Source organism: Athalia rosae, chromosome 6 (assembly GCF_917208135.1).
Source record: "Athalia rosae chromosome 6, iyAthRosa1.1, whole genome shotgun sequence".
NCBI classification, from domain to species: domain Eukaryota; kingdom Metazoa; phylum Arthropoda; class Insecta; order Hymenoptera; family Athaliidae; genus Athalia; species Athalia rosae.
The window spans coordinates 5287339-5575696 of NC_064031.1; the positions used below are offsets into that span (position 1 = coordinate 5287339).

A 288358-nucleotide genomic window follows, 5' to 3' on the forward strand; every position below is an offset into this window, starting at 1 on the left:
ATTAAATTACGCCGCCGTTTTTTTTTGGGTGACATGGTATTCGGGGGGTAACCGAAAGAAAGACGAGAGAAAATGTCGTCGCGTTGTTGTGATCTCTCTCTCTCCCTCGAACGAGAAAAAAAAAAACAAGAAGAAATGACATCGCGATAGTTGGTATTTTGAATACGTAATTGGACGCTGAATCCAGTAAAAACTGTTTTAATTTATTTATTCATTCACTACTTTCTCCGTCCGCGCGTACTCCTTGACTCGAGATAATTGCTTATTCATACCGCATCGCGGGTACACCAGGAATAGAATGAAAAACAAGAGAGAGAAGAAAAAAAAAAAAAAAAAAAAGAAATGAAAAAAACTGGAGGTTGGATGTAAAAAAAAAAAAAGGTGAGAAAGAAAAACGTAATGTGCTATGAAACGAAGAGACTACGTACCCGACTCGTCGTTCTTGTTAAATTCTAATGAAAACTTACTACCATTATATTCCCTGTTATACGCGCCCAGGTAAAGATACACGCGTATATACCTACGTATTTCTTTTTTTTTTTTTTAACCCTTTTCCATAACCCCCTTTCGCAGGCATTTCGTTTAATTATTCGTCCGGTCTACCGCCCCTCTCTACCTCCGCACATACCCACCTTCCGTTTCGTTCGAGTAATCAACCTGGAGACCATACTCGATCCTCATTTTGAAACCGCAACACCAACTCCGTTTCGCATCAGCTACCCGGTGAATTTTTTATGGACCACGTAGCCGAAGTGGCCGTACGGATACCGAGCCAGTGATTTTTGCTTGACCAACACCATCTGCAAAAGTAGGGTGTTTATCGGGTGGGTAAGAGAAAAAGAAGGAGGCGGGCGGCACGCGGTCGAGAATTCTTTGGAGTCTGGAGGGTGTCGCTGTAGGGGCGTCTGAGAATTTGCCGGTGGGTATAGGTGGCTGTATGGGTGTATCCTATGTACACGGCGCGTAGGTATACGTGAGAGTAGCTACGTACCAAGTTCTGGATATCCGTAGCCTGGTACGACTGCATCGCCCATTGGGTGCTGCAGCAATGGCCTATTTCGCTGGAGAGTATGGCCCATTCCAAGCGGAGGGGTATTTTCTTCGTTCTAAGGGGTATAAGCGGCCTTTCGTGTCTTTTGGCTCCGTACGGATTCCAGCGGTGGCGCGTTACGAGAACTCTTTACGACGACTTGAATTAAACGGCGGATGATGGCACACTTATGGAACCACCCTTAGATAATTTTTTACGACGGACACATTCGATACCGTGTTAAACAAACGTTACTTTCTGCACACGTGGAACGATGAATTTATTTCCGTTTGAGAATCGCACAACATTTTTCGTAGGACTCGATCCCGAGATGAAACAGGTGTATTTCGAGTCTTGAATCGAAAGTGAAAAGGGGTTCACAATAGAGTGGTCTTTAACAGGGTTATTTTCGAATTTTGATGCTTCCAGGGTTTGAACGCTTCCAAATAAATTCGAAGAAATTCCCTGAAAATCTGAGCTTTTAATATCAACTCTAAGATAGTCCGCGTTGCCACCGAAGGTTCTTATAGAAATAACATGAAAATAACATGTTTGTTCGTTGAAATTTTATAGGTCGTTGACGAATATATAGAGAATTATGGAAATAACATAAGGATAACATGTTTGTTCTTTGAAATATTATGGGTCGTCGACGAATACATAGAGAATTATGGAAATAACATGAGAATAACATGTTTGCTCTTTCAAATACTCGACGAATACATAGAGAATTATGAAAATTCTCATGTTATTTCCATAATTCTCTATGTATTCGTCGACGACCCATAGTATTTCAAAGAACAAACATGATATCCTTATGTTATTTCCAGAATTGTCTATATATTTGTCCACGACCTATGATATTTCAAAAAGCAGACATGTTATTTTCATGTTATTTCCATGATTCTCTATATATTCGTCAACGAGTCGAATATTTTAAAGAACAAACATGTTATTCTCATGTTATTTCTATGATTCTCTATATATTCGTCAACGAGCCAAATATTTTAAAGAACAAACATGTTATTCTCATGTTATTTCTATGATTCTCTATATATTCGTCAACGAGCCGAATATTTCAAAGAACAAACATGCTATCCTTATGTTATTTCCAGAATTGTTTATATATTCGTCAACGACCTATGAAATTTCAACCAATAAACATTTTGTTTTCATGTTATTTCCATAAGAAACTTCGGTGGCAATGCGGACTATCTTAGAGTTCATAATGAAAGCTCAGATTTTCGGGGAATTTCTTTGAATTCTTTTCGAAGCGTTTGAACCCCTGGGAGCATCGAAATTCGAAAACCACCCCGTTGAGGACCTCCCTAGTTTACAATTTCGATAAATCGTTTTTGACTCTGATTCATTCACGATTCTCGGAGTGATCCTCAATTCGTTTTTACAGCCGCCACGTAGCCACGTACAGATCTTACAATTATAGCAGTTTCTCGTAGTTCGTCGGACGATAAATTAGAAACACCCATGGGGTACACCCGTACTGCCCACCACGTGAAACTTTGTAGTTTCAAAGTCACATTAGCGAATAGACCCCGGGGAAAGCTAGTCGCCGAACTAATCAACGTTAATTGACTAAATTCATCTCTCTTGAAGTGCAGCAATCAATTTTACGGACCACACTTTAACGAAACGGTACTTTTTGCATCCGAAAAATTTGGTAAACCATTAACGGTTACCTCGCAATATCTCGACGCTGGAAAGTAAATCTGGTATCAAAAAAAAGCTCAAGCAAAGTAACCTCGATTCGTGGAGCGGATAAAATTTTATCTACGTTTCAGACAGAGCCGGTGGACGTTAGATCGGTGAACTTTTCATCGCTGACACAGGTTCTGAATTTTAACCGAGTATAAATATCTAACCGTACTAGCTATACGCTGCATGTACGTCATATACATCAGGCAAAATAACCTCCCCGGAAGTCTGCTGTCCATCGAAGCTCCGAATATCGGCGATAATAACGGGGGAGATACAACGCGATCGTTATTTATTTACCCCGCGTTTTTATTGAAAAAAAAACAAAAAAAACAAACAAACAAACAAACAAACATTGTCCCCGATGGAATCGGTGCCGAAGTTATAAAAAACGGTATACACCCCTCTGTCATTGTTTTTTCTCTTCTCTTCTATCTCGGAATCGCGAGTCTACCTCACCGATCAATTTCGAATAAAGGGTGGAAATGTTTAGGGTTCATGCGTAGTTTCTACATTATACCGCGCGTACACCCACCCCCATTATCCCCGGTACGGCACTGTTCGGTATTGTTTGTTCACCGGCGCGTAGCGTAATGATTAATTACTCAAGCGTTGAGGGTACGCCGGCAGCTGACTCTGTGTAAGTTAATTAATCAGATATCACCGAAATTAGCAGTGACGTGGAGTACCTACGATCGATCGTAAATTACACATCGTACCCTTCGTGTACCTAAAATAAATTGCGTCATACACGAACGGGATTAGCTCGTCGTCCTCTAGAAAAAAAAAATTTGAAAAAAATTGACGCGACAATATTAGGTGTCCAATACGATCGCTCCGCGATAATTGCAGTGATCGAGAGAACGTCGATAATCAATCGGAGTAAGTGACCCCGTTGTGGAATAAGGAAGGGGTTTAACGGTGGGGGTGCGGCGCAAAGGGCATCGTAGTCGCGATTAAATCATACTCATTTCCAGCACTCGGTGGGTAGCACTACGGCGTACGGCTCAACGATTGAACAAGACCGCAACAGGGGCGCGATGAATACTTTATTACACATAAAACTCGCGTCTAGTGGTACTATAAAACCACCGCCCGTACGTATATATAAACCAGATCCTCGCCGCTAGAACTCGGAGGCGCGCGTGCCAGACTAAATCGCGAGATCGTCGTCACCGCGCGTACCCATTTTCACGCGGAATGAATATATACTTATACGTATAGGTATATACGTAGCCAAGGTATGTGTTTTACGTTTTCCTTGAGGCGACGGAAATTGCGCTTTCAAACTGTTTCGAACGCGTAGCAGCTAAACTCGGCGAGACAATATGATCTCGGTTCGAAGTAAAGCCGGATCGGCGGTAAAGTTACGTCAATGAAAATAATTTCGGTGTACTTTGAGTCACGGTGATCATAATTCTAGGGTCGGTACTCGAGTAAGTTAATTGCGCGGTGAGCGTCGATATCGTTTCACTATAATGAACTGTGCGCTATTTATTGTACGTAAGCGTTATTTCTATATACCTATACACTTATACCTACCTACGATAGCGGGTTAGCTTTCGGTGGCATTTTCGGTGTAGAGATGTCTGCCGGGGGGAAGTCGGAGTGCGATCGGGGCGGGGGTTGAACGGGTGGTTTCGAGAGGGTGGTAGTTGAGGCGCATGAGCACCACTTTTATTGATTCCGAAAGTGCCGCCATGACTGCTGCGTGCGTGAGGGAAGGGGGGTACGATGGTTTGGGGTTTTGGGGTGGCGGTAGCGGGACCCGTGGGAGGGGTGTGGGGTGAGGCTGATGGGGTGGAAACTCTGCGGAGATAAAAACGAACGAGGGCCGGTAGCGAGGGGATGCGAGAGGGGCGCGGGCGGAGGGAATAGAGTAAAGAGGAAAGAGGTAGAAGAGAGGAGGACCGCGAGGAGTCGTATCAACATATCTTATTGCAAATAAAAATACAGCAGAAGTATGAATATATTTACGGCCTTCCTCCTCTAACCGTGCTGTAAATAGAAAAACATTGTTGTACCCACCTTCTATTACAGTTTGGATTTTAGACGAGTTTCCTGCAATAAATCTTACGCTTAGCTTAGGCACCTTACATTTTTTTCCACTTTCCGTCGCCCCTCTCTCTCTCTCTCTCTCTCTCTCTCTCGGTTTTATTGACCCTCCTTTTTTATATTTTTACGATCGATCAAATTTACTCTTTATCTTGATTTTTACTACGTACATATATCGTTGGTGATCCAACTTTTTACCTAGCCGTTTACATCGATACAAAAAATCAGAAGCGATTCGATGATTCTTTTTTCGTTTCTATTACCCCCCCCCCCCCCCCCCCTCCCCGTTTTACCCACCGCTCGCGTGATTTTATTATTTGTTGATCCGTCGTTATTATTTACAGCCGAAATTCCCGTTACTGCCGTTAGCTATAGGCAGGAACGGGGGGTAGAAAAATTTTTCGCAGTCTGGCACGGACCCAATCACACGGGTCTGTGTTGTTAACGGTAAATAAGATAAACATCGGGGCCATTTTATAGCAATAAAAACTTTTCCACCTCTTGGAAATTGCTCGGAAGTAATTTAGGCAATGCAATTCAACTTTGGTGATACTTTCTACTTCTTTAAACAGCCTCTCAGATTTCTTACGGCTCGCAGTTCTGTCTCGCTTCACGTTACATTTATATATATACATATATATACGTGTATACGTTTATACACCAACGTATGCCAATAAAAATTGTGAGCCACCGTCACCTTCACCGAGGCAATTCAAAGAAAAATCCCTCCGCGTTTCTTTACCCTTACCAACAATGAGATGGTTGCAAAGAGACGAATTTTTCTGTGACGATGTTTTTACCGCGTTGCCGCACGGATCTTCATCGTACAACACTCGGTATGAATTTATACGTTCTTCTTATTCCGACTTATTACAATCTTTACCAATCCCTTTTCAATATTATTCATTTTCTCCTCGTTGATATTGTATCTATTATTACATCAAAGGGTGGGAAATGGAGTTTCAATTTTTTCAGGGAAACATTTACGGTCCAGAAATTCCCGAGATTTGTATTTTCCGACATCATAGACCGTCTTGTGAAGTACGCACTTGCGATACGCATCTCCCCCGCAAAGTCGTGCCATGAAACTTTCGAGAGATAGACTCCCAAATCACCTCAATCCCCCTCCCCTGAGATAGCCTCTCCGTCTGATTATTTCTTGTTTTTGTCAAGCTTTGTCTTTTCCTTCCATCCAGACTTATTTTTTCACCCTCGCCTTTTCTCTCCTTTCCTTTTTGTTTCTGTATCTCGCTTTCACCGTAACTCATTCGCCATTCGAATTTAGGTAGAAAGGTCTTGTAGATATATCAATATATCTACGGTCTTACCATATTATCTCAAACCATTCCTCTATTCATTTATACCAAGGAGAAATGAAATTAAAAAAAAAGTAAAAAATGATATCCATTTAAACGAATAAACCCCCATTCCGATCCCCGTCATCGGTCTAATGGAGTCTCTCTTAAACACGTGATTAGAAAGAGTGAGGCTACGTGCATTATCAAAGAGGCAAATAGAGAGAGAAAAAAAAAAAGAGGAAAAAATATATGGTAGTTCTCATAAACTTGAGCTCACCCATTTTCGGGACCCCAATACATTTCACCGTTCGTTCATCCCTCGGTCTAGTAACCGTATGAGAAAAAAAAAAAAGAATAATAAATAACAAAATGACCCGATCGAAAGAAACGAGGTGCTCCGACAAGGGATGGTATAACGCGTTTTGAAAAATGTATTTTTATCTTGCGAGCCATTTCAGGCGGTCCCGGTGCGAAATTTACACAGTTAGTTCATCTTGTGGTCGCGAGTTATGGTAAAATTTGAGGGGAACGAGGTACAATCTGAATCGTCGGAATTTCGTAGCGCCGATATATTATATTCAATGGAATAATAGGAAGTCCGAAGCGGGCGGAATTCACCCATTTTTTTTTCTACTTCTTCTGTTTTTTTTTTCTGCCCAAATGGTATTCGTTCGCTGATATAATAAACTGCAGTTTCGTACACGGTGTCCCGCGCGTATACGAGCTTCTCAATTACTTGATAAAATATATAGCAACGAAAGAAAATAAAAAATAATGTATTCGACACGTACGCAATCTCTCTGGAAGTTTTTATTTTTATTTTTTTTCATTTTTCATCGTTCTTTTTCTCTCTCCTCCGGTCGGGTACGGCAATACCTACGAAGCGGGGAGATCCCATACAGCGCGCATACCTACAGCATATCTAGTTATACGTGCTTTGGCAATCAAAGGGTGAAACGGCTTAGACTGCTAGCTGCCGTCGGGTGTGGGTGTAATACCTACGGGTGGTCGGCAGCGATGCGTGGAGATAATTAAGCGGGGTGATGTATGGCCGTTTCGCGAGTTCGCTCGTTATCTCCTCGGCTCCCTCCCCCCCCCGCCGCCCCCGACCCGACCCTTTCGCCCACCCTTTTCTCGCCCCCCTTGCATCCCAGTTTCGGATGTACAGAGACGGAAACCAACGCGGCGGATACCAACCTCCTCCGCGTCCTCCTCCGCCTCCGAACCGCCGCAACGCCCGGAGGTCGCAGCGCGCTCAATGGTCCGGCACTTTCCGTCTCCATCCCCGATCTCCCTTTATCGCGAACCCTCTTCCACTTCCTCTTTGCCGCCGCTCCCTTTGCCGTATCCCTTGATCTCTTCCCCTCTTCGACGGCTCTTCCTCTTTCCCGCCGAATGTTCCTCTTTTTTTTTGTTTTCCTCCGTTCTCCTCTCTTCTCTCTCTTCTCCCTCCCTCCCTCCCTCCCTCCCGCCCCTCTCTTCCGTCGCAGTTTTCTTCGTACCTCGGATCCGCTAGCGTTTTCCTTCTCTCCGCGTTCGCCGACTCTCTCGCCACTGCTTTATTGTCCGAGGCCGCTCCATCGAGGGTGCATCCCATTCGACGCTTTAATTGAGACATAAATAAGGTTTGTTTGGCTTTGCTATCCTACTAGCCGATTCCCCGGTCCCTGGGAATTGGGGATCGAGGCATTGCCGATACAACTCGTTTCTGCATAATGGCGGCGTTAAATTCCGCTAGGCGCGTATATACGCCGCGCGGCTACCGCGCGTATCTACCTTGTTCTCTATCTCTGCTCATGCCTATCCTATACCATATCTCCGCTCGCACGCTCAGGTAATAACCCCGCAACGAGAAACAAAAAAAAAAATAATCCACATGCGATGTTTTTTGCTTTTTTTTCTTTTTTCTCCTCCTCTTCTCTAGAAAACCGGCCATTCAAGTGCAGTCGACTCTTCGAACCCACGGGAAGGTAACGGGGACGTTATTTTAATTGGATTTCAAAAATATCACCCTCCAATCGGAAATTTCAATCCAACGGTGTAGTTTCGCTAGAAGATATTCTTTCGTCGGTTTCAACGTATGCGTATAGTTTCGTAAATTGTCGGGACGTGAAAAAAAACAAAAAACTAACGGCACTTCAATCCCGCGGAGGATAATGCGACGGAATCCCTTCGTTTGTGAAAGGTACGAGCGCGATCGGCCTACGATCTTCATTCGTCCGTGATATTTTGTTGATATATTGTAAGGAGCTGGTAAAATTATAATGGCGTTTTCGACAAAGGAGAAACTGGCAATAAGTAACACCCCCCCTCACCCCCGCGTGGGCGAGGGCTGCGGGCGTTTGAAAAATAATGGTCACGTTGCGGGTCCCGTGCTAGTAAGATCGTAACTCTACACGGTCCAGGTATCTCTCTCTCTTTCGGAGAGTTACGACGCAACTTCCCTTTGTACGGTGCGGCGTAGCGGCTTTGCACCGTACAAGTTAATCCCACGAGCTGTTGCTCTCTCTCCCTCTCTCTCTCTCTCTCCCTCTCTCTCTCTCTCTCTCTCTCTCTCTGTGGGATTTCACGTAGTCAGATACGTATACGCGTGTGGAAAATAATATTCGTTTTGTACGTGTGTGTCGTACGGTTGGACACTCTCGCCTCGACTTCTCCTCCGAACCTCCTTCACCCTTTTCGACCTCGAAACCCGCGGAAAACCTGCCCACGTCTTGTGTAACCTGGACGCGCGCGGCAGCTATTGTAGGATATGGGAAGATTTCGTGTCCGAACACTCGACTCCGCCATGCAGCTTCGTTTCATCCCGGTCCATTTTGAAGTCGCTTCTGCTCCTCCCTCGGTCTCCCTCCTTCTCCTCCTCCTCCTACGTTCCCTACCGATCGTAAAAAATTTCAGTTTCTGAAAAAGGGCGCGCTCATGGAGAGCGGCAACGCGACGGATCTGGTCGCTCATTCGCGTTACTGCGAAAATATTGAACGGCACGATTTTTCTTATTGTCTAATTCTCATCCCCTTCACCTTCGTGAGGTGCGAAAACACGTTCTTCTGACGTCTCTGTACCCCGTTAGGTCCCTTTTCGTCCTTAGCAACTGGATTATAAAAGCTGCCCTCTGGTTCCTTTCAGCCCCCATTCCCACTCTTTCTCTCTCTCTCACTTTTTTTGCTATGTGCAGTAAATAGCGGCTTAATTTTCACCCCTATTCCCCCATCGCTATATGTATAGCTATTCCAGAGGAAGAGTTACATTCGCCTATTCCCTCGGGGGTACTTAGCATCCATATTGTAAACGGTTATGCACGCGGAATACAAGAAACGTCTTTCTTGGGAAGTAGGGTAAAAAAGTGACCCTTTTTTTTCCGAACCGTATCACCGACCCTCCCCACCTACCTCCCTCCGATAATTGCCATTGGATTTTCCCCGTTCGCGATAATTTTGCGGAATTTTAACAAGCCGTTTCTACATCTGCGCGCCGGCTCGCAAAAGTTTAGCCGCTCACTTTCCGCGAGTATCTGATTTATAATTAGATCAGGCGTTATCGCCGGTTTTCAGCCGGGTATACGGCGACTGAAATTGTCCATAAAGTCACGGCTAATGGGAGAGACACGGTATTAGGTGCGAGGCTATTGATCGATATAGACCGTTCTCCCTACCCAATACATATACGCCCTCAACTTTACCCCCGACGGCACCGCTTTCTCCCTTCTTCCCTTCGTTCGTACCCGGGGCGGCTAAACTCCTCGGGCCTCCACCGCGCCATCCCTTACTCTACACCTTGAATTCTCCCCTCTTATACCACCCCTCCTCCCCGCCCCCCGTTACCTCCGAGGGGAGCATCTTCCGCTAATGAAACGTCCGTGAGCTACTGCCGCCGCGTGCCTCCGGCCTTTGTTATATCCAGAACCACCCTCACGACTTCGAATTTCTCCGTCTCTATGGCTTTTATTTTTCTCCCCTTTTTTTTTTTTTTTTACCTACCATACCTGAATATCTATAGATATGATTCGCGTAGACGTAGCCGCCGCCGTTACGCCCGCGCTCCGTAGATATTAGAGCTTTATACGTACGTCTCTTACGTGAGCCGAGAAACAAGATTTGTACTGAATATTTAGTAATTCGACGTAGCTCGTGCAGATTAGGTTGAATCTCTTCGAAGAATACTAAACATCCCTTCGCCGTGGGAACGCCGCGGATAAAATATCCGCCGAGAGAATGATTTTTTTTTCTCTCGCGAAACCAAAAAAAAAAGAAGAAGAATAAACCGAAAATTTGGTATCGTTTTTTCTTAGGTTTTTTAAATAATCGTTTTTGTTTCATTTTTCGTTCGCTCTGTAGAGATATAAATATATTTCGATCGTCAGCGATGGGGTGGTTCGGTGATGTATCGGTTCGTCGTTGGGCCCGCGTTCGGGAGACCCATGGGGTAGGTGTATCGAGGCCCCGTAAGGGAGTATCGCCGATACATCAGTGTTAGATAGCGGGAAGCTTCGGTCGTAGTATAAATACGGGACTGGATTTTCATTAGGTCGGAGAGAGGGCGTACTTCCCTCGGCGCTGGAACGAAGTGACGTAGGTGACAGGAGGTAGGCAATAACCGTGTCGTTTTGCGAGAACTTACCACCGCGCAATAACTATGGATCTGCCTAACGCCTGTTTAAGATGCCCTTTCCAGTGAGGTTGGGCGGCATCGGCTATATCCTGGGCCGGGATGGAGAAATATATAATTTTGGAGGGGCGCGAAGGGAGGAGTGAGAAACGGAGGCGAGACTCGAGCGGGAGAATCTTACCCCAGCTATACAGTTACCTACCCTTCCGCCCAAGATCTTGCCAAACTTTCCTCATTTCCGATTAACTCGCATCTCAGATGCGAGGAGGTTATACGATTCCAAGATTCCTGTCTCCGAGCAGCTAGCTACCGCGTAGCTCCATTCGAGATCGTTTCATTCCCCAAGATTGCATCGACGCTCCAAACTTTGAAACTTATTGTTAATCGTCCGAGGGATTGATTGAAGGTATAGAGGTATTACAGTTGAAAATGTGGACGAGAGAACATTTTCAACATCTATCCGACCTTTTTTTATTCTCGGATCATTGAACCCTAATTCCCATAGTTGTCATATACGTACGCATGCATTATTTATGAAATGTATAATCAATTGTCAGAAATTTTCGTTACACCGCCAAGTATATTTGATTTATTTTCATTAGATTGAAAGGGTCGGCTTTTGTTTTCAGGGGATACGCGGTATACGAGAATATCGCGACGTACGGCAATGGCTGCCGGTTTCCACTCTCAATATACATATTCCCGAGGTTATATTTACGTTCGAAAAACACATCTCGTCGTCGTTGGTTTTTATTTTTTTATGCTACATATACAATGCATACATATTCTCCTTTTCTACATTATTATCGTTATTATTATTTTATTTCACGCAAAGCTGCATATTCGGCACCGCGTCGTTTTTACTGCCGTGAAAAACAAGTCGGCGTTCCCCTTTGTTAATTATTAATCGTTTAAACGTTCGCTTTCATGGTTGGAAAAAAGTCGAATGGCCGCAGGTACCGCCGACATTAGTAACTCCCGGCACGGTTCGCTCTTACATTTTCTCGCTGAAAAAGAATAAAGAAAAGGAAAAGGGAAAGGGAAACGGGAACGGAGGAAAGGCAGGGAAAATAGAGGAAACGAAGAAACGGCGGGAAAGGGGGGGGCGGGGGGGGGGGGGGGGGAAGGAGCCGCCGCCGCCGGACGGGGGTGGAAAAGCGGCAGCGGTGGCCCTGGCGTCGGCGGCACGGAGGCGGATGTATGTCGGGCACGTAGCTACGGGGATTGCCTGGATGTGCCATAGAGGCAATCATGCCAGCAATGCGGAGGCCCATCTTACCACCTTACCACCCTCCAGATGCCTCGGCTACGCCACTCCATATATACTTATATATACTGTCTTCGCGGTTCTTCGCGCAGCCTGTAAAGAGCTTTGCAAAAAAAAAAAAAAACGAAACAAAAAAAAAACAAACTGGAGAGAAATGGAAAAAAAAATGGAGAGAAATCCCTGCTAGATTTAAATATAGAGCGAGCCCCTTTTTTTTCACTTTTATAGATAGTTTCAGTTTACACCGATCCCCGAATTTAGATCTTCCGGATTCTTCGCGGCTTAAGAAGACTCGGCTCACATCTGTATGTATACGTGTAACTTTTCTGAAATTCCCTTTTTCTGTTGTACGTCTACAGAGTCGCGTTATACACTTTCCCTATCCCTCTTGGAAATCCTAGCCGAACATTCGAATCAAAAATGCCGTGCAAACGGTTCTCTCAACGGATTTTGAAAAGCCGGTAGAGGCTCGAGAGTAGGCGGTTCACGGACGACGGTAGAAGGATCGTGTAACTCCGTGGGGCATCAGCATTCAAAGTGCTCGGGGTTTTGGCGGACCGACGGATGAAGTGTAAGGGGATAGAGAGGAAGAGCAAGAGGAGGCGGAGGCGGAGGCGGAGGGAGATAAAGGAGGAACAAAAAACCCCCGAGAGGAGGATGTTGCATTAATATTTATAACCGGGGTAAAAGGGGAGGGGAGACGAGAGGAATGAAATGCAAATGCCTTAACGAGCCACTGAGGGACTGCCGAAGCAGTACCCACTCTCTTTGCCGCTCTTCACCTCGCCGGAGAAAAGGTACCGTCCGCGGATGAACTTCCCTCCGCTCATACGCGTATACACGTATACCTATGTATGCGATGCACTACCCGTGTGTACTTTTGTCTCCACAGCTGCCATTTTACCCGCTTTTTACTCAGCCCTAAACTTCAGAGTTTGCCACGCTTTCGTTGCAGGATGTGAACGATGTATTTTCTAATTTCGGTAATAATCGTTCGGAGATCTTAATTTCTCAAGAGCGAAGTCCGCAGGTATTCCAATGATTTATAGAACAGTTGCCCCGTCGACTGAATTAACTCTCAACTCCGCCGTATCGAACGTTGCTCCGACAGCCGGCCGACGGTCTCATTTACGTTGGTAACGAACTAATTTCAGAGGTAGCATCTGAGGTCGAAGGATAGCGCGCATCTTTCGAAGCGGGGAAGGTAGAAGGCCCCGGATCCGGCTCCCGTTGCCCCAGGGCTACCAAAGCGTTTGTTATTTCCTATTTTACCCGAGGGATAGCGGCGCGCGGCCCGGAGGTTTAGCGCAGCCATTATACAGATCACGTGGCGATTGGATTCCTCCTTGGCTCCGTAGCGGAGGGCGCGCGGAAGGCTCCTCTTTCCCGTAAAGGTTTCCCGTCCGCAGGGACGGGTAAGCGGGACCCGGGAGGGCGAAGCTGGATGCGGAGAGACTCGGTCGGTCGGTTCGGGAACCGTGAGGGTTGCGAATACCCTCACAAATCCAGCTCCAACTCTACAGCTTTCATTATAAATCCACCCACACCCCCGAGATGCCCGCACTCCGTATAGTCCCGCGCCGTTGTGTATATATATCTGTACGTATATAGCTAGCTACCTATGCCCACGGGGTCCCCTCGAACCCCTAACTTTCAACCGGGCACCATCCTTCTATTTCCCTTCCACTTTCCCCCCCCTCCCCCTCCCCCTCCCCCCGATCACCCTTTCTCATCTTCACCCCGCCCTCACCTCGCGATCTATTACATCATTCGGATCTCCTTCTCGCCATCTCTCTCTCTCTCCGTCTACCCGCCCCTCCCTCTTTTTCTCTCTCTCTTCTCTCTCTCTCTCTCTCTCTCTCTCTAATCTCTTTCAACCCTCCGGAGGTCCGCGGCCAAAGAAAACATCACGAATGTGTATTTCAATTTGGATCTTTGCCAATCGAACCTTGCCTATCCCGCCAAATCGACCAGCAGCCACCCCCTCCCTGCGATCTTATTCCGTCCCCGATCTTCGTTTTTGATGGAAATTACGATCGCGATATGGAGTGCGCGTATAGTTTCCTCGGAACTTTTAATCCCCGGAGTATCAGCCTCGATTCTCCGGTGTTCAAAATTTGAAATTACAACAACGGCGTGTGTTTCCTAAGTTTCTTTTTTTTTTTTTCTTATTTCGACCCACAGCGGTGTACATTGTAAACGATATCCGAAGTCGAGGTCGTGATCGCTTTCCGTCTCGCGAGTGTGTAGCAGCATCTGGGACCATATCCATAGTATTTTCAAATAGCTAGAACTTGAAGAGAGGGTACGGTGGAAGAGGGCGGGGGGGGGGAGGGATGAGATTAGTGGAGGTGAAACACGTGTTCAATGCTTCTGCCGAGCTCGATGGGGGGGAGGGGGGCAGGGGGGCAGGGGGGACGGGGTTCCAGACTGAGAGGGTGGCAGAAAAATAACGCGGAGCCGATGGAGTACGTAAGACGTCGTTACGCACATCCGGTGCTCCCCAAAATTCGAAGTCACGGTCCCGAAACGGTGGCCCCGTGTAACGTAGAAATGCTTATCCGGCAGTAACAGCAGCGGTGAGGGGGGGGGGGGGGGGGGGGGGAGGGGCTTATATAAGCCTAAGTCATACGCGCCCGAGTCGTCGTTATCCCTGAGTTACGATCGGAGCTTTTCATTTATTCGTTTGCATAGTTTCCAACTGGCAGCGAACCAAATCGAAGATATCGTTCTAAAAAGTTTTCATTCCGGTACGAAACTCCGATCGTTATATGCCCCTGAAACCTTGCGATTAAATACCATCGATTTCGCAAATCGAATATTCGAACGCTCTCCGCTTTCGGGTTTTCTTCGGTTATTGGGTAAGGTTAAGAGCCGAACGAGTCCGAAAGAAAATTTACTCGAAGGCGATGAATTAAATCAAAGCGCGTATAATAGTTGACGCGGTTTCTTTCTTTCCCACCCCTGTTTCTCATTGGGTCGTCGAAGGATTCTCTCCAGTTCTCCAACATATAATCCTTTGGCGATCTTTATTGATCATAGTTGAATGGAGACACGTCCGAACAGTATTATACCGTACAGTAGTACTATACGGGGCTATGGTTTACGTACGACCAATAAAGGGTTGTTGGTCGGTTATATGGAATGCCCATTGACGGGACTTTCGATGCGCACGGTTTCGCGGAGTTCCCCTACAGCCGCGCGGTATAGCCGGCAGGCATACGAACGTCGCGCGAATGGCCCCCGTACTAAAACCGAATGGGTCATTTGATTCGGAAGCGATATCACCTCCCTTATGAGGGATCTGTACGAGCTCGCCCGCGAGGCACAACGCCACCACCCCCCGCCAACCCAACCGGGGGCACACCGGCTATTTCCAAAATATGCAATGTCCGATAACTCGAGATACCCCGTACGAACGCGACCCTTTGATTCCACCGAAATATCTCATACGCACCCCGAACGCGACGTGACAATACCGCGAGGTAATTCATCTCTTCATTTCCTTCGTGTTCCTTTTTATTGTTCGACTCTCCTCGTCGGAAATTGGAATGTCTACCAGCTGCAGCTGGAAGGGTTAGAATTATATTTTGTTTGCGATCGCGTAGGTATGTACATATATACACATACACGACGCGAAGGGGGTAGGTCGGTATGCGTTCTCTGATTCGGATTAACCTGCGCCTCCCGTAATGGCTGACGGGATTAACTCGGTGTGTGCAGTACGCGTTAGCTCCCGTATATATACATATATATATATATTATAGGTATCGATGTGCACGTCGTTCGGTATATACCTATACAGGGGAGCCGGAGAGCTACCCATCCCTGTGAAATGCCATTGGAGCGAAGTAACGCGGTGTTTATCGGAGCGTATCCCTCTACCCATCCCCATCCCCCCCCCATCCCCCCGCCCCCGCCCCCGCATCCACGACCACCCACATCCCGCTCTCTCCCCTTCCACCGAACTCCGGACCAATGCTGCTGGGTTTACCCGCTTAGACCAAGGGGTTAGACGTAATCCTACCCGCTTCAACTATCATGGCTACTGTTTGGTAGCGCGTTATCATATAGAACCCCCGCAGCGGTAGGTTAGGTATGTACACGCGAGGATCGAGGGGTGCTTTTTTAAAAAAAAAAAAATACATAAATAAAAAAAAGAAATAAATTGGAAGACTTTTGATCGTCAGTCGTACAACCAGAACTGTGCGATTCGGTAACGAAGTGTCGCCGTCGTTCGAAGAATGAAGGAGGATAGGAAAGATGAAGTTACGGGTGATTTCGGAACGCCCAGTGTGTCGGGGAATCCATATATTACGTATACATATATTTGAAATTCAGGTTCGAACGATTCGGGCCTCGCCATCTTGTTGAGATAAAAGGTACCGGCTACCGCTCGAACCAGCCCGCGTAATTAATTAACTTTGTTTTCCAGAATGGAGTCGGCCCTATAAAATCGGCTCATTAGGGACCGCCTAAGTGCCAATCGGCAGCGCTCGTTAAAATACTCTCGCGCCGAACTTCTGGAATATGGGCGAACCGTTCGGTAGACGGCGGTATATACCGTCTCGCTTATCGCCTTCAATCTGTCGTTTCAGCTCGTTTATTGGATAATGCCAGACACAAAGCGGCCAGATTTTCTTTCCCTCTCTTTATTCACCATCTTTATTGAAATGTTGAAATAATACTCGGCTCGCTAATCCACAACTGCATAGCTTCACCCTCTTCGCCACCCTTCGTTTTACTCATTTCATTCGATCTTCGAACGTACCTACTGTACGATCCTGATGGCAAAACACAAAGTGTGACCAAAGTAATATTTCCGTAACCCCCGTTGATTTTTGGTATAAGAAAATTCAAATCGGCGAAGTAATCAGATATTTTTACGATCTCGGCGATTTTGGTATTTCCGTTCGTCATTATAATTTCAACCCCTTTCGCTGTAAACTGAGAAACTACGTTCGAAAATATTCGCGAGATGTCGTCGGAGTATATTAAAAAATTATCGCATCGCTAACGTGCCCCGTATAGTTTTCAGGATTACGGTAAGCAAACGGCGGAAATATAATTGGCTAATAAATAGAATTTAATCGGCGCACGTAATTATTTGCTCTCGCGTACTCAATTTCGTACAATACGCGAGCGTGTATCGTGCGCGCGCGCGCGCGTATACCTATACACATACACACGTTGACATGTTTATTGTAATTATTCAGGGAAATCGTAGTCGACGCTTCGCACGGTGGAAACTGGAAACCCCCCGCTACCGTACCGTAGATAGAACAAATAGAATAATATAATTACATTTACATTTTGGTAAACGTACCCCGGCCGTTCGCCGTCGAAACAACACGCGTGTTACACGCGTATCCCTATACGTAATCGAGTTACACGGGGCGTTCATCTACACCACGCCGTAAACTAGCTAACATACTGTACCTATATACGCGCCCGTATTACCAACCCCTTCTACTCCGTTCCACCTCCACCCCCTTACGCACTACTTCCCTTACACCCTGAAACAACGACGCGACCCAACCCGACTTGATTGATGCCTATAATTACGTTACACGAAAATTTCGATGCTTTGGTCTATACTCGGACGCTCTACTTCGAATAAACAAATGAATAGATAAATAAATAAGAGAATAAATATATCAGGGGTGGTTCTCGCGTGTTTACGTAGGTGCGAATGTAGGATGAAAATATCGTGGTGAGATAGCGTCGAGTATCTCCGATACGCGCCGGAGTATCGGGCGAACGAACACGGAGAGTCCGGGTAGGGAGGGGGGGGAGGGAGCAGAGCGAAAATTCTCGTGATCTGCTCGCGTACGACTCCCATGGCGGCCTTTCGCCGCTACGGTGGATCTGGCCTGGAACGCGTAACACGCATTTTTATGAAACGTTATGGCCACCGGAACGACCAGGCTGAAAACCAATATCTTACCGCCGCATGGGAATACCACCTCCCTTCACTCTTTCGCTAGCTTCGCCCTCCGCGCTTTTCCCCTCGCGCACTCCACCTCCGCGGAACCCTTCTCCCTTTCGCCGTACCTATACGCGCGCACACCCCCGCTCTCTATACTCACCTCTTTTCACGGACTCCGCGTATCATCTCCGATACAGGCGACGCGACTCGTCTTAGACGATAGTTTCCGAAAAAACTTTCGACTCTTTATCTAACTACACTCCTCGGATCGTACCAGATATTTACACGAGTCGCTTCCAACCCTCGATTCACCCATCTCCAGATTTGTAGCGGAGATAAGGTGTTGAAAATTAGCGACGCCTTTCAGCAGCTGCGTCAAAGGAGGTTCAGATCCGCGTTTCAGAGAATTTCGTAGCTCGACGCCAATGAAATCGGAAGAGGGCGAATCGACTCTGTTTAACAATAAGACGGCAGTCAGATCGGTCGGGTCGTATAACAATTCCGTTGATATCTCGCAACCTCCGCGGAGGTCACGGGGGTTCCCGAGATGAGGTCGGAGGTGAAACCTATGCGAACAGGAGTAAAAAAGGAAAGGGTGTGGGTGCAGCGCTTATAAGAAGTCTCTAATCTCGGAGACCCGCGGGCAACGGAAGAGCCTTGCCGAAATAGGGAAGAGGGCGGCGAAGAGGGTCGTAACGCGCCCTCCAAGTACGGCAGTTAGCCTTAGCCCGGCGCACGGGGGAAATAGGGCAGTCCGCATAGCGATGCACGGGTTATGCAAATCTATAACGCGCCAAAAATACTACGAGACAGAGGGTCCCGTTTCACACGGAGTAGGTAGTAAGGAGCCTCGTATTCACGAGTGTGACGAGGATCCAGAAATCAAAGGGATGCTCGAGAGTCTCTAGTTTCCGCCGCTCTCTTTTTCTCTTCCATTTCATCCCTCGTCCGAAGCTCGCGCGCGTTTTCCCTCGGGCTAATCCTTTATTCCGACGAAAACTTTTACCTACGCGGTATACAGAGAATGAGTATGATGAAAACTTTTCGGCGAAAACTTTCTAATTCGCGTAGTTTAAAATCATCCCGTGCAGATGTAGGGTATATAGGTACGTAATACGTAAAGGTATACTATGGAGTATCCCCGCGCAAAGTTGATGTTTCGCGAGTTTGCCGAGGCAAACGTAGGCGCGTTACGTGGAAGGTAGGTAGGTAGGTATACCTCAGCCGTTTCTACCCTTCCGAAGCGGCCGCGTACGTTTCACGTGGTAGGTGGTGGGTTACCAACACACCCTCGGTATATCTGGCGGTTCCATACACGCCGACGCCTGAACCCCCCATCCCTCCCCCCTCCACCCTCCGCCCAACTTTGGGATTTAAACTCGAGCGCGGAAAGCTTATACAAAGCTTTGAATTTATTGGATGGAAATCCTCTCGGCGCGCTATAAGTGCGCAAGTTCTCTCTCTAGACCGGGAAAGTTGCTCTACGGGATTAACACTTTCGTATCTCGGGTAGACGGAGCTCGGGCCCATTCCTAGTTTCCCTTCGGCTGCCGACTCCTCAAACTCCGACGGTACAACTTCCAGATACTACCGAGCGTCTCTATGCTCTACTCCCATAGTCCGGGACAACGGTCCACCCCGTACACAAGTTTTACTCGTCGACAAACCGACGTACGCTCGCTAGCTCTGCTACGCTATAACTGGGCGCCCCTTACTTATAATTGGCCAACGCGCGAAGTTGGCCGAAACACCCTGCACGGATGCCGCGAAATTTCATCAAGGAGTTCAACCGTTGTATTATAATTTCACGCGGAGCGGGACGTCCCGGTAATTGTTTTTTTTTTTCCTTTTGTCGTCTACTCGATAATTCTCCGTATGCTTGCGAACGAAAAGTTGGCGAGAAAGGAATTTATCGCGAACGCGGCAATAAATGAGAGAGGCAACGACACGGGGATAAACAACGGTGAGTTACGCGGCTATTTCGCCCGGCGCTTCCGCCGGGATATTTGCGTCCCCGAGACTCCACCCCCTGTCGTCCGTGCGAATGCGAGAGCGTAGAATGAACACATGGAAAATAGAGGGAAGCGCGGCGTCGGTGGCCAACGGCAGTCACCGCGGGTATAAGGTGCACTAGGTAGCACAACGGGGAATAAACGGGATATAGTGTGCACTCCGCACGTACAATTATCGTTATAATCGTATTTTTCGAAAAGCTTGCTACTATACCGTAGCACCAAGCCTGGAAACTTTCCTAGCGGGATTTGGGAAGTGAAGCGAAAACGCGAGCTCGCGCGAGAATTACGGCTCCGAAGGGGCTCCCGCAGGAACGAAAGAAACAGGAGCGGAAGCTTCTCAGGCGCTTTCATATCTCCGAAAAGTATACGAAGAAAATTGTTCAAATGCTTCCACATCCTATTTCGCCCTTGTCAAAACCATACAGATCGAAGAATTCGGTAAAAAATAGCGAACGAGGAAATTAAACACAACATCTTTGTTTTTACAATTCCAGCGACCCCTTTGTATTCTCCAGCGGAGTTTTGACCCGAGGATTCTTTTGCGAAGAAACGCAAAATTCGAGGTCGTCGACTGAATTTCATCAAAGCAAGATCAACCGAATTTTCGCTCCTCCTCGCAGGGGTGGGAATGATTAATGTGGAGAGGTATAAAGAAATGATTACAAAAGCCGTGTAAAATTTAATGGAATTCTCGTTTTCCTTTTTTTCTTTTTCGTTTCGTTCCGTTCTGTTTTTTTTTTTTTTTTTCCCTATTCAGATGCGGCGACGGCCGGAGAGTCGGCGGGCGGTTATACCGTAGGTTCGGAAGCTGAACGCCGCCCCTGGGCGCCGGGGAAGAAGCCAGAAGCAAAAAAGATAGAAGCGGCGGAGCGAGATAGTGGTCGGGGGTAATGGCAGTCTTGGAATTGCGTTATCAATCTCCGGACCCCTCGGCCTCGCAGCGCTCGACTCCATTCCATTCCATTCCGCGCCACCCCAACCCCGGTACCTTCTCCGCGTCCCGCCGTTCCGCGCCACCCCCTTCCATCGTCGGGTGTTTCCCGTCAAACAGGACGCTTCCGGAAAGACCAACGCGCAGAATCGCTCCCCGCCCCCCGATTCTGAGATGTATGCTTATACCAGCCACCCTTGCTCGCTTCACCTCCCCCCCCCCCCCCGACTTCTCGCGATATCCTCTTTCCACCACCCCCCCAACCTCCGACGGTGTTGCCCTTTTCCATCTCCGTTCCCCTGCGCTCTATCCGTCCCTCGCTCTTGTACACTTGAATTTTGCATCGCATCCGTCCTTCCCACGCGGGCGTTGCGAAATGAAAACTCGTTCCATCATCTCTTCTCAATCAAGTTCCAGACCCTATTCCGTAGCGGAAAGGGTTCGAGAATTGTGTGTTATTTGTTGAAAAAATTGAAAAATGATGTTTCGAATTAATTTTTGACTACGTTGATTAACAGCGGCGCCGTTACTCGATTTTGTTGCATGAAACGTGTGCGATGACATTGAACTTAATTTCCACAGGGTATAAGTGCTCGAGTTCATACAACAGCGGAACCTTTGCTTCGCGAATTGCATATTCATGCGGGACCTTTCGAGCCCAAAAGATCGGGGTGCAGATAAGCCGGTCGAGATGTTTCAGGTGTTAGCAGCTACCGTATTGCCGGACTCGTAATAAACGTGTATCCGGTGGTAGGAAAAACCGTGGTGGTAAAAAGAGAGGGGGGAAAAAAAAGGGAAAACCGAAAATATCGAGACGTCGGTGCAGCGAGGAAGAGTAAAAAAGATAAGAATAATAATAATAATAATAAGAAGGGAAAAGTAGAAAAATAGAACACTCCGCGGGGCAAGAAAGATGAAGCGGAAAAACCGAGACGAAGAATACGTATAGCAAGGGTGGCGGCGAAAGGGCGCGTTGCGACGCCCCGTTGGCCCCGTAGTCGATAGCGTATCGCTTTCACAAGCCCAAAGGTTACCGAATCGTTTCGAGACTATCTTAATGGTCGGATAGCTCGTTTGATACTATGGCCGAGTCGTAAAGGCTATTGCTTCGCCCTCTTTCCTTCCCTCGCGCGCCGCTGCAGCGGCACAACCCTTCGCTCGGGAGGACCGCGTCGGCTTAGCGGAAACCCCGCATCAACACCCCCCGCGTACCACCTGATTTCTTCGACGGCACTCCACTCGATCGCCGATAGACTACCACCCCCCCCCCCCAGCTTCGTTAATTATTACCGATGGCCACCGATCTCGCAACCCGCATATTCGGAATAACTCGCTACATAAGCAGATCCGAAACGCGTCCCGTTCGACGTGAATCGTACGGTTTTTTTTTTTTTTTTCACGTCCAACGAGGTGGTAATTACGGGATTCGAATGATCGCGATCGGGTTTGAATTCCGTTCTAGGATTTCTCGGTTTATGAGGATTCGGTTCGGACCACCGAGCTCTTCGGAAATGTTAATGCATTTTTTCTCCGGTATATATTAATGCGCGCTAACCCGTCAGATCGACGATAAGAAAAATTGAATGGAAAAGGAGCGGTTGTAGAAAAAAAAATGGTGGTACGTTTCGTTTAATTTACGCCGGCCGTCCGCCTTTTTTTTAATTATTTTTCTCTTTCGTAGTACGCCGCGAACATAATACGCGTCGTGAAGCCTTTGAATAATACGTATGCATATAATGTACACTCGAGTTGTTATACAAAGGGAATTATATAACTTACCCGAGTATTGTGAGCGTGGCATAAATTAGCAGGAAGATACCTCATATCCAAGGAATGTATAATTAATAAGAAGCGCTCTGTTGTACAATTCAAAATACGAGCCAACTTTTAACTTTACCTACGCGATCGCTTCGATGTATAGACGACGCGACGGCCGCAACGCCGAGATTCGTACAGCCGTACGGTTATAAAACCGACGTGTTAACGGCAAATTTCATTTCAGGTGAAAATTTTTCGGTACACAAAAACTCGTTTACTTGTAAAACGTTGCTGAATTATTTACGTCGGACCACCTCCTCCCCCCCCCCCCCCCCATCGTCCTCTACAATCATTTCTTATTCTCTCTCTCTCCCCCGCTTTATTTTTCATCAAAAGTACAGCGTAACTATACTTCATTCTTTCGATCTAGATTATTTTTATTTATCTTCAAAACGTACGTTAAAATCACTGGGAATAAGACAAATATGAGAACGTAGTCTACGCGTATTGTAATCGGAACAGATAAATCTAAAGAGTGGTTCTCACGTATCTTTACCCAGTCGACAAATTTTTTTTTACCCCGTTGAACTACGATCAACTCCTTTCGCAATAAATTCGACTGATTCACTCCACCAAGCCGTATGTCCTGGCAGAGTTTTCGAGCTAAAGGATTAAAATGGGCGGTTTCACGTGATGTCCGAGGTAATTAATAAAGTACATCTCTCCCCCCCCCCACCCCACCCTCCTTTTCTATGTACATATTTATCACATTTATATTTCTTTTTTTTTTTCTTTCGTTACAGTGACATTTATGGCCGACGAGCAATGTGCCCGCACCGAAGTATATATACCTGACCTAACTTAATTAACGCAACGACGCGAAGCCGACCGCGGTTTTGCGGCTACATTCCCGCTTGTGTATATGTTGCCGAAGGTGTGCCTTTATATAACCGTGTATATGGACAGAAATTAACGGATACAACTATGCCAGGGTACCACCTAGTCCGCAATATTATCTGGTCCGCTCTTCGTAAACATCGGGACTCGCAATGGCCGACGGTACACAGGACACCGCAACCTGCGCTAAACTTCGCGCTACACAATTATTGCTAAGTAGAAAACACGTAGCTGAATCATCCAGCGTAATTGTGATTAATAACTACGCTGCGAAGTTGGAATCGAATTGTCACGCTATACTTCGTCGAACTTTTCGTTGCGAATGAGAATTTTTCGCTCGTGACTCGACGAAGCAGGGCGTCGATCGCTTCTTTCTCCCGGATGGCTGACGAGTCCGGATCGAGGCAAAGGTGAATTATTATGCAACGAGGAGGAGATGAAGAAGAAGAAGAAGAGCGCTAGGAGTCCGTGGGGTAGAAAGAGTATAGAGTTGGCGTTGGTTCAGCGACTGCAGAAGCCGCAAAATGTGAAAAGCCGGAACATTACCCGTCCGGCAAAGCACATAACTGCCTGATTAAAAGTAACGACCTTTGGTATAAACAAAATTTATGGGCAATGGGCGTTGGGCGCCCGCGCCCGTCCCGCCGTTACCCCGCGGGTTTGTCGCTAAAAGTAAGCTTTCTTCGGACGTTGTCGAGCAACGCGAGTGTTACATCTTCTGTTCCTATACCCATACACATCCTGTCCACGCAATACGTCGGTTATACGGCCGGTGCGGAATGTCGCCGCGCGGTAAGCAGCCACCCAACGGCTAATCTCGCTCACCCCATCGTCGCTGTACAACTGTCGTTCGACGAGGTGTCAATGGCAATTGCTTTTACGAGATACTTATTAATTGTTACGACGGTTTTACGTCACCGTAAAAGTGCAACAGCTACGCGTAACCGTCGACGGGACTCCCTATCCCACGGCGATCGCGAGGTTGCGAAGGAAAGAGAGGGCGAGGGCGGACGGAGTGCCGATGGATTATTATTGTCCCAACGGCTTTGGGTCCGGCGACACCGGCGGGGGAGGATAGCGGCGTGCCAAAAAAGGCACAGGATACCGAAACGCGAAGAGGGCTGCATACCGCCCAGGCGTGGGCGAGGGAAGAATGCCGTGCGATAACGAGGTGAATATTTAGTTGATTTATTCCGATTAAGACGTTGCACTAGATACTTGAAATTGAGAGATTTTGCAAATGCAAATTTAGCGTATCGTTTTTCACGGTAATTCGACGGGACGCGTCACGCGGGGGATTGAACGAGGCGACGTGACAGCATAACGTATATATAATATATTTGTCGAAAAAAAAAATCGTAATTACGTAGTCGATTGCGTAGAGTCCGTGCGGTTGTAGTTACCGTATATACCTACCAACGTGTACAACGGGGGATACGAGAGTTTTCGGATAATTGAACGTTGACGTATAATATTCTATTTACCTTAAAGCGCAGTTATGCAAAGTGCAGAACGGCGGCTCCGAGGGCGAAAGAGCGACGGGGGGGTCGATAGGAGGTCTCTCCCCCCGAAAGCGAGCCGGGGGTAGGATAGGAGGAGCGGTAGAAACGAGTCGGAAGTGTGGGTGGCAATTTATACGATCCGGAGACTGAGGTTGGCTTTGGATAACGGGCGCGGAACGGCGACGGTAATGCGCCGCGCAAGTAAAAGAGAGTTTTTCTTTTCCCTCGACTGCGCCCGGAGGTTTTCCATCCCTTCCCGCTGCACTCCCCCCTCGCCTCCCGCTCGCCCCCTCGCCTCCCCCTCGTACCCCCGGGCGACTTCAACCCCCTCCGACGACCCACTCCAGCTTCCCACTCGGCGGGCTTATCTCCCCACTAAATCCCGCGATTTTAATACGCGTTTTCTTGGCAATTTCCGCGCTACACATTCCTCCGCTCCTCTCTCCTTATGTATATATAACTCCCGCACCTCGCCCGGCTTCGGTCCTGTCCTCCGCGTCCTCGGAACTCGGCAGCCGCACGCCGCCGGGGCTCCCCTTTTTAAATGGACTTTATTTTTACGTCCCTATTTAAAGCAATTTCTGATTTCCCCTTAATTCATTGCCCGACCGTTACGTACAGCCGCGTAATGCCTCCGAAGAAATCACACTCACTTTTCATTAGACTCGGCCGACTCCCGTACACCCCCGTGACTCGAATAAATTATAAAATCACGTAGCGCGAGCTACGTACACGAGCCGCTATACGTAATAACCGAAGAAATATAACGATCAAATTCTCTCCCCCCCCCCGAACTTTTCCTCAGACGATCTATTTTTCCGTGAAATAAAAAGTATCGTTATACGCGACCAGCGAATTTATCGATGAATCTCCATTTCACGCTGTCGCACCTGTTTATCTATTTATTTATTTATTGTTATTTTTGTGGTCGCCGGTAAAGCGCGAGCGCTCTTTCAACGGGATTATGAAGTTCTAGGGTGTACCTAATACAGACGACAGCTATATTCTTCTACCGGTGGCAGGGGTTGGTACGTGTAACGCGGGGACACAATAATCGACCATAAACAAGAGGGATAATAAACCGGTAGCCGGGGCGCGGGTGAGGCTGCTGCGCAAACTTTCTTCCTCGGGAAATTGAGTCGGATTTGAGTTATTGAATGGCGTCCATCCCTCGCGTTCCACGCTCCCGAACCCGCCGATCGTATACCGCCCGGCTTTTTCCCTCCCGCCGCTCCGCTACGGACTTCGCTCCGGATGAAAACTACATATTCCTTCGCCGACTCTCTTGCCATTGCGGTGGTCACCCTCATCCTCCGCCAGACTTCAAACTCTCCTCCCGCGTATAGGTTCGGTCCGTTGCCACGCCGGGCTTGGAAATGTGCGAGGGAACAAAAAAAAAAAAAGAAAACAACTTGTAAATAAAAAGGAGTAACGCGACGCTAGTGTCATTTTAGGGGAGTCCTGCAGGCGCCACGCCACGCCACCCCCCGCGGCAGCGTCAATCTAGACGGTGGCTATACCGAAAATCGATCGTTTGTTTTGCTGTCTTTTTTAGATTTTTCCCGAGGGAGCTATTACGCTTGGGCAATAATTTTTCAAATTTACATCCGTCCCTATTGTCTCTCCGCGAGAATTGTCGTATTCGAAGGTAGAGCGGAATTATTTTTAATTGTACTTGAAGGAAATGTAGGTCGTACACGGGTTTCCTCGAGCGAATCGTCGCTCCGAGTTACGCATGTGTTACGAACGTCCGTTTCTGAGTGGTACAAATAGCCCCGTCTATGATAATGTGTATATTAAAGAAAAAAAAAAACGAATTTGTATAGGGCCAGATTTGCGTCCCTTTTAGCTATAAATTGACTAGGTGAAACGACGTTCTTGTAATTCTCCTAATCTCTACATTCGTCCCTCGTACATATGTATGTATACAATCGTATACCCGGCAATCATACTATTTCATGACACATTTTTGAGTCCCTCACCCTCCTGATGGGGTACCGGTCCTGTCCTCAATAAATTCGCCCCAGGAACGCAATTACTTAGACAGGTTATAATGGCCAGTATAAGCGAAGATTAAAAGAGGGAGATCTTTTCATAAAAACTTTAAAATTTACCTCCGCGAGTATATTTCAACCATCGTAATTCACATGGGGCTACAACAGCAGTTCAGGTAAGCAACGGGACGATAAAAATGATTTTCGTCTACCAAGGACCGCTCAAACTCTGTATACTCACTTATAAAGCGGGACTGGCTCGTTCGTATATTTCCTTCCTTCTTTCTTTCTTTCTTTCTTTCTTTCTCTCGATCTTCAAGGGTGGTCTCTGTCCTCGTACGTCATTTCGAACGCGAGCTTTTCGCCCCGTGCACGCTCGCCCCTCCCCCTTTATATATATATATGTATATACGTATATTTGTTTTTTTTGTTTTTTTTCTAGTCATTTTTCTCGAGGAGTCGAGAAGGTCACGATTACCTGGGATAGGTAGCAGCCATGCAGTCGGCGGCGGGACGTTCTTTTCCAGCGGGATACTATACGTCAGCGGCGGTCGTTCGTCACCGGTTAGAAAAAGGGCGCCGCTTCGCTCGACGCGTCTTAATCTGGATGTTCCCATCCGCCGAACTAACTGATCTCACCTCGTACAGCGACCATCTTGACTTTCGTCCTTTGTCTCTCTTTTTTCTCCCCTTTTCAGTTTCTCGGTTCTCTTTTTTTTTTGTTATTTTTTTCTTTCCTACATCGGCCGACAACTAGATCTCAGTCAGTTATTCTATCTACTTATTTCAGAGAAATCCCACGTTTCGATCCGGCAGTCGGAGGAATTAACGCAGCCGGAGACAAAGATCTTAACGACGACTCCTCCCTTTCGTCGCGAGACTTGTATAGGTGTTGGCCGAAGGCACTAAAACTACTCGTCAAGGTTGTATAACGACCGCCAGCTACTCCCGCGATCGGGACTGTCAGCTAAATTAGTTTAATTGTTCGAATTCCTACCTGCGCGACACGTTCATTCGAATTTTCTTCGAATTTAAAAGGCAATCTCGAATTCCCATGGGCGATTTTAAAGGCCTGCTAAGTAGCTGTGATCTTTCGGACAATAAATATCGTGGATATAAAATTAAAAAAAATAATTACCCTTCCATTCATTCGGTAGACCACAGAAGAACGGTCGAACCAGTCGTTATTGCAATCATTTAAATACATATATATATATTTTTTGTTCTCGGAAGGATCGCCATGTTGAAGAAAAAAAAGGAAAAGAAAAAGAAACTACCTATGCGATATACGCGACGGGGTGACGTATCCCCGTGCCTAAGTCATAGCTCGTGTGTGGGGTGTAACCACTTCATTACCATCTCGGTGACGATGGACTAAACAGTCGACGTTTTCGAGCGAGTTGAAACGCGTTACTTACATATGTATATCTATTATATCCCGTATCCTATAATATAATATATAACCTGAGAATTGTTTTATGCGTTCAACGGAGTGAGCGGGAAATATTTCGCGTGACAAAGGAGATTCGGTGTGTATATACCCTACCCTGGAGATTACCACTATCTGTTGTTGCTCTCGGCAGAGACCTTCCCACTTCCCAAGATTTACAAGATTTACGAAGCCAGTATAAACACCGAAGAGATTACGGGAGAGCTTGTTTTAAGTTTTAACGAGATCCCCTCAGCGCCGCGTCGGCGGCATTATCAAATAATTGAGAGGTGTAACTCACCGCTATCTGGGTCCTCGGCCCGGCGCGGGCGCTCCTCTTGACTTAGCTCGGTCGCCTCAATCCCATCCCCCCTCGGTTCTCTCCCGATTTTCTCTACCTTCCGTACAGAAATCATGGAGGTACGTCTCCGAACTCCGTTATACTGGAAAGAAAAATAGTCATTCGGTGTCCTCGGTCTCGAGTTTTTATTTCTTTGTATTTTTTTTCTCCTAGTGTCCCGCGAGGCCCGGAATCATACGAAAAATCGATTCGGAGAAATGGGTGGAAATCGAGTGAGACGTGTGTACTAGAAAATGTGCAAGTTAGCGAAATAGATTCTCCGATGTTACGGTCGGGTTCCTCCGATCGTCCGGTTCGCCGGGACTCCGACGTCTCGACTCCGGGATTTTTCAAACCCCCTCAGTAACGTCGACTGACTCCGCAGCCGAACGGTCAAAATAAACAGCTCCGTCGAAATGGCGGTCGTACGTCTTCGGGAAAGATTAAACAGTTAATAAGAATAAGAGTCTCGGCCGTTTCCCTCGCGCGCTCTCTCCGGGTACCGAGCGAGTAGCTTTCGCGAGGGGGGGGGGGGGGTCGAAGAGGGGGTTTTGCGGGGAGTCCCCCGGGTGGTTCGCGGGTGGTTCTCCGGGTGGTTGGAGGGAAATGGCGGCCATCTTTCCCGCGAGCTCCTCTCGCGAACCAATCGGCTCTCTCCTTGGGGCATTAAGGCGGCAACTACCGCTGAAGAATTGCCCGGTACCACGTTAGACACATTTTTCTCGCTTTCCTTTATTCTCCGGTCGACCCGGACCCACCCGTAGCGACCTGGAGCGGATACCGAGCGACCCCGGCGTCGCGACGCTCCGAGGTCTTCTCTCCTCTCTCTTCGCTCTCTTCGCTCTCTTCGCTCTTCTTTCACCGATCCTCTCTCCGCGGAGAATCTAGAAAGGTCCTTTCTCCGGGAGTTCCGACCATCTCCGCCCTCCGAAAAACCTTCTCTCCTCAGTCTCCTCGGATCTCTTATTTCTTTTCTTTGTTCGCCAGACAACCACCCCTACGACGTATAATAGTGTTCATCCTTGAAGTGGGCTTCATCGAGCGGCAGGTGGCTGACCTTAATAACGCGCCGCATCGCGCACCGTAACCAACCCCCGAAAAACGTATCGCTTCTCGTTTCACGTATACATACACCACCCGTGTATACATATATATATATGTATGTATACGTACGTAGAGACGTACAATAATGGCTTCGACTTTAGATGGATCTTGAGATTTACGCGGGCAGAAATTCTCCTACCGCGTCGGGAAGGGAGAGGGTTCGGTTTCTAACGCTGTGGGAAACTTCGCTCTTGCGCTCCACCGATATAACGCGGTTCTTATACCTTTACATCATTCTCAACGCCATTCATATAGCAGCCAGCTACCCTACATAGGTATGCATAAGTGCTACACGCGGAGATACGGATCATTCGTACAAAGCAACGCACACTTCAAAATAGCTTCTATTATTTATTTATACCCCATTTCTATGCGAGTAGATAATATAATACCTACTTATGTGTAACTCAACGATCATCAGGTACTCTCTCTACCCGTATACATTCGTTACGGTTTATAAGTGTATATTCACGATGAGGTAATAACCGACTATATGAACTCCACCGTTACGAAATTAAGTGTCACTTACGATCTTCGTAGTTATAAATAATAGACGTAAGTCATGAAATTTTTTAGGGGAAGAGAAACCATTTTGTTCTTCGATATTACTGAAAGGTGCAGCTGAATTAAATAAGAAAAAAACACACAGGTAGCGAATTCACATCCGTTAATTATTAAAAAATTTTCCATAACGGCAACATCTATTCTCTTTTTTGTTGTTGTTTTTTTTTTTTTTTCAGCAGTCGATCACTCGCAAAGAGTCGGTGGTTTTTCTCCGTTATATTTTTCGTTTAAATTCAAGTAGCAATGCGAAAGCCCGTTCGTTCTCTATGCTCGAGCGAAAGGTGGGTGGGTTACATTGAGAGAGAACTGGAACCGCCGATGTAGGTACTGCCAAACGACTACCGTGTCTCATTCAATGATATTTCAATGTGGCGGCTTTATTCGTTTTATGGGTTGTTAGGTTCGTTCCCGTCGATATTTCCAATTCATGAACGGCCGCGAAGCTCGTTGCGTCGATGCTTATTCGACCTGGAGGACCTTCGAAGTGAGGACGACTTCGCTTATACTCGTCGCGTAGAACCCGTAGGAGGTACCGTAAAATGACAATAATAGTTTCGCATTATTTTTGTCCTGAAAATTCTGCAGAAAAAATAAAAAAATTTTCAAAATTATTTACGCGACAAATAGATCACAAGCGACGATTCGACGATCGCGGGCATTCACTAAGAAAATGCTAAACAGTAGTCTTCTCAAAGTGCGTAATTGTTCTTCCTACTTTTACGTACTTTTTCCCTCGGAGCGCACTAACAGGGTCTGACGTAATTTCCCATTTAATTTTTTCACTCTCGAGTTCATCGTCCCCTCGGGAAGTTTCGATCAGCGATAGGGGCCGCTGCAGTGTACATCCTACACATCGCGGCTCGCGGGGTGGTAAAAAAAAAAACTTTTAATCTCGAAGACGCATCTTTAATTAAGAACTTGTTTAATTTGCAACAACCGTCGAGCGTTCCACTGCGAGTAGGGCGCGGATGCGAGTGCCGCTGTTCACATTCAAAAATTGGAAACGAAAAGAAGGAAAAATTTGGAAGACCCGTCGGTCACTCGCTGCCTCCGTATAATCTGCGGCACAGTCGGTTAAAACGCATAAAGGACCTGTCAAAATCATACCACAGGGTGTTGTTTCCGTTTCATTCTCCGGGGGTGGGGGGGGGGACTCCCCCAGCCCTGAATCAAGTTTACGGCTGGCAGCCGTTCGGTCGTTCGTTCGTTCGCCCGTGCCAAGCGTTGTACGGTTCCTACACCCGCCGAGGACCGGGACGAAGACGAAGTCGTCAAAGTCTTTTACGAGCGCGTAACGGGATTTAAAGTGACGATGATGCAACCTCAAGGTGCTCACTTTATCCTTCATGGCCTCGTAAATGTAACTGATGACATTGTCGGATACGTTTGACTGCGCTGGCCCGCGCTTGTCCGTTTGTTGTCTTATAAGCCGCGCCGACTTCCATCCTTTTCACCCTTAGACGGCGTCGCACCCTCTACCACGCGTTCGACCTTGTTCCACCGGAACGGCGGTTGTGCAGGGTGTTATTCTGACGTAGCTGACACCGGACGCCACTCAACGCGCTCATAAACGGTCAACGCTATTACCTACGCTACGTCTAGAGTCCCATTCAAAGCCGTCGCCTTTCCTCTGAGATCCTCGCTTCGCGGGGATACCCACTGAAAACGTTTTGACAAATTGAGGCGCTCACTTGAACCTCGCGTGGACCGGTCACGTGACCACCTTCAAATCTGTCATCCCCTACTTTTGGTAGACAGATCGAAGATTGACGAAATCAGTTGAATTGGTCTTGACCTTCTTCGAAATAAGATAAAATATGTTTCACAATCGGTGCTATCGACAATTTTTCTCCATTTTTTTTGATGCGTTAGATTTCAGCGCGGATTAATGATACGGGCTTTTGTATTAGGAAATTGAATAACTCTGATGACTTGTGGAGCTTGAAATGCCGCAATGTGCACAACACCGGTAATTTAGCGGACGATGAATAATGCATGTGCACATAATAAAATATAGCCTTTGTCGCTCGGTTAAATTAAGCTCAAAATTCGAAACACGTTTAATTTTGGTACAGGAGTATGCATTGTAATTTGTCGCAACGATTACGCGGATATACAGTAGCTACGATTCGCTATAGCTTTTGCACTCTACGAATCAATACCCTATCTATCGAAATTTCACATGCGACGGATAATCTTTACCGATCTTTCCCGTTTCGAAAAATCGCAATTCTAATAACCACGCCGCCGAGCCCTACTAAATCATCCTTTCATCCATCCAATTTCATATTTTGGGAAGTGTAAATGATCAAGTCCACGAATATGGTGGAACGCAATCGTCGCACAACTTAATGCCGAGTACACATCACTCCATTTTATTCGCTACTCCGCGCTTCGATTTCAACACATTGCAGCGATCGCGCCCTCCACTAAAGATTCTCATTACAAAAACCATTCCCGCTGGCTTCGGGACTCCTCTTTCTTATCTCTCATGAAAATGAAGACGCCAATAATTTTTCTCGACAGTTCCAAGCTCTCGTTATCCGAGGTTTTTGGGTCACCGATAAGAAGCACTGAACGAAGAAAGGATTCCTTATGTCGTACCGAATTAACCATCGTAGCGGGTGTACAACACGACCAAGTGCCGAGAAAGGAATGCAATCGTAGCGTTCGGAGCATTCGAAGCGACCAGACAAAATGCGGATAAGCAACCATGGATAGAAAATGAAAGCCAACTGCATCAATGGCAATCATTGTTTGTATTCCAAGTACATTGAACATACGTTGCGTACATCGGTCGAAGGCCATAGTATATCCTCTAGATAACGGGTCGGATTAATTCGTACAATAAATCGCGAAGAGATCGACCGAATACCTGGTCTTGAAATTAAGTCAACCGTGTGAAAATGTTCTTATCGTGATGCTTGGATGGCTCGTTTAATAACCCACGTCCGGCGGAGTGATGTATTTTAGTAGGGAGCAAATAGAGATACGACGATGATATTTTGCGCGGATATGAACTCGTGATTTAACAGATTGCTCGGTACATCAAAATCGCTCGTCTCTTCTGAATTCTTACGCTGAATTATTCACACTTAATTCATTTTAACGGGAAAGTCAACGGAGTGTCTAACTTTTCCAGTTTCTCTTCTGCTCGCTGGTAGTTTTACTGCCTTCGGTAATGTTTACTTTGCTCTAGTTTTTGGAATCTGTATGCCCGGGACTTGCTCGTACGGCTAATATCGCTAGTTGTTGGAAAATTTAACTCGGTATACGTGGGGATAGCTCTGTACACGTATGTGAGCGCACGCGGATAATATCTTGCTACGCCGTTCGAGAAATTCCAAAAACCAATTCGAATCGATTCCAGTGTCTGTTCGGGTTGACAAAAATTGGATTGCTCGAATTCTCTGTCTCAGATTCCAGAAATTTTATGGCCTCGATGGTTTGGATGAAACAATTTTCGTAATATTCTTTTCAATTTGAGAAAACATCTCTAAACACGGAATCGCAACGTGGCGCCATCCCTTAAAAAATCCTCAACCTTTTGCAACGACTAGACAACTCCGCGCGTAGGTAGATTTACATTGATTAACCACAGTCGGAAAGGTGGTTCCGATTTTGCGGAAAAAAAAACAGATTTCACAAACAAATATAATTTTCTTCATTTCGCCTGAATCGCCTCAACTCTCTACGATGACATGATAATTGATAAAAGTGATAATTCATTTATAGAATTTATGATATCATATTGTTTAACCTGAATTCATCGACCTCCGGAAGGTATCGAGGTTCTTGCTTGAATTACGAGTCAACTAAAATAATGTCATGAGATTATAATTGGGAGTGATTAGAAGCAAATACGATTAAGGTCCGTGGATATGACACGGATTTTTTTCTGTACACGTACGTTCAAAGGTGGCAAAAATTTCACGTATCGCAGGTAGGAGTAGTGATCGATAGCTCCATCATCAAACGGTAACACATGTTAGAAGCGTGGCAAGCAGACGTATAGAATTTTGTCCCGTCGTATCCCTAAGCTGAGTTGCACGCGCAGGGGTTGAAAGACAGAACGAAATGAAATCGCTACGTGACAAGCATTGTCGAAAAAGTAATTCCGAACAATGATGCGCCATTAGCCGAAAAAAATCACATCTAGGTGAGTAGAAGGAGAATAAGAAAAAGAAAGGATACTCTGTTTCCAATATTACCCGAGAATATCCTAGATAAACAATCTGCAGTGAATTTCACGTGCGCTCGTCGCAATAGCACGTCGTGAGTGATTTTTTGTAACTTCCACATTCCTTATTGTGATCATGTGTGTTGTCCATGAAAATATTCCGTGTCAATTGCGCGAGTATCCGATTGATAACCTGAGGTGCGTGATTGAACGAGAGAAGAGCTTCATCTCCTCGAATGAAACAATGCATTTTTAGATCAAATCGAACTTGATAATTGTGTTCTCGAAGATGACAAAAGAAATTATCAGGGTGTCAGAGATTTTAGAGCCATGAGTTGAATATTTTTGAAAACATTCAAACAATTGTTTTCTTTCGGTATATCGTGACCTGGAAAACGAAAATCCGTCGCATGAATTATGCTGAGATGAAAACTGATCGAGATATCTCAGTTTATTTACTCACCAAAGTAATAAAATGGCGATAACTGCATTAATTTTATAGATAAAATCATTTGGGCTGCAGAATTGTATTCTTGAAATCAAAATTCACGAAGAGACGGGATCAGAAACGATAAAACACTTTTTGGGATCTTATCTCAAATTGTAAAAAATATCTAAGGCTATAGGCTGAGTGTTTTTTTGGAGCGAAATTTGAAGTATTCAGAAAAACAATCACAAAACGCTTTCCTTACATATATTTGCGTTACGAACACGCGAACGTGATTCAATTAATCTAGGAATGAATCCCATCAAAATATTCGCGATTTTTCACTTTTGACATAAATGACAGGCGATAACTCGATCAATTTGAGACATAAAATTATTGAAGCTACAAATTTGTACTACTGGAATCAGAATACATAGGAATACCGTATCAGAATCCGTTCGAAAACAGCTAGTGATTCTCGCGTTTTGAATGTCAAACTCTCATAATTATGCTCATTATGAATAGTGCCAGTATATCGTCTAGCGAAAACGACGGATACGTTATCGAAATCGAACTTGAACCAATGCTCATTAAGATCTCATTTTTTTTCAGACTTTTTACAAAGTGAACAGGAGAGCGGACTCGCTGAGAGGACCAGTACCAAGATGATAACATTGCGCTTGCTGTTGAAAATCTCTACATCTACAACAGAGAATGCATTTGGGGCCGCTAGTTTTCAATTCAGAAATTATTGACATTGACGTATATGAATAAGTTATTATGTCTCCAGGCTTGTAATGATTGCAATTACTAGGAAAATGCCATAATATCGGAAAAGCCATGAACATTCTGAGTAATATAAAAATGTGTGTAATTTGTTGATAACTATTTTAATGAAGCGATTGTTTGATGACTTCTATCTGCATGATTTATCAATAAATGGAAATTGATGCTCAAATTATTGACTTGATTCATATTAAAACTCCCGCACGTATCTCCCATTAATAACCCTTCATGAGCAAATAATCTTGAGATCAATCTTGAAGCGGCCTATAATGATGCATACGCATAATGAGGCATGTAAGATCTTCAGGGTTCGGTACAACTCCTCGGGTTTCCTGTTCTCCTAATACAAATACCTACTTTTCGGCAAACTTTCAATTTTCAGGGCCGGTATTCTAGAATTCTACATTATCGGTTCCGCTTTGTGTGAAAGGCTGAGTAAATGATTGAATGCACAAGCAGGCATTTAATTGGTCCTGCGAAGCGCCAGTTGCTCTCTCTATCATACGGAGATTGAATAGGAAGGATTGAAGGCATGCACATGATGAGGCACCAGGTCTCGGAATACCTCCTCGGGTTTTCTGTTCTCCTGATACGAATACCTACTTTTCGGCAAACTTTCAATTTTCGGGGCCGGTATTCTAGAAATCTACATTATCGGTTCCGCTTTGTGTGAAAGGCTGAGTAAATGATTAAACGCACAAGCAGGCATTCAATTGGTCCTGCAAAGCGCCAGTTGCTCTCTCTATCATACGGAGATTGAATAGGAAGGATTGAAGGCATGCACATGATGAGGCACCAGGTCTCGGAATACCTCCTCGGGTTTTCTGTTCTCCTGATACGAATACCTACTTTTCGGCAAACTTTCAATTTTCAGGGCCGGTATTCTAGAATTCTACATTATCGGTTCCGCTTTGTGTAGAAGGCTGAGTAAGAGATTGAATGCACAAGCAGGCATTTAATTGGTCCTGCAAAGCGCCAGTTGCTCTCTCTATCATACGGAGATTAAATAGGGAGGATTGAAGGCATGCACATGATGAGGCACCAGGTCTCGGAATACCTCCTCGGGTTTTCTGTTCTCCTGATACAAATACCTACTTTTCGGCAAACTTTCAATTTTCAGGGCCGGTATTCTAGAATTCTACATTATCGGTTCCGCTTTGTGTGAAAGGCTGAGTAAATGATTGAATGCACAAGCAGGCATTTAATTGGTCCTGCAAAGCGCCAGTTGCTCTCTGTATCATACGGAGATTAAATAGGAAGGATTGAAGGCATGCACATGATGAGGCACCAGGTCTCGGAATACCTCCTCGGGTTTTCTGTTCTCCTGATACGAATACCTACTTTTCGGCAAACTTTCAATTTTCAGGGCCGGTATTCTAGAATTCTACATTATCGGTTCCGCTTTGTGTAAAAGGCTGAGTGAGAGATTGAATGCACAAGCAGGCATTTAATTGGTCCTGCAAAGCGCCAGTTGCTCTCTGTATCATACGGAGATTAAATAGGAAGGATTGAAGGCATGCACATGATGAGGCACCAGGTCTCGGAATACCTCCTCGGGTTTTCTGTTCTCCTGATACGAATACCTACTTTTCGGCAAACTTTCAATTTTCAGGGCCGGTATTCTAGAATTCTACATTATCGGTTCCGCTTTGTGTGAAAGGATGATTGAATAATTAAATCCACAGGCAGGCATAGCGTGAGTCCTGCAAGTCACTACGGAATTTCTCGATCACGGCAAAGGAGTATGATCCGGCTCTTGATATTAACGAATTTGTCCATCTTGAATGCCCGTTCTCAAGGGCTTCACGACATTTCGTATGGTTCGGAAATTTTCTGATCATGGTATCAGGAGATTACAACAGACGAGAAATTGTTTCGAGTTTAAGTATGATGATAACTATGCATGTGATGACGTATGATATCATCAAATCATGAGGCATGAATGTAGCTAACAATGAATATTACCGATCGCGGCGTGCGGAGATGTGAATCATAATAATCAAACAATCGTGTAATTATAGTATCCAATGTTTATTGGTGAATCAACAGCCAGAAATACATATGTTCAAGGAAATCTTAATGATCAACGTGAATTAATTTTTACGGATAGATCGATAGTTCTTAATAATAAGTAACATATACATTCTTTGTCGATTTTCATTGAATTGATAATTCAATTGTTTTCAAGAAAAAAAATTCCATAAAAGTTCATAATTCGTTTATATATGTATTGTAACATATTTATACAAATTATTCATTTCACAAGATGTTGTGATTGGCACGTAGATGCACCGAGGATCGTGATGCTTAGCTGACGTTGGACAACACTACCGTGTGGACTGCCCGTTTGTCTTCTGGAAAAAAAAATGAAACAGCGGTAAGAATACATGCAGAAAGCTAATTTTCACAGCTAACAAATTGAGTTATCTCGTAGAATATGGTTCCTCATTGGAACTACTCGAGATATTCACGTTTCTGTGGTCGTCATGCATTCGAAAAGCGTCCAGCAATAGATTCTGAAAACTCTTTCACCTATAGCTGCAAAAACCGGTAAGCCTGTAGCCTTCGATTTTTCCTAATTTTTCACGAAAAATTCAAATCGTTCGTGAAGTTTGCTAAAACGCCGCTTCGCGCCCACGGCTATTCATATGCATATCCACTTGTTATTTGAACAATGTTGTAGTAACGTGCGTTACATCGAAAATAAATATCGGAAAAGCTGTTACCATGGTATGCGTGTAACATGCTACTATTATGTCCTCGTACGCGGACCATGCACAAGCTGACGAAATTTTATGAATTCAATACCGGATTCCGGATTCTCTTTCGTCCGGGTGGCTAGTAAATCGATTTTATGAGCCAGAAGTCGTGCGAAAAATTAAAATAATTACCAGATTGCGCCTGCGAATATACGTTAAACTTGGACCACAGCTTTCGCAAAACTTAGCAAGATATAATTCACGAGCTTCTCGAATTTAATCGTAAAACAATAATAACACTTACCCAAAGTTTAGATTTACAATTAGAGCCCTTAAGCCGACCGTTTGTTGGTCGCACCATCTGTGATTTTCCACGTGGACTTGTTAGCCAGTCTCACTCGGTTGGATGGTATTCGACTTCGAGCCGGTTTGAGCAGACGATGATACTGGAGCCGCTGAGAGGATGAGGATCGCCTTCTCATGCACCATTGCACCCGGTGGAGTTGAAAATTTCTTTACCAACCAGCAGAGGATAGATTTACGAGGAAATTAGAAGTGACAATTATTATTGTTATACTGGCATATAAGGAGGTAACAGATAATAAATTTGACCGTAAAACATTAAACTAGTGGCTCGCATTTTGTAGGGTTGGTTTAGTGCTGGGTCGCGTGCTACGTCGATCGTTAAAACGACCATAAACTGACGTAACCACCAACGGCAGACAACACAGCTAGACCGCTGCTCGAGCTTGCCCACAATTGCTCGGGGGGGTTTCCGCTAAAACTTCCCTTATCTTGATCAGAAAGAGTCGAAAATTACTCTGCAAACTCCCCCACTTTTTCTACGGTCAATTATGAACCTCAAAATGGTTCTCAACTTGGTAAAACCAATTAATTTCCGTTCGAAAAATGGTTTGTGGGATCTTCACACCCTTTTGTAGAACCGACTCATCAAGGGTGTCGATTCTTTAGGGATACGGAAAATCGAAGTTCCAGAATTCCTGAGAATTTGAATTCTGCGGATACCTCGAACGACAAGTACACGCTACGATATTACCATCAATGTAAGTCCGGAATCGTGAATCTAGTTTATAGTACGACCGATAGAGTGTATTAGTTTCTCAGTCCACTACCCTGTGGAATATGAACGAGGGATCTTGTTGGGCCTATTCGAGGTTTTTTTTTTATTTAGTTTTTCTCAGGAACTTTGATTTCAATTGAAAATGCTAAATTTCTCAAATTATTCCGACGAAGTTGCCAAAGATGAACTGAATCAAGTTTATGGAAATGAAACGATTCGAAATGAATCCCATAGCTAAAGACAGGACTATTTTATTGTCATACGAATGAGAACAGCATCTCAAGAACTGGAAACTCGGAAGATTTTTGACATTCATGTGAACAGGTGATGAGCGGATGAATATCTGGAGGAATATCCAGTGCGGAATCAAGAAAGATCGCTTCTCTCTTAGTATCTCTCTTCGATTAGCTGAATATAGATTTACCACTCTAGTCATGACCCCATCATTGACAAAAGAAGTTGGACGCAAATCGATCACCTTTTCGTGGCAATTAAAAAAAGTGTAAATTTTTCGAATCTTCGACTCACCATCCCTCAAAATTGTGAGGAAATCATTTAAATAAAATTAAAAAATTCACTTGATCGTCGTAGTATAACAATCCGAACCAATCATAGCAGTGTAATGGCCTCCGAGTGACTTTGAAAAGTTCCGCAGATCCCAACTAGATGGCAAAGTCATCGGCGGTCATAAATCCTTACGAACTTCCCGCCCATTGTATAGCGGGAGGCGGTCCTTCGGCGCTAAATGACGTCAGAGTACCCCTACCGCGCTCAAGTTATCCCCACTACCTCGACATTCGAATCCCTCCGTCCCTCCCGGCCCTCCTGGTCGGAGGAAACCAACTTTTCCTCCCACCCGTTCGGGCCCTCCCGGAGACCTGGAGGAGAGCCGCCGACGACCCTCCTACTATAATACCGAGATAAGTTCGCTGCCCACCATCTGCACGGCCATCTTCATGAATGCAAGCAGGCAGGTCTTCCGAGAAGACCGTTTCAAATGGTATTGAGGCTAATTTAAGTGCCGTTTAAGCGATATAGTGTTTGTTTATTGCTTGTTAAAGTGTTCTGGATTAAATATAAAATGTTGACAGACAGCGTCGCTAGACGGAGTGGCGCGCGGTCGACACACGAGATGACTTTCCTGACGTAGCTACGTCGACGCCGCTATACAACACGCTGTACGAATATCTTCGTGAAAAAGAAAGAAAAAAAGTACCGTCCAAACCTCGAGCCGAGTAACTCGACTGCCGTCGGCCTCGCGGCATCCGGCGGCAGTGCTCGACAGAAACCGAAATCAAAATAAAAATCCCTCCGCATTTATTGGTTTCGGATCCCCAAATCCGATTTGCGGTAACGATTCCGATTTATCGAACGACACGTATAGTAATTAATATATCACTTTTCGAAGACGGGAAAACCGTCGGCAGGATTTTCCGTCTCACAAGTTATACGAGCCGAATTTCACCTACACTTATACCATTTCTTCACGTAGCTGTAGGTCGAACATTCCTGGACTGCAGCGGCATCGGCAGCGTCTTTGCGCGAGATTATCACGGATGTGGTGACATTACGCGGAAGATCAAAAGCGTTTAATTTTAGTTCTGCACCACCTATTCATACGCGATACGTTTCAGATGACCCAAATCATCGCAATAACGCGTATATTAGTCCGTTGACAAATGTAGATTTCATAGGCATATTATAACAGCGATATTAAGCGGCGTGTACATCGCAACGGTGCAGCAATACGCGCTGTGTATATCGCGTACCCTACATCACCTATAAATGCAGGAAGCGCAAATTTAGCATAACTTGATCATCACCGATGTACTGCAAAGATCAGCGGATCTGAAGCGCGTGCACGGCGTCCCCGTTGCACTCGATCAATCAATCGTCACTCGGTATAATTTTAAATATTCGGACGAACGAACACATCCGTACAACTCGAATATCGCAATTCTAACCGACCTTCCAATACCCACTCATTGTAACAAAAACTTTGCGACATTACGCGCGAATTCTTTCGACAACCTTCGCTCTCGTTTCAGTTGTACCTAATTGACAAGGATATAATACAATAATTGGCAGCATTTTCAATCTTCAAAGCGCGGGCGTCATACCACCGCCGACGTAGCGAACTGATTTGTTATTAGTTTATTAAACTGCATACACGATATGGGTACACGTAGGAGGGAGACATTTATAATTTGAAACAACTGAGCTGGATATAAATAATTATGCGATCGTACGAATCCCTACCAGGGTCGTCCGGACCTTGAGAGTGTAATAAACTATAAGCGGAAAAATTGTTTCCAATTAAAATTCGACGGACGGATCTATTAGATCGACATTGTACGCGTGTACGTATAACACACGGACGCTCGCGGAAGCATCGCGTTCGATCAGCGATCGTAATCTGGAGTGAATCTGGCGTGACTACTAATTATTGTACGTACAGCCGCGATGTTGGTATACCGCGTATACGGCGGTGCTTCATTTCTATTTTACCTTCAACTATTCGGCGGCCATTACCACCGATATGCCCGCGGGGTACGTAATGAGGCTTATATTCGCGAAATTTGCCGCTGCAACGCGGTGGCCAACGGGGACAGCATCATATACGTAGGAACGCGTAATATCGTTCGAATATAAATTCGGATCACAATGGGCCCGGGCAAATTGTGTTTATAGGAAATAGTGAAATATATTTGTCCCACGGGAAATATAGACCTTCAAGTCTGCAGCAGCACCGGTTGGATTGCGCGCGTACGTCTGCGAAGATACCTTATACCCCTGCACCGCCCTAGGTACTAAAAAGATCAATACGCCATACCAGCGCGCCATTTCTACCGTATACATACATATATATATATACTCGTACATATACGTAACCATATACACACGTACGTATACTGCAGTTATGTGTACACCTTCGCACTCCACGGTATGCACCTCCGCGTATCAACGTGCATATATATATATATATACAGTAAATACCGTCTACACATAGAGCTCATATTATTTGCACTTCAAGTACATATACGTAGTACATATAGGTATATAATAAGTTGCACTTGGTTTATACATATATCTTCATAAGTGCAGGGGATATGTGCACCGCGTATATAAATGTGCATATATATACAATATACACGGTATATATATTGATTTATTTGCTTGCATGCGCGCTTGCAGCTAAACTCTGCAGCGGAATTTTCGTAACACTTTTTTCAACCCCTGTAACCGTACACAAGTATACGGGTGCGAAGTGAAAAAGAAAGGGAGAAAAAAAATTTTAGATTCGATCCAATTGAAAAAGCGCACGAGTCTAAATTTATGTACCATATCGTGCCTCCGGTATGTACGTACATGTAAAACACAACTCATCCGAATCGCGGTTTATGTTCTCTACGTATATGTATGCGACAATGAGAAAAAAAAATAAAAATATTTCGACTGCCGCTGCAGTAATATCCTCGCATGTGTACCAAGGTGCGTCGGGGGGTGTGCATATATATATATGTATTCTCACTTTTGTGCATCGTTAAATTTATCGTACGCTATAATACCATTCGGAGATGTTGTTAATATTGTACACTGTGTTCAAACACGATTCAGAAATTAGAAAGCTATACAGCGGATATGTATGTTGAGGTAGGTCGTATGGTTAGTACATGCAGCTGCAATGGATGTATACACATCATATTATTTATCCGTATTCCTGATACGTGAGCTATTGGATGAGGAAAGTTTGCACCGCGTTGCCATCGTTCACGCAGATGCCAAAAGTACGTGTATAAGTCAGAGAGAACCGGTCGTACCGATGATATACGAGTGTGTGAAAATATAAATTCAGTGCAATTAGAAGGGAATATGCGGGGAATTATTGATGAAAAGAAAAAAAATTAAGTTCCCCACTGAAATTCACGTCGGTCATTTTACGCTCTGATAAACAGCTTCGTAGACAAACTCACCGTTCAAATTCATTGCGTAATAATATGTTAATCGTGGACCGTCAAATGTTGTGCATAGTTGTTTAAAGGATATCATTACATAATGAAGTTGTAACTGGTTAAGTGAGCCTGTAGGTACGCACGCACATAATGAAATGACGACGCCACAATGTGATTAATAACGTTTGTCGGTCGAGGGCAGCGATACGATACGAGGAATGATAATTCATCGATTTAACGCCCGTCCGTTTCGATATTAATCGGATATAATTAAAACGGATTAATTTACAGACCGATCGTTGGTATGATCTTATTGGAAGTATGCGGAAAAAAATATTTCTACTCGTGATGCGAAATTGTTAATATTCATCCAACCCACGGTTGATATCGTATTATATACATACGCTACACGTACATGTATATATATACATTGCAAATAGAAAAGAGCGCATGTGTTGTATACCTACGTAAATCGGTATTCGTCATAACAGCTTGTATACGGCGCCCGCTGCGAGTAATTTTGGGATCTAAATTAACAAAAAAAACTGGGGAAATTAAATTTATGAGTAATTAAATCAGACCGGGGCGTGGGTCGGTGGTAATTGCATCCACGGAGCGATCACACGCAGGTTAATCTCATCTAGGAGGCTTTTATTTTAAAACTAGCCTAAAGCTGAATTATACAGTCGAAACGTTCCTATACGATTACGGCGGACATCGTCCTCGGGGATTTTCATTTCGACACGTTAGCGTTGACTCTAAGAAGATTTCGGATTTTAGTTCTTCTTCTTTTTTGTCTTTCAACAGCATTAGTTCTGCACTTTTTATGGCTGATTATCCGAGCCCGTGTACCATGAATGCGGACGGTGCTGATATACCCATATTCCTATGTATTTATTTCGTTTTAGAATTATACGTCAGGCGATTCACCGCGTCAGATAACTGCAGCTACACGTACGTAGGCCTCGTGTAGCTGGTTTTCCAGGTACCCACACAACCCCCGTACAGCCGATACCACGAACTTGACTCGTAGTGCTTTTAATTGATCCTATCCTTATGAGCTTCTTGCCATAGGCTTATCGCGCAAATCAAACTAAACTCAACGGTTATATATACATATATACCTACCCCGCTGCTCCGAAGCGGCAAATTAACGAGGAGAGTAACTCAGTGTCAATTAAAAGTTAGAGCCAACCACCGCAAGCCAGTTGAGAAATGTAAGATTTTCAAATTAATTTCACGCGGGCAAAAATTTGCGATAGTTTTCCGAAATAATTCAGTCTACCGAACTTCGTCAAACCTATGCACTTGACACACATCGCCGATGAAACGATGAAAAGCTCACGCGAAGATTCTTCACCCGCGCGATCAAATTTTCCAGAAAAGAAAACCATCGAAAAATGCGGAGCTTTTCTCGAAAGCTCACCCTTCCCTCGCGACGCGTGCGAGACGCGTTAACGAAAATTCAAAAAGCGCATAAAAAGCGAACCTACGGAAATATTAAACAACGTCATGTGTGCATGGGTATTTGGTTTTCGAGCGCGCGCGCGCGCGTATAATACCTACGTATGTATAATTATACACTCGTTTGGCTAGTGCAACAGCAACATCATGACCGGCGAGAATAACGCGCGGTGCACACGAAACACGTTTACGTACCGTACTTTTCCTTTGCATTATAATTTACAGCTTTACAGTAGCCGCGTTATAACATTTTTGGCCCAGACATTCTTGAGTGAGGTGCGTTAAACCGAACAGTAAGTAAAATACGGGGGGCGCGGGGGGGGGTTCGATGTAACTTCATACATTCGTTATTAATATAGACTCGGATAACTGGAGTCACGAGTATTGAAAAATCGTTCTTAAAACGCGATCGTTGAATAATTAGTCCCCAGAAGATCAAGGCCGTGCGTTGTACGATTTTTTTTTTTTTTTTTTATAATTTTCTTGGGGTCGGTATAGGAGTTCCGGGTACATAATAACGCGAATGAAATGAACAGAAAATCGCGTACATGTGTACATTGTATTATATCTCTTTACCCATCCGAAGTAATTTTGATTGTAAAACACAAAACTTGAACAATGGAAGAAAAAGAATCATCGCAGAAGACGAGCTTGTATAAGCTGTGCGAATCTATATGTGAGAATATAATTTTCATAATGACAGATAATTACGTCTAGGTCAGTGAAAAATCTACATTCAATAGTTTACTCAATTGGTTACATAGCCAAGGTTGACGAGTAGCAATTTTACTTTTCTGATATTATGTATAACTACCTCGTCTCATATGTACGCGCCTGGTGTGGGACGTGGAGATGACCATATAGATGCACAATACCTACCTCGACACGTACGAAACTAGCTCGCGGGGAATGAAAGGATCATTTTATTACACGCGAACGAGAAATGAATAAAAACTGTTGTTACTACACTGAAACGCTCGGAAATACATCTACCGTGAATTACAACCGTGTATAGCTACGCTAGCTATGAATGAATATATCGCGCGTTGCATTTACGATGGCCGATACATTTACGGGTGTATAGGTTGTATATACCATAACTATAGGCGTAGGTTTACCCATACGTGGAAAACGTACGCGGGCACGATATAGGTACCGTACCATAGGTGGATATTTATTCATCGATCAACGATCGTTTAGTATACGCGGTGACTCGATTAATTGAGACGTTTATAATGTTGAAAAATACAAAAATATATTTCAACTCTAACGTATAGAACGCGTGTAATAATAAACGTAAAATATATATATTTCACGCGATACGCGTGCAGGTGATGCCAACATTTATGAATATATACACCCATAACTATATACCTTATATTCTTACCTTAATAGCTGCGCTTCAGCCGCTACTGTTTATAAACAAGACATTATTATACGCGGCTTATATATATTTAACGAGCGATATATACGCACTCACATTTTTCTTTTTTTCTCATTTCATCTTATTTACACACATTTAAACGGTCGTTAGACGGAAACGATCGGCGGACGAAAAGTTTAGCCAGAAAAATTAGTCCCAATCGATCATCGTTCTCCCCTGCAAAAAAGCACCACCGCACAAAATTCACGTTGTACGCGCGTCGAAGACAATTTACACGTACAAACAAGAACGATATCGTCCCATCGTGCTTTCAACCTCGCATATTTTCACTCGCGTAAATTGTGTTCCGATGAGTGACAAAGATTTACCGGACATAGATAGATAAATGTGAGCTTTAGGATAAACCGGAGACAGTCGGCCGTCGTTTTACGATCGGTGTACTCTGCACCGTACTCGTTTGTAATTATTGGGAAAAAATTGCGATCGGTTGTAAAAAGGTAAAGTGATCGAATGTGCGAGAAACGATGATTGTTATTATTATTCGGTGTGCGGAAAACCAACAGCCATGCGAGCATCGTACGAACACCGCGGGGTACACTGGTGTACCACCTGTTTGTAAATCTACTGCAAAAACGTATACGTACGGGAATAGTGTATACGTGGGGAGGCGAGATGTAAAATACCCGGTAATAGCCCGTTCGTATACATTGACCGGTAAAATGAAAAACGTTGAGAGATATCCTAATCACGGTTAAAATCTCTTTGCCAAATGACGAGGAAAAGGAACTGTCCCGTGGTATACGTGTAGGTATATGGGAAAGTAGCGGTGAACGACGAGAAACTAGGTGCACTTTGGCGATACAGATAAGCGGGCTGAAAATGCACGCGTCGTAGATGTATACGCTAAATTACAAATCGATTTTTCCCCTCCTCCTCGACTATACTCGGCAATAGGCAGATAGCTTCGCTTTAATATATATACACGTGTACGAGCGCGCACATACCTATACGAAGCCGTTTAAGTGTTTCGCCTGCCGGGAAACGAACGAATAAATGAGAGCACTTTTTTTAAGGGAGGAACCCCCTCTCTGTGTTCTGGTGACGAGAGAACGAAGCGTTTTTTCACTCTAAAACCATCGGTCGAAACAAAAAAAAATGAAAATCGGTTTTTCCAAAATTGCAACGCACATATTTTTCACATATCACCGTTACAGCTACACGTCGTTTAGCACAAACAATTTACTCGACTTGCTTCGCAGAGCACGTTCGAAGAATATACTGCGAACTCTGCGTTGGTCACTCGAAAAGTGTGGGGGGGGGGGGGGAGGGAAAAATAGATTGCGGTGGTAAAAAGTGAAAATGCAACTGACAGCCCTTTTGAAGGGGCTGCTGCATGCCTCCGAGGTACGGAACGACGGTAGCCGGGTAGGAAGTACACGCCGCGTATACGCCGTACGATATTTTCGGTAAACTTTCTACTTTCACGTTCGATTGTTCTCGAGGCAAAAAAAAAACACGAAGGGTTTATAAGTCAAGGATATTCTTTGAACCGTTCGTCGGCGGGCACGAAACGAAATTGCAAAGAAAAAAAAAAAAAAAAGAAGAGAAATAGAAGAAAAAAAGGAGGAGAGCTTACCTGTTGTGCGACGCGAGCGACGGTATAATTTTATAAGAATCAGCACTCGTCGGCAGTTTACCCGATGATATATTTTTATCGTAATGATTATTATTTCAGTTGAGTGCAACGGCGGTAATTAGAATCGGTATAATACAGCGTATACAGCGGCTATACACTTGTGCTTGGTTCTTATCTTAATTTCAGCGTTGAGTGGAAATCGCGCCATATTTAATTGCAAGAATTTGACTCGAGCTGCCCGCATATCAGATTATGAGTAAACGACGCAGAGAGGTAACTCAGCGGTAGTGTCAGCGGCGTTGTTTTCTCTCCATTTTATTTATTTATTATTTTTATCCCGCGCAAAGATCACTCCGGATGTTTAAAATAACTACCTAAGTGAAACCGTATATACTTACAATTTATCATTCTCAACCCCTTGTCTTAAAATAAAGAGGCAAACGAAAAAAAAAAAAACAAAATGAAGAAATTAGTGTGGCAGGTATATTAAAAAAAAAAAAAACAAAAACAAAAACAAAAAACAAGAGAAAAAAAGAAACGAAAAAATGGAAGCATTACGTGATTAAACAATTAAGGATAAAGGATAAGCAAATAAAGATGTACACCGACCGTAATAAGTAAGCGCAGTTATCCGCGGGGCATCTCGAGACGCGTCTACAACGCAACATCCTGTCCCTCCCGCAGCTCTTGTACGGCGAACAAAACCGACTGCATCACGATATGCGCGCCATGTAATGCACTTCGCGGCAAACGCAGGGATCCGTCCGACGACAAATTCGTTTCCCAACCGGACGAAATTTTCGTAGCGTTGTTTCGAAGGTGTGGGGTTTTTTTTTTCGAAAATAAAGAGAAAAACGAGGTAAAAGAATACCTTTAACTAGGTATACGTACAATTACCGTAACTTGATATTTATCGAAACACAACTGACGCGTTTTCGGTGACGATTTTTACGGGCTGTCCGACACGTTTGTCACTCTCGGGGCTCCGTGGCGATTGTCATCTAGGATGAGAGAGATTCCGGTGTATTCGTTAGGTGTGTATACGGATACAAACCTATCGAGGGTATTTTTCATTCTTCTTTGTTTAATTTTTATTGAAAGCTCATTGTGTACGGGTGTAACTTTTGCTGCACAAATAAATAGATTATGGTAAAGTTGATATCCTCATTTGCTTCCCATTACCATTTTTTTTTTTTTTTCCACATTCGACGGCACCGGTTTACAGTTAACTATTTCTGACTGTAATTAAGCCGGCTTGTCTTCATTAAGAGATATCTATAGAGCTTATTTTCAAACCGACAAAGACTCGTATTTACAATGAATCAGAGTGCATAAAAGTTTCGGATAATAAGCCACGCTATTATCCCCATTGGCCGATCGTCCACTCGCCCGTACGTATACCCATACGTCTGTACCACACATTACATTATCTATGAGGAAATGTGAGCGAGGGAGAACGAACGAACGAACGTGGTTGAGTAGGTGAAACCCTCGTCGCCGTACACCTTATACATAGATATACCTATGCATGTATCCGTATACTACTTCGAGAATAAATTAAAATAAATAAAATTTAAAAAAGTTGAAAAAAAAAAAAAAAACGCCCAAGAAAGAGAGTTTTGATACCACATGGATAATTATAACCATAAAGAAAGTTTCAGCTCGTGCGTCGAGGTAAAAGATCTGATAAAATTTAAATCGATATATATATATTACGTACGTATATATGTATATGTAATTCAACGATGATAATAATTATAACGAGCGAATCTTTATTGTAACGCCGACAATGTGAATGTTGTCGCGATCCGAGAATTAAAATAAAAACTAATATCAGAGTACGTTGTGTATATTTGTACGCGTTAATCGTATGTGTGTTACACATGCTTTTTTAAATAGTTAATAAACATGCGATTATACAATTTCACACGATGAACTTGAGAGATAAGAACTTATTTCGAACGGTTGGAACAACTGTATCTGAAGATCGACAAAATTCCATGAAAAATAGACCGAATGATACATTAACCCAATAATACATGCGTATATCGTTACAATTATAACGTTACGAACAATCACCTCGCAGAGCGTACTTATAATTCCTAAATAATTAACTTGTAAACGAGCGTATGACAATGAAAAAACAGGAACAAAAAAAAAAAAGAAAAAAGAGCGTCTCTTCCTTCCTTCCTCGTCTCGAGACGACGATCCGTCAACGAGATTGTCGGAGGTCACGGTGCAATAAAATCTGCTGCAAACGACTCTCTAGGTCGCTCTATATACCGCACCGCGCTCTTCGGCTATGTAGGTATGTACGTACGTATATGTACATAATCTAATCGAGCGTGAGATTTATCCCCAATTCTCGATACATAATACGCTATGCAACCGCGATTTCGCACGGGATCAAAATAGAGGGTAAGGAGGGGGAGGGGCGAGCGCGGGAGGGACGCGTCCGGGGCCCTCGTCGGAAGGGGGAGCAGCGTGTCGCGGGACAGTTATCTCGGACGATAAAAAAAAAAAAAGAAAAAAAAAAAAAAAGAAAGCAACAAGACAGACGCCCCTCGTCAAGAGTGTCAACGGCGCTCGTCGACGGTCGACTGCGACGCGTAACGTCGTACAATCACGAGCTTAGGCCCCGCTCGGTTGCGTGCCAAGAGCTTTGTCAAGCCAACTCCCGGTATTATATACCTCGCGGGAAGCTTTCGGCCCACGCTTGTGTGTATATATATATATAGGTAGGTAGGTAGGTAGCCGCCCCGCGAAGACCCCGGAGACCTCGCAAGCACCGAAAACCCAACCGAGCCGTAGGCCTATACGCGCGCGTATCCCTTATCTCCAGCTCGTTACATAATCGTTCTTGTATACACTCGTTGTCATTGTATCGTACCCTCGGTCCCGCTTTTGACTAGGGTAAGCAAATTGTCTAGGGCGGTTCACCCGCACCACCCGCACCACCCGCACCACCACCCCCCTTCAAAAATTTCACAACCGAAGACGCGCGTATCATACACACGGGGTCAAAAAACACCGACGAATACCTCGGTGTAGTTCGAACCTAGGAATACTACGAACTCCGAACCTACCACGAGATTCTCAGCGATAATATTTAAATTTTTCTTACCGACTAGCGGCAACGACGAAATTTCATTTTTTCTCTTTAGACGTATAAATATAGAAAAAAAAACGTAACAGCCGGCTCGATGTCTGTACACCGTCGGGATATACAAAAGAAACGTGCAGTTTCCTTATCAATTTCGCTCGGGAGCAGCTAAAAAACGGGGATCTTGTGCGTGCATTTTTCACCGCACAGATATACTATTGGATATATATATTTTCGTTTTTTTCTTTTCTTTATATTCCACTTTTCCAAGGTTCGTTTGATATTTGCATAAAAATTTTCATCACAGCAGCCCGAAGATACGAAATACGTCGGGGCTAGCCCCTCCCCCCCAAGTTTGTTCGCGTATGACGGGCTCAGATACGTGTAATATAGATATGATCGCAACAAGACCGAATGAATGATTATGTCGGCATTTCTATTCCGGAATGCCATACGGATCTCGTAAGCGAAGTCCACGCGGCGGAGCTATAAGAGAACAAGGGAAAGGGGAGCCGAAAAAAAGGGAGAAAAAAGGGCGAAAAACCCGTAAAGAAATGTCGGCGAAAAAAGGGAAAAAAACAAGGGCGGAAAAAGAGGGAAAAAGAAAGAAAGTTCCCGCGCGCCCTTCAACTCCCGTGGAGAATAAGGGAAGTATATATGGGATTCTGGCAAAAAGCCCCGGCCAGCTCTCACCCTATCCGCAGGGCTACGCAGAGGTGTCCAGGGCTACCGGGGTGCCGGCAGGGGTTGTGATGTAGTGCGGGGGTGGGGTCCGAGCATCCTGAATAAATTGCGGATCCTCCTACCCCTTTGCCAACGTTCGAACCCACCCTAGCCGACTTTCACCTTTCCACCCCCCCCCCCCCCCCCCCCTGCTCGCCGAAACATCCCTTTACCGCGATCCGACTCGTGCTGCAGGGCCGCCAACGACTGCGATAGCACCCGAGAACCTCGAGTATCGAGCGATTCGACGATATCTTGTTCGCAATCGTGATTATGAATTACGCGGAACTCGATAGCTTTTTTTTTACCCGCGACGTCTCGTTTTTCTATCAATCGCGATATTTCGCTGCATCTCGATCGATATACACGCTGCACCCTGAACGCGTGTATCGGCCATTTCTTTCACTGTAGATATATGTAAAGTTATTTATTATTTTACACGTAAACATCTGTGTGTGTGTGTGTGTATCGTGAGGGGAGTTAAGAATCTTTGTTCGACGTCTAGGCGCCGCGGCGTTTCCGTCCAGCCCTGAAGCTCTCAGAAAAAAACCGATAAATAAGGAAAGAAGATCGTGCAGGAGGATACATCGTCGGCGTTGCTTACCTCGTTACTATCTTATAGCGCGCGGCGTTCGCCGTGCGTTAATATTTTACGCGCATCGCTTACCGCGGGGTCCTTCGGATTCCCTTCACTGTTCGGTTAAGCTATTATATTACCGTATGTATATATGTATGTATATATATAAGCTCGCGTCGCGGGGCGTCCTGCTGCACACGAGCGACGGCTTTTCAAAAATTCGAATGAGGAGTAGAAACACGAAGCGGCGAACGAAGGGAATAACAAAAGGATCCGAAGAACGGTGCGCTTATATATATATCAGAGGTAGGATTCGTGAATTTGGAAAATCTCGTACAAAGTCAAAAAAACAAAGAAAAAATAAATCGCTGCGATCGCGAACGTAATTCGACGTATGGCATTCTTTTATTTTTCCGCTAGGTGTAAACGGACAAACGAAGGGGGTGGCGGTGGAAAAACTTCGGGAAAACGGTCGGAGCAAAGCCCCGATATATCGCGGTAGTGTTATATAGGTGAGACGATCATTATCTTCGGTCTGTTGTCGAGCTTTCTCGAGGCACCGAACCGCTCGTCGCGTCCGTTGGATTTCCAGCGAGGTTTTCCACCGTGCGGTACCTATACCACGCGGCCGCAGCAGCCGCCACCTCATCCCTCGGAACGTAGATTAGAAATGTCCGAGGGACAAAACCCGATCTCTGATGTAAGATCGTTTATTTTTCACTACGTATATTACAGTCACGGTGTGTCTGTCCTACCTGACAGACGGGTATTTCTTAAATGGAATCGTTAATTTACATAAACGTAGTGCCTCTATGGCGTCGGTATTTCGGAACGCGGACGGGCTTAATTTCTCTCCTCGTATAAAAGTGGTTAGAATACAGAGACCCGGCCCACATATATATATATGTATATACGTATATATAAGCCGCCGCCGTTGCTGCTACTGGCTGCCCCGTTTGCTCCGATGTAAAGTTGGGGAAAAGATCGGTACCGGGGTACCTACGGCACACTACGCCGTCTTGCCCAACTGTACAGGACGGGATACGTGCATGTACGCCGGTACACCGTACCGTGTACGTACCTTCAATTTTACCTACACACGTATAGACGGGCAATGCTGCAGCGTAACCATGACTACCGATGGCTGAGGCCACGAGGTGGTAGCCCTGGAACGGTAGCGGTATACGCGGTACGCGGGTGTCGTTCAATTCCGTCGTAAAAAAGTAGAAAAGTTGAAAACTGGCGGTAGAGAGAAGTGCAGGAAGTTGTAGGGTAATGGTATATCTGAGCGAGCGGAAAGTATAGGAAAAGTACAACGTTCGAACGGTAGCGCCCACCTTCGATCTGTAATATTCGCCCAGCCGAATCAGCACAACCGGTTTAAAGCTCTGCCAAAGTTTGACCTCGCGTATAATGATCAGACTTCGGCTACGTACGTAGGTATACGTAGGTACGTACGTACCTAACTCTATGGGGTTTTGACGTCGGAACGTCCCACTTTCCGACCTGACCACCGTATATATTCGCAATTCATCTCTACCGCTTGTTTTCGCCTCGTTGTATACATATATACGTCGCACTGTTTTCCGCTGTTCGGTATACAGTACAAACGAGTTTTCTACAAACGGCTAACTTCGACGATGACCCGAATTTTACAAAAATTCGGGTTTTTAGGAAAAATTTCAAATCCTAACGCGTGCAGATATACCGGTACACGGCGACGAATGAGAGAATTTGGATAGAGATAAATAAAGAGAAAGATCGATATATATATAGAGCGTAAATATGGTGGACGGTCAGCTCTCACGTTGACATAAAAAAGCTCCACATTTAATCCCTCCGCAAATAAACCACACCGTGACAATACCGCGTGATAAATAAAAACCCGTCGCGTCGTGTAGCGCCTGCAGCCAATAAATAACCGTATACAAGCGTGTTTCGGATTATTCTAATCTACCTTCTTTAAATAACGAAATTAAACAAGAGGAATTTTCAACCCGTACGAAATAACCTTCGTATATGAAAAAAAAAAGAAACAACAGCGCCAAAGAGTTACGCCCTTCCGTACCTTATATATACACCCTTTAAAAGGTCGATCTTCGGTCATCCGCGAGAGCTGGATATAAAAGAGAGTAGAAAAGCTGGCTTTCGCACACCTATACATGTACATACAGTCGTGTTTGATATATTTCAGAAAGCATCGCGGCGCTGGATGGAAAAAGAAAACAGAAAAAACAAAAAAAAAAAAAAAACCAAGCAAGCATCGGTAGAACGCTCGCGTTGTTCAAGGGTGGGCGATGAGGCGGGCCGTTCTTCTTTCTCCATGGGAAAGGTGCGGCGAGGCCCTCGATAGGGCAACTAAGAAATAAGGGGCCCCCGAAAGGGAGAGAAGGATCTCCGAGGGGGCAGGTCGGCGGAGAACGAGGAGGACGATAGAGTATGGGGTCTCGAAACACCGTGAGACTCGAGAGGTTCACCGTGGGTCGGTCGACCGCTATCGGCCCCCTCGCACCACGCGGAGTGCCGTGTGGCCATTCTTGTAACATTAAATACATATATTACCTGTACGAACTCGATCTCCTTCTTTATTCCCCTTTCGTTTCGTTTTCTTTTTTCTTCTTTTCTTCTTTCTTTTCTTTTTTCCCCGTTATCCCCTCCACTCGCTCCGCGGCCCTTGTGTATACTATAGCTCTCCATCGAGATCAGGTTATTCGACGAATATATATATAGTATGTTACATTTTCTTTTATTTTTAACGACGCACCGTCACACGCAGGGGTCGTATGTCCGAATAATTTTTACGGTATACGTAATAACGAAGGGTGGATGCACAAAAGCCAGTTAAACTAGCCCAGATATTAACTTGATTGGTTTTATTTTTCTATTTGCACACAAAGACGTTTTATCACCTAACCAAATTGCTTGGAGAATGAGGAGTGAAACGTACCGTGTGTCATCGTCCTCGATTCGAAGTAGGTATATGTATACAGTATATTTCAATTACCGGTATACAATGGTACACGGAAAGCCGCGCACCGAGGTTTACGCAAAACTACACCTGCCGTGAACTAGTTCGAGAATTTTAGCGAACTCCAATTATCGTACATATGGATATATCCGTGCCGAACGCTAATCCGGTGATTATAACGACACACGTGACGTATAATTAAAAATTTAACGGTCTACTTATCTTTGCAGCTTTGAGTCAAACGTTCACTCCGCTTACAGAGGAAACGGTACGGGTATCCGATTTACGCAAAATACATCACTTCGCACTGGTTTGTTTGAGAATTGAGGCATTATATGTCTACGTTAAGTGGTGGTACACCGTATAAGTAAGACTCCAATAATAATTTGCATATATACACAAATATGGATAGTTTATGGTAAAAGCGTAGGTATATAACGTACGCGATTCGTATATGTGTAGGGAGCAGCGTCTGCTTATTCGGTATACAGAACTACAGGTATGTGTATGGATACTAAATCAAAATTTTTCAAACACACGGGAACATTATCATGGAAATCGGTGTATCGACGGTAAACCGATTGATTCATAGCATTATCCAAATGAAAATTTACCGCATCATACGACCGTTAATTTATCATATAAATGCGCTTATCCGAGTGTATAATAATTTTCGTAATGCTGTCCGGAAAGTATCACTCCATAAATCCTGACGTGTATATATATACGTGATTCCGGATTATATGTATACTCTTTTTCGGTAGACATTCGTTAAAAATCGACCAAAAATTGGAGTACAGCTATCGGCCCTCGGCGCGAGATACGATTTTTCTTATTTTTTTTTTTTTTTTTTTCTTCAATAACGCTTAACGGTTCATAGAAACGTATATCCTCGGAATTTTAACGACGAGAAACAGACGCGGACGAAAACGCTGTCGAAAAGTCCGGTATAACTCCCTATACATACGTTATATACGTATACGTGTGTATTACCTATAGACGTGGGTATAAGTGGATAGAAAAAAAAAGAAGAACCGAACAGGGTGGGAATAACACGAGCGATGCGTTAAATCGTGAAAGTATTTCCTTGAGAAAATCAGAAAATTTACGGTGCACCGTGTAAATGACCAGAGCGAAATGATCGACTCCGGCGAACGTACGTTGGATTCGAACCCGATGACCGCAATAGTCCGAACGTTTCGTGGCTCTTTTTGGATTTTCGGATACCAACTCGTCGTGAACGAAAAAAAAAATAAAAAAAAAAAAAAGAACACCGATCGGTTTCTTTCCCGACAATGTATCCCGACCCACTATTACCGCTGTCTATCGTGACAGCAATACGAGGCAGTTATGTTCCCTTCATGTTCCTATACTGTGCACACCGGCGTATAACCACCGAATAGAAAAGTTCAAATAGCACACGAAGGGATATACATAACAATAAGATATACCTAAGAAAACATTTACCAGATACGCGAGGAGTTTCTACAAAAATAAAAAAAAAAGAGAGAGAGAGCTGGGTTGGGATAATTTCTCGTGCGCTTCTTGCTCTACATTATCACGATTTGGGCTCACCTTTTGATCGTGGTACACACGAGGTACCTCCCAACACGCCACATCCGCCTCTGTGTTGTTTTCTTTTTCGCAATCATTTTTATTTATTTATTTATTTGTTTTTTTCCCCACTCAAGTTTCTCTCTTCCTTTTTTCTACCTCGTCCTTGTTTTTTTATCGACGATGCCATCGCCGTGTTAATTATTGCAATGTCTCAGCCGCACGGTAGCCCGAAATAATAATTGTGCACAAAAATGGGATATATATCTATATACATAGTTATTGTACAGGTGATTCGCGAACAGATATGCGTCATCAGAAAGAGGAAGAAGAATTTGTTTTTTTATAAAAAAACTCCAAAAAATCACGAAAATTTTTCACACGGTGTGAAGAAAACAATCAAGGGAGGCGCGTTTCAAAGGTGTTGTTCTTGCGTTGTTGTTCATTTAATAATAACTGTTCCAAAATATCGTGTTACTGGCTCGTTCTCACTTATTTTATCGTTTCCATCCACGTACCTTTTAACCATCAACTACATACAGGTGTAAAGCGAATTTGTATTTCTATATGCCTATACATATGTATAATATGTATATATATATATATATATATTAATTCCGGCTATATAAATGCCTTGGTACCCGACCCGTGCCGCGGCCACGTGGCGAATGATAGTTATGGGATGTTTCGTCGACATTTGACTCGGTGACTCGATTTAATATTTGTTTTGATTGGCGAGTCAACGGCACCTCGTTTACACCTACCATTGGTGTGTATATATACACACGGTATAATAATAAGTATATATATTCTTTTTCATCTATATATATATTTGAATATTAAATTCACGGCAGCCACCATCGTACTGACACTTTAATGGGAGTTTGTGATGCTAATGTCAATTGAATGTCTTTCTTTATTTCGGTTCCATTTTCTTTTTTCCTTCGTTTTTTTTTTTATTTATTTATTTATTTATTTTTTGTTTTTTTCTCAACTCGCGCGGACGCTACCGTTTGCACTTGTAATTCATATCGAACGGTATAGTCGGTCGTTCGTTCGTCCAGCCGCACATGTGCAGATACACCGGAATCAATAATGTCATCGACACTGGCGTCGTGTAATTTATAAATACTCGCATAGGACGATAACGTCGTAACGAGTGCGGTAGGTCGGAAACAGACTTTCGTGTTCTCCGCACCGATGACAACTATATGGGTCCTGCATATCTGTACACGCATATCTCAACGTTCGCCGAAGTTTAATATTCCTATATATGTATGTATACAGATACCGAAGTCATAATAAAGTCGAAGAACGGTGCGCCCGAAATATGGATTAAATTCAATATTGATACAGAGCGGCTACACCCGCGCGACCGGAATTAACGAGTGCCGTTACGATTATTATATGTTATTGTAAATTTGACGGATGGGGAATCCGGTAGGAACTGTTTACTCCGAAACGTTTGCGAGTGGTTTGAATTTATTTATTTTTTTTTTTTCTTCTTTTTTTTTCAAGTCACCGGGTTATCTCCCCCATTGACATATATATGCAGTTTCACACCCCCGGCTCCGATACCAAGTGGTAGCGCTCCTATCTTCTCTCTCTCTCTCTAATGGATTTACGAGTTCTTCGAGAATTTTTTTTTCATCGCGCACGAGCCAAGATATTTCGAAGACTTTTCCGCCTTCACCTCCCGATAGCCTGTACCACCGAGTTATGCGGCCGTATATACACCCACCTATATCACACCGAAATATACGTATATACGTAGACTATTTTCAAGGTGTGGATAAATTTAGATAAGTTCAGAGATAATACGCTCGCTGTCTATCTATAGAATATATCTAATGCGGCGCGGATTTTTGAAAACGTTCCCGTACGACTACGTAAGACGTGAATATTTTCACGAAGCGAAAGAGAAAAACGGAAGAAAAAATTTTCCCCGCAGATCGAGAAGCGAGTATAAGTACACGGTACATATACCCAGGTTCTTCGGGTCCTGCGGAGGGAAATGGACGAACCCTCCGCTCTAGGGGGTGGGGGGGGGACAGAAAATGGAGGAGAGATGGTATAACCCGAAACGGTTATTTGGAAATATCTGCAGCAATACGCGGCCGTTCAATGTTTCCATTTCAATTTTCCGCCCCTCGAAGCGTAAAAGTGGCGAAAACGCCGGTATAGACCGCGAGCTATAGGGGTGGACGAGAGCGAAACAGCGGCGGCTCGTAGCCGATACCGGTGGACTATGCGGGTGTGAAAAAGCTAAGAAAAGGGGTGAACATACAGAGGCGACAACCTACAAGAATGTTACCGCTCTCTGCGATCAACGGCGACTATTTTCCGAACACACCTACCATCACCGGGGTGTATCCGCGCACACGACGCTTTCTTTTCTTCTCTTTTCGTTTTATTTATTTTTTTTTTTTTCTATTTTTTTTCTTTGTATTTTTCTTTTGGTTCTTTTCCCCATTTCACCATCTTCTATATGGTATTATTATACCTCGTGTCCACGATCGGAGTACGAGATCGAAAAAAGACAGCTGCGGGTGGTATAAAAATATGAATTTCGCGATCGATCCGGTACAGGGTGAACGCAATTTGCTTTTAAATCAAGGGCAAATCGACTCCGTGTGCATCGCGAAGCGGGTGTATTCCGTCTACGAATTACTCATTGTGGATGGTAATCGGTGGTAAATGGTTTGAAAAAATTCAAAGAGGAGAAAAAAAAATGAGTAAAAATTCTATGGTTTTTATTGACCTACCTATACAGCAGCAGCAGCAGCAGCAGCAGCGTCAACGGTAGAAGAAACGCACCACCACAGCTGGTCGACTCTCGGTACTGGTCGGCAAAACTATAACAACGATGAATCGGTTCGGCTGGAAATAAATCACTGACACTTCGCTGAAAAATGTGAGGCGCGTACGGATCGCCTTTGGATCAGCGAGAGGAATATATTATGAAGAAAACAAACCGTTCGATAGTCGCACTAATTTTTCATTCGGCGTTTTAACGATCGGTTGATCTTATTTACAGCGAGGTCGAATTGGAGCAAAAAAAAAATGAAAATAATACGGCTAGGCTTGTGGATGAAGCAAAAATAGATGTATTTTCAAAAAACCGCAAGATTCTTTTCAGTGACGTTTATTCCTAGGATTACAATAAATCACCGTTCCGGTCGCATGAGATGTACGAATCGGCGGTATAATGGTGATGCAATTTTTACTCCTACGATGTTCGTCTTCTTTTTATCTTCTCGACGTTATGGGAGATAGTGAATGTTTGAGAACGGGGTTAGGAGCAGACACCCATTTGGCACGTGAAAATCTCGTGAAGTAGAATATATGTATATACATATATACCAGTCCCTATAGGGATGTAAAAGTATGCCCATTATTTTTGATTGGAGTGAAAACTTTTAGATGGCGAATATATAGTTTCTCTCCACAGTCCGTTTGTCAACGTCATCCCGTATCCTTCCTACTGTTATATTATAGACCGCGCGCTTATCCTTTTCACTTTATTTTCAAGGGGCTCATCCGATCGTAATGACCCCGTTTCGTTCCTCATTTATTTATTCATTTATATTATATAGTTTTGTATTTTTTGCAAATCATACAACCGGAATTATCCGTTTGAAGTTTGTACAAAACTGAGGAATATCGTATAACTCGAGAACATAAACTTGAGAAACATGAAAAAATTACCAACACGTTGCCATGCTCACGCGAGTTAATGACGCGTCCGTTTGAAGTTTCTCATTAAAACCGTACGCGGTCGAATTTAATGGACAATTGACGATCGGGAATATCGTACACGCGATATTTTAACACGAGGTACACATAAGAGCTTGAGAAATGCTTTGAAAACGGTGTTTGAAACTCCGGCGGAGCATGAGCATTGTAATTTAGAAGAAGCAATTACAAGTTTCTAAATACCATCGCTTTTTCAGTTTCGCGTGCGGAATCGACTTGCCCGACGTACGGAGTAACTAACTGGCGCGTTGAAACTAAAGAGATTTCACACACGTCAACCACCGATAAAAATTATCACCATACAATTATGGGATATGATTATATAACTAAAAAAACAAAAATAAGAGCAATCCCGAACAACGTCGGCACACTCCGGGTTAAATACGAAAGTTTCTCGCCCTCGGCGTTGTTCAATTTTTCCATAGAGACGAACGATTACAGAAATCCTCTTTCGTACGGTAGATCGAAACCCAGATGTGAGTTAAATTTGCAAACAATTAGCGAAGATCGATTTGAGACCGGCATATATGTGTGGGGTAGTGAGAAAACGAGGTTGTGATTATTTTTTCACTATATTATGTTTTTATTTTCTTTTGTATATTAATATTATTACTATTATTATTATTAATATTAATATTATTATTATAGATATAGCTTATGAGTATAATTCTACATCAAGTTTCGAAAATGGATACATTTACATTCATTGTCAACGGATTATTCATCGCTATCACCGTTATCGTCATATTATTATCATCATCATCATCATCATCATCGTCGTCGTCGTCATCGTCGGCTTTATAATCAAACGATTGTTACATCATTATCAATTATTCATCATCGTTATCATCATTCCTTCGTCAGCATAATAATATAATACTAGTATTTTTTTTTTTTGTTACTTTTTTGATTCCTTTTTTTCTTTCTTACAATTCGTTCTTTCGCTCTCCTTTTTCATCTGTTTTCAATAATCTATAGTCGCTAGTAGACATGAGATTTATGCTTTCTTAATTGGATTTCGTTCGATTTTATTTTTCTTTATTCTTTTTCATTACTTAATATGGTATGTAGGTATTTATTATTATAGTTTTATTTTATTTATTTATTTTCCTTTTGCATAATCCTTCGATTATCATTATTATTACAATTATAATTATTTTAGGACAGCTATGCGCATTCTTATCATCGTACAATATAATAATTATTATTTATTGTTAATAATAATTAGGTATATATTTATAGTTTGCGATAACCCTTTGCGGTACAGTTTTCTCGTTTGTTTTGTAATGTTTTTTTTTCCTTTTTTCTTTTTCTTCTCTCGTTTATCGTGTGAAATGTCCTTACTGCTAAATACATATCTATATATATGAGAGGCTTAATTTCTGCACTTACATGTAATGGGCACGTTAATATTAGTTTAGTAATTATAATTTACGTTGATATTTACACCGAGAATTAGGAAGTAGTACACGGAAATATCCATTTAGTACAGCAAGACGACACATAAGGTAAGTTTTATTTTATTTTATTCTTTTTCATTCAGTTAAACTTATGAATTTCAGTTAATTGCCGTTACGATGATTTTCTCCAATTTTATTATTTATAGGATTCCTCCTTCTTATTTTTTGTTTCTATTTACCAGCGAATATGGGTATGCACGTAAAAGAGTATTTCATGAGATATATCAATATGGATATTATGTAATGTATTACGTAAAGAAATATTTTTTATACGTTTTATTATGTTAAATTTGATGTTGTTGTTGTCTTTTTTTTTTTCTTTTTAATTGCGATCCTGCGGATCGCAACTTGCAGCTATGATAAATTGCGGTGTATAAAACGTCCATTTGTCCGTCTACAGTTAATTTAGGAATTAACGTGAAACGTATATATGTATGTATAAATATATGTATATATTTTGCCGTAAAATTCACTATTGTACAGTATTATTCGACGGAGATTTCAACGAATGGGTGAGAAACATTTTTTGCTTATCGTTTTGACCGCTCAATAAAATAATGAAGTTTTGGAATTGAATCGTGTTCTAGAGTAGAATTCGCAAACATTTTCACGTGTGGCTTTCAGCCATGTACATTCAATTTAGGTGGATGAAAATGAAAAACTTGAAAGTGAGGGGTTCGTATGCACGTGGTATTCATGAATTAGTACCAACGTTCCGATGAAGAAAAACAAAATACGTAAACCAACGGCCAAATTATAGCTACTTTATATAGGCATACACGAGTTTTGTAGACAAAACTGCAAACCAATTTCGTTTTGTTACAGTTGAACCTATAATTAGTGGCAGCTGTATTTGTGCGTCTACATTTTAGTTTGTTAGCCAGCAGCTATAGCATGGGTATGCCAAGAAACTCAATTACGTTACAAACTGCGGTAGTTTATTGTAGTAAAATTACTGAATATATGGAACAGCTGCGGTATACGAAGAGAAACGAAAACGAAAAAAAGAAAAGAAGATGAAATGAAAAACAAAACGAAGTGCACGGCACTATATTTAATGACAAACGACTGCATTCAGATCAGACGTCAATAATATAAAGTAGGTATTCACATATCACCAAAAATTATTCTTCGTGATTTTACGTAATTAAATTTTTCCAATTATGCGTATAAGTATCTATAACAACGAAAATGATAGAAACGTTTGAAACGTATAGTTCTTCTTTTTTTTCGGTACCAATAAAAAATCAAATATAGTATACGTACGTACATGTATTATTTATAAAACAATTATTTTCATCTTTTTTTTTTTTTTTTCCTCTTTCTCTTTAATTTTATCTACCATCTTACAGTTTATTTTCCGAACAACAGCTAAACGATTATCATTAATATAATAATTGTCAGTGTACCTCCTGACATCAACAGAATAAGGAAAAGAAAAAATGAATAAACAAACAATACGAATGATTATGATATATACGTAAAACAAACAGTTCATAAATAAACAATTGACATCTAGTATAAAGAAAATATAACAAACAATTTCAACTTGAACCTGTGTGTTCCGTGAGACGGATTCGGCTACTATATTCATTAATACAATTAGAAGGTCCTACTTAGGGAATATACTAAATTTAGCGTTTATTTATTTTTTTTTTAATTTTACTTCATTTTTATTATTTATTCGTAATAATATTTACTCATTTGTTTATACCTATTCAGTTAGGTAATTTGTTGTTTATTTCATTTCATTTATTTATAGTACGTGTTGACAGCTACACGTTCATCTACGCATTCATTCATATTACAGTACCATTCTTTCGTTTACTAAACCAATCATCACAAATTGTTAATTCTTTTTTTTTTTTTTTTTTTTTCTTTTGTTTTTGTTGTTTTATCTCCAATTTTTTGTCACAATCACTCGAATATATAGTTGCAAACACGTGCGTTGCTTGAGCCCCACTATTACCTATTTTTATTTCTCTCTCTTCATTTTTCTCCCGCGCGCATTCAACTTTTCTCCGGTATTACGTTACAATTCCCCTTCATAATTCGGTTACGAGAAGTATATTAATTAATCGTACGCAAAGACTCGCTATCCTGAGGCTAGCTTCAAATAAAAATTCTTTTACATCACCGCGAGTTTGGCAAGTTGGGCAAATTGTACTACTACGATACACGTATAAATATATTGTATGTATAGTAGGTATGTAGTGCTGTTATCGTGCTACGTTATCTAATTGGTATGTCAATTTCAATTATAATAAATATATATCTATCATATAATACATAAGATCGGTGTTCGAAGTATGCGTAAGTATGCCGTGAATAACGAATTGATTAGGAGTTAATTAGTCGTACTTTCTCGTGTCTCCGTACGACCGTCAAAATATGGCAAAAAGAAAACCTTGTGCATGATATGAGTATGAGGGTAATATCGATTATCAATAAGAATAATGGTAAAAAATTTGCCCGATAAATTTTTTGTCAATTTTAAAGCCGCAAGAGGAATATTTCTCACTTGAAGCTGGTGGACGGCGTCCGAATTGTTGTAACAATTAATAAAAATAATCTTAAAGACAGAAAAAAACACTGCGATCATCAGCCTTCGAAATAATCGTCGCCAATCAAATTATCAACCGATCTAATGATGAATAGGTGTCACATGTGAATAGGTGATTTGAAAAAATTTGTACGTTTTTCCTATAATGCGTGAATAAATTAGTTTTGCAACACAATACAGGTTATAATTATGTAATTATATGAGTGTTCGTTTTTTTGTATCCCAATTATTCGTTCGGTATTGTGGAATTTTTATTTTCTAATTTATTGATATCAGTTGGTTTTTTTTTCATTCATTCAAATTTACGTATATCTCGTCTATTCGTATTCCTATTCGTTATGATAATGATAATCATAATAATGGTAATAATAATAATAATAATAATAATAATAATAATAATAATAATAATAATAATAATAATAATAATAATAATATCTACTCACTGTATCTGGATTGCGCGGCGTACATAATCATTACAATAATTTGATGCATAATTAACAGTTCTCTGCATTGTCGCATCACGTCGTTATATAATAACTACTACCATGATAATTACACGCGCCACTGATTAACACGACATAACATCAAACGTAACTAGTAACAATAATTATCCGTCATAATTATAGTTATGAAGCTTTCTACAAATACTCGATCTGATCACCTCGAATTTTTTAATTTATTTTAAATTTTTCCTCTCTTCCGTCGATTTTCTTGTCCACTTTTTTTGTTCCTTTTCTTTCCTTCTTTTTAATATAGATATACATGTATACTATGTAAGATTACTTAACTCGTAACGCATCAATTGCCGTATACATATCTGCCGCGGGTTGATTAATAATTATGTTATTATTAATATTACGTTATATAATAATAATTGTTATTATTATTACATGCGTGATCACACTTTTTGACGTTTAACAGCGTTCCGCACGTACAATTTGTTGTTGTTGTTTTTCTTGCTTTCTGTATTTTTTTTTTTTTTTTTTCATTAATACCAACTCAATTCTTCTCTTTCATTTTTTTTTTCTTTTTCTTTTTCTTCAACTTTATTAATTAATTCAAAATTATATATGAAGTTACACGCAGTATATATTGTATATATAACTGAGAATACTCGGAACGGAACTGATATAGGTACAATATACGCACATAGGTATCGTTATTATTAATATTATTATTCTCATTATTATTACGATTATAATGATCACTATGATTAATTATTATTGTTATGGTTGCCATTATTAATATCATTAATTTATCAATATTATTATCGTTATTGTTGTTATTATCGTTATTATTATTATTATTATTATTATTATACACGTGCATAATGTAGGTATATATGTATATATAGATCAAGTATATATAGTTTTGAACTTATTATGATATTATTATATATATTATGTATGCACATTATATGCAGATTTGTAGTTAATTGAATAAATTTGAATTTAATTATTATCATCATTATCATTGTTGTTATTATTAGACTTTTAATCCAATTTTGGAAATAGGCTTTGCGTTTATAAATCTTGGTAATATATTTTTCAGCTTGATTTTAATCAGATTCTATAAGTATTCCCAGAATTACGTTATGATACCTTGAAGCAATCATGTTGTGTTTAATGGGTGTATCGTTTATACGGTTTAACTGTTCCATTGTATATTATCCTGCGGATGAAAGTTTTCTTCCAGCCTGCGCGGAGTTTCTTCAACTCCTTAATTATCATTCGTTAATTATACATATGAGATTGAGTAGATCGGGTGTACGTGGGTAACCTCGTGAGTAACGCGGTAGCAATGCGATGATAAACGGGGGCTTCTTCATATTGTAACGCGGGAGCGTTTCTCGTTTTTTTTTTCGTCATTTCATCGAAATCTCGTGTTCATCAATTACGTACGGATATTCGTGTGTATATATGTATATATAGCGTAACCAAATGCTTTGATTAATTTACGTAATCGCTATTATTATCATTATCATATATTTATATACACATACAATGTAATTACCTCTAGGTATATAATATAGTTACGGTTTAGTTGCGTTGAGTTGGGACGTCTATTTAGAGCTGCACTGCGTACGTTATATGGTATATACCTATATATAATATATGATTCTTCAACTATGTGTACAGTCCGTAAATACATACTAGGTAGGTACGTATATATTTATATACACAATATCATTACGTAACAGTAACTATCTCTCCACCTGTATTTTATGTATGTATGTATGTAATATGTATACCTTAACTTACGCTAACTTCAGAGCACGATACAACAAATTTTTTATCATCCATATATATATATGCATGTATAATAATAATAATATTTATATATATATATATGTATATATATGCAGTACTTATCAATTTTAATAATATATACCTATATATATGCTTCAATACGGTATAATAATTTTATTATTCACTAATTATCAGCATAATTTAGATTCCATATGTATATCATGTCAAAGAAACATCCGTCAGTAAATTTAACGTCTTTAGAATCATAAATATAGGGGGACGCCGGGCAATATGGGGTACGCGAGGAATCTGTGAGAAAGAACGTGGAAAAAATGTTGAATTCAAAATGATGTTTGAGGTCTTTCTCGATCAATGTAAAAAAATGTTTACGAAATTTTTTAGGTACCCCATTCCGCCCCGCTGTCTCAATATATATGTGTGTTAATTAAGTACCTCATTATTTGTTTTTTTCAAGTAGAAACAAGAAAATTACTACTCAGTTTTGTCTGAGTGGGAAATTTAGTTTTTTTCATTGATTTGTGTTTTTCCTCAATTGACTTTCGATTAATCAATACGTATTTAACGATTCATTCGACTGAAGTAGATCACAGTGACATTGACACGACATATATATTATGAATGTCCTTTGTACGAACGTTATAGAATCCAAAGTAATCTGCTTTGATGAACGAACAAAAATGATAGTAATAATTTATAATATATGTAATATACAATATAATTCGAAATGTATAATTTACTTTTTTTTTCTGCATTTCAAAAGATTACTATATTTAATGATTACGAACAATAGACTTCGTCATATCTATAATGGAAATGTCTACCCTGACACCAAATTACGTATTTAATGAACTAAGAGTGATATACTCGTCCAGTTATTATTTTTTCTTCTTTTTTCTTTCGTTCTTCGTTCGTTTTGTTTTTCTATTTCTCACCAGCACGTCGATGTCTGACATTGAGATTTCAGTATTACGGAACATGTGAGTCGAAGAATTGTAACCTTTTTTCGTTTTTTTTTTGTATTATTACTGCTCAACTTGCAAGGTGCAAGATGGAGACAATCGATCGATTTTAAAAGTGTTCGTATCAAGGGATGCGTGTCATTTTTTAAATTTGTTCCTTCGGATCTGTCGAGGGTATAAAAAAGTGTATGACATCGTATTAAATGTACACGTACGTATAATATATGTTAAAAGTACGAGACGAGGATAGGGCTAGATTATAAATAAAGAAAACTATAAAGTTTTAACGTAACTTGAACACAATAAAATTCTCGATAATTTATCATACAAAAAATCAACACAGTGTATCTACGAACGCGATGCGACAACCGCGGCAGGTGAATCCAAGTACTACAGAGAGAAACGGAAAAAGAGGAATAGAGAAACGTTTTTTTTTTTTTTTAAATGATTTTGTGGAAATTAAGTTATTTTGTTTAACGGTTTTCGTGGTATCGCGGGGAAGAGTACCTATTTAGGGTCGTCGAGGAGATTTCTTTCTTATTTTTTGTTTTTCTATTCGTTTTTTGGTTACTAGCACGCGATGTGCGGTGGAGGGACTCGTAAACGTTGCATATAATTAATTGCGACGTTAAATTGAGAAATCGTAACACGTGATTATAAATAATCGTTGAAAAAAACTTCGATCATTTTTTTCTTTTTTTCTCTCACAACCTCAAAATTCCCGGAGACAACGCGCGTTCATTTCCTCCCTTTCAAAATTTGAACGAGAAATACAAAGAGAAGAGTAGCTACAACTAATATTACATACAGGCTGTAAACAGCCGTACAGCGTATGCCTGTTTTTTTTATTTTTTGTTACATTTTTTTAATTGCACGTTTACGTCATAATCGTTTTTAATCTAATAACGTATAAAATTATCAAACAGAACTGCCGTAAAAAAAAAAAAAGAAAAAAACAGCGAATCAGATTCAAAGAAAAAAAAAATATAAAGGTAAAAACAACAACAGGGAACAAACGTAATAATGTTTAAAAAGAAAAATTTCAATCAATCGAAGAAGTAGACGAAGTTTTCTTTCTCTTTTTTCTTCAAATCCTGTTGAAAGTTTTTCTTCTTTTTTTTCTTTAACATTTAGTTATACTCGATATAGTCGGTTTTTCTTCGGCTGGACACGTGGGGAAGAAATGTGAATTATACAAATACATATAGTTGGACATTTCGAGGCGTACCTATAAGCCACTTGATCCATACTCACTTGGGTTAGTGTGTGTGTGGGTGTACGCTGCACGCACGTAGTTGTCGGTTTATATATATATGTATATAATTTTATACAATATAGGTACACCACCATGTACGTTTGCATTAATACACGCTATACGAGAACGAGACAAGACCTTACGCACTTAGGCAACACTTATATTACACATACCTAGTTAATTCTCAAGTCGTCGAAGCGTTAAAACGTTCTCGTATATTCAACATGTAACGTATTTAGGTATGTATTGTGTGAGTATGAACAATTTCTTCAGTTTTTCCTTTTCTTATCATATATCTTTTTTTTGTTGTTTTTTTTTTCTTTTCACATACATCGCGAAGAATACGTCGAACAACCGGCTGCGTATCGTACGTTATTATATAGTGTTAAATAAAGTCTGCAGCACAATTATTATAGCGGTAGCAATTAGAGCTTTTGGTCAGCTAAATATTACGTCGAACTTTTTAAATTCTTCGTTAGAATATTATTATTCGGTGGCTGATAGTATCGTGACGTATCCGATTTACAAAATACATTCTAGGGGATCAGTCAGACACCGGACCTTTAAATATTATAATTGTTATTTATTTGGACCGGCCAGGTAAGTACGTAGTTGTGGGTGTAAATTTGTTTTTTTTTTCTGTTTTCTGTTTTTTTTTTTTTAGTTTTTTCGCTTTTTTTTTAAGCCTTCCTTTTCCTTTCCTTTTCTTCCACTCGTCGGTAACGCGCGTGTCTACAATATCAAATCATTTTCATAATCATAATCTCCGAAATTTCTCTTCATCCTCGACATCGTCGCGGTCGTCATCGTCGTCGTATTCGTGTCCTATGAAAACGAAATGAATAAATCTCGCTGACTCGCGGTCATTTCGGCAACCGCGTCGCGGTACTCCAGCTTCTATGTCGGAACCTTACTAACCGCCTTTAGTAGATCGCTCTGAGCTTTGTCGAGACCGCTGACGTGATGCTGTTGATGTTGAAGGGCGTTCTGTTGCTCCTGTTGCATTTTCGCCTGTTTCTCTTGCTGTTGTTGTTTCATCCTGTCCTGTTCCTCTCTCTCGCGTCTCGCCTGTTCGTTTATCTCTTTGACGGCCCTCAACTCCTTTTTCAATTTCATCCGCCGATTTTGAAACCATATTTTTATCTGTCTTTCCGTAAGACACAACGCGTGAGCGATTTCGATTCGTCGCCTCCTCGTGAGGTAATGGTTAAAGTGAAATTCCTTCTCGAGTTCCAATGTCTGGAACCGCGTGTAGGTCTGTCTACCTCTGCGTCGCGGGCAACCGTTCGGACCTGAAAGAAACCGTGGAAAAGAACATTGAACATTTTTTACGGAATTTTTACCGCTCGTGGAAGTGGGGAAAAATTGAACCAAGCGCTGCGAGACATTCGATCGATCGAATCACATCAATTTCTCCGATGTAATTCTCAGTTCTACGGAGGATCGGAATTTCGCAATTTCTCGATCATGTGTTTCGATTTTTCCCTATTCGTTCCTCTTTATTCGTTTTTACGATAAAGCGAATCGAGGCGCGTTTTGCCCGGCCGTGGATATAGCCACCGGGGTTCTTTTTACCTGCGATGCCAGACGGAAACCGGTGCGTGGTTCGTTCGTGGTGTATATAAGTATGTATATAGCCACTGCGGCAATGCGTTATACGGTTAGACATGTTTACGAGCTAGGACGTAATTTTTCAACTGTATTCGAATCAATTCTCAAGATCTAACCGTGTGGCGACGTATCGAGCGCGCGGGAAAGCGGATACGAAAAAAAGAGCGTACCTACCAACCTATACACCGCGCGCCGTACTTTTTTCGGTCGCAGCAAACTTAATTCATTAAAATTTTATTTCGTGCGGGGTGTACACGTGGGTATATACATACACAACAGCCGAACAATTACCTCCGTCGTCTATAGAAATAAGCTAGAAAATAGTAATCAAATTACATATGTACACCTATATGCGCCCACTGTATATGTACACACGTTATATATTTCGGTACGAACACGAATGGTATTTCATGTCGTATATACACGCTAATTACTTTCTCAGAGATACTTGAAATTTACGACTTTCATTTATCAAATAACAAATCTTTGGATACGCTTGGCTCGTATATAGCTCGACTCTCCTGCAGAGATCTGTATCGAATACGTTTCTTTCATTTTCATTTTTTCTTCCGTTTTTTTTTGTTTTTTTTGTTTCTTATTTTTTATTCTTCCAAAAAATAATATTACGCCACAGAATCAAGCTGCCTCTGTAACGGCGATGTAACTAGGTAGAACAAAAGAGACTGAAAAGGAAAAAAAAAAAATAATAACGTTCGTAGACGTAAACTGCAGAAAAATGAGAGAGAGAGAGAGAGCGAGAGAGAGTTGAAAAGTTCCGAAGAAAGACGCTTTGTCGTCAAGCTTTAGCCATGCGGTTCGGATTTCCACTTACGCGGTACAGCGCCTCAACTTTTTCCATTTCTCAACCGGTGTCCACCATTCTCGTGGAGACGAAAAAAAAATTTCTTTTCGTTTTTTCGTTTTCTTTTTTTTTTTTCCACCATTTTTTAGCTCTCCTTTCGTTTTGCTCTCTCTCGCCCCCTCACTTTCTATACGTCTTCTAACAAAAGGGTAATTTCGGATGGTCGCTTTATTGCAGGGGTTGAGGAGCAGTAAAAAAAATATAAAAAAAGTAGAGAAAAAAAAGATCGGAAAAAAAGAAAGGAATAGGAAAGGGCAAAAAGAAAGTTTTCCCAAAATTCGTTGCGAAAGTTATCCCTTATTATACGACGACTGTCCTGCGGGACAACTATAAGAATAAGAACCCTTTCCGAAAATACACCATAAGGATCTACGGTACGTGTATATATATCTCAGGGTAAGTACCGACAAAAAACTCGACTCGCTGCAGACTTTCTCCGCAGGAGTTAAAGTCATAAATGCCATCGTGGCATGCGCCTCTACAGACTGACCGGCTAGAAATTTTTTTTCAATCCCCACTCCCACCTCCGCCCTTTTTTCTTGTACTTTTTTTCTTACGATGTCGGGTATAGGTACCCAAAATTTATCCGCTTTTCGTCGAATTGTATTATAAAATCAAGTGTGAGGTAAACACTTGCCTCCGAAAAATTTTGACTGGTATAAGATGAGATTGATAAGAGAAAAAATTGCGAAAAAAGTGGGCAAAGCGAAGGGCACCTTTCAAAGTAAACGCGATTTGCATGAATGCTACAGACGCGGTAAACGGCGAGGGATGAGCCCTTAGCTCCTAGACTTCAAAATTGAAAAATGGATTCCAGGACAATATTGTTAGCTTTTGAGACGGTGTGATTTGAATCTATCCTATGAAACCGAATCAGCCCTACGTAGAAATTAGTAGGAATAGTAAGTAATGGAATTCATAAAAATGTATCGTACGAAGGTACAGGAAAAGGTAACTTTGGCACAAGGATACGAATTAGATATGGTCGCGTCGACGCGCCAGCCTGGCGGCGCCGTGACAAGCATGCGGCACAATCCTATTTTTTCTTCTTCTTCTTCTTCTTCTTCTTCTTCTTTGCCTCGAGTTTCGTTCGCATGCGTAATTCTCGTACGTTCGTACATCGCAATGTTTGTACTATTGGGGCTGGAAATACGTCGATGGTACACCAGAGACGCGACTCTCACCCGATTTTATACACCTGGCAAAACGTGTGCGTATCTACGCACGTGTACGTACGTACGGTGTGTTCCGTGTGCGTGCACACGTTAATACCGTAATCGTAAATACCCGTGTACACATGGGGGTATATAGGTAGGTACCCTGCAGCCTATAACTCGCTTGGCGCTAACTCAACCGATGCGGAGACGTTGCCTAGCAGGTCTTTTCTATAACTTATCGCGTAGTCGCGTACCTATTCGCGAGAGTCGCTATATATTTGCAGGGTTCGCGGTACGTTTAAATATTTCCACGCTATTCAACTATGAGCGTGGAGGGTGAAAAGGAAATGCAAAATACTAGTTTGCGAAACGGTTTTTATTATACCCTATATATATATATATATACCGATAACCCACGGCGGTCGATTTTTTTTTTTCTATTCTATATACCGTGCAGATATTTCTTATATAGTCTCCTTAATGGGTATGTTAATTGGAATACCTGTGTGTTCGAGTCGACGGATAGCGGTGTACAAAAAATGAATGCACCGTATAAATGTGCCTCGCAATAATTTTCTACGATATTAACGATTATTTAGCGAAGCGCGGCTTCGTGTATCAATTCAGACCGCGGCGATTTTCGAGGAAGTTATGATTACCGTATTCAAGCGATAATCAGTTTTGTATAGAAAATATGGACAAATTATTAGAATCTATCCGTACATGTACTTTGCATTGAAATAATCGACGATCGGTATCCCAAGTTGACGAAATACGTTTACTAAAATCTCCTATAACTATCGACTTTACGTCTACGTAATATAAATGTGACGCTAATGGGGCATAAACTTCCGGTATCTAACCGCTTGTGTGCAGTTGTAGTGAATATACATGTATAGTATAAGTTGGTGCATTACTACCTCTGAAATCGATGTAAAAAAAAGGTTATTTCACAGAACACGACGTACCCCAAGACGTCTTATTTTATACCTGCGGAAGAACGCTACCACTTTTCTGATCGAATGGATACGAATAGATAATTCTCGGCTCGCGAACATTCCCTCTTTTTTAGCGACCGGTGTTCGATCATCGAGCGCGGATCCCGCGTCATTTTTTTTTCTCCCCAGTTCTCTCAACGATCGTAACACACACGTGTATACCGAGATGCGAGTGAACTGGAATCAGGAGAACTCTGTACGGTTCCCAAAAAAAAAAAAAAAAAAAATAGAAATAAAAAGAAAATAGAGTCCTGCCGCAGAGTTTTGTTTTCGACACTTCGAGCATGCGGAAACTCGAACGGCAGACGTATAGCTTCGAAAATCGAGGGAAATCATGCGAGGAGGAAGAAGACAACAAGGAAACGCGAAAGCGGAGGAGAACTGTCTGCTCTCTCCTTATTCAGCTACTACGGAATGCGAAGAACGCCGATATTGAATTCAACATGGCCGTTCTCGTGGTCCTCAACGTGGCGTTCGTCGGGCTCCTCGGAGTACCGTGTGCGTGCGGTAAAGGTGATATGGTACGATGTGGAATGGGGTGGAATGGGGTGGTATTTCCCCCCCCCCCCCCTCCCACCCTCGAGTTTCCACGTGTATATATAGGTATGCCGCACGTACATACGTACGTACGTACGTACGTACAGCCCTCGTCGAACGAACGAAACCAAACCAAACCTCGCAGTAGGGTGGCGAGGGGCGGGTGCGGCGGTCGGTAGTCGGCCGGCAAAACTCCGAAGGGAGGAGAGAACGAACCCGGAGCAACGGTTACCAAGGCAACTACCGGGAGGGGGCGACCATTTCATCCTGCTGACGGCAGGCGTCAGAGGGGTGGCCGCTATACGTTAGCTCCCGAGCCACCCGGGGTATACGGCCGAGACCTGCACGCCACCCACGCCAGGACCCATAAATATATCCGAAGATATCAAGGTGCGCGCTGCGCCCGCTATCAAAAATAAATTCGACGAAATTAGCCTAATGCGAGATTTATTTAGATATCTGCTCTCTCTCCCCTCCCCCTCACCGTCACCCTCCCGCCGCTTCGTCGCTCGGTTTCTCTTCCCTCGCGCCTCGACCGAGTCGATTTTCCAGGGGATGATCGCGACGCTCCCTTTGCCGGAGCTGTTGACCCTGTGCGCTAAGCGAACGAGTGGGGGTTTCGCAGTGCCACGAGGTGTACGCCGTTGCAAGTCTCTCTCTGTGCAGGCAAAATTCACGTGCTGCAGATGCCCGCGTATACATACGTATATGTATATAGTTATACTATACACGTAACGTTATAAGAGCTCGGCGAGTTTAGTTATGGGTTTAGTTATTGGGCTTATATATTACGCGAACGCGGTACGAGATGATCCACCCCGAAGAAATATATTGTTATGTATATACACATATATATACATACATACGTATGTATATTTCAAGTGTAATCGGCGACGAGGAAAATTGCCTTTTAGGTATACCTTATGTGGTTGGGGAGAAAATTACGCTAGCAATCATCTCACAGTTTCACATACGCGCGACGTACGAATGTTTGCCGAATATTCCTTTCGGAACATATATACAGATACAACCTGTACAAGTGTACTCGGGTATACGATACGATACGATATGGTACAGTGTCGCGCTACGGTCGTTCGTCTCATCCCCCCGGCGCTCGCTGTACGGTTATCGTTGTGATTTTCTTTAACCGAGCGTTAAAAGTCGAGACACGTAAATCGGCCTCCGGAGTTTCCAAGGAGATGGTTGATCGAGCTGAAGATATTACACGAAATTTGGGGAAGAGTAAGATTCGCGTCAAGGGAGCGAAGCGGACGAATGGAGAGAGAGAGAGAAAATCATCCAGAGTTTCAACCGTCATTTATTCATCCCTTGTATATTCTTATACGGTATTTTTTTTAGTTGGCAAAAATTTTTCTGACCACGTCGCCGTCACCCTATTCCGCAGTACATGATAACATACAGCGTGCAGACGCGTCGTCCCGCGGTAATTCGCGCTCGGGACTATTTAGCATTTTGCCTCCGGAGATTTAAGCTCGTCGGAGTTACGGTTGACAGAGGGGCTGCGGGGGGGGGGTGTCGGAATCGGCGAGCGGCAGGGGATATGAACGTCGGCGGGAAGCTCGCGGAGAGGGGCGAACGGTGGCGGAGGGAAAATAGCGTCGAACGGGGGCGGACGCGGCGCGCTGCGGAGGCATGTAGCGGTGGAGTGGTGTGGCCTGCGCCTAATTGCGGCCATATATTAAGTTTAATATCTGCTTTCCGTTCTCGCGCGAACGCTGCGGCGGCGGTGGTGGTGGTGGTGGTGGTACGGCTGCCGCGGCGGGGGTTGCGAAAGAGGCGCACCCCCCCGATATTGGGGAAGTTTGCCAGGCTGCGTGCCTCTCTGGCGCGAATCTCCCCGTTTCCACCGACCCCGGCCCTCCCCCCCTCACCCTTCGATCGGCCGGTCCTCCGACCCTTTCCGAGGGAACCCCTCCGCGAGTTCGGGAGGCTCGGGCGAGCCAAGATATCTCGAACCGGCAATAAATCGCGACGCTACGGTTAACGTCGGAGTCAGCCCTCCTATCTCTCCTCCTCCACCCTCCCGTCCGTACCTCCGCTACTTCCCTCTTCACTTTTCGCTCTTCACTCTCCGTATCCCGCACCCCTCGTTCTTCTCTCTACCCCCTTGAAAAACCCCTCGCCTATGTATATAGCTGTACTCACGTTCGCAGACATAAAGGCACTCTCAATGCCGCATTGAAAACAGCTTTTCTTCGCTCATCCCCCGAACACCCACCCACCCCCCTCCTTCGGTTTCACCCCGACAAGACGCCGCCGCACCCCCCCGTCGGCTCTCGACTCGATACTTTCGATTCTAAAACGCCCCAATCTCCGATACAACTATACACGTAAGATTTGCTCGGATGTTCGAACAGCTGGGATCATCCGTAGGTATACACCGAGTTTCACACCCCTCGGAATTAAGTCACATCGCGTGCCTCGCGTCTACGGATTTTGAGAAGATTCTGGAATTATTCAGTTAAATTAGATTGTAAGGAAAGTCTGAGTCTCGGTCTCTTCGAGATTCAGACATTTTTACCCCATTCGTTATATTTACCAACTTCCGTTTCTGCAGTTTCGGTTTATTTTCAAGACCGGTCGTTCGACTGTATAGGTGGTGCAAAATATCGGGAGTTGATCCGCAGTTGGGATTGATGGAAAAACTTGTCACATTTTGTGCGATCGATTTTACCGTCACGCCTTATGATCCACATAAGGAACAATAATTGAGTCTAGGAGTATTTTAATTCGGATCTAACAATCCGTCGAGATTATACCGGGTGTGTAATAAAACACGACTGTCCAGCTACCCTTCGATCGGAGCACGGTTACACGTAGGCATCGGTCACATATGAACCGCTGGGTATATCTATGTATATATATACAGAGTTCGGATAACATCAACCCGGATATAAAGTTGAATAGCGTACGGAATATGAGAATGAAATAAATCTATATGGTCCTAAATAGTTTCCGATTGGCTGTAAATCGAATCCCGTTGACCTATTTATTGAGCGAAAATAAGAGAGGGGTATAAGAAGGAGAAAAATTAGACGGAAGGTATATCCGGGGGCGACAGATTGTCTCCGGGAAATTGAATTCCTCGTTTTCTCCCGCAGTGTAATGGATATCGGGGAAAAATCTTCTCTGCGGTTTCAACACAGGGAAGAAAAGAACCTCCGGTATTGCACGGACGATATGATAATCGGGAAATGGCACGCGATCCGAATTGACGCTAGCGCGACGTCAACTCGGCGACTAAATTTCAACGATCGCCCCCGGCGTGTATGGAGTACCACGGCGCGGTGCAGTTGACTATAAAGTACACGTTACCCACTCGCCGACCTAAAACTGAAACCGAAAAGGAAACGTAAGCGGTGGCAAAGGTATGTATAAAGGTAGTAGGTTATAACAGGCGATGCGAAAGGACACTCGTAAATCTTTACCGCTGCGATTAAATGTCAACTACGCGCCTTCCGCTCTGCCTGTACACTTTTCTCATATCGGAGTCTATCTATCTACACAGAAACTACGAGTCGATGCACGAGAAAAAAACCAACAGATCAACCAACGTTCAATGTCACATTCGAACTAATGGAATCGATGATATACATGAAGGATTCATTCAATACCGAAGAGTGTTTCTTGGTTTTTTGTTGTTGTTTTTTTTTTCTCATTTCTTAACACTCTAAAACGGAGAATGGTAACCCTGCGACCCGATTCGTCTTCAATGTTCTCAAGTGCGGCCCCCGAAAAAAAAAAAAAATCTCGCTGCAGTTTCCAACATGGAAGTTTGAGTCGGCGTAAAATTCTATCAGATTTGCTCGTCGTCCGGAGCTCGGTGTTTCGTATCGGCGTAGGATTTCAGTATTTCAAATCACATCTTCGTTCTGCGAGAGCGTGTCGCTAAATTGAGCCGTTACATGCGCAGGATATTTATAACTATTGTAGACGCGATGATGCGGCTGCAGCAGTTCCAGCGTCACCGTCCGCGTACGGAAGAAGGGGATATTTCTGAATAAGCTGGAATTTATTCAAATTGCGAAAGTCTTGCCGAGACGCCGGGACAGCGACGAGAACAACAAAGGGTTCAGTGTAAAAAGAGATGAGACGAAAGGGAAGGGAATAGATAACGGAAAATGTGTATATATATATAGGTATATATAACACTGTAGAACTAGGAAGTGCAGTCTTACCGATGTTACAGCGATGTCGTAGAAGTTATCGGCCTCGCGGCACCGCCTCTTCTTACCGTTTTACCTACTAGCCAACCTCCCCAACAGCCTCCCCTTCCATCAGCGGTGCGTAAAGAGCGAGATACCGAAGAGCGAAGCTCACGTATAATCGGCCGTGTAGGCGTGCGCGAACGTTTCACCTTCCATTATAGAGTAGGAAAGAGATTAGCGGGGACTGACTGACTGACTGTGAGTGTGTTCGGTGTACGGTTCACCTTTCACGGTTTACGGTTCAACGGCGAATGAACTTGTCGACGACCTTTCGCTCCCTACACATTTTCGGTTTGTACGAGCGTGAATTGGCCATTTTTCCTTACGATTTTACTCACTCTCTCCGTCTATCTATCTATCTCCTCATCTCGCTTAACGTTAATTAGACGTCAACATTCGCCAATTATTTCTTATTGTTTTTAAGGCGATCTATAAACCCTTCGTCGAATGTACCATGGAATGATATTTGTCCACTTCGAACGAACTCGTTAATGGGAGAATCATACCGTCGGTCGTACGATCGTTCGAACGACTCGAATGCGTTTGTTTTATCCACACGTACCTATTTGGATCAATGATCGTTTTGATCGGGATCAACTGCAGATACACTAAACAAATCAATCGACGACGGTCGCTTATATGCATCCACCGAACCGTCGAACATATTTCTATTCAATTGATCCCGATTACGTCCGCCAAGTGACTTACAATGTCACCATTTCTGTTTTTTTTTCTTCTCTCTTCTTCTTCTTCTTCTTCTTCTTTTTACGTGCTTTATGTAGATAGATCGATGCGTTCGACGTTTTACGGGCGATAGATAACGGTTTTATTATACAGCTAATTGAATGAGATATATTACACGTCTCGCCGCGCCGCGCACTGCACCGTGTGTGTGTGTGTGACTAAAAGCTGATGTTGCGGTGCTTTAGCGGTGGCAAGAATTTTATCTCTGAGATTAAACCAAGTTTAATGTTCTCCTCGAGCCCTCTCTTGGCTAAGAGCTAAGTACCCGTATACATACGACTTCGCCGGAATGGATTTATCAAATTCTTCTTCTCTCTAGCGCCCGCCTCGCTTCGATTTATCCGTTCCTCGATATTGTCGTCGATTTTTCATCGATATATACATTTCACGACTCAGCCAACGGTACAAAAGTCTGTAGCGGAAATTGGGTTTTACCTGAAGTGTATGAAGCTTTTCGATGAACGTTTTTGAATCGAAAAAAAAAAAGAACGGTCAATCCGTACGTGAATTCGTTAAAATCCGAACTACCGAAAAAACAAAAAGTTTATCGGTGGAGATTTTGAAAAACTGTAACCCAATGTCCCGAATGACGACGTCGCCGGGCTTGACGGCGTAAAATGGTTCGAAAAAACGTGATAAAAAAAAAATTGAAAAATATTCGGTCTCCCCATTTAACGGAGGATTTTATTTGTTTCCGTTCGGAAACATCCACCAGTATAATTTCTCCGCGAGTAAAACACGATTCGATGGCAGTATATGTGCGCGAGGGGTGGTTCGCAGGTGTATATATAGAAATATACGTACATACCTATCTATGTATCGGACCCATATATATTTGTCACCCGCGTTTCTGCCCACCGGTAACGTCGAGTGGGCTTATGTGGGCTCTAAGGATCTAGACTTTAGTACGAGAAAGAGAGAGAATAGAAAAAAGAAAAAAAAACAAAAAAAATAAAAAGCACCGTTGTTGTCAGAGGGGGCTGAAGACGGTGAAGAAGAAGAGTAAAAAAATAAAAAATCGAGAGAGAAAGAAAGAACTCGAAAGAGAGAGAGAGAGAGAGAGAGAGAGAGAGAGGGAGAGAGAAGGTGCAGAGGGTGAACGGAGAGCCGAGCGTCCATCACGCCTCGCAATAGACTTAAATCCTGATTGGTTGGACAGCTCATTCCCCGCCCGTGTTGTCCGGGTACGCGGTGGTGTGCGTACCCTATACCACGGAATAAAAGGATACCGACGAGGATGGATAGCGCGGGCGAAAGAAAAAAGAGAGAGAGGAGGGGCACGCGGGCTCTGGGGTACGAGGATAGCTTAAAGGGGGGGATGGATACCCGGAGACCGGGAAGCTAGGAGAACGAGAAAGCCTTCCATTGTTCCCAGCGGTATCCGACGCCATCCAACGCCATCCATAAGGGTGCGTCCTATTATCCGGCGTGTATCTCACGGCGATACGGAGACGCGAGAGAAAATGAATCGCCGTCCATGAATGTAATACCGACACACTCGCGCATTAGGTAGGTACTACCGACACGTAGACGTAGAACCACGTTATCCGCATATATATGTATGTGTACGGAGAACATTATCTATTCGCATTCTTTCGATCCGTAGACCAGAATCAATGATGGCTAATCAACTCAATTGTTCCGCCCCCCACCCCCTCCGAAATATGCAGTTGTCCGTAAGTTTCCATCTCCGAGAGACGTGTTTTAATTACTCGGTCTGCATTTTTGTGAAAAATGAAGGGGTAAAATATATTCCATTCTTACGAAAGAAAAAGAAAAAGAAAAAAAGCACGATTCCAGAGCTTGTGTATCCTGAAAATTATAATGAGAATTCGAGTGCCGCTAGTCTTCTTAATTAGTATATAATATTCTATACACATAATTAGACTCCTCGTACATACTGCGCTTGTGTCTCAAATTTCTCTGTAATAAATTGTAGCACATGTATAATAAATAGTAAAAAGAAACTGCGGCGCGGCAAGATTGATCCAGCCAAGACGGTCACGTGTTATACCTATATATACGTATTTAACTTACGGCGGGGATTGAACGAAGGAATGAATGAATGCGTTCTTTGTTCCTCCTCCGCACCGATGCATCGAGGTATGTATATATATTATATATATATGGATATATACTATAGGTGAATCGACGTACACGAACGAGTTCGTCATAATTGCTCAATAGCATGAGAGCGCGGGGGTGTATGAAACCGGGCGTAGAACGAAGAGAGAAAAAAGTTGAAAGAAAAAAATAGAAAAAAAAAACAGGAAAATGACGGACGACGAGGATGTAACGAGGGCTCAACTGACTCGAGAAATAAACAGAGAGGTGGTGGTGGTGGTGGGGGGATATTAATGATATCACGACGGGGGATCTTCGAAGCCTCTGCGAGAAAGTATAGGTATCGTGTGTATACTGTACGCGATGCCGCGAGCGAAAAGAGAAAAAAAAAAAAAAAACAAATTTATCGTGTACGTCTATATAAAGCGAAAAGCAATCTGTAAAAGTGGAGTTCTGTATACCTTCACTTACGAATACATATGTATATACATATATGTATGTAGATATTATGTGTGTTTCGAAAGATATAGTTTATACGCGGGTATACGCATACCTATATTAAGGAAAATGGGCCTGTTGCAACAAAGTTCATAAATCGCGAGACTCTAGACGAGGGAAGAGGGGGGGGGGGGGGGGGGGGTTGAAGAAAATTGTTCAGCATCACGTGTCCATTGTCGGTCGACGAACAATCCCGATACAGACGTCGAGTATGTATTACATATGTATTCGGGTTATTGTGTGTATATAATATAGGTACGACTCGCGGCAGGATGCGAGATAATAATTTTTGAAGTAAATGTAATCTCGGAATAAAGGAGGGTGAGGGTGGGTGGGGGGGGGGGGGGGGTGGAGGGTGGCGCGTACGATTCGCCGGGGATTAGATTTTAATTTTAAAATAAAGGATGACATATTGAAATGACGACGGCGTTATCCAAACTTTAGTTATCCCTTCGCGGGGGGTTCGCACCCTTAATGTTTGCTTGTTATACATTAGAGTGGGTAGGCGGGGGGCGGCCTAGGTGTGTATAAAGTGTATTTTATAGAAGAACAACGGGAACGTATAACGAACCCCCCCGCCCCTGTTACGTACTCTCCCTCTTTTCTCACCGTCTGCTCGGGGGCAGCCCCCGGAGGGGAGAACGTAGTGGAAACACCGACGTCGGTAGCACCACCTTCTAATTACGGCCCTGCGCAACATTTTCCTCTCGGTCCCCCATATTGCCCGTCACCCTCCGCGTATCGTTACGTACAAATGCCACCATGCTGTTTTTCCTAATAAAAATCCTACGAGAATATGTAAAATACAGACAAAATGTCTCAATTCCAACACACCTAGGTTAATATCATATTGTAGCTACTGTATATAACAGGCAGGCCGTCGTTTGTATATATAAACTTAATAATTTATCGACGATTGCAATTTACGACTCACATTTTTCCATTATATGGTATAACTCGATTCGAAAAGAATTGTTGTCAAATTTCTTTTACTCTACTTCGTGAAACTACGTAAAAATACGAATGATCGTCGAAACTGAAATTCAAGAGCTAATAGTTCGTTATAATTGCTGCAACAAGATTGGACGCGATTTGGCCAAAAATTGATGACCGTGACGGAGAACGAAGGAGGCACAAAAAAGAGAAAAAAAAATGTTCAACGAACGTGGTATATATAATCAATGGGTCCGACAGATGCGGGGGCAGAGTTATACACCGCGGTGGCTGCCGCCGCAGCGGTAGGAGCCCGCAGCGGCAATTTGAGAATAAAAATACGAGAGAAAAAAAAACCGTGTAGATCGACTGCTGTTTCTCCGTAACAAGTTGGCAGTCCTTTACGGAGAGAATCCCGCTGTTCCTTCAGACAAATCAAGAACTGCGGCCGAGGTACCCCACGTACCCACCTCCTCCTCGACCCCCCCCCCTCCCCCGTCGCGGTAGTCGTGGTTGGCCTTATATTTCTTACCGGTCGTAATATCGCTATAGATATGCAGATGTGCAGATATATAACTTGACCTACCCCGCCCCTGACGAGTCACAACACACCTACGCGTGTGTAATTTTATACGGATATCCACCTCACATCGCAATCTGCGTATGGGGCATTCCACGTCAAAAAGAGGCGACTTTTTATACTGAAAATATGGTTCGGAATCGATGAAAATTTTTCGACGTAAATTTTACAGATGGATCAATTTGGTTCGAAGATTCAAATTTTCAAAATCAAAATATGCGAGAATTGGTATCCATAGACAAGCTTATTCAAGGACACTTTTCTCACGTATTTCGACCTCGGGAAATCCCATCAAAATATCTCTGATTTTTCACGAGACTCGTCAATGCGTCGAAAAAGTTTCATAGAGTTCGAAAAATATTTAGGAAAAAATGGGCGGAGTGGTCCACATCTGGGAGTTACAGAAATGAGAAATAGTGTGTTGAAAAAATGAAATTCGGCGCACCGGCGTATTTTCTCGTAAAGAAAACAACCGTTCCCTTATCTTCGTTCTGCTTTCTCCATCTTTTTGCTTTTCGTATTTTTTCTTTGATTTTTTTTCTTTTCTCTTTTGTTTCAGTTCTTATCTCGTTCAATGTCCATACACCTAAATTTTTTTCACCTCCTGGCGCGTTATTTGGCAAGCGATTTCCGCGAGCTATTGAAAGAAATATGTGGACTCTGGCAAGCAACCGCCAGAGGTGTACCGGAGGGGTACATACACGGGGTGAAGGAGAGTGTGCGGGGAACGGGGAAACGTACCGGGGTATCAACGGTGAGAAATGCCGCGACCCAACGTAACGTTTAATCAGGCCACGTTGCGGCTTTACGATATTGGTCGTCTCCGCACGCACCCAACCCAACCTCTACCGACTCCGCAGCTGTACCCTTCTTCCCTTCCCCTTCCCCTTTCACACCCCGCCGCCCTCTTTTTCAGGCAACCTTCCAGTCGAAAGCCCGTTTTATCCCAAAGACCCGCGTGCAGGACCCCCGATCCTCGAGGTCGAGGTGCCGGATCGCTAAGTGTATTTGCCGCCTATACCTTCCTATACATACGTACGTATCTATATGTAACGTACGTATGTATGTACATATGTACATCGATGTATACATATATATAGGTTATACATACGCGAACTCACTGCCATCCCGGAAGCAGAAAGTAACCCTTGAAGTACATATTGGCCGTACTATTACTGCGACCCATCAAAATGTCGCCGCTAATAACGTATGCGATATAGCGCAGTTACTCGAGGCGTTATATATATTCAATGATTCCGTGTGTATTCAGCGTTCAATTATTATTGTCAGGTCGCGAAAGTTTTTTGTCAGGGAGAAGCCGAAACAGCGAAAATGAAAAAAAAAAAGAAAAAAGCCAAAAAAGAACGACGGCGTTAAAAAAAAATGTAAACCGCGTCAGGATATATTTGCGTGTGTACGTATAATGTACCTGTACACGATGTTTTTTTTAACGAAGGGACGCGGGTCTTTTGTCTTTGTCACGTTTCCGCGCGCTAAAAGAAATAATTTGTTCGGTACACGGTGAACCGGGTTTCTTGTAAACATCACCGTTCACGTTAGTTTCCCTTTTCTGTACGGTTTTGGAAATTTGATCTCTGCGGAGAAATTGGCGTTCGAAGAAAGGAGGAAGAAAAAAAAATAAATAAAAAACAGAAATCAGAAACACTGGGATTTTCTCAACGTAGATACGACAATTAGAAATCGCTGGACGGTATGCGCGAATGGTTATCCGCAGAAAATGGTTCAAGTTCAGAGACACTTGTCACGAGAGGAAGTTTCTTTCGAGGCACGCGTTTAATCGGTAGCTGTACACGTGCCTCACAACGATCCGAAATGTGATCCGTGGTAGAAAATCAAGCAATTTATCAACGCTCGACTATACATCGGACGTAGTTATATGCCTTGTATAACCGATTAAATCGTCGTAATTAGGGAATAAAGAGTAGAGAAGGAGAAGGAATAGAAAATGGGGTATAAGTGGTTGAGGATTACAAGTCGACAACACGTTAGGGAAATAACGAAGAGGTGTAATTATGTTTGCTCGGGGTGACGGAGGACGGGGACGGGGCAGCTGTTTGATCGATATCAACTTTTTATATCCCGATAGAACGAATCGCTTTACTGGCGTTAGATGAATATGTCTATATACGTTCTCATACATCATCACAGAACGATTACGACGTACCCCAGACGCGTTGTTACATTTTTTTTTATTCCAATTTTTATTTTTCATTCTCTAGACACGAAATTTTACAACAGGAATTCAAAAATCACCTGCGCATCGTAATTGAGAAACGGACAGTTTTCTCATATGTTCTACTCTCCCTGCGTATTGTACATGTCGTTGAATCGACGATTTATCATACCCATGATAATATCCGCGGGGATTTATTAACGGAAAACGTGCGGCTGACGGCTGCACACTATCGCATCGAACCACAAGAATGTAATAATAAGATGTCGGTAATAAGGCGAAACTGTACTTTGTCGGTCGAACATATAATAAAAGTAGAAAGATAGAAAGGGGGCGGTGGCGGCGGCTATACGTAGGAACGAGTGAAAAAGAGGGAGGAAGAAAACTTGCGAGGGGGGGGGGGGGGGGGGGAGGAAATCGAGAAATAAATAAAGAAAAAGAAAAGAAAAGAAATGAAAAAAAAAAAAGAAATGGGCACGCGGTGGGGAAACTCCTTGCGGGAAACACCAGAAGCCCGCGCGGGGTGGAAAACCCGTCCGCGCGAGGGTCGCGTATATATATATATATATGTATAACGGACAAAGAGATTCTCCCCCTAACCACCCCTTGTACGCGGAGCGCCAGCAGCTTCTTCCTCAACGCATGCGCCGAACTACTTTGAGCTCGTAACGATTTGACTCCCGTTTCAACCAACCCCTCCCCCCACCCCCTTTCCCCCCCCCCCCCCGTCACCCACCACACGTAGCTTTACTATTATATCCCTCCGGTAGCCGTACGTATTATATACCTATATACGTATATGGGAATGTCGGTACTCGGCCACACGTAAGCCTCCCTCGCAAGACCTCCGTACGTCCTCGCGTACGTACGAATATACTCGAGTGTATACGTGTACACGTACACGTAGACGTACACGTATACGGAATCACCTCAGTTCGCTTCCCGCAGGAGCCCCCCGAGGATAGGAAAGGCAGGTGCAACTCGATGTGTGTATATAGGTATGATATAACCGGGTATACATCGCAGGAGGAGAAAGCTCCGAGTTTAAGGAGAAAAGCTGGGAATTGAGCCTTTACTTTTTATCGTCGGATAGAGTCGTGATAACCTATATGGAGAGGAGAAATACCACGAGGGTGGTTAAAGGATGTGAACGAGTTGCGATTTTTCGGTATATGCGAAACATGCACACGCGCCCTGCACTTTCGGGACGTATAAACTTCCCAATGTATAGAAGTTCATAAACGCGGGCTTCGTGGATTAGGTATTACCTACCACCGTTCGGGAATTATTTAAAATATTTTCGCAATATTTATTGCAACGCGTAGTTAACGCGCTATCGAATCGCGGGATGAGGTCATTCCGCGCCGTTAGTATCCACCCACCGGTATATGTATGTGCCCGCCGAACTTCGAAGACCGTAATAATATCGTGTGCAGTACGGGCGCAACAAAATTGCAACGGCGATACTCATTTGGCTCAATAAAAGATCACCGAAATAAAATTAAAAAAAAGACGACCGTATAAAACAAAGAAAGCGAAGAGACGATCCTCGTTTGTCCATGCGGTCGGTATCGCGAAATACCCGTATAGAGGTAATTTATCGACAACCAATTCTGCAGTCTCATGCATAATTTTTTTTGTTTTTTTTTTTTTGTTTTTCTACATCAGTTAACCTGTTATATTAGTCTCTCTTATTTTCGTTTACCCGAGAGAATTTCGTCGGTTGAGTTGCATAAATTTTTGGTCAATGGGGTTCGCGAGGTGGGTTGAAAATATCGGAAGTCGTTGGTGGCGGCGGCGGCGGTGTTGAAGGGGGGCGGGAGGGGGGGGGGGGGGGGGGGGGTGGCGTTATTTTCACCCAGTATATTACATGGAATTTCTTTCGTCACCGCAAGCGCAGCACGGAAGAGATAAGGGGTGGAAAATTGTACAGGTATACGCTGGTGTATATGTACTAATGCTTTCATTGCGGCCTTGGCAAACTCACGGTATCCCCATTAAAAGCTCGTGGCTCTTTGGGGAGACATCGAGAACTGGTTGGCAAACGTTAGCGCCGTTGTTTCGAAGCTACCGGGCGACGCCGCCTCGGTCCATGGGGGGTATAACAGAAACCACCACCACCACCATCACCGGCCGCAACCGTACCAATAGAGACCGGCTGTGTATCGAAGGAATGATATTACACGTACGTACGTACACGACGTATACAAATATAGGTATATACCCTGAGACGGTAGTAGCGCGCCGGATATTCCAACGCCCTGCGAAGCGCCCCTCTTAGCTACCGCAAGCCCCGACCCGCCAACCCATTCCGTATTGGCTATCTCGCGCCCGTAGATTACACGGATACCCCTGGGAGGCTGCGGACGTCGGGGGGGGGGGGGGGGGGGGGGGGGGAATTCGGGGGCTGGAAGAGGGTGAGAGAAAGGAGCACCGTTCACCCCGTACACGCTCTCCGATGCCCGTTCTACGTATAGCTAAAGGTCTATATCGCGCGCCGTCAAGCTCGCCGGAATTGCTCGTCGCCGTGTTATGCAAACGGCCGCATTTGTTACGATAGTGCTCGCCGGGGGGGCTGTAGCCTCCGCTACGCCACCTCCGACTCCCCCCCCTCTTCCAGCCCCTACCTAGCGCGAACTTAGACCCCGGCTATACGCGGTTGTACGCAAGAGTCGTCTCGCTCCGCGCTCCGATCGCGCTCGTCGTCACCTCCACCCTCCTCCACCACCCTCGCGAGAAAAAACAAAAAAACGAACCACGAAGCGAACGGACTGCACCTAACCAAGCTTGTTATTACGTCGCGTTCTACGGGACTCATTTATTCGACAACCGTGGGCGTTACAATGTACATGAGCCGATAAGATTTTTAGCCTCCTTTATCTCGATACGTCGCAAGATGTTCGATCAAGAGTAAAATCTGTATCGAATGGGGTGGTGAGCCGAGATCCAGATATTTAACGACCAGGACTTGCGATGGATTTTTCTTTTTTTTTGTCTCCTTTCGCTCCGCGGATAAGGGAGGGTGGGCGTCAGCAGGTATACGTACGAGGATGAGAAAAGTTTTGGGAATACTGTTTTGGAGGCGAACTGATTCGGTTAATTGGGTTCGAGTGGGACCCGCGCGAGGCAGAGGAAAGAGAAGGAAGAAAGAAAAAAAAAAAATGGAATCCGAGAAAGGAGGTGTTCGTTTTACTCGTCGATAGTTCAGGCGAATGAAATTCGTTCACCTTTTTTTCACAGGAAGATGGGGTTGCACGGGATCCGTGTGTGCGGTATATCCGACTGACGCGATATACCGCGGGCAACTCGAATTCATCCGTTCCAGACTAACAGGCTGTAGACACACCACGTACCGAGGAACAGCTGATATTAATTTCAGAGGTCGTCAACATCCCGCGATAAGGGGCAAAACAAACTTTGTTTGAAATAGTTCGGCGTGGATTAAAGCGACCGAGATGAGAATTAGAGAAAAGGAGAAGAGGAACACGACTTCGTCTGTACGGTAGTTGTATATACAGTATAGGTATACGGGCGTGTATGGTTTATCGCTGCAGCTACGGTATATGTATATAGCGATTCCTTTGACTCGAGCAGCTCCACGTGTCGCGCACTTCTAGTTACCTTATGGTATCGCGTTACGCGAATATCGCATTCAATAATATACCCACATCGTATATACATATATATATATCCAGTCGCCAAATATTCCGCTCACATTTCTCTCGTACGAATGGATCACCATTTTTCACACGGGGTGTATAGCGCGCGTCCCTGTCGCGGCTGCTGCACGAATAAAAGAAAAAAAAAAAAACGAATTTCGATCGGCCTATATGAATTAAACTATGTACATCATATCCGATGTGAATAACTAAAGATCGGATCCAGAGTAGGATACCAACGATATAAGCGAGGCACTCCGCAGTCTAAAGAGATTCGAGAAATAATTTCGATCTGTTTCAGTGGCACGAGGAGGACAACTCTATTTCCGAGTACCGCGCTACACATCCGTTCCAAGTTATGAAAAGTGGCCGATAAATCAAGTATATAAATTTTAGAATTAGCATAAAAACTATGTACGTATAGGTATACACAGTTCTCTGCATCAGCTGACGTTGATACGACGCTTCCGGTGCGTTTGATAAAAATAACAAAAAAAACAAAACTGAAATAAAGAGAATAAATAGAAAAAATTGTACCTACGCTTTTAAACGATCGGGAAGATTTATTCGTGGCCAGAATAAGAACGCGTAAGTCGCGTTTTCGAAACGACGACGCCGACCAGAACTATACGGGATTTATATTTCTATGGCTGAACTCGATAAGTTCCCTCTAATCGAAAGGAATATATGTATATATATCCTAACGGTATACCGAACGGATTTGAATTTATTACCTATTTTTTTTTTATTTTCATGTCTCAGGGACGATTCGGAACTCGTCAAATTTCTCAAGATCGCGAATCGAAGAGAGAGAGAGAGAGAGAGAGAGAGAGAGAGAGAGAGAAAGAAAAAGACAAATCAAGTAAATGGAGAAATTTGTCCGGCCGTCGAAGTTATATACACACTAAAAATTATCAGCGAATGGCAAATTATTGTTGTCAAACCGCTCACGGAGGCATAAAATCTACGATAAATCATGCGCGTATATTTTCACGACAGACTCGCGTAACCGTATCCACAATTTGTGCAGGCAATATCCACTTTACAAACGGTTGGAATAAGTTGTTGAATTACCATAATTAGGACAGTTGCTCTTGGGGAATAAGGCATTCTTCAAATTCACGTTGCAATTTCGCGGCGTGCGGTGAAAATTCTACTATAGTATACGATAGTATGTACTAACATTTACCGTCTATGTATATATAATATACTGTTACTACGTAGGACGAACTGCGGTGCGCGAGTATCTGCGTAATAATTCCCGTGGATTTTCACCGCGTATAATACGATAGTTCGAATATTAGCGAAGGCAAGTGCAGCGGCAACATCAGCAGCAGCAGCAGCAAAGTCTCAGTGGGTAGAAGAAGCTTAATATCTCCGCGTTTATCCTTACGTGTAGGTATATGTATAATGTATGTACGCTTGTACGGGGCAGACCGCGAGATCTTTGCCCTCCCTTCCTCGTTCTGTGTAGTTAGATAAACTTGACGGAATAATTGCGGTAAATTTTCACGAGACCGATATAATTACATTATATATATATATATATATTGCAAAAGTTTAGTACGTGCAATCTTAACTTATCTCTCTGTACCGATACTTTTACTCGTTGTTATTGTAATAATAAAATTATTATTTTCACATTGTTATTGTTATTGTTATTGTTATTGTCGTTATCATTATTATCGCGTAAGATAGGTTCTCAGTTTGACCGCGCGTATGATTTACCTTTTAAAGAATATAAACGAGTTTCCGATATACCTACATATAACGCTCGAACGAAAAATAAAATTCCAACAGCTTCGGAATCGTTGAAATAAAATTTCAACGAGAGTTAAACTTAGCGGCGTGGTCGCGCGCGGGTTCGTTGAACGGTTTGAATTCATTTTCAAACAACCGTAATTCAGCGTTGGGGGTTGAAGGTTTTTCTGCGCGGGGGTTAAATTTTTTTTTTTCTTCTCTCTCGTCCGTCAGCAAATTTAAACGATGTTTGGAGTTTACGGGGTGAAAGCTGGGCGCCGGTAAAGCGAATACTGAAGCTTGGAATTTTGAAGAAAAACCGAATTCCGTTTCTGACTTCTTTACGATCGGTTCTGGAATCTCATGCGGCAACGAACGCGGGGCGACTGACCAAGCCTTTACTTTCTCTGTACGCGTGTTGTTCGTGGCCCACTCGGTGATTTAGAGACTCACGAAATGTTGGCGGACTTTTTTCACGTGCCTTTTCTCAGTTGTTTTTTTTTCATCTTTTTTTCTTCAACCTCTCGTTCATTTTCTCTTTCTTTCTCCACTTCTTTTTTTTTTTTCTCGGTACCTCTCCCTTTTTTTCCCTTTACAGCGCGGATCAGGTAAATTTTATTGGGGGGGTCATTGCGCGTCCAGGCATTAACAAAGGGTGCGGAGAAAGTTACGAGTAAAGAACGATGAGAAGAGAAAAAAAACGGAAAAAGAAAGAGCGGAGAACGAGAAAGAAAAAATTCTCCCAACGAAAGGGGAACCTGAAACGAAGCTAGTAGAACCACGGGGAAAGCGGACGGACGGACGGACAGAGCGGGTTGTAAATGCCACGCAAGCTTTCTAATGTCACAGTCTCATCGGTAGACTAACGCAAAGGGCGAAATAGCCACGTATTACAGAGCTCAACCGTCTACATCGCACCTTTCACGCCGAGTAAAACCGGGACGACTTTTCATCCTGTGTACGTTCGTATAGGTATAGGTATATACATGTAGGTATACAAGTGTTTTGAAATTCGAGAGGAAAACTCGCACCTTTTCGAACAAATTTCGAACTTCGCGGAAATGGCGAACGTGCGGTGTATAATCTGCATCGCGAAATGGAATCTGCCGGTAACTAATTTATTTTTATTTTTTTCTTTGTTTTTTGGATTTCGTCAAGTTTGGCACGCGACCGAATGTGCAGCGGTGATGTAGGGGGATGCGCACGCATCGTCGTGCGATCATAAAATGGAACGTTCGGGGCAAAGCGGGGCGGAGGAAGAATCGGAGGCAGAAGAGGTGGCCTGGGCATAGGCGGCAGAAGCAGCACCGGCGGCACATAAACACTTATATAACGGCAATTAAACTGCTTTTAAGACCCATAAAACTGCAGTTTCAATAATCTCTGTGACAACACGATTCCTGACCTGCCCACCGTTACGGCCCTTCTTCTTTTCCCACGCGACAGATAGCGGACGGGAAAAAAAGCAGACCTGTCGCACGATGATGTCCTATAGATATATACCTATATAACGTATATATATATATATATGTAACGTTTTATACCGGCCACCTATGACTCCCCACGGTGCTCCGTAAAGCCCGCAATACGTCAGATTACGGCATATCGCACGTGTACGTAACAATACACGTACACGTATTTATATTTATGTGTGCGCGTGTGTGTCTGCGTATGTAACGAAACTCCGAGACGACGACTTGTCACGTCTTAAAAAATTAAAACAAATCGGATATCTCAACATATCGTATTACTTATACCCAAATACGCGATAAGTTTTACGACTAACGAATTATTATCAAACTCGGTGTGTAAAATTAACATAACAGAACCGTCCGTTCGCAATTAACGGTTAATTAATTGATCGGAATAAAAAAAAAAATCGATTCGCCGTCAACCGCATCTAGATCGGATCATACGATATTCGACATTTTTTCTTTGTTATAAATATAGCGAACGGTATATAACCCTCGTCTGCGAAAATATGAATTAGTAAAAACGACTGGTGAAAAAAAAAAGAAGAAATAAACTCTCGGTCACCCTGGGATTTTTTCCTCTCCAGGGGTCGGATTAGGATCCGAGAGATTCATTTTTTGCGAGAAATTTTGCATACGCGCGACAACTAAAATCGTGGAAATGGCGAAAGGCGAAGCAAAATGGTATCAAACCGCGGATCGCGCGCGGTCAAGTTCAACCCTGTGATCGAAGCAAAAATTAGACACGATATCAACCCTACACACCGTATCGCAGTACGTATAATACAATAATACCTGTATAGGTACGTATATGTATAGAATATCCTCGGGAATAGCCGATTCGTACGCGTTTGCACGTACTCAAACGACGGTATACGTTATTGACTCCGTGTAACTACAGACGTGCGTAGATATAGGTGAAAGGTACCCCACACCTACTCCGTACGCGAGGTATCGAGAGTATTGGTGCCACGAAACGCGTCTCGTTCGATTCTCATCGACTGGTATTCCCATCCTATATACATATACATACGTATGTGATACGGCGGTCCTCGTGCAGCGGCAGCGGCAGCATGAGCAGCGTTCGTTCGTTCGTTAGTTTCGTTGGCCGGCGGGTGAATCGCGCCGCGCGGGGGTGGAATAAAATGGGAGGAGGGGTGACGAGGATTGGGGGAAGGGGGGGGGAGTAAAAGGACGACGAGGGGACGGGTTGCGGAGAGGGACCGGGACGACGACGGGGGGTTTCTGATCCCCAGGCGAGTCGGGATAATACCTACAGACTCTGCAGCACGAAGCACGGCGGCCATCATCGAATGCTAATGAGGGGTGGGTTGGTTTCGTTGGAGCCGGTGTTCCGTCCGTGCAGCAGCCGGAGGAGAAGAGCAGAGGACCGGAGGAGGAACGCCGGTGGCTGCGACGCCGGATCGGCCTGATTATAAATTATACATTATCTCGACTCCGGGGCCCCCCCTCCCCCTCCCCCTGCCCCCCGTACTCCTCCCACATCCCGCGACCGTTGTCCCTGGACCCGAACCCGAAAACGTGGAATGCTCTCCGAGTACATGGAATAGATTAAAACCGCATCTCGTCTATATGTGCAGCGGCACTCCGTGCGCGTATATCGTATACATGTATATACCTATGTATATACCTATATATATATATACCGCGTGTGTACATGGGTCGGCCGAGGGGGTTGGGGGATGTATACGCGAACGCTGATACGGCACATCGCAAAAATCGAGCGAACGTATCCGACTGCACCGGCACCCTTGCAACCTCGATACTGCCTCCGCTTCGTTTTATCCCCCGGTATATTACTACTTCCTGCGTTACTCGAACCGTGAAGGGATGAAGACGGGAAAAAGATAGAATAGAAGAAAAAAAACAGAAAAAAAAGAAAGAAGGGACTAGGGAGGGAAAAACTAATTGCTGGCGCCTGCACAGAAGCGCATTGCTCAGATCTAATGCACGTTGTATGTATACCTACACGTACGAGTTTGTGATGTTGAGACGTGTAGTGAAGCTTTTTCGTTAAATGAAGTAAACGGAAATAGACCGGTGTTGTAACTAAAAACGAAGAAAAAAAAAAAAAAAAAAAAAAAACAAATGGAACGAAAATTCTTCTGGTTTACTCGGGAGTTTATTTCGTAGCCGGAAAAAAATTAGAGAAAGAGAAAAGAAAAATGGAGTCGTAATCACGCGCGGTTTTGGTCATATTTTCGTTTAAAAGAAAATTAGTCTTGACTCCGTAATACGTGTAATAAAGGAACGCGAACTCTCGTTATATTCTCATTTTTTTTCTGTTTTTTTTTTCTTCATTCATTTTCTTTGACTCCACTTCTCGCTGTTCTTTCATTGAGTCGCGCAGGCTCGCGTGTAGATCTATCCACAGGTTTATCGGTGGCCGGAATTTTTCCCGTGAGATTTTCCCTGTCCCGTCTAGACGTCAAGACGGTTATAATAGCGTCGAGTGTGAGTTAAGAGCGTACACGAGGAGTGAGGAACGGTAAAAATAATCGGCCTACATCCCGCTGTACAACGTGCTTTATACTCATCACGCGAACAGAATTATTGTTCTTGTTGTTCGATCGGTTCGGCGATTGATATATATTCGCGGTGTTTAACCAGAAACAACCAATTAGCGGCTGTCACTGGATGTCTGATGATAATGACGGTAGACGGAAAAGAGAACGTTCGAATTATCAGATTTGGGTTGTTAAAATTCACTCTGTGGGATTAATTTGGGTGTCATACCGGGGAGAACATATACCTATAAGAAAACTGCGTATATAGTCATCGGTCAAGCGATTCTTGATGAATTTTTGGCTATGCGAGTGGCTAATATGAGAGGCGGAGCCCGAGGAGCCGGAATGATTAATTAATTATTCGAGCGAAATAAAGGAATATAGTATATTCTCGTTTTAATCGAGTCGCGAAAAAATTAATCTCACAAGTTTAAATTACTCGGAGCAGAGTCTCGATTATTATACGCGGAGCTGAGAACATCGGCGATATATGCAAATTGAGCGCATTCTGAAAATTCTCGAATATTCTAACCCTTGCGGTGTATATATACATGTATAAGTAGACTGAATTAAAGTGCAGGACTCGCGCGAACGGAATTTCTATCTTTATTTTTTTCAGCGTTTCGCGTTAAACGCAACCGCCTCTTTGATTAGATATGGAGCCCATGGGTAAATATTTCCACCGATATATCGGAGGTAATAGAAAAAGCGAAAGAAGGAAGATGGTTAGGGTTTTTCGACCTGAGAACGGAAAATACAATCGTAGAAGAAAAAAAGCCAGCCGCGGAGCTCCCGATTACGAATAAGAGCGAGGTTGAAATGGAGATACGGCGAACTGCTGCAGTGATTGCTGAAGGGGTGTTAACGGATTAAGTTCAATTGGCGAACGAGGTCTATGATCCCGGGGTAGCGGCACTTCAATTATCGCGCTCTACATTCGACTACGTGTACGCTGCTATGGGTGTGTAGCCGTGCGTATATACATATATATGTATATGTATATAAAAGTTTTTAGTCAAGGTGTCATTTCCCGGTGACACGCACCGGGTGAAATTTCGCAGCTCGTATAGCTCGTTTTACAAGGAACGTTCGGAACCGTAAACACATAAAGTCAGTTATGGGGTGAGTGTAATGATTTTATGAGTTTATGGTATCTGAGGGGCGACCCTCTATCAATCCCACTCGTTTACTCGTCACCGAATATCCTCCGAATATACCAGTCATTCGTAAAATAGAAGATCTCGCTCGCGTCGACCCACGTGTGTAGAAAATTTTCGAATCGACCTTATAATTCCGTCGGTAATTTTCGCCGCTTGTACCTGCATATATATATATTTTTTTTCACTCGCTATTATTTATTGCGGCAGAATATGATCGTTCGGTAATTCAACTTTCGCCCCGGAAAACCAACGAACTCGTAAAAACGTTCGACGTCATTCTAGCGCCGCCGCGGGGCCGGAGCTCCGGTACTCACGTTGTATCCCAGCTTCTCGACGTTTAGCGTATATTATTTTCGGAAAAAGTTTTAGCTGCCGTTGACCGAGAGATAAAATAATTCGATTCGGTGTACGCTGCAACACCGAGCGTCATCGGCATCGGCAGCGGCACGTAGAAGAGAGAAAAAAAACAAAAAGAGCATATCCCCCGACTGCAGTCGCAGACATCCTGAATAATGATTCTGAGTCATCGACTCGAGAATACTCGTTGATACAGACGTACAACGCTGAATAAAACTGCTCGACGATATTTATATATATATATTTATATATATACGGCTTTGTATAATATAGATATATATACCACATAAGAAACTTACAACAAAGCTTCACGCGTCGTGGATAAATTTTTAAAAAGGTTTCATACCACCGGGGAATACTACGTTACAGCTTGAATATAATCGAAAGTTGTCGATGCGCCGGGGGTACCCGAGAGCGAGCCTTTAGCTACACTTACAAGGAATACCAAAATGATTCTTTGAAAATATTTCTCTAACAGGTGTATTTCGAGGGTTGTGTACATCGACGAAGATCGATTGACTCCAACGCATCCAACGCGATGGGAAAGCGGGGCTAAAAGTTTGGTGAACCTTTTTTTTCTGGTACTCGTTTTTCTTTATCTTCCTTTTTTACGCTTTGTGTGCGGTCTACATCATACGTCGTAATACCGCGTGTTAATCACATGCGTAACGATAAAATAAAAACATGTATCCGATTCGTTGTGTATACGTAATATTTTCTTATCGCGCGTATTTTATAGCCTTGCCAAAATTTATTCTCGCGTATGTTGTATCAACAGCGATCTGTAAGAATTTTCTTGAAACTGTCTCGAAACGATCGACGCGAATAAAATATACTTCAATACCGCGATCTATTGTAGAGAAAAAAAAAAAGACAAAAATGAAAAATGGATGATTTTGATGTACCCGTGCAATTCCTACGATTGTGTTCGGTTCGGCGAGGCGTAATTTTGATTCGATCAATTGTCTGGCGAAGCGCAGCTTCCTCAAAGAATTTACATGTCGTTATACTCGCCACACACCAGATACGATAACGGTAGGAGAGGACTTTTCCCTATCATCGACATTGCACGCGGTGCAGAATTTACGAGCTATATGTACGTACGTACGAACTAGTCAATCGTTATTCAGACGTCGTGAAATCATTTTTCATAGGAGAGAGAATGAGATAAGGGATACGTTCGCTTGTATGCGTATATCGAGAATATATAGGAACGGATGAAAGAAAAAACAAAAAAAAAAAAAAAAACAAAAAGGAAACGATGACGATAATAAGGGGGAACTGAGAAATTATGTATCGAATATAGAATTTGAACTCCCTATAAGAAATCGTATTGGTCAAATCCCACGCATCGCATGATATCCCGGCTCTGGTATATAAGCGCTATGGTATTATAGCAACAGATTATAAATTTTATTGGGTATATAAATAATTCAGTACGTGATTACGATACTTGGATCACTTATAATTAGACCTTAATTGATAATTGGCTACTCGAATGGCCATAATTTGAAATTCATTGCCTTGTAAATCGGTGGCAAAGGTTACACACCGAATAAACTACCCAATATTTGTGTATCGGTGTTTATGTAGAAGTCGCGCAATGATTAGTTGAATATTTTAAGGCGCCCGCTGATCACGATGACGATCATTTCGAATCGTTAAATTCGCCGTTCGTGGATCTCCAGGTATTCACGTATCTGACTCAACACGAGTTACACAACACCGAGGACGCGTATGGGGAACCTAATTGTTCCGCGATCCGACCGCTCGGTTTCCTCGTTATTCGTCAAATGCGAACATGGAGAAAAAAAAAAACAAGACACCAATCACATCTCGCAGCGCAGGTATCGATGTATACAGGGGTGTAAATAAGTGGCGTAATAAAAGAAGTATATATGTACCTATATACTCACCACACACGACTCTGTCATAGGGGTTCATCCAGTCTGAAAAGAGTAAGAGAAACAAATCGAGTCAAAATCAAGTTTCGATATTATTAAAAATCATTATTACAATCGCATGCATGTCGCGTACAAAGTTCCCATCTGCGTTTATACATAGACACCGCTTACAATTAGATCTCGGCAAACTAAACGAAACGTATGCCGTACTAGCTACGTACGTTACAACTATACTTACAATCTACGAAACGAGTATAACGTACTACACCGTTCTAAGTATTTCGGGTAAAGTTAACAACCGGAAACACACGCTTTAGGACATGAGACGACTACGTTACGCCAACAAGATGCAATTAGAAAGCGGAGGGTTGGCGGTGTCCTAATGAGATACGCAAAGGCTTATAGGGTAGCTCAGGTGGGGGATTAAAGGGACGTATACACCGTCGCGACGACCATCGCCGTCGTCTTTCCTCGTCCGAACGCCGCCGTCGCGACGCGCGACGCGTAATCCTCGGGGCTTGCAGCCGACGGTTGCACAACTGAATTTAACCGTACGTACGTACATATGTACGTATGTATTATAGATATTTAGAAGCGCAACAGCTTACCCTTCGACTTTAGCGCGAATACGATTCTATCTAGCGGAGGTTATGGTATTCAGTCGGATTAATCCCGGCGTATTAATTGACGGGAATTGAGTCGAGACGGAGTCGAGCGAAATTCCGCTCAACGACGAGTGTCGGTCCGCGTCTTCAACGTGTACGCGTGAGCGACGGACAAACAAACCGATGCTTTATCATTGTATACATCGCTGTACAGCGTAGTTGAAAAATAGCATACACGCGGTAAATTTATACCAAACATACACAGGTACGAGTAATTCGCATCTGTGAGTATCTCTACGATCTATACATCCATTAAAAGTTATAAAGCATATAAATAAAGCAATAACCATAAAAGCGTTGTGTAATAATTCTGGTAGCACGCGGACGCGTATTTGCGGTATGCCGAAGCTGCGTGTCGGCGTTCATTCGCTTCCGCAAAGAAAAAAAGGATATTCCCTCCGACGTTCGCCGAGTCAGCGACGGCCGATCGAAAATTATTTTTCCACCCGAGATTTTCCCCAAACGAACGCAGCTCGACCCCGATAGAAATCAACGTGAGAAACGTGCGTCTCACGTTCCGAAGACTCCTCCGAGATTCGTGCGTCCTACCTTATCTATACGCATATACTCCAAAGTTGAAAAATACTCATACACGTATAATAAATTCAGTCATAACTCACCGGTAATAGACATCCATGGATATCGAGGAATGTCCGGTATGCCCGGCTGTCCGGTGGTCGGTTGTTGGCAGGAGTTTAGGGGGTCGACAACCGCCGAGGCGGCGGCGGCTTGATGGTAAAATTGCGCGGCAGCGGCCATGGAGGCGGAGGCCGCTGACACGGCCGAGGACGCGGACGCCGAGGATACCAGGCTCCCGGGTGTTCCGCCGTTCTGATGGTGATGTCCGAGGGTGTAGTTGACCATCGGGTCGGAGGCCGACGGCGCTACGTTTCCGGCCAGGCTGGCCGTGTACCTGCACGACTTGTCGCCGGTGGCCGCATCGACGGCCGCCGCGGCCGCCAGGGCGGCACTGGACGCGGCCGAGGAACCGAATCCCGGCACCATGGAGGATGTTGCCCCGAATGCGGCGGCGGCCACCGCCTGCTGTTGCTGGTGGTGATGGTGGGCCGCGGCAACGCTTACGAAGGGATACATTGCTGAACTGCTTCTTGCCGCGGGCGACGTTGACGCGGAACTCCCCGAGTGTTGAGGACTCGAACCCGTCGGCGACGGTGAATTGTGCTGAGCGTAATTGACGGCCGCTGCCGCTGCCGCAGACAGTGTTGATTCTAGACTCGATGAAGCGGGACTCGCGGTGCAGGCTTGAACCGACGTCGGATTTGTCGAACTGAACAATTGCTGATGGTGAAACTGTTGGTGGTACTTGGGTAGCATACTATCGATTATGAATTTCGAACTCATAGCTGCTCAATAGCAGACCTCGAAAGCTCAACACTGGTAGAAGCTGCAATCCTGCACGCCCTTGATCAGGTCGCACCGGCAGCTTGCCCCAAGGAGCCACATCATATTTATCTTCGATTTTTCGTTTCCTTTACTCTCCGGTTCGTCTTCGAAGCACTTTTCTTATATCGCGTCGTGCAGGTCAACGTGTCGGTTACTCGAAGTACGAGAGCTTAACGATAACGAGAATGACATATACGTATCTAGGTGTGTATCGGATGAGCGAACGGTATATGTCCGTTCGAACGCACTACTCAAATTTACCTTTTCCCAGGTAGTTGTACGTTTACGTTCTTCCGATCTTCGATTTTGGCGCGCGCGCGCGCTCGTTCACTGCTGCGTAAACCCTGACCCCAGTCTCGGCTGAAGGTCCGCTGTCGTTCCTCTCCGTCGGTACTTCATATGATAATATCCACTTTGATATCCCAACGATATATTCTTTCGTATATCATACGCTGCACCTCTGATGCACTTTAATATTAATACGCCGCCAGCTGCAACTGTCACAACCACGCACGATACGAGAACCGCTGATTTTCGCGCGCTTTATACGTTACATTATACATCTATTCGTTCCAACTATTGCGACAAATATTTCTTCGTTTGTTTTTTCTTTTTCTCTTTGTTTCTTTCAACAGTTGAAATGCTGCACTCGAACGCTCGTTTATATATATACCGTTGAAAACAAAACACGGCAGTGTGATTTGTATATATTTTCCTCGTCGAAAAACAGCTCTCACTGATGCGAACGAGCGAGCGATTCCGCTCGAGTTATCGCCGGAGTGGCGAAATCGAACGAACGTATTAAGGGTAGTTTTTGACAACCGACCCCCGACGAACCGCACCTGCACTGTCTCAAGGGTCGCGAGTGTCGCGGATTATCGCGTCAGTTTTACGATGAAAATTTTTGTCAAATACAATAATGGGCAATGAGAGGATGCGACGGTGGGTTCGGTTTAATATGTTGGCACGCGAGCCAGGTGATCGTTGGTGAACGACGTTAGGTATTGTTGATCCGGGGGGCCGAATAGCGCGTATAATACAAGATCACGAAACGAGAGCGTGGCCTGTCAGATAGTTGGAAGCAGTTTCTTGCGTTCTTCTCGGATAGTCGACGAATCCTTTATGGGCCATGCATGAAGGTACTATAGCCCCCTATCCCGAACCCGGCGTACTACGCCACGGCCAACTAAATGTAACCCCTTACAATAATGGCGCCGCTTGTCTCACGTTCCCCCCTCTCTCCCGTAGCCCAGGAACGGCACAGCTGGTAAACAGAGGTGGCCAATCAGCGGGCGTCCTTACCCAGCGGGGGCCAATGGAAGCCGAGCTAGGCGCGCCAAGATGAATGGGTCTCGGGCTCTCGCCTCTTTCCCTCTCGCTCCCTCTCCCTCGGTCCCCCCCTCGCTGTCGCGCGCGCTCCTTCTCTCGGCCCTCTCGCTCCGCGGCACTCCTCCTCTCGCTCCCTCCCGTCCGAAGAACGCGCGTACGTCCCCGTCCCTCCTTCCGTGCCCTCTTCGTTCCGCTTCGAGCTTCCCGCGATGTACCCACTTCTCTCTACCGCCTCTTTCCACGGAGCTAACCGTCCTCGTCGTCGTTGACGTCGTCTTCGTTCCTTCCTCGTGTATTCCTCCTCGTTTCTCCGACATACCCACCAGCTAAGAGCGCGCGAACCGACAGTACCACGCCGCCTGTCAGCCAAGCCCACTCACACCGCTCTCTCCATATACCTACTTCTCTCCGTCGTCCTCGCTATATCGTTCTCGTTATCGTCAAAAAATTCGTCAAGTGTTCGTCCCTCGACGCCCGTCACTTGCGTAACGTTATTTCGCGTTGAGAGTAGATCACGATGCGACGCGCGATGCAACGCCGTATAAAATATTCAAATTTTACACATCCCCGCACGACTAATGAAGGAGGAACGAGAACGGTTGGCAGAGGATATTAAAATGCCGATGGTCAGTTACTGCGGTCGCACTGGTCGCTGGCTCGTTAATGAAACTTTTTCACCGTCACTCCCGGTATTTCGTATATACAGCGGTGCCGCGGGATACCTGCGGGTACTCGTGATTCTTGGAAACCACCGAAGCGAATCTTCTGTAACGCTGTACAACTCCGGTATTATCTGCGGTACTTGGACAGAAGCGCGCGCCCCAGGGTAGAGTACAGGGTGATCCGGAGTTTGTAGTACAAGGGAATGGCTGCAGTGCGCTTTGTAGGGGCGCGAACTGCTCTCGATACATAGAAATCATACCTATGAGCTATTTTCCGTACAGTGTACACATTGGCGCACATATATGTACACGTGTCATTCGATGCCTTGGCGTAAACGCCTCGATGCGACGACGATGTTTCCCCTCTTTTCAGCTTCTATTGGTACGGCTTGGGAATGTGCGCGTAAATAGACATCATGAAAATGAAGGTGAACGGATGGGAGCAAAGATCTTAGCTTTCCACCATACGTGGATTATGAGTACCTTATGACATGAGTAACTTCAGGCGAGTATAGGAGGCAAGACCTTGCGTTATACCTAAGCCCTTTCAAAGTTGAGGTAGGTTCTTATTAGACACTAGCACGCCGCGAACTGTTACCAGGGATTACAAGGATTCTCCAAGTCGTACGCATCAACTTAAGGAGCGTTACATGAGGTAAGTATGAAACTGAGGTATGTATATTAAATTACGTTATAACTACTCACCACTCGCGATCAGGTGGGATCATATGGTTTCTGAGGTACCTGAAACAGTAAAAATAATGGCGTGTTAACGGTTTTCGCCGACTGCTCGGATATAGCCGAATGAAGAAAACCAGACAAAGGACTCGTATACAGACGAATTCACACTTGGGCAATTCAGAACCATCGGCTGAATTACAACGCGCTAATTATATCCAGAGCGTTGTGATGGCCCATCAAAATAATGAGCTAGCTTGAATTTCGATTTAGATTTGGTGTGTTTTTTTTTTCGTTTTTTTTTTCTCTCGTCTATACAAGGATCGAGGAGGAGTCAGATCCTTTAGGATCCTTTACAGGGCATATCCCATCAGTTATTGATATTATGATGATTCAACCTTCGAGCGAAAAACTCCGTTCGAGATCCCTTTCACCCCTTCGCCCCCGCTGGGCACCTGTTCCATATGTAAGGGACAGAAGACGAAGCGTTGTGCTGCACGAGCCGCAAAGCTGCTGCAAAGGGCAGGCGTGGCTCAGGTAGATATACCGCGACCCACGGGACCCCAGAATCGCCCCTGCAGGACTCGGACGTCTCGCGGAAGAGGTCTTGGACTCTTCGAGGTGCGTGTGGAAAAAAGTGTGGGCCGCCGCTAGGGTACCACCCAAGTCTAATCTATGGAGATGAATGTCGGACCCTGCCGTATCCCACCCACTTGAAACCACCTGATCTTTTTGAAAGGCCGCCCGTTAGATGATATTCAATATGGCCACAAATAGAACGTGGTAAAAAAAAAGAAACACAAAGGAATATAAGAGAGCGGGAAAAAATGGAAGGAAAAAAAAAAATAAAATAAATGAATAAATGAAAATAAATAAAAAAAAAAAAGGCGAAGAACGGAGAAAAATGTCTGCATCCCTTTGTCGACTCCGCAAGAGTTAATCTTATTCTCGGACGTGCACAGTTCATCCTCTCTCTCTCTCTCTCTCTCTCTCGCTCTGTATTTTTTTCTCTCCGTTCCATAGCGGTACGATGAAAAAATTCAAATGCGATCTTTCAAGATTTGTGGTCAAGTAAATGGGCTTCGATAAGAATTAAGAGCCTCCTTTTTCACCTGAATTATCTACCTCTGGCCCTCCTACCGTCACAGGTACACCGGATTAGGAAAGCTGATGCTGCTCTGCCAGCGCAACGGCATCCCAAAATTTAGGTCCACGATTTCTTGCGAAATTTTGTTATTTCTCGACGGCAAAGCCATTGTGATTTTACAAGATCCCTGCACGTCTCGAAATCAAAAACCACGAACTGATTTTTTCCTGTAACACACCCATCTATCTAATATCCGGATGAATTTTTCGTACATTAAATAATAATATATCTTCAGTGCAAAATATAGAAAATTCGACGAGCGAACGATTAATTATTCATTCGTCATTTCTTCACAGTTATATTATCGATCTTTCAACGGTCTGTGGCAATTTATCAAAGGCCGAATCTATGGGAAAAATGTTGGCTCGTGTCAAACGGCTCCTCTAACCAGATATACGAAATTCCAATACTTCGGGTCTATGGAGATAAGAGTTGAAATGAATTTTTGACGGTTCCATCGAATATCAATTCGAATCGAACAAGCTGCGACTAACAATAAATATAAGAATTTTTTTCATACACTCAGAGATTTCGGAAGGAAATTTTTTCCAGCCCTCCGTGACTCGATTTCAAAAAATAAAATTATCCCCGCAGGTTTATTCTCTATGAAATTTCTCGGATAATATAATAACAGAGACAAAATCGTTACACCTCGACTTCGTCGGGAACGTCGAGATTTCGTCTGTGAGAGGGAAATAAAAAGTGACAACTCGAGGTGCTTCGAAAAAGGGGGAAAAAACAAACGAATGAAAATTGTGTGCAGCGAAATGGAAATCACCGCGATCTACGAGAGAGTGCATTGGCCTCGGATATCTCTCGGCTGCAGGTACGCATCCGCGGTACCTAGAGGCTCGGCACGGGCGAGCGAGAACCTTGAGAGAGCATTTATTGCTACGTTGAATATTCTCAACTGTTGAGCCGCCACCCATGTCGACTGTCACCGCCGAGTAGAGGATCGCCAACCGTACGTGACACGTCGCCACCAGCTGATCAATAGCCCATACGTCGTCCGACCGCAGATTCCTGACACGTACGTACGTATAAGAAATCCACCACATGTGGCCACTATCACTTACAAATTGTCTATACCTGTATACATACATAACAGGTATAACGCTGTATACCTCCGCACACCATTGTAACAACAGGTAAAACGATCGACCATGCAGCCTTACGGTCTTGGAGAATATCGCCTCCGGGCGATCAGCCTATAACATAAGAAATACATTCCGCGTTCTTCTCGATTACTCTATAACGTTGAAATTTATGTATAGACAGACGATATCTCCGTCTATTCCGTGTGTGTAATCTCGGCGATTTTTTTAATCGATTAATCAGCGATTGAATTATTTATTTCTTGCTTTCGTTCGCGAATCATCGAAGATAACTCTGAACGAATTCGATCCTATATACATAGATATTTATACGAATAATTATAACACGCGGATCGTTTTCACTACGCCCGTTAAAAAAACGTACCTCTGTACATATATGTATACAGCCGAATTCCACGTCCAATGTAAAGATTGTACGAAACACATAGCTCCTCCGTGGATATACCTGTACTTATATACGGACGCGGATAGGTTAAGCACCGTAGGGCGTAAATTGTAAGCGGTGCGCTAACAAAGCGGGTCGCGTCCAGATACACGGCGATAAGGATGATCCTGGACGTGTCCTACGGTGGAGAATTCCGATCTATAAGGGGGTTCGTCCGAAGTATCCCGGGTAACGAAAAGTACGTTACCTTATAGCTGTATACGTGTACCTAAACTGAGGTGGGTACGTATATACATACATATATATCTAGGTAAGTAGTGAAAGGATATGGGCGGCGTCATTGTCAGCCTAGCCGATGGTGGTTTAGAGATTCGAATCCAATCGGTGGACCATCACCGCGCGGAGAGAAGACGCCCCAGAGATCGTACGAGGCACCTAGCGCACCATCTACGGGGAGATAAAGCTAAACCTAAGAACCGTAACGCAACCCTCGACGCCCTACGGCCTGAAAGAAGCTCTTTGCTTCGCGGAGCGGAAAAACTACCGGAGAATAAGAAGAAGGAAGGAAGGAAGGAAGGAAGGAAGGAAAAAAAGGCTCGCGAAAAATCTCGAGAGTCGCTCTATATACGTCTAACCTCGACTCGAATAAATGCCTAATAAAGTTAGTTCCGGAAGAAGAGAAAAAGGGGGCGAATACTGGGAAGGTAAGTTTTTCATATATTTTTGAAAAACTTTGATAATATATTACCGATTTTCAATTAGTTGGAAAAAGAAATTTACTTTACTTTTGATCATCTATAACTATACCCGAACTACCTAATTTAGACGAAACTTTGGGAGTCGGTGAGGTTTTTTGTTACAGACAAATTCTTCTTCTTTTTTTTTCTTTTTTTTTTCTCTCTTTCTCTCTCGGTAGGGCGGAAGGGTACGTACACGTACTCGAGGACTTCGTAAATTATTTTACTTGCTATTGCTTTCTTACGTCCCATTTCAGACACCTACTTTCATTTGAGTTGTAACAGACCCGCGCGCGTAGTGGTTCAAGTGTTTCTGACGGAATAATTTAAGATTCTAATCATGTTCCAGTATCATATTTTACTCGACCAGGTCGCTAGGAATAAATATTGATTCAAAGTGAAACACCGACGAAAATCGGCTTCTCTGTTTATTTCTCTTATCAAAATCTGTGTAAATGGAATTCGATAAAGCTTTTTTTTTTTTTTCTCGCTTTTTCTTCATATGTGATCGGAAAAATTGAATCGACACAAGAATATTGTGGCAAAAAATTTTGTTCAAATGAGAAAAAAAAAAAAAGGCTCTGCAGGATATCTCCTTACCTACAGAATCCTGCGTGAGAATTTGAGAAACCTCATTGTATACCGAAGGAAGTTTCCCAATTTTTTTTAGGTGGTGGATATCTTACCGACAGTGCAGTTCGCTGCAGAAACTGTGAATCGGAATCACGACGTGTATTCGTGAATAATTCAGCGAATGCATTTCCACAAAAGAATCAACTCGCTCAAATCCAACGAGACAATTTAAGAGCGCACACATTTTATAACTGCAACCAAAATTGTTTTCAAAAAGAATTTTGGAATTCATACACACAGCAAACTGGGTGGATATGATCGTCCGAATAAAAACCATCGACTCTATATTCGTACGGAGCTGCGGAGTCTCCGGGGGGAAAAACGAGCGGAGAAATTGGAAGTTCATCTAAAAACGATGAACGTTACTAATTGGGACGTCGACGAGTGAATTTTCCTCGTTGATCAGGTATAATACCGATTATGCTCATTATGCTGCTCGTGGTCTTCTATTGAATGACGTCTTTCCTAATTAACGTGCCAATCAATCTAACATCAAAAATATTTGCCGTAATCGATAACCCAATGAAAATGGTTGTGTAGAAATAATATCGCGTCCCCCGCAACGCTGGGCATTCTAAATGTGCGATACGAGTGTATACATATAGCGCCGCTGCAGGATTAATTTTTGCCACGGAGACGATATTGGGGTTGTGTTTTAAATCGATACTCGTCGATCTCGACTTACCTTCAATAATTCAGAGGTGAAACTGTACAAAAATCTTACTCTTTATAAACGGAACTGCTAGAAATATTAGAAAATAAGATGACGTTCGAAGGCAATACAAAGAAAATTGGGCGTGAAAGGGTAGTAATTTGATTATAACGTCTTCCTCGAAAAGTCGAGAAATGGAAGTTTACGCAGGTTTTCTTAATAGAGAAAGTTTTGAGAGCGTAGAAATTTCTGAAGGGGGTTCGGATGTGTTTTAAATCTGACGCAGTATAACCGGCTCCAGTGTCGTAGCGGCGTATGTCGAATACCGCCAAATCCACCTGATCGCGAACAAAAATTTTTCACGACCATATACTCGTGAAACGCACGTTTCGTTAATCGTGGCGCGATAGCCGTAAATCGATCAAAAGATCGTCGAAGAAGGAGGATGGAAAAATTTCGAATGAAAAAAATGGAGAGCAAAAAAATCGGTACGAATGGGGCGACAACCCGATGGAAGGGTAATAAAAATTGATTTCCTCGAGGACGGGTAGTCGGAGGCAGAACCAGTTGACATCACGGCCCCGGAGATGGCCTCTCGAGGACGGCGCGGCAGTAGTAGGAAGGAGGGATGCGAAAAGCTGGGGTCGGTGTGTAGCGGTTCTGCTGGTGTAGGCGATCCGTCGTCGGACGTCGACGTAGCACAGATAAGCTCTGATATTTCGGTGACATTTTCGCACTCGGCAGCTGACGTTTCCTCTCCACTCCCGATCTCTCTACAATTCCCAGATCTCCCATTATTTTCTCCTACCTACCTACCTTACTTCCTTCCTTCCTACGCTTCGCGAGTTACGTATATCGTGTGTTTCGTCAGAGTAGCTGATGGTGCTGCAATAACAGCGCGGGAGTAGCAACGGCTGCAGCTGGTAGGGGAACAACATTTTCGCGATGTTATTTATTCATTCGTTTATTTTTCCCTCCGCTCATCGACGGACTGCGTCGCGAAGTGCACCGAGCTCTTCCGGAACAAACGAAACCGGCCACCTTTCTTCTTCAGGTATGTACCGTACTCTAAACCTTACCAAAGTCGTCCCCATGGACGATTCCAAGTCCGTGCCACCCTGGCAGACCCCTGACGTCATCGCCGACCAACCGGCGTCGCGGTCGCCAACGAAATGCGCGCGAACGAGTCACGGCTATCGAATAGTCGCCTCGCCTGCCATGTTGTAAAAACACCCCCCCTGTATTCGTACATACATAACGTACGTGTATACCTATGCGCAAACATGCCTTTCATCTCGTACAGTGTTATATATCGAATGATATGACATTTCTACCCCCTCCCCCAGTCCCCGACTTGCATTCATGTGATTCGAGCAGATGCGTTTTCATTTATCAAAGATGTGAGATAATTATAGAAATACACTGTACAGACGCATCTGAAAGATATTTCGACAGCTCATTTTTGCAAATGTGCGTATTTTCGTTTTTTTCCTCTCGTACATACGTTCGCAAAGTGCAGAACTGAGGGCGTGTGCGCATATTTGTAAACCGTTTGTTTGTTTTTTTTTTTTCGGTTGGGACTATGAAATATTTCGAGGCGAATGTGGAGGAGACGCGCTGTGCAAAGACACGTGTCGACGACGGGCACGTGACACGGTGTGACGTAACCGAGCAACTGACAGTCCTGCGAACCACTTAACGACATCAGCTGAGCGGACTTGTGACTCAATGCGTTTTACTGCTACTTTACGACGCTTTACTGCGCCATCAAAACATAAAATACCGGCATGGAGCGCGCACGCGCTCTTCTCTCCCACTTCTATCTCGCCCTCGGTCCCACAATGCCGCTCTTCCTCGATTTTTCATTTATCTCTTTTCTTCTTTCTCTCGCACACGCGGAGATACCGCGCGCCCCTGTACACCACCAGTTCACGACACGTCCGAATAATTCCGGGCCCATAGAACCCGCGGAGTTTCATACGCATACGTTTTTACGTACGGATGTTGTACACCTGCAACGGGCGATTTTTCGATCCAGCTAAAACGGCACCGGCTGCTTTCGAAATTTCTCATTTCGGTATTCAATAGATCCGGATTACATTCCGAAGACGTGTCATTCGGATTTACCGTATGCATCAGATAAACCGGAACAACCGGATAGACGAAGCCGAGACATTGAAGAGGAAACGGAAAAAAGAGAGATGATATCGATGAATCTACGGCCCTCGTGTGATCGGAATTTTCGGCAAAAAGGAGTTGATTCGAAAATCTCGAGGCATTCGGCGTATCGAATATGGCATTAAACTTGAAACAAAATCACGTACGCGAAAGAGCCGAGGGAAAAAGGGCTGGTCGGAAATTCGGCGCGTTGGGAAAAAAAAAGGGGGTGGTTCTTGTCGGAGGGCGTACATGGGGTTGAAACGTCGAGGTAGAAACGTAGCTGGAAGCGGAGCTGGTGGTGGTTGTGGTGGTGGTGGCGGCGGTGGTGGAAGGGAGGAAATCGGGCGACTCAGCGGAGGGCGGGAAGCTGCGCTTTCCCGCGCGTAAAATCAATAAACCCCGTTGCCAGAAACGGTCCCTCATTCGCCGCTACTATATACCGAATTGCCGAGAGTGTAGTTTCGGAATTAAATAATTACATGGCGAACGGGAAGTAAATCTCACCCGCAACTCCTGATTGGAACCCTCTAGCTCTGTATCTGTATACCGAGGGGTCGTAAATTTTTCTAGATTCTGATTAGAAGATCGTTCGTTTTTCACCTCGGAATCTCCCCTCCGAATTCCAACCATTCTGCTCGTCGATCTCGTTCTTCTTTTTGAACACGATAACGGCCTCATTGTCGCCGGTGAGACCGTATGGGACACAATTTTACGTCACGGGGCCATCCCGTCAATCGTCAAACGCCAGAAATTTCTGACGAAGAAAAAGTTTTTTGGGGTACGTCGAGCACAGTGTGGGTCGCATGAAAATTAAGTTATACATTCGTCACGTTATACACTCGACATTGGAATTCACAAAGTTTTCAGACATTTACGGTACAATGTAACTGCCTAATCAGAGCCACAATCGTCGGTGTGTAAATTACACGCACGATAACCTCGACACGCAGAGAAGGTAGATACGAACGTGAGTATTATTATTATACTATAGGTACCCCTTGATACAGCCGTTAATTAGAGTCGCGACGAATTTCCCTCGCACATACGTCGAGTAGAAATTATTTGACGGTATACAAAAATCGGAGATGGTAGATAGATATCGGTGCGGATAAAAATCGTTGGGATGGGGGGGGGGGGGGGGGATTCGGTTAGCGAGGTGTTAAATTTTCCAGGGGTCAATCGAGGGCAGGGCGAAAATTTGGTTTTCGGAATATACCTACGGTGGCGTCATCCCTCCGAGGGTGGTCCAACGACTTTCGTCGCGTGTCTGTCGGGTGGTGGCGTACGATTTCCTGCAACACCGACCGGCCTAGGGACCAAAAGTTAGCCGAAGATTGGCAAAACCCTCCCTTACCTCGCACCCCGGCGGGGGGAATGCGACCCGGCGCGTAAACAGGGTGCGAGGCAAAACCAAGGGAGCATCATCGAATGCATCTAGTTCCCAAAAATCACACCAGGGCAGCGCCATGGAGTGTTGGAAAAATAATTTTTGACTTTTTCGCTTGACCAGAAAATAAAACCAAAAAAAAAAAAAAAAGGGAAAACCGCTGATTATAGGAAACATCAGTGTTCCTTGTATTTGTTCAGATTTCGCCGAAGATCTTTGACTCCCAATCGTGATGCGAAATCGTGTCGCGTGCCGTAATTTCGCATGCGGCCGCTTTCGGTGGCTCGAATCGATGATTTTATCTAAATAAATTTGTATCCGCTGCGTATCAGATTTACCCCGAGCCACGGGTGTACGCATGAATATATGTATAACATAGAAGGCGTCATGAACAAACTTGGTAGCGCACGGTGATCGGATCGAAAGTTCGAACCATTCGCCGACATCTCCTGTTGGGTGGCCGAAACGTGGAGTGGCGGACACCTCCTCTGCTTAGTCAACAATACAGAGCGCGTGCGGTAGCCGCCGACACATTCATAAAACTGTAATTGCCTAATAAAAACGTTATGACCCATTATCACACAGACGAAACACCACGAAGAACCGACTCTGCTTCTGCAGAGGTGCTATTTTATTTTACCGAGATATACGTGTATATATGTATACCTAAATACACAGCGTTGCGCGTTTATACCCGCTGCGGTATAAGTATGACAGCGTATTAAAATTATCCTTCTCTCTTTGTTTCTTTTTTTCTTTTTTTGTTTTTTTCTCCTCAATATTCGGCTTCGATTCTTTTTTTTTTTTTTCTCCTCTCCGCTCGTCAACTTTTCTTCCGTCTCCCGTATAATCAGGTGGTGTCGCACCTGGAGCATAAATTTTACCTTCTTAGCGACTAATGTTCACGGATTTTTAATCTTTCGAAACGCCAACTGATGACGACGACGACGAGCTCTGCAGCGTTTCGAGGGATGATTTATTACCGACGAAAAGTGGTGCTCTGGACCGCCGCTTGACTTTCTCGACGATTCCGCGGTGTTTTCGGCTCGCTTCTCCGTATCACATTTTTCACCCACAACGAACGCATGTCCTCATGTATCGACGGCGTGCGCGTACGGTTATCAAAAAATGATAGGCCCGACGTGCTCGTAACATTACTCCGGAGAAAGGTCTTCGACCTATAATCTTGACGGATGCGTGTTTTCAATCATTTACCGACCAGGTTACACGGTCGTTGTTAGAAGACAAAAGAAATTTGATGCCCGAAATTTCAGTTTGCTCTCAATGACTCAACCTGCACTCCGTCTACTCCGACGTCTTCGTTATACCTATGGACTGAAAGAATTTTTTTTCAAGAGCGAAAAAAGATTTTTGGAATCGGCGCAATGAATCACGGCGCGTTAGCAATAAAGGCGGTATTTCGATCACCGATCGACCGCGAGAGTTCTTAAATTATTTTATTTAATTTGCCTACCGAACCCTGACCGCAAAAATAAGCGTGCGGGACCTTCGAGTTAACCCGGCTCACGAACGACCTGGGTGACTACCAGACATTATTGCGTACATACAGCTCGTTTGTATATCTGCAGCTGTACGCTGAAACTCTTATCTCTGACACGAGCTATTAAAGCGTCGTAAAGTGACGAAATTTCCAAGTTTTATAGCCTACGGCTAACCAACGGCATTCACAAAGTTGGACGTTAGATTTTGTTCCTAAAAGTTGCTCGGATAACCGACCGTGTCGTCGATTTGAACCGAAGTCAACTCCGTTAATGATTCCGAGATATTTTCGAGACCGGAGATTTCCTGAAATTCGGTCTCATCGTTTTGGAATTAAAAAGTCGACGGTCGAATCTTCACCGGTATTTCTGAAAAGTAATTCACTATAGATTTCTGACTTTTTATTGCGCGGCGATCGAGGATACGGAAATTGATCAATTTGTCTAGACGATATCTTTGATCGATGTCTTGACATTTAGGTTTCGATGAAAATAATTGGATTGCGTATTTTTCAGTTAAGTGGGCGACAAATATCTCTCATCCAATCAAGAACATGACAAAATGGCTCACTGAAATATATATGAAAAAAAATCTTAATCGATCAGCAGAATTCAGCTGCCCGTCGAGCCCGTACAAAAAAAGAAGCAAATAACGAAAAGACGAGCGTCGAGAGATCGAGGTTCTCTCTCCTTATTTATTTATTTATTTTTTTTTCACATTTTGCTCCACGACGGAGGCAGCTGATACTAAAAAGATAAGTCTGAAAATGTGCGAGTTGGAAAGGGTTGGGTGGTCGGGGGATGGCCTTGGAGGGCCATTTGCACCAGAGCTGCTCGTTTCTTCGTTTCTTTCATAGTCCTTCTGCAGCGGCGCTACCTCCTCTTGTACGACTGGTCCGCTTCTTTGTGGAATGCAGGACAAGCAGAGGTTACGTGCACACGTACGTATCGCACACATACCTATGAATACACTCGGAACTCAACGACGAACGAGTGAACAAAAGCGTATCTGGCTACGATCTTGGGACTTTGGGATTTCGTAGCTATCGGGCTGCACTGCGAGTTCGACGTGATATTCCAACATGGCGGCGTCGAAGGGTCGCAACTCCTGCATCATATCGCATGCTCCGTTCGATTCAACTTGCAATTAAACGCGAACCGCATGGCATTATGTACAACGAACCGTGTTCGGACTGCGGAGTTCCACCTATACGTTGCTTCTACTTCGAACGAAACGACTACTATCAACCCGATATACGCATAGGAGAGGGTGGGCGGTAGCAGGATCTCTGAGATGACGATCGCGAGGAACCGGGGATCGTCGGTTAAAAGATTTATTAACGTACCCTGCTGCAATTCTAATCGTACATCGTAGTAGGTTATGGCCGCACGACAAACGAATGCGTATCTCGGTAGGTGAGAGAGACTTTTCGATCGATCTGACTTCGAAAAAAACATCTGTACAGACACGTTGAATCACAAGCGTGGGTCAATTCCGTCGATTAGTCAGACGAATCAGAATGACCGCTTCGTGGTTTTTCTCCCGAATTAATTTCAGGGGTAAGTAAACCGACTCGATAAATCGGTCTGTCGGACTCGCCCGCGCTCATCCGCGGTGCAAATAACGTCGGATCGAGCCACTCGACGCTTCTGCGGGAACTCCGGGAGTTGAGAGCCCCGGAAATTTACGAGGCAGGGTGGAGGATGATTGCTCGTGATTGGCGCATAATGCACGGCCTTGCATCGTAAACTCCCGATCCCGTGGTTCGGTGACGTAGTGGCTCACCCGCACGCATATCCGGCTCAACTCGCCCTGTAAACAGACGGAACGTTCATGCGTCCCCGCCGCGTAAAGCGGGTTGACGATGTACACACGAGAAAAACATCGCTATCCAGATACGGAGAGCGCGCGCTCTTCCTACGACGAGTTACGCGAAGCGACGCGATGTCGAAGACGGAGGTATGGCGACGTTCGAACCCAAAAGTACACGCGAACCAACGCCGAGACACACACCACGCGCGCGATCTTAGGCGATACACTAAACGCAACGACGAAGAGGGGGCCGGAAAACAGATTCCTTGTTTACAGTCCATCAAACTGAAAGTACGTCACACGAACGTCGCGGTGCCGAGGGTAAACCGCCGAGTTAACTTGGAGGTCCTTTTAACACCCGTGTATATATATATTATTACGAGCTAGCGTAGATATATGTATATAACGGACGAGTTGTATATTACCATATTTTGTTGCCGCATAGTCGACGGTTCCAAACCATTATAATATCGGTGAACTTATCAGTACATTACTCGCGCGCACTTGTCTTCCGCTGATCAATTTTATAATACAAACGCTCTTTGCCGTACGCCCATAAAATCGTCGAGATACGCGAGTCATGCAAAGTACCTCGATAAACGTACGCTAACAAAGCCATTTCTACTTTATTCAATTTTCACTTTTAATATTACCGATTTGAGGTCACCGCTTATATTTCCCGAACGATGAGGTTTCATAGGGTAATTACTGTTCAGGCTTGATTAACGACGACCGATTTTCAGACTTTGCCGAGCCTCAGCCGCCGAGAGTCGAAAAAAATGAGATTGAGGTAAAGTTTACGAGGCTTGCGGTATGAGTAGTCCGTGTCTAATTCCAAGTTCTTTGCGTCTACGATATTCAGGGAATTTCCGTATATTGCACACGCGGAGAACAAATTGAACGGTGTTTCGCGTCGCGTCTAGACGCGCTTATAACTTGGCAAGCTATAGGCGAAAGGAAGAAAAAAAAAAAACAAAAAAAAGCGTGCGGGGCACGATTGATCGTATTATATTAGGAAGGATATGGAAAAGGCGGAGGGGGATACGTACAGCGAGGAAGGAAGAGGAGATCCGAGATCGTATTGGCTTAATTCCTGCCGGATATTGCCAACGACGAAGAAGAGGAAAAAGAAGAAAATTAAGAAAAATGAAGAAAAACGAGGAAGAATTTTTGGCCGCGCCGCCTCGGTCTGGACCAGCTTTCCTACGTTCCTATCCTATCATATTCTCTCGTCTCTCACGCTCACCGGCCCCCCAACCCCTAACCCCCCCACCCAGAAAACCATGCAGTTCGAAAAGGGGACGTAAAAAAGTAATATATGATAATGTTTGGGGGTTTCGGGGGGAGGGGGGAGGGGGGGAAATGGGGGTGGCTCTGTTCAGGGGTTGCGATCGCTAGCCGGGGGTTGGGCGTGGTGCGAACCCCGACCGTTGGTCGATATCCTGAGGCCGCGTGCCTGACAGCGACGCGACGCTTCGTGACCGTCATGGCCGCCTCCTAGTGTTTCGCCAAGCCGTCTGCCAAAACTTTATAACATTTTATTCCACCTGAGGTGAGTACTCGTTACTTTTTTATATTATTACTCGCGTACACAGTTCAGCCGATAAGTGCCGCGTCAATTTCTTCCCCAAACATGGTTAAAAAAAAATATATATATGTCTAAGGACGAACGTGTACTATACTTGATCGTGATATTGTTCGAAGTGCAGATGTAATTTTTAAGTCAGCGAGCCAGTTTTTCTTTGATCTTCTCATATCGAAAATGTGTAGCGCAGACGACGGTCGAACGAAAAATCGAACGAAATGAAAAATGTGAAGAAAAAGCGCATAAATCGCTGTTCGGAATTAGGTAGAATATAATATATCGGTTTCGGCATCGACTTCGTTAATTTTATAGAGCAACAATAACGGTCAATTAGAAAGTCCTCGCAAAGATTTCGCAAGTCGAATCGGGCGCGGGGTGAGAATATCGGGAGCACCGCGATCGGTAATACAAGTCAAGTCGGTGGAGGGCACGCGGATAAGAAAGCGACTCGCGAAAGACGAAGGAGTCAAGTTGTTTATTTGATGGGATCATAAAAGCCCTCTTTATGTTTATCTCCCATTTAAAACGTTCACATAAAACTCGCGACTGCACACACAAACCATCAAACGGACGTAAATCATCCCGTGAAACGGACTCGGCTTGCGTCGGGTCGCGCGAACGTCGCGACGCCGCCGCCGGCACAAAAAACCGCCCGGTGTTTCCCACATTTTTAACAATTTCACCGCGGCTACGCGGCTGTAACGCAACGCACAAGTACCTCCTCCCCCCCCCCCCCCCCCGTTTCGCGCACGCGACGTCACTCGATCGCTTGAACATCGACGATCTGCGAGACGTAAAAATTTGTCATTCGACGAATCGAAACTGGACCGCATGTTCGATTAAAAAAAAAAAAAAAACAGAAAAAAAAGGACGGGAGGAGCACGGGATGTGGTGTTCGCGCGGTACGGAGTAAAAAACGCAGGACTACGTGATCCAGGTAAAGCCGGGACGAAACTGACGCTCCGCTGTCCGCGTGAATGACAGTCATGTCCGACTGACCTTGTCGAAATGACAACCCTTTCAAGGGACACCGTTACCGAAACCGAGGGGCATGTACAGTATAGTGTAGACCCGCTCTTAAAATTTACTCGTTTCACGCTGAAACCTTCGGACCCAAGAAACAACCGTAAGCCTGAATTTATTTTTTCATCACCCTCGACGGCTTTTTTCAACTAGGCTAGATGAAAAATTCTTGAAGAATGATTTAAATGACGCGATTAGTTATCTTCAGTTATAGCGTTATGTACATTCGATTCCTAATGGGTATCAAGGTCGAAATTCTCTTATCAGACCGAGACGTTCCACAGCGATTCCGCATGTCCCGTTCCGTCCCCTTCTTTCTCTTTCTCGCCGTCTTTGAATTTGGAACGGCTTGCACCGCGTTAACCGCATTTTAAAACCCGAAAAAAAAGTACCTCGGGTTACGCCAAGGTCGTCCAACCCTACCCGCCGGGGGTATCGGCCATGAAGAAAAAAGGGTTGTTTTGTAAGTTTTACGACAGGGTCTTACGGCGTCACTCCTACACTATAGAGTAAAAAAAACAACCCTTGCTTCCTTCCGGGTATACGTCCGTAAACCGCGACGGCCTTCGGACTAAAAACCTGCAGCAATACGGAAAAACGACGTCCGCCGCAAAACACCGTCGTGCAGTCCGCGTCAAGGGTTAACTGCGCGTTCCGCTCCTACGGGACAGTTTTTTTTCTAAAATTTTCTTTCCCCGTTCCCACTTTTTTTTATTTATTTTTTTTCCTCGCTCTTCAGGTAGTCAAAGAACGACGAGCTCTTTCTCCCAGTTATTTTATGGGGGTGCAGCTGAGCCGATGCAGCGTAAAGACCTCTCGAAGGCCTTGGCTCGTCGTAAAGGGGTAATCAGTGTCCTCCCTCCTTTCCTTCCGAGATACCAAGACCTTGGGCTATAATGTCACCCCTGCTGCATCGACGGAAATCTTTTTTTCCTCCTTTCATTTTTTATTCTTTCTCAGCTATTACCACGCACCGGACTCAGCTGCACTACCTATAGATTCCTTCATTTCCCGACCAAAGTTTGTACGCGATGCAACGACTCCCTCCTACGTTCCCGTACGTGTTTTTTGTTTTTTTTTTCTCTTTCACCTTTGTTTCTCGTGGTTTTATTAGTGTCGTTTTTTTTTCTTTTTTGTCTCTCGTTATCGTGTCGTGGGCGACGTTACGCTGTTACGTATCGGAGTGGTGTACGGTGGAGGTGGATTTTTTTTTTTTGAATAAATTTTTATATCCCAAGTTTTATGAGCGTGTAATCAGTGAGTGTGTAATGTTTTATATACAAAGTGGTCGATGTTTTTCCCCGCACTTGACGTCGGTCAGGACCGCCGCATCACGCCGCCGCTTCTTCTGCCGCCGGGTACGACGAGTAAGAAGAATCGAGTCCGCGCGGGGTTCTGCGATGCGGTGCGGTGCGGAGCAACGAGGTTCGAACCGCGTGAAATCGGCCCCTCTTGATACATCCGTAGCATTACAATATTACCAGAGATTGTAACCCACCTATAAAAACCCCTAGCTCCATCGTATGGCGAGCTTATGGTAGCTGTCGGTATGTGTCTACAGATTTAGTACAGTTTTAGTGCAGTTTTACTGCCTTAACTATCTGTCCATTATGCGCGCGTGATACAGCGAGTAAAAATAATAGTTACGACTTCTAATTATAGTGCTTTGACCTCAGTTATAAGCGCGCGTATGCGCGTCGTACGGCGTTTTCATATATCGCGAGATTTTTTTTTTTTCCCAAAGCAGGAAGGCGAAGAATATCGAGCGAACGGGATGAGAAAGAAAATAACCCAACGCCTGTATTCGAATTGCCTGCAATCGAATTCGTCAAATTTCGTCCCTTCTACGTAGATTTTCACGCGCGTAATGCTCCCTACGTCTTATCCGCAGTATACTCGGGGTGTCGAAGAATTTATCTACGAAGTATAGCGAAATTTATCGTGCATATAATTTACGGCTGTGTACCGAAGCGGTCTAGTTAGTGTACACATATATACGTATACATAACCATGATTAAGAGAATAATTGAATACCTGTTGACTAGGTAATTGCATAAATAATTATCGTATAAGTAACGGCAGACAACCCGTTTTGCTTATAATTTGCGATAAACAATTTCATCTGTATTACCATTATAATAATTACGTCTTGAGTCCGTAGCGATTGGTATAGATAGCTGCAACAATCGATATACGTCCGATTCATACCATATCACCTATATATACTATAAATTGTGTTGTATATTATACACAAATACGTCCGACAACAATATCCCGAATATCCGATTTAGTTTCATGCAACGATACAACGTTTATAAATAAATTGTTACAGCCACTCTCTGTACACGGCTGTACATAAATTTCATAACAATGGATAATTTATAGTAAGTATATTATACATACGATCGTTTTACAGGTCGCAGGCGCCTGCACGGTGATCGGCTACTTTCGGTTTATAATAAAGGGAAGTCGATCACGTCTACGGATTGATACGTTGGCAGCTATAACGTTGAAAACTTGGCTACGGAATCACCTCTGAAAACAACTATGTAGACGAAAATTTCAAAAGCGTCGTACACACCGATGCAGTTTCGAAGAGGGAAATATTTTCATCGCGTGCTCAATCTGGAAGTTCGCGAACGGTGAGCGAATATACACTACGCTGCTTTCGTAACGACTTACTCTGATTTGATTTCGAACTCTTTCGAGCACACATCTCACGCCGAACGCGGTTCGAACGACGCGAACGTAGTTATAACGTACGACAAGGTCAATGGCACCCACGACACCGATCGTATGTTTTGCCTTTGGTTAGCGAGAAGGGAATTAATAAAAGAAGAAAACAAAAATAGATCAAAATAAACTCGGCTCGATGAAGCCATAAGTAACCATATCCGACCGCGTCAACGTTCAGATGTATACGACGATGTCAGGCACACCGACGGGTTAAATAGTTTTAATATATAGTCGCGGGTAGATCGCTGTATGAAATAATAATAATAATAAAATCAACATTGACGATGAGTTGGAGAAGGAAAGTGAACTGTAACAGCCGAACGAGTGTGAAAAATAAAAGAAGAGAAAGAAAGAAAAAGGATTCCGCGATGTGAAATATATACCATATGCAGTAGTGTGTCATTCGCATAAGTTCTATACGTGATTCACGCAGTAAGCGCGATATCGTCCGTAGAATAAAGGGGGTGAAGAAAAAAAAAAGAAAGAAAGAAAGAAAAATCGGGGGAAACAATCACTTAACATCGAGTATTTTTCCGCGCGTATATACCTACCCGGGTATATATACCGTAATCTCCGAGACAACGATCTCCCATGTCTCACTTTTTTTCCTACTTACTCGCGGTTACACAGTAGGTACGCGTACGTCTATACCACCCCCCATATATATACATGCCCGAAGCGTTAACCCAGGCTCTGTATAAATCGTCACTTGTTGGACGCCATGCTATACCACCGCCGTCGCCGCCTCGAGGCTTATACCCACATGGGCATGGCCGGCGTCGTACGGTAGGTATACACCACCTCGGCATCGCCGATAAAATGCCCGCCGTGTATAAACGAAACCCGGGGACTACACGCTCGCGAGTGCGTGTAGTCCTAGGGAGGGGAGTGATGGAACGGACCTTCATTTTCGGTATACAATTTCCACGCGTGTATATACGTATACATATGTATATGTGTATGTAAGCTGTACTTGTGGACATTTGTCTCGCGACAATTCATCCCGAGTTTCATATACGCGATTGTGACGCGGAGGCTTCGCGCCAAGGCCGACTTATTCGGTATACGTGTATACGTGTATATATACATATACTATACGGTGCACCGCGGTATAACTGGGATCTGAGATATCACCGAGTTAACCCAGGCTCTGTATAGACTAGATCGTTTTCACTTGTTGGACGCCATGTTATATCTCTGAGGCTTCTCACATGGCGCCGATGAAATGCCTCCGACGTATACCTACGCACACGCATGCGTATACGCAACGCTACCGTACGCACTGTATATATATATTTATACACGCAGGAATGGGAATATATAGGTATACCTATATATTATATACACATACGGCGATAATACAAACCCGCGGTGTGTACGGCATAACGATTCACGCGCAAACTTAGCGCGTGTTTAGACTAACAAAGTTAACGGAATGTTGAGGGATGCGTACGGCGGCCGAAAGGGGATGTGAGATTTTTTCTCGAACGGAGGTCTAGCTTTTCAACCCGTTCACGGTGGATGTATCGTGATCGGTCGCAAACTTAGAGGACGTACGCGGGGAGCGAGCGATCCTCTGCGGATCGGATCGCGATTATATCTTATACCCTGTATAAAAATTCCCTACGACATTCCGGTTCATTCCCAGCTGCGGTGTAGGTATACACGCGGCACGTATAGAACCGCGCGACATCCTCATTTATTGCGGCAAATGAAATGAAAATACAACTGTACGGACGAAGGCAGATATTCGGTCGATTTGAATAATCGTTAAACTCCGTAACGTTAACCATTAATTCAAGGGTGGCTAACGCGACTACTTCCTCTAATTGGTATAAATGAACGAAGCGAAAAAAAAAAAAAAAATTTGGCGGCGGCTCAGCGATTTACGTCTAATAGCGCGAATTATTATTATTATTATTGAAAAAAATTTTGTTTCTCCCTTTCTTTTGAGAAGGGAGATATTCGTTATGGCGCGGGATCATCAATCGTTGGCTAACAGCCGCGGGATTCCTATGTAGAAAAATTCTCTAGGTGGGTACCGGCGATGGTCCGCCGCGGTTGTTATTCGCCTTCGCTATAAGGTATCCGCATTATTATACGACAACGGCTCGCGAGCGTAGCTTATACACAAAGGTTAACCACGTCCGCGAGTAGACTCCTCCTATAGGAAGGGACTATACGGAGGCGTCGCGGTGTTCAACGTCGTAAATAACGGGGTAGCAATTAGCACCGGTACAGGGTGTGTACGCGGTACCAAGGCGCGGTTGCGACCCGCAATTTATCCCTTATTCGAAGGAACTACTTATGTATGCCTACGTCGTACCAACCTACACGTTATACGCGATAGGCTATAGTATACCAGTTATATATATGTATCCGTATAGCTTATATTATTTACACCTACGCGGGCACATGCGCGACGATAATAACCGGCATTGCAGTCTTCCAATTTTTACCCTATCGCGGTAAATATCGTATTCAAATTACCCCGTCGATAATTCTCTCTCCTTTTTAGAGTATACACACTGTGCACCACTCTCTGTGTACGATACCTAATCTAAATCTTTAGCTTCTAATCAATTTTTCCGAGTGAATAAAAAGTCGTTCTTTATTTCAGAAGCGATATTAAGTTGAAGAAAAAGTTAAGAGTGAAAAAAAAAAAAATACGTCACATTTGAATATCGCGATGCAGTTATTCCGCTTTTGAATATATGCACCGCGGATTAGCGTGTGTGTGTTTAGGAAAAGTGTTATATATTCCCGCAGGTCTAATCTAAGGTTGTATACATATGTATACATTTCCATGTGGGATATGGTTGGTCGGTCGGTTGGCTAGCGCAGCTACTTTGGTACGGCGCTGTGTTATTTTCGTACCGACTGCTATATACGGGTGTAGATTATACGTATGTATACGTACCTACAGCAATGAGGTAACATGTTTCGTAGCATTGCTCAATTAAGTATGGCATAATTAAGGCACGCGTCCGGAATAGAGTGTGGAGTTGTAGTTGCCGAGTTACTCGTAGGTATATACATGTACAATAATACTGTTAAATTGCGAAGCACGGAGCGTTGGAGTATCTCTGTATAGTAGAGAGAGAGAGAGAGAGAGAGAGAGAGAGTTGGGTTAGGTGGAGGAACAATTTAAGGCAATAAAAAAGGAAGGCGCGAGAGTATAACAAGAAAGGGTCTTCTCCAAACCCCCTTCACGGTACATTCTATTTACTTACGTATAGAAACAAATTATTCTAACACCAACTTTTCTGCAACCTGCACAAATATCATCGCGTGTCTTCGCACGCACGCACGCACGTACGTACGTACGTATTTTATAAACACGCGCGTAACACTGCAGCAGACCTCTCCGACTATAGGTACACGTAACCCGTATTATCGTACACGCGATGAAAAATGGAATAGTACCGCGATAAGTGTAAACACGCATAAGAAATAAAGTGTAATTTTAGGTATACATGTAATGAAGAAATAAAGAGGGAAAGTAGTGTACACGGATAGATAGAATGCTGAATCTAAGCGTTAGCTGCTGAGAGCCGAAGATAATTTCGCCAGAGTTTTATTAAACCTTTCAATAAATTTACGACAATCGAGTTTGCCAAATATTTAAAATGTCCGATATACGCGAGTGCACGTATCACGTCGGTTATGTAACATATATTTTTTCATTATATCTCATTATCGCACCTCGTGTATATACTACAAATTGCTCGTATACCAGATACGATAAACACATACATGTGTATGTATAGCTGTAAGTCAATGCGAAATGCTATTTCAGTGGTTCCGTATAATAAGAAAAAACAAAAAAAAAAAAAAAAAAAAGAATTCTTATCGCGATTCAATTGCTGAAATTGAAACACATATTTGCGTATAAATAACGATCATAATGAAATTTCGCGATATAGGGCGTTACCGTCTGAAAAGAGAAAAGTACTTTATTCCCGATGCCTCGTTCTTTTTCTCTCCCTTTTTTTTTTCTTTTTTCCTTTTGCTTTTTCTTTTTCACGAAAGGGAAGGCCGAAACAAGTTTTAATAAAAATATATACAAAATTTGTGACTTCCTGGAAGTTGTACGGGGCCAAAGGGAGGTTACTCTTCCACGGTAGGCACACGGTATACATACCGCGTGTAACATAGTATACGTCCTATGTACTCGTTTATACCTTAGGTATAAGTACGTTTAACTAGACCCTAGACAGTGTCGCGCGGTTGAGTTGACTTATACAACCCTCTCAGGTAATGACGAGCCTAATTTGAATAAAGAACCCTAATCTCCACCTGAGATTACTTCCGGAACAAGCTCCCATATAATTCTACCGCCACCACCACCACCACCGCCACCGCCACCGCCACTACTGTATTAGTGACACTTTGTCATCTTTTCTGGGTAATCTACCCGGCCTTAGCTATCTCCTTCGTTATTTTATTTTTTTCTCCTCGCTTTTCCTCTTTCGCGAATCTCAACGTCGTTTCAACCCTCGCGAGTATCTAGGCGTACGTATCACCCCTTCAGATTTCTACTCCTTCTACTTCGGATGACGGAATAAGTTGACTCGAAGGGCGCGCGCGAGCTACGCTAGAGAACGATGAAATTATATCAGCGGCGTACGCGCAAAATTTGGTTTACTCGGGGGTAGGGTAGGAGAGAAAAAAAGAATAATAACATCGCCTTATATTCGAAAAGTTCCCTGAGAGGACGTTCGGTTTTTTCTTTAGTTTTGGAAAAATATTCAGTTCGAGGTCGGAGGCATCGGAAAATGGAAGATTCCGGTATTACGCGTACACGTGTGTAGTATAAGCGTAGCGCGCGGAGCGGAGGTGTAAGTTTTCCGATACTTTTGCTAAATTAGTCCGAGTTACCTCCGCGGAGGACGGAATATACGTACGGTATAAGGGGTACCACGCAAGGTGCGCCAATACCTGCGAGGTGGGGGTAGCGCCTCGAGGAAATTTAGAGTTCAACAGAGCGCAAAATCGTAAGATATGCGACGCGAGGAAACGGTGCGGGAACGACGTCGTCCTCGTCCTCCTCCTCGTCGTCGTCGTCGCCGCCGTTCTCAAGAGCCGGCAAAAGAGGAAAGCGAAAAGAGAAGTCCGGCGAAGAAAAGCCGGCAGCCGCGTTACCGTATAGCACTGCAGACTATACCTCCTACTCTATATATATAAGAGCGAGAGCAAAGTTTTAAGTCGTAAACCGAATGGGAGCAAAAAAGGAAAATTACATTAAGAAACTCAGGAGCGGCACCGCGCGACGGCAGGCTAGGCAGGCGCAACGTGGTATGCTCCGCAGGCAACGTTTTCTTATATATACACACGTACATAATACATAACATCACGTCTACGTATACATACAAAGTATGTATATAAGTTCCTCTAGACCGGAGTGGATTCTATGTGGTATATAATATACGTATATATAATATAATATACAATATACACAGATATAGTAGAGAAGACCAAAGTTGGAGCGCACCTCTGCAGCGGGCACGCCACCGTCTCAAAGTTTAGCGTATAATATAATATAGATATGGAGAGAGAAAGAAAACGAGAGAGAGAGAGAGAGAGAGAGAGAGAGGGGCGGTGGTTCGGAGACTGGTTATACGTGAGATTAAACAAAGGAACAAAATCCTGTCAGTTGAGAGCTGAGAGAGAGAGAGAGGGATAAAAATGGGGTGGCGGGTGAAGGTGTTCGAGGTGCGCGAGCGTGAAACCCTCAAAGAACAAACTCCTCGCCTTTTTCCTTCTAGTTGTACACTTGGAAGTACATAGGTATCCCCTCCCTTTATCGCCGTTTCCCACCCCCCTCGGCGATGCAAAGATTCCGCGAATTAAGAGCGAGTATATGGAACTGGGCGAAAATTGGAGTCCTTTGCACACAGAGACAGAGACGTGTTATACACGCGCGCAAGTATTACTTCGTACGAAGGGTGCAGGACCGGCATATAAAGTGGATCTGAAATGAACCGACGAAGCCAAAGGGGTGTGTGTATCACTTGCTGATATACGCGTGTACCGCGTATACGGACCTAATGAAAAGGTCATTTTTGTCCAACGTTTCCCTTTTCCACCTAATCCTCCATTTTCTTGTTTCGCTTAATGCGCGCGCGACGAGAGCTCGAACTCGTCTCCTCCGCTATACATTTACACGGTGTAACGTAGCCGCTGCGCCGTGTATAACGCATGATATATTTCATAGACAAAAGGCGGAATATGGGGTGCCATATTGTTGCAACGATCCCGCCGGTCTTGTTAATATTATAATAGGGTATACCCACGTATACCTATACACCTACCGAACGAAAGTTGATGCAGTTTGAACGGAGCTGTACACCAACGGGGTGTGGGGCAACGGTTAGAATTCTAAACTTTAGCCATTGGCTACCGAGACGCGCGTGTGTATAGAAAACGAGGAGTTTTCAGTCGCTTTGAGATAGTTGTCGGTTTTCGAAACCCGTTTATATACCGTAGCCGTATCCACGGACGCTGTAGACGCGAAGCGGTTTCGTCGTTCCTTCGCAGCTTATACAGTATACCTATATACGTTACACGTTGTATAGCTATACCTATAAGGTTGCGGGGTGCGTCGACACCGGGTAAACCAACCCAGGATAACCGCCAGACCCTCTGCAGCAGGCCGCGCCCTTCGCTCATCCGCCGAGGATATCGTTCCTCTCCCCCGCCCCCCACGTGGCTCACGATATCTAACCTTCGGAAATAAAGAACCCGGTTCTTCTGCTCCGGTGGTGCAGCGCCTCGGCTTTCATTTCTTTGTTTTTTTTTTTTGTTTTGTTTTGTTTTTTTTCTACAAAAATTATCATATTCGGACTTAGCATCCGTGTAATTTCAACGCTAAAGTGTCGACCGGTCGGTGTAATTTAATGCGTAATTATACGATGCGTTATTTTCTTATTTCTCTTATTATTCCATCTTCCGCCGCGCCGCGGAGGAAAAATAAAAAAACACGATCGAATAATAATGTAAAGAATAGCCGAACGAAGGGGCCGATATCTGTGTCCGGAGTTTATAATATATATACCTATACCCACCGTGTACGTATACCTAGTTCCAAATGTTCTCGATACCGTGCGTACGTGCGTCGTCCTTCCATATAACCATAAGCGATATGTTTATGAAGGTTATGCAGCGGTGGAGGGGCATAAGGAAGTCGGGACGAAATTTTCTCGTTTATTTCTTCTCCTCAGAGTCTCTCTCGACCGACCACCCGGCGGCTTCCTTTGTGAGAATTTCAATTAAAATGTTAAGATATTGAAAATGGGATATGCGCGTTCCATTTTACGACTCGAGTTGAAACGGATCACCGGAAGCTCTCGCGAAATCGAATCAGAGTACAAGCGACACCGAGTACAGAGCCAACGCATCCACAAAATTATCACTTCCAATTGTAAGCGATTGTAACGAACGTGTATATAACGAGTTCGATGATTCTCATCCGATTTCGTTAACGCGTCACACATTTGCGGAATTCGATCGGTGAAATCGGACGCTGCAGGGCGACGAACGATGCGAAGTTTACACTACGCTGTAATCAATACGAGCAACAGATTTCCGTACATGCATATCCGTATATTTATTGCTTCGGGGACTCACGAATGAAATCTGAGAATTCAGAGGGATGGTTACCGCGCGACTTTTGTACGGTAGATATTTTTTTATTTTCCGATCTATGTAAAGTCCGAGTTGTCAGGCGATACACCTATCCTCGATATACCATACCTACCACGCGCTCGCGATATTCGCATATGTAACGCCGTTACAACTGCAGGTAGCAAATTCAACGGTTTATAAGACGTTTCGCAAATATATTATTCTCAGGTCGCACCTCGAGATCACCTCTTATTCGTTCCAGGATCACGTTATTCAGACTCGTAAGCTCATTTGTTTTTATTCCGTGTAAGTCAGCGTTTCTCTCGCTCCTTATTATTATTTTTATTTTTTTTTCTTTTTTCTCTCTCGTTCCCTTTCTTCTTGTTTTTGTTTTTTTTCCTCTCTTCTTTTTCCTTCGCTCCGAGAGCCCGTGTGCAACTACCTATTCACCTTCGTTTTTTTTTCGTACCTCCCGCGCACGTACCGACAAACCGAAGGATATATCCACCTATATATTATAGAAGCTGGAAGGTATATAGGTATATGTATACCAAGGTAGAAAAGCGCAAGGCACTGAAACGGAGAAAAGACGAGAGGGATATGGAGAGAAGAGTGCGGAGAAAGAGAGAGAAAAAGGGGATGCGAGACGGCGTGCCGAGGTACAGGCTGAGAAAATTCAACGCGTGGTCCGGGAGACACGGAGAGGAGATACGGTAAAGTGGTCGTAAAAATGCCTATCACAGCCAACGCGATAACGCGGATATCCCAGACGACGACGACGACGACGACGACGACAACGACGACGTAGAGACAACGTGTAGTACGATGACGAGGTTTGGATGACGAAATTGAATCGGCGAAAATGCATTTAGTTTTTTGCAAAGGCGATATATACCCCGACGATAATATCTATAAATTTAATTTTCAAGAGAAAATAAATTCCACTACGAGTAGATCCTGGAAACGTGTCGAAAAATTTCTCAATTACACGGGACGAGGGAAGAACGTGCAGTAGACGGCTATCCTGAAAAACAAAAAGGAAGAAAATAATTTCGAATTAGGTACACGTCGTTCGCGTAGCTACTTCTTCCTAATTTCCAGTGGGTAATTAACACCGTCTCAGAATTATTCTAGCGAATTTAGCCAAGCTCTGTACGTACTTACACACTTGTACGTAGGTATATTTGTACTTTCGCTCCCATCCGAACGGTACACGTGGATCCCGAAGGATCTTCCGCAGCATTTAGTCTGGATTAATTCAAGGAACGGTTGAGTGAAAACGTTAGGGAAGGTACGACACTGCTAATGAACCGACGATTTATATTTACTCTAAACTCGTACAACCGTATACATAGGTTCTACGTATCCCGAGCGAAGCCAATCAACCAGTAGATAGCCTCGTTCGATCGAAATTTTAATTATTTATTTGTTTCATCGGAACCTGATCGGATTCGGTACGAAGAAAATTTAGAACAAGGTTAAAATAATAGAGAGATAGAGAGATATTGAATTGAATATTGAATTAGAAAGGATAAAACTATCCAGGATTAGCCTGTTCGTGGATCGTCAAGTGCCCGAGAGATATGTGTCAGAAAAATTGACGAGGATAATAACAATTCGATCGAGGCAGTCCCCGGATAAATATCACCCTGTTTCAGTTTTATTTGTGTATCTCTTCCGCGAATACATATATACATTATCTCGATACAGATATTCGGTATAATGTAGTTTATGAGCTCAATAATGATAAAAATATCGATAACCATTTACGGAATTGACTGTAATACGACGTATACCTGTCGCAATTTCAAATAGCAAAATTAAAACTGCAAAGTATAAGTCGTTGTGGCGATTTTGATAAGGATGAACATAATAACAGGGTTAAATGAAGGAAGATACGAGTACGATGGATACGATTAAAACTTCGTAAGCTCGTTGACTCGAGTCAACCGACGACCGTTTTAATTGGGGAAACGTTACCCGGCTGCCCGCTACGTAATACATACACGGTATACATACATATATATGTATATATCTTGTAATTGCAATTTTACGAAGAATATTTTGAATATGCAAGTCAGCTCGTGAACTCATTTCGCGTTTCTCCTCGTCTCCCTCTGATCCCGGCGGTATGGCTGGTATCCGGATAATGTGTTTTTTTTTTTTTTTTGCTTTTTGTTCCTTTTGCTTTTCAGATTTTACCTAACAAAATATGCAAATTACCGTTCACCGGGAAAACACACACACACACACACACCGACAGAAAATTACCAAACGAGAAACTGAGACGCGATGAAACGAGAAAAAAAAAAAAAAAAAAAAAAAGAAGGAAACGGAAAAGAGGGAAGAGCTCGGAAACGTATAGTATAGTACGATTGCACTGTATACGCAGGATAAAATAAACTCTGCTAAAGACGAAAAACAAATTACACCCCAAAAGCGGAAAATCGTTCGCCTTTCGGTCTACATTACGGAATTTTATTAATTTTTCCTATAGTCGATGATTTTTCAGGACAACCGATTGAACCGATTTTCGTTGTATAATAATGGAACATCCCCCTGTAGTGGGTATATACGTATAATATTTCTTTCCGCATAAGCTATGGTTTACTCGGATCTTTAAAAGCGAAGGGAAAAGTTTTCTTTCATTTTTTTTTTGTTCGCCGGGGGTTTTACTAGCTACTTTGAAGAGCGGTTGGCAAAGGTGAAGAATATGTAAATTGGGTAAATTCGAGGGGTATTTTGCGGTGCGAAAATATTGAGGAAAATTTGTATAAGCCTTATGAAACTGGTGTCGGCTATTCGCGATGAGTTTCGTGAAGTTGAACTTGAACTATGGGGGGGGGGGAGCCGCGGCTGTTTATCTCGAAAATTTGTAAGTCCGGCGCGATGTTCGGAGATCGACTGCAATATAACACCGCGCATAATACATATACAACCATCGGTCAAACCCTCGTCATTCAAATTGAATGCGGAGCAAGCGCAAAAATGTCGAAAATAGTTATCCTATAAAAAAAATCGAGGATACACGAGGAAGAATTTTAATGCGGAGATATTTAGATTAAATGAGTTAATGAAGCAGAACTAATTATATACGGATGATAGGTGTATCGGCGAGGGGATTTTGCGCGATCGATCCGATTATATATATTTATATATATACATATACCGCATGCTCGAAACGGTGATGGGCTCCGAATTCCGATCGTCTTTTGTTTTCGGTTTTAATTAAACGCGAACGATGAACCATCACGATCGGACGAACGCGCTCTCGGGTCGTACGTTTCGTAGCAGTTAATCAGCTCATTATACTGACTTTCTCGGTAAGAGGCCTCTCTCGTTATTCCGTAGGCCAATGCGAAGGCGGCTCGTCTACTCCGCGGAGTTCGTAGTTTGAATTAAATGGTCACCAAAAACGAAAGACAAACGTTACCGGAATACGAGACGAAGTCGTTCTTAACGATCTTGAAAGAGCTCCAGCGGCACTTTATACCTCCCAGTTACGAACGTTCGTCTTATTCGGAATGTTGGTATACTTTTATTTTATTTTATTTTATTTTATTTTCTCCGGATACAATTTTAAGGAGGGTGTTCTCTAATTGTTGCCATCAAACAAAACTTGGATCTCGTCATTTGAATGCCGAACAAAGGAATTTAAGACCGAGTCTACAACGAAATAAAGACAGGAAGAAAAAAAGAAATTATGGAAATCATTGACGAAAACCCTCATAAGAACGACGAAATTAAATTTTCATGACCGAAAAAGAAATACCGTAAAATCCAGTCTTTGAAAGATTCTAACGGCAGATCAAGTAATACGAGTAAAGTTGACGTCACCTTTGTAAAATATAAAATTTTTAACCTGTTTTTTGGTAACAGCGACTAGTTCGTCGTTTCAGAGACCAAATATTTCAAATCAAAAGCAGATTGTGAGAAAATTTTGGTGTACGTCTAACGCAAAAAATACCTAAAAGCTATCAACATACCGATAATCGATGAATGCGAAGTATAACATAGAATGTCAAAACATAAAATACGACCAAGATTTTGTATTCGTTAATTTGAAAAGGAGAAATATTCTCCCAAGTGCTCTACACCGCGAGCACTCGAGTATATGTATAGAAATTAAACGTTCCTCCGATACTTCGTTGGATATTCAATTTCTGCAATAAAATCGGCGAAAATACTATCGCGAATCGGTAGAATAACGACTCATAACTAAATCACGAATTGCGCCGTGATCGTGGAATCTTGTCGAGCGTGGGTCGACCGGTGCGGTTTATTATTAGAACTGCACCTCGAGCAAGGAAAACGCATGATACAACGCTTACTATTCCGAATAGAAGTTTAATTGCTCGGTGTTCCGATCCGCGCTACCAAATAAGCGTACAAACGAATCTCGACAAAAAATTCTCAAAGCAGCTATTCGAAAAAAGTAATCCACATATACGTCAAGTACCTATATACTCGTGCGGCAATGGCTGCAGGTACGTCCCGAACAAAAGATAAAAATCCAAAGAGGAAAAAGAAAAAAATCAAGAACGTACACTTCGGGGCGTCAAAAATAAATGGAGCGAGTGAAATGAGCGCGTATACGGTGAAAGAGCGAGAAGGTCGTCGGGGTACGTGTATAGATGTACGGGGTGTAGACATAGCATGGATCGTTTGACGTGACCATCGTATGAAACGGAGTGCAGTCCAGGGTATACTAGACATCTAGAGGAGCGGCGCGGAGGAGCTAGCTAAAGGTTGAGGAGGTGGACATCGGGGGGTCGGAGGAGAGAGAGAGAGAGAGAGGGGTCCGAATAAGTGAGTGGGTGCAGAAGGAACGTTCGTTCGGCCGGTTGGTCGGTCGGTGGCCGCTCCGGGTGGGTGGGTGGGTGGTTGGGAATCATGGGGGTTTTCTAAGTGGAAGAGCGTGTGAAGATGGGCGACAGGGTATACCGGGGGATGGAGGATAAAGTTGGGCGGTGTGTGTATAGCGATGCTAAAGGGGGGGGGGTAGGGAGGAAGAATACAGGAACGAAAACTGGAACGGGTAAGGTGGAATAAAGCGGGAAGGAAGATTGGTTAGGGGATTAAAGGACGAGCGAGGCGACGCGGGAATGAAAATAAGAAAACTTTCTGCAACTCGCTTGCCCCGACGCTATGGAGCGTACGTGTGGGTCGTAGCATATTGCAAAAGCTCGTGGCAATAATGTATGAATTTTTGTTTTCATCCTCGCGCTGTACGTAGGTATATAGGTACCTATAACACGGGATAGTAATCTTGAATTAAAACGAACGGTCGATGCACATAATTAAGGATCCGCGAGATCGGTGCAATAATGATTAACCCACTCCGTTCGACTAATCGAAGTAATTGACGAAAATAAGTTCAATATCCAACGCGCACGATCGTCGCCGGTGATTAATTAATTGATCGGTAATTCATCGATCCTAATTGCGATTGGTGGTTCGAATCTATCCAATAACAAAATAGAAAAACAGTTTTCGATCAATTTTCGGTCGGTACAATAATTCGTCGACAACAATTTATCGCTTTTATTCGAAGAGGACGTCGAATCATCGGCTACCGATCTCAAATAAATTTCGAACACGTATACCGCAAGAATATATGATCCTATTAGAATATTATCGCCCGTTCCCGGGCACGCCGCTTCGTTTCATCTCTTTTTTTTTTTTTTTTCTACATTTTTTTCGATTTTTCTATCGCAATTTTCGAGGAGACCGAGTCTTCTTTTTCTGGCTTTTGGAGTGGGGTATTTTTTTTTGTTTTTTTTTCTCTTCTTCGCGAAGTGAATATTCTTTCCCGCAATCTCGGCGGATCAATGTTAATAAATATCATTGCGCGACGGCCACGGTGCACGGCAACGATCGCGTGGAGGCAGTAAAAGACGCTGATCGTAACCGAGTTGTAAAATCATAGACGGATCGGTATGGCGCGATGATCGCCTTGCGGAATTGAACGTTAAAAGCTGTACGCGCATACACGTATACGCGTATGTATACAGGGAAAATTCAAGGCAAATTTAACTCTCGCTTCTCGCTCGCCGCGGGGTAGCCACGTATCGCTACACACGTATCATACCTACGTCGTTGTAACGCTTACTAGGTATAATTTCGTATTTTCTAAGTCCGTGCAACGGTCACGATACACCACCGCCATCGTGTCCTACCGTCGCTGCCGCTTATCTCTCCCTATAAATATTATGTTGATTTCACGATTACGCGGGGCCGTTTCTAATTAAGGCATTACCCGATTAAACCTGAGAGACTACCGAGCGCCACGCGCTTATAATATGGATTAATTTATTTATACCATAAAGCTTAGCACAATTAGGTGGTGAATTACCACCTAAGGTCATACTTTATACACATCCAGACGTTCCGCGGGTATAATGTATAAACGTGTACACGCTGCACACCCTCGAATCGTAGTATTTAAATTTGGAAGAGTACGTAAAATTTTACTTATTTATATATATGTATGTACACATTGTGTGCGAATGATAAAAATTACACGAGCAAATGTTATACCTATACATTTCGACAACCATCGTGTCATTCTCAAAGCGCTGTGCAACGCTCTTTCTTTTTTTTTTATTTTTTCTTTCTTTCCTTTACGTTTTCCATCTCATTCAAACGATAACGGTAGTTATAGTAAATGCGGCTCGCATATACAGAATGAAATATTTACCTTACATCGCGTACATATATGTAAATATATTTATATACACGCTAATAAAATTTTTGCTCTCATGCACATACGTAGACAGATAAGAAACAAATTTATATATAACCGCATATGTGTATCTGTATATTATTCTTCTCTGCCTGAAGTAAAAGGTAATACAAAATATATAGTTTGACTTGAATTCAGGTAAATCCGGTTCAAGTACTTAAATCCGTTTTTTTTTTTTTTTTTTTTTTTTTTATCTCGTACGAAAAGTATCGCGAGAGGTATATAGGTATAGGCACCGTACACTTACGTATTCCCTACGTTAAAACACACCCGTGATTTTGACGCCGGAACGTCGAATTATACATGCAAACCCCTGGCGTGGAATCGACACCAAACGTATATATACGTATACATATATACATACATACGGTATAGGTAAAAAGGTACATATTCGCGGACGTACGCTAGAATATTGCATGCCGTTTCATTTGAGCTGCAGCAGGATGCAGCACGTACGTTATAGTCATAGAGACCCGGTTATTGCGGATTACAATCTATATTCATGCGCGCGAGAGCTGCATGCAGGCGGATAAAACGCGCGTATATAAACTAGGTATCAAAGTGAAGGAGTAAAACAGTGCAACGAAATACAAAATAAAGGTGAAAAAAAAAAACAACAAAATACGACAAAAAACACAAGAAAAACAGAAAAAAAAAAAAAAGAAAAAGCAGACGAAGGAGAGAAAAAAAGTGGAGATACGTCGAACCCCCGTCCCTTCGGCGATGTGCATGCATATTACATATATACGTACATGATATATATCGCACACGTATATATATACACACGTATACGCGATGAGGATCCTCGTGTAAAACGTGCACATTTCGAGGATATATATAGGGAAGTGGTCATCTCTATTCTACGTGTAGGAAGAGTTCAATAGCACATTTTTGCCTATCTCCCCGTGAAATGAAACTACGGCTAGCTGCTGCTGGTGGCACATCGGAGGGGGGGGGGGGGGGGGGTGCCCCGCTCTCGGCCCTTTCCTCTTTTTCGCCCCCGCCCCTCTTTTTTCGTTCATCTCGTTTTCAGGGCGTCTCTTTTTCCCTCTCTCGTATATACTATATACACACACGGTGCAGCTCGACTGTCTGCTTTTTTCTCTTCTGCGGCCGCATGTATGTATATATATAGTACACGTATACGCGTTCACGGATTTTCCTTCTCCTTTTAGGCGGGGAGTAACGAAGAGCGGCAACGGCAGCAACCCCCTACGCCGCCCCTCCACTGCTTCCTCGGGGCAGAATACATATTTTACAGGCATTCATGATGGCCGCCGTAGACTTCCCCGACGCCGGTTCGACCGCGTGGCCCGTGGTGGTGGTGGTGGTGGTGGTGCCCGCTTACGCGTTGGGTGCCTCGTGCCGCTGCGCCGGGTGGCGGCCATGGCCATCGTCCGACTAGAGCGAGCGAGACGGGAAAGAAATTATAAGAGAAAAATAAGGGCGAAGGGAGAAGGGGGGCCGTTTATACCGGCGTATAATGCGACCGAAATTACACGCGTAATTGCATAATAAGCCCTCTTGTACTCGCAACCTATCGCCTCGGTTAGTCTTGTCCCCCGTCTTCGCGGCATCGCCGTTTCCCCCGCAGGATATTCCCCCCCACCCCCCACCCCCCGTTTTTATCCTCGTCCTCGCTTCCCTCCCGTCTTAAGATATATATTTATACGTCGCGTGTATATAGGTATCTCGTGAACCACCGTGAAGATGGGGACCTTCTATACTTTTGTGTACTCTCCTTTTTTTCTTCTCGATCCTCCCCCCCCCCCTCCTCGTCCCCGTGGAACTGTATATATGCAATATCTCCTGACACACGACACACTTATTCGCTTTGCGGGGGCTTCTAACGGACGAACCGAGTTCAACCGTTGAGCTGTATTCGATGTATGGCTATTACGAGAATATATGCAACTTTGACTGCACCTCATTGGATACATATTCGCGGCGGAGTGACTAGATTCGTTGTATTATTGCAATGAGCGTACGAAAGACAAAATGCTGATGCCCCTGATATTGTTGTGTCTTCGGATGTGCACGTGGAAAACCTGTTGTGCGAACTGGACCACCTAAGATACCATCCACCACTTCGACGCGACGTCGTCGAATTTGTTTTTGCCCTTTGTTTTCTTATTCGATCATTTATTTATTCTATTTATTTATTTATTTATTCATTCGCCATGTTCCTTGGAAATCCGTATACGAAAGCTGTATACAATAAGCGTAACCGCATGTATATAGATATACATAAATATATCAGGTATATAGGTACCCATTTTACGTGAATCGCCCACTTAACTATAATGGAATTGAAGATAGTAATGTCCTCTTATACCCGCTACGATGCACGTACGTATTACTCACGCCGCCTTATGTGTATTCATGTACTATACAATATACGTACGTATTGTATATACACATCGGACAAATATGCACATAGAACCACAGAAGATGATCTCGTATTGATAGAATTTTCTCATACACAGCGATACGGATGTACGCGTATAGGTATATAGTTCACCTCCTCGTCGATGGGGAAGAGGTAGATATAATAATTCTCGAAGAGCGCCCGGTGTAACGTCGAGTCCTGCAGCCATCGTACATCCAAGAGGGGGATGATATCGATTAAGCGATATACCGACCATATCTAAGTACGAAAATCCACCCCCTGAATAACGATGACTAATATCCGGTTTTACTCGACTTATCATTATTATTATTATTATTAATAGGAAACGTGCTCGGCGGCTGGAGTTAGTCGGGAAGTTTGTGACTTCTCGATTCTCTGTGCGGCCGTTATCATTAGCTCGTGTATAAGTAGGTATATTGCAACGATGGAAAATTGGAAAAATAATAGCTATACTGTTTCTTTTATTAGGCGTAACGAGCGAGCACCCGGTATATACGACAAAATGATCATGAGCCGCAACCACCATTTTATTCAAACTACGTCCCCAGCTGCGGATCGAATGGGGTGGTGGGAACATTTTCCGACCCCGCGGAACATCATCGAGTGCAGCACGCGTAGTCCATATTTTTTCGAAACCGATACTCGACAAAACGGGAACTCGATATATGCGATGGAATATTTTACGACAGCTCCTACACTGCGGAGGTGCAAAAAACGTGTGAAATCCCTCAACGACGCGTCGTACCGGAGGTTCGCTAATAACAACGGCGTTTGTTCGCTGAAAGTCCGGAACTGCATCGCCGTTTCGCGCGAAGAATCGGCAAAAAAAAACTTCATCGCGTGTTATTACAGGTGAGTTATTTCTTCTTAACATTCAAGAAATTGCTGTGATTTTTTTTTTTTTTTTTTTTTGCTTCCTTCTTTGCATCATCGATCGCGTACCTGTACAGCGTAACGAGACGGGTGTACGTGTCGTAAAAAGTATTTCAGGTGAAAGGAAAAGAAAAAAAACTGTTTTTTTTTACATTTCTAACTTTGCCGCAGGTATAGGGTTATAAAATGCAAGGGCGAGCGTTTCGTTGTAGTCTTATGCGGGGTGTTCGAGCGAGCCGTAAGGGTACGAAGGTCATTCTTCCTTCTTTTTCAGAAATTTCATATTTCAACCGATATAGGGTGTGAGGTATTCGGGTACGATTGCCGTCGTCGGTGTTTATAGTAAGTAGCATAGAGGTCATAAGGTATAAATAATAGTAAATCGGGCATTGCCTCGTAAAAAAAAACACCATTAGAAAATCGTTACGAGTCGAGTTGACTTTTTATTGGATACCCAATAAAAAAATCGCTTCATTTGAAAATCTACTCGTGCAAACCTTTCGAACGGAAAACAAATCTGTCCATACCAGATTAGAAGAAAGAAAAATAGAAAAAAGGGGGAAAAAAATTAGAATAAGTTCGATAAATCGTCGAGATTAGAGAAACTTAACGAGGTAACGTGTAACGTGCGCGTTGAATAAGTTGGAAATAATTATTCAGTGAGTTTGTAGGAGTGGAAGAATTTCAGGAATTTCTTTATCCGTCGAACAGGCGTTAGTAATAATGAGAGTGGGCTCGTAAAAATAACCATTTACAAAACATTAGCGGCACACTTTTTGGTCAAGCGTCGGGAGCTGTGTGTTTCGAATGAGGAGGGGAGAAACAATCTTGTGCATGTAGACTCGGCTTGTACAGCGTAAAATTTAACGACTGTCTTGATTTTAAATTTCAGCGGCGGTTCAACGGAGCGGGAGGAAGTAAAAGAAAAAAGAGCAATTTCCACTTCGAAAATTACCCCTCGACCATCAACGAACGACAGAAGGAACGAGTGTACTCTCTACACTATATCCCAGCGGATCGCAATAGTAGTCACTTTACGCTTTTTCTTCAAAGTGCAGTTGAAACTACTCAGTTTCTTAACTTCGGCGTTAGGTGGCAGCATAAAACGAACGGAGCTTTTCATGCTTTTTCGTCTGAAAGGCAACGACGATCGTCGGAGTGGGGGATCAACTGTGAAAGATGAAGAAAAGGAAGGAAGCGGACGGATGGATGGATTCGAAAAAATATTTAGGTGAGGGTCGATTCGCCGTTGATGTTACGATCACAGATCCGCGTTTCTTTTTCCTTTTTTCTTTTCTTTGATTCTTTTTCTTTTCTGTTTTTTCTATTTTTTTGTTTTTTTAATGCACGTCGGACGGTAAAAGCGGAGGTGGGAGAAACTCCAGAGTTTATATAAAATCGATTCGAGTCTACGTAAACAGAAATTCTTCATTGCTACCGTATAAACAATCGAGTCACCCTATATATATACACGTTATAGGTGACTGCTATGAAAGGGCGGAAATGAACGTCCAATGAACGAATTAATGACAAGGACGAACGCGATTCGCTGCCCCGATTAGTCGCGAGGGAAACGGGAAGAAAAAATTTCTCATTATACTTTGACGTCTGACCTGCTTCGCGAAAAGCGTAACGCAGATTTCGAGCAATTTATGGAAAATTTCACGCGGTGCGGAAAGTTTAATTTTTCAAACTCCACTTAATTTGGCACCTGTCTCTGATTTTTCTTTCGAACCCCTCGAGTAGAAAGTTTAAGCGCAGCGGTGTACGGTATGAGCTGGCCAATCAATACCGAACGACAGTATACACCCGCGACTTTATCCCCGGTAGGAAATTTATTATTAAACCAAAGATATCCCGTACAGCGAGCAAACGCGAGAGGTGGCGGCCGTTCTGAAAAGAAAAAAAAAAAATAGGAAAAAAAAGTGAAGCAAAGAAAACGACAAAAACCAGCAACCGCGGGGGAAAAATCTGAAGCGAAAACTCGGAGTGGGGATTAAAAATTCATTCCAATCTTGCCGCCTGAATTTTTACCTCTACACTTCTTCGCACCCTCCTCGAACAATGACTAACTTAGGGTAAACCAACCCGCCCACCCTCGCTACCCTCCGTGTACACCTAGACCAAAGACATCCGGCGTACATCCCTTAGGTACCTAATTTACAACCAAATATCTGACGAAGTTCAATCGCTCGTTGGGGGTTGCGAGCCGGATCTCCGATATTGGGCGATCATCTTTTTTTTTCTTTCTTCTCCTGACAAAAATTTCCAAATGCAAATGATCGTGGTCGGGGGAAAGGGGAGGGGGGGGGGAGGGTGATTCCGGATGCGAATTTTGCCATCCGCGTTGCACCTGACTTCCTAGATTCCGGAATCTTATCCCACCGCTCCTCGCCGTAATCGACTTGAGCATTCGTTCACCGGATGGCGCCACGGATCGCATCTCAACGCGGCCACACGCCAGGGGGTTCGGCGTAGGGGTTGAATCAACTCCCGGGGCACACGAACGACGCGGAGATACGTACGCGTCTCCCACGTAAGTGTGTGTACGGCGCGGCGAACCGCGCGCGCGCGCGCGCAGAACGAAACCCTCCTTAGCTGCGCGTTCAACCCCCGCGTCATCTCTCGCTTTATTCACCTACGCGGCTATCATCCCTCTCCCCCGGCGGCGGTCCATATGCGTTGAGACGGGTGGCCGCAGTTACGTAAGCTCGGCGGTGCGGAAGGGGCGCGAGCGTCGCGTATAGGAAAGCCCCGTTGGTCGTGGGTAGGGGTTGGTCGACCCTGCGCGTTATCAACTCTACCCTACGTAGCTTCCACCACTTCTCCCTTTCCGTTCCGCGGTACGTGAGAGCGATACGCACGTAAAGGACGAGTCATCCCCTCCCCCCCGAAAAACGGCGCCCCCGTTCGACGTAACCGAGTCGCCCCGCACTATCCTCCCTGCGTCCGCGCGCGAGTCACCCTCTCATTTTACCGTCAGCTACCCGCAACATCGGCACAAGAGGACCAGAAGCGATGTACACGCGAAAGAGAGAAAACCGCGCGTACCATTTTCCGCTCTATGTGACGTTTCGAGTTTCACTGGCTGCACAGTTCGACGTTCTCTCGAGTTTGACGAAAAAAAACAAAAACAAAAAAAACAATCGACTGCACCCCTTCCGCATTCCGCCGCCTCGACGAAGAAGTAACTAAAAAAAAGAAACAAAAGCGGTCGCTGACGTTACCGCCGCGTCCGTCGTCGGCGGCGTCGGTTTCCGAGACGTCAAGGATCATCATCGTCATCGTCATCGTCATCTTCTTCTTCTTCTTCTTCTCGATATCTCCTCGTCGACTCCACATGAGCAATCGCGTACCGCGCGCTGCACTACGCGAGTTTATAACAACGACGGGATATACCGGGGACGACGAGAACGTAGACGTCTTGCGCTGAGCAGCGCCGCGGCGGAGGCGGAGGACGTCGCCAGTTTGATGCGGGACGCGCACCAGGAACGTCGTTTACGAACAGCTGGCCAGCCTTTGGCTGTCGATACGCAACCCTTTCGCCGTAGCCGAAGACATCCGGCCGGATGGATTCCGTCTCACCTGGTCCACCCCCCGTGTTCGGGATCACCTACGCGTCCGCTGTCAACCGGCATTTCTCTCCTACTCCTCCTATCGGAGTTCCAACGCTTTTTCTGTCTCGCTCTATCTACTTTCTGCACTTGGGCACTCGATATATACGCGCGCCCACGAATTATAAAAAATACAAAAAGGATATCAGGGAGTCCGCAACGAATACATATTATTTCACAAGTGACATACGTCGCGTGTCGAAGTGTCGCGATGATAAAAAGAAAAAAAAAAACAAAAAAACAAAACGAAAAGAATAAGAAAATACAATTCTTGAAATCAGAAATAAGTTAAGAACCAACAGATACAATGTACCGCCTAAACTAATGCATATAACGTATTTTCAGAACGTGTTTCGCAATCGCCGATGACGAGAGAGACGGCCCCCGCAGCTATTCGAGAAGTGATTCCGATGACGGGGATTCCCTCGTTTGAAAATCCCGAGTTGAGATCGAGAGTAAGGAACGGGTGAGTTGCCAATAATTTCTTTATCGGTTATTTTTCGTTCTCTCATCAGCTCGTTTTTCTTTTTCGAATAACGCATCATCAGGAAGGCAAATCTGCGGTCGATATTCACGTTCTACTCTAGTATTTCGTTTCTTTTTTACACGATTAAATTCGTCGAAAACAAGAGAGGAGAGTAAAAAAACACGGGGGTTGCGGAGAGGAGACTAACCCCGAGGGACAGGCAACCGGTCAAACTTCAAAGTATAACTTACACACGGTCTCTCGGGGCAGGGTGTAATAATAAAGCCGAACGTGCGGTCAAAGTCCCACGGTGGTATATAAACGCACGTACACCGTACCGTACCGCGATATGGACCAATGTGTATTAGGAGTTGTTGAGTTGTTTTTTTTTTTTTTCTTTCATTCACTTTATAACCCTCCTCGACGATCGCGAATCTCCGATCTCCCCCACTCGGTACTTGTTATTATTATACGCTCGAATTATCCTCCGCTCGTCTCCCCTTCCATCCCCGCCCCTATCTTTGCACATAGAGTATAATATACACGCGCACATGTAACGCGAATACACGTACGACAGAGTTATATAGGGTACGTAAGTGCGGATATATCTGGCGCCGTAACGCGTGAACCATTGATAATTCAAATATGATTTGTGTTCGCAGGCAGACGCCGTTCGTCTATCACCGCTCGGCTACCCACCCTCTCGGCATCTCGATATCGCCACGGTTTTTTTTTTTCATCCACGAGAAGAAATTACCTTGTAAAAGTATATGATACCGAAGGGGGGGGTGAAAAAACAAGGAGCGGAGTCAACGTCGCGGCGTCGTGGGCTCGCATAAATGAATACGGAAGAAGGTCGTCGCCGAACAAAGCGAGGCGGAAGGCCGGACACGCGAGTCCGCACGGATCGCGTATCTCCTTTCGATTCTCAACGTTGCAGGGGCGAAACGGCCTGCCCAGGATATCGAAGAGGAGAGATGGGAAAGAAATAACACGATGGACGAACGAGATGAAACTCAACGACGAAACGAGAGCGGGTTGTCCGCGGCACGGTGACGGTAGTCCTCGTTCGATCGATCGAATTTTTAAAGGGACTTCTGCACGCGGTGCTAGACAACCTTTGGATCTCCAAAGTCTACGGGGGAAGATTTGTTCGTGGGGGATGCGAAAACCTTCGACGTCCGGACATCTCGTTGAAAAATGTGAAACCCCCTGTACGTATACTGAATGTATCCTGAGTGTATTCCTGTCCGGTATACCTTCAGTATACGTAACAGGAGGCCACACCGATCTACGTTGACGAGCTCCTTCTTCTTCGGTATCCAGCGTCGATGTCTCCCTCCTTCGATCCATGATCGCTACGTGTATCGTTTGGATGCTATTCGAGAAATTTAATTATTATGTATAAGTATGCTAATTCTGTACTGTATCGTAGAATATTGTAGCTTTAATTTGGTGTAATATTTCACTCTTACGGGGTTGTTGTCGATATTGTTGTTAATCGAAAATCGTCGAGGGTATAGATCGATGAAAATTGTTGCTCTGTATCTTGTCAACTATATTCGATATACGGTGAAGATGAAAAAAATATATCCCATATGAAAAGAAATTCAATAAACTCAGTGTTGAAAAAATATCTATGTCAAAATAAGTTCTGATATATATACATACATTTATAAATTTATGCATAAACACACGAATCCACGATTAGACCGCACGCGGTATTCATAAACGTTAAAATCGTTCGATCGTAAATCTCGATCCTTTTAACGTTGAGTTAAAATTACAAGTTGGAAAATTACCGCATCTTACAATTCAGGTTTCTTCATTCTCGTTCCTCTTGGGAAACTTATGAATCTGTGATGAGCGTTTGTGATGGAAAATTTCGGTAACAACGCGATCGTAAAATCTCGTTGGAACGTAGCCAGAAGGAATGTTCGTAAAACTTTCTTTTAGGGGGAGGGGTTGAGGCTCGTAAAAAGGGTTAAAAAGGAAAAGCCCGAGATGGCGAAGACTAAAAAATACGGGGGGGTGGGGGAGGGGAAGGGAAAGGCTGCGGAAAGTTGACGGGCTGAGGTAGCTATCTCGGTAAGAAAGGGTTGGAGAAAGCAAAGGCCGGACAATAAAAGTATAAAAATTAGAAAGCGGTCAAAAAAGGGTTTTTCACTGGAGTCGAGTGGGGGGAGGGGTTGAGCAAATAGAAATTTTCACTTCTCGTTGGAAACTCGAAAAAATGATTCAGTTTTTTTTCAACTCTCAAACGCACGGCAGCTACCGGTCGAAACTGTCCCATTTCTATTTTACGTTGTACGTTCAAGTGCTTCGAAGACCGTATAGTTAATTTGTTATATATAAGGTAAGATAATTCAATTATATTTTATGACATGATATCGTAAAATCATTTTACGATACAGTTAATCCCAACGATTATCACGACGTTCTTATATAACGTCCGTTTATAATGTCGCTACAGACACCATGAAATAATAATAATTTATACAACTTTGCGGAGGACTTTTATTTATCAAAAACTCGTTCGTAATTGATCTTTCCTCGGTAATGAGATAATGTTGAAGAAATTTTGTCATTCGTTTCATTCGAAATTAAATCGTCGTTATAAGCTGTACGATTTCCACCTGCAGCTTCGACGCTGCAGGTGTCTGATCGATCGGATGTTAAAATTTTATTACGAGGATCTCGTCGTTTAATTTATTTTATACATGCATAGATCTTCTGAAGATATATATCTGCGTACTATACTTCCTCAATCCTACAACGAAATGGCGTAATTAAAAATTAGGTGATTCATATCAATTAGCTGCACGCAATCAATTCATGTTCCTGCTACATACTCTGATTGAATTATTTAAGCTAATTAAAGTTATTTTAAATTTTTTACTGTACATCATTCGTCTGTATAAAAGTGGAAGTTATCAATGGGCGTTGATCAAGGGCATAAATTTTATAAAAACGTGTAATTAGAAATAGAATTATCACTCAAAAATGAGATAAAAAAAAAAACTAAGTAATAATATTTAATGCGAGTACCGATGATAAAAGATCTATATAAGTTGACTTTTCCTAGTACTTTTGTGTACCAGGGTATAGTGTAGATACATCGGTCATGTCCTACCGGCTAACTCAATTACACCATGGCACCGATAGTAAAATCGGAAATTCGCGATTAGCCTCAAGCCAATTAGGTCTCGACGTTCGATTATTAGATTTTGCGGTCATAAAAGTCCACGTGACTCGAGGAAAGAGTTAGATAAGGTAAAGTTCGATCTTTGACCATTTCATCTTTTACGGAGAGAAAGAAATCAGAAGTCCGAATCATGGGGTTGCGGAGAGCGCAGCGGCGATGGAACGGTACGGCGAGCAACTTTTCGAAGCCAGGAAAACATGAGCTTCGAAAAGAAAAAACGGAAAAAGGATAAGCGCGCTGCGGCGTTATCGCGACATAGCTAGTCCCGTAGATGGCTCTGTGGCACCGCGTCAACCAAATAAGTAAGAGAGAGACGCGAGCAAAAACGAGAGAACAGAAGATAGGGAGAGAGCGAAGCAGATGCGATACCGCCGAGCACGAAAAGAGAGAGGATTTCCGTCCAATGAGTCGAGAGATCCCTTGCGGTGGCCCAGCCCTCGGCAAATATGGCCGTCGCAGCAAAAGGGAGCTTAAATAGGGGTTAGGGCGAAAGCGTTAGGTAGGGTGAAGCTGGGTAACTCCCAGAGGAGCGACGCCGCCGAGCTTCGGAGAGAGGTGAAGAGAGAGAGAGAGAGGGAGAGAGAGGGAGTTATATAGAGCGGAAAAAAGACGGCCGTATAAACGCCGGGAGAAAAGGGAGGGAGAACCGTCGAGACGGCGGCCATCATGGGATGCTGCGGGAAAATGCAGAGCGATGAAAGCGACCGACTATGGCGTCTCTTACCGAGGAGATAAGGAGGAACCGAGAGCAGCGTGAGCTCCGCTCTAGACGTAGGTATGCCAGCACGGAGCTACATAGCTACGGCTAAAAACTCTACTCATGAGATTAACGTAGAGAATTATTACGCCGTCGTATATAGTTGCAGTGGAATCATATTAATAAGTCACCGCAGCGCTAGTAATATAAGTCTGAAAAACGATATATATTGGGTACGTGCAGTGCTTTTCTCTCGCCATCGCCGCGGACTATACGTGAAAGGATCAAAGTTTTGGTTGGAAAGAATGAGGTAATTAATTCTTTTCTTAACGAAGTTTTGACGGGACATGTCTACGTATTGTTTCTCGAAGAACCAGTCCGCCACGGATGTGTACGGGGTAAAAAAACTATACGGAGGTTTTTTGGGAAAAATTCTCGAGGGTATTTTCTGTACCCCAATAAATTTATAATATGTAAAAGAATACCGGGGTTATGTGTAGTTTATTTTTTATATAGGTTTATAACTCGTACAGGAAGAATGTTGGGCGTATATTACCGCACGAACGTCTCACATCTGGTCCACGGTTCATTCACAAAGTAAAAATATATGTAACAACATATTCGTTGAAACTATAGACCGCATCTAAAATCTGCAACGTTTCATGCGAACGATTCCGGACCACCAACGTAGGTACGTTTTACTTCCTGCGTTAAATTTATAGGATTTTTCTTTTTTTTTTTCTCTCTCTCTCTCTTGTAAAAATACAGAAACGGTGATAATTTTCGAGAAACCTCGTCCCAATGGTTAGCGTACACGAATTTCTGACATAACCAACGTATTTTGGTATTTCTGTTATTTTCAATTTTTTCTTTTTCTCTCGTCTTGAAATTTTAATACCCCGCGTTAATATGTTACAATATTTGTCGCTCGTTTCCTCGTCATCGTGTATGTTTCTGAACAATTTTTATCGCTTCAAGTTCCCTCCGATTTTTTGCTCATTTTTTCCCCTCGAACGGCTGCTTTTTTGCATGTATAATATAAAGGAACCGAGTGACGTTCTGTGTATATGTATATATATTTTTTCTGAAATTAAAGGGGAGCTGCGTTTGCCGGTATTCGTTATTACTTCAATATCAACTTCTTGATACGCTGAAATCCTGCGAATTTTTAATTAAACAAAAGCCAGGCTCATTTATTCCGAACATAACGCGCCAGGTGTGGATAAAAATACGTTTAATTATGTACGATCAATTAAATGAAAAAATAAAAGAAAATGGAAAAAAATGCCGGCAATTCTTGCATATATATATATCCCTGTATACCTACGTATATTACAGTCCGCAGACGGAACTGCCGGTGAACTCTATACAAGGGAATTTATATATTCGTTGCAACATTCAAGGATTTTCAGACGATATCATGTTCGGCAAATCTTTGAATCTGCAGCAGAAGAAACTTCGCTCAAACAATCAAAATTTATATACGTACCAGACATCCGATATCTTCATCTTTTTATGGAATGCGATCCTAACTATACGCTCGTCGTCCGATTATTTTCATTCATTTATTTATTTATTGATTTTTTCTTTTATTTTATCGTTATTCGGAATGTATTTCGCTCGGCCATTTATTCTGACTGACAAAAGTACAAAGTAGAACCACAAGGTTAGAGTATAAGTTTTATAAATTTATCGAGCTGCTCGCCCGTACCGGGGTGAACAATTTGTATTTTTCTCCCTAATGTACGGGCTGTAGTTACTAACCACCTGTTGCATGAAACGAAAACAAAAAAAAAAAAAACAAACAAACAAGAAAACAAAAACAATTTCGCATACCAGTATCGGTTTTAATGACCGTTCTCTACCTTAATACCGATTTTAAGTAAGAAATTTTCCTCGATTAGATTCTATATCCAGTGGGTCGGAATTTCACCGCATGCGATTGATCGCTGAGAATGCCATATAGAAGCAGCTACTGTGACATTTCGTGTAGTTCGTCGGATTGGGAAATTCTTTGATCCTTCGAAGATATTTTCTACCGAGATAAATCCTGAAACTTCGTCCGCTGCGTACGGAGTGAGAATTCAATTTCACTCGACGAATCAGATTTTATAGAATTATATTGATTCGACTCACCTCTGCAAGGGATTGCGGAAATGGCGGCTGGCGCTCGTGCAAATAATCTGCAACAAAAATGTAATGGAAACAAATTAGTCCATTTGATCGCAAGAACGCACACACTTCGGTTGCGTGTAATTCGATTTCAAAATGACGGCTACGCCGCAACGCGCGGTTTCAAAGTTTTTGCGGAATTCTTCAGGTATGCCGCGTTGCGGAAACGAGTCAGGCTTTTTCTCTTCTTGAAAGTAGAAAAATGTAACAAACGGTGAAAAAAATGAAAGGGCTAAAATACCGGACAAATGAGGAGGGAATATATCTTTATACTGCGCACCGACTCAAACACCGAGATAGAACTTTCTACGTTTTCATAGATGTGTAACACGTAGGTGTGCACGGAGGTACCGCAACACGGTATTCCATGGGGTACGGGTTGTAAAAGGGTTGGGAGAAAGTCGCTTATTTATTGCCGGTCATAAAAGAAACTAGAAGAGGTTCGCAGCGTCGCTGCTTTTATAAACTCTTTTTAAATTTCCAATCTCGTCGTGCACTTCGCTTCTTTCGTCAAAAAAAATGAGAAAAAAAAACGGAATAATCAAGTTACTATATAATAGGGGTGAATTCTACGGTTTCTTTTTTCCGCATACGCTCAACATTCTTCATGGCAATCGAACCATCGATTCGCAATTCTTTTTGTTTCCGTCAATTTTTCAAATAAACGTTAATCATGAGTTTAAATACGTATCGCGCAGTATCGATACAATATAGACTCCAGATATTGTACAATTTTCTATATAGTCGTGCGGAGTATAGAAAACCAACAGAACGAAATTATAAATTTTACGGACCAATCGGTCGTCGATGATCACGTCACGAAAAACGATGCCAGGGGTGGGCGCGGCAAGTGGTCCGTGCAGAGGGATGAAAATATAGTTACATCGAACATTAGCTGTGAGACCGACCGTCGCGTTCTCGTTCCGCGTCGGGATGACGACACTGCGATATTATGTATCTACCTATGTGTATATTATTTAACTACTTGGACACGTATATCAAACTGCGATGATCTGGGTATATAAAAAGTATACAGCTCGATACACACACGCCTATACGGTGTATGATACCGATAATTTTATAGGAAAAACTTTTTCAACCGTCGTTGGAACTCGATAGGAATTTTTACGCCTGTTCAATCACGATCGCTGATAGTTTTCAGACGAGGTCAATGGAATTTACATATTTACATGGGTGAGGGCAGACAGCTGCACCGTCAACCACAGATTAGTATAGGAGGCTCAGGAGGCGCGTCTCGTCGCGTCGCGGCTCCTGATTCATTAATGTCAAGTATTCTACCGGGGACACGTACAGTCGATTAAATACTCTGCCGTGATCTTTCATCAATTTCTTTTTTTTTTTTGTTCTTCGGATATATCAGGATGTTTTTTTTTTCAGGAGGAAACGAAGCTGCGCGATTTTCCAGCTTCGTTTGATCCTCTAGATTGAGGTTAAAGTTTCAGGTGTCGCTAATTATGACCATGGTGATTTCGATTTTTCTTGATTAGGGTGTATATGAGATGGACCGCGGTTCGCGAAAAGAGGCGACTATCGAAGAAAGGATACTTTTCAACTACTACGCGTAGTACCTACTATTTTTATAAACTCGGCAGCGATTCCACGTCGTGGTGTAGAGGAATAAAAAAAAAAAAGGAAAGATGGATCTAAAATTATTTCGAGTACCCAATTAGCTGAACGAAATTAAATCGGAGAGGCGAGACGAGGGGGTTGAAGGGAGTCGGTACCGTCGATGAGAGCCGTCAAGTGTACGGCGAAGTTCTAATTCTTATTTGCGGTAATAACAGTCCAAGTAAAAAGCGATGAATATAAATAAAAGGATAATAATAAAAAGACTTTTCAAATGTAAGAAATCCAGAAATAAACACTCCAGCTAATTATACCTACGTACAAAATGATATTTATATCAAAATCAGCACTCTCTGGAAAGATGAAAATTAAACTGAAAGGTTACCGACGGTTATTCGACACTCCGTTAGAAAATTGTATCGAACCAGTTTCGCGAGGAAATTATATGAAATTGCATGAAATTAGAGTGCACAGATAAAGAAATTGAGAAGGCATCTATTCCGCAGTTCTCTGCCACTTCCCTCTAGAGCTCGGCTCGGTTCCGCAGTAAATCTAAAGCTTGATTACTGTAAGAGCACATCTAAAACGCCATAACGATTGAAGTGGTCGGTTGCTGTGCAGCAAATAAAAAAAAAAAAAAAAAAAACAGAGCAATGAAGGCAAGTAAGTTTTATACAGATGGAGTTTAGTTTTTCGTCTGTTTTTTTTTTTTTTTTTTTTTTCTCACCGGTAATTAGGTGGGGTCTAAAGCCCGGAGGTCGAAAGAACTTCTCGGCTCTGTATACCGCCGCGCGCGCGCAAAAAAAAAAAAAAAGAAGGTACACAGCGACCGGAGATCTTCGGCGTCCAGTTTAGAACTTTATAGGAGCATCGTCTCAGCTTTGCTCCACATTCGAACGAGGATTATAATCCCGCAGGCCCCGCGCGGTCCTAGCTCGCGTTTCTTCGGACCCCGTAATCGGTACGTGAGGCTGATTTCTCCCCGTGTGTACACAGGATACAACAAAGCCGAAGTATCTGTATATACGAGTATATCTTACGCGCGCATCTATATATATATACAGACAAACTCGGTGAAATTTATGCGGCCAGATTATACGAGGCAGTTAAAATAAATTAAACTCGTTTTATCGCGGTTCGTATAATTTATGTAAGTGCCACGCAGTGTTCGGCCGTTGCGTATACGTACGTACGTACGTATACAGAAATATATACTTGAAAACGCGGCGAAGCCACTGACCACCCCGTATCGCAATACCGAACCTATAACGTCGTATACTCACAGCCTATTATACCTCATCATCGTCGGTGTTGAAAACCACCGACGAAATTCGTTCGTTAATCCCCTTTTAAACGAGTCAGTGATATACGCACACCGACCTAACAAACTCTGTGCGCGCTTACTTGTTAGCTAAATCTCTACTTCGTTTCGTTCGTTGCGAGGGTCAAGAATATATCAGAGTTCTTTTTTATTTCCCTCTATATACGCGGTGGACGGATGTTTATCCGCACGACTCTGTCTCTAGGTCACCCCGATTCTGCTCTCGATTAATAGGTGGGCGTAGACGTGCGTATGTACCGCACGCGTGTTCGACGTACCGAACAAAAGGGAGAATAGGAATGTGTAAGAGATTTTCGTTTTTTTCGTTTTTTTTTCTTTCCTTTACCGCGGGGTAGGAAGAACCTCGTGCCGCGACGGTGTCGGAGACATATGCGTGCGGACGAGGTATGTACGTACGTAAGTACATATTGTGTAAGGCAGCGAGTAGCGAGTTAGACGGGTGCGTAGGTATAATATAAGTGAAGGTAATGGTGCTTATCAGGGTGGGGTTATGTTAGGTAAAACGATGGTAAGCGGCTGTAACCGACCATTTCCTAGCCAGTCTACCGCCCCGCGGCTACGGAGAGCCGCTACTACGCCGCCGTCTGTACACGTCTACGTGTGCGCGTACCCCCATGTATACATATATGAATACCTACCTACGACGTGAATGTACTCGGTAGAGCGTCGGACGGAATAGATACGGAAAAGAACACGAATACTTTCGCCACGAGAGACTTGTACTGTGCGTGGGTGAATTCGTGTCTCTTGGTTTTTCGTTCGAATGACCGATCGCGACGCGTCTACGCAGCGTCGCGACGCCTCGCGTCGCCATTGTTTATACGTCTCACGGCGAAAGTGACGTATAGTAGGTACATGTGTACGGTTACAACCCTCTTATACCCTCGTTCGTAGGTCATATGCCCCGGTTCAATCACTGCTCTGCTATCTTAGAGAGAGAGAAACTAGACCTAAAGCGGTGTCCTCTTTCGGATATATTTATTCGTCTATACTTGCATACGTTTTTGCGCAAAGAATCAGGATCACGCTGCGGAGATTTCACATTCGCGACGACGACGTCGCTCTGATTTAAAATCGCCGAAAGGGTTTCTCCCTTCCTCGCGATCGGCGAAGTGAAAAATCTTTTTAACGCACGTTCGTGCACGCGACGTGTTCTTCGCGCGGAAAAAGAGAAACAACGAGTCGAAATATCTTTAGCGTCTCTAGAGGCGTAAATCTTTTCTCGGATTATCGTTCGAGGTTCGACAGTCGAAACATACACTAACGTGTTGAAAAAAGAGAAAAAAAAAAAAAAAAAAAAAACCCAGAAAACTCCGAGTATTGCTGCATAACTCGCTTGCGTGCGCGACGTACGTGTAATTTACGCGGCGATAAATTTTCCTCGTCGTCGTCGTCGTCGTCGTCGTCATTGTAGGTCTTTTGTTCGTTCCATCGTTGAATGTTTCTTTATTTTTTTTAAGCCCCGTTTCTTTCCCTCCTGTATATTTCTCGTAGCTCGCGCGTACGCGAGAACGACGTGCGTCCACGGAGGCTTGGTAACCGTAAGAACACGTCGACCCAAAATTTGAACCAGCGCCTTCATCTTTTCTCCATGTCACGTAATAGCGCAGGATGCTCTTCCCGATGACGGCTGGGCGCCGGCGCCCCGACGCCGTCGATACCTACTCCTTTCGTTTCCTTCCTGTAACCGACGATTAATAACCCTTCACGGTTCATGCCTCGCTAGAGTAGAGAAAATTTCTCGGTGCCAACGGACTGCTGGACTGAGTCCAATTTTTTTTTCTTTTCTTTTTTTTTTTTAGAAAAAAAAAATGCAGACGTCAATATTAGACTGCAGTATGGATACATTGTATCCGTGGCTATTTATGTACTCTATTTTAGAGCATCACTCAACGCCAAATATTCCTCGAATATCAAGACCCTATACTGTATTTCTTTCGACGCCATTCCTAATCAGGCTCCACGTACATATACCGCCATCGTCGGGTTTTTGTTTTTTGTTTTTTTTTTGTTTTTCCTTTCACAACTAGCGTAGATTTATGCATGGTGGTTCAAACTTGGTTCACAAAATGAAATAGAAAAGAAAAAAAATGCATTTAGCAACGTTGATTGTACACAAGCAACGCGTTCATCCCGTACTATATACATATAGTACGAGTCCCTACAGAGAAGCGTGAGTTGCATCGTCGGGGTAAAGTTGGTGTATACGAGGAATATAAAGACCGCAAGAAGGAAGGGAAAGTAATATCGTAGCCGGTTCGGACTAGAGGTGGAATAGGTTAGCCGGAGTACGATATACATATACGGAGGAGTAGTGTGGGTCGGTGTATCTCGAGGGCCAAGCGGCGGCACGACCCGATCGGCCATGTTCCCTTGCGGCTCCTACGCGTAGCGTCCAGATCTGAGCCCTCTTCGTTTCAGCGTCGTCGTCCCGCTACCCCCCGAAACTCACTCGCGTTGGCGCGAGGGCGACACGCAACCCCCGGGACCCGACATCCCTCGAATAATCCCCCCGCGTATAAATTGGATTGTGTCGGAGGGACGTGGACATGGTCGAACTGCAGCTATACGAGAAGAAGACGACGACGACGACGACGACGACGACTACGGGGAGAGCGCGATACAAAGAGAGGAGTTCGGGCTCGGATGCGGAGAAAAAGGGAAGAAAATTTTTCGGGGGGGGGGGGGGGGGGGGGCGAAGAGAGAGGGATGAAAATAAAACACGTGTTCCCCGCACGGCAGCGGCCGCACGTGAATATAGGTGTTCGTATAAAATTGCAGCTTCTATCCGACAAAACTTTGCGGTAGTGCACTTCGACCACCTTCTCGACCGAACGTCCTGCGAAGACTTCTTTTCGGTGAGAGAAAAAGAGGAGTTAAAAAATAAGGATACGTCGTCCTTCTCTATAAAGTGCGTTCACCGCGGTGTACATCGGTTAGATCGGTTCGAGGAAGCTGATGTGTCTGTCACTCCCGAAACCCTTTTAGGGGTCAGGATCGTTGGCGCTCTAATCGTGATCGTTGTAATTCGGAAGAATGTTCACCCCAATGTAAACCACATCTCGTTGTCGCTAAGAATCGCGTAGGAATTCGTACGATAAAATTGCGGTGTAGTCGATACAGGGGGAGACAACGGAGACCCCGCAATCATGATCGCGTCCATTAGGTCAAGCGCAGTACGTACGTACGTGCCGATGTTACGGTACAATACCAAAATGTTCATTCAATCAAGACGACGCTGTGTAACGTCGATTCCTCCCCGAGATGAAAATTTCACGCAAAAAAGTACAATATGGACGCTCACGTAGGGGGGGGGGGATAGAAGTCCGAGGCGAGTACACGTACGCGTGCGGTCGAGGGGCGAGGGTCAGGTTTTTCCCGCTACGCGGGGTAACGCGAGGATCGGGAATGGGACACCGATCCCGTGAGAGGGTAGCCGCGGAGCGTCGTTCCCGCTCTCCTCGCTCGAACGTAAGACGCGGCAGCGATGGCTCCACGGCCACGAACGGCTCAAATCTCATTACTACGGAACAAACATGCAATATGTGACAATCGACGCGTAAACATGCTAGTCTATTGGTCCCGCGAATACACCTCCCCGTGTCTCTCTCGCGCGCGCGTTTACTCTCCTCGCACGATTGTAACTTGTCTCCGTGTACCATGGTAGCGGACGTACACACGTCCGGGGGTTCGCCCGGATATACTACATCGTACCCTTGGTATTATTTTCTCGACGGTTCAAGGCCCGGATTAGGGCTGCTTTCTCAGGGGGATCGGGTATTTGCCCACGCCTGCGTGCGGTCGTTTTCTCAATTTCTTACCCGCACACTTCTCCTTTTTGTTTTTCTTGTTTTTTTTCTGCCCATTTTGTTGCTTTTTCTTTTTCTCTCATACTTCCATATATATATATATGTATATATACGACACGGCGAAGGCCACACCTTCGAGCGTACGAGGAAGAGAGTTGGATATTTGCCCCCGCAAATTCGCGATACCTAGCTCTAGAACGCTCTGCCCCCGTTGCACGCACACTCCTCTATATTTAGGCAGATATCGTTCTTTATTCACGAGCAAAAAAAAAAACGTCAACTTCTTTTATTCATGCGTCAATGTCGCTCCCTTTTCCCCCGAAACTCGTTCGACCATCTTTTCCTTGCTTTTTCTATTTTTTATTTATTTATTTCCGCCCCCATTTTTTTTTTTTCTCCTTATATATAAAGTAGGAGTAGGTATGTATGGCACGAGCAATTTTGCACAGGTCGAGCTTCCGCGAGCGAGAACTTATGTTGGAAAATCATACGCGAGACGTAGGCAAATACGACGGGGGGTTGGGGATACGGGATTTGAAAAAATTTTCATTCTTCCCAAGGGATATTATATACATGTGAGGGATAGGTCCGAGCGAAATGAGGAAGAATTCGGATAAAGTAATATATAAGTCGGAATCCTTGAAGATGAAATATTCTTAATAACGTCGGAAAAAATTGCTTCGATTGCGATAACCTCGTATAAAAACGGTTTCTGGAATCTGATTTCATGTTCGCTGAAGTAATTCGAAGGTAAGAAGTAAAAAACAAAAAAAATGAAAAACCAAGCTTTGGAGTATTTTTCGTGCGCGGAGACCTCTGTATAAATATATATGTATTCGATATCGGATATTTTTAGTGGGCATATCTGATATACGTATATCGATATTATTATAAAAGCTGGTACTACCTGCTGAATTGATGTAATATATACCGTACAGGCCCTAGAAAGAATGTAATAAAAAATTTTCTTTTATTTCTCCTCCCTTTTCTTTCCTCCACGGTTTTCGCGCTATTAAATGATTATAAATTTGCTTCGTGTATACCTCAGAATATACCGAAAATTTTCATAGGCTTCAAACCTACACCCTCATAATCTACATTATGTATATATAATACGTATAGCTGAAACGCGATAACGGTCCACAAATAGACGGTAGCGAGAGTTATTTTCACCGAATCGTTGATTTTCATAGATACGGAGGGTAGCCAGTTTATCGTTATACGCATCGATACGGAAAGACAAAGAGCGGAAGCGGAACCTATAATTCCGTTTGCTTCCTCCTACCGTCTGCACCTCCCACACTTCGATCGAAATTTATATATTTCAGTATTTGAATGGCGATGAAATTACGTAGACGGTACATTTATCGTACGATATGATATAAAACAAACCGTCAAAATGTTCGTTCCATTGCAAGGGTAACTTTTCATCCAATCTACCACTGCCCGATTAAATATGGTAATTGTACTATACGCTTTACACCAGATGGTTTCCGTCCAGATTTTTCCCAAACTTATATATTCGCCATGATTTTATCTAGGATCTCGTCGCGCGACTGCAGGTGTGCAGCGAAACTCTATAAGAATACAAACGACGTCTCAAAGAATTCTAAGATACCATTCCACAAGGAATAGAAAACTGGGGTAGGTATACCTACGTACGCTCAAATGGCGTAAAAAAAGGAACAAACAAAAACGAAAGAAAGAAAGAAAGAAAGAAAGAAAGAAACTAAAAAGAGAAACTGCACGGTGTCGGATGCGAAGGGCGCAACAAACTCCATCCTATCGCAGAAACTGAACGCGTTGCATCAGAATGTAGAAAGCTGCAGGCGAACCGGGTGTACCTATACATATATATATATATATATATATATATATATATATATATATATATATATCGCTAGGGAGCCGGAAGATTGCCTCGCGCCAGACGGCGAAATGGTAAAAGTTCGGAAAGGGGTAGTGCGGAATGAACGAACGCGAAGAAAGGAATACGAACGAGAGAGACCGAGACGTCGTCGGCACGGGTCGCCGTGTACGCGACCCCCCAGTTTCCCGATGCAGCCACAGCTGTGCCTCAATCGCGCGCCCTTCAACCCCCCCGCCCCGCCCGCGTTCGCCGCCCCTGCCGAACTCCTCAACCCCCAATTCAACGTAACGCCGAACCACCCTTGCCTGCTTGCATTTCCATTTCGCGGTAAACTATAGCGTATACAGATACGCGTGCACGTATATGTCTGTAAATTTTTGCACATATGTATACATATATACAGCGGAGTAAATAGAGCCGTGTACGTATGTACGAATATATATATATATATATATACGCGTGGTGTGGAGCGAAGGGCGGAGGAATCGGCACCGTCGTGCCACCGAAATGGCATCAAAATGGCAAGGCCGCGGCGTCGGGTAGCTTGGCAAAGGGCATGTGTGGGTGTTTGGCTTTACGTACGCTATAACGGTGTGTACCCGATTCGGTCCTGAAATTCGCCGACTGCCCGGTTCGCCTCCGCAGCATCGCGGCGGCGGCAGCAGCTCGTATAGGTATAGGTATATATGCATGGGATCGATATCACCGAGCTGCCGCTGTGTGGTCGACACTCCCTTTACGGTATATCCCTGCACTTCTGTATGGTAAAATCCGAGGCTGCTATACCTGGGGGTGTTGCGTTAGTTTTTTTAAAAATGGCCGAAATCAAGTTCGCGTTCGTTGCTTTCCAATTTTTCTTTCCATACATACATACCTCACGTAGAAACTCTTCGGATATGGTTGGGCCGGGGTTAAGAAGTTGGGGTAAATAATTAGTCGGTTTAATTAGTCGAAGCTTCAATTTCTAGGAGTTCGCGCTTCCGGAATAAAGGACCGCGAATCGAGATATTGTAGAAGGTGTGGGATAGAGGCGCGTAAGACATTCGGTACAGTTAGATCGTTGAGGGCGGTAGCGCGTGTTCTCAACTAATTAGAGTTCTCGAAAGGACCGAGGGAGTTCGAGTCTTCGAGCTGTATAACACTCGCCTATCCTGCGGGAGGAACGGCCGTTACCCTCCCCGGTATAGGTATGCCTATACTATACAGTAGACACGCCCGTACAACGTCGCGGGGGTTCCTTCCCCGCGAAAAGGCGCGGGGATTTCGCGCGAGCTTGCGACGATATCCGACAGCCAATTTTATAATACTAGCTGCTATGTGTACACGAGGACAAAGGCCGGGTATAACCCCGCAGTTTCCGAGGATCTTTTAATAAAAATATCCGACCATTCCGACGGAGAAATTCTCCCCGTCGTCTTTATCAACGCTTCCGTTATATCGTCTCAACCCTTGTACTACCAGAGGCTGCGAAAATATAAAACAAAAAAAAAAAAAACCACGACATCTTCCCTCATCTGTTTTCTTATCGCACCGCACGGTATAGGAACAATTATTACGTGGAATCATCACCCTCGAGATAAATTCTTCAATTATTATTGTAGTTTTCAGGGAGGAATTCGGATCTCCACAGTTTCGGTTCAATATAGCCCCCCCCCCCCCTTCGTATTCTCGATCAGATATAGGGACGAGCGTGCAGAGTCGAATGAGACTTGTATATATAAATTTGCGGGATGGTAAAATGGAGGCTCGTCAGGGGGGGTGTTATGGGGTTGCAGGTGCGTGTGCTCCGTTCGTTCGATTCTTCGCCTTATGTACGTGCGGGCGTAGGTATATATATATATATATATTTATATAGGGAGAAACTTACGAAGCTGCATGGGCTCGCTTATTCACCTGAAAATACGAGCGCTTTTGTGGGGTAGACATACGCCAAGCAAACACAGTTTCTCTTACCAGTTTCCGTACACACACGCCTATCGCTTGATAACGTGTACGCGTAGCGCGGCGTAATACGACTTTTATACTCAACACTTTACGAAAGCGTTCTCCACGCGTACTCGCATGTATTTTACCCAACGTATGTACCTATGTATATAGCTGCATGGCGGATGAATTCACTCGACGAAAATAAAGATCCGTTTGTTTATATATATTCCCAAAAAAAAAAAAAAAAAAAAAGTCGAGATCGTTGGTACGGATATCGCGTGGGTAGATATATATATGAATGAATATTTGGATCTGGCTGAGCTCCGTCGTTAATTAAATTCATCGAGATTTCTGGGGTCGTTATCACTGTCCCGTAAGAGTACGGCGTGCGGAACGAAGTACCGAGAGATCGCGTGGCCGGCGAACCCTCGACACCGTTTCTACCTAATAATCCTAAACGGTTGTTTGACAATTATGTCCACTCGTCCCGCACGAGGAGCGCGCCACCACCGCGCGTATCCAGCAAGCTCACATATTGTTAGGGTGGTTATACTCTCGAAATACGACTAGACCGTATCCTACCGTTGACCGAACTAGAGATCGGGCCTCGGGGTGTATCCCCGGACTGTATTATTTTTTGAAATTTGAATAATTTTTATTTTTTTAAATCAATGAGACAGCTATTCAAATAATGCTCGATTCGATTGTTTAGTTTGCTCTGGGACACGTGCAGCAATCAACGGCGAATAGTGGAAAAAAAAAAAAATAAAGTAAAAAAATGAAAAATCTTTGATAAAAGAAAAGTACGAAGCATCAGATACCTGATATGATAACGTTGAATTCTTTGTGATTGTATAGACGATTTGAACTCGAATGTACGTGTAACATAGATACCGTTTAACCGTGTAATAGCGGAAGTCTTCGACCGATGAATTCTCGCCTTTTATGAGAAAGGGATATCCACGCAGGTATAACTGTCAAAAATGTTAGACAACGAGTGCCTTTTATACGAAAAGGTGCGCGTTTGATTTATGCCATTTTAATAGTATCGGTATAAGTTCTAGTTATCTTTACGGCCTCGTAAAAGAAAGACCTTGTCCTGCGGCACACGATCGTTCCACCGGGTTATGCGTCGCTACTCCGGGGAAGCTTGAATTCCCGTTTCAGCCAAATGTACACCTATACTATCGAGACTCGGAACGATAATAAGGGTCATCATTTTTCATCTTACATACATACATATACAATACACACATCCAAAATTTTTCTCCAGGTCAACCTAAAGAAAAAACGATTCATTCCTTTTTTTTTTTTTTGGTTTCATCCGCAGATCGGCATCCCGGGTGCACCGAAAACAAACGAGGAGATAAACGGAAAAGCGTCGTTAGCGAGACTCCGAGAACGATGACAACTCATTCGACGAATTTAGTAGCGGCTCTAATACCATCGCCGCTACAACTGTATACATATACTGTACATCCTACTACAACTTGAAGCAGGGGCCGTGATCTCAAACTGGGCGTGGGCGTCTCTCGGAACGTCGCATCGGGGAATGCTGCCGCTGATACAGAGAGAATTTTCCTCCTGGCAGCCCGGATCTCGTTTCTCTTACAAGCGGAGAGAATAAAAGGGCGAACCACTCTGGTAGCTGGCTCGTAGAATTATATAAATGCCCATGGTATTTGCCAACCACGCCTCAAAAAGTCGTTGCCGTCTATCTCCGAATTCCTTCTATTGGAGTAACTTTTATCGTGGGCCACCTTGTTACATATCGCATCTGTTGCGATTATTCGAGTAGCGAAAAAAAAAGAAAAAAAAGTTCTTTCGCCGAGGTTGATAATTATACGCAGCGTGAAATCCAACCAGGTGTAATAATTTTATTCCACAATCGTGTACGCTCAGTCGATTGACATCAGTTTTAACGGATTATATATATGTTTATTGATTCGAAAGGTAAAAAGTTTCATTTTCACAATAATCGAGTGTAACGTGTCGCGATAGTTCGAGATATTTTTGCGTTATAATACGAGCGGATCGCGCGAGATAAGAATAATAATATAATATCACGTACGATCGTACGTAACGTATACGCACATCGGTAAATATAAATGCCGTGATATATACGCGTGTAGCGGTATACGTAATTGTAATCGAAAGTGTGTATATGTATATATAAGAGTTTGGAAATCCGTTGGATGAAATAATGCACCGCAACGTAAGGACTCGCGTAAACATTCGTGTTTACGGTCAATTAAATTTGCCCACATTTGGCCGCGAGCCGATGCCGCCGCATTTTGCTACGGGCAAAAATATTTTTTTTTTATGAAAAAAAGAAAGAAACTGATCAACTGTAAAAATAAAATAAAATTGCGACGTCGAAGGTATCACTTTACTTCCAACTTCAAACAAGTATCAACTGTCCACTCGTCCTGTGTACGTAATATAAACGAAATGCAAAAATTACGCGACATTGCAGAACCCCCAAGCCGATATAATCGCGATGGGCGTTACGATTTATTAAAACTTTAATTCATGTATACGGGGGGTTAAACGTCAAACGGGTCACTTTTTCCAAAATAGTTTTTCAACGTCGTGAGAGGTCTCATGAAAAATCAAAGATATCTCGAGGGCATTGACTCGTAGCTCAATTTATTTGATTGTATTCGCGTTCCTGAGGTCGAAATAGGTTGAATACGTGTCCTACGATCGATTTTAAAAATACTTCAATTTTTACCCAAAGAACAACATTTTTTTTATCGGGGTTTCTATGCTATCCTCATGTATTTTGATCTCAGGAATCCGAATCCGCAATCCAAAGCGATCCATCTATAAAATTGATCCATTTATCGCCAATTTATCGATGAAAAAAGTGACAAATCAAGGATATCTCGATGGGATTTATTAAATGGTCTGAGCATGGTTTGTGAGACCCGTCGAAACGTCGAAAAAATTTTATCGAGTTCAGAAAATAGTTTTGGACAAAGTGGCCTATTTGACGGGGAATGCCCCATACATGGCTGTAGTGATTTCTAATACGTTGAAGTTGTCCATACTTAAATGGTTTCACGTATCGCATATGTATATAACTGCTGCGTTATATACACATGTATATAGTATAGCTGAATTTATAGGGTAAGCGAGTATATATGAGGAATAATATCTGACGATCGTATCAATGGCAGGTGTAATCACCGTATAATTAGATATGCGTCGTTTAAATCATTCGAAACTGGCTTATCGTAAAATTTAATCAACAAAATTTAGCCGGTTACATTAGAACGATAGTTATTATTTTGTCCTTGCGTCTGTCAGAGCGTCGAGTAAAATATCGAACCTGTAATTTCTAGCGATATTTCATTTGACGTATAACTAACAAGCTGCGCACGCCGTACACGATTCATCAGGTAGTACCTGTACCTAACCGTCCAGCTGTATACCACTCGTCCATCAGATATGTATATACAGGTACATAAACCGACCGATGTATTGTACTTATTCAGCAATATAATAAGCCTCGTCAATTTTGAAAGCGGCAATATAGATTCATGACGGTGTTAGTCAAACATTCATGTTCTTCGCTCCGAGATACCTGATACAACAAAAAACTTCAAAAATATGTCGAAAAAAATTAATATACAAAAAAGAAAACATCATTATTGTATTTTGAATATACATATGGGTAGCATATTGTGAACTTTATAATATGATGCCAAAGAATAAAAATCCATTACCTACATGTTCCCTTTAAGAAATTTTTACAAATTTTCATTTCAGACCATAGTACGTTCTTATAGAATGAAAAATCTTGCAACTGTTCTTCCTGTCTTCCCTCGTCACATGCCGTAATAAAAAGGTTGCACCTCATTTTAATGAGAAGAAAAAAAAAATCACAAACCATTTCGACAAAGGAATTGGACACAGAAGAGCTGATACAAAAAAATATTGTATCGCAATTATCGTTGTAATGCAGTCGGTGCGTATATGCCTATGTAACACAGCTGCGAAGGCCCACGTGATTTAATTCTATTATACCTATATATATATATATATATATGAAGAGCGGCGTGTAGATCTAATCCGAGTAACATTGCGGTGGGTCAGTATCCGCAGGCATTCGTCGCGTGACGTAGAAATATGTGGAGTACATGCGTATACACATATATATATATATATATATATATATATATATACCTATGGGCGAATGAGTAAAAAATCTCGTGACTTTCAGTTATACGCAGAACGATCACGTACCGTGTATAAATAAATGGATGCACATGTTGTTATAATGTACACACTTGATTAGCGGAGACCCCGAGCGCGATCGACCGCCGCCACATTTATCATCGTTTTAAAAAAGAGCGTAGGTTCAACGCCCCCGACCCTGTGTAACAACGAAGATTGTATCGCGTCCGAGCTAATAAATTTCATCATCACGATCGCATTAGAAAGAAAGGAATTTGAGATGAAGAAATAAGCCAAAAAAAAGTATTTTTTGCAATAATCCGAATAAATCACCGCGCATATATGCTTCTGGTGTAATTTACAGCATCCCGCGGAATTTAAAGGAGATAATATGCATAGAATTCCATAAAACTACAAGCCTTTGTTCGCGCGATTGATCCGACCGAGTATTACTTGCGCACATCTACAGCTACGTGCAATAGATGCACATGGAGTACGTTTACGTAAACGTATCAGATGTGTAGAAGATAAACGTATATATAAACGTACGTACATGAAAACGACGTAGGTATATATATGTATACGTGTACTTGGAGTAGCGAACTGCAAGTGGGCGGTGCAAAACGCGAACGTTATAATCTAGACCTGCGGTAAACGCGATCTGTGCACTACAGCGATATACAGGCGCACCTACGAGTTCCGTCGACTAAATTACTGCAGTTAGAGTTTCGGGCTGCAGGCGTTCCGCATGAACGTACCTACCATCGGGCTCGGACGTCCTCTCATCTCCCGTGGGGTTGTTGGACCGGTCCCCGCTGATTTAGCGGCGAATAAAAAGAGAGAGAATACGCGATCGTCGGAGGTAAGGTAGTAGATATACAGTCGAACGAGAAAAGGACACGTGAAATTTCTCTATCGGAGAAACAAAGGTAGGTAGGAGCGGGTTTCAACGCGGCGGCACAACAACCGCCGGCCATCGCGCATTCCGAAGAGGATTTCTTCGCCACCTGCGTTATGCGCGTATATTTCGTTTTTTTTTTTTGTCTTTTTCATTTCATTTCATTTTTGCAACGGCAGAGCGACGGCACGATAGGTTGGCGTGTTTTATACACCTACTGCCGCGGAATAAAATTGCGCTGCGGGTTGTACGGCGCGTCGGGTGTAATAAACTTACGGAAGTAATTACCCCTGCGTATGCGTACGAGAGGAGGAGCGTCGCGCGTCGCGCGGCGACGGCTGCCTGCAACTTGCGAAAGTCATAGGCGTCCGCGTCCGCTCGATTCCGACTGTGAGCGGTGGATTCACGGATCCGCCGAGGGTTCCCCGGTGAGGGGCAAAGTTCGTTGCACATCGTGCACTCGCCCCGACCCCGGTTCAACTCGTCCTACCGCGTCATCTAGCGGCTACCCGGAGAATTTCAGAGTTGAAAATGCAACCGCGAGATCGCTCTGAAATTGCACGGGAATATGGCCGCCGTACAGCGAACTCCGATTGGTCGGTTTCATAGCGGCCATCACGAATTCCTAGCATAGTTTGCATAATGAGCGCCCACCATGCCCGGCGCTGCGACCAATGACGTCACCGAGGAGGAGTTCGACCCTCCGGATAACTACCGAGAGATACGCCCCCTTTTCCAGCTATAGGAACCTCCGTAGCAACCTAAACCTTCCCACGTAGAGTAAATACAGCAGCGGTGGCTGCGACCATAAGTCCAAAATACTAGATTTCATTCGAAAAGTTTCCATTTCAGAAGCGGTAAAACTCTCAAAAGCCCGGCATCGATTTTGACTTTTCGAATTTCATTTGAATATTCTCGAACACTCGATTGCGATCGTCGGATTTTTTTTACGCGGAATTACGCGAGACGGCGTTTAATTGAGTGGCGGGAACGAAAAAAAAAAATAATCGCACACCGAGCGCCTGAACTGATTTGTCCAGTCCGATGGAAAGACCGATATACATGTATAGTACAACAGTCTAGACAGCGCGGTCGTAATACTATACGACGCGCATTCATTCATTTCTCCAAATATTTTGACGGGAATTTTGACACTGTAAAACCGCGAAAGTGGGGGGAAGAATTTAAATGAACGCGACGCGTTAAACCCCACGACTTCTGCACCGTGTGTATAATAAAAGTAAATGAATCACATCAATGCGTGGAATTCGCATCGCAGCGGCTGCTACATGCACCGGATTATACAGCTCACATTTTTACTACTAGTAAAAACTCAAAATCAACGTTCAAGAATTCAAATCAGTCTCATTCTTTTTTTTTTCAGCTATCTCAAACATGAAGAAGAAAATTGATGAAAAATAAGAAAACATTCACCGACCGTCGAATGATCGTTAGATTGTCAGTATAGATATATAATGTCCTATACATAGGTATGTGCGGTCGTTACCCAATCAACTACCTGCAAAAAAATCACGTTCCACGAGACGTAACATAGTCAGTATACACACAAAAATATGTGTGTGTGTGTAAATTATAACGTAGATACGCGAATTTACCGTGAACAGAAGCGTGCGTAGAATTTTCTCGTAAGAGATTTTATGATTCGAGTGCTAATAAATGACGTAATTCGAGTGGCCTGCGGTAAGCTCGCGGAAACCCATCCGCGCACGCACATACGCACGTAAAATATGTGCGTATATTTATATATTCATATATGCGTATATGGACCACCACGACGCGGTGAGATGTATAAATCTTTTTTTTTTCTCTACAATTCGAAGTCGCGCGTATAGGCATACGAGTTTCCTTCTGTCCGATATTATATACGCACGGGCACGCGTTGCGTAACTGCCAATGGACGCAAGGGAGACTGCAGACGAAACGAATACGATTGTACATGGCGAAGCGGTATAGTATGGTGTACGGTAGTATAGCAGTAAATAGAAGACCTTGAGAAGTAAAAAATGATGTATGTTTTACGACGATCTTGATGGCCACTGTATAAGTATATATATGTATATATGTAAGTCAGTGCGGCGAAACCGCAACGCAGGTGTATACGTATACTATAGGTATATAGGTATGCATGGATGGACGTTCTCTCCACAGCGTATAAGAATGCTAAAGCAAAAGACAAACCTGTGCACAAACACACGGATCATCGACTTGGTGTAAACTTTGACGGTAGAAACATATATGCATTTGTACACCTATACGTATATTAGGCATATAAAACACACACGCATATTTATATATGTATACGCAGGAACGTACGAGTGTAGGTATATAATAAACGCGTAGGTAGCTCAGTGGCGTTGTGCTCATAAAAATGTAACGAGCCTGTAAACGGTCGTTTATATTGCCTCGCTTTTACACCCGTTGCCCGCGGTATATATATTGGGACAGGTCGTGGTCCCCGTGGACCCTGTCGCGCGCATTACGTCACGCAATATTATACTGTCACAAGTTGCTCGGTTGTATATAGCCGCGCGGTCCGCGCTATACGTGTAACGTATACCCACCCCGAATGAATATATCATGTAATTACACAGGCATACGTAAACGACGCGACAAAATTATTAAAACATTACGATACAAACGGTCGACGTTATATATGCAAACGACGATGTAAATAGTTGCGACGATTGGGTATCCGAACTTCGATATTACATGTGACGTCTTCCGTCGTATAACGGGTGTAATATACCCAACGGGGTCAAGGGCCGGGGACCGCGTGACCTATAGTGAGTTGGCGCAGCGCTAATGAGTACGTAAGATTATCTAAAACTACATCCGGTGCGAGATTTGTTAATGAGCCAATTAGATGAAGTGAGATGTGCCAACTAACATGCATACCTATATGTATACAACGAAAGGGATATTCCTAACGGTAGCGGGCGTAGCAAGGTTATATTATTAAGTGGAGCTACTGTACGGTGACCTTGGCACTGACCTACCATACGCGAATAAGTACCATGGCGAAGCTTTATGTGCTTTTATAGATGTATGCGTGTACGCGGACGTGGTGCAGGTGAGAAAAAGGTATACGTATATAATACCGATATATATATACCTATACATACGCGCGGGTGCGGCAGCCGGAAAAACCTGTAAGAGTGAAGAGGAGTAGGTATAGCGCGGGAGAACGCGATTCTACGTCGACGTTCCTCTATACCTACGTAGTAACGTCGCGTAACCGAAACGACCAGTCGGCTACTATACCGCAGCTCGTTTCATTCACTCTAAAAAGTTTATTGGCGGTCATAAAGGCGAGCGTTTAGCTTTACTTAAAGAGTCCTGTATATATACACCGAGGGTATAATAAATATACCACTCAAATAGCGGCGTGTATACACTCCTCGCCACCGTTTTTACCTATACGTGTGCTACTTGTTACATACATACATATACATCGCTAACTAAATCGTAATGCACGCGCCTCGTATAAACTGGTACAAAAAACGGGGGTGGCCAACCGAGACGTCCGAACGTTAAACTTATACAGGTACGATATACGGTGGTCTCGTATTCCTAAAGATATGGTAATTGCCTAAAAACGGACCGGTATGTTGTCTACATCCTTGTCAAACGCACAGAGTTGTAGGAATTTGAAAAAAAAAAAAAATGAAAGTCCTTGATCTAAAATCTTTATCACGGCGTTGTGTATTTTCTCCGTATTTCCGTATAACCTGAGATTCGTAAAAGACGTACGTCTGGGAAACGAAGGGATGAGAATAATAAATCGAAAATTTATACGTGCCTTTCGTCGGTCGAATAACACGAGACACTACAATTCCGTACGTCGTTCCCGATGTATAATCCATTCGAATCACAATGTTTTCAATCAATCAAGCCTCGAATTAAACACGTTGTGAAAACTACAGATTTCCTCAGCTGCCAAAGAAGAGAATTATACTTAGATGTGGTTTAGATATATGTATATATATATATATAACATGAATTTTGTGAAAACCATATTTGGACAGACGCCATTCGTCAAGTCGACGCCACTCCCACTAGGTACCGCGGCACCGGTTTGAACGAGAGTCACGTTTTCATCGAAATCGTCGTCTGCAGCAGCGGCAGCAGCAGCATCAACGAAACTCTCACTGTCACTTATTGTATACCTATAGGCTGCACCGCTTCCTCTCGCTCGTTTAAATATTTACTCCTTGTCATTTCAAACAAACATCCCTTACACAGCCAACGTGAGAACTTTGCCCTGCCGAGTATAAAACACCCGTGTACTTACGTGTATATACTCTATACCCATATACCAACGGGCAACGACGCAGAGCCATAGGGCACTTACCAAGTGTTCAAACGTGCCCAACATCATGGCCGTTCAACGAAATACCGAAACGTCTCGCCTCAAAACGTGTCCAACGTTTAATCGTCGCACGTAACCGCGTAAGAATATATCTCGGCACTCCGTACGGCCCGATGGAATAATACTCGCGTAATTTTCTTCTCTTTTTTTTTTTGATTCGCAATTACGTTATTGCACGTACTGCAAAGACATAAATAATAATTTGTCCGGTATTATACCTCGCGTTGTACATAATTGTTTGTTTTTTTTGTTGTTTTTTTTTTTTGCACAGTTCATATCCTGGAAATGATTAACTGCCATCGGTTGAAATTGCGCGCAATCGTACACATCGGTATCGCATCGTTACACTGTAGCATTTCCAGAAAATGAATCGAAAAAACAATTTATTACCGTAAACACCGCGGTCCCTGCAATCATTCGCAACTTTGTACGTTACTGCGTGTACATACATAATACAGCGCGACTAATTGTTACGTATACGTACAGACGAATCACAAAGAGACTAATCGACGTTCGTCTGAATTAATTACCGTGCAAAAGTACACACGATTCAACGATAATTTATGCAACCTGTAGCGCGTCGCACGTTTCGACCGTGAACCTATATACCGCACGTGGAACGCAGCGAATTTATTGTGCGTAATAAATCAACGATTTTTTATTATAACTGCATGATCGATAGCTCCTAGACTTGTGATTAAAAGAATATAATCGCGAAACCTCCCGTGTTATATATATTTAATATGACTGAAGACGACGTACCTACATCGTATATTATAGAGGCAAACTCTTATACCGGAGGGTCGGTCGGTCTTCCAGCTTATACATATATACAACGTGAACATAAATATTCTCCGAAGTTAAACCCGTAAAGAAGCCGCGCCCGTAGGTCCGAAGGGTTAATTCTCCTTTTCGGGAAGATACGAGGTATAGAAATGTATATAAGAGTAGAAAAAAAAACAGAAAGCCACTAATAAAATTTTGCCCGATGCAGCCGAGTTGGAGAATACTGCCTGCTGCAAGCGAACGACAAAGGGACACGTTGTTCGGTGAAATTATAATTTTACGTCACACGTCGCAGCCGCCCGAATTTTAGAATCAAATTAGGTATAACGTGGAAAGAACATTTCTTACGAAGTAATTCAAGTCGGGGAACAAAAAAAAAAAGAAAAAAAAATTGAAGAAGAAGAGAGCGTCATATTTTGTGAATTTTTGGCACTGATCCGGAGCTGAAGATATCAAGATGAAACGGAAGACTGTACAGAGTTTGCTTACAAACTGACGGTACTGATACCTGCAGTAGCCAAGGGTGTGGTGTAGGTAGGTGTACCTAGAAGTAAAACCGCAAGATATGTACGCGCGGATGTTAAATATATACGCAAAGGGGTTAAGTTTCGCCACACGCCGTCGTTTTTACGATCATTTAAGCGAGTCTTTTACGGCTATAACCGGAGCAGGGGTTGTTTTGTAGCCAGCTCGTTTTTCGGCAGACGCGAAGAATTCGAAAAAACACGTGACACGAGCTGCTTCCGCGGATCACGTTGACCAACCTCCGGATTACGTTATGTATCGTTCATAGTTGACCAAATATATCGCTTTGCCGAATTCGATTCCGAGTTCATCTGGCGTAAACAATATCACTGTACCGAACTATAACCCTGACGACAACGCGGCGCAATCGACGCGCGGTACGACAATCGAGAGAGATTTTGTGCGAGGAATTTTAATTTCATCGATGCTACGGAGGAAAAAAATCGTATAGAAAAAAATCGTCGCGACAAAAGAGTTTTTCGGCCTCGCATTGTATCCCAGCAGAAGCAATCGCTGCTAAGAATTTGAACTTTTGGAACACCGCGGCGATACATGAGACGGAAGAAATATAAGGGTGACTGCGTGGTCACCGCGAGTATAGCGAATGAGGTGGATGAAATTTTTGGCGAAGCACGCCTTTCGCTACACAGACGTAAAGATGGAATGACTAGGGATGAGAATTTTTCTCGTCTTTTCTATCTTTTTTTCTAAAAAAAAAAAAAAAAAAAAAAAAAAAAAACTTGGAAGATATTGGAAACGCGTTACGCTAAAGGGTTAAAAACTCTGAGGGCAGGGCGCAGGTATGAGCGTAAAGGGTTAAAGAATCCCTGCAGTGACTTGAGGTCACGTCATCCCTCGTATCGACCTTGAAATATAATCGAGCGTAGTCCGTTTCCTTCAACAAAAGAATATATCGTTCTTTACGGAATTTGGGTAAGACGACGGTCTCAACAGGCGTCAAAAAAAGGGTTGAAAGAAGAGGAAGCGCTCAAATTTTTGTCTTGAAAATAGTTCCACGGTTGGGATACTTTTCGGACACCGGTTTACGGATGCGACTAGTTTTGAGTGGCTAGGAACGAGTCATTCGATGTGGATGATACATAGGTATATAGGTACCATATACATATAATAAATCGAAACCCTCAGATTTATAGGAATAAATTCAATCAATGACGTTGATCAGAAGGTATAGAATGTATATTACTGCTTCTCCTCACGAGAAATCAAAGTTCCGTATATATTTCGGAAGCTATGAAATTGATTTAAACATGCTCTCAGAACGTTGATGTCGTGACTTCTCTGCACACGGAAGTTCAGCCTATCTAGGAAATCTGCGCCCAAATATATATTTGTATTATATAGGTATACCTGTACATATGTATATACAGGGCTGTAACAGGTTCGATCTGTTTCCGTAACCTCGACGTCGAAAATTACCCTACAAAGTGTAACAACACCACGTGTGCGACAAGCGCGTATGACATTTCTCGATAAACCGTTTCGAACTCCCCAACTCCTTTTTGTTCGATGGAAGTTTTTCTCGGGCGATGGCGTAACGCCCGGAAAGGAGGGCGACGTACCCGAGTTTTAGTCGAGGAGCAGCGGCGGCTACGATGGCGGTCGGTGTATCGCGCGGCGCGGTTGTGGGGGCGTCGGGTAGCCTAATTATACCGTCGGGACGCCGAATGAGAGGGAGAGTCGAGCGGGCAGACGCGAGCCTCAGACGAAGCCTATGTAAGCGCGTTAGAGACGCTCGCACACACGCGTCGTCTCCGGTTTGTCCTTTGTTCGCCATTGTCGCAGGGCGATTCTAGAATTAGAAATTTTGCAGGTTCCCCATTGCCAAGTAGTATATAAACGGCGTAATAGGTCCCGCTCCAGAGACCCCCCCCCCCCCTGCCTGTTACGGGAGAAGGAGGAGAAAGAGAAGTTTCAACCCCCTTTTCAAGTTCCGTAAGCGTTATATTCATAAAATTATTATTACACGTACCGCGAATCGTGCATATAACCGGGCATACGTATATTTCCGCACTTCCACGAAAATAAATTTACGCACATGTCGGCGGCTCGAGAAGCGACTCGTGTATATAAATATCGTTAGAATTTTCGCTAGAACACCAGAAGCCAAGCGCTAGGTGATTCAATTTTGGGCATCTGTTATATTCGGCGAACCGCCACTCGACGTCGCGCTACCGGAGGCCGAAAAAACGAGTCCGCTGATTATGCATTTGCTGAGAGACCGCGTGTCCTCTCTTTGTAAGTTCGGTGACAATTTTTTCGTCTTTTTAATTGCGATTCTTCTTTAATGAAAATTTATTGAGAAATATCCGATTATCCCTAATAAAGATCGGCGGGGGCCAATTTAAATTCCAGAATCCACGTGACCGAGCCTCAGGGATTTAAAGTATGTATAATGTATATAATATACATGCGTTCTTAATTCTTTAAGATAGCCACATGGCGCTTGTATGTACATATAATATATCAGGTATATACGTACACGTATATGTATAATAAAACTGTTATGCTCAATTTTGAAGAGAAGAATTTCCTCGAATATATATAACAACAATAATGATAACAATTACGATAACCGGGGAGGATTTTTATATAAATATTTTTGCAATAAAGACCGCGAAATATTTCTTTCAAACTATATATACTTATACTTATAAATGTATAATGTGTATATTACAAGAGAGTTGAATTAAATCGTTCCGCTGTTTTTTTGTAACGCGTCAAGTGCTGATACATTTAAATATATATATTATATTGATTATCGCCAAATAAGAGATATCTTTTTCAGATAACGAGTCCGTATGGTTTTTATAATCTTTCGCGACTCGATTCTCGCGAGCAGCTGCTGTCGCGTGTCCAACTCGTTAGCGACTTTAGGACTATGTTATAATACCTACGTACGGATCGCCGTGCACGTGGCGTCGTTACATTTTAAACTGTTAGAAAAAAGGAAAGAAACCGATTCATGTAACACGTACACGTTCAAAATATTCTCATTGAGGTCTGCACAATCGTTATAGATGTTTGATTTTCTACCAGCTAGTAAAAAGCGAAGCAGATCGCGTTATGAAGTATAGTATATATATAGATTGATTCGCGGCTAACCATAAATCAAAAAGATTATCGATAACTTTATGATAAAAGAATTTAAGAATTTTAATGTTATAAGCTAGACAAATATTTTCATTACGGACTGATGCGTGAAATGTTTATTAATAAACGTTTATCTTTGTCGATAATTTTCTCGAACATCTAAATATATAAGTGTTTAATGTTTTCACACACCGTGACGATGATATTAAGATATGTATCGCCGGCGCTGTTATTCCTTTCAATAAACGATCGGAACACGGTATAAATATTGATGTATATATGGCGGTGATTTTTATTACTCAATTATTATAACGAACGTGATTTGCGAGGATATACCATCTTCGAGAATCTCATCTCGTATCGTAAGTCACACCACGTACTGTACGTAAACGTAGGCGTATTACACCACGCTGCTACAGGGAGGAATAAGAAGAAAAAAAATGTCCGAAAAATTCTCAACGTATTTTTTCCCTTCACTTGTACATATTACAATCTTTGAAACAAGAAGTTATCTCATTCAATCGGGGTTAAAAGACTTGACTCGGCGCAAGATACGCCGGTATATACACGTACTTTAGTTTGAAATTGTCCTGAAATTGATCAAACGAAACCGTCCCGAGATCTGGGCGCTCTTCCGCGAAACGTATAAATGTGCGAAGACGTGAGTCTGCCTATGGATGGCTGCATTGGGAGCGAATTCTTTTTCTTCTCATTTCATATATGTATATACATCGGATACATCTACCGTCCGTAAACACGTAGTTTTCGAGTGAGACGAACGAATTGAAAAAGACAAGATGTTCCGACAAGAATTTTTTTTATTAAATCTGTTCGCACCGTCTCCACGGTATCCCCGCGCGATATAAATATAACTGTGTAGCAAATGGACGAACAGTTTTCACCCACTTTCGTAGATAGATAGGTATATAGAATATATTTGTATTTCGAGGACGTACCCGCACGCAGACCCGGTGCAAAGAGACTCGAAAAATAAATGGATCCCGACGTTATTCTGACACCGTAGTGAAAACTGAACTGGAAAATTGTGTACCAATGCTCAGCTGTTTATACGTACGAATTCGATGTTTATACCGTACACTTTATCTTCATACGATTCGACTCGTGAATTATATATACCACCAATTGCCAACTGGGCGTACAACGATAATGAAAATGAAAAAAAAAAAAATTATCGACTCGTTAGTACCTGACCCAGTAGTACCGAAGAACGATGCGAATGTATAATTACTGAACAATTTCTCAATTTTCGCATTAAAAAATTCAATAAAATGCAAATAAAAATAATTTATCTAACCTGTTTGTTTGTTTTTCCACGTGCCATGTGTATATAGACAATAGGGGAAATAATTTTTGAGACAAGGTGTGTACATCGATAGTTTATGGGTACAACGAATTTCTGAGAGGAGAAAATTTAATCGAATCAACCTGCAAAGAGAGTGCCGCGAATTACGGAAGTATACCGTACCCACCTCGGCGGTTTTAAAGTGGATTAGTTCACGCCTGTATTATGAAAGAGTCTTATATTTCTCAACGGTCGCTCTGCAGCCACGGTGGAGTAGGTAAGATATAACAAGGGTTGCTTCATTTTCACACCTAGCAGTTTCCTCCTCAAATTTTCTCATCTCTTTTCACCACTCTACTGCGGTTATTTGATAATTATAGGTTTTATACAAATTTAATTACGTACAAATAGCTTCCACCAAATTAACCAAGTTTTCTGAATAAGCTACGCTATACCTGTATACATATTAGATCGCCGGCGATATCTTCTCAACCCAACGAAGTAAAACTTCTCTCCGGTTCGGCAAACCACGGCGAGGTAGCCTCGAAAAAAAAAAAAAAGAAAGAAAAAAAAACTGTTGAAAAAACAAAAAGGGAAAGGGTTAAGCCTCGAAGCAGGCGATACACCGCGACCTATAGAGCCCACCTCCTCAGCTGTAAACCAGCAGCAGCGCACAAAAATTTTTACGTACATTGCACCCATGTAGGTATATATGTATATATGTGTATATATATAGGTATACGCTCGCCACATGGAGAAGCGCACGTTTGTAGGTAACACCGGCGTTGTCCAGGGAGGCCGCAGGTATTACCGGCGTTTAAGTGCGCGGCGCGGTCGGGTTGGCAAATTCTAGGCATGAGCCGCGGCTCGGCTAATTAGGGCTTGATTGGTCTCCCCCACTTTTCGCATCGCGAGCTCGCCCTTACCGAGGCAATTTACACGGACGCGTTACGGTCCGCCGCCGCTACCACCACCACCACCATCACCATCACCACGTACAGCTTCCGTTATATATATGTATATATATATAAGGTGTAGCGCACGCTGCACTCTTGTAACGGTATAATTTTACCTACCCGTCAATTTATTCCACGGGTTAATTTCCTTAATTTTCCTACGTAGCTTCCATAACGCGTAGCCCAGCGGTGGAGAAACGAGAGAAAAAAATATTCGCCAAAACTTGACTCTGTCGTATTGTATGTATAGGTATGTATATAACTTTAGGAGGGGATACGGGTTGGTTCGAATAAACCATCGCTGGTAATAAGTCACGTTTCCGTTATAAGGGGATTAAAAAGAACCCCAATTTCGATGAAAACTTGACGAAAATCTGCAGGATTCTTCTCATCATTTACTATGTACTTTTTTCTCATCGGAGTAGGATAAGAATTACACGTGGTTTCGCGGTTGAATGTTATTCATGCTTCTATACCTGTATAATAGTTGTAATAAGCCGTGTCCTCTTGACCAGAAGTACACGCATATAATATAGTGACGGAAGTTTGAGGAGGAGTTAAACTCCGTCCTATTAGTTATAAGTACTTTAGGTGTAGGTATATACATATAGTATAAGGTATTCGCGCGAAGGCTTTTAAGGACGTCGGTTGGTACACCAACCTTACCTTATATGTATGTATATTATACTCGCGTGTTATATTACGGGGACGATGACGTCGAGCTAATCCTTGGGGTAACTGGCTATTACCCTCGTATACGTATACGTATGTATATCTATGTACACGCGAAACAAGAAGACACCTAAAACAAGCTTGTGTACATAAACTCGCCGCATTCGACCCCTGCTGCTTATATGATTATTAATGTGATTACGATTATTATTATGATTATTCTGGTAATTATCGCTATCGTTATCGCGATCTCTTTATTTCCAGACGATAACCGTATAGCGAGGGCTATACATTTGACAAAATTAAGTGAGGCGTTTCACACGACTTATTCTCCAAAAAGTTCGACATGATTTCAAAGAATTATTGTCAAGTGATTTATAATTACCGTCGAGGGTAATATTTATGCGATACGAATGCTGTGTCGGAATCGATTATAATATAATCAGATGTACGATGGACGATTATAGGTTTTAATAATAATTAATAAACCAAAGTGCGGATAAGATTTACGAGATTATGATACTTGAACGCGTAATATACAAACACGGGGTTTTAGATTCGTTTATACGTCGATTAAATTTACTTGTAGATATTACGTCGATCGACTGGTATAAGGAACGAAAGGACGTCTTTTCGTTCTCGCAGACGATGGTCTCTGAGTTCGCTGCAACGCACGCAAAATTCTCAAGCTTAATGTGATGACATTATAATACGAGGACGTAATCTCCGAGACACGCTATACCTACACATATAATTTTTCGCTAATTAAATCTGCGAACTCTCGTTAAACTTTTTCTATACACACACACATGTATATAAATTAACAAAGGTTATAGTAACGCGGTCGATCGAATAGCGTGTGAAACTTCGACGTATAGAAAAATCGGTGAATTCGTGATCGGTAGCAATTAATCAAAACCGTCGATGAGAACGTACAGTCGCATGCTTCGAAGAGAAATAAAAAAGCTCACCGTACTTAATTCGGGGTATAAAATGGACAATCTAATATCCCATTACACAACAAAACGTCATGAGAAATTTTTTTTTTTTTTTCTCGCCCTGCAGGTAAAAGTCCATATATACATCAATATTGGAAGATATCTCGTCGATGATATGTGTATGTCGTAAGAGCTACACACGGCTGAGAATTACGTAATGCATATATGTATATGTATACAATAATATACCGTCTGTATGCACGGAAAGATACTAAGGTGTATATATATACGTCTAAAAGCGCAGGTACGAGAAGTGTGGGGCGTGTACGCGACGAGTGAGAAGGTGAAGCTGGTTACCGATGGTGTCTACGTACACCATATATATATACACGTATGTATATGAATAAAGGGATGGGAGATGCGGGGAGCCGCCTGCGCGATTGCATTAAAACTTTTCTCATCTCTCGCTAATCTTGAAAAATGTTCTCTCATCTTCGCGACGGAGAAATGGAAGGGCTGGTATATGTATACGAAGAGTATACGGTAGTCGCAGTATGGTGCAAAAGCGAAATAAAAAAAAATTGAAAAATATGACGAAAAAGAAGAAGAGTATTAAGGTGTATATAAGGAGAAGAGCTCGAACGAGTGAAGCGAAATAAGAAAAAAAAAAAAAAAAAAAAAAATGAAGAATATGAGTCGAAACTCTGAGAGCCACGCGGCACTAGGTGAAGCCGGGAATCGGGAAGGGGTAATTACCCTCCCGGGTGTTCCACGGGACTCCTTTGCACCCGTACGGAATTCTCGAGATATGTATTTCGCAACTGCTACATTTATACCTCGTATACTCGCTACGCTGCATATAATATATGTATACTATATTTACCCACCCCGACACGTATGCGCTCCCAGGTCTTTAATCCCAAGATGGGGCAGTGCGCTCTTTTACTTTCTTTATTTCCCCATCAAATCAGCCGAAGAAATACGTATATACACCTACAGAGGCAGCCGTATAGTTAAATCACTACTCCCGAGCGAATAATATTTTTCACAAACTAAGTCGACCTACTTTTCGTTCTGATACCGTAACATGTTCAACGCGTAAAATCTACCGTATGAGATAGCCAACGAATCGAACTTCCTATATCTACTATTCGGAAAATTTGGAACTTCAACTCCTTCAAGAGGTATGCGAACGAACTTCGTTCCCTTACTTTGTAACGAGTCTGGACCGGATTTATTCGAGGTTTACTATACACATTCCCAGGTTTACTATACACATTCCCAGGTTTCGTTGCAGCAGCGCAGAGGCGATAAAGGTACATAGGTATAGCGTAGCGGTAACGAAGGTGACCGGGGTCCTGAAGGACTGCAGCACGGGAATAGGATGAAGAGGAGGAGGAGGAGGAGGTAGGTAGGGAGGATCGTCTACCGGAGTAGCCCGCTCCTAGCCCCGGTATTGAACAGATGCGCGCGCATTTATTTCCACTGCATGGCAGTTCTGTTTCCTGGGCTGTGATCGTAATGGCCGCATTTCTCGTTGCCATGGCGATCTACGCGCTCCAGCTGCAGCGGGATGCATTATGTACCGCCTTACCCAAGGTCAGACGATACGAAGTACCCGATAATTTCGACTACCGGGCTTCCCCGGCCCCGGAGAGCTAGACACCCTTGATTTCGTCTAACGTAACGTAACGTAAAATGTAAGACGATCGAAGATACGACGACGACGACGACGACGACGACGACGACGAAGATGCGTAATAATAATACCGTAACGATGGGAGCGGCACCCCGTCGTCGTCGTCGTCGTTAGCTACCGGAGATTAAACAGGTGCATGAATATTTTATACCGGATATCCAACGAGCGTATATGTATACGAGAACCTAAATGAAGTGCTTTTTTATTTTTTTATTTTTTTTTTTTCATTCTCTTTAAAAGATTTATCAACTATCGAAATTGAAACTCAACCTTGGAATGAGATGTTCGGGTTAACAACGCGACGTCGTAGAAATAGTATATACCTGTATCTACTTTTGTTTCCCACGCGGAAGGAGACGACGCTTATCCCGAGACGATCTCTTTACGTGGACGGTAATTTTTACGGTATAACTTTCACGGTGTCGCGCGGATATTGTATATCCCTCGGTCACGATAGCGTCGCTAGATACATGCGAGTAGAAAATATTCGTGAATTGTCGTCAATTCGAATGTGTAACAGATACCGTGTACGGCGCGCTAATATGTATATGTATACGAACAAGAGCGCGGTGCGCGGATTGTCGCACGGCCGACGTTGACTTCTGGTTAAACCGGTGGTACTCGGTGTAAGATATGCAAATTGAATATACGGAGGTTGTCCGGCCCCCGAGTTCCTTAAAAATTTGCATTTGAAATTTTGAGCGCCAACCGTCCGACGTCGTGCGACAGCGGTGGCGAAACGCGGCAAAACCCGGTTCACTTTGTTATTGGCGTACGTGCGCCGTGTCCATGGCAAATATCCCATCCCCCATATATCCACCCTGCAACGTTTCAGGTACCGGAGTTTTATTTACAAATATCTCGTCTCCGGAACAACAAATTGATATTCTTATTTGTTTGCTCACTCAAAGCCCCGCTAGCTCGTTTCATTATTATTATTCAATTTCGTCTGCTCCGTATATACGTCTACGTCTACGTCTACGCAGGAGCTCGGCTCAGAGGTAAGCCGTCCTGTTTACAAGAAAATATTGCACATCCCTACCCCCCCCCCCCCCCCCCCCCCTCAAAATGGGAAAAATAGAAGACACGAAAGAACAAAAAAAAAAAAAAACAACAACATATTTATACATATAAAATAAAAATTCAGGACTAAAAAGGTCCCGAAATAACGTATAAAAAAACCCTAGTCACGTATCTCGCGAAAATGAGAGAACGTAAGAAATGATTGTATACGTGGAAAAACTGGTAGGTACGTAATATCTACGCTAGAGCTATAGAGCGAGTTATATAAGGTAGATGGTGTATATATATACACGATCTTAAACTTGCTTCTCCTCGGAAGCATGCAGCAAGACTGTAGAGTGACTACTAGCTTCGTGGAACGAAAAGAAAAAAAAAAAAGAACAGAAATGAAAAAAAAAAATAAAAAGAGGAAGAGGGTTTGTCAAACGGTCAAGTTATTCGAGAACCGAATAGTCCCCGGTCATATAACTCCGAGTAGATCTGAACCCTTTTTTATAACCCTTTACCGAAGCGAGTCGTATAGTCGTCGTCGTCTCTGCACCGACTCCGTACCTCGAGTAATTATGTTTACCTGAATTCTTTCACTCGGCATTCGCTTACCTCGGTATACATAATAAAAGCTGTGCGGATAGAAGAGGTAAAAAAAAAAAAGGCTTAACAGACGCGTTCCCGGTGCAGTGTCATAAAGCGATTGGATTCCTTTAAACGCGAAGAAGGAGAGAAAAAAAAAAGATACAACATAAAATAAAATAAAGGATCTATCGTTCACCTTCAGGGACGTTCGGTCGGGACATTACAAGAAGAAGAAGAAGAAGAAGGAAAAAAAGGGTTCTCGCCCGGTCGCGGTAGTCCGGTAAGTCGGAAAGGGGTAAAGACCGCTATCTTCTCGGCAAATAGGAAAATTTTGAGGAAAAATCATGGGAAAGAAGAAAAAAAAAAAAAACGAACGCGACATTTTTAGGCAGGTGAGAAAAACCGATGTCCTCGAACGATCGTTCAGTCGAGGTCAGTGCGCGGTTCCTCAAGGATACATTCGTCGTCCACGAAAAGTAGATTTTCTCAAGGATAAAGTACATCATCTCAACCCTTTGCTTCTAAAACTTCTCAAGGACCAAACGAAACCTGACGTGTCTGCGAAGGATCCGACCGAGTTCTCACAAAAATTTTTCCCCATACGTCGAACGTTCGAGGTGAGGTTGATAAAAAGAGTATATACTATGAAAATTGATTGCGAAATCTGATCGAATTTAAAATTTTGTCAACGAACGAATTACACATATGAGAAGGATGCGGGATTGAAAATAGCGCGATTGTAACATACCGGTGCGCAGTGGGTATTTCATGTATGTATACACAGAAGAAACGGATCAACAAAATAAGGGGGGCGCAAGGTCGTGTCATTGACATCAGCCATCCGGGTATACGCGGAGCCCGAGACTCGAGGTGGTATATTCGCGACGCGATCGTATTCAGCGTTTGACAATACGTGGCGGTTGGTCCAAGTAAAAATGGCGTTCAGACTACATTTTGGAACAATATAACGAGCGCGAGTTAAGTGCAAATATGAGTACGCTTATTGTATCGTAATATATATATATATATATATATATATATCCCCTGAAATATAATGTACGTAATAAGAACATTTTTACTCACCGGTCGTACGGACGGCGTCCGCGCCTTGGGGAGTCTGAATTATCCTCCGCAATGATGATCTTACACAGCGAAACGTATAGCGATACGGCGTTAATACAGGCTTTTTGCGTGGGAGCCGGAGCGGAACGGACATATTTACGTTGGCAGGCATCGCTTCGTCGTAAAATCTTTGTAAACGGTCGAACGATATCGGTGGCGGGTCTGATTTTTTTTTTTTTGTTTTTTTTTTCGCGTCCCTCGAATCCGTAGTATCGCATATCGAGAGTAAGGACACTCCCGATTTCTATTAATGTAAACGCGCTCGTCTTTACGGTGAATGTAATTTTCGAAATCTTCGGTGTAACGTATAAAAAGTTCGTGGGTTGTCGAAAAATTTTCGCACACGGTATGGTACGTGGGTTAAGAACGGTTCCATTAGGGAAGCTCGAATCCCCGTGTTCTTGTTATTCGACGGTCCGGTGCCGCTGTATAGGTGTACAGGGCCCGGCGGATATATAACTTGATTTCGCGGGCATAAATTTATAACCTCTGCAACATTCCGAGCGGGCGGCATTTTTTGGAATATTTTTTCCCGGGGAACGCGAAAGAGAGAGAAAACAATTCGCCGCCGATATATGCCGTAGGTAGAGGTGTACACCGTTCGCCTCTCCCCCATCGAGTATATTATATTTGTACCGCACACACACATGCATGTGTACCCGCTATAAGTACGATACCGTGTGTCTGTACGGTCATACATAATACACAACCAGGTGGGGATCCCTATTATCCACGTGAGACAAAAATTGCCAAAGTTACAAGTTTGTGTTGGTGTATATTCCCTCCCCCCCCCCCCCACTTCCTCTCTCCCCCCCCCCATGAGAGATGAAATAAAATAAGAGAAGTATATCCGGTAGATATAATACCGCGGCACGGAGGGAAAAATCGGGCGAGGGTGAAAGAGAGAAGTGGTAGAAGCAGAAGAAGTAGAAGAAGAAGGAGGACTTATACTCGCACTCGAGGTGGGTTGAGGGGTCGAACAACAAAAGTTCAATTTCGAGAAATGACGAAAGAAAATCTTTGCCTGCACGGCGCACCGTTACACGTATTTCCTTTTTCCCCTTGTTCGTATGTGCAGTGTGTGTGTGTATATGAAAATACAGGTGTAAGTACGTCCACGTATCGTACGCATACGTCATACGATATACGGGCGTTTATGTATATTAGTTTCCCCGCCAAAAGATCGAAAAATGCATTTCAATGTTCCTCGTAAAAATGGAGAGGGTGCAGCAGGGTAGGTGTACACCGTATGTACGCAGGTAAATGGAAGACGTATGTAGGTACCCCCACGGAGGGGAATAGACAACGAGAAACTTGGCGCGCGTAGCTGTTTATCGAATCGCGAGTCCCACGGGGGGTTCGTCCGAGGTCAAACGGGGAGGAGGAGGTCGAAAAGGGGTTTCCGTACAGCGGGATGGCCACCACCTAGCTCGTTCCCTTCGCGCTCCTTCGCTCCGGAAGGACATATAACACGGACGAGGACACACTAGCGAATTTTGAACATGTAGCGCGGATATGGTAGTAGTAGTAGCGGAGGAGCGAGCGCGATATCCCCAAGAGTCTCGCATAGCCGGGAAGAGACACGCCGGCGGGTCGTAGGAAGACCGTAGTAGAAAACGGGAGGCCGAGAGGCGTCGGAGAATGGAGAAGACGGGCCGTTCTTCGTCTTCTTCATCTTACTCCGAAGGGCGTTGCAGCAGCAGCAGCGGCGGCAGCAGCAGCAGCAACATCGGTAGCGCAAAAATACTCCAGAGACTAATTTGGTATCCCGGGATCCGAGCCAAGATGTAGTATACCAGCGATCTTTCCATCCCGGTGCAAAGTATACTGCGATATGACTGCACACCGTGTTATCCGAACGTGTGTACGTCAGCGTATGTACGTACCTACATATACCCGGGGGTACATACTTGTATGTAATGTAATATAAAGCTACCTGTTTCTTGTAGCTTTCAGAGGAACGCCGAGCCGGAAAGTCGAAATGATTTTAGCATGCACGAGTGAGGGTGAGAAGGAGGTTGGATGGTTGTAGAGAGACCTCATCTCACGGGCAAAGTTATCCCCATAGATACAGACATATATATATATATATATTTGGAGAAAATCCTTCCTGGCTTGAGGTGGCTTGTTGAAAAGACCCTGACTCGGGTGAAAATTGCTAACTTAACATCCCCCGTTCGGATAGCGAGCGAAAAATAATGATTCGTCCAACCGCGGAACTTAAGATGAGATGCACGAAATGACCGCGCGCGATAATTACCAAGGGGAAACTAGATTGTATTGAAAAAAAAAAAAAAAACTTCAATCTATATTATAACGGAGACACGTGTTTTGCGGACGATAACGAGGCTATCAAAATTTGTGGGGGAAGAAAGATTTTAGCTAAAGAGAGGAAAAAAAAAAACAAAAAAAAAATTGGATGGGTGTATAAAGAAATTGAGCGCGTGCCGCGAATGAAATAATAATTCCAGGGGTTTTGAATTTAGTTTTACCTTTAGGTTCCCGCTCACGTATAACGATTTAAGGTATATCTATACGTAAGCTCGCGTAGATATAAAAATCAGGTGAAATGACGGATATATCTCGGTCGCAGGTGTGATCTATGCGCCAACAGCCGCGTCCGCTTATAGGTGTATGTATCTAGGTACACGCATATTTGAGGCGTTGAAAATTTTTCCATGAAAATCTTTCGGATCTCCATGCCGCCAACGCGAGGGTAGATATACATCCGCACAGCGAGCGAACATCGCCTATACAGATATCTTACACGGTTTTCAACCTTCCGCAGCTGGGGCACCTTGGCAAACTAGATGGAGAAACATCAGCTATGCGCAACTCGTTTCCAGCGACATGTATAGGAGACTCCGGGAATTTCTTCGTCTTCTTTTTTAGTTTGCAGTTTTTTTTTTTTCCTCATTTTTTTTCCCCTCATTTTTTTATTTTTTTGCCGAAATAGGAGCGTCGTACCGAAAACTTTTCCAACAATTTTTAACACCGGCCAAAATCTTACGAGTTTTTCAACGGCGGCTTCCACAGCGCCGCTTGCATTTATAATCTAGGGATTTTGGAATTCGGACTAAATTGGTTTTTCTACGCGACGTTCCGACGCCAGACCTTTCTCATCTCGTGTCCCTTCGCCTTTCTACCTCTATTTTTCTTATACTCCTCTCTCTCGCTCTCTTTTTTCCCTTATACGACGCGTACGTAAAGCGAACAGCGAATTTATCCAGGATATGATTAATTTTTGAGTCACAAATTTTTTTACAATAAATACGTTCTGCGATTCGAGTTACGTGTACCGTGCGGCTTTTTGGAAGCAAAGCCATACAACTATTTCTACCGTTAAGTCACAAAGTAAACTTGTACTTTCAAAGAGGTAATAAAGCTCCGAAGTTATCGTACTTCTAATATGCGTTCGCGATGTCCCGAAGTCGTAAATATTATCCAGCTGACTAAAACCCAGCCCTGTTTTGTTCACGCACCGCCGTCTCGAGTAGAGGAGCAGTCCGCGGCGACGACGACTCCCGTATCTTTCGAGTTCGAAGGGACGACGAAACTTGCGGTAGAACGGTACATTATAATCCATTCGGACCGTACGTAGTTACCTCGCACACCTCGTACCCTATACAACGATTTCAGAACCTCCGTGCGTTTTAGCTTATAGCATCGCGTGAGTCGTCGCGATACCGGAATGCACCGGCTAGGGTATATAATCTGCCTTTATCGACTCAGAGATACGGTCACCGTGCAGCGTTTGCCTATAGACCAGCCAGCTAGCTAGCGTGGGGTGCTTAACTCAACAGCTTCAATATAAATAAGGAAACATATTTTCAACGTAACGACATGGAAATGTAGATACGTGTGTAACAATAATTCTCAATGTTTTTGCCGCATGATTCACATGTGCAAAACTTATATGTATATATATAATATACGTATACACGTTCGATTAAAACCACATGCGCGATCGTCCATGAAAGAGAACCAGTGTTCACATTTCGGTCGATGTGTTTCAATTATTTTATTTTTCTATTTTTTTTGTTTCTTTCCCCTTCGAGCAAAGATTGAACCTCGGTGCTTTGATAAGCTTCCGTTTGCGGTACGTGAGATATAAGAGGAGCGTATACGGCGTAGTAACGGTCGATGTCATTATAAGCACTCGGCACGTTTAACCAGACGTCGTTGTTTAAACTATGGCGCGTATAAATACGTCTTCTTACCAGTTAAAATAAACGTTAGAATATCCGGAATGAGAAAAAACAAAAAAAGGAAAATCTCTACGAGTTTAACTACGGCTCGAAAATTCTTCAGCCATTCTGTATTTTTGCCGACGGTAGACGAAGTATCTTGATTCGAGAAGGGAACGAGCCATTCACGACCTGAGTCTGCCCCTGGCGCCATCTGTGGCAAGAGTGAAAAACTGATCGCTGAAATCCGTGCTACAGGATGCTGATGCGTTTCGTACACCGGTTTCATACACATCCCCTTCCCGTTAACGCGCGTCCCACGCGTATGTTGAACACGTCGTCTTCGCTGTACGTTCGAATAAAGACACACACACGTATTTACGCAATTCGATGCTGCACTCGTTACAGACGCGTTGACGACGACGACGACAACAATTACGATTTCACTATTTTACGACGTCCTTGGTCTGATTTTCTGCAACCGCAGTTCGTTGAAAAGCCGCGGTAGCAAAATACGGATCAAGTGCCCGCTATTGTCTCGTTACGCATACGCATCCCGTATGCTCCGATTGACGAGATGTGCGATACACATACGCAACTTTCAAGGCGAACGAATTCGAAAAAAGAAATCAATCGACGGATATATTTTTTTTTTTTTGTTGGCCTTAATTTCAGATTCTGAGGATAATTTTGTAATAGCTGTTTCTTATGTAATATGTGGCGGTCCGGAGGTTTGCCACATTCTCGAGATGTTCGCATAATATCATCGCGTCACCGTGTATAACGATCCGGATCGAGAGGTAGTTTCTTAAGTATAACCAAATTTATTCACTGTTATACTTGCTCGGACATTGACCCAACTACCCAAGGTCCCGATTACCCATCTGCAGCGGGTTATCGGAGGTTAATCGATCCTTCGATTCACCTGACGTCCAATTAGCGTTCACCTGAAAATACCGGCTTCGATCCGCAGATTCAATTCGATTAAAAGCCGCGGTGTGATTATAAAATGGAGTTCGGCAAGCCGAAAACTACCTGATAATTGAAAAATTAAAGTACGCCCCGTGCTCTCGAAATTTAATTGAAAAATGATCAGCCATTTTTCAAGTGTGAGAATAACAGACACCCAACGATGGATTTTACTAACTTCGTTTGTCTAATTTAAAAAAAATTAGTTTCAATAGAAATTCGAATTCAAAAAGTTGTCCTAAAATTTGTTCCCGGCAATCGCATTTATACGGTCAATTCGGGAAGTTGAAAGTGTAAGAAAGTTTCTAATTTAAAGTTTTACCCGTTGGTATTACATGCCCAATTCTGATCGTTCCGTGGTAACTGGAACATTCTGACCCGAACACAGCGGGCACATCCTTTAGGCTGGTATGCCTGTCTACCCATACCAGTTCGTCCTTTTGTCCGTAAGGTACGGAGTGTATCCACTTCGTGAACTGCAGGGTATGTATACAAGAGGGGTGGGGGGTACTAAATTTTCTCTACCTTTTACACAGCCCCCTCAGCTATTGTACACCCTTCGAGGGGACGCCTATCTCTCTCCCTTTGACTAAGGTCGGTTCGCGGACAAAAAGACGGAGAGAGACGGAAGAGAATTAAGGGGACGAGGGGGTGTGCGCAGCATCGCGTAACGTTGACTTTGGGTCGATACCGTGAAACGACCCCCAATGGACAACCCCTGGCGGGCGGTAGGGTTTTAGGGGTGGTTAAAGTCTCGGGGGTTGGGCGGGACGAGTCGTCGTCGCCTGGCCCTGGACCACCCACGATACCCTCCCATCCCCCAATTTCCTAAGATGAACGAAATTGAGTTGAACGACTCCTGAGAGATGGCGCCACGGAATCCTCGACTCTAATACCGGAATCAATAGCTTTTTTTCTCCTTATCGAATCTATACATCGATGATGAGATAGATTCGACTTCAATTTTCTCTCTCGAAGATTACGATTGAGAATCGAAAAAATAGGGTGCTCCGAAAGAGAGATTTCATTATTTGTTATTTCTCGTCTACTCCTTCGAATATATATGGTCTTTCGAGTTCGTTCGTTCTTCTTTTTCATCCCAAGGAACGAACCGACGACCTCCTGGCCTTTGAAATTTTCAAAACTTTTCCAAGACTCTTTATTTTCTACAAAATTTGAATCACAAGCTCACGAATGCAAACACACGTCTGAGTGGAACGCGCTTAGCGTGTAAGAAAAGTAACCACTTAACGGGTTGTGTATAAAAAGAAAAAACGAAACGTTCGCTCTTTCATTTTTTCAAGAGCACCGTCAAAACAACGTCGAAACCACCGTGGGATTAAAAAAATACAGATACCGGCGGCCCTCGACATATGCCGCGGAAAATAGAATCTTCAGTCGAGACGGCGATATTTTCTACCGATCTTGACGTTACATGTTCGTTAATTTGATGTTGAGATAAAATATACGGAAATATGTGCGGAGAGAAGAATTAAAAAAGAGAAAAAAAAAAAAAAACACTCGAAAAAAAAAATCGCAGAAATATTATCTATAATCGTACGAACTATAGGTGGAAATGGCGCATAAAGATTGAAGTACGAAGTCTATAACCGTACGCGGAAGATACTCATCGATTGCAATATCGCCGGTCAGCAGAAATAGGTTGCATGCTGCTGCTGCTGCTGCTGCTGCTGCCGCACCGAGAAATATACTTATACCTATAAGGTATGCATAACGAGTGAGATAAAATGCGGTGATTACAGAAGAAACAAAGGACGCCGACCAACGTTCCTGATTAGCATATGCCTTAGGTAATACTTAAAGTTCACGTAAACGTTGGTAATGTAGCGTGTATAGGTTTCGGTGTATATATGTATATAATACGCATATATACATACATATGTATCCGCGATAGAGCCCCAAGGAGTCGAGCAATATTACATAGGGACGACTGGAAGCAGAGAGAAAAAAAAAAAAAGGAAATAAGTACAAGGAGGAGGTATAGCGGGCTAAAGGAATGGCCGATACTCGGAGTGAACGTTCAACCATTTAATCGTTCCTCGTTCAAGAAAACTCTCTCCCTCGTTCCTCGCGGATCTCGAATCGGGCGAAGGGCGAGAAAAACGGAGATTAGCGATGAAAATGTAGATGAAATGAATGGAAAATAAAGAGCAAATGAAAATGAAAAAAAAAGAACCTTACTGCAGCAGAATCCGGTCTAATAAACCCGGTCGTGCGCCGGTATATAGAACGCTTCTAATCCAGAGTAAACGACGTACATCAGAAACGAAAGAAAGCGTGACGATTGAAAGGATTCATTTGTAATCCCCCTCGTCCTGAAAAAAAAAACAAAAAAAAAAAACCATCCCGCGACCAGCCGATGAAACAAGTTTGTGTTCACCGATTTTGTGCGGCTGGTGTGTATTCCCGTCTCTTTTCCGCTCCTTCTCCGGGCTCATCTACTCCTCTCTCGTCGTCCCTGCTCTCTTTTTCATCTTTTCTTTTCCCGCACCGCAGGCTGCGGCTCTTTTGCCCCGCGTGGCGGAGACGAGAGAGCGAGCTAGCGGAGAGCGAGGGAGACGGAAGAAAAAAAAATAAACACAGAACGAGGACCCCCCGTACGAGGGGGCCAATCAGAGAAGAGCTTTTCTCCGCGTTGGTCGATCAATGTGAACCTCTCTGTACCGACATGCACACGGCATACGAACGTTTCAACCAACCCACACGAGTTTTCCCCGTCAGCGAACGCGTCTCGCCCGGCTCTCGCGGAGGGTTCCCATATTCTCTACCTATGTTTCTTGATTGGTTCATTTCTTTACTTTTTTCGCCATTTCTTATTTAGTCTGAAAATAAAAAAAAAAAAGACAAGCTTCGTCAGTAAAAACGAGAGCGAATCACTGTACCACTCGGTATGTTACCGTAACTGTCCCCCCATGTACAAGAAATCGAAAAACTAAAATCGAAATTCTCGAATAAGCTGCAGAGTAAACGGACGAACTTTTATCGACTTTCGTAAACTCTCACGTGCATATCTTACGCCTGTAATTGAAAAAAAATTAACTACGCGATTAGAATTAATAAAAGGCGCATTGAAATAACAAGATTACAATAAAACCCACGTCGAATGAAGTAGTTGTAAGATATAATTTTCAAATATAAATAATTATCAATTAACCATCGATCGTAAAAAATAATTGAAACGGCCGATAGTCTATGTAAACTATAAAATCACACGTAATTCCGTTCACGAATCCCATAAACACCGTCGTGTAGCTATATAGGTATACGTATCTGTACGACTTTTGACTTTCATCGAGCTTTCAAAATTAATCTCAAGTCGCAAAATAGTTGGAATCCCAATTTTGAAGGAGGCGCGTATAGTTTTTATACAACTCGCACGTACACGCACACACACACATACACACACACGCAAGTACATCCAGGCGTGCCCTTTCGAGTCGCAAAAGGAGAAAGGTCGGCGGGGGTGGTATAAGAATTACGGCGAGGGAAGCGCGATGTCTCTAGACGCGCGCTGTACTATACGGGAGTTTCATTCTTCATTTTGTGAACTCCATCTATCGAGAAGAGTGGCTCTTTCCATTTCGCTTTCTGAAGGGTTCTTCGCTTCCTTTTGATTGTCCCTAAGGTTGAGTATAAGGTGTATATATATATATATATATATACGATGGGACGTTCCCCGGGAACCGGTAGGTGTACTTTTAAGGGATGGTTTCCTCGCGTATACGGTACAGTAGCTGTACGACCAGATTCGTTGTAGTTACAGTTTCGCCTTCGGTGCGCGCCGATTACGATAATCGGATTAATTAATCCGAACGGAATGACACCGGTGCACGGTACACCACCCGTCCCCGTGGCCCCGGCAATCTCATCCCCGATTCCGGACGCCTTTTATGTTAAGATCTTCGAATCAGCGTCGCGACGCCTTTCGTCTTCTACCTATATTGTATACCCTTTCTTATAGGTGTATAATACGGTTGTCTTTTCATCCCGTCCGCGCAAGAAGGTTATTCAAGGACTATAGGTATACATACACTTTACATGTATTACACAGGTGAACACAGCTCGTATATATACCTACGTACCTCGGGTATACGTACGTACAGTTACATTAGTTTGCGAGATTATTCACACAACGCGAGGAAGCAATGTTTGAAAATTTACTCAGCAGGCCGGATAGTCGGAGAGCGTTAAAAGTAAATTAAATTAAGATACGGATCTATGTCGGTCGTCTTCCAGACGTTTTGCGTAAGCCGTGTTTTCCCACCCTCTTTTTCCTAGGTAAGAATATACCGTTCTCCCTTTTTACTTTATTACCTTCTCTTCCTTCTTATACCTATGTAGATATATATATATATATGTATGTATACCACTTCTTGTTCTACTTCTTACCTAGCTTTTTTTCCTAAGGGATACATTCCCTCGTAGCGATGTATATTATACTACATCAGAGTTTGCTTCTCTTCATTTCTCACCGCGAATCTGCAGCCCGAAGTACGGCGGGTATAATATGTACAGTGGCCCTGTGCAAAGTATATATCCGTAATACGCCTATCCACACGAATAATCAAGACGGCAAAGTGCCCTTCGCTCGTTCATTCGGGTTGCTTTAATTTGCCCGGTATTATAGTTTTCACCTACCTAATAAAACTGCGAACGATGCGCGAGCGGTATATTTCTATTTCTATTTAATTCCCCGACTGTAATAATCGTCGCGAAATTTTCCTCGACGAAAATCTGAAATTGGTAAAGTTGGAAACGAACGAATAAGAGCGAAAAATACGAGTCGGTCGAGCGAGCTGACCAAGATATTATGCGATCTACGAGTGGAAATCGCCAAAACTCCGTCGAGCTGTGCAACCGTCAAAAGCGATGAAAATCTGATATCACGTATCGATTCATTTTTCGTAAGATATTTATTCCGGTGTCCCACGTGGAAAGCAAACAAGAAAAATGGCAAATTTCGAATCTACAAAACAGTCGAATTGCATATCGGAGCTTCCGAAATTAATTATGGAATTTAATTAATTAAGCTTGATCGAGACAAGCGCGTATAGTCGAGGAGTCGCGTTATCCCGGTTCAACGTTGTAAATTGCAAGCGATCTAATTTGGGCAAACTTGCCTAGAAAATAGTTCAATTGAACCCAGGTATGTACGAGTACGTATATACAACGTCATAGGTATACATACCTCGGTATATATTCTTGGAAAGTAATACCGTTGCCGAGTTCCTCTTAATATATAAGATACCATCGGCGAGCTCCTTGTGTAAGGAGTCGCTATGGAGATCCGAGGAGTCTGGTGGGGATGAGGGTGTAGAGCGCGCGGCGAAAGGTAAAAGGTAAAAGGGCAAAGGGCGCGGAGTGCTTGAAAAGGCTAAAGTTTAGCGAATAAGGCGCGGCCGGGTTGGTACGGCGAATACGAATTGGCTGAAATCTAAACGATACAACGGTACACTACTCAGAAATTAAAGCAGATAATTGTCACTCACCCGGTGAGCGCCGTGCCGCCATTGTTCCTCTTTCCGCATCTGTAAAACGAACAAGAGAAGGATGAGAAAAAAATTAGTTGTATATTCGAATTACGGACGAAACAATGATGATGAATAAGAAAGTTGGAAATCTGCAGTAATTGCATAACCGCATATAACGTTATCCCCGCATAACGAAGAGTTAATTAAACGTCGGGCAACGATCGCGCGGCAGTGCAGAAAGCCAATTATATCGCTGGTATGATTTATAATTATTTCGCATGGGACGATCAGAGTTCGAGAAAAAAAATCTTTCGATAATCGTCCTCGCGATACAAAAGAGAGAGAAAAAAAAAAAAAAAACAAAACACCATTTCTTATCACTCGATTACGATAAGCGGTATATCGAACCTACGTGCACGGTATACATATATATTACGGAGCGGAGGAAAATTCACTCTCCATTTTAAAAGAACAAAAAAAAAAAAAAAAAACGAAACAAGTCGAGCGTTAAATTTGATTCCGATCAATCTACACGGGGGTCGGGTGCGTGGATGACATGATTTCGATGATTGACGTCGAAACTTTGAATCGCTCCAGAAAATACATGTAACAGCGAGTAATGTAGTAATACAACCGCTAGATCCCATGGTAAATTTACCGCTTGTAGAGGTGCAGAAATTGTAAAACAATTGCCGCTTTTAGATCGACCCACGTACGTACGTACATACGTTTGGAGGTAGGGTATATCGTAAAGCCGACGCAAACTCATTTGCGCGAACAAAATTGAACTCGTTTCAACCACGATAAGAACTGTACTGAGCGACCGGCGGTCGCGTCCCATTAATTTTTTTCATACCTATACCGAAGATAAACGCTATAACCGTCGCGACGCCACGCGTCGCTGTACAGCTCGTACACGCTACACACGACGGCATCTACATAGTTCTGCAGGGGGAAAATTCGCATTCACATGTCGCGAATGGAAAAAAAAAAAAAAATTAATAGAAATAAAAAAAACGAACGAATCGGTAAATTTGAACGAGTACATAGGTATAAAATCACCATCGGAATTCGAAAAACGAGGATAAAAACTGCAGAGCGTATGGTACAATATGAAATGAAACTCCGCGCGACGTTGTGTAATGAGAAAACGGCCTTAGTTGGCAGATTGTAATTCTGAATAAATTTCACACGTTGATAAGAACATCGCGATTCACTCGGTGAAATATATGAGGGCGCGTTGCGCATATTGCAGTGATATAACTATGCCAATATCATACAGCAAGGACGGCAAGATTTTACTCGTTTCGTTGTGGATATCTGCAGGCGGTCGGAACGAAAGCAGGTCCTAAATGTATTTACCGGAACGATTTGATTCTCGCGATTTGCAATCTAATCCAACTATTCCCATCCCGCGCCTACAGAATTTTGCTGAGGCTCCGGACGAGGAGAGTTCGAATATAGTACATATATACCGATGTATAGCTACGCGGCCAAAATCTCCTTACATATTTACATATAGATATACCTGTATATATATACCTGAAACTCGCATAAACGGCTCCGCGCGATAAACGACGATTTTTCACGGACTGTACGGGAAACGAGAGAGATAATTTCGCATCGTTTTCTTTTCCGCACTCAATATATATTTTTTTTTTCACTGACAATTATATCGTTTTTATTTATTTATTTTTTTTTTTGTCCGGCTGTTCCAGATACACGCCGATACATAGAAAGTAGATCGATTCGCGTCTATATTCCGGTTTGAAATTCAACCCCCCGACCCGATTTTCTCCTTTCTCAATTTCGCATTTACTTTTTTTTCCCTCCGCTTCCTTCGCGGAGGTTTCGTCGACCTGGGCGTCCCGATTGCCTCCTCCTCCCATCGGCTCCACCTGCACCCGCCTTAAAAATCTGATCTCACAAAAGCGAACGGTTTCCAAGTTGAAGCGAAACGTTGGAAAAGTAGGAAAAGAAAATAGCGCGGCGGCTACCTACACCTACCTACTCCGCAGCGTACCCTGCGGGATTCGTTGCACCGGGCGCCATTATTTCACTTCGGTATATATATACCTATGTATACGTTTGCTGTATACCATTCGCATACCGCCGTTGCCGTATATCGATGCATGCGCTACTACTATAGGGATCCCGTCCGAATTCAACAATGTGCGGAGAAAAATACCCGTTTGGATTTTCGCTTGTCGGAGCTGCTCTCGTTTCTCCGGCTCTTTTATATTCGATTTTTTACACTTATTTAAAAAAAAAAAAAAAAAAGATTCGAAATAACGCGAACGCGAAGTGAATATGTTGCGCGCTCGCGGTATAGCGCAGCCGGTATAAGGAGTGTGGGGTACACACCGTGTATAGGAAAAGGTGGCGTTTAGTGAAATAAAAGTTCCGAGTGCACAGCCGTGAACCTTTATCAAAAGTTCTTTCGTTTAACTGCAGCTGTAATAAAAATGAGTAGCGGCTGTACATATATATATATACATATAACGATATACCTACGCGAGTTTGAATTCGTTCGAACGTGTTGAAAACTCTCACGATTTTATTTCCCTCCGGAATTTATATATATACAACTCACTGTACCAACGTTGATACGAGAATTGTAAATTAACAATGAACAAATTACGCGATGATATGTGTCCTGAAAATTTTCAGCTCTAGATATTTCCGAAATTCCAACGGATGATACGCTGATCGGATACCTACGTACGTACCATATCGACTGGGAAGATGAAAAAATTATTGATCGAAATATTAAGCTGCCATTCCTAGTCGGTTCGCCGTTCTCAACGCCGCGATCGTTTGTCGTTGACATAACTGACATAAGCAAAGTTTGCGGTAAGCTTTCGGTTGATTGATTTATTGGAAACCTGGTTAAGTTATATTTGAATAAGGCCAAGAGTTACGTTCGCATGATCGAAATATATACGCGACGCTCGAGTTCGTGTCGTCAGCCCTCTGACATCCGGAATGTATACATATATATTCCTTCACATCGTGAAAAATAAAAAAAACTGATCTCATTTTTTCAAATCATCAGATAAATATCAGAAATGTTTTTTCACGTTGAAGAATCGAAGAAAAATAGGAAAAAAAAGAAAACGAATAACGGATAACAGCTGTGCAGCGGAATCTTCGGGGCAACGGTGATTTTTCGTTATAAATGTTAACCTTCGCGAAAGTAGCGAGGTATAGGTGTACACCTAGTCGAATGCAATAGGTGCATATAATACGTGTACGTTTGTTGGGCTCAGGGGGGTATTAAGTATAGGTCTCTGTATTATATATCGTTCGCGCGTATATTCTACCTGGTGGAGAACCGGCGCGTAGTTGCCCTAGGTAATATCGCATGAAGGTAAATAGGTGGATACGTATGTACATATATACCTGTATACATATGCCCTGCGGCGTTAGGTGAGGCATGAAAATAAATTGGTATAATCAAGTCAGCTGAGATGGATGGGGGATGCATGCAATCTCGTTGAACTGCGGCGTATGCATACATTTATAAACGGATTGCATCGTACGGTATAGACGTACATACGTATACCACTAAACGTGTACGTGTTCGCGAAGGCTTCTTCCGCTGCACTCCGTATACATATAATATCCGCGCAGGTAAATTTTACTCTCAAATTTCACTATATATTCGCGAATCCAATCGTCTAGAATGCTATTGTATACGTGTACACGTATAATAAAACGATGCACCCCGATTGAATGTTATATATATATAGAATTCATACGAAATATCAAAAAGACATTACACGTGAAATATATATATATTTTTCTCTCTTTTTTACAACGGTATATAAATGTGGTTTCGCAGGGCGAGGGCCGAAAACAGTGGAAAAAAAAAATCATAATCGGGAATGAGGAGATGAGCGAATGGAGCGAGTAAATATTTTCTATATATACCTACTACAAACATGTACGCGAAAACTGCAAGAACGTACGACGTCGTATATGGCGGTATACCTTCGGGGTGTATTATTATCCGTATCCTATGTATACCTCTATGCCACCGGAATTCGTATCATCTGTATAAAGGAATGTCGCACGTAAGAGTTGTTGTCTGTCCCCAAGATGAAATCACATCCCGTGAGATGAACGGCCTAACCTAGGATCAAAACCCTGCAGTATCCGCGGTAGGCTCTAACCCAGTGTAAGCAGGAAGCTTTTTCTCTCCTCTCTTCATCTCCTCGGTGTGGGTAGAGATGAAACTAGGAGAGACGGAGGCGAGGGTAGAGAGAAGGGGTCGTCGGCAAAGGGGCAGGGAGAAGGAGGGAAGGGGGAAGGGGGTGTGTAGTTCGCTGCGGCCGTGTCATCCCTGCAGTATCACCTTCATTACACACCTTATGACATCGGCCGAAGCTTCGCGCGCAACCCCCCTTCCCTCCCCCCCCCCATCTTCTTTGGTATATAGAAAACAAGATAGACCTACACGTGTTTCATCTACGTCGAACAACCATCCGCGCCCGTCATAATACCGAGCACCGTACCTCCGTGTATCTCTACTCCTCGCCTCGCTTCTCCGTCCCGCGGAACGAACGGGAATAAAAACAAAATCAAAAAAAAAAAAAAAAAACGAATGCAATAAAATGAAACAAAATATCCAAAAACAGCGCTCTATACCGTAAAAACAGAAGGTATAAGGTATACATATGCGTGTATACCTACACACAAGTTTCACCGCCTGATGGATTCGCCACCTGGATGCTGCGACGGATTATTTTCCCAGCTTCCAGCGATACGGAGGGGGGAAAAATGGCAAATTGGTTCCGACTTCGCGGTACAGTTTTATAATTTTTTTGTTTTCTTTTATTTTTTTTATTTTTTTTTGTTTCGGACACGGTTATACTTGTTCGCGGATGACCGCCGTTTCGGTCCATTTCTATACTTTTTCTCATTTATCTTTTATTTTTCGCTTCGTTTTAGACGGATTTCTATTTTTATTACCGCGGGTATAAGATAAGAGCTACCGTTACATACTGCTGTGTGTATAGGTAAAATTCACCTGACCGACAGTCCAGAAAAATAGATATGAAGTAAAAAACGGAATACTCCACCGGGACACGCGTATACTAAAGTTCCATACGATCCGCTCAAATATTTCGTCAGCTTTTATATAAATTTCTTACGAAAACCTATACTGCACCCCTCAATTTTCTTCCGCAGTTTCCGTTAATTTTTTTTTCCTCAATTACGAAACAACCTTCCTCGCTTCGCGATGATAAAATTCCGAATATTTTTCCAAACTCTCGACGCTGCGAGCTTTTTACCTGCGTAAAACCGCAAGATAAACTCCAGACATGAGAATTATATTATTGGTCAATAATTTGCTGTATTATGTTATCGTATACGCCAGCGAAAAAAAAATCCTCCTTCGAAATAAATGTAAGTATCGCGAGTACGGGTTGCTAATTAAGCCGATGATTTAATCCACGTTCCCTGCAGAAATTCTCTGAGCAGAGTCGACGACATGACGAGAAAAAATGAAAAAAAAAAAAAAAACCGAGGACATCCAACCATATTTATATTATTTGCAACGAAGTGTACTCGATTTTTTCAACATTTTTGATTTTTTCTCTTACTTTCGAAAAGTGAGTTTTACGTGTAATAAATTCCAGAGCAATGGTTATCCTTTTCGAGGATGCACCCTTTCAAAAAGAATTTTACCATTCGAAGCGACTCTAAGGAGCGTAAAAAATGGAGCAAAAACTTTCGGAAACCCAACCGCGTCAACGGCGAAAAGCCACAAAACTTATGGAACAAGAGGAATAGGCGTCCTTTTTTTGTCCAATTTTTTTTTTTTTTTTTTTCTGCTTTCCTGTTTCTCCCGAGCTATAGATGCACGAGTTCCGTTAGGTCCGGTCGACCCAAAACTGACCGGTCCGTTAATTGTGCGAATGCCAAACGTGACAAAAGCTGGTTGGCTCCGACTAAGTAAAGGGCGTAAACGAAGGGTGCGTATATCTGTAGTGTGCATATATATATATAGGAAGACTCGGAGGGAAGAGATTTTTTAAATTTAAGGTCTGATCTCTGTTTGCTTACCCCTGCAGCGGTAAGACAGCAACGTCTGGTCAACTTTTGAAATTTTTATTCGATTTCCTTCGGCGATCATGTCGCGATAATCGAAGAGATGGAAGTTCTCGCCGCTCACGGTTCTCCGAATCCTTATAGGCGATAATACGGTCAACTCTCCGAATCCGTCTGATTATATCGAAGCTCTTTGGACCAGGCGGAAGTCTTCGAGTAACTGCGAGTTCTCTTGGTTGAGTCAAGTTCTTATATGCAGGTAGTTAACCACCTGGTTTATACTATTCGATTTGTGTGACTCTTATTGGTAACTCGGCTATACCGTAGCGCCATTTATAGACTCTTAGCTTCTTATCGGATGTGGAAGGAAATGTTTTTTTTTTTCTTCTCATCATCCGTTTTTTGTTTTTTTCTCTCTCTTACGCATTTATTATTTCACCTTTTCTTTTTCGTTTTTTTTTTCGTTCGATTCCCCCTTTCTTCTCTCCGTTTCGAAACGTCGCCCTCCTACCGCCGCTCCGGTACGGTACACGTTGGAATAAAAATTTCGCATCGCCGACGTCGTGTGCACCACGAGTTATAAACACCGCTATTCACCGACGGCAAACACACCATGAAAAAGTGTCCATTGTGAGCAAAGTATATTAAAATAAACAATTCAATAGCCGTTCGATATCCGCGCGACAATTAATCCCCGCTCTCGTATTGGTCCTCGCTCGTTACCTCGACAAAGACCGAGAAGAAAAACGACGGTTTAAAACCTCTCGACTATGTATAGGTGTTCTTTCTTTAGTAATTATACACTCAGCGTCGCGACGCTTGTATCAAAGTACGCATGGTACACCAAACGGGGAGCGATCTATACTTCGTCCCTCGAAGTTGTTTCTTATCTAATCTCAATTATACATCGGTACCGAGTAGGTGTATACGTCTACGTAGCGTGTGAGAAGAAAAGCGAATAAAATGGGATAGCTCCGGATCAACGACTCTACGTTATGCATGAACGTAAAAATTTAAGAGAAAAAAAAAAGAAAAGAAAATTTACTCCATCCGATCGAACGGAGTCGAATACTCGGGCCCCCGAAGCAGCTCGACGTGAACTTGGCACTTTTTTTTTCTCAGAACGCAGGATTTCTTTGTAATATCTAACAGTGCCAAAGAAGAACAGTGACCGATGCGGCTGTTCGGGTGGCGTCGATAAGAGCGTCGTCAGGTGTGCCTCGGATCAGTATTGGAGCTAGATAACGAGTGGCTTGTACCGATACTCGTTGGTAGCACGTAATATTGCATAAAAGGTATAGCCGTGGCTTCGGTATCGCGACAGCAGCAGCAGCAAACGGGGATTGAAAAGTAATTTCTTATCGTATCAAAGTGGCAATTTAATTAAATTCGATTGACTGCTCCGCTCGTAAACCTAGTTGAGGATTTGTTCCTGTTCACGATGCAGTTGCCGATTTATGTATGTATATAGTAGCCGCTGCAGCGTTAGAATTATAATAGTAATACCGTACGACTCGCATGCACCGCTAGACGCAGGTATATAGAGGGGTTTTTTGTTTTTTTTTCACCTCTCCATAGGCGTCCAACGCTCAACTTTTATCCCCGTGCCCTACTGACCCATCCGATTGTTTCCGAGATTACGTCACCCCAACCTCACCTCGCGGTAACCCGATCATTTTTGTTCTTCTGTTTTCTTTTTGTTTTTGTTTTTTTTGCATCAACTTCCGATCCGGAATTCCTATACCCCGACAGAAATTGGTGTAACGAAAACTGGAAACTTTAGCCATTAGGGTTTCGCACGAAGGGGTCGTCGAAAATGGCGATGGTGGGTGGACAAATGAGTGCGCGAAGTGACGCGCTTCTTTCTTCTTCACTACCCATTCCGACGGTATAAGTTTCATTGATAACGTGTCTAGTTTTGAGATCTGAGGAACGCGACTGTGCTATTCGATCAGAGGTCATGTTTCGTTGTATTATACATGAAAGGAAGAATTCGAAATGGCCGTAAATCGGGCGGTGAATTGAACAAAGTTGAAGAACATAATTGGAAAAGTCGAGTGCGATTATCGAGCGATCATCCCTCCTACACGCCGACATCCGATCGTCTATTGTCGGGTAATTTCGACGCCCGTTTCATCGGCACAATATCGTCGAAACAATAAATTATTTATCCACCGTGATAATGTAACCGCATTGTTATCGAACAGACATCGTACCCGATCGCCTAATGACATCCGGATTATTTCGTAATATTAATTTCACCGAAACAAACGATCGCCAAATGATGCGATCACTCGTGTGTATCAATCGATAAAATTTAAGCACCCGTCGCGGTAACGCAGACGACATAAAATCCGATGTAGGTATATGATATTCGACGAATCACCGGTGAAAAGTGATAAATTTTGACTATCCGTTAAAATAAACAAAATTCATAGATACAACACGTTATTTATTTGTACGAGACCATCCGAACGTAAACATTGTTCGTGCGGTTGAAATTAATCGAGGATAAAAGAAAAATCTTCATTCCAGATCCGAATAATCTCGATGTACCGTGCGCGGGGTGCAGCTGACAATGAGAGAGAAGGACGGAACGTGGTCAACGCCGTCGAGGGGACCGAAATGCAGCGAGTCCTACCCCTCGCAGCCAATGAAATTCACGAGATTCGTGCGGGATGGGCGGAGAGACGAGATACACCGCACCGAGCTAATATTGGATATTAGGAAGCCTCCGGAGTAGCGGCAGCACGTTTCCGTCCACCGATATACGACGTACACATCCGATCGCCTCGATGATACTTACAAATGTTCGTACGAGACTCCGCGCAACGTATAAGAAATCGCCGATCGTCCGATCATATCGGACGAAAAATCGCCACCCGGATAGTGCGGTAATTGGAGGTAACCTGCGCATCCTGTCCAACATTAGTCCGTTACACCGATACCCTAAAATGTGTGTCCGTTTTACGGCTCGCAGTCGTCACAATGATCGGAGAGGAACGGTGGAACGCGGCACGGGCAAATGCAATGTGCAAATATATATACGCGAGTCGCGGCCATTTATGTCTACTCGTAATTCGTGATTACCGTACAGCGTATAGGTGATACGGAAACTACGGCGGTCCATCTCGCGTGTCGCTCTAATAATATCCGCGTCCGGAGATCCGCGTATATGTATATACAGTGGTGTAGTACCTACAAGAATATACGCCGAGCGCGGATATTCGAGCTAGCGGGGTCGGTTAATGGGGCTGTTTGAATATATATGCGAACTGTGGCTACGTTGCACATAGTTACGTATTTACGTATGCGCGCGTTACACCTGCGTAGGTAGATACGTCTGCGGTCCGCGTCCGCGTCAACGAGTGCCCATCTCCCGCACTCGCGGATAACGTGTATAGGATACACGTCCCAGGCTCTTCCAAGTCCCAACGTACCTAAATGGAGTACAGACCGTATATCCCACACGTATCCGGGTCGGAGTTCTTTTATCCCGAGGGAAATATGGAGCGATATTGGTAGCAAAGCGTAGTGGCCACGTCCGCGGTGACGCGATACATGCACCCGTCTCTGTACCTTCCATACTTTTTTTTTTCCTTTTTTTTTTTCTTTTCCTTCTTTTCTCCCTTTTCCTTCTCTCTTCATATTTTTGTCAGGAATGTATCCTACTGTACAGGGTGAACCGTTAACGAATTCCGAGTTGGCGGGCAGTTCACCTTTGGAACACCTGTATTGACACGAGAAATCTGCGTCTATATAACGGAAACAAGTTTGTCGTTTTTTTTCAACAGATTTTTTTGACCCTTAGAAATAAAAATCGGAGCTTCCGTTTGAGGAGACAAAATTGACTTAATTGTCAACCTGAATGAAAAATGACGATGGTATCATGAAACCTTTGTCCCAAAAATTTTCGAACGGAAATTCGCTGTTCTCGAGACGTTTCGTTGACTCACGTCAACAGTGGTCCACCCTGTATACAGCTTGTCATTCCCCGCAGCGAGAAGATCGCTGGAACTTTTCACTTTTTCATTTTCGTTATACCTGGTGTATATGTATAGGTATACCTACGGGTTTCTATATGGCTTTTGGAAAACAAATTCAGCACGTGTATATATATATCCTACCTACCGAGTTTCTCATGTTTGAGGTATGAGAAGCGGTCCAATTTACATGGTCGCCTTTTACCTAGGTATACTCATTGTGTATCTCATCGGAAAATAATCTACCCCAACGTTAGACACGAAGGTATAAGTTCGGGTTCAAACGGAGATACGAAAATACCTTTAGCCTTATTCCTTTCATATCGCCTCGCACGGGAAATAGGGACCACCGTATAGTTTCAGTATTTTTTAACTTTTCTTCCTTTCCAATCGTTATCTAGAATATGTGCGGATGAGTCGAAGTCCGTGGGAATCACAGACGATGAAGTTCATACGTAAGTCAATGTACGATAAAACGAGATCATGCATAGGAAAACGTACAGTTGGCGAGCAGGTGGACATTTCTATTCTTTTTATTTATTTTTTTGTTTTTTTTTGTTTCTCGTTTTCGGCTGATTCTTTTTCGGCGAACGCACACACACACGCGCGCGCGCGCCTATACATATATATATATATATACACGCATCGTGCATGTGCACGTGGACTGGCTACCTTTATTTTAGTTTCGTCCCCGCTAAACGTGACCGAAAAACCCAGAAGTCGAATGAAAAAAGGGGGAGGGGGGGAGGGGGGGGGGGGGAGAACCGTGGCTCGGTGATACAGAATAGGAGGCTGGAGGTGGTTTCTGGTCTTCGAGTCTCTCAGGGAGGATATCGGAGTCAGCAGGGGTTTCGTGACGCCATTTTATCCATACGTGATCTCTACGAAATACGAAAATTTCTACGTGACTGCTGGTAAGGTGGGTACTGTATACATAGGTGCCCATTTACCCGTACACATGCCCGTGTCATACTCGAAATGGACTCTTCCACGTTTCGACCTATACGTTGCGTGTAAGCCGACTAAAAGAAAGCCGATATGTTTCTTCTAGTTTTTTTTTTTTTTTTTCAATACTTTTTCTCTACACTCGTTGGTTATACAATTTCAAAGATGACTTTTGGTAAATTGCCGGAAACTGAATCAGGAATAAATGACAAACGACGAGGGTTTGGAATTTATTCGGTGACGTGTGGCTACAATGTCTGTAACGAGAGTTTTAAGTTTTTCGGGCAATGTATGGGGTTGTTTCTTTCCCGAGAAAATTCAATGAATCGTATCGTCTCATTTTGAGAATGATGAATTTATAGTTTTGTAACTAAACGATGACGGTTTCTGGTAAAACGTGTCCAACGAAACTAAGAAAGAAAGAAAGAAAGAAAGTATAAGTCGGCGATGACGTTCCCAACGTGACATAACCGAACCGAAATAAGTTACGGGGTTTCTCGTGAAGTTAACAAGTTGTTTTTTTTTTTTTTCCTCTTCCCAAACTAATAGTTCCGAAATTAATGCGCCGCGACTCCGACGCTCGTAAAACTCAACGGAGAACGTGAACTCGAGAACGTGAACAACCCCCGGAGGATTGAAAGAATGTGTGTATAAAAAAAAAAAAATTTTCCCCCAAAACTCAATTCACGTCTCCGAATAATCGATCGATATTTTTCCCCATCGTTTTACAGATGCGGTCGACAAAAACCATCTCAGCTGGATCCGGTAATTATCCTCGAGGAATCATAAGACGTTCGAAACTCTGCACCGACGTCTGACACATTCCTCGACAAGATCGAAGCTACCGCGTTACATTGAGACACAAAATTGTTTAACATGTACAATAAAAATTTTTACAGCCCGAACAATTTGCATAAAGCCTGTACAGATGATCGGTTCATTCGAATACCCACGTTATACTTCCTATTCAATATTCTATGACATTCGCTCTTACTTTTTATACGATTTTTTGTCCGTTTGGCAGGAATCGCATACGACTACAGGTGTATAATAGCGTTTAGCGTCGCGAGTGTTGAATGGCTCATCGTATATGTAACGATGAATAATTTGCTAAGCCAGACATGTTATCATAATAAACGATAAAATTTTTTAACACATACGACCCTGAATGTTAGACTACCGCATTTAATGTAATAATAACATTTATAAGTTGAGAACAAGCGGACGAGTAAACGATCGGTAAGTATTTTCACGCCAAACAATTATTAGTACATGACAGGTGAGTTGTAATAAAGCAATGATCGTGTTTAACGACCCACTATATTACACACGTCGTCTCCTCGCACCTTGATAATTATTCTTATTATTTTTTTTGTTTTTTTTTTGCCGCCTTCAATTTATTGCAACGCGTGATATTTCATTCAAAGAATGAAAACATAACGTATAAAAAAGTCTGCACGAGCGCGCATCAACCGCGTATACCGCGTATTTGATCGATGCGATATCAATTTATAATACGTCGTGTTCAATTATATTTTACTTTTATAATTCTTACGTGCGACGAATTAATTACAGCGTATAAAAGGTATACAGAGACGAACCATACGTGTTATAAATCGAAATGTGAGTGAATTGGTCGAGCGTGGTGGGGACGCGCTTCATAGGTTGGTGGTATACATGTATACATATACAATATACCGAGGATCAAAGATGGGTGTTTCGTTTCAGAACCAGTCGGTTCGGTCGGCCGTGATGGCTTCCCATGTTTAGATTAGTCGGGTTAATGGAGTAGCCGAGGTTTGAGCGGCCAATGGTGTTTGACACCTGACACGTTTTTTTTTCCCTTCTCCAGAAAACCTCCCAAAGCCCTGCCCAGCGACCGGTATTATGGCCACCGTGTCGCGTACGGCTGGAAATGAGAGAAGAACGGGGAAGAAGAAGAAGAAAGAAAAAAAAAAAAATATCGGACAACGAACCCCCGTGGGTACCGTAACTCCCCCCCCCCCCCCCCCCCCCTTACCCCGGCGTTACGTCCCCGTCCCGCCATCGCTCCCGCTCACCGATACCTCGGAAGCCATTCCGATTCTACCCTACTCACAATTTCATATACCGTCAGAACTCTCCCGATTGCTTTTAACGAATAGAATGAAAAAACGGTCAGCGAATGACATTCTTTCCAAGGCGAATAAGAGAACCTTCCAAGGTCTTGATCAAATACGTAGAATTGATTTCTTCATCTTTTGATAATCGCGACGAGGTTGGAAAAATGGTGTATGTAAATTTCGGCGTTTATTTTAGTTTCCGATTCCTCAAATCTCCGGTATGCTATATAGTACGTGGGGTTTGGTATTATAGAAGTTAACGTCGGAGATGCGTAGCGGGTAAGAAGAAGGATAAATATAAATTTCGGAGCAGAAAATCCACTCGCGAATGGTAAAAGGGGATCACCGATAATAGCCGCTGCTGCTCCTGCAGGAGCTGCGTGGGACGTAAGTAACTACGTGGTAAAGTAAGGGGGATATCCTTTCCATGTGTGCGCTATCCATACGAAGCGTTTTAACCGCAAGAAAATCTATCGATTTCCGAAATCGTCAGATTTGCCGGAATCTCATGCATTTAGTACGTGGAAGTCGTACGTATACGCACGTATGTACTCCAGAGTCGCCGCCGCTGCTGCATAGTTTTTTTGTTGTTCGTGCGCGTCGCCATTTTTACCACCGCGGTTGTCTCTGTGTGCGTAAAATACCGCCCGCCCCCGCAGGACAATGTTGTTTGAAATGCGGGAGAGTCCGTGCAGAATAAGTCGCGGCTGCAGTCGGACGAGAAGAATAACTTTACGAGAACACAAAGTTTAAGGTATAAGATGGTATAAGGTATGAGAAACCAAAACGAAAGTCTCGCATCCCCGAGCGAACAAAATATGTAGAACCCCCACCACCCCTCCCTCTGGAGTCCGACAACTTTTGTGTTCGCCACGGTCTCTTTCCTTTTTAGTGGAAAAATTGCACTGAGAGAGAGAGAGAGAGAGAGAGAGAGAGAGAGAGAGAGAAAAAAAAGGTCCAGACTCGAGACTCCGGGGAGGACCTGCATACTTCGGGACAAACATGATTTCAAGTAATACCCAAACCCACCTAGAAAACTAATAAAATTCCACGATATTTGTGGAATCGAAAGAACACCATTCGTGTGCTCGCTGAGTTGCTATACCGCCGTGGCGGTTTCCTCTGCTACGTTTCCAGCCACTCTGCGAGGATGTACTTCGAGACTTTGTAACCTCATCGCTACGTCTAATAATGTAAATGCTTTGCTCCAAACTTCTGCGTTACTTTTTTTCGAAAAAAAAAAAAAATCAGTTTTCTTGGCAAAAATTCGCTCCAACGAATCGTTGTATTTATATCAGATGATATTTTAGTGTGCGGGGTATAACAGGAAAACTAAATCGATATCGGCGGACTTAACGACGGCCATTCGGTATAGACAGTCCCGATTAACGCGGTGGGAAATTAATTCCGCTATCGGCAGCTCATTCATAAATCTGTAAAAAAAACGAAACCTGTTTCACACGCGATAAACACGAGCTATAAATCCAACCTCACCTAATATAACTAACGCAGCACGCGCGCGGACACGTTATACGTCACATCATGTGTCTTTTACCGCACTCAAGAGGCTCGTTAGTTAGCAACGTATTGCGAACAAAAATTTTCTAAACGCGTATCAAACTCGCGGACATATATCGGTTTGAGTGCATATCTCTTAGCACGTGGTTCGCAGGAATTAGAATGACAAGTTTTTTTTTCTTTTTTTTTTTCTCCTCTTTTCCAGGAATGTTCATTTATAAAACATGGACCCGTCGAGTGAAAAAACTATCACGTGACTAATTTGCAAGCAAATTAGCGTCGACGTTTTTAATGACTTAATTTAATTTTTCGTTCCCGTCCGTTCGCATGATATATCCATAAAATTGGTAAACCCCGTGGAACGTCTTTCGCAAAATGAGAGAGCCCCGTCGGACCGCTGATAGGATGGCAATTAAGAAAATACGTGCAGGTAGGACGGGTATACATATACGTATCCCAGGTGTAATCAGGTTCGGAAATCCATGCCGTCGTACTACGACCTCTGTTATAATCGAGGCGAGTACAAGGTGAAGAGGGGTGGAGGCTGGTGGCGGTGGTTTCGCGTGTCGTGGCACCCCGTCGGATTTCGACCACCCCGTTAAAGGTAGTTCAATCATTATCGCAGCGGCATCTGTATGGCGGTCATGGAAATAGCTGGTGGGTAGTGGAAAGGAAGGTATGGCCGGTTGACTGGTCCATTCCGCTAACGGTAACGGCAACTCCGGGGGTTTGAGTCTCCGCTAAACCTGCTGAAAATTACTCAGGCGTGGCTGCAGTAGGCCGAACGATGCTAAAACACTGACATGCGCAATGCACACGTCACGCTACCCGAGAGACTAGTGAATATTTTTTTTTTTTTGCTCCTTTTTTGCTCCTCTCTTGTTTTTTCTCTTCTTTTTGCTCGCCGCAAGAGGACGAGTCGCACCGTAGACATGCAACGATCCAAACTCAGGTGCTCGCGGCGAACGCGACTGATATTTTTCGAACCGATGGTTTCCACGATTCATCGAAATGGTCACGGTAGCTCTAATTCGATTTCTCATCGATCTTATCGTTCCACAGATTAAAAAAATCCGCCGAGATAAATTTGGTTTTTGCATCCGAATCGGACTTTCGATCGTCATGATTTAGTCATGGGTGTTGATTCGATAATTTGGATCGATTGATTATCGATTGAAAATCATCTCCGTGGTCGCTGAAATTCCTCGGCGTATAATAATTCGAGTCGCGTAGTCGCCAGCGTCGTTTCTAAGGGGGTTGTTGAAGCTATTCGGCGATTGTTCGAACCGAGTCGGTAAGTTGATCTCGGAACGGAAGTTGCCAGCGGTATTACCGACGTACCGATCGATTTTTGGGTATATTCCCCCGAGCGCAGACAACCCTTAACCTAACACTGACCAGGGTCGTATTACGGGGGCACGCGAGATCCCACCGAACTCGATCGCTTCTTTTTCAAAGCACTCGAGAATATATCAAAAGAATTCTCGGCTTCCATTTTACTCGTGATCCGAGCTTTAGCGTTTCGTAGCTTCAGAGGTGAGGGGTTGGAAAAAAAATGACATCCGGTTGAACGCTCGACTGCACCATTTCGCGTTGCACATTTAGCGATAGTCCTGGGTGGCCGTGTCTCAGCGAAAGAAGATGACGGTTAAAATATAACAGGCGATAATTACCTCGTATTAACGAAGCACGTATCACACGGGTTCAGAGTCCACGCAGTCGATGAAACGGTATAAGCTCGCGAACGATATTTGCACAGCGGGGAGGTGGTTAGCGCGTTACGTACTTGTCACCGACGATCCTCGCCAGAAGCGGTGGTGTATAGGTTCGCGTGTAAGGGACGGCGAGAAAAAAAAAAAAAAAAAAAACACTCTCACAAAACTGCCGGCGAGTCGAATAAAAGTTGAAAGTATGTGCGTAACGTCGCGACCGATTCTCCGTTATAATGAGCAACCGTTTGCGCGGGCAGCTATGCAAAGAGCAAAAGACAAAGTTCAAGAGAAGAAGAAGCGATCTTCGTTCGCGGCGGAGAGTCACACCGACGCATACAGCGTAGACACGACGACTAAACGTATTATGCTCACAATTAGAGGTACTCACGTACATGGAAGAAGACCACCCCTCTCGTATCTCCGAGTTAACTACGTCGCAGGCAGCAACATAATTTAAATAAATTGCCCGCAAGATTGTCGACCCTCCACGTACGTATACACCACGTATATTTATACGTATGACTCGATCGCCCCAGCCAATGGGCGAGCCTCCCGAACCACACAAAGTCAAGTCCGAGTGCTGAGAGTGAAAATTAATGGCGATTTTGAGTTCGAAATTAAGAAAGATCTATCAAGGCTCCGGCTCATGTGACTGACAATGAGGCGGAAGGAGCCCGGTTTTTCGAATCCCAGAGAGGCAAGGGATTCGGAGGTTTTTTTTTTGTCTTTTTTTTTTTTGCTTCCGAGGTAAGAACGACCGTCGACCATATTTCTTGCGTAATTTTTTTCATCCCGTTTAACCCGACACCAAAATTTTTTTCTCCATCTCTAAAGCTATACATCCAGTACATAAGTATATAGAAATCTTTCGAAGGAATTTACCGTCAGTTTTCTCTCGAATGTATGTATACATATATTATATACAAGAAGAGTTACTTCAAAGTAGAATTCCGTAAGCTTCCCAATTTCGTATTCGCAAAGAAAATAATCTACCGAAATTCCCGGCTTTGAGTTTTTCTCGTACACATCATCGGTTTCACGGTGCGAAGTATTTTATCTCGCGTTACGCAGAAGGGGGCGTGGCAGAATTGTTTTTTTCCTTTTTTTTTTTCGACATCTCGACTCGAACTAAGAATATTAATTAAACGCGCGAAACGTATAGTTCTAAATTTTGTCGAGCGAATGATCGGTTAAAATCATTGAACTCTGAACCGAGTCTAAAGAGGCCAAACAGCTCCAATCTCTCTACACATTACATATGTAAACATATAAACTTTCTGACGCCAGACTGGCTACCGCATCCAATAAGCTGGCGGATGGTGCGAAGGAAATAGAGGAGGGGCGAACGGATTTTATTGATAAAAACAAATAGCTACACGGAGATTCTCTTCTTCTTTTTTAATTTTTTCGTTTTTTTTTTCTTTTCTATCAACAAATATATCGAAGTTCACGCAACGATATCCGAGCACGCGTGCTCAAAACAAGAGAAAAAAGGAAAGACCAAACTCACTCGGGGCTCAACATATTTAGAAAGTGTCTGCGGCATGTACGAGATGCTCCAGATTGTTGGTGAATTATGTCACGCCTTTAACTAGGTAATAGCGGTTATAAATCAGTCCCGGGTATAGCGGAGCCCGTTATACTCCCGCATGCGTCGTAGTACATACTCACAGTATGTCAGGGTACTCCGAGTGGTTCCTACGCCAAAAAAAAAAAAAAAGGGGGGGGGGGGAAATAGGAACAAACGATCCCCAAATACGCATACCTGAGTACTTACGAACCAATCGAGATAAATTTATCCGCAATTATCGTTTAGGCTACTGACTTAAAAAAAAAAAAAAATCGTAAACGCGATCGGTGCGATTATAAAACGAAACGTTCGGGGTGATGAAAAAAAAAAAAGAAAAAAAAAAAAAAGAAAGAAACGAAAGGCAATTGAATATCCGCAAGAAAAAGGCGATCACCTGTTGCTACGATATGAGGGTTAAAGGGAAGCGTAGCTGAAAGTTATATATATACATATGTATACGTTCTAAGAACGGTGCAGTAACGCCGGGTGACATAAAATTATTGCGTGACAGAGTCGGTTAAATTCCACTAGGTGAAACGATCATATTTGAGTGTTTCTAAATTACGCGTATACAGTCGGCGTAAAGTTCTAGGAGGATCGTGTCCGAGATCGCAATCTACGATTACACACTGACCTCTGCCTCGTTCTCGTAATACGTACGTACGTATACGTACAATATACATCGGTTAAAGTTTTATCACCTACCATCAGAGAACCACGAAAGATATTACTCGTATTTAAAACGCGTTTTGCCGGACTAAAGTGACAGCGATTAGGTCCTAAATTTCTTTAGCAGTAAGTAACAACGTCGGTTAGAAACAATCACGCGAGTGTATAGGTATAATATAGGTTACGAGTATACGATGTAATAAAATGTAACTGCGCTTTTAGTAGCATGGGTTACACGATACAAAGTAGCTGTACGACTTTTGATGCATCATATTCACCGTATCCTCGTGTTCGACTCGCTCTTGTGAACTCAACAGACAAAAACGACGTTTTAATTACAACTCAATTGATATAAGGATAAAAGTTCGCCGCCGAGGGTTCAAAGCCGCTACGTGTGTTACCTACATCCTTTTTTTCGTCAGCGTAGTTTCATCCCTTGTAAATCTGTAATCACCTTGTTATGTACTTAAAAATTGAGGACGAACCCTGAAAACTATAAAATTAATTTTCAGTCCTTTAAGTATATAATGGAACAGTCACTGAAACCTGTTATTTACTGTGTAAAAAAGGAAAAAAAAAAAAAAACACAATTCTTTCACTCTCCAATTTTCAACACGCAGACGCAACAATTATATCACCCGACGTGTAATTGACTAATTAATTAATTAACCGCGCGTTAAAATCTTAAAAAAAAAAAAAAAAAGAATTAGAAACGCCTATTAAGTTGCGTAAACTCTGTTATAATGAATCTTAATTTTACCATCCCGAAGCTAAAGATCGATGAAATTATATCGCATCGCATATTCGCGTCTGCTTAAAATTTCCAAAAATTCTTACGCTTGCAAATTGGGGACTTCCCTTACTCGTCGGGTGCGACTCGGTTTTCAACCTTTTCGTTACAGGTATTTTATAAAAAAAAAAGCCACAGTCCGTTAGACAGTTTTTTTCATATCATTTTCCGCTTAGGCTTCACGAGCAAAAACACATCGGTTGTTTTTATTGTCCTACGATGCTTGCCCCGTACCGCCTTACATTCTTTACGACCCCTTGCGTGCCCGTGAACTGCATGAAAAGGATTGCTTTATTCTTCCTTTAGTTTTTTTTTTGTTTTTTTTTTGTTGTTTTTTTTTTTCATTTTACCTCGCGGAGTGCACAAAGTACCGTTGCAAGGTTTTTGCTACAAGTAGTAGGTAGGTATATACACACGTAGGAAATACACTTCATTCCACAGACCACGGTTCATGTAGGAAGTATAACCCATACGATGGACGGACTCGAGACTGCAGGACTGCAGGCGTCGTTGTACATCGCTGAAGTACGACGCGATGCGACCACCGGCAGTTTTACGATCTCTGTGAAGTAAGAAGAGAAGAAAAAAAAACCAAAAAAGAAGAAGAAGAGGAAAAATGGAAAGCAAAAAAAAAAAAAAACCAAGCAAAAAAAGGGTTGAGAGCTCGGACTCGGCGTGGAGCGACCGACTACCACCGGCGTTCATCTTCAACGCCGAAGAGCCGAAGGAAGGACTATGAGGAGAGCTCCTTGGTCATAAAGCCTACGCGCGGGTACCGTTAGCGGAGTGCGAGGAAGGCGTTCTTTAGGAGGACGTTCAGGTGGACCAAGATCATTTCTCAGTCGACGCTCGAAGCCTTCTTCTTCTTGTTGTTCTTCTTGTGCGCGGGAATGTACGTGGAGACGGTACAAACGTCGTTGTACATCGTCGAAGTTAGAGGCGATGCGCGAGATCGAGGTGAGCTTTTCCCGATTTTATTGAATTTCCCGATATTGCTACCGAGAGGAGAGAGCGACGCCGATTCCTTTCCGCTATAGGTGAGGGCAGGAAAACTCTTCGGTAGAAGAATTGAGTGCGAAAAGTTTTCCGTTTGCCCCGACGGTTGAACAACAACTTTGTTTTTGCCGGTTGGTATATACACGCGCGCCGGTGACGACGGCTAGCTTATATCTCGTCGTATTCTCGTAAGCGAAAGGAAGCGAATTTCGCTTATTATTTTGAATCGAAACGTTCGAGTTCGACGTCGAATCGCTTAACCTCGAGTTAATGTAACCGGTCTCCGGTTTCCGCCGACTGTGCAATTACGGATATCGACAAAACTTTGCCATACAAACTCTACTCGTGTAATAATCCCTGAACGAGACCGAATGTATATCGATCTCTCTAATATTAGTCAGACTCCGAAACACGCCTCCTTATCAATCGTCGTCCATTATTCGTGCGACATCCGATCTTAGCTCTAAAATTAAAAACGTGTATCAGAGAAAAGTTTTCGCTCCGAAATATACCGATCAAATCGAACATCTTTTCACCCTCTATATACAAGCGACGAACGGCGGTGCTTGACTTTAAATCTGTGGACAATAAAAACACTGAGAGGCGACTGAAACTCGAGGGAATATATGTACATAGATGTTCGACGAATCGAGTTTATAATGTAGAAGAAAGTTAGGAGCGCTTTTTTTTACAACGTGACTCGAGCCACCAGATACGTTATACAACCAGCGTCGTTAACGACCCCCCCCCCCCCCCCCCCCCCGACTAGGCGATGATCCGACCCAGTTAAGATTCTATGGTAGCTACGAAATGGCGACAATATTGCCACGAGCGGGTGTTGAAGGGTCCTCGTTATATTTTCATAATTCCTCGATAGAATACAAAGCGCGCGTCCCTCCATCCGGTCTTCATCCGTCGCGACAACCTCAAACGCCGCGATGTCCCGTACGATCAACACCCCCTCCCCCCCCCCCTCGATGGGACGATCGTACGCCAAAACGAAACGCGTTTCTACATAGGTGTATTATATCTATGTCGCACACCCTGACAAACCCATTGGTACACGTGTATATGTATGTTGAAAGAGCCTACGATGTACGAAGATTGAGAAGAAAAAAAAAAAAAATTATCAAAGACTCGAGTATATAACGTTTGTTGCGAATTTCTCTACTTTTTGTCGCGCGATTGAAGAGAAAAAAAAAGAAAAAAAGAACGAAAAAAAATCAAGTACACGAATGCGAGATAATTATTACCGCAGATATGACCTTTGAACGCGTTACGTATACGTGCGGATTGCAGCTACGCAGGTAGTGACGTTAGAAAATTGAGTGTATAATAATTTCTATAATTTATAACTGCACTCGGAACCGCAGCTCCGCTTAACAATTAACCTTGTAGTTATACGAAGGCGAGTGTGTGTGTGTGTGTGTAGAGTCAGATATAATATCGCGAATATATATAGGAGTAGAGGTACGTGTACGTATTTTCCTATACATATACGTATACATCTCAACCCACATATAGCGGCGGCGGCTTCAATAACGCGAAACCCCTCGCAGACGACTGTATTTTAACGCGGTTACACGCAAAGGGTATGGCACTTTGCAGAAACGAGCTAAGCTCGCAAAAGCTTACGGGTAGTGTGTAAACTATCCTTCTTCCTTGTGTATACATACGATGTTTCTCTATCTGACTTTGAGGTTTCGCTAGGTTTCTTCGCTACGGTTATAATACTACAAGGTTGGAGAAGTACGACACACACACACACATCCACCTGCGGCACACACGCTCGCGTGTAATAAAGTTAGAACTCGGATCGCCAAAATGGTCCCCTAATGAATCTTGAACTCGCGTGACGTGACGTGACGTCGGATTAAGTAGACGTCGCCAACTTTGTTCGGGAAGCGCGAACGAAACGAGAATGAAAAAAAATTTGTTATCAGCCACTCGACGCGACTGTTAGGCGATCGTTTCACGCCCTCAATTGTTTCGATCTCTCCTCGGTCGACCGTGAAAACCAAAAAACAAAAAAAAAAAACAAGAAAGAAATGAAACTTTCGAAGTGGAGCCGGAATAAAAGTTGAGGGTTGGAATTCTCCAACTGTACGCGGTGTGCAGGTGGTATAGCGAGTGTATCGCGCGGAGGATCGGAGGGCAGGTCACGGGGAGGATCGTCGTGTGCGAAGGTAGAGAAAGCAGGGGGCGGTATAATATCTTCATTTGCATTGACGGCGTTCTTCGCCGATTTCTCCCTGAACCGAGCGAACTCGGCGCACCGCGGTATACGAAAGCTCGTCGAGCTCCGGGACCCGGGCAACTCCTACTTCCCGGGAACGCGCGGTAGGATCGGAGAGAGACCGGCGGTTAAGAGGATTCGCGGAACGGGTAAAAACCGTCTATTCATACAAGGGCTCGCTGAAACGCGTCCGAATCGAACCCGCGTATCTCGCTTCCCAGCACAGACGGTAATAATTGATGAAAATTCCGGGAGAATCCGGTACGAGGAATTCGGCTGCCTCCGGATCCACGGACGGTGTGAACGTCGCTTAAAAATCAGGTATACGAGGTCCGGGTTTCCGCAGGGTCGGAAGGGCGGCACCCTGTTCCGAACCTTATAGGTCCATCTTATACCGGGTCTATACTTATACTCCACCTACTCCGTATTCCCGTGTCGTGTAATATACACGTGTAACTGTGTATATACCTATATACCTACGTCCTATACCTAGATCACCCCGTCGGTCCCATCCTTCGCCATTTCCAGGCCGTCCCCTTTCTTCCCGCGCCGCGGCCTTGCAGCCCGCCCGCCCTTCCTGCCCGCCATGGTTATTACAAGCCATACCGTAAAAAGGGGTAAGCCTAAAATTAGTTGGAAACTTATATCCTACCTACGTGGCTCGCACAAAGTTTTAGGAGCGCTTCCAGTTTCCCCAGACTTTTGCGAATTAAAAGCTTTCCTCGACTCCGAAACCTTTGCAGAAATATGTTGGGCCTGTGTTATACCCTGCACTGCTGTACGCCGAGACGTCTTTTGTCAGCTTTTCCTTGTTAGATAGTTGTGCGTTACGCGTCGTGCGTAAAACTCAACTCGCACTCTTACACGCTTTCGGTGCTTTCAACGGTGACGGCTACGTTTACAAGGGTGAGCGAAAATTCGAGTAATTTTTATAAGATTCTCCTCGGAGGCATAATTCTCGGTACATGTGTATCGGTGTACTCGTTCTCGTTTTACTTTCTCAAACAATTGTCGTATAAGCTTATTCGAAAGAACGTACTTTTTTGCACCCGTTTCTAACTCGTTTTCACCCGGTAGCGTCAAAGATCCGATATGCCAACGCGGAGAAATGCTATACATTGCGATAAAAATCTCTTTTCCGTTTACTTATCAGACGGAGGAAAGGGGCCGTGGAATTTCCTTACTATGTACTCCTATATACATAAAAAGAGAGGATGCAAAGATTAAAGGGTAAATGGTTCGTAATTAAATACTTCCTACGAACTGCCTTTCGTTTAATTAGAAAAAAAAGAAAAAAAAAACAGAACATTCGCTTACAATTAGAGTGATGAGATTCGTTGAAAATATAAAGAGGTATTCGTTGCACGAATGGACCGGGAAAAATCGTCGTATATACCTACGTTCGATTGGTGGAAGCAAGCAATTCGTCGAGTGCCGAAATTCAGTTCAAAGAAATAAAGCAAAACGTGGCGTACAGCGGGTACATACATATTTATAGAGAGCGTTTTAGAAGATGAAGTGCACGTAGATATATATGTATGTATTATATTATACGGGCAACTTTTCGATTCCCTCATCTGGTAGAGATAAACGCGTGTAAACCGAGCAAAGTTACCACTGCACACGGTACGTATACATGTATGTAGACGCATAAGCGAGGATATCGGGGTGGATATATATGTATATACCAAATATACTTTTATATACTCAGAAATACTTAGGTACACCTATATAACCCGGTGAAATAGCGAATCGCGTGCAGTGACCCGTCAAATTATAGAGAGAGTTTGGGCATCGCGATATATGTATAGGTATACGTGTAGACCCTACTTTACCTCACCGACCTATACCACCTATTTACCTCTACGCGCGTTAGATGGAAAAAGTTTTCCGACAGCCCGAAATCGCTGCGCGAGGGTTGGGAACCGGGCTATGCAGAGCGATGAGAAAAAAAAACGAGCCAGAGATTCCGACGAACGAAAATTTCAGCCACAGCTATAGTTTCGGTGCGCTCTGTACAATACAAAAATTTGGTGAAAGAAAAGTATACGCGGAATAAAAACTGTCTACTATATACATATAGATGTATACATATATATCTATTTCATAATTAAACGGGAGGCTACAAATTTCGCGATAAATTCCATCGTATTCCAGGCACTCCGCCAACGTATATGGAACGTTATCCTTCCTCCTTTTCTCGTAAACCTACGTACACGACGAGCTCCGTTCGAATGTGGTAACGTGCGGTGTGCAGCTACTTAACATTGCAGCCTACTACCGACGAATAAGAAATAGCGTTTTACGTTCACGTGCTTAAGTACTAGCCGAAACTAGGGCAGGAGCGACATGCAGCGGCAACGGCATCGACGCGAATGTACACGTATTTTAATCTACGATCGCGATGCCGATCCTTCCTAGGGAATTTTACGAGCTTATAGGAGGAGAATACCTCGACGGCTCGCCGTTCGTTTTGCGATTAGCTACCGCCTCGGCTCGCTACCCTGAAATCTTGGGGCAATAACGCCGAGATAAGAGACTGCCTGCTTCGGTATAAGACGAAAGAAAAATTTGAAAACATTCCTTTACAGAACGACTCGTATCGTATCGTCGGGACACGGTGAGTCCTTCGAACGGATTCTCATTACGAGTATAAATTGTCCACGAAATTAGAGAGAAGCAGCGAAGGATAGGCGGATTCCAAATCCACGGGAAGAAGAAGAAACTGAGACGGAAAAATATAGGGGAGCGAATAGCGCAAAATGGGAAACTGTACGGTGTACATATATATGTATAGCCGTAGGAAAACTGGAAACAGGGGCGGGTAGCTATCGATCTAACCGATGCGCGCGCGCATCGGTATTTTCACTGCAGTTTCTGTAGGACTGCGAAGCGACGGGCCGCGCCTGATCATGGCGTCGTGGCATTGAAGTAAACGCAGCGAACAGAAAATTAGAATAGATGTAGAAAAGTAGGCGAATTATTAATTAAAAGTATTTTCTAATTTACTTAAATTCGTCATCGAGGAAACTCATAGAGGCGGGGTGGGTGACCGTTATCGGTTCAAGTTTAGTCGCATTGCCGGAATGGATGCTGCGCCATGAAGAGATTCGTTAATCTCGATTATTCGAGGAGGAAAACTTTATTCGCCCTTGTTTTATTTTTTTCAATTATTTTTTCACAGATCCCGTCGACTCGTTAGAGAATCTGGAAAACGGTGCGAAGTGTGAGAGAAAACGATCGCCGCAGTTCCCGTGAAGAAGAAACCAATGGAAGCATCATAATTTTGGATCGTGTGAGAATGATTCAAAGTCACTGTATCTTCGGACAGAATCATATGAATTTTTTTCTTCTTCAACTCAAAGTTGAGAAACGAGGATTTTTCATTTTGAAATTGCAGAATGCCGAAGTGTGAACGATGCTTAGAGATTCGACGGAGGTGTATAAAATGAGGAGCATTATCTAACAAGGGCGCAATATACATAGTGACGTTATAAAACGAGCTAGGGGTTGAACGAGGCAGAGGGTTCGAGCATTCCGAATTCCTCCATAGTTTGAATTCTCTAGATCCGTATTGTACGGTGTAACTATGGAAATAATTATTTTTCTTTTCGCTTTTTTTTTATTTTCCTTTTTATCGCAGGCGGATAACGACTTTCCCTCTCTAGGCGAGCTGTACCGTTGCCGGCGCTCGCGCGGCTCGGATAAATGAGATAAAAAGTTAATTGGTCCAAAGATACTTCTTTAAATGCTGATTAGTTCTCGCAATAATTGGGTTCTGGTTGCCCGGCAGAAAATTCCGTACACCTCGCGGCCCACCTATTTTCTCCTCAAAATCACCCCGTAGCAGCCAACGCTGCAGCCGGGGGTCTACGATATACATATATATACACATAGAATTTTATACACGCGGTACGCAGGACTTTTTCCCAGATTAAATTGCTCCGGTTTCATCCGCCGAGACGTCTTTCGCCCGGTCGTCGCCGTCCTCGTCGTCGCACGATGAAAGCCGAGCTTTTCTGCACGCGTTACGTATAGCGACATTTTTTTTTTGGTTCTTATACAGTTTTGATGTGGGAGCGGAACTTTGCGAATTAGTTCTTTTTCTTTTTCTTTTTCTTTTTCTTTTTCTTTTTTTTTAATATTTCTCCCATTTTCATGCATCGCACGGCGAGTTGTTTCGGCAACTCCGCGAGCTTATTTTACGGTGACTTTATGTCGGTTTTCCACGGGATTCCAAGGGGTAATCCAGAAAATTGCAACTTTTGCTCGTCTCCAGCGTGCCCGGGATACGAACTCCGTATCCTAAAGGCAAGTACGGAATACTGACCATATTTCCGGACACGGGATTTCGAGGCCGTCGTGCAGTTGTTCAATTTCGGAGCCGGGTAAGGTACTCCGCGGTATTAAATTTACCGGTAGGAAAAAAACGTGACCACGTCGCGGAAGCTCACCTTTTTCGGAATTTCGTTTTACTATTGTTTTCATTTTTGTCATTTTTGTCATTTTCTTTTTTTTACCCCTCTCTACTTCATTTTCGATTCCGGGAGGTATGGGTAGGGTATAGGTAACATCCGTGTATAGTCGAGGTCCTCCGATATCTCGACGTATCATGTCTGTTTAAATTCCTGATATTCCTATCTATAATAATCGAATGATCTTATATTCACGAATATCGACATCCGCCTCTGGGCTGTTTTTGTATCCGGTAAAAAGCGATTCGTATTCCAACGACTCGTCGTATAAAAACGTCACGTGTATATCGCAAGACATTGTTGAATTTATTATAAATTAGGTATGTATATGGAAAAGATATATATATATATATACACACGCCTCCGCACCTGTGCTTTTCTATATATCCTCTCGGGTTATTTTTACATCTCCCATACCTGCAGCGCACCCAAGAAAACCAAAAATATACATAAATAAGTAAAAATCTACGTTGTTACAATTTCTGCGGTAAAATATGAAGAGGAGTCGACGTGGGTCATCAGCGCGTCGCCACTTTACGCGCGCGTCCAACAGTTGAAGCGTGTGAGCGGAATACAGATAATAAATATAATCATGATTAGAACGAAGTGCGCGGACGGGTGTCGTGTACAGAAAAGCTTTTCTGTATCTCCGGCGTAGCCGGTGCTCCCGAGTTGTTGTCGGAGAGCTGGGAGGGCCGGTGGTAGCCGGGGGTATTTCCTGAGTGATGGAGTTACATCTACCGGAAACCTCGACGTTTTTCTCCCATTGTTCATCTTTCGGGGCTGAAAGAATTTTCGCCGTCTTCGTCGCCGTTACCTCTACCCGTCGTACGTACGTACGTACGTACCTATCTATCTACCTACACACTTGCGCAAGTTTCGTCGAACTCTCGCCATCCGTCGAACCCGCGCGCCAACATTTTCTGCACTTTTTTACCGAAACTGCTTTTACGGTGGCAACTTTTCCCGCTCCTTCTATAATGACGTCGATGTCGCGACGCGTCGTGAAAGGATCCCACCAAGATATATACGTTTCACGATTTTCAAATCACCTCGTCAGCTTTTGCTGCACCGCGTATTCTATACGGCTTCCTCTGTCCTCTACACTGTTGCAAATCGCTACGCGCTACTCACGATTCAGGTTACATGTACACATCCATATATTTACCAGTCTCGTACGCTTTATACATATATAGGTATCCCCTACGTACAAGCGAAAATTTTATACCATCAATTTTATTTGCCCGTCTTACATGACTTTACGGCGTGCGGAAATCGAGTTATGTTACTGCAGTCCCTGCCAGCGTCTCGAAGTCCAAGGAGTTGCTTAATGAGCCAACGAAATTATTTTCCAAGGATAACGGATTTTTTTTTTTTTTTCTCTTTTAAATAAATTGTTCACTCGGAAATTGAGTTCGATGCCGCGGCGAAGAGTTGACAATTTTTTAGATCCGCAATTTTTTCCTACCCCTTTCTTATATTTATTTGCAAGCTCGCGAGTGGCATGTATGGGTATACCTGCGCGCAATCGTCGAGGGACGATTCCTTTTTTTTTTTTTTTTTTTTTTTTTTTTATCTACAGAAGGGGGATGAAGCAGAGATTACGTTCGAGCCGAAAGTCCCGGCTTAGAAGGGAGGCGGCTTGATTCACGCTTTGGGTGTTGAAAAAAAATTTCCGCGCCGTATGGGGAAGAATAAAAAATAACAGGTGAGTTGATAAAGCGTCGCGGACCAGGAGGGGGGGGGGGGGGTGCGGCGATAAAGGATCGATATAAAAGTAGAATTGAAATTATACACGCGAGATGTCAAAGAGTTCTTTCGCGAGAGAGAGAGGCAGACCCCTTCCGGTGATACGGGCGAACTACGGAGTCGCGTAAATACACGTGTTTACGATTTTAAGGGAGCCCGACCGCGCAGACCCGGCTTATACATATACTCCTTCCCTCAGGATTTCACGCTAATTAAGAACTTTGAGTGGCATTTGGTTACGCTTACGTGCCGAACGGCCTACACGTACCGTCGACTCTATACCATCGTATACACATGCGAACGGCATATACCTATACAGGGTAAATAATATAAAAGCATATATGTATACATATTTACATATATAAAACTAAAATCGGCGTTTTGATGTTTGCATCATTTTTTTTTTTTTCACGTCATTATCATATTCATCGCGACGTTTCTTTGTTCTCTTCACATTATCGAATGAATTGTGTATAGAAATTTATATTACGTTAATATTCGTTCGATTGACTTCAGGGGAAGTTAATTGCTCAATTAACGTAAAATATATATGAAAACTTTGCAACAAAAAAGATCGGTAAGAATAAATAGGCCAGACGTAGTCGGGATTTCGCATATATTATATATATTATTTTCTAAGAAACGACAAACTTCTTGAAGGATGATAAAAATTATCACGGTGTATGGCGAAGAGAAACTTGATCTATGGAGAAAGTTGATCGTTTGCAAAAACGAGGTAAATTGTGCTGGTAAATAAAATAGTTTATTATAATCGTAGGAAGTACGAGATAAAGGTATACATATATATACATAAGAATTACAACGCGTTTAATGATTTGATTGGATCGCCGAAGGGCACGTAAAAATTTCTAGCCGCGTTTATTCTCCAAGCCAAATTGATCCGATTGGTTTCCAGGTCGGTGAGTCGAGTCGGGTAAAAAAGGAAATTGCGATTGTCGTCGGCCAGAAACTACGTCCATTCCCAACGGTTATATTATAGTATACGAAGGACATGTTCCACCCGGTTGATTGGTGTTTTTCTACGATCGTTGATGCTCCGTTATTAGCGCGAAGCGTGATACGGGAACGCCCGAGCGACTTTGTTCGACTTATTTGCTTTCGAACGTACGTGATCCTCCCGATGCTACGCGACGCGACGCGACGACCAGCCAGCCCGCCCGCCCCGGATCATCAGCACCTATCGTACGTACGTACGTACGTACGTCGTTCGACGACGCGCGACTACGTCCTCTCCTCTGGGACCGATGAAAATGAGGCAGACATCCCATATTACAAGCGTCGCGTCGTACGAATTGGCTGCTTCGCGCGAACGCAATCAAATAAAACTACGTCGAGCAATTTCCAAATATATGCGAAAAAAAAAAAAAAAACAAACACCCCCCGAATTAGAAAAACGTATTCGCAACACTTTTTGGATTTTATGAAAGAGATGAAGGCGTACAAGTGCACCATATACGGATTCCTTAAATTTGACATTTCGGTAGCAAGGTAGACGCAGCCTCTAAAATTTTTTTAGATAGGGTCCACCGTTACGCAGACGGAATGAAAAGAATAAAAATATATATTGGCAGCGGTAGGTACGCGGCCAGGTTGGCGTAAAGGGAGCAATAGGTACAGACGCTCGTATAACCACCTCCCCCTTTTCTTTGCTCTTTTCTATTTTCGTGTTTTATTTATTTATTTATTTATTTATTTTTTTCTCGCTTTTTTGCTTTACCTTTCTCTGCTGTACGTGGACGAATCCCGAGATTCGATACGAACCGGAGCCGCGAGGCACAATGTCGTGAAATATACGCGCGCGGCCCCATGTGCCTCGACTCGCATACCTAAATCCGCCGCTGCCCCCGGACTCGGTTAACCTTCCTAAAATTCAATTTTCCCAAAGAGTTTTCTCTATCCACCACGCTAGAGAGCGGTTGTTCGAGGAAAAGGGAGAAAAACAAGTAAAACGAGAACTATAGCTGAGCGTCAGGCGACTCGTGTACATATGAAATCTTCTAAGTGAGTGGCGGGCACGCTGACGGCGTATACTGCAGTACGAGTTCGTCCAAATGTCGGAATTATACAATTTCACCTACACGTTTACATTTTCGAGTGGCATACGGGTCACGCCCACTCGCAACCGACGAGCTAGACGCTAAATAAATCGCTAATGCATTTATCGCAGATAATAATTGAACGCGTGGAAATATTCAAAGCTTATACATGTATATCGACCGAAAATAAATGCGTCGTTTCCCTAATTCCTTATACTTATTACACTGTGCTGCCGCGGTCGTCCGAACGATGCGAAGACGACACTTTTTTCCCACCGGTGCGCAGCGTACCAGACATACATATGTATACGGTATACACCGCATAGCTGAGCAATTAGGTTCCACCTGCTCGACTAATAAGCATATTTAGTAGTACGTATGCGGTGGCAGTAGGTATACCCTCCTGATCTGTAATTAACTCAGAATTTTCGAGAGCACCGTTAAATGTTTTTTCTTGACTTTTTTATCGAAGGGTAACTACGACGTGAGGTTTTTCGAGACTCGCGAGAAAGCTCCTCGTCTTCTCCATCGCGATATCGGCGAAACTACTATACGTTACAAGATAAATTTCAGATAAGTGTATGTATATAGGAAAGCCGGGTGGCTAACCGACCGTGAGAAAGTTAGATATTTTCCGCCGCTTCGAGCCGGTGGAGGATTTTTGCATCGCCAGCCATTCGCAGGGAGGGGTAGGTACGCGGACACCGCGGGACGCGGACGAGGGAGGAATGGGCTCGGTAGATTCGCGTGAAGCACCGCGGGTCCGGGTTGCGCGTGGGTTGGAGTGTAAATGGAAAGTTTACTCAATCTCCGGTGGTGCCGGGACAGCGTGAGCTGCAATAGGCCGTCGTAGCCGCGCCGTATATACGTGCGTACGTATATATACATAGAAATCGGGTTTGGGGTAGTCCGGGAAGTCAGGGGTAGGGTCGGGGACCGGGCCGGCCCGGCCGTATAAATAAAGGGGTGAGTCGAGTTGCCGCTGATGGAGCCGATCAGAGCGCCCGCGGCGCGCATTACCGCAGATTGGATTTTTTTTTCCACCCGAATACCTATCCTTACCTAGGACTGTTACGGTACCTCATTTTGCAGGAACAACAATCGAACGCCAGATAACGGGAACCCGTATGCCTACCTGTACTCCGATAGACTTCCGAAATTACCGGAGATGATAATGGCGCGCGGAAGGAGATAAGACTAAAACCGACTTTTCCAACTCTCGCAATTAAAAATGAGAGAAACTGAGTAAAAAACAAAAATAAAAAAAATAGTTGAAAAACGAAACTTACGAGGTGTTGAATTGATTTATCTACTAGCTTTATACCGGAAGTCCGTCTGCGAGATAGTCGTATCCTGAACCCCGAAACAAAAAATCTACAACAACTTTCAACACGTGCTAGACGAGTGACTGGACTGTAGAAGAATTTTGATTTTTATCGACCGGATTTTTGTGTATAATTCATGGACCATAATTTTACTTCAAGTGCACTCCGTCTCTCAACGTCGCGTCGGTTTAATTTATGGCTGAATTTTTTTCTCCTACGCCTTTTTTTTCCGGTGTCTATGCAGCGCGTCGCTTCTAGTTTTTCAGATTTTCGAACGAGCGGTTTTGTGCCATCTAGTTTGAGCGGACTTTCGATTGATTTTGATCGTACGTCGGCTTGTCGCGTATACCACATGTGATACTTAAAACGCGCAACACGAGTAGCCAGAGCGAAGTAATGTACAATCGTTGTTACAGGAAAAGGTTTAACACCCTTTTAGCAACACGTGCGCGATAAGTGAGTAACAATAAACAAGAACGCGTGTTTTTACCAAAGTCGCTGTAGTGCCGAGGATCTGGATAATTTACGTACACGTAAATCCATCGGTATACGAGGAATAGAGAAACAAACGGAAAAGTGTTATGCCCCATAGCTTATACGTACAAACGTACGAGAGAACATGAAAGATCCCCAGCTATACACATATTTTCTTTGGTCAAACTGTACACCGACGCTTTTCACATTTTATTCCAGAAATCCCAGAGTTTCTTTTGTTCTTTGCCACAGTGCAGCTACTACGACCAGGAAAGAAAAGTTCAGGTTTAACGGGACGGAAAATTGTTTCGTTTCATTGGTGTCGTGGCTGAGAAGTGCGAAAGTCTCAGCCGTAACGAAGCGTCAAGAAATGCAATATCTTCTTTCTATCTCACGTACAACTTCGCGCAACCCTCTCACGGCTCGTATACTCCGTTGCGCGCACAGTCGCCTCGTATACAATAGCCCGGAGTGTCGGGGACATACGTGACACGATCTTACAAAGTAAACCGCCGGACTTATACGCGAGTCCAAATGGTGGCGTTTTTCGCGGCACACACGTGTGCGCGTCTCCGTCCTCTAAAAGTCTCACATTCGAAACTGCATTCGCGTGTCTTTCATCGGGCCTCGTTGCACGTGGGTGCGGTATCCGTATAGGCGTACAAAGTACAAGGGAACGAGAGAAACCCGTCTTCCGGAGAACGGTCTCTCGCAATAAAATGAAACCTTCGAACGTGTCTCCGTAGCAACAAATAGAAATAACTGCGGCAAAACGTCTGGAACGTCTCCTCGCCCAGGTTACCCAAAATGGGGCGGTCTCGCTCCGACCGTCCGAGGATGCGTATACATAAAAGCGCGGACATGTGTGAGTATAAATATTGCGGATAATCTCGATATTCGTATACGTGCTAACGTGTCCGCACACGAAATACAGACGTCCGTGTCGGGGAGGCGGCTAGGTGGGTCTTGAGGATTTATTCATGCCGACGAAATATTTTATGCAAGCCAGTGCGCTTTACGGGGGATTATAGCCAACGACTCTTGGTGCACGGAAGGCGGTAAGAAACGGCGCGGAGAAGTCCGAGGGGGGTGGGGGGTGGGGGGGAGGTACGACATTGTAGCCACCGACCGCTAAAATTGTCCGCCCATCAAAACTCGCGGCTCGTCAGCTCAACGGAGCTGAAAAATATTCGCACACCATTGCGATCACGTTGCACCGTTCGACGCTTGGCGAAGCTGACTGTACCGATTTACGCCGAGCGACCAGATCTTCTTCTGCTTCTGCTTCTGCTTCTTCTTCTTCTTCTTCTCGGGATCTTAATCCGTACGGTCTTTACGTATGTATGTGTATACGGATACGTGAAAATGGCGAATTCGCGCATTTGGCTACGTATAAAGTTGTCGGTCTCGAGACGGTGTCGTAAGCTTCGTTGCGATGAATATTCTCAGAATTTTAATTAGCCGCCGCCGCATTGCAAAGACGCGATAAATATTGTACGACTGCAGGTGGGGTATTTTTGCCGTATACCAACTTCGCGGTTTTAACGACGAGAAGAAAAGTTAGAAAAATTTTCAATCTTTCGATCGAACCATTCCTCCGACATTATTCCAACGTTCGTCGGTTATGACGAGGATGGAAATATTTTTTCCAACGTATATCGTTAACGAGACATTTTATCTGTTTCAGAGGCCTCGATAACTTCGCTATACGCTCTTCGCTCCCGGCTACGTTGAATCCAAATTGTATACATTGTAATAAAGACCTTAATAAATGTTGCTCGTGAACTTGCCGCTAATACACGTATCGAGGCATATCCTATAGTTTTGCATTGATTATTGTACCTGTACCTACCGAATCCAAAAATAACTTCATTTTCTCACGGATACGAATCTGCACGAGATCAGACTCGCGAGTCAACGTTCTACACAATTGAGAAACATAAGTTCAGGAAAATCCAAAAATAAAAGTGAAAATTCTCGTAGAATTTTAGCGTTTCGGGTTTGGACTACCGGCACGCTATCTGTGAACGTGAATAAAAACTCCAAACATTCGCTTTTGTGCCGCATGCGCTTCGGCGAGATTTTACCGATCATTTTTTTTCTAACAAAAATTATGCGTTCGTGCATTTTTGAACGAAAGAAAATTCTAACGGAGATCACTTCTGTGATCAATAGTTACATTAGTATAATTCCATAGGGTTTTATTGAGCCAAATTCTCAAATGTAAAAAAAAATGAAACGAACTCGATTAATTGAGTCTTTCGAGAGATTCGCGTTTACTTACACGCCTGATGACATAAACCAATAAATATTCAGTTAGCTTTTTTTCATAATAATCTAAACAAAAACGACTTCGAATTATATCAGAGTTGTCGAATGGACTGTTCTCTTGATACGTGTGAACTTTTCTTTATTACGTAAGTGTTGTTTAAAACTGGTGGCAATGATTGAATCTGAAAAAAATGACTAGTTTTATTTCCGAGCGATAACAGAAGCCAACCACTCTCGCTTCACACCAGAGGCGAGCCAGAAATAAAAGAATAAAGAAAAAAAAAACAAAAAACTAAAAGCCTGTAAAAATAAGTAGCTAACAATATCAAGCATTGTCCGAAAAACGGTGTGGAGACTCGGCGATCCGTTAGCTCGTTCCATCCGTCGCTTCGGTGGCCGAATGCCAGGAAGTTTGAAACAGAGCCAACTGCACGCCGAGAAGCGGCTCACTAATAGCCGGAGGTTCTGCGTTGCGTGGTTTTATGTACAGACGCGAGTCTATCCGACCTTCTCTCGCAGAGACGAAGAGAAAGAAAAACCGACTACGTCTGCGCAGATTGTCGACTAATCTGTGGACGAAGTGTGTTCTGCCATTCCGCGGCGTAGCCCCGTGTGTCTTACGTACACCGAATTTCCAAGATGGGAGAATGAAACAAAAAGGAAACAAAAGGGGTAGGTATTCTGGAGTGAAAATGTAGAGGCGAAAATCGGGTGATGAACCTGCGAAGCCACCATCCATATGCGATACGAACCTCGGGTAAGCGTTTGCAGATTTCCTCAGCAGGATGAATACCACGCGTGAGATACGGTCACTTTTCATTCTCACGCACAAATAAAAATCCTGCAGTTATTCTTCACTCGACGGACACGCGCAAAGGGGTTTCTCGTGGCACCCGTAGCGTCGCGACGCTACGCGAGCGTTGCGGCAAAACCCGGAACTTTCGAACGGGGGGAAAGAAAGGAACGAAGAAAGAAAAAAAAAGAAGAAAAAAAAGAGCTTCATAAACCCGTCCTCCGCAGGACCACCAGCCATTGGGTAGGTCGCGTGACGATCGCAAGGACACAAAAGACGTCGCGTACATATAAACGTCCGACGATAAATCGACACAAAACTATTATTATATGTGCACAAAAGCATGAACTGTACGTTATCATCTTACATCCGGTTGAGAAGCGATGACGTACCGAGGGACGCGACTAAATCGGAAGTGGCCTCGGACCGGAACGGAAGTAAGATGAAGAGAACCAGCGGAGGAGTCAAAAGCTGATGCAGTAGCCACGGGAGAGTATCCGATGGATGAAGTGGGGGGTTTATGGGTTTGCATCCTATGTGCTCCACCGTATCTTCTTCGGTTATGGCTCCTCAACAAAACCGCCGAGTATAACCTTTCAGGTTAAACTCGAGCCGTCGTTTCCCATTGCAGCCGGCGGTAGCAACGTCACTACTACCCCTAAACTTAAAGATATGGGATGCAGCCACGGGATCACACGCAGGTGCATGCACACCGCGAAACGAGGAGTGTACGTAGAGCAATAGCGTACGTAGGCTAGCGAGTCGGATCCACGTATGAGGATCATTTCTCTCCTGGGGACTAACCCTACTCCTATCGCTCGTTCCTCTTCTTCACCCCTTTGCCCTTCTGATCGTTACTTCGACACTTTCGGTGCAAACCTATTCCAGGTATATCGACATGTCGTGCACATGTATATGCACGTCTTCCCGTTACGTAGAATTTAGAATTTACGCCTATCGATTTTCGACCCCCACGCCGAAAAGAAAAAACAAACCTTGAAAATTTCAGAAGACCTCGGTAAATCGAGAGCGCGAGCGATAGGCGTTCCGACTCCCTCTTATCGGACGTCGTTTGTTTCTAAATATGAAAAAAATGCGGGCGATGCACGGTGCGCCATTATACATGAGTCGCCGTCGCCGAGATTCCGGCTGCAGGTCGCCCTCGTCTGTGGCGGCCATAATTCGAACGAGAGAAAGAAAGAGAAGGAGGGAAAATGAGAGGGATAGAATACGAGTTGCGTCACCCTCGTCAACCGTAATGGTGTCCCGACTAGTGACGTAGGGTAAAGATATGACGTCAGAACGTCAGCTGTGCCTAGGGATTTTCTCGTGGGTCTCGAAAGCGTCAGATAACAAAGTCTACGCAATACGGGGTGGCGAACAATTTCGATCGAATAAATGGTAATAATTTCATGACTTGTTCTTTGCCTTTTGTATTTATTATTATTATTTCTCACTCTATTTTATTCCGCATCTTTCTGCACATGGGGTGACCATCCTCATGATCTGTAGCCAATCGAGATAATGATTTGAAAAAAAAAAAATAAATAAAAAAAAACGAGAAACATGAGGATGAAACTCGCTTAATCTTTTATTTCCACGATTTGAACCGCGTCGTGTCCGTGCAGAGGAACTGTATAGATAAAGTACACGGTTGCCGATGGTTCCAAGAAGTATATACATGTCATACATGGCATATGTGTATTACACGTGTGTAAGTAGGTGGATGAAACACGTGGATACATACGATATACGTCGCAGTCGCATAAATTCTTATCATCAGGGTTATGTATGTCTCTCCGTCATCACCACGCGCGATTTCACATAGGCAGCTGTATATCTGCGAAGCGCACCCATGTGTACGATATACTAAATTTTTAAAATAACCCCGTAAACCTACCCACCCAGGTTAAAAGTAATGTAACGATTTTTTCTAATCAACCCGCATTACCTACATGCACGTTGCACTACTCGTGACGCACAAGCGTCGTAAATGAAGCGAGGCACACAAAGAACACGACAAGGTGAATAAAAATATGTAATTACCGCTTCGTGAACGGTAATTACCGGCTACTTCGCGTCACGCACACCGCAGCGGCTTCTGCATTCATGTATACTTTGCGATCGGTAAAGAGATTCGAAAAAATCAATTAATTGGACGGGTCGTTTAAAAAAATTTGTATACATTTCGAGATACGTGCGACGCTGTTGTGGTACTTGAAACCGTGCTCCGCGGTAATTAGCATTTTTTTTTTTTTTTGTTTTTTGAGAAGAGAAAAACGCGGTTCATCATCGAGTCGAACGGTGGAACGTTAAACGGCGGACAACCAGGATAGGCAAAAGGTGGTCAAGGACGTGTAGCAAGTTGGGTCCCCGCTCCGCAGCAGGCGCACCTGAACACCGACCTGGCGAGGGTAAGAAATCAGCCCCCCGCGAAATTCCGAAAATTTTTCAAACAAATTCTCGAAATTGTACATCAAGAACCAGTCAAAGTGGATTCTGTGATTGAAATCCGAAAATATAGCGCAAAAAAAGTTTTTCTCTGACCATCGAACATATATGGGCAGACAGAGTGACGTAATTTTGAAAAATCAATCATCGGTAGGCTGGACGAGAACTTTTTGCACGAGATGGAAAAAATAGAAGTATGAAAAATTAGAAATCTAAAGCGAGAGATCCGTCGACTCTCGACCGCTGCATTTCATTCCGCTACAATGGAAGTGAATCGGTCAGCGCCATAATATATGTATATTCCCTCTCCAACGAACGAGTCAATTTAGCCATGAGAGGGGAGTTGACATCACGAATATCACCGCATGTATGCGTATAGTATATATATCGAATAATAGGAACGAACGTGAATACAAATATGTATACTCACATGCGTACTGAATAAACGTCATCGAAAGGTGGGGGGAGGGGGGGGGGGGATTCAATCACGGTGTACGTACATGACGTAACTGTACAGATCGCGTGCAAATGTATAATAAAAGAGAAAAACATACCGTAGGTTAGTTAGTCGACGAATGACGACGGCGAACACGATGTGTGTGTGTGTAGAGATATTTCGTTGCTATTCCTGAAACGCACAGATTATCATTTATATACGTATGTAATATATATGGATATCCATCTACGCGGGCAAAAATAACCGAAAAACGCAACCGCCGCCCAATCACGGCGTTAATTACGATCGCGGGTCTATAAGTACGAGAGTATCACCGGCAACGGCTGCAACAACCAACGACGATGAACCGAGCGAGCTCGGTCTAGACTAGCAGGATTGTGAGGAGCAACGACGTTCCAAGCCGGGTGGAAATTGTTGCTGGGTCGCGCGTTACATACGCGGCTTTTATGTCTATAATAAAGACTATTCAGCATTTTAATGGATTTGTAACCAACCAACATTTTACAGCTCAGCGTGGATATTATGTACACACATAGGGGCCTCGAAGAGAAGTTTCGCTGCCGCCGTTCCCGTTGCCGTTGCACCGCAGGTATATACCTATATATACACGCGGAGAGATGGTACACTACACAACAACGGGGACATATCGGCTGTAGAGAAAAGGAGAGAAGAATAAGAGGAGAGAAGAGAGGCGGAGAATTACGGGCCCCATTCAAACGCCGGGAGGAAAGAGGGGAAATTATTACGTTCAAACGGCGTTTATTACCGCCCAATAAACAAGCCAATAAGACTCCACCGCGAACCCCTCGGACACGTGGTCTCCGTTGCCAGGGACGCCAAACTCCCTGGCAACCGTCCTGCACGGTCGGTAAGCTCAGAAAGCTCCGATTTACCGACCTGCTGGAAGTGATTCGAATTTTCGAACCCCCAAACGAGACTTATTTCAACAAAATTAAAATAAAAACGTATCTTGATCGATACTTTAAATGATTTTTCAATAAAGTCAGATAAACCGAATAAATTTTTCATTCCCTTAACGAGAATCCTCTCGTGATCGCTCAGACAGAACACTTCGCAATTTTTTGATCCGGGTATACTTTGGCAAATTGCTCGTGCGGTAATACGCAACTTTCCAACGAAAGGACCCGTTGCACCTGAATGCAGGCAAACCTGCATCGCTCGAAGGGTTCGGAACCCTGCACCCTTGAACGGTGGTGGGTAGCAGGGCGAAGGGACCTACGGTAGAATGGGGGGATTCGGGATGAGAGTCGGCCATGTTGGCATCGCCGCCAATGAGAAAGAGCCCTCCGCTCGTTACAGAATAATGGCCGCGGGACACCGCCCTGTATAAAGCTCGAAGGACGTCACGCTTATTGGACGCAAAGACGTTAAAAGTTTTATCGCTCCAGCGGCAGTTACACCCGTCGAGCTACGGGTTCCCTACCACCACCTCGGCGTACGTTTCGCTCTTTTCAATCGTAAAACCGAACGTAGTTGTGTGCAGGTAGGTAGGTAGGTAACAACGAATGTGCGGAAGATACCTAGGCGCAGGTAAAAATTTAGGTAAGGCTATAGGGTAGAGGTATACTGCGGACGCGAGTCGGCCCTGTAGCCGACGCCCTTTTTCACTCGTTCCATTGCATTCGTCTCCCCCCCCCCCCCTGTCCACGAGTCTCTCTCCTCCCTCTTCCCGAACCATGTAACGTCTCTATATAACGCGTACATATGTATACGGAGATCTATGTACGTATAGTACCAACACCTGCCCTACGTGACACCGTGAACGTCCCGTGAACGTATACAGATACGAACCTCGCAAACAAACCATCCCAGTCCTTCATGAACCTGGTGCGCAAGTTAATTGGATGATGTAATCTTATACGTCATCGATCATTTTCCGAATTCCCGATTACCGATTCACTGCGATTGATTACGTTTTTAGTTTTTTCGATCGCGGGTAATCAGGATTCATACTGTCGCAAATTCGAGCGGGGTGAGTTCACTAATCGAATCTCGCGTGATGTATGTAGAAAATTATGTCACTATGTAAGGGGTGCATCACACATCTTTGCACCCTTCTAAGAAGTATCCTATACATCTGCGTTACATTACAGAAGATAGACAGCGATGACAGGTGGGATAAGCAGTGCAAAAGGATAAATCTAGGGTTAGATAACCGTTTATAAATATAATCTTCTGAAAAGGCGCAATCGGCTAATGATTCCTTCGCACGTTACGTCGCATGACCTGCAGGATACACGTATGCTACACGTCACAGTTCAATGGAAGTATAAGGAGCAGCGATAAAGCTTGAATCCGAGCGTACAATGCGTAAAAATAATAAAATTAAATTCCTAAAATGCATCGCCACGTTTTATCCACGCGGATATCGACGTGGAAAAATGTTACACGATAAACTGAACAAGTTTACACTGCACACACTGCGACATTCAAGGAGGAGGACGATATATTCAAGGATTTCCTGCCGGCATTCGTGGGATAATTGTTGAACATAAATCGAAAGGTTACATACATATATAATCCACGCAAACTCACCGTTCCGGATGTAGGCAAGTTGATCGCGGGGGGCGGCGGCGGGGGGGGGGGGAGGGTTCCGAAGCTCGACACGCAACGCCACAGATCACACGATACACAATTCCTGCACGACACTCCTCCAGTTCCATGCACCGGGCCAGTCCTGAGGTATGATAAAAGTGCCGTGTATATACACGTCCCTCGAATGCTGCTGGCTAACGTAATTCTCACCGCGGTCTCGTAGGTCAGGAACCGAGGGCTTCCGACAAAGCCGCACGATATCGAAGGACCCGCGAACCGTCGTCCGTCTCGCGTCCTTGCGAATTCTAAGATCCGTTGTCTCGATTTCCCCGAAACCACTTCGCGTTCGAGATAAGGTGAAAAATTTCAAAGGTCAAAAGCACCTCCCTCGCGGCACACACTCCGTTACGCTTGTTTCGTATAGCTAGTAGAGAGCTGATCCTAGTATCGCCGCAGGACGGAGGCAGCCCATGTGCTTCCATCGACTCGCGAACCTAACTGCGCACGCGCGCTACCACAAAGCTCCACCATGACTCGAATGTACGTCACACGCGTCCGTTTTCTCCTCCATTTCTCTTTCATGTACGAATGACGAATGAACGGACGGAATGAGAATTTTACATTTTTACCACCGAATACGAGACGGTTCAACCACCGACGACGACGACGACGGGCGACGAACGGACACTCCACCGTCGGATGGAACGTGAACATCGAACGAAACAGGGAGCCGCGTTTTGCGAAAAGCTCGGTGACCGGATGTTACGATGTTGCAGCGGAAACTATGGATCGGCGATTAATTGAATATACATCGAATGTATTTGATACGGAGTCTCGCGAGACCCGACCCAGGGACAAAGGCAGAGATGCACTCGGTATACTCTTGCGGAGTGGATGTCGTGTGCGATATGTCGCCTCATGTACAACGACGGTTAGCACGCGCATGACCGCAAAGACGTCCCCTGCTCTGACGACCTCCGCATACCATCAATCATTCACCTCGCGTTTCGCTGCGGGGTGTCCGTGCACTCCCTATATCCTCCTCCCACCACGAGAGCGAGAAGCAAACCGAACCGACGAGCCATGAGGCGCATATGATGCAGCGAGAGGCGGGACTCGATTGCAACGGATGATCGCGAGTTCCGCGGTATCGACCACTTGTCGTTCGGACACCTCTGGCCACCCCGGAGGCGCGACCGTATCGAGGAGGATACTAATTGTGTCGATGAAACGAATCGATAAAGTCGAGTCTTTATCCATGCATTATTGTGCAACATTGTCGACCAGAGGTGGCGATTGAATTGTTCGTTCTACATGTACGTATGAAGGATGTAAATTTATGCATACGAGTAGTTTACTATCACGAAGACCACCGAATACGCGACCAGACTCGTCAATCTAGCTGATTGCTTTGCATTGCTTTATCGCATCGTCGTCGTGATTGTCGTTGTTATTGTTTTGGTTATTTACCGGTTCGAGGTGATTCGGCGGAGGGGAGTGGCGACCGGTGATTTTGATCACGTATATCGCTACGAGTTCCAGCAATTAATTAAATTTTCATAAGGCGTCCCCGCGCGCCCTACGAGCACTATCCGCTCCTCTATTATATCCACCGCGGAGCGCTTCGCGTAGTCCGAAGACCGGACTAATTACCTTAAAATATTAATGAGGATTGCCCACCGCTTAAAACGGGCTTCGTTAAACGCCTCCTCCTATACGAACCTACGTTGTTTCTAATTGTAATCGTATAGGTATACGTTACAAACTCACATCCGACTACCGGACGCGAGTCGCGTTTGTATCGTACCACCACCGAAACTGAGGTGTAACCCGAAACGATAAGCACGCTTCCGAAATGTCATTGACCCGACCATTGGCTCCACCTAAATTTCTTTGAAACTTTCGTATCGGAAAAAGCACCCCACAAATTACGGACTCGTATCTTTGCTGCACGGTATACAATATCACCTCATAATGCGGTTCAGGTCGTGACATCTTTTTTTCCAATATTGACAAGCAAATTCCTTCGAAAATGCGCTCATAAAAGTATATCTAGGTATCGCTTATTCATGGGTAAAAGAATCACTACTCACCACGAACAATGGAGGGGCCATATCGTTCCTCGCATTCCTGCGGGCGTTCCGAACCGGTCGGCAACTGTTTTTTTGGAGGATGTGATCCAGCGGCTCAATTATCGAACCGAATTACTGTACACTTGCACTTGCACTTGCACTTATACGGACACGCGAACGCGAGAACTTATCGAAACTGTTGAGATAGGCGATACTCGCGAGTCTGGCGAAAAGAGCTATAATTCGATGCGAGATCCAAGTTATACGCGACACACCAAACGTAAGAACACAAGTCAAGAGACACTATAAGACTGAAGAATATCAACACGTGTCACGTGATCGTCATCACCCTATAATAACAACGGTATGTGACGAAGCGCCGCTGTCGCCGCGCGGCGCCGCCAATTATAACTATATCTATCTACATTTTGGCGCACGGTGGAAAATTTACAACCACCGCTATACGCACCCGATTAATTCGGCTACTGGAAATTCGCCACATTTTTGAGGATTTTCAAATCATTTGAGGATGACGAAGGAGTAGAGAATTATGAACGGAAGCTCGACCATTTTGGAAACTTTGTATTGCGTTCTGACTGCAATCAACGAAATAAATACGAGAGCGTTTAAATGGACTCTGCGATGATTGCTGATTACGACTTGATTTTGCAGAGGACTTGAAATTTATTACGAAATCAGCCCCGGTGTAATTACACCTGTTTTCTCTTTATGATACAAGCGCGATGCAGGTGGCACCCTTATCTAACTTACAAGACAACTTCGTACTTTTATCACACCTGTTTTCAAATGAATATATTGCGTTAATGACGAACAATGAGCGTTCGCAGATGAAAGTAAATATCATTTCAATATCGTAATTTACTTGGAAACGCTGTTTAAAATTGTCATTTCCAAATTCTATGCCAGAAATCTTCGTCGTTTCTTACATATTTATCATTTTTTCATTCCCCCGATCTTGCGTCAGATTTTGAGGGATTATAGATACTCGAATCTCAGATCTTACGACACGTTCAACGACCCGACGGGTGTGGTTTCTATCCCGTATATCAAATTGCGTATTGCGCAATGCCGGATCTCGTAGTAAACCGTTTGTCCTGTTTTTTTCTGGAATTTTTTTTTTTTTTTCTTTCTTTCTTCCAACTGATTACGTTGACTTCAATCACCGTTGCGTAACGCTCTATGCTACAGATTACAAACATTTATTTTATGGAAATTCAGCCGTCATACCGAAATAACATGCAAATCAACCGGATAATCTCGGAGACTTCGAACCCGACCAGAAGATAGAAAATTACGGCGATTCACAAGTTCGAACAAAGTGGACACTTTCGGAATTATTTCATCAACCGCAAGAAATATCCCTCCGCGCGCGCACGTAGTTGACGTAAAAAAAAATAATTTCGAATCAATACGGAGGATGATTTCCCAACCTGTATTTTTCATTTGCAAGGATATCTCTCGTGTAGTTTGTTCAAAAAAAAGCAGCATACCTTTCGGAGCGTTCGAGTGAAAAGGGATATTTCTGGATTAGAAAGCTCGCGCTCTGGACCGACGGGACAATACGGATGGGGACAAGCACATACCGATGGAAGACAATATCGCTCGAACTTAGCTTTGCTTTCACTCGTCGGTCTAAACCGCAGCTGTTTCGCACTCGTTGTCGAATGAAAAAAAAATTAGCCTGCCGAACATGGGAAGGGAAATTATTATCCGAGAGAAAGTTTCGGCCCCAGTTTCGACCCTCGTTTCACCCCCAATAGCCGGGCATTGTGCGCAGCAGAAAATTAAATTCCGGAATATTTCGCCGCTGGTGCAAAGGGTTCAGAGACGATATGGGAAAAATTGAATAAACGAACGAAAAAAAAAAGAAAAAAAAAAAAAAAGGTTTGTTTAATATTCGAGACGGGAATCGGGAGTGAAATATATCGTGCTAACAAAATCACAGTTTGTGCGTTTAATTTCCTTCCCTTTTTCTCACCCCTGTATATACACATTGTCGATTTGACTGGAACTCTCTTGACGCCCGTTCGAAGCAGGTTCGCCGAAATAATTACGTGAGAGAATTGCGTGATATGCCGAGCTAGTTGAAACGAGAAAAGGATGAAAATGAAAAGCTCCTTCTGGACCCGTCGCGCGACGCATCCGGGAAAATGTCCGAACAGCGGTACATACACATACAGCGCTATATATTGCTCGAGGATCGATTTTCGCGATGACATGTAGCATTGCACAAACGAATCGTTCCTCTTCTTTATATATCCCTATATACGCAAACCGACCGATTCGCGAGTGTAAAAGTCGTTTACTTAAATTATAGATTAAACGATTCGCACGCAATCTAAAAGATACAACGTTGCTCCGAATGATCCAAAAATAAATACCGTGTACAACGGAAGCTAAGATTGCTGAGAGAACGATTGGTTCTATAGATTATTCATGTATACTTGTCAATTTCTACCCCGTAACACCGCAAATTTATATTCCTATACATTCGTCACTAAATATATTATACTTACATACCGACTCACAAAATGAGGGGAGTCCATGTACGGATGCCGTTCGGTCCCCGCTCGTATCCGCTTTTCTTTTTTTTTTCTATTCTTACCGACAGACGCGCGCTTATCCTGCGGTCTACAGACGGTAAACACATCAACTAATTGCGAGTACATACTCGTAACAAGTGTAATTATACGTATAGCTGCGCGTCGCGCGTGTTAAACCGTATGGCCTTAAAGACTGTAGGTACACACCGCGGTATATTGTATGTATACCGGGGATAGCGCGGCGATGAATAATTGAATCGTAACCACCGACGAGGGAAGGAGGGGGAGATTCGGGTGATACGAAGTATTCATCGTCAATGATGTACAGGTATACCGCAGGTGAATAAGAAACGCGGCTTGTTAACGATAATTTATAAAAGACACTCGTTTACGCGTATAACGCGTATACGTATGTATGTGCGGTACGCGCACGAAAGATCCCTGGCCAGAGATAGAGTTCGAAGAGAGAGGCGAAAATAAATGAGAAACGCGATTTACCGTTTATCGGGTGAAAAGCTTGCTCGTGCTTCCCAAAAAAAAAAAAGTCGAATCCAGATGAAGCGATTTTTAACAGGGAAAACGAAGACGCTATACCGCTGCAGCCCAACGACATCTCCGTTAAACGAAATCTCGTTAACATCGTGCCGCTGCGGGAGCGGAACCTGGTATGCGACGTCTCCGAGGTGATTCGAATCAAGTGTCTCTTCTCGGACCTATAGCGTTGACCTCTTGACCCCGACCTATAGCTGTTCTATGTAACGTAAACCCCGAGAAAGCGGATTTCTAAATTGAATTGTCATATAACGTCGTCGCGTTGCCGTCAGTGAATTACTCGGTCGATGTGCGGGGTGCGAGTTTCTCGTGACAATTATTACACGACGACGACGACGACGACTATATAGGGAATTTATCGGTGAAAATCTCGCGAGGATCGAGATCCAGGAAAATCCCGTTGGATTCGAAGGTATAGAGGTAAGGACCCTTATAAGCTCAAGAGCTTCCTTGCCCACCTGTTGAGAGAGAGAAAAAGAGATAGATAGAAATTCGAAAAAGCTTCAACAACGTGCGGATTGACCGGAGATAGAATCGCTCTTGAAAAATCTATAATTTTTGTATATATATATTCGGTCGATGGTTATAATCAGGATACATGGTATATAATACCTTAGCGTCGGAGTTCCGCAAGGTGGATATTTAGATGCATTCGAATGGCGGTATATATATATATCTATATCTATGTATAAAGTGCGCGCAGACGGCTAGCTGCAACGTTGCGGGTTAACACCGTTGAAGGTAGGCGTTTCCCTGTACGGTTTTTACGACCGTGCCGCCAATCGATTCTTCGCTTCTCCCACGCAGCGGATACCCGGCATCGCGACGCTGCATATAATCCCATCTCACCACGGTCAATCTCGATTCCTCTTCGTACCTCCGCGAACCCCCCCCCCCCCCCAATCCCCCCCCCTCCCCCGCCCCCTAAAAAATACTTGCTGAACCCCCGACTACCGAATGAAGGCTAAATTGAGGAATTACGATTATGATACGCCGGCATTACTGTCGATGTGAAACAAATTCAGAGGACAAAACAAATATGGTGTCTTTGAAAATGTATACAATTTTGGAAATATTAGTATCTCCGAATATTCGGAGATTATTTCGTTAGCTCGATGACGACTCGTTTAGCGCAGGTATATGCGAACGGGGGTTCAATTTTCGGGGCGAAGTCGAGCCCTAGGGCGTTTCTGCGGTTGGTCGGTATTACAACCTTGGCGGTTGAGCTCGTACCCTATACCCGTACACGACGTAATCGACTCGCGTATAGCAGTCTCGCGGTTACAAATGAGGGAAATTACGCGTTATAGAGCGACTCTGAGCAGCCCTCGAGTTCTTCGAACGCTTCTTCGGTCGCGGGGATCGGGGAGCTTTCGAACAACCGTCTAGTAACGTGAAAGGAGTTTACAATAGCGACAGCGATAGCGACGGTAACGGGGACCAGCTGGCTTTCGAGATTCGGTCGACTACGCAGTGAGATGTGCGCTCAAAGATATCTCGCCTCCAATATAAACTCTCCACCGCTCGAGAAGTGGCGGGGCTTAGGGAAAAGCGTGCTTCTGGGTACGCGTATAAGCCGAATACTCGGAGCTTCGAGACTTCGGCACGACGAACGAACAGCTGCGATCAGACGTGCGGCGAATGCTCACGTCCCATCTCTCGTCGATGGACGTCTATATCACAAGAAGGTTGCCGAATAAAAATTTTTATAAAATTCAATCAAGCTTACCGCCACGAAGAATTCTCCTGGTGATCGTCCCGCGACGCTCGTCTCTTCGCAAACAACTTTTGACGGACCGTACGTACGTATACGGAGAACAACGGGTCTCCGCGGAAGCGACGGATAGCCGCGAAGACTCCGCAGATGTCAACGACGACGTGACACATCGTCGCGACCCCCTTATCGACACGTAGGTAGTGTAATAACGACGTTTCACCATATATGATATACATTATACCGATGGAATACATCCGTTTTATACACTTTCGTACGTACCGTGCGCGAAAAAAAAAAAAGAAAATTAATCTTATTACGATTTTTGTCAAAAAAAATGAATACTCTACCGCACGTATACCGATTCGATAAGAGAAAATATATTTGTCGTTGAGAAACGAACGATAAGATCGGTGCACATCACTGAATCGATAGGAAATAACCGTCACTATTGTTATTGTCGTTGTCGTTATCATTATTATTATCATCATCATTGTTATTGTTATCGTTGTCACGCACGATGCGTGATGAATAAAATTTGCCGGATGAAAGAGGGCGACGTACATATACGTTGGTATAGTTTTGAAATCGGAACTGCTGCTCATCGCGCGATACGTATTACGGTTACGGTTTGTATATATCTATCGACGTTATATTGTATTTGGATATATCCAGCTTACGGGAGATGCGTGTAATACGGATACGTATCGCGAAATTTCTCGTACGGTTTTTACTTTATTTTCGATTTATTTATTTTCGTTCGGTTCTAGCTAAAAGTTTACTCTACGTTCGTAGCGTGTCGACGCGAATACGTACTCGCCGGCGGAATATCATCGCGGTGATAGCGACGCGTCGCCCGAGGATTGTCGGAATTGGACTACCACCCGGCTATTATTGAATGCGGCAGCGTATGCAGCGGACGCGATGCCACGGATCGGCGTTTGGCACTATACGACCTGGGCCTGCCTTTTGCTATACTATAAGGTAGTAAGAGAGCGAGGAGAGCCCCTGCCGGCGCAGCCGTACATCTTAGTGTTATGGGCAACTCACATTGGAAGATACGCCATCAAGCATAGCCCTAGCGGAGCGCGAGCGAGCGATTGTAAAAGTTTTAGGGACACTTTGCGAACACCCTCCACGTCGGCCTCCTCGCCTCCTTCTCCGCGGCGTATTATACCCCACGGTCTCGCCAACGCCGACGCCGACGCCGACGCCAACCACCGTCATCGACGTCCTCGTCGTCGAACCAACTCAGACCGCACCGCTCTCTCCCTCTCTCTCTCTCTCGCTCTCTCTCCTCTTCCTACACCTCGACGTCGTTCTCCATTCGTTCGCTTCTTCTCCTTCTTCGTCTTCTTCTTCGTCGTCTTCTTCTTCTTCTTCGCCCTCGCTCTTTTCTCTCTCTCTCTCTCTCTGTCTCCCTTGCGCTCTCGCGCTGCACCGAAGGCGAACGCCCCTAGCACCCCTCGACGGGGGGGGCGCGGGAGCCTCGGGGTGCACCGCCGCATCCCTCGGTCCCTACCCTCGCTCTTTCGCGCGGTCCCAAGCGTCGAACCCCGAAGGCCGAACCCCCGACAGCCCCGCGCGGCCATGCTGTACGCCGTCTTCGCTTGCGTCGGCTTCACGTATTACCCCCGTTACGTGAGAACCCCGCCAGGCCAAAGCCGGACGAATGTATATACGGTTATACGCGGGTATAGAACGCGACGTACCCTCCCCGTTCGGACGTACAACGAACGCACCCATACCGGTATACCCGGAGCTTTTATATACGTTTACTATACGTACCACCGGAGAGCGGTAGATGGGCGGGGTGCGGCGGTGCGGGTACCCGGTACACACACCCGTGACGATTTTACTCCGCTGTTCGGTGGCGCCCCCATTCGCCCTCGCGGACGATCCCGACGACAGATCTTTTTATTCGTTTACCATCCTTCGGGGAAGAGAGCCGGCCAAACGTATCCTGCGCCCGTAACGTTTGTTTGCGAGTCGATTCTTTTTAATCATCGCCGCCGGCGATCGACGTCGACCGATCTCGCTTTCGAATGACCGGAGGGTTCCGCGCTATGGGGGGGGGGGGGGGGGGGAGGGGATGGAAATTAACGGAAGACGATCGCCGACTGTATCAACGAACCCCGCGGGACGGTGAATTCCAGGAGTCACGCGGATTGATATATATATACGTAGCGTTTCTTCTCTGATCTCGTCTCTCCACGGCCTGGCTTATTTCAGAGTAAATTTTCACCGTCGCGCGACATCCCCGCGGAGGAAAAAGGGGAGCCCCGAGGTTAATCTTTCGCGTTCTACACTTAGCTGATTGGAACCCGGTAGCACCGGGAGCCGCGAGTCAACAACGACCTTATCCGAAGGTGATTGCCTCCGTTTAACCACCTGATCCCGATATCCCTTTTCCATTCGGTTTTTCCTGATACAGCAGCTTACGTCGGCGGCGGGATGAAAAATTTCCGACCGCTCGCGACGGCGTCGCGGTACAAATTTAACTTCGCTCGTACGGCCGCGGGCCGTTCTTACGTTTCGCCGGAAAGACAACGTCGTAAGTTCGATCTCTTAATAACCCCGGTGTCGGAGAAAACGGCGGAACGCGGCAGCGCCGGCGAATAAGCGACGTAGGTACCTAATTGATGCTCGTCGAGTTCTCCGCGGTATCGCTATAACATCGTCGTGTATACACTCGTGTCCTCGGAAGCCTAACGTCCGTTATTATACACCGAAGAATTTTAAGTATCCCCCGCACGCGTATACACGTACACCTCTGTGTACAAAGTTTCAATGTACATACAGCACACCCTCGAATATCGCGAAATAGCGCGTTGCGGACGGCGCGGGGTGCCGACTCGACCCGCTCGCGGATCTCATGCTCGCTGGAATTTGTTGCGAAAAATAAAAGTAAATCCGAGGCGATCTCGACCGGCGAAGATATTCCTGCGTTCGGACGGAGGTATTCGTGGTAACGGCGATACGCTACCGCGGCCGCCGGAGAGACCCGGGGTAAGAAAAGAGAGGAATACAAAGAGAGCTAAGCCGCGTCGTTGGACGGTGGCACTGCAGACTCGTCTCCGTTCGAGCTCAACGGATTGGAAGCGCTAACAACGAACGGACAAATGCAGTGGAGAGCGGTCCTCGCCCCACCCACTCGCGTTCACCCCTTATTGCCCCGTATAGTTGCCAATTTATGCGAGAAAACGTATTAAAGATGGCACGGACGCAGCACACCTCCGTGACGGATAATTTTTTTTTTTTCATTTTGTTTTTTGGTGTTTTTTGTGTTTTCTTTTTTTTTCATTTTGTTTCGCTCCGAAGGATCCCGGAGCCCAAGTTTGCGAATGCGTGTTCGAAATCCGGGCTGTTCCCGTATTATATGGTTAATATTTCAAATGTGGTACACCTACATTGTAAATACGGGTTATTTCGCGGGATCTTTTTCTAAGAATAGAGTCAAAGAGACTCGGCGAGAGAATTCGCGGAGAGCGAGATCGTCTCGCTGCACGTTGCGTTACATAGCGTGGTGGGTGCATCTTTTCGAAATGGACCGGGAACACCGAAGGGGATCGTCGTTGTCCGGATCTCGTTCCCTCGTCGGTTGGAATCGACGAAAATCCGACGGTAGACTAGTTTTGTTTCGAACTTTTTTTCGGTTCGATCTCATTACTTCGATCGTCCAGCGATTCTCCTCTATTTTCCCTGGCTGCACCTTCGTAACGCAACGAACAAAGATTCGCTTCCCGCGGGAGTACGGCGGAGGTGAAGCGAATAAAATTATAGCGTCTTTGTCGAGTTTATGGTAAACGATTGGCAACTTTGTTGCCCACAGAGACACGTCAGCCGACCCGAATATGTGTTCAAGGTAAAAAATTCAGCTGACAAACGATCCTGCGAAGGCAACTCTTTCTTTGTCAAAGACGTTAATATTAGAGACCGACCGACCAAACGCCTCAAAATAAATATTATGTATACATATACATGTATATAGATTTTGGTGAACCTTTTCTATACGAATTTTTCGCAGACGGTATATATAAGCTCGCGGAATACACATACATAATATACAGCGGTGAACGCGGGCGGTCCGAGGGCGGAATTTAAAACTGGAATTCCCTGAAAGTTATTATAATTTGCTGCCACTTGGTACCCTCCATTTTATATTTTTGTGCGCCGAACGAAGTTGGGTTATCACTATACGTGGCAGTAAAGATGTTCGCGTCTGTATTTGTGAGAACATCTAATTCCCTACGCCCGAGAATCCACGATTTTCAAGAGGGGGGAGGGGGGAAAGGGAAACCCACGAGTACTTGTTATACGTGTAAATGGGAATTAATCGAGCCGTACACCCTACCGAGTGCTGTGCAACCTTCGAGTAAATTACAATTAGATGCATACAAAGAGATAAGAATTATTCTTCCACCGACTGTAATGAAACTCCACGTCGCGTGCATCGCGCAGGGGACTGAAGAAAGCAGTTTCTTAAGATTTTGCATTGAGATAACCGCATGGAGAAGCTAATGTGCCGTGCTAGTCGCTGTATATATATACTATATATTCAAATGATTTTTACTCTCCAAGCCGCAACCCCGTTCCTTCTTTTTTTTTCTCAATATATATTCTGAAAACGGCTAATTGGCACGATCCGCGTGCGGCTTCTGCAGAGGAACCAGAAGATTTCGGTACGTATTCGAAGAATGAAATTTTCTCGGCGAAGACGAAGCGTAACGTGCGAACGCGCGAATACGATCACGGGGGTCCAGCTAATCAGCCGACGCGATATAGATATATGCTCGAACCGCGGTACTACAGAGGCACGAATTTCGTGGGATTGACGTTAGATAAACGCGGTATAGATACGTCTATGTATCGTATGTATATATATTTTATACACGTCGATATAGATATATATAGATATATATATATATGTATACCTTATATGTACGAGGTATACGGCGTACACCCTCCTCTCTTTCGCGCGTGTTACGGATCGCCTGGCGTCTGTCGTTCCTAATGGAATTGCTGCGCTATATCTACGCGGATGGGGCAACTTAAATAAAAGCAAACGAGCTGTCCTCCCGAGCTCCCCTTCAGCCCCTCGAGGCACTCGGTTCGGTGCGGCTCCGCGCCGCGTAATCCTCCGCAGAAACTCAGCTCTATACTCTATCCTAACAATCCAGAACCTCTGCCCCCATTTTCCCCATATACCTCCCGCTTTTCCTTCTCCTCCCGTATACCCATCCCCCGCGACGTTATACCCATCGCCATTTCCCCCTTCCCCCCCCCACCCCTATCTCCCCAACCACCTCCTTCTCCTCCTCATCCTCCTCCTCCACCTCGGCGAAACCCATCGACTCTTTCCCTCTACGGTTGATCGTGAGATTCCCGGGGTCGGAGCGAGGACAGACTTCGTTGCCTCCGACGAAATTCAATCCGGATGAAATAACGTAAGGACGGATCGACGCACTCCGAATCGCTCAACTACAGCCGACTCTGCACTATTCTCCGTCCAGCGATGACCGTTGATATACAACGTCCGGCATAATTTACCTCCACGTATATTATGTACACTCGTGTACAAGATATCGAAATAAAAAAATTAGCGAGAAATTAAAAAAAATCCCATCGGCGAATTAGGTTTTTTCAAATCTGCTTTCCGCGGATCTTTCATTTTGTACACGAATGTACGAATAAAGCGAGTCGCGACCAACCGGCTCTCATTTTCGGTCGTTTCAATCGGAATGGTGGCGGAGCTCTAAGACCGGTTATAGGTATACCGACGACCGCGCAGGGCTGATTATCGCGGACGGACTCGGTCAGACCCGACCGACAGCCTCCGACGTATTATATATGTGTATACCTATATGTATTTCTAGATGGGTGTCCATTATAATAAACTCGGGCCTATAATCGCCGTGTGTCCATCCCGCTTGCGGGATGGGGGGAGGGGGAAATTGTAACTCGCGTTACACGAGCCAAGCGGAGTTAAATACCGTGTAACGTAGACGCGAGTACCTGCGGAGCGCATTCGTTATTTAATAAAGTACACACAGTCGCGTATATGCACCTGCGCTGTCAAGCTATGCAAAGTATTTGAAATCCAGAAAGGGATAAAGCAGGCTCGGATTCGTTATCCAAAAATATTTTCAAACACTTCAAATTATCGTAACTGAATTTTTTAAACAATAATCATTTTTTCGTCACATTTCTTTTCACGCACACACACATCACACTCGATTTTGGAGAAAAATAACACTGTATCAAGTGCGCAGCGTTCCCGGTACATCGCTCGATGGATTTCAACTGCCAACTGGAGATTCGAACGTTCGAAAGAAAAGCCAAAATTTGGATTAGAAAGTTTGAGGGACTGCTCTCTTTTTTTTATCCACCTTTTTTTTTTCTTCAGTTCGACCGGGCCAAACCTGTCAAAGGGTTGACCGTTCGCAGGACCCTAATATACCTAGTGTATATATACAATATGACCGGACATCCATTGTGCGAGCGGCTGGTCACTCAATTTTTTTTTATACCAATGGAAAGTTCGTCCCGTTGACCCAGATCGGTCGGACCAACGTACAACCATCGCCTCGTCACGATCCCTTATCCCGACATTATGATACCCCGAAAGGACGAAAAGGGTAACTCGAAAAATACGGGGTCTGCTGTATAGGTAATCGCATAGCGGAAACGTGTAGAATGTATCTACGCACGGCCCTAAGGACGAATGATTCTCACCCCTTCGTCCTCCCTGCAGAAAATTCCAGAATAATGAGATCATTTTTTCGTTTTTTTTTTTTTTTTTTTTTGTGCGGTTAACGAAAATCCATTTTTCAGTTATCCGTTTCGGATCTACCTGTTGTATTTTACAAATACGATCGTCGATTTGTGAAAAATTTTCGTCGGCAGATACGTCTGCGCATGCATCGGGGCGCCCACGTGATTTCCTTCTGCCACTCCCTTGGAAAGTTCTTCGGCCAGTGGTAGGTGGTACCCTTTCGTCTATTGTTACACGACTTTCGATTCAACTTGCCGAATCTAACGCTCTTACACATCGGACATCTTTTCCCGCGATTAGTAAATACTGTACTACTTTACATACGCCGGTGTAAATTCGGAGTATCCATACAGTAGCGTATGCAGATGAACAAGCCAGAAATAGAGAAAAACAATCAAGAAACGTACGATAAATAAATGTATATACCTACCGGTAAACAAAATCGTTCGTTAGATTTTATTTATTTATTATTTTCGAATCAGGTCGATTGGGGATGATTAAATTTTTGCGGCTCTTAACCATTTGGCCAGCTCAAAGTCTGTAGAAAACTTTTATAGCCATATATTTATTAACCTAACCTACCTGAGCTGAATATTCGCTGGATTTTAATCCACAAGTACCCTGTATACCCACCTTAAATATACATATATACATATATAATCCCTCTCGGTTTAAACTGCGAAATCTAGAGGTTCGCGTCATCGTAAAAGAAGTGGATACATATATATATATATATAGGTATATACATAAATACCTATACACTTCATATTCCTCCCTCGCTGTATAAACTTATAAAGTATATTTTCTGCACTGCAGCGGCAAGAAATGCCGTATCATGTGTATATATCTCCGAACGTTGCAGCTGCGCATCTCTCGCCTCTCTGGAATATATCCTCTCGGTTGCAGCGAGGTGGCCGCAGAGTTGGAATTAAAATGTTTCCAGGGTCCGGTAGGGTGAGGGGGAGTTAAGGTAAAGACCGCGCACGAACTGGTCATTACGGAATCGCCAACTAATCTCAGGTTTTATTTAACATGAGAATTAAAGAGCACGAGAAATTTAGCCGTTGGAAAAAAAAGGGTGCCGTAAAGGTACGCCTCGGATCGGCGAAGGTTTGAAACTTGAGAAAAAAAAAAAAAAAGGAAAAAAGAATCGAACCAAATATGTAATAAATGTATGTAGATTCTACGTGGAATATCTGAAAGTTCTCACGAATATGTAATAACATTTTTTACCTACGAGGAACGAGTCACGACGAGTCATTTATCATTTTTTATCATTCCGCTACGGCGTGCGACTTTGCGAGCGACGAACGTCGTTGCGAATATCTTTGGAAAATTACGGTATATAGATATGCCCGTTGCATCCTTCGGAAGTTTACAGTATTCAGTACCTGATGCACGAGCAGCCTACCGTTCCGAGTCAGCGAACGGGTATTATATAATTATCCGTTTTTGCACAGCGATATCCGATGCAGTTCACTCTTCTATTGACACTAATCCGTTCGCGGATAATCCCGTTACAACGACCGACCTCTTCGACGCAGAGTCGATGGGCATGCGAAAGAAGAAGTTTTTTTTTTCTTTTCCACTTTTCATTTTAACGTCCGAAAGACACGAGATTCAGGGATCGATGTGAAATAGTTTTTGTTTCATCCCGATATGGGAATATTTCCGGAGTCCGTCGACGCTCCGGGAAGATTTCCTGCTACCCTGTTACCGCGGGGTCACTCGCGGCGAGCGTATCTCCCTTTCGAGGTCAGGTGCCATTTTTAACGTCAGTAATATAATCTAAACGAGACACGAAAGAGCCGGGGGACCCCTCGGCTTCCATAAATTCCAGTGCCGATTAAAAAATAGAAGGCTGTTGCATAGGGGAGATTGGAGCGATCATTGCCGTCAATCGGAGATACTTCTGGTCCATAGAGATGCACGATCCCTCGGTGCACTAGAGATAAGAATGTGACGTCCTCCAAAATCAACCTGTGCACGGAAATTCCATAATTTGAATCTCTGCAGTTGACGACCTATTATTGATGATTTTTTTTTTTTTCTCATGTACGGCCCAAGGATGTGAACTGTCGATAAAGTAAAAAGCTGCAGCTAGCTCGGAGTCGAACCAGAAAAAATCGAAGTTTAATTTCAAATGTTTTTGAATCTGAAAATCAATCCTTCGAGTTTGGATGAATGAAAAATTTCGGTGGCACCAGTTCTCACGAATTTCCATCAGTGCATCGTATACTACATACGTACCTCTTCTTCGGGGACTTAAGGACGCGCGACGTGAAGGTTGAATGTAGGTTTTGTAGTCGAATTATCAGCGTACCTCAAGTAATAAGGGATATAAAATCAACGTATTTTGTATGTACGAGTAATAACTACCTACATATATGCGTAACGTTCTTATGTACACGTACATTAGGATAATTAGCGGAATTTAACGACAACTTTGCTCAGTTTTTCTTGTTACGCTGGTTAAAATACACGTATAATTACAACTACCCAGCGGTAATTAATAATTACGGCGGACGTATTTTACATATAGGAATATAGTATATAATGCACATCCCGCAAGTTGTTTTCCTGTATATCATAAGCTGTTTTCAAAGCTCGTTCAAACATCCGACCGATTTGTTTAATTGTCTAGAATTCTAGAAATCTTTTTTAATTAGTTTGAAATTTTTTTTTTTTTTTTTCTCTTCTATACTTTTCGAAACATTGTAATGGAATTTAATTGGAAAACTAACGCGACGAGAAAAATTTATTGAAAAAAAAAAAAAAACAAACGGGAAAAAAAATGGAAAACGTCGATTCCAATCAATTGACATGTGTAATGGTTCAGAAGCGAAAACTTATCGATTTATTATAATTTTATCAAAAAACCGTGAGACAATTTAACATTTTCTCGTTAATTATTGATGATCATCAATTATAGTACATATACATATTATTTGTACATTGGCCAATTTACAATCGATTACCATATCTAATTATAACAATCACAGATATAAAATATAATCGTAAGTTTACCTCGAATATTGGGATAAAATAGGAAATGTATGTGAAAAAAAAAGGAGAAATGACAGGCGATGAAAATGCCAAAAATCACGATACCTTACGAGGTACATACGAGGGCGTAAAACGCAACACACATCGTACCAGGTATTCCAAAGGAATGGACAGAGAAAAATAACAATTACGAAGAAAACGGAACATGATTATCAAAAACAAATCCCATTATATATTTTCATTGTATAGACACGATGACCGCAGCGGTATGTCTAAGAGCGTAGTAATCTCAGAATATTTTCACCTCTCCAATCATCATTTATTATATTAAATTCAATAAATTCGGGTGCCTAGAGGGTTTGCCCAGAGATCAGACTCCTTACAGAGGTATTAATTAACACATAAAATATTCAACGCTACCTTTCATGACAGCGTATAGAGCTTGTCGGCAGGACCTACATTGATTCACATTATTCCTATACGATCGGGTAACGATCGATGATCGAGGGATGATCGCGGGCATCGGGATAAAACAATCTCCCGAGGGATGATTTGACTCGTTGTTGTGTTGTCAACGTTGTATGAATAAAAATTTCGTAGATCCTGGATTAAAATAGTCTCGACCGTTGACACATGCTATAAATAAAATGACACGATATACGGAGATCCTGCAGTCTTAATATTTTACTTTTTCACACCTAATTCCCTCGTAATCGCATCCTGATGATTTTATTTTTTCTTTTTTCTTCTCGTGATGACAACAATAGAAATAAATATATCGTGTTATCACCGTTATTATTAATAATAATATTGTTTAACATAACTAATCGTATTAATATAATAATACATAAACTGAATGAATATATAATACATACAAATCAACACACAATTAAAACAAGAACATAATATCAACGTGACGTTCACAATAATAACAGTAATAATAAGAATAATAATAACAATAAAATTAACTAATAATTGAAAATTTTGATCGTTTTTTTTTTTTTTTTGTAAAGAGATTCGCCGACGAGATGACTGCAAAGGGAAAGAGGGGAACTTGGACGACCAGCATTTCTACAACAAACTTATCTATTATTATTATTATTTCTTCTCCTCAAGATTTTTCCACTCTGTGTTACATTAGTTTTAGATTATAATTAATAATTTATTTTCAATATTCGTGTTCTCGCTCGCTTTATTTCAATTTTATATAGCATGTAGTTCGTATAACGCTATTATCATCTATATGTATATGATCATTGTTATCATTCTATTATTAATATTATCATTATTATTACTATTATTATTACACAATAGCAATTACGTTACTTTATTACTTGGTTTCTTTTTAATTATTATTTTCTTTTAATTTAAATACCGTGACAGATCTATACATGTATACAGTTATCTGAGCCCAAGACGAAGAGATGAACGTCTGGTCCATCTTTCATCCATTTTTCCCTCTCTATCTCTTTCTTTGGCTAACAGATAAAACATTCATATACCCCCTCCCGCTCATATCATATCACTTTCGTTCTGTCTTTCATTCTTTCTTTTTTTATTTTTTTTTTGTTTCGTTCCAATCGCTGGTAAAGGCTTGGAAATTAACGAGTGAACATATAGACAGGCTGCGTGTACATACGATTGAGATTTTTTACGTGGATTTTTGTAACTTGGCATAAAGAAGAAAAAAAATGGGGAAAAAAGGTTGAAGTAACAATATGCGAGTCGTTGATTTGTTCTAAAACTTCAAATTTTCAATAATAATCTCTGTCTTGATCGGTTAATTTGGCAAAGTTCAAATCTATACTTACTCATCGAATCCCGAAGACGTTTTCTAGCGACATAATTGAATTGGATTAATTTCGATGCCTGAAAATCAAATATATGAGGCCCTGAAGAATGTTATATCGACGATTACCATTTACGTGTGAAGAAATTCTTTCGTTCGATAATTAGCGTGAAAGTTGAAATAAAAAATGAAACGAAACGAAATGAAAAGTTCCGATCGATTGATTCGTTGGTGATGCACTGATATACGACTGAATGATTGGGTTGGATATTAGGTAGGCAGGTAGAGAGATAGGTAGGATGGTACATTTATTCTAACGTTGCATTTTTTTTCTTCTTTTTTTTTTTTTGTTTTTTAATAATATGTATATTATGTATAATTAAGAATCATAGGTACGACAGTTGCGATCCTTGGTAGGCAATGAGTACGACGTTTCGGAGGCGCTATGTACAGCTGATGAGTATTTAATTTTTTAATTTTTTTTTTTCAATTTCTTCTTTCTTTTTCTTAAATTCCTTCAATTCTTACTCAAATGGCTGTTGCATTTCATGTTTGCTTATTCCATTCGTAATATGCTTTACACTAATTTTATATTATATATATGTATATCCCCTCGTTTTGCACTCGAATTTGTTTACAATACTTTTCACTTTTTTTTCTGTCATTTTCATTATTCTACATAGTACATACAATAATAATAATAATAATAATAATAATAACAACAATAATAATAATGACAATAATAACGTACATACGGGACAAGATTTTCAAAAAATGATGAACAAAGATTTTCAATTTTTGTTTCTTTCGAAAAGCGTTGCGTTGATTTTAAAATCGGGAAAATCAGATAGCGATAATAAACGATGAAAAGTAAGATATGATTTAATAATTTTGTGATTTAATAAAATTATATACGTAAATGAAAATTATCCAGATTTATGTAGATCCTGCAGTTATACCACGTATGAAATTATTATTGTATGTATATTTGCGTGAACGGAAATGAATGGCGAATTGCATGAATGTATTTCATTTTTTGATCATTCTCATAGAAATATTTGTGCACTTACGAAAATCACCTGGGAATTTTACATTCGGATTCTCCTTTCAATTAATGAGGCTCGATTTTTGGGCAACTCGCCACCAATTTCCGCATTACAGATATTTAACGTGGGCATCACTTTACATCGCCGTACAATTTTTGAGTCTGATAACAAAAAAGCAAAAAAAAAAAGAGCGAAGCGAATTAAACGTAAAATTTGAAATTTTTACGATCAAGAGACTCGGTAGAGTGTCAAGAATGAACGGGATGACTCAGAGCATCGTTTAACCTGCGCATGCAGTTATACAGGGTGTGTTGATCAATTTTACGTCATCTCATATAAATATTGAAACATTCCCGTATCGTGTATCAACGTAACAATTATATTGCTAAAATAGATTTCGGACAGTGTGAATGTGTTTTTGCGTAATATTTCGATGTATTTTCGTTTTTCAATTAGACGAAGTTGGTAAGAAGGATCCGCTTGCGATTGACCTGTGCCTGATTGGGTAATTATACACCTGTATGATAGGTAGAGTACACGAGGGTTAAGAAACACTAAATTACACTAATTATCCATTATACAATGTTTTTTTTTCTTTCTTATTTCTCTTCGCTTCTTTTCGTGCATATTTGTAGTGGAAATTCAAGAACACTGTGTATCATGTATAGATATTAACGGATTGGACAGATTGCTTCGTGATGATTTTTTCTCCCTCTATTTTCATTCTTCTTTCTTTTCGTTCAACATAATCATCATCTTATATGTACGCATATCGTGTTACGATGTTTTCCACACACCTGCGCACCTGCACCTCCTATTTCTTTATCATTTTTTACTTTTCATCCCTTTTGTTTTCTCATTCTCTTACTCTTGCTGCACTTTTACATATACATAATATCATCTATATATATATATGTGTCTTAATTTATGTATTACACTCTCGTTCAATTACATATTAAATATAGGTAGGTATGATCTTTTTTTTTCATCAATTGCGGTCAACACGAAACAAGTACATATTCATGTATCAAGGTATATTTTACTAGTATAGGTATAGTTATGTATACACATCTATCTATACACATGTATAATTATAATAATTTTCATAATATATACTATGTATATATACACATATTATATGCGTCCATTTTTTTTACCTGCAGATTTTTTAATCATAATTACTACCGCAGTTCCGCGTATCGTCATTATTATTATTATTATTATTCTTTTTTTTTTAAAAAATGCTTTTGTGTATTTTTTTTGTTTTTCAATTTCATTTTCCTTTATTTAATATTGAAAATTTTTTTTTTTCTCTTTTTTTTGTAATACCACCACGTGGACACAACACACTTCTTTTAAAAAATAACAGTAAATAAAAACAACATAATTATACAATATTATTATATAATCGCGTAAACATTATCATATTTATATCAATTATAATTAGCGTTATTATTAATATTATTATTAGCTTTATCGAATTATTATATATAGTTATTAACTGCTATATGTATATTTTTAATATCATAATTAATAATTATTAATATGGTTATTATTATAATTACTATTATTATCAATACTATTATTACAATCAATGTTATATCTGTGTTAATATTTCATTTATACTACATACTATTATTTTATGTACGCGGTTGTCGGGCGCCGTGATTGGCTTATTTATTTATTTGAAGAAAAAAAAAAAAACAACTTTTAACCGTTACATTATTAATTATGAAGACAGTCTTTTCGCAACCCCTAATATTCAGCTTAACCGCGAACTGCTGCTCTGTTAGGGATGTGAAGGTAGCTGCTATACAGTGCTATTTTTATTTTGCCGTACCTGCAGTCCAATACGATGTTTTTTTTTTTTTTTTTTTCTGTTGTCACACGGCTTTCAGAGTTTACTGCTACGATGTTAACGATAATAATAATAATTCTCTGGGGTCGATTCGGCGAAGGGGGTGGGTGGGGGATGATCTTATCATACGACGACGATGCGAAATAGTTATATAACGTCACACTCCTCTCATATTGTAATACCATATTTTATAATCACGGAAGTTTCCACATAATCCAGCTGTTTCGTTCCTCTTCTTCTTTGCTCTTTCCTTTTTCCTAATTTATCGTTTTTCTTTTGTTTCATCATAATTCTCACACGGCTAAACCGTGGGACGTCTGATGCAGTAGATGCTGCTGCGCGGCCTGCGCTAATTGGTGATTGTGCGAGTGGATGGAAGCCGCGGCCGCGGCCGCGGCTGCCGCCGCCGCTGCGGCCGTCGAAGAGGAATGCGGAAGCGGCGATACTCCGATTTGCGACACGGATTGACCGCCGTGGATACCGTGACCGTGAACGGTCGCCGCAGCCGTGGAACCGGGACCGACTAAACTGTAACCGTGAACACCGGCGATCCCGTGGGCGGCGGACGACGAGGAGGAAGAGGTGTGACTGTGGGAATGAGAATGATGATGGTTGTCGAAAACTACCCCAGAGTAAGCCGAGGGTCACTGATGATGTTTGACGAGTCCGTTCGCGTGGTGCGCCTGCGCAACGACGTGCTGGCCGGAAGATCCGTGGCCGGAAGCCGAATGATGATGACTTCCCGTCGCCCCGTGGTGATTCGCGTTGTTCGCGTTACTGTTATTGTTATTGTTATTCTGATTCTGGGACTGCCGTTGGCTGTTCTTCTTGTTCTTCATCCGTCGATTTTGAAACCATATTTTCACCTGCCGCTCCGACAGGTTCAAGTTTCTGGCCAACTCCCAGCGCTTCTGCTTGGACACGTAGGCGTTAAAAAGGAACTCTTTCTCCAACTCTAGCGTTTGGTACTTCGAATAAGGTTTACGCTTCTTCCGCACCGTCACCTGACCCGTCCATTCCAACGGATTCGTGCCACCGCAACTCACTCCCATTCCACCGACGCCGACGCTCACGCCGACGCCCAGGGACGCTGGAGAAAACAACGAAGATGGGGAGGAACCCCACATCACTTAACACAATTAGTTTGTCTGATATAATATGGATTTTGTTGGGATTTTTTTTTGTTTTTTTATTTTGATCATCAATTTCCATCACTGCCTCATAATATCACAGTCATCTCAATTACGGAACAGATGCTGCGATTTTTTAATTTTTTCCTTTTTTTTTTTTTGTTTCTTCCAAAATTTGAATCATCTGATCGAACGCAGGGATTTCGTTCGCGGGGAGATGGAGAAATTTTCTTCCAGGATCTCCGTCAGCTTCTTTTCGGTATACATGTATGTATTAGGCTGCAGCATCTCTTGCGTAATTGATTTCCCACGGCACAAATATTATATTCCGCATCATTGGAAATTTATATATACAGTTATATATCGTGTACATGTATATTATATATACGGGCTTTGCATGCAATGGGAAAGTATATGGGGAACGCGGAAAGAGTTGCCCGAACATTTCGTTGTACGTGAATACGTGTACCATAATTATTATTAATATACCAAAATACCGATGCAAAAAAAGAAGAAGAAGTTTTTTGACATATCGAAAATAAATTAATATACATGCATACTTGTGTATGTAATCGGTAAGTCCGTACCGGTAAATTTTTTTTCCCAATTTTTTTTGTTATTATTTCCTAATTTTTAGTTTTGTTACGTGTGTCTCATACACACGTGTGTTAATATAATTTTTTTTACCCCGCTCCCTCTCTCTCTCTCTCTCTCTTTATCTCTTTATTTTCTCTCTCTTATTCGCATGATACTTAATTAAATATTTTTGATTCGATCGTATAAGAACGTAATTAGCCATTCAAAATTTATAATCATCGCGTAAATTATTATTTATAGTCCGATTACGCGGTTCAACCGTGTCGAACAAGTTAAGATGGTATGTTATGAGTACCGGGGCATTATACGTATACCTATATAAGCGGTGGGTGCACGTATGTGGTACGTACTTATAGCGGGAACGCAATAGATTCACACGTATACTACGCACGCGTACGTAAGCGCGCGCGTGTAGTATACACACACACACATGGAGTGCGGGAGATGCTCGGAGATGCTGGATATAACACGATATAATTGGACCACCTCGACCTACTAAACGGCTCACGAAATATACCTCGACCCGAATTTACCCGGACGGTTAGTACAGCGTTGGGCCTCAAGTCGCGGCGGTCGAACACGAGGAATAATATTAGTAAGTTCGCTTCGTAATTCACGGCAGCTATGGGCTATGTTCTTTGATTTCCCCAATATTTTACCTGTCCGCTGAAAAAGGCGGCACGAGAGATAAGTAGTCCCTCCGCCGGTCTTATGGAAGCTTTATATCTAGGAATTCACGAAACACACGAGGTACGACGTCGACTCCGAGTCAGAGCGGTGTTTCAGATGAACGTACGTAAATTAAATTAAATTGAAAGTATATACATGTGTATATATGTATGTATATATACATTAATATGCGGTACACATAGAGAAATGTACGTGAGCCAATTATAGGCCACGTATTATGTATTCAAACGAACCGTGCAGGATGCTTGATATGTTTATCCTCTTTTATTCCAAGCTTTGATTTAAATGATTATTATTATTATTATTATTATTATTTTCTTCTTTTCTAGATTAATAAATAATGAGTCTCATAGCGGTTTCTCTGGCTCAATCCATGTGTTTGCATTAGGTACTCCACTGTACGATGAGAAGTTTCGATTCGTCGATTTGCCGTTAGAATTAAGAAATACATTTTTAAAACAATGTTAGCAAGATTTTTGAAATTTCTTATCAACGTAGTGTATGTATCGCGTGCTGAAAACCAGCTAAAATTAGATATCGCGTACAAGGGCGTATCCCACAAAATTGAGTATACTGGGACCGGGAGTAATAGGAGAGAAAATGATCGTTCGTTGCAAAATCGATTTTTTCGTCGATTGGTAGAGATGAAAAACCAACAAAGTCCAAAATTACAATGGAGAATCCACATCCCGTGTATAATATGCGTCGCTAATTTATTCCCGTGCATGTCCAACGGGCGTTATTTTTGTTCGACACCACGTACTCGTGTATTAAAAAAAACTCTTCGGAGCCCGGTTTTTTAACTAATTTAGAAAAAGAATATATATATTATAATTTCAAAAGTCATTCGATTTATGCTAATCGAACGATCAATTAGCGATACGTATAACGATATACCGACGTTTCTGTATACCCGCGCATGTTCGGGCATTCCACGGTTTCCTTCGTTAAATTCCGTTTTTTATTCCCCCTTGTGCTTTCTGATCGAAAAAAAAAAAAAAAAAAAAACAATAAACAAAAAACAGTACGTCGAAACTACCGAATTTCGGGACGGGAAGGATCGATCGCACGAAAAAAAATGTGATCGTCTAGACCACCGAGTTGATTGGCCCCGAGGTAGAGATAAGAAGCGCGATTAGGAATAACTCGCGTTACAAATAAATCGTTTCTCCTCCCTCTGAGAGGCGAGGAAAAAAATTATTCCTACATAAACGAAATAATCAAAGATAAATCAATCTACTCAAATTTGACGTTCGATTATTCCTATAGCTTATATCTATTGTTGTCTAGAAATACAAAAAGCATCAAGACTGAGAAAAAAAAAAACAAAAAAAAACGACGAAATTGACTAAAAAAGGAGGGAATGAAACGGATACCAAGGGTGGAAAAACGCCGAAGGTATGCGGATTTAAGTTTGGAATTTTCTCGTGCGGAGTATAGATAGAAGTATAGAAGGGTACTAGAAGTTATAGGTCGGTGTGAGCAGCCAGCTGGAATAGGACGTGTGTGTGTGGGTGTGTGTGTATAGGGCAAGTATATGCAGCGTAGAAATGTTCGGAGGGAATATAGGCGGGGGAGGGGGAGGGGGAGATACACAGGGTTAGTCTTGGGGTTAGTCTACAGGCTCGCGTGTGACGGGGGAGCCAAAGCGCTTAGGATAGTCGATATTATCCGCATTGTTTAGGCTGATTTACTGCAATCTTGTTGTTTCTATTACCGCGAGCCTTACGTCAACCCTCGAGTACCACACGAGCTTCCCCGAGTCTTTCTGTACTTTTGTACAAACTTGTGCCTTTTCTTTTTGTCTCTTTTTTTTTTTGCTCTTCTACTATTTCAAATCGATCGCGCCCGGAATTTCCTGAAAACGTTTCCATCGTCCTCCGGTGTTTATGCTAAAATTTTTAATCAACTGATTTATGAATTTCGTTATTATTTTATTTTATTTTTTTTTTTTAGTCCGACTCTTAATTACCCGTACACACGTGATAAATCCCTCTTCTGCTTCGAGATCCGTTAATAATGATTCATTACAACGACATCGCGTGATTCGAAAATGACTTTTTCAACAACGTTCGAAAACTAACGTTCAACGAATCATATCGACTCGGTGTGAAAACTGAAATACAGATACCGGCGTAAATAATTAAATTTTCGTCAATTCCGAGCTTCTCGTGTGTCTCGGTTAGGTACCCGAACATACCGTTGAGTCGTTTCGGGATTCGAGCGGCGAAGCCAACGAACGAACGGAGGTGAAAGCAAAAGGGCCCCCGTTCTCGGTAGCCCAGATCCGTTGTCGTCGTCGTACGTACGACGTGTACATACCTCGGAGCCGTCGGAGATAAAGCAGCTGCCATCTGTTGGTTCAAAGTCGTACGAAACGACGCGCATCTCCGCTGTACATACTTTGAAACGCGCCAACGCACCCCTTGCCGCGCGCTTTCCAGCGAGACCTCCTACTATCTATAGGTACGTACGTGTCGATGTAACGCGAGGATACGACCTATGCGATGCAAATGCGAAAGAGAGAGAGAGAGAGAGAGAGTGATATACGTCGCGCGGGGGGGATGAAGAAAGAAAAAAAAAGCGAGACGCAAGATGACCGATAACGACTCGTCTCGCTAACTTGTTAATTCGACGGGGTGAACGAGTATAAGAATTTCATGAAAACTCGAAAAGCGCACGCTTCGAGGCGATGCAGAGATTCCAGTCGCTCGGGGTCGTATGCATATCGTATAAACTCGATGAGATGCGACCAGTTTTTTTTTTTTCTTCTCCTTCTCTTTTTTTTTTCATTCATTACTTCATCGGGAGGAACGATTTAACGATCGACAAATCACGAATGACAATTTGCTCGGTCATGCTTCCTTAAACCACCATTCCCGTCTCGATTAATAAACGCTTCGAGGAATCACGGTAATTTTTGTTCAATTTTTTTTTTTTTTTGATTTTTTCTTCTTTTTCTCTTTCAATCATGTCCTCCGCACATGCTAACATCGAGTTGTACATCATCGTAGGTATGCATGCGTATAATATGTACGTTACACACTTTTACGATTACGAATTTCATTCGTGTATGGATGTGTACATATAATATAAATATCGCAGTAGTCACGGTATATTATATTATTTCCGCCGTAATCACCGAGGGGAAAGTTGCAGCCGAATCGTTGCAACGTTCGCGTGTAATTTTCGGTTAATTAGCAACTTCACGGCGATATTCGTGTTCGTACGTTATTTCGGTAATAGGTTTTTTACTCAAAGTTCGGTACTCCCCCCCCCCCCCCCCCCCCACCTCTCCCCCGTCTGCACCCGCGATGTCCGTAAGTACAGAGTTTATTAATTTATTTTTATTCGATACATTGAAACGGATTTTTCGATTCATTTTTAACTTTTTTCTTCATTCCTATACGTCCGCGGAGCTGTATATCTATAACCGCATCCGTGTACTGTATATACGACTGTGCTGAGCAGAAATTATAATTTCAAAACGATGCCACGTCTGGTATAAATCCCGCGAGTATTACTATTATGAATATCCCGTATAAAAACTGGTTTTAACGATCGGATGATTTTTTGCTTCAATAAATCGTTCGTCCGGCTTTCATCTGACAATTTCTAATTCTAATTTACTGAAAAGAAGAAAAAAAAAAAAAAAACAATCTCACAAGCTATAATTTGCAAATTCTAATCACCGTGAAAACAACGGGAAAATTATTCCCCGGATCAATTGGTAAAATAAAATAAAAAAACAAAAAATGATGGAAAATCAAAATCCACATGTAATCAAACGATAGGCGCATATCGTACGGAGAAAGTATAAATTTTCGACGTTTAATTGATCTTTTCGCAGAGACAGAAAAGCGAGAGGACACGCCGTACGCACTGTGTCACAGCAACATGAACATCAACGGCATTCGGAACCTACGCCTACCGCATTTCGCTGACGATTACCGCTTGCCTCGGGTCGAGGAACGAGGCGGATCAGCTGATCGGAGGCGCGCGCCAGGGTTTACGAGTTACGGCCACCAATAAACTCACCACGGGCCGTTGTTCGCCGCGACGTTTCACAGGCTACGCAGAGAGAGAGAGAGAGAGAGAGAGAGAGAGAAAAGAGAGAGAGAGGGAGAGAGATAGAGAGAGTGAAAGAGGGAGAGAGACGGGGTCGACAGAGGACGAAGAGACTAGGGGAAAAGAGCATAAAGAAGAGGAGGGGAAGAAAACGTAGTCGAGCGACGAACGCATGAATGAACGAATGACTTTACTTTTATGTCTACTAGAAGGTGTGTAAACATATATATATATGTTTACACACGTATACATAAATCGTCGGCGTGTGGTCGTTATTTAATTTTCATCCGTATTCGGGTCAACTCTTTCGTAATCGGGGTATCGGCGACGAGACAGTGTACACGCGACGAAAAATAAGGGGTACGACTGCAGTTCAATCGACAATTACACGATATAGAATTGATGCTTACCTGGAGGTGGGTAAGGACTGGAGGTGACTTGTTCGGGTGGTCCGTAATTTCTCAGACTCCCGTATCCCTCGTGGGCGAAGGTACCCTCGGCGGCTACCATTGCGGCAGCCGCCCTTCCCCGATCGTCGGCCGCCGAGGGTGTCAGATAAGGTATTCCGGCCTGCGAATGGGGGTGATGATGACCGGCGCCGTCAACCGGATGCGAATGCCTCGACGGATACGGCGGGTAATTGCACCAGGTCTGAGGAAAGTTCTGGTGACAGGAGGACACCGCCGATTCCCCCGCTCCGCCCCCCGTACCGCCGCCGGACGAGGAACCACCCCCGGCCGACGAGGTGGTCGTCGTCGCGCCCCCCGTCGCGTTGTACGACTTGTAATCGGAGGGTGTCAGACCGCTTGGTATTGTGGCGGTTGCCGGCGACCAGAAAAGCGCGGTTGCCTTACGGCTGTCCCTCGAGGAACCCGTGGTGGAGGTCGGATCGGTAGCCAGGTTGTAATAGGTGGGGGGGTTAGCACCCCCGTACGTCTGATGGTGATTTAGTACGTCCGCGGTGCCGCCCGACGAGTAGTGGGTGTCTTGATGGTGGTGGGGACTGTAACCCGCGCTCCAACCGCCCTGAGAGCCCGCCGTTGACGTGTGCGAATGCCTTATCACTCCACCGGCTCCACCCGATGCACCGGACGGTTCCACGCACGGCACTTCCCCGTACGTCGAACCACCGCCGGGTGTTGCCGTCAACCTTTTCGCCGGTATGTGAAGTGGTCCAGCGGCGCTGTTGCTCGCCACGGACGATGCGCTCGGTGACGTCGAACTCGCACTCGCTGTCTGAGGCGGTGCTACGGTTCCTACCGATGCAGGTGCACCCGGAGAAGTCGGCGTGGTCGCCTGTTGGTGAGAGCCTGGCGTCGAGTTCTGCTGTTGTTGTTGTTGCTGTTGCTGTTGCTGTTGCTGTTGCTGTTGTTGTTGCTGGATGGGCAATAGAGACGAAGTGGGCAGTACTGGAGGTGGGCTGTTCTCGTAGAGGGTGCTGCTGTTCATCATGGCCCACCAGGTGGTCAACCCGGTGGAATTCCCCGCTTCGGAGGCTGCAGCCATCGGCGTGACGGAGCCAGGATGGCCCACGCCGGAACCGTGCAACGGTGCGGCGTGCACATTGTCGTACAGCGTCGCCGTCGAACAAGCCACGTGATCGGCGATGGTGCAGATAGTGACCGTTAATCGACGGAATTATAATGATCGTTGAATACGTTCGATCGATCAATGATATTGTCCCGGCAGAACGCACCACCGCGCGACAGGCGATGACGATATCGAGGAACGAGACGAAACGAAACGTTCCCGGACAATGCACGTAGACGGATTTTATATTTCGTCGAGGAGCGATCGATTCACCAGAAGCAGCCGGATGACACGGAGATGGTAATTTCGTTGTAGACGGTGTCCAGCATCGTCGTAGTCCGCGGGTCCGTGGCGGTGTAAATAAAGAGTTGGTCGCGTGTTTCCCGAAGAGGGTGGGTACAGGGGAGAGAGGGTAGGTGGGGAGGACGGAACGGCGCGGCGCGGCAGACAGGCCGAGGGTGTCGTTCGAGGGGGGGAGGAGGAAACGACGTATGGAACGAGAGAGAGAGAGAGAGAGAGAAAGAGGGCGAGAGAGAGAGAGAGAGAGAGAACGTGGAACGAAAGCAGCGAGAGAAAGATGTAAAGGCAATGTGAGAGATCGAGAAAAGGGACAGAGATCGGTCGTGTGTAGGGGTGTATCGGTATACGCGTATGAAAATGTTTCGAATGGAATTACAGGTTGAGGGGTGAGAACGGGATTGATAAAAGAAATGAGCAAAGGTCAGGCGATGTCATCGGTATAGGAATTATATATATATATATATATATCCGGCAGTAGATGCAGCGTTCGATGAGATCCAGTTGTTTTATTCGTTTTTTGGATTTTTGGATGTATTTGTTGTTTTTTTTTGGTTTGTTTTTGTTTTTCGTATACGATCCAACGAGGAGAAGAGAGATGAAACAGAAATAGGTACACACACGCGATTTAATATGTTGATTCAGTTTGTACAATTTTATACATGTATCTATATATTTTGTTCCATATGCATGTGTGAGTATATATGTGTATGTATATATACGTATACGTGTTATCTCGATGTCGTGTTCGATTATTTATTCGTTAATTTTTTCTTTTATATTAATAATTGTCCGCACGATGTGACACGTGCGTAGTAGTAATAGTAGTAGTAGTAGTAGTAGTAGTAGCGGTTGTAGCGGTAGTACGTAACGTTATCGTTGTGAAAATTTGTCCCTCTGATCGATAAATCACGGTTAGCGAGACACTTGAACAAAAATTATATACCATACATACGGGTATACAGGAATTTATTTACGGTACGGTACAGAGTACGTCACCACTTTATTATTTTCAATATTATTTTCAGTTCAACAACCAACAAATAAAATAGTAACAGCTCCTCGGTATATATTTAAAACAATACTTGGTCACAGTGTTTTCACGTTTTTCAATTACTAACGTTACAACTGTCACCCCACGGAACATCACCAATCCTCCCTCGTTCTTGTCAACGTTAAACAACAAATTATTGTACTTGTTATAAAATCGGACGCAATTATTCGTTTCTTTTACGCCTCTTCAATGATTTAAATTTATTTAAAAACCAGCACACCACCCTATACTGACGCACACTCAACGAATAGTATATATCTATATATATCTATATATATATATATATAGATAAAAATATGTCCCTCAAATATTGCACGTATTATTTTTCCCTTCGACGCCCTTTAAACGTCGTGGTTTTTAAACAGCAGCACCCGTTTTAAAGAGCCAGAGAGGCGGCACGCGGACGTTCGTCGTGTAATACGGCGCGCGATTTCAGTGCGTTACAAGTCAGCCCAGCCAGTCAGCCAGCCGAGGATTTGGCCTAGTGGTAGTGGAAACGTTCCGTTCGTAGTCAGCCGCGAGCGGATTTGGAATTGACGAGAAAAGAAAAAAAATATTCCCCCGGCTCGTCCCTCGAATTTAGGGTTGGTTTCGGTATCGAAATCTACTTTGCAACCGCTCGCGCGTCTCTCCTCTGTTTTCCTTTTCGTTTCTCTCCTTTTCCGATTTTTTGTTTCCCCCTTTTTTTTTTTTTTTTTTCTATTTTTTTCGTCGTGTGCGTATCGTTGGGTCAGTCGCTTTCGTTACGCCCAATAAAATTGCTCCCCGTTCCTCGGTCGGGGGGATTGTTCGGCGACGCTTTCCCCTTACTAGTTCGACTCCAAGTAAGGCGCACACGTACGACAATGTCAACACAAAAAGAGAGCCCCTTTCTTCTCGCTTAGCCTCGCCGAGCCGTACTGAACGTTCACTGAGCTCCGTCGGCGCGCACTCCTGACGAAGCTAAGGGCATCGCAAGCGCGATCTGTCGGCGCGCCCGTCAACCGATTCTTCGCCTCTCCTCTCTCCCCCCGTTATCCACAAATTTATCCGTCTCTCTCGCCCCTTACTTCCATCTCTCTCCCGCCATCCCGAAGCGCGCGTCCGTCCTTCTTCGCTCTCGGAGAATCGCCGCGCTTCCCTCTCTCCGCTTCGTCATCCCTGTCCCGCACCCCCACCTCCTCCTACTAGTCGTCTTCCTATTCCTCTTCCTCCTCGTCCTCTCGAACCTCCGACAGGTCCGACGACGACGACGACGAAGCGCCGCGTATCGCTGCTATTCGCTGGATACAATGACGAGGAGTAACGCGAGCGCGACCAACTGGCCTCTCCGAATAACCTGATAGAACTTACGCACCGCGGAATTGTACCCGTACTCGTTATCTACGTACGCGTTAATGTTTCTCAAACCTGGCGGTATGACGGGCTAAGCGAGCGAACTGAAAATAAATTATATACCGAACTCGAAAGCTCATTCTCTCTCTCCCACACGCGGGGTATGGATACCATTATTATACGTGCCCCCGATACCGTCAGACTCTTACATCACGTCCGTACGGAAAAGCTCGGCGATCTTCGGTATAACGATCGAAGTTTTTTCAACAAAATTTCACCGTGTCGCGAGTCGGATAGGTTGCGGAAAAATTGAGGAAAAGCTCGAGGAGCTTCCGGTTCGCCGATTTCGTTCCTCTCTTATTTTGTTTTTATTTCTTTTTTTTTTGTTTTTGAAAATTTTTCTCGGGGCGCGAGCTTCGCTGCTATCTACGGTACATACGTATACACATCGTATACGGTAATTCCCTGCACCCGCGTGCAACAATACGTTGTTGCGTCACGGGTGTACTGCAGCAGTCTAAATCTCAGTACTTTTATGGGCAGTAAAGTAAAACGGTCTGACAACAATGCCGCGCGCCTGCAAGCTCCTTGACCCCCTTTCAGCCCCCCCCCCCCTGCCCCCTCCCTGAACGCCTCGACGCGATACACATACGTCTGTGTAACCGTATACCGGTTGCAAGTGTCTAAAATCGCGATCCATTGATTAATTGAACGGTGCTAGGAATTTTTTGCCAATGAAGAATGCCGAAGCCGAGCTTTCGGGAACGCTTTTCTACAATTGGAAACGAAAATACCCTCGTTCGATTCATTCCAGGGTAAAGATGAAGAAACTTGGTCAGTAGATATACCTATGTATATGTATATTGTATGTATTTACTCTCCACGTGACACTTGTGCTTTTGGCACAGAGTCGCGGCTTTTGCGAGGTATAAACCGGGTATAGTATAGTCGGTAGGAGGATACGCGCGCGTTCTTGTTGTTATACAGATCGTTCGAGATCATGAATGGGACTTTATAGCGATCCGACCACGTCTGGATTGTATATAACTGTAGATAGGTTGTACGAGTGACGACCGTGATACAGAGTTTAGTGGCTACACTTTACTATGACACCTTTATATATATCGTTACGATAAACTTCTTCCCCCCTTTTCACTGCCCCCCCCCCCCGTTGTCGACAACTTCGTACCTCGGAATCTCGCCATTCCGTTGCATTCGAACGAATTAGAAAAAAAAAAACTTGAAATCAAAACTGAAATATACTCGGATGAAACGAAAAAAAACAAAAAAATCGAAACAAGGATCTTCGACATCTCGTGGGCGCGAGGACGAAAAATTAGTGAGCCCTTCGGCCGAGCCGGTTCGAGGAGAATCTTCCTATGGAGAAGATCGTGAAGAGGTTGTGAGATGTACACGTACGAGTGCGTGGCTTCGTCGAGGGGGAAGAGCCACCGGAAGTTAGCCGGTACCAGTTTTTCCTCAACGATTGGTATGCGAGACGCGCGAATCGTCGGCGATCGCTGTAGATACTTACTACCGGAGAGTGTGCGTCTAACTAACAAGTCGGTGTTACGTGCGTATACGATTGAGAGAGAAAGAGAGAGAGAGAGAGGTGTGCGTCTGGCGGACGTGAAGAGAAGGATAAACAAATATTCACCAACACTGACGCGTTCATGCGTGTGCACGATAATCTCTACGAATAACGCCATCCGCAAGGATCCCCTCGATTCCGATCGAAATCTAATTATGATCAACGTTTTTTTCGGCGTTTCCAAAAAAATTCAGTTTTCGAACCTTCGTAAATAAACGCCGCGTTTCGTTAGTTTTTTTTTGTTATTTTTCCCCAAGTGTCTCGCTCTCGGATTTTCGATTTTTGAATAATTGCTTCGAGAACCGATAAATTTGTACAAATTTTTTTTTGACAGTCCGTGAAATTGAGGGCTATACGCGAATATATTTACAGGTGTATAAGGACCATAGGTAATGTACGTTGACTCACCTGGCAATCCGGGAACGGTTGCGGGTTGAAACACGTGGGAGAACCTGAAACACGATGAAGGTTTAGAGAACACTGATTATCACCTTGGAACCGCGCGGCATCGAGTACATGTATAAAGATTAACGCACCTGCCGAACGTTACGCCTAAACTATCCGACCAATCGATGTCGTGCGATCATCGCGTTTCACAATTACGGTACAGTCACGGTATAACCCAACTACACGTATACATTACATGTACTTACCTACCGGGTTGGTACATATGTACGCGATATACCTATACCTAACGGGTCGAAAATGATTTTGGTCATGATATTGAAATAGCCCGAAGCATGCGGCTACCGTGCGTAATTTTATTACCGACACACATGTGTATGTAATCGCGATTCGGTGTGTATATAGTATATACAGATAAACGCGTACACGAAACTGTATAATGAGATGCGCGTACATAAATCGTAATTATCGAGAAAAAAAATTTTACTCCGTTATTGAATTTACGATAATTTATGGTACCCGTATGAGAGCGCGTAGCTTCCGCGAGAATGAATAAATAAATGAATACCGTCGGACTAAAATATCCTGAAAAAAAAATAATCGCGATAAATTCTCGAATCGCCGCGAATGTATACCCTGAAACGGATCAATTCGTTCGTTTTTCGTTCGGATTGGCTGTAGAACTTCCGGTAGTCCTCTTTAGTCGTTTGCTATCGTACCCAATAAGCTCGACACTTCTCTCTAGTGGCAATAAAAGGCTAAATTCGGTGGCCCGGCTAAATGGTATCCGCCTAAAGTAAAGGTAATCCACAGCGGAGGAGGCTCAGGCACGTTTTCACCTAATATTTGGAATCACCAACCCCTCCGCGACAGCCATCGGCATCCTGTCAACCCTCCGGGGCTAACGGGGCGTCGACGAAAATGGACGTATATGTACTCGTCTAAATACGTCGTCGCTCTTATTATTGAGAGAAAAAAAAAAAAAAAAAAAAAATATGAAAGGAAGAAAATCTTCCCCAAAGCTAAGCTTCTCCGCCATTCGTGTGGCCCCGAATTTCACTTTTGGTACCGATACAAATATCCCCAAAGAAAAGAGGATCCCGATGCGCGTGGAATGTATTTTTTTCTCCCCCCCCCCCCCCCCCCCCCCCCCATGTAATCGTTTGAATTGTAATGAAAAACTCACCTCCTCAGGTCGTAAGAGTACGTGTTTTCCACTGTGCGGTACACTTTGAAGCCTTTTCTGGACAGTTTCGCGAGGGAAAAAATCAGCCTGCAAAATTAATAATTAAGGAGTAAATTAAACGTTCAGTTATTGTAGCACAGATTCATTGTAACACCGTATCGGATGATATGTATATATAACACCTTAATGGGCAAACCTCACGGGGTGAATTTTATACGGGGTGGCGAAGGGGGGATGGGGGTAAGGTTATCCCGTAGAGCAGTTTGTGTCGCGCCAGGTATAAAGACCCATGGCTTGTACAGCCCTTAATGGTCTACACCCCAAAGCAAGTTATATTATGGCCGTATAAGACATCGCCATCGCGATCGTATATATATATATATATGTATAATATATATTATATATATGTAATGAAGAAAAGGCGGAAAGGAAGTAACATCGCTAAGCAAGTTTTCTCACACAACGAAAACTTCAGATACTATAGGAGTTCTGGTTTTGCTTCGCATACCTTATATAATACAATCGTCTGCACTGCATCGTATTTAAACAAATGGACAAAAAATTCATTCACCGACCCTATATTGTATAGATGCAACGGCTTTTTCACCGATTTTTTTAACCTCCATTGTACCGCATGTAATAAAATTGTTAAAATCAAATCACACGCGTGGTTTGCTACGCGTCTATACGCGAAGGGGTGCTTTTCGAGGATCCGGAGATTTTCCGCTCGTTGAGAATAAAAAAAAAAAGAAATGAAATAAATGAATAGATATATACAGACATTACACGTATTTATATACCATTACGGTCGTCAGCTGACAAATGTGCGTATGTATATGTATATCTCACGCACGTATAGATATATATATATATATATATATATATACGTATATATATCGGTATACAGCCGTGGTGCTGCGGGGCGACACCTCGTGATCTTTCGCGGTCGACGAGGGAGCCGGTGGCAAAGGGGGTGCGGGTTTATGGCACATCTCGTTGGCGACCAAGACCCTGCGGAGAAGGCCAAGTGAAGACGTTATTCATTCACGTCCAGGTTATACAGAGCTAAACTTCTCCTCGCGTCATTTCAAACAGCTTCCAAAGGACTTTCGAGACCCCCATCTCACCCTATTTATTATCCTATATACGTACAGTTATACATATATATGTATATATATCTGTAGGACGATCTTCCCGCGAATTATACGTACGTCTGTATACACACCTATTCAAGAGTTCTTCCGAATACCTTCGACTCTTCGAGTGCATAGTATAGGTGCAAATTATATCAGCGCACACGCATCGTGTGGCGCGAAATGCAGTTTACCGCAGATCACCGTATATAAAGCTGCAGTTCCGTCGAGCTACGGTTAGAATACGATTTATTACTGAGAAATAGTACCATAAACAACGATTATTATTGCTGTTGTTATTATCACATATTATTGTTATATGTGCCAGTCTACTCCTCGGAATCTCCGACGACAACTCACTCGTCGCTGTTATGTACTCGTGATAGTAATTTCCTGTTTTTTTTTGTTTTTTTTTTTTCTCTCTCGTTCCCTCTTCCCATGCAACAACTTTCCCCTTGTATACATATAATACGTATAGCCGAATTATAAACACGCGACAGCTAGCTGCAGCTGGGAAGATCTTTTTTTTCCGTCTATTTTCTATTCAAAGGAAGTTTGGCAAAAAATATAAAATTGATTTCGGCCGATTCGCGTGTGTACGATAGGTTAATTAATTAATGGTGGAAATTTACCTGCATATAATGAGAAACTAACTAACATATCGAAGGACGATTATATTTTATCGATAAAATACATAGGTATGTATATATAAGCTGGTTCGCGTGATGCAGTGAATTCCCGAAGTATGTAACATACATAGGATAGATATGTATATTTTTGATGGAGAGAACGGACGCGTCGCGGGAAAGAAGGTTTGAGTAAAGTCTGCAGAAGATTGCAAACTTTTTCTTGGCCGGGCGGGATCAGCTACGTAGAACGCGGAGATTGGATTCTTCGTCTCGCTTATAGCTACGCTATGCTGGACACGAGAAAGCTTTTTCCCCCCCTTCCCCATCCCTTATACTTCACTGCTGATGCTGCTTCAGCGCTAACAGAGGCAACCCCTTACGTTTCCACCGCCCCTTTTCACTCGCGCTAACTTACATGTACTACCTAGGTATGTATAGAGTCGCTTTCAAAATGAACGTATGTCTAGTATACGGAACTTCGAGCTGCAGCGTAAGCTCGCAGATTTTTTGCCGTACATACCTAAGGAAATGTATGTGGCAAATTTGAAAACGATGAAAACGAGATTTCCCCCGCATATTCGACTTCATTTTGACGAACAAACACTCGAGATTTAATCGAGGGAGAAGTTTTTAGGTAGATATGTATGTATGTATGTACATCGGAATGAGCTACGCGCGACAACTCTGATCGTTATTTAGGTACATACCTAACGCCTATATACATAAACACCATATACGGAGGGCGGATTTACTACCGATAAAATCAATCAGTAGTTTATGACCAGGTTACAGGTAGCTATATACAATGATCTACCTATACGTCGATCGATTCGATTGGCCCGTAAGGCTCTCTGGTTACAAGTTGAAGAGCCCCCGTCGCTTGTAATTCTCCGTACCTATCGATAAAGTGAAAGAAGAACGTGAAATGAATTCATATGAAAACGTGAAAATTTATTCGCTGATGAACGCGATAATTTTGTCGACGCTGCAAGTAATTCGGAATATCGATAATCGATAGTGAAAATGAAACGAGAAAACGAGATGAGAACGAAATAGATGAAGAAAAATATTAAAAAAACACAAAATTTTGTACGTTGATTAAAAATTCCAACCCTTATTCTAATACCGCCGGGCGCGAGGGTATGAAATTAAAATGTATCCGTACACAGCGAAAAGTATGAAGGGGTTGACTTTCGAGAGTCGAAAGCTGAAGAAACGTGCAGGGGAAGGGATGATGAAAGAGTGGGAGAGAGAGAGAGAGAGAGAGAGAGAAAGGAAGAGAAGGAGAAGGACTTCCATACCATGTAAACGTGACGCGTGCCGTTTTGAACAGACGCGTCGGGACGCCGTTCTCCTATCTGCTTTCCCCTCTGCGTCTCTTTCTCGCACTCTCGTTTCCAACCCGGAAAAGTAATGGCCGACCGTCCAATCGGGAAGGGCGGCTACACCGACGAACGAAGAGACCGTGCCGCGACCCGGGGACCTCGTCCAATATGGCAGAGGCGCGCACACTACGAGGGAGCGTCGAGACGCCGCCGGTTGGAAAGACGCGCAGCATATCGCCGCAGACAAGAGACCTACCCTACCATATTCCCCGGTACTATACTTACGACACAAATACTCGACGGCACAAAGAATCTGTTCATCTACTCCCACGAACAAGAGTGGGTATTATAAGGTTGATTTTTTTTTTTTTTCTACCCCGAGTTACTCAACTCACGGAAACTTGACGTAATAAAAATCTGGACAATTACGACAACGAGTGTCTGTATAGAACCGAAAAAATAACAGAAATAAAATACATACAGTTTGCTGTTCTCTAACTTCTCCCGCGATGAATAGTGTGACGTGTAACTACCAAATTTTTTCCCAAGCGAAAAGTTACCGTTTTTTTTTTCTCTTGTAGGCACACGTATCAGGGTGGTGCTTAACAGGGTTGTTTTTGAATTTCGATGCTCCCAGGGGCTCGAATGCTTCTAAATAAATTTAAAAAAATTCCCCGAAAATCTGAGCTCTGAATATCAACTCTGACAATAAGATAGTCCGCATTGCCACCGAAGTTTCTTATGGAAATAACATGAGAATAACATGTTTGTTCTTTGAAATTTTCGAGAATAACATGTTTGTTCTCATTTTTTTCTAGAGTAACATGTTTGTTCCTGTAATTTTCGGGTATGATATGTTTGTTCTTTAAAATTTTATTCTCATTATTATTCTGTTATTCTCATGTTATTTTCATAATTCTCTATATATTCGTCAACGACCGATAAAATTTAAAAGAACAAACATATCATACCCGAAAATTACAAGAACAAACATGTTATTCTCATGTTATTCCCATAATTCTCTATATATTCGTCAACGACCTACAACGTTTCAAAGAACAAAACATGTTATTCTCATGTTATTTCTATAATTCTCTATATATTCGTCAACGACCTACAACGTTTCAAAGAGCAAACATGTTATTCTTATGTTATTTCCATAAGAAACTTCGGTGGCAAGCGGACTATGTTAGAGTTGGTATTAAGAGCTCAGATTTTCAGGGAATTTCTTTGAATTTATTTGGAAGCGTTCAAACCCCTGGGAGCATCGAAATTCGAAAACAACCCTGTTAAGGACCACTCCAATACACATAAATCTAAGCTAAAAGGCGCAATAGACATTTATCTCTGTGATCGAACTAACGAAGGATGAAATTATTTTGACTCTAATTTGTTTTAATCCTAGAGAGAAATAATGCGATACATATAGGTATACAAGTCTTTATAGATGTACTCGCTATTAAAGATTGAGTGTGATCTAATAAGCGGGTAGATATTATACGTCTGAAGGGTAGCGAGCGGTTAGAGCACGTGTTGATGTAGCGTCAGCTGTGCCGTAGCTTCCCTTATATTCCATCGTCGAAAGTATCGCGAGCTGCCGCGTGAGATCGTGACGCGGGACGACGGGCTTCCCGGTAGAGAGAGAGAGAGAGGGGTAGGGGTCGGTGCGACGTCGAAAGGGTCGAGGGGGTAAAAACGCTAGGGGTGGGTCGCCCGCACCGGTCGGCCAACGGGAATCGCGAGGCGCCACTGGCCGGTGCACTCGGCCGTGCATCTGCATTTCATTAAATGAAATACGAGCGTCGACGAGCGGGCAGGTACTATACCGTAAGAATCTCAGGAAAGTGAACAACATAGGGAACTCATGAGCGCGAGAGAGAGCTTATGGAAGTTCCGTGAGTGCGAGACAGACAGACTGCCTGCCCCTCCGTTGCCTTTGAGTCCCCACTCCGCCAAATTGTAAACAGACTATCGCTAGAGCTGTGATAGCCTGTTTAAAGAAAATCAATAAAAAAAAGTCTGTGATATCAAGAATAATAAGTATTAATAATTGTAATTAGAATCATTAAAGATTTAAATACATTTACATAAACAAAAAAAAAATTATATTTTCATGAGAAAACCTTCATTTTGAATTGGGAACTTTTTTGAAAATTTTTTAATATTTAAAGGAACAAAGTCAATCATATTTATGCTAATGGTTTTGTTTTATCAATTGTGAGAGAAAAACACTCTCAACCCGAACGCGCTTACTTAGATCACAGCTCTAGCGATGGTCTGTTTACAATTTGGCGGAGTGGGGACTCGAAGGCAACGGAGGGGCAGGCAGTCTGTCTGTCTCGCACTCACGGAACTTACATAAGCTCTCTCTCGCGCTCATGCGTTCCCTATGTTGTTCACTTTCCTGAGATTCTTACGGTATACCTATATAGGCACGGAAAGCGGAATGATTTAATTAAGCGCAACCCAGCGAATAACGGACCTCCAAGCGTTTTCATCAACACGACCCATTCGCGCATATTACCGAACGATGTCGGGGTGACGGAGCGGACAAAGGGACGTTCGCATCCCCGTTATTTTTCGAAAATCACCCCCGCAGATCCCGCGATGAAATATTTTACATCGCTGCGTGTAAAAGCTCCAATTTTCTTTTTCATTCGTTCGTCTCTTTCGGTGGTTCTGATTTTCGGATCTCGAGATTCCTCGGCCAGACCTGGAGCATCGGAGGGTAGTTCGCGACTGCAGAGTCTAGGCTACGGCACAGTCGGTATTGAGTCAAGGATGCGAGGAAAGCGTTTCGTGCTCCAGGGGCCGCGTTTCCATGGGAACCGTCGTCATTGGGCAAAGCCTCGGCTAGCTCCCCCTCCACTTTCAACCCTCGCCTAGGTTCTACCATCGCTTAGATTCGCCTCCCACCGAATGTATAGGTATGTATCTGCAAATCCGCTCACCTATCCGCACCCTCTATCTGCTCGAATTAAATTTTTTTTCAGCCGGAGAAAAAGCGAAAATTCAAGGAGACCTCCACTCGCGGAAATCGCGGCGAGGTACGAACGGAGGGATAAAAGGAGGTAACGGAAATCATTTTATCAACTAAAAATTCCTACCTGTGTAACACGTAGAGGGACGTGTACGTACGGGGGCACATATACCTGGGCGGGGACCACGGGAGCTTGCGAAAGCACCTAGGTGTATATCCTCCTCCGGGAGCTCTCTATAAATAATTCAACCGAAATAATATCATCCCTGGCAACGTTACGGAGGCAGCAGCATCGGCGCTGCGTGAGCTCACTGCACAGACGTCAACGCCGTCAGTTCTTAGCTCTCCGAGAATTCTCTCATACCTATATATATATATTTCTCCTCCGCCTTCCGGCCGCTGTACCGCTGCTGTATATATTTATGTTATACTCGCGACTTACGGTACGCTATACTACTAGCCAAGAAGGCGTAACGTTTGTCGTGATGTCCGTTTTTCCGTCTCACTTTTACCCTATAAGTCGAGTAGTAGGTATAGATCCTTATATATACATATATGTGAAGCTGTAACGGGATGCAGCGCGGCAGAGGGCAGTTAAACCTACCTGACGCCCGTTTCGAAAATTCTCTCTCAATATAACGCTGTGTATAACGCGGAGCTTGCGCACCATGAATTATAAATGACTTTCGGAGGTTTTTCAGCAGGAAGGTTAGCCGCTACCGTGTAGACGGAAATATACATTTCGATTTGCACTCACGACAGGTATGATATTTTCATAGATAAAATATATAGGTACAGGAATTTATGAATAGCGATCGACCTAGACTCTCCCCCTTATACGTATATACCGAGGCGATATCGTGTTTTATATATGACTCCTTTCATTCCGTTGGAGAATTCGGATTTTCTTATTTTATTTGTTTTTTTTTTCTCATACATTCGCTCCTTCCTTCGAGATTGACTTGCATGCCGTCGAAACGGCGTACCCGCTGGTGGGGGGGTATCGGCTGCCGTTGGTTACGTCAAGATGTTTCCGATATCGTGAGGTGAATGCAGAAAATCTAATCGAATTTATGATTATACGCGTCGAGCCTCGCAAAGAGAAGGAACGAAAAAGAGAAAAAAAAAAAAAAAAAACGTCGCACGCGGTTAGTCATTGGCCATAAAGTTGGGTGGTGTGGTACGCGGGGAGCTTCGGCGAGTGAAGGGGGGGTGATCGATACACCGTATATCTATATAGAGAAAAATATGGGCCGGTGGTTTTGCACGTATACATATAGGAATTCGTGGTTTTTCGAAGCCCCCTGAAAATATTCGCGCGAAATCCGATCCGCGGTTGTATGAAAAAAAAGAAAAAAAACAATTTCTACCAACTTTTCGAAACCACGAAGCAAACGCTCCTACCCCTCATCAGTTGTATATCGCGTTGAAACAAACTAACTAATCCCGAACAACCGAGCGGTAACGATTTCGAAGTTTAATTACTTTACCGTATATAAACGGTTAGAATTCAACTCGCTCTGTGTATAAGGAGAGCCGAGTAGAACGGAGTAGGCATGTAGAGGTATTTACATCCTGACATCAGTTTATTATACGTGCAAAGTTTTGTCTGACGTTGAATTTTCGTATGCCCGGAACGAGCCGGGGTGGGAGATCAAGAGGTGAAGTTCCGGGAACGATCGGAGCGAGCGTATATAAATCGTCTTCCCTAAATCTGATTTTCTTATACTGTTTTTCTCCGAGATTGGAATGATCCGGACGGTTTACTTTTGCCTATGGGCAAAACAGACCGGTAATACGTAAGAAAGTTTTAATTTCAACGCCTCAGCGGTTACGATTTACTTCTTCGGTTCTTCGGTTCTATCAATCGAACCGCGACACGATAATACTCCGCTCCGTTGCGCTCCGTTTTGCACCCTTTCGTCCCGTTTTCTTCCCAATTTTTTTTTTTTTTTTTTTTTTCCACAAATCCCGGATTCTCCCATTTCTAAGATTTGTGAAAGTTAGCTTCCCTCCTCCCCGGTTACATAGGTACTTTCTATTCCCGGGAAATTTTTTTTTTGACAAATTTTTTTCTCATAACAAGAGAAAGTTTCCAGCCCCGAAGGATCGCAGTACTCCCTCCGTACCTTCAGGCGCAGCGCTGCTCAAACTTTCAAACAGAAATAACGTTCGAACGCTGCCGGTCGAACCACTTTGACGTAGTCGATTGCAACGCAGCGATGCGTGCGCGCGGGGGGGACGGGGGGCGGAGATAGTCTCGCACTCGGATAGATTTGTGTATAGACGGAAAAAGTATGCGCCTCCATTACCGATGAGAGCGCGCGATTCACTCGCGGCGGGTTCATTCGGGTGAATGTCGTTTATACATAGCTGAGACGGTGAGCGAGAGTGCTTTGGGGTGTTTGCCTACTGATTTACGGTTGTGAGCGGAGGTGTGATTATCGAGGAGTTGAAGTGGAACGAGAAAACGCAAAGTTTTCTAAATAAATTATCGCGAGGAGCCAACGATTCGAAAAATTTCGAATCACCATGGGAACCGAAAGTACGACGCGCGTGTGCTTCGAAGTTGATAGTTTTCGTCACGATTTCCTTCTGGGTTTTTTTTTCTCATCTCAACGATCGCCGCAACGGGGAGTGTCACGTTTTTTTTTCCGCCCCGCGGTTACGCTCGACGGTTTTGAAAAAATTCAGAGTTTATAGATCGAAACCACTACCAGCGATTAAACACAAAATACTGTAATAAAAAATTAAACGATCGCAGTCCTCACGGTTTTCTTTTTTCGCATTATAACAAGCCCGTTATTCCGCGATCACGGGCAATGTAGTTCCGTTGCAATGTAGGTACGTAAAAAAAGATCGAGATTAGTACCAGGTTACCTAAAATTTTCGAAAATCGACTAATTGTAAATCAGACGCACGGTGGAGCGAAAGAAATATAAAAAAAAAAAAGAAAAGTCTGAAACCATCGGAGGAAGTAAAGAGAAGAAGAAAAAAAAAAATATAAGAATCCGGCGAGAACGTGTCGTCGGCAAGTGTAACAGCGGCGCGTCTTTTACACGAAGGCTGTATAATAAGGTTAAAAATCCGTGGAAAGTCACGCTCGTCTCGAGGGCGTAACGACGATCGTCGGCATGCGAGGATCATCGCGGCGAAGAAGAGCCGCGGAAGCGTTATGGAAGGGCGGGCGGGCGTATGTACATCGAAGGACCTTATATACTCTCGGTAGAACGTAGGGTATACCGAAGAAGGACGTATAACTAACGTACGTACGTACGTGTTGCCGCGTTTCTCGTGCCGTTGGACGATGATGCGATGCGGCGGTACCGCGAGGGCAGCGCTCGTTCGCTCGTTCGCTCGCTCGCTCGCTCGCGCGCGCGCGCGCTCCTCCATAAAATGATCGTAAAAAGTTAATTTTACGAGAGGCATAATATATTTGCCACCGCCACAAGAAAGTGTGGCACGAGTCGACGAAGCGGCGACGCCCGATGAGCTCGACCGTGCGGCAGCAGCGACGGGACGGAGGATCTAAGGGTGAATCTCCTGCGGAGGACCAACGAAGGATCATCGCGGTGGCTAACGGTAGCTGAGGCTCCAACGCGCGCGGAGACATCGGGGATCCCCCGATCGTTTTAATCGGCCGCACGGGGTAGAAGTATAATAACGTCATATACAGCTTCAAACGAGCTTCGTTTGTTCAAGTACAACTTTATTACACGTCAAGGGTCGTTCTAGAGATCTGAACACCTGGATCGCAACGAGATTAAGGTTTTTATTTTTTTTTATTTTTTTTTTCTCTTGTTCAGTTTCTCCTCGTTCGCGCTTACGTCGGGTGTTTCACACGGTCTCCATTTTTCGATTCTCGTACGTATAGATCCGTAATTGATACGGATGCGCGTATAGAGAAGTTTAAGTCGGTGAACGAGAATTCACTTCCAAGTATTTTGATTGGACCGCAGTTCCCCGTGGAGAACGGTGTGTTCCAACAGGCGCGGTGCAGGAGTTCCTTTAATTATCAGTGATTCGAGATCGGGACCGAGGCTTTTGTTTAACGATAAATTTACATTAGAGTCGGTTTCGGTCTTTTAAGCCGAGTCGGTGGCGTTCGGAAGTCCAACTTTCTATTATAGAAATAGAATTCCTGCAGCGGTGTACAGCCGGGTGGTCGGACGAGGAGACGAGGGAATTTTAATATTCGTTCCCTCGAGAAAATACGGCGTACCGCTGCGACAGAAATTTTCGAGATTTGGGTACGTGAACATCCCGGTCATAGGTGTTCACCGTAGCGAGGTGAGCAGCTTCGGGGCATTTTGAGGGATGACGAAACCGAACGGGCCGAAAGATATCTTTCGTCTCTTTACGAGGCCGCGCAGCGAACTCGTCGGTAGAGAGCGAAGAAGCGACTACACGGCACGAAACATTGTGCCCGCTTCGGGCTGTATGGGCGAGGCTCTTAAAACTGGCTGACGAGGCGTTTAAAGTCTCCGTTAAGAACGGAAAGACCCATTAATGGAGGACAGATGAGAACAGATGAGACCGATAACTTATACAGCTCGTATAAACCCGAAAACACGGTTGATTCATTCCCCCCCCCCCCCCCCCCCCCCCCGTGTATACCGATGTCAACGAGCCTCTAACGCTCTCGTTTCACCCCGTCGAACAAATTTATCAATTTTTTTTTTTTCACTTCTCTCTTTTTTTTTGTTTTTTTTTTTTGTTCTTTTTTTATTCGTTCACCCCCGACGTTCGACGGCCCCGTTTTCGGTACACATGGAATCGGTATCTGACGAGATGTTCGCCATCGGTTTGGCGTAGGTTGGAAACAGGCCTATGTATATACCTTTGTAGGTGTTTGGTCGGCGGCGTGGGTATAGGCTTGCTCGGGTTATGATAGCGATGTAGAGTGGCAATGTCGCGTGTCGTATTCCCCACCCTTTAGCAGCCCGTTGCGAACACCCCATTATATACATATAGGCACAAGTAGTCTCTACGTCGCTGTGAAGCAATTACTTTAACGACGCATATTAATTGGCACAATAAAGCCAACCATTACGAGGGTTTAATTATAATATTGAATTATGACCGACGTTTATTCTTGTCAGGCAATGTTAACGCGTTTGTTTCCTATTCAGATTCGCGAATACACAACAAACACACACACGCGACGCGTGTCGTCGCGAACCTGCGGGTACTACATTCGTATGACGAAATTGTCGCGTGTGAAAAAAAACAAAAAAACAAACAAACACCCCGCAGTCGCTTATAAGGGGGAAGGGAGTGCGGCGTTCGTGAAATAATTATTTCTTAACAATATAGATCGTATATATATAAGAGTTGCCGCTCTAAATGCGGCACGGCGGATCACATGCCGTTAAATCCTCGGGTCGAACCGTTTGTGCACAGGTTGAATTTGAAGAGTTAAAAGTGTTGTGTGTATGTATACGGCGAAGGACTAGATATAGAAGTTGGCGAACGTTTTGAGGTGCAGTAGGAAGTGGCGCGGCGTGTGATCCTCCGGCACCCTGAAAAGGACATATCGGCTGACTACCGTACCCAGCCGGAGTTTTGCACGGAAGCTCACTTAAACATTTTACGAGGTGGTCGGCGTAATTTGATGGCCCATAAAAATGCCTAGTCTAGTTTTTCCCAAGCCACGGTCGCGCGTTAACGTTCCCGTGGTATAACGCGATGCAACACGCACCCCTGTTCACAGTTCTGATTTCGCGCGAAGATCGATCGCGAAAATCATAACTCCGTCAATTCCGCCGATACGAGTTCGAAATCTGCTTCGCGAGAATTTTTTCCCTCCATCGACTCCTCCGTTACGCATCCCTTAATCGACCGTCTGAACTTTTTCGAAGATTCGAAAACGTTTTTATACCCAACCTAATCCAAAAGTCGAGAATCTCGTTTCGTACGCCGATTGTCATCTCGCGTCTTCGTCAATTGCAAGATGGTGGCGAGAGTTCGGAGGGCGTGGAGTTCCGGAGTGGCGATTTTCAAATCTGGATTATCAATCGGTCGTTGGACGGATCGGGAACAGAACCAGCAGCAGCATAGCGGCGGCGACGGCGGCGGAATGAGCGACTATCGGAATTACTGCAGGGAGACTACTAGAAGCAGAGTATCACGAACGGGAAATGTGGTGGAAATTGAAAACGTAATAGCAGACGTTGCGGACCGGACACGGACCGCGAGAGAGATGTGTGCGCCGGAGATCGCTGGGCGCTGGATTTCTGGCGGGGGTTGCGCGAAACCTGCGGAAATTACGGAACGTCCCCCCCAGCTCCGCGCCCCCCCGTTAATTCCTCCGACGGTCCCCGTCGCTTCGCGGAATTCGCCCCCGGCGATTGGCTCCCCGTTTACCCCCTCCCCCCCCCCTCCCGGGGGACGAGTCTATTTCCAGGTGAATCGACCTTTTTTTTTAAGTCTAGAGTTTTTCGACCTCGTCGCAATCGTCGAGACGGTAATTCAAACTGAAATTGGAGTAAAACTGGAAATGGCCGTATACTGTACACCAGTTTAGAGAGATGAATCGATGGTTATCCCTCTCACGTTTTCCCCATTCTTATTATATATCCTCGATGTTTATCCGGAGATTATTTGAACCCCCGCCAAACGCCTCGGTATTACGATTCGTCTGCAGCCAGCGTTTATGCGGCAGAAGTGCGCTGAACGTATATCAACACGTACCGCATCTTCAGCGGCAGCCGCAGCAGCCGCAGCCGCGGCAGCAAAGTTATGTTTATGGCTAAATATGTATGCATAGAGTCCGTCGGAGATCCGTTGGATCCGAGAACTCATTACCCGGCGTCACGAGAATTACCATATTCAGAACAAACGTCCCTCTTACCGCCGCTCACCGGCGAAATCCACACCCCCGCGGTCTCGTGGTCGGGATGAACCTGCTGCTGGATTTGCGGGTTGTTAAACGGTTCTAGCTCGGAGTCGGAAATTTTTGCCCTACCTACGCGTCTGACTTTTCACCTTTTAGCTCCCGGATCACGGAGCGAGATTTTTAGAAAAAAAGCAAAAAAACAAAAAAAAAAGAAAAACTAAATAAACGGAGATTATTCCATCAACGTGTACATCCGAAGGTTCGACGAGCGAGATAGGTCCTCGGCTCACGGCTGACGAGATGTGAATGTAGACGTTTCGGAGCCCCTCGAAGTATAAGAGGGCGTCGATATCCCGAAAATACCGTTGGGGGATCGTCGTCGCATCCCTTAACGGTAAACAACGTCGATAAATTGTTATACGTAATCTGGAATGAGCCAAACTGTGGCTATATTAGGAGCTCTGACGCCCTGTCGCGGCGTTCATTGATTCTTTACCCCGTCGTTCGATAAATTTTTTTTTTTCTGATTTTGCATTTTTCAGGACTACCCGGTACCGCGGTACTTCGCGAGACCAACGCCACCAGAAAACGGTGTTCGAGAGACGGGGAGGGCGAGTGCGGAGGAGAGAGAGTGACCGGAGTTTCGATCATCATCTCGAAAGAGGAAAAAAAAAAAAGAAGAAGAAAAAAAAGAAAAGAGAGATAAAATGGCGTACAACTTTTTTAAAAGCTACTCGATCTCACAGCGGGATTTGAGATAGAAGAGCGTCGTCGACGGGGGGTGCCGAAGAAACACGGCTCGACGTTTTCTAAGAAAACTCGCGGTAGCCGCGTAGGAAATTCGGAATACATATATACATATATATGTATACGAACTCTTGGATACTCCGAGTACTTAGGGGCTACGCGGGGCGCTTATAAAAGCCCATTATTACAGTCGAGGGGGTTCTCCGCGTATTTATACAGAGCTTTAAGCTCCCCGACGTCTGGCAAAATGCGCTCCGCCCGGACCAGGGAAAGGGAAAGGAAAATATAATAAAAAACACTCGGTTATCACATGCCGAGTATACAAAGGAGGTTCTACCCCTGCACCCTTTCAGTTTTCAACTCTTTTCCCGGGAAAAATTTTTAATTTTCCACTTCCTACGCCGAAACGGGATTCTGCATAATATTTCGTTTCCGCGTTACACATAAAGTAAATGAGCTGCAGGGACGTGAACTTCATATTTCGTATAATACAGCTGATGCAGAATAACGAAAAGGTTGTATATTATAAGGTCGATTCGTTCGAGAGAGCACCAATTAGATTCACGCGGTGGTGCACGGAGCGAAAAGTTAACGACCCGGAAGTTTATTATATAATTTCATATACGCGCGTTCCAACTAAAATTGGGGGTGGTGGAGGGGTGGAGGGGTGGAGGGGTGGAGGGGTGGAGGGTACAGTATTATATTCGCGCTGATAGGGTTCGGTAGCTATACGTTGTCGTATGTGCACCTCGGGGGTGGAAACCCGAGAGGCTTTTAAAGGTGGGCGCCCATCCCTTCGTCGATTTTCAACGCCCTACGCCCACCACCGACGTTATCCTCCTCTCTTTCCACTTTCCCCGGGCTCCCGATGCCCCGGGGTTAAAACGGAGGTGGTTCGGAAGGGATGAGGATCGGATGGAGAAAGAGGAAGGAAGGAGAGTCGGAGGGGGGGGGGTAAGTAATTAAGGAAGCTCATCCTGGGAGACAATTTAACTTAATGAGAGGCAACCAGTTTCACCCCGGGTTTCGCCCCTTCGGCTTCCTCTCCGTTGGCCTCTGGCGTGTCTTATGTATACATACCTCGCTACGTATACACCCGATATACCTATGTTCAACGTTATGTGCACATACCCATGTACGTCTCCGGAATATCCACCCGGTGATATTCTAGATATAAATCCCTACTCGCACCTTGTAACCTCATCCGGTAACCGAACGCTCGAAATACGTTTATCCATGGGAAAAAATAAGAGCGGTTTTCATCGATTCGCCGCTCAAAAAAAAACTTTCCCTAATCAATCCCTCGGGATCTGATTCATTGTGTCGTTCGCGAAACAAAAATCTACCCTAAATCTGATCGGACGAATTTTGTTTTTTTTTCCTCAAAAGAATTAAAGGTAACAAGTGGGACGAGTGAAGGGTGATTTTTATATTCGGTGTCCTTTCTTTTTTTTTTTATATTTCTCGTTGTCTCGGGCTCGGTGGTTTATTGCCGTCACTTGTTGCTGGATTAGAGGAGAGAGCCCTGCGGGAGAGGCGCGGTTCGGTGATGAGGGCAATTAATTAGGTCTGAGTCGAGCGGAATCGAAAGTTTCCTTACATGTAGACTCGAGAGGTTTTTTTGTTTATGCAATATAAATTCGACAAATAGTTCAAGTTTCGAAGATTCCTATCGCAGTCGAATACCAACATAATGTCAAAGAAAAAAAAAAAGAAATGAATAACGAAATAGAAAATGCATCGTATATATGTGTATACTTTTCGTCGTGAATATAGAGCGCGCGCCATTCGGAGGTTGGGGGTAATTTTGGTTTTTTATGACACTTTGTATAAACACAGTCAAACAAACGCCCGGGACACGCCATAACGTTGTAAGCCTTACCCCTGCATTTCCCACCTCTCCACGAAAACGAACCGCTGCACGGAACGTCGCTTATTTTAGTACACTATACACGGGCGTTCGCCCTCTCCTTTCATTCTCACGTTCACGTTCCACACGCGCTCTACTCCAAATACCGTCGCCGATACCCGGGCTCAAAATTCCAACAAGCGAGATGCCGGAATTCTAGACGAAACTCAACTATCGACCTTTGACTTTGACTATAAATAAATGACTCGAATGAAAGGGAGTGAGGAATGATCGAAAGACACTTGAGTTCGACGTTTTTCAAATCCATCGCTGCGGGGACGACCTCCGCCTATTTTCCGGGGTGTGTTCGGTCGTGGGCGTGAAAAATAGAAAACGAGCCATAGATCGGGAAACAGAGCGACTTTTGTACGACGCTCGTGCGATGTTTATACAGAACTTTGAGAGCCCCCATGGCTCCGCGCGGCAGCAGCCATCACTCACACGCTATCAGCTATTCGTATATAGTTCTCGCTCCGTGAAGCTCCATATTCTGACGTTTACCAGACGCTGAACAGATCACCCGTTCGATAATTCCACTAACGACCCTTTTTCCCTTCGCTCATTCCCGTATTATCTAACCCTCGTTCGCTCCTTCCCTCTCTCTCTCTCTCGCTCTCGTTCTCTCTCTTTCATTTCTACAGCTCACTCGCTCGGTTTGTGTTCGGTTATTCCGGAGAAGAGCGAGGAAAATGAATTTCTTTAGTCGAAAAAATCGGACTCCGCATCGGCGACACTGAAATGGAAAGAAAGATATTTTCGGCGTCGTGAACATAGCCGCGTATACGGGCACTTCATTATACATTCCGAATCGGAATTACTTCGTTTAAAAATTTTCCAGGATAAACTGCGTCCGTTTTGAAAATCTTTGGACGGAAAGGTGCGGCGGCGAAAAAGTAAACTCCGTCGTAGTACCCGGGTCACGTGCGACGTTAAACTCGGGCCTTTGGGGAGGATTTGGCGCGCGAAGCCCTGGCGCGGGACGCCCCGAGGGGTGAATGGAGCGGCGAAGTTTTGTTCGGGGTGGTTTCGGGGTGGAGCCTCCTTCGACGGCGCCCCGGGCTTTCGAAGGAACGAACGTTTCCTACCGAAGCCGGAGGGAGGCGAGGAAAAAAGGGGGAAGAAGGGGGGGGGGGGGGGGGGGCACCGAGTCCGTGGGGTTGAGTCGGCGGCACGGCGAAGGGGGGCCCGGGGGTTAGCGGCGATAAATAACGCCGAGTGGCGAACTTTGCATTTTTTTCCGTTTTTCTTTTTATTTTTGTTTGCCTCCTTCCCCACCCCCCGGTGTACTTTCCGCAGCTTCTGCACACGGGAGGCAGCGGAACTCCGGCGTATGTATATATATATGAGAAGAATGAGAAGAAGAAGAAAAGGAAAAGGAGGGGGCGAAAGGAGAGAAAAAAAAAAGAAAGAAAACGGCGGGAGGGACGAAGTAGAACGTCGTATCATTGTTACGGAAAATAGAAGGAGCCCTGCCGGAGCGCACGATGAAATCTTTTTAAGAAAGTAAATGGAACGGAGATGGAAACGAGGGTATAAAAATGAAAGGCGCCGTGGAGAGTAGGTACATATATATATATATATACATCGGATACATGACTATACCTACCTACTGTATAATATATACGTATACATACAGATGTATATCTATAGCCAAAGTTAAGGTTCAAGGTGTAGTCTACCCTTATAGATGCGCTACGTCAGAGGTAGATGTAGATGCTACCCTTACTGCCCCTAACTTCATCCCTCGTTCCGTTTTGTATGTATAAGCGACGTAGTTACGCCGCCATATATACCTATCTACTTATATATATTTATAGATATGTACGACTTATATATCTACCTCGAACGTATCCCGGCTATCAGGTTCCTTACACATATATATATAAAAATTGGAAAAACTATTTTTCCGACTATAGGTCTTGTGACGTTTTTCAATTCCACGTATACCTATCGCTGTATATATATATTTGTATCAGGCAAGGAAAATGAAATTTATATTTTTACCATTTTTTTTTTAATTTGATTTACGACCACAAGGGATTAACTAGCGCACCAGCGCACCCTTTAAGAAAAATATTGGCTCAGTACAGTTCAGTTTACACTGGATTCTGATGTTTTAGTCGTACGAAAAAAGGCGGAGGGCGCTTGATTTTTTTTCGTCGTTCTCGTGGTTTTTTTTTTTTTCACCGAACCCTCGAAGCTCGTACGTGAGGCCCGACGAGAGGGGCGCTTGACCGATACTCGAATATTTAGAGGAGGGTCCGCGGAAAGTAGGAAATTCCTCCCTTTCGTTCAACCCGCGCCTTATACGATGTATACAACTCCTTCGGTTTTATCGCCCTGCCTACTCAAAGAACGATAATTATTATCGCCCCGTTGTTTATACAGGTATATAACAGTAATTTATATCGAACGTTCCAAGGAGGAACGGTGCGTAGGTATAATCAGCTAATTGATTGAATAATTAATTGATTTGGGGTGACCGAGCTCGCTATAGCTGCTCTCCGTTTTCATTCGTTTACCTATATATCTTCAAACCGACATCGATTTCGTTTGACAAAAATGTACAGCGACATGCGAGAGCCCCCCATGTAAATTAATCCCGTAAGCCGGAAGACGACGTAATTAGGGGATCGTTGTTTTATTCAAAACCCCTGTACAGACGATGTTTGCGCAGGAATCGAGTCGTTGTACGCTGTTGGAATAAGTTTGTAAAAAACGGATAGCGTTTTTTTTTTTTTTGTTTTTGTTTTTTGTATCGGTATAGAAATGTACGTTATATATAAGGTTTGTATATCGGAATATGCAAACTAGGTGACGTTGCGCTATAACAATATTTTCTCATCCTCGACGTACGTATATATATATATATATATATATATATATATATATATAGATATGGTGTTATCAAGTTATTTATTTTCTCCCTTCTCTTATTCCTTTCTTTCCCCCTTTTGTTTCCTCCTTTTATTCGCACGGGGTAGTGAATTTACATCGGCGTACGGAACTCCAAGGACGAATATAAAGGGGGAACCATTTCCGACCCCATGAAACTCGGAAAGGGGTGCCGTTCCCTAGCCGCAGGAAATACAAAATGGACTCGGGCGACTCTCGTCACTTCGGAATGGGATGAAGAAAAAATTTTAATAAAACTTCCTTGATTCAATTTCAGACGATATACGGTATCAACCGCTCCGAGGAGAAATTCTCGTTCTCACACGCGATAACGGTGGTGTGAAAATATCGCTTACGCGCTGTCTCGTTTATTCATTAATCTACTATACATATAGCGAAATCGCGTGCCCGCACAGTCCCTCATCTATACAGTTTCGCCGAGATCGGTAAATTACAAGGAGATAGTAATTTAAATTTTTTTTACAACCTCCTCACGCTGCTTGTCACTCGCTTGTACAGTACCTTTGATTTACGAGGCGATCGAATCAACGTCTTGTCAGCGTAGTAGTCAGTCCATTCTAACGAAGTCCGTTTTGTTTTTTTTTTTGCCGCTCACGTGATCGCCATTCAAAAAAAGGTCGTCGCGTTGTAGTCCACATTCGTGGGACCGTCGTTGAAAATCGGACAAACGACGACTCTGATATCCGAATGAAAAAATCAAAGTCTCCGCTCTTCGGATCGCCGCAGGGGATATTTCAGGTCAGTCGGCTCGACGGGAATGCCATCTCTTCGAGGAAGGTAAAACCGTAAAGCGGGGAGTCGGTAAAATAGAACGCTTCGAATTTCACGGGGGTGAGATTTCGAGGGTAAGAGACAGAAGGGTTCCGAACACGAGCCGGTAGGTATTGAGATGTATACGAGCGCAAGCTTCCACGTACAAAGGTACGTATACGTTCGGGATAGCCTCGGTTATTATGGAAACGTATAAAGAGGAGAGCGGGGGTGCTGGGAGGGAGGGGGGGGGGGGGGGTGTATAAATAAGAGGGTGGCTCCACTATGAAGATGAAAAGTTATTTCCCGGGAAGAAAAGAAGTGGTCTCATAAATTCCGGGCGCCTCTGGTATAAACAAAGGGTCGAGTAGACTCGCCGAGAGACTTAGACCGCTGCAGAAAGCACCGACTTGAGATCCGAAAACTCGAGACTCGACTACGGAGTCGAGAGTCGAGATTGCATTAGCTAAACATGGCCGTGGCTCAAGTGCTTTGAGATTTTTACCCTCCCCCTCCCCCGTTTCGTATCTCCCTATATTCTCATCCCATCTTAACCACAACCACATCCGAATCGCGCAAGGACGATATGAAAAGTTTTCGTTATTGACCGTGGGTCAATAAAAAACAGAAAGAGCGGAGTTGGCAAAAACAAAAACGGATACAACGCACGGATCGAAATAATTCGCGAACATTATTAAACGCCGCCTATTTTTCTCGACATATCCTCCGTGGAAATCAGAATTGCAAAATCTGATCGGCCGTTAAAATTTACTCCACATACCGTACCGAGAGAAACGTGTATCAGCGGAATCTGGCGTTGCCGAGTCAGCCAGTTAGCGTAGGAAGTTGATACGAATCTATTCTTGTAGTACAAATAATCGTCGGGACTGGATGAGCGCGAGGATGCCGCCGAACGAATCGGATCTCGTAATCGAGGGTGTAAAAAGCATCGCGCGACGCCTCCATTGTCCTAAAGAAACTGCGAATTCAACCGCGATCGTTTCTTCCCCCCCCCCCCCCCCCCCCCCGTTACTTTTTCTCACGTGGATCGATTCCCGCGAAAATATTTACGGGAAAAACATTTTCGCCATTTTTATGCGAGTCGCGAAGTGGGCGTTGCTTTTGTTTTTTTTTTTTTTCTCGCTTTCCTTCCGAAATAAACTTGCGGAAAACTACCCCTGTCGTAAATTGTCATCGTATACAAAATATGATACGCGCGACGCGGGATATTAGAAAAAAAAAAAATCGCCCACGCGCGTCCCACCGCCATTTCCGGGAGTGAGAATAATATTCCGTTTTTAATGACTGCGACTGTATTTCCGGCACAAAGCGTATAGTACCCAGTAGTTTAAAACATTATACATTTAAAACACACATCCAACAAATAAACTTCGCACGTATACCTACGTACGCACAGATCCTTGACAAAGCTTGTGATATTTCACGCGAAGATATATTTACAATGAATATACC

At 43.7% G+C, this 288358-nt stretch overlaps 3 protein-coding genes and 5 long non-coding RNA genes across 18 annotated transcripts; 5 read left to right on the top strand and 3 right to left on the bottom strand.

The window, feature by feature from the left end:
* The first annotated feature begins 23008 nt into the window (after positions 1-23008).
* On the top strand, positions 23009-29239 carry LOC125501429. Its single transcript, XR_007279007.1, has 3 exons — positions 23009-23303; positions 23405-24669; positions 27437-29239. It is a non-coding gene; the product is annotated as an uncharacterized LOC125501429 (long non-coding RNA).
* Positions 29240-37859: 8620 nt separating this feature from the next.
* Positions 37860-234836, bottom strand: LOC105692460. Of its 7 annotated transcripts, none has more exons than XM_048657494.1 (8): positions 234514-234836; positions 229962-230035; positions 191253-191291; positions 147839-147885; positions 103222-103260; positions 59732-59821; positions 38828-39036; positions 37860-38178 (listed from the first exon to the last, which is right to left on the bottom strand). In XM_048657494.1, exons 3-7 carry the CDS (start codon positions 191289-191291, stop codon positions 38856-38858), a joined length of 396 nt encoding a protein of 131 aa, XP_048513451.1. In that variant the 5' UTR covers positions 229962-230035; positions 234514-234836; the 3' UTR covers positions 37860-38178; positions 38828-38855. The 7 variants fall into 7 exon arrangements, with proteins under 7 accessions (XP_048513451.1, XP_048513449.1, XP_048513447.1 ...); XM_048657492.1 differs by lacking the exons at positions 229962-230035; positions 234514-234836 and adding exons at positions 195168-195289; positions 197307-197959; XM_048657490.1 differs by lacking the exon at positions 229962-230035 and having other exon boundaries at positions 37860-38175.
* LOC105692450 (homeobox protein abdominal-A homolog) lies at positions 66382-103228 on the bottom strand. 2 transcript variants are annotated; one of them, XM_048657487.1, is made up of 4 exons: positions 99742-103228; positions 98457-98501; positions 70148-70521; positions 66382-70054 (listed from the first exon to the last, which is right to left on the bottom strand). In XM_048657487.1, the coding sequence occupies exons 1-4, from the start codon at positions 100481-100483 to the stop codon at positions 69962-69964; spliced, it is 1254 nt and encodes a 417-aa protein (XP_048513444.1). In that variant the 5' UTR covers positions 100484-103228; the 3' UTR covers positions 66382-69961. The 2 variants fall into 2 exon arrangements, with proteins under 2 accessions (XP_048513444.1, XP_048513445.1); XM_048657488.1 differs by having other exon boundaries at positions 98469-98501; positions 99742-103227.
* LOC125501464 lies at positions 171123-173605 on the top strand. Its single transcript, XR_007279035.1, has 3 exons — positions 171123-171445; positions 171536-171593; positions 173250-173605. It is a non-coding gene; the product is annotated as an uncharacterized LOC125501464 (long non-coding RNA).
* LOC125501467 lies at positions 198111-200874 on the top strand. Its single transcript, XR_007279039.1, has 2 exons — positions 198111-198750; positions 199827-200874. It is a non-coding gene; the product is annotated as an uncharacterized LOC125501467 (long non-coding RNA).
* LOC125501466 lies at positions 202051-203372 on the top strand. Of its 2 annotated transcripts, XR_007279038.1 has the most exons (3): positions 202051-202193; positions 202769-202863; positions 202951-203372. It is a non-coding gene; the product is annotated as an uncharacterized LOC125501466 (long non-coding RNA). The 2 variants fall into 2 exon arrangements; XR_007279037.1 differs by lacking the exon at positions 202051-202193 and having other exon boundaries at positions 202354-202863.
* LOC125501465 lies at positions 211374-225707 on the top strand. Its single transcript, XR_007279036.1, has 4 exons — positions 211374-211537; positions 214966-215042; positions 216997-217107; positions 225580-225707. It is a non-coding gene; the product is annotated as an uncharacterized LOC125501465 (long non-coding RNA).
* Positions 234837-254156: 19320 nt separating the features above from the next.
* Positions 254157-267738, bottom strand: LOC105693061 (homeobox protein abdominal-B). 3 transcript variants are annotated; one of them, XM_048657743.1, is made up of 4 exons: positions 267659-267738; positions 266476-266519; positions 260692-261777; positions 254157-254925 (listed from the first exon to the last, which is right to left on the bottom strand). In XM_048657743.1, the coding sequence occupies exons 3-4, from the start codon at positions 261731-261733 to the stop codon at positions 254441-254443; spliced, it is 1527 nt and encodes a 508-aa protein (XP_048513700.1). In that variant the 5' UTR covers positions 261734-261777; positions 266476-266519; positions 267659-267738; the 3' UTR covers positions 254157-254440. The 3 variants fall into 3 exon arrangements, with proteins under 3 accessions (XP_048513700.1, XP_048513699.1, XP_012268152.2); XM_048657742.1 differs by lacking the exons at positions 266476-266519; positions 267659-267738 and having other exon boundaries at positions 254157-254886; positions 260692-264302; XM_012412729.2 differs by lacking the exons at positions 266476-266519; positions 267659-267738 and having other exon boundaries at positions 260692-264300.
* Between the last annotated feature and the right edge of the window lie 20620 nt (positions 267739-288358).

Bases quoted from the DNA above. Each gene is read 5' to 3' on its own strand.
- LOC105692450 (XM_048657487.1), bottom strand. From the start codon at position 100,483: ATGAGTTCGAAATTCATAATCGATAGTATGCTACCCAAGTACCACCAA. The intron at 98,502-99,741 runs GTGAGTTATGAC...TACTCTTTTCAG, and splicing joins TCCATGGATGTCTATTACCG to ACTGGATGAACCCCTATGAC. The intron at 70,522-98,456 runs GTACATATATAC...GGTTTCTTTCAG, and splicing joins CGTGTGTGGTGAGTATATAG to GTCCGAACGGTTGCCCGCGA.
- LOC105692460 (XM_048657490.1), bottom strand. From the start codon at position 234,534: ATGGCCCCTCCATTGTTCGTG. The intron at 59,822-103,221 runs GTGAGTAGTTAT...TCGTTGTTATAG, and splicing joins ATCCCACCTGATCGCGAGTG to TTTTGCCGACCAGTACCGAG. The intron at 39,037-59,731 runs GTAGGTCAATAA...TGGTTGGTAAAG, and splicing joins CTGCTGCTGCTGCTGTATAG to AAATTTTCAACTCCACCGGG.
- LOC105693061 (XM_012412729.2), bottom strand. From the start codon at position 261,787: ATGGCTGCAGCCTCCGAAGCGGGGAATTCCACCGGGTTGACCACCTGG. The intron at 254,926-260,691 runs GTAAGCATCAAT...AATTGTGTTAAG, and splicing joins CAGTCCTTACCCACCTCCAG to TGATGTGGGGTTCCTCCCCA.